This window comes from Barbus barbus (assembly GCF_936440315.1).
Source record: "Barbus barbus genome assembly, chromosome: 34".
Lineage (NCBI taxonomy): Eukaryota > Metazoa > Chordata > Actinopteri > Cypriniformes > Cyprinidae > Barbus > Barbus barbus.
This window is the reverse complement of record NC_136762.1, coordinates 14662166-14950523: the sequence shown is the minus strand read 5'-3', so window position 1 is coordinate 14950523 and position 288358 is coordinate 14662166. Positions and strand designations below refer to the sequence as shown.

At 37.4% G+C, this 288358-nt stretch overlaps 12 protein-coding genes and 2 pseudogenes across 25 annotated transcripts in view; 7 read left to right on the top strand and 7 right to left on the bottom strand.

Moving 5' to 3' along the window:
* Nucleotides 1-62618, bottom strand: part of LOC306853988 (sortilin-related receptor-like) — a 78461-nt gene extending 15843 nt beyond the window's left edge. The window contains exons 1-38 of the mRNA XM_079391747.1: nucleotides 62342-62618; nucleotides 56462-56578; nucleotides 50523-50651; nucleotides 48201-48362; nucleotides 47852-47919; nucleotides 39624-39804; nucleotides 28207-28308; nucleotides 27926-28095; nucleotides 25760-25952; nucleotides 24720-24837; nucleotides 23550-23623; nucleotides 21960-22048; nucleotides 21669-21847; nucleotides 21374-21560; nucleotides 21137-21265; nucleotides 18681-18766; nucleotides 16456-16628; nucleotides 14359-14490; nucleotides 14184-14275; nucleotides 13852-14098; nucleotides 13615-13753; nucleotides 12632-12805; nucleotides 12416-12529; nucleotides 12208-12330; nucleotides 11024-11143; nucleotides 10785-10910; nucleotides 10527-10637; nucleotides 10305-10436; nucleotides 7031-7162; nucleotides 6743-6877; nucleotides 6467-6619; nucleotides 3157-3312; nucleotides 2857-2985; nucleotides 2605-2731; nucleotides 1434-1603; nucleotides 1227-1339; nucleotides 1045-1149; nucleotides 886-952 (exon numbers count right to left, since the gene is read on the bottom strand). Of these exons, the coding sequence (XP_079247873.1) occupies nucleotides 886-952; nucleotides 1045-1149; nucleotides 1227-1339; nucleotides 1434-1603; nucleotides 2605-2731; nucleotides 2857-2985; nucleotides 3157-3312; nucleotides 6467-6619; nucleotides 6743-6877; nucleotides 7031-7162; nucleotides 10305-10436; nucleotides 10527-10637; nucleotides 10785-10910; nucleotides 11024-11143; nucleotides 12208-12330; nucleotides 12416-12529; nucleotides 12632-12805; nucleotides 13615-13753; nucleotides 13852-14098; nucleotides 14184-14275; nucleotides 14359-14490; nucleotides 16456-16628; nucleotides 18681-18766; nucleotides 21137-21265; nucleotides 21374-21560; nucleotides 21669-21847; nucleotides 21960-22048; nucleotides 23550-23623; nucleotides 24720-24837; nucleotides 25760-25952; nucleotides 27926-28095; nucleotides 28207-28308; nucleotides 39624-39804; nucleotides 47852-47919; nucleotides 48201-48362; nucleotides 50523-50651; nucleotides 56462-56578; nucleotides 62342-62614 (5227 nt within the window). The 5' untranslated portion in view covers nucleotides 62615-62618. The remainder of the gene's footprint in view (nucleotides 1-885; nucleotides 953-1044; nucleotides 1150-1226; nucleotides 1340-1433; nucleotides 1604-2604; nucleotides 2732-2856; nucleotides 2986-3156; nucleotides 3313-6466; nucleotides 6620-6742; nucleotides 6878-7030; nucleotides 7163-10304; nucleotides 10437-10526; nucleotides 10638-10784; nucleotides 10911-11023; nucleotides 11144-12207; nucleotides 12331-12415; nucleotides 12530-12631; nucleotides 12806-13614; nucleotides 13754-13851; nucleotides 14099-14183; nucleotides 14276-14358; nucleotides 14491-16455; nucleotides 16629-18680; nucleotides 18767-21136; nucleotides 21266-21373; nucleotides 21561-21668; nucleotides 21848-21959; nucleotides 22049-23549; nucleotides 23624-24719; nucleotides 24838-25759; nucleotides 25953-27925; nucleotides 28096-28206; nucleotides 28309-39623; nucleotides 39805-47851; nucleotides 47920-48200; nucleotides 48363-50522; nucleotides 50652-56461; nucleotides 56579-62341) is intronic.
* Nucleotides 62619-63313: 695 nt separating this feature from the next.
* LOC306854227 (testis-expressed protein 12-like) lies at nucleotides 63314-66202 on the top strand. The gene is made up of 5 exons (XM_079392064.1): nucleotides 63314-63344; nucleotides 63674-63763; nucleotides 63919-64024; nucleotides 64210-64261; nucleotides 64358-66202. The coding sequence occupies exons 2-5, from the start codon at nucleotides 63683-63685 to the stop codon at nucleotides 64500-64502; spliced, it is 384 nt and encodes a 127-aa protein (XP_079248190.1). The 5' UTR covers nucleotides 63314-63344; nucleotides 63674-63682; the 3' UTR covers nucleotides 64503-66202.
* LOC306853821 (carotenoid-cleaving dioxygenase, mitochondrial-like) lies at nucleotides 64925-68319 on the bottom strand (annotated as a pseudogene). The gene is made up of 8 exons: nucleotides 68254-68319; nucleotides 67999-68116; nucleotides 66244-66404; nucleotides 65978-66136; nucleotides 65601-65732; nucleotides 65336-65501; nucleotides 65134-65244; nucleotides 64925-65041 (listed from the first exon to the last, which is right to left on the bottom strand). The product of its transcript is annotated as a carotenoid-cleaving dioxygenase, mitochondrial-like (transcript).
* Nucleotides 68320-74692: 6373 nt separating this feature from the next.
* Nucleotides 74693-79417, bottom strand: LOC306854067 (succinate dehydrogenase [ubiquinone] cytochrome b small subunit B, mitochondrial). The gene is made up of 4 exons (XM_079391867.1): nucleotides 79329-79417; nucleotides 78667-78777; nucleotides 78048-78198; nucleotides 74693-75758 (listed from the first exon to the last, which is right to left on the bottom strand). The coding sequence occupies exons 1-4, from the start codon at nucleotides 79375-79377 to the stop codon at nucleotides 75593-75595; spliced, it is 477 nt and encodes a 158-aa protein (XP_079247993.1). The 5' UTR covers nucleotides 79378-79417; the 3' UTR covers nucleotides 74693-75592.
* Nucleotides 79418-79975: 558 nt separating this feature from the next.
* LOC306853820 (L-amino-acid oxidase-like) lies at nucleotides 79976-84585 on the bottom strand (the record flags this gene model as incomplete). Its single annotated transcript, XM_079391468.1, has 7 exons — nucleotides 79976-80595; nucleotides 80684-81453; nucleotides 81839-81975; nucleotides 82079-82147; nucleotides 82375-82576; nucleotides 82850-82962; nucleotides 84349-84585. The coding sequence occupies 6 exons, from the start codon at nucleotides 84583-84585 to the stop codon at nucleotides 80700-80702; spliced, it is 1512 nt and encodes a 503-aa protein (XP_079247594.1). The 3' UTR covers nucleotides 79976-80595; nucleotides 80684-80699.
* A 7871-nt stretch (nucleotides 84586-92456) lies between these two features.
* Nucleotides 92457-95051, top strand: LOC306854186 (uncharacterized protein). 2 transcript variants are annotated; one of them, XM_079392008.1, is made up of 6 exons: nucleotides 92457-92552; nucleotides 92922-93000; nucleotides 93091-93167; nucleotides 93243-93398; nucleotides 93513-93566; nucleotides 94339-95051. In XM_079392008.1, the coding sequence occupies exons 2-6, from the start codon at nucleotides 92932-92934 to the stop codon at nucleotides 94748-94750; spliced, it is 768 nt and encodes a 255-aa protein (XP_079248134.1). In that variant the 5' UTR covers nucleotides 92457-92552; nucleotides 92922-92931; the 3' UTR covers nucleotides 94751-95051. The 2 variants fall into 2 exon arrangements, with proteins under 2 accessions (XP_079248134.1, XP_079248135.1); XM_079392009.1 differs by having other exon boundaries at nucleotides 92463-92738; nucleotides 94339-95044.
* Nucleotides 95052-110337: 15286 nt separating this feature from the next.
* On the top strand, nucleotides 110338-125986 carry LOC306854552 (serine/threonine-protein phosphatase 2A 65 kDa regulatory subunit A beta isoform-like). Of its 2 annotated transcripts, XM_079392678.1 has the most exons (15): nucleotides 110338-110482; nucleotides 111623-111713; nucleotides 112616-112716; nucleotides 112830-113062; nucleotides 113163-113310; nucleotides 114306-114461; nucleotides 114552-114666; nucleotides 114763-114833; nucleotides 118469-118603; nucleotides 120113-120286; nucleotides 121957-122017; nucleotides 124320-124474; nucleotides 124581-124723; nucleotides 124810-124901; nucleotides 124988-125986. In XM_079392678.1, exons 1-15 carry the CDS (start codon nucleotides 110405-110407, stop codon nucleotides 125002-125004), a joined length of 1770 nt encoding a protein of 589 aa, XP_079248804.1. In that variant the 5' UTR covers nucleotides 110338-110404; the 3' UTR covers nucleotides 125005-125986. The 2 variants fall into 2 exon arrangements, with proteins under 2 accessions (XP_079248804.1, XP_079248803.1); XM_079392677.1 differs by lacking the exon at nucleotides 124988-125986 and having other exon boundaries at nucleotides 110347-110482; nucleotides 124810-124975.
* A 3885-nt stretch (nucleotides 125987-129871) lies between these two features.
* LOC306854551 (serine/threonine-protein kinase SIK2-like) lies at nucleotides 129872-174246 on the bottom strand. The gene is made up of 15 exons (XM_079392676.1): nucleotides 173816-174246; nucleotides 170881-170997; nucleotides 165659-165722; nucleotides 159781-159942; nucleotides 149888-150012; nucleotides 149233-149356; nucleotides 144386-144606; nucleotides 144129-144281; nucleotides 143861-144019; nucleotides 138028-138259; nucleotides 136648-136932; nucleotides 135743-135903; nucleotides 134237-134347; nucleotides 133618-133709; nucleotides 129872-132960 (listed from the first exon to the last, which is right to left on the bottom strand). Exons 1-15 carry the CDS (start codon nucleotides 173951-173953, stop codon nucleotides 132408-132410), a joined length of 2697 nt encoding a protein of 898 aa, XP_079248802.1. The 5' UTR covers nucleotides 173954-174246; the 3' UTR covers nucleotides 129872-132407.
* Nucleotides 174247-175981: 1735 nt separating this feature from the next.
* LOC306853944 (layilin-like) lies at nucleotides 175982-181328 on the bottom strand. Of its 2 annotated transcripts, none has more exons than XM_079391665.1 (7): nucleotides 181057-181328; nucleotides 180290-180578; nucleotides 179270-179427; nucleotides 179081-179128; nucleotides 177474-177560; nucleotides 177235-177337; nucleotides 175982-177123 (listed from the first exon to the last, which is right to left on the bottom strand). In XM_079391665.1, the coding sequence occupies exons 1-7, from the start codon at nucleotides 181130-181132 to the stop codon at nucleotides 176820-176822; spliced, it is 1065 nt and encodes a 354-aa protein (XP_079247791.1). In that variant the 5' UTR covers nucleotides 181133-181328; the 3' UTR covers nucleotides 175982-176819. The 2 variants fall into 2 exon arrangements, with proteins under 2 accessions (XP_079247791.1, XP_079247792.1); XM_079391666.1 differs by having other exon boundaries at nucleotides 179270-179367; nucleotides 181057-181326.
* A 6088-nt stretch (nucleotides 181329-187416) lies between these two features.
* Nucleotides 187417-191413, top strand: LOC306853943 (zona pellucida-like domain-containing protein 1; the record flags this gene model as incomplete). Its single annotated transcript, XM_079391664.1, has 10 exons — nucleotides 187417-187510; nucleotides 187593-187819; nucleotides 188562-188752; nucleotides 188834-188906; nucleotides 188992-189089; nucleotides 189183-189266; nucleotides 189372-189543; nucleotides 189639-189747; nucleotides 189879-189908; nucleotides 190672-191413. The coding sequence occupies 10 exons, from the start codon at nucleotides 187417-187419 to the stop codon at nucleotides 190827-190829; spliced, it is 1236 nt and encodes a 411-aa protein (XP_079247790.1). The 3' UTR covers nucleotides 190830-191413.
* A 186-nt stretch (nucleotides 191414-191599) lies between these two features.
* Nucleotides 191600-193842, bottom strand: LOC306853986 (uncharacterized protein). 2 transcript variants are annotated; one of them, XM_079391741.1, is made up of 4 exons: nucleotides 193771-193842; nucleotides 193567-193636; nucleotides 193390-193483; nucleotides 191600-192665 (listed from the first exon to the last, which is right to left on the bottom strand). In XM_079391741.1, the coding sequence occupies exons 2-4, from the start codon at nucleotides 193613-193615 to the stop codon at nucleotides 191873-191875; spliced, it is 936 nt and encodes a 311-aa protein (XP_079247867.1). In that variant the 5' UTR covers nucleotides 193616-193636; nucleotides 193771-193842; the 3' UTR covers nucleotides 191600-191872. The 2 variants fall into 2 exon arrangements, with proteins under 2 accessions (XP_079247867.1, XP_079247866.1); XM_079391740.1 differs by lacking the exon at nucleotides 193771-193842 and having other exon boundaries at nucleotides 193567-193764.
* A 1715-nt stretch (nucleotides 193843-195557) lies between these two features.
* Nucleotides 195558-224197, top strand: LOC306853985 (uncharacterized protein). Of its 8 annotated transcripts, none has more exons than XM_079391734.1 (32): nucleotides 195558-195685; nucleotides 195979-196193; nucleotides 197464-197687; nucleotides 197918-198073; nucleotides 198500-198688; nucleotides 200035-200152; nucleotides 200241-200351; nucleotides 200430-200601; nucleotides 200692-200854; nucleotides 205553-205741; nucleotides 205827-206001; nucleotides 207909-208048; nucleotides 208325-208626; nucleotides 211128-211285; nucleotides 212521-212748; nucleotides 213780-214115; nucleotides 214187-214561; nucleotides 215960-216130; nucleotides 216211-216368; nucleotides 216461-216598; nucleotides 216767-216917; nucleotides 218651-218784; nucleotides 219029-219154; nucleotides 219317-219506; nucleotides 219589-219654; nucleotides 219746-219886; nucleotides 219965-220024; nucleotides 221075-221191; nucleotides 221477-221628; nucleotides 222108-222194; nucleotides 222463-222864; nucleotides 223024-224197. In XM_079391734.1, the coding sequence occupies exons 2-32, from the start codon at nucleotides 195986-195988 to the stop codon at nucleotides 223180-223182; spliced, it is 5496 nt and encodes a 1831-aa protein (XP_079247860.1). In that variant the 5' UTR covers nucleotides 195558-195685; nucleotides 195979-195985; the 3' UTR covers nucleotides 223183-224197. The 8 variants fall into 8 exon arrangements, 7 of the variants coding, with proteins under 7 accessions (XP_079247860.1, XP_079247861.1, XP_079247862.1 ...); XM_079391738.1 differs by lacking the exon at nucleotides 195558-195685 and having other exon boundaries at nucleotides 195858-196193; nucleotides 222463-222609; nucleotides 222724-222864; XM_079391737.1 differs by lacking the exon at nucleotides 195558-195685 and having other exon boundaries at nucleotides 195859-196193; nucleotides 222463-222609; nucleotides 222715-222864.
* Nucleotides 224198-228450: 4253 nt separating this feature from the next.
* LOC306854003 (tetratricopeptide repeat protein 12-like) lies at nucleotides 228451-242517 on the top strand (annotated as a pseudogene). The gene is made up of 18 exons: nucleotides 228451-228562; nucleotides 228649-228770; nucleotides 228897-228956; nucleotides 231894-231965; nucleotides 232085-232145; nucleotides 232544-232731; nucleotides 234724-234793; nucleotides 235820-235890; nucleotides 236292-236426; nucleotides 236873-236962; nucleotides 237663-237726; nucleotides 238244-238378; nucleotides 238619-238711; nucleotides 238905-238973; nucleotides 239628-239744; nucleotides 240927-241026; nucleotides 241137-241362; nucleotides 242183-242517. The product of its transcript is annotated as a tetratricopeptide repeat protein 12-like (transcript).
* Nucleotides 242518-263050: 20533 nt separating this feature from the next.
* Nucleotides 263051-269125, top strand: ankk1 (ankyrin repeat and kinase domain containing 1). Its single transcript, XM_079392672.1, has 7 exons — nucleotides 263051-263315; nucleotides 263629-263908; nucleotides 264137-264288; nucleotides 264397-264446; nucleotides 264921-265076; nucleotides 265691-265807; nucleotides 267174-269125. The coding sequence occupies exons 1-7, from the start codon at nucleotides 263122-263124 to the stop codon at nucleotides 268427-268429; spliced, it is 2205 nt and encodes a 734-aa protein (XP_079248798.1). The 5' UTR covers nucleotides 263051-263121; the 3' UTR covers nucleotides 268430-269125.
* The last annotated feature ends 19233 nt before the right edge of the window (nucleotides 269126-288358 follow it).

The window sequence follows — 288358 nt, the reverse complement described above, 5'->3', positions numbered from 1 at the left end:
GTTCATTTACAAAAATCGATAACTCCATTTTTATTTTTTTCAGAAATCAAGTTTTTTATTGCACATTCCAGGTAATATCAAATCAAACTGCAGTTGGGTTGTTTTGATTAAGTAATAATAACTTAAACAAATACAGGTAATAAAAAGTTAAAGTTCACTGAAAGTATGTTTTTGTTTTTACATATTAAAAGTTTGTTTTATAGCAAAAGCAGATAACTCCAACAGTCTTTTTCAGTCATGTTTTATAGTTAAAAAAAACACTTGTTTAATCTTTGTAATCTCCTCAGATGACAATGTAGATGCCTGACAAACTTTTCTGTGCTCAGCCGCTGCCATTATGGCGTTGTTGTTGTTGTGATCATAGATTATGGATGTGATTACACACAATACACAGAGATTTTCCCTCACCATTGTAACGCGCTGCTTTCGCAAGGATCCATGAAAATGTTTCAGCTTTTATTTTTATTTTTCGTGGACAATACAATACCGGCTTTTTTGACAAAACATGTTTAGATTAGGTTCAGATCGCACTATACGTGGAGAAGAATGTACAGCACTCAGCTCTTTTTTTTTTTAAAGTGGCGTTTATCGTTTTTTGCAAATGAACTCTTCACATGTTTCATTTGATAAAAGAATGTTAAAATCCTTTATTTTCTCATAGTATAAGACTGCATGGCCTTATACTATGAGAAGGCCCTGTCTCATAATTATTCATTATACCACCATAATATACTTTTCCAGTGATATTAAATTACAGATACAGATAAATGACTCTGGATCAGTTTCAACTATCCTTGAAGATAAAACACTTGAGCATAAATGTCCAGCAGGGGGAGTCAGCGCTCCTCTGAGAACATGTCAGTTTCTTTTATCCAGTTTTGTTACCTTTTTGAGGAATAATGGATTTAATTTCGGTCCAGTTTCCCATGCCTCTGCTTGTGACAGCAGCCACCTGACAAATAACAGATGAATAAAGGTTATGTGAAGCTATGATCACCAGAAGTGTACATGAAACAACTTCATGCAGGTTTTAGAGTGTCTCACCCTGAATCTGTAGAGCGAGCTGGGCTGCAGGTTCTTCACTTCTGCATTCGTGATGGTGCTACGCTGGGAATACCACTCTGCACTGTCCTTTTCACTGTACTCCACCTGCAAACACACATGAGCTAGTTAGATATAAGCATGTGTTGATAAATGCTATAATGTACTGAAGGCTTCTCACTCACAATATACTCCCTAATGAGTCCATGTGCTTTATCAGGAGGGTTCCATGAACACAGTACCGTCCCGTCCTCAGCGTTGTCAGAGCTTAGCTGCAGATTCTGTGGAGGGTCTGGCACTGCCACACAAACAGTCGTCAGCATATCTCTTCCATGTAAATCTGAGCTGTTCCATAAATAATTTTTGTGACTGTGCTGTTAAGGCAGACTTACCTCCTTCTGGTGTGCGTAGTGTGAGAACTTCATTGGTCCTGTGCTGTTTGCTGAGACACTGAGTCTGAACCTTCACCTGGTAGGTTGTGTCCGGCATCAACACGGTCAGAACGGCACTGCCCTTATTGCTATTTGTGTCCATGGACGTCCACTGCTGGACACCCACCGGCCTGGGAAATAAATACAGCTTTATAACTGACTTGAAGACATTTACCCTCGTGTGAAGATCATGGGTTCCCTATATACAGTATTTAGTATTGCGGAATAATTATAAAACAAATTAAATGTCTACTGCCAGTTGCCTCATTATGTCCTAATTATTTTTAATATATATATATATATATATATATATATATATATATATATATATACACTTTTACATTTTAGTTTCTATTATATTTTTCTTTTATTAAATACAATTAAAAAAATACAAAAATGAATCATGGTTTAGTGGTCTGTGATTCTTTGATTCAACATTAACATGTTCCACCACTTGAAAAGCTTAAAATAAACAAACAATAATAATAATAATAATAACAATAACATAACAAAACACAACAAAAAACTAAAAATAATAGTGTTTTTTGGCACAAAGTTGTGGTGGTCCACCTGAGAAAGCTTAAAACAAACAAACAAACAAATAAATAAAAAAAAAAAAATCAAAACACAAAACGTAAACCAAAACCAATCATGAAACAAAAAAATAAATCAAGCAAACAAAGCAAAGCAAAAAAATGAAAAGAATTTCAAACGTTAAGTGGTATGTGATTTTTTTAACCTTAAAAGGCTTAAGGCCCATTCACATCAAGGACGATAACTATAAAGATAACAATAAAGATATAGTTTTAAAAATCGTTCTCAATATTAAAGAAAAGCAGAGTCCACACCACAGCTATAACGATAAAAGCACAGAGAATCGATATCGTTGGAATCGCTTTCAGAACTATTTTTTCCAGCTGATGAACGATACAAACTTTGGCACTCAATCAGAATCCATCCTGCTATAACTACCTTGAGAATTTAAAGCTGCAGACAAGCCGTGCGCTTAGAATAAACAGATATTGTTTGCTGGTGTTGACACTGATGTCGTTGTCTTTATAGTTATCGTTCTTGGTGTGAACGGGGCATTAGAAAACACAGGTGTAGATGAACACAAAGCCTGAATGAATACCTGTAGTAGATGACAAAAGAGCAGCTGGATGCAGGCATATTTTTGGGCCTTGACCAGGTAAGCATCACAGCTCCAGAAAAGTTGGCACTCCACTGAAGATTTTGAATTTTGTAGACCAGCAAATCCACTGAGAAAGGGAAAAATAGGGTGAATCAGCATGAACAGTCAGTCGGCTAACTGTGGTATAATCCTGTTCTTGCGGCAGTCAGATTTCAATGGCAAATACACCACAAATGTCTCTCAGTGTCTCACTAGTGCAGTTGTCCTCGTCACTCCGGTCAGAACAGTCTATGAAGCCATCACACCTCTCGCTGTTCAGCACGCAGGCCTCGCCGTCGGCACAGAGAGTACCATTCACACAGAGCAGCGGACCATGAGTGGCTGAAATAAAATGGGGAGCTTGTTAACATTTACAGGTATGTGAAGACATTAGCAACACCACCCCATTCCCAATTTATCCAAGTATATAGAGCACAATGTTTTTATTTGACAGTTTTGATGAGTTTTGTGGGTAACTTTTGTACTATGTATGAATCTCTTATAGGCACTTACGACAGTTGTCCTCATCAGACCCATCCACGCAGTGAGGATGTCCATCACAGCGCTGCCAATCAGCGATACAGACTGGAGGCTTCAGGCACAGGAACTGTTCTTTAGTACAGCGGCCCGAAGGAGGAAGAGTTGCCAATGGAGTCACTGAGCCTTTGACTAAGAGAAACAGAAACAGCATAAAACAAAAGGATAAATACATATGAAGACTCAAAGGTTAAACTTATTTGAAGTTTTTTTGTTCCATATAAAAGAAAGATCAAGGTACACACATCCAAAAATGTCTTGGGCAGGTGCAAGATCAAAGAGTTTAAAAAAATGATCTGCACACTGTTAATATCCCTTTATTAAAAAAAAATCAAAAGTAGCAATGTTTCGGTCAAAGACCTTCGTCAGGCAAACACACGAAGGTCTTTGACCGAAAGTTTTTGTTCCCCCAATGATTAAATCTTAAAAACTTTTCAGTCTGAATAAATATTAATATAATAGTTTTTCTAACAATTATTGAGTTGATGTCTGAAAACAATTAAGAAATTCACTTAATTACACAACATATTTTTAAATATTTAAAATAAAATGTGTGTGGAAACAATTTATAAATTCACTTAATCTTTTTTTATATATATAAAATAAAAAAAGTGAATATTGAAAAAGGAGTATGGAAACAACTGAGAAATTCACTTATTTATTAACATTTTTGTTCTATTGTTTATTATTAAGTGACAACACTCAGTAGTATCACGTGAACTGCATAATTTGTGTGAAAATTAACTGGGGCACTCTGGGAATGTTGTGCCACCCACGTTTGAGCGGAAAAGCATAAATTTGCATGTATGAACATTAATGTCGAATGTCACACAATTTAAAAAAGCATTTAATTTGATTATGCTTAATTTATTGATGCAAGCTAAAGCATGCAAACAAAAATATTGTTTATAGCTAAAAAAAAAATATTTTATGAATGTAAAACCTATACACAATAAATGGATGTATATATATTTGAAATGTATTTTTTTTTATATATATATATATATATATATATATATATATATATATATATATATATATATATATATATATATATATATATATATATATATATATATATATGATATTTTAATATACAAATTTTATAAACTGCTGTTGTATATTTTTTTCCAGGATTCTTTGATGACTAAAAAGTTAAAAAGAAAATACACATATATATATATATATATATATATATATATATATATATATATATATATATATATATATATATATATATATATATATATATATATATATATATATATATATACACACACACACACGGTCAGAATTACTGGCACCCTTGGTAAATATGATCAAAGATGGCTCTGAAAATAAACCTGCATTATTAATCCTTTTGATCTTTTATTTAAAAAATGTATTAATTAATTAAAAAAAAAAAAAAAAATCTAACATTTCATTGAACTTAATTGAAAATGGGAGAAAATCTCTTAAATAAATATTTTTCTCAAATACACGTTGGACAATTATTGGTACCCCTAGAAAATCTTATGAGTAAAATATCTCTGAAGTATATTCTCATTCATATTCACAATTTTGAGCACTCCAGGGTGATTATGAACATGAAATTATCCAGCCATGGTTTCCTATTTCACAGAAATATAAATAGGAGGGAAAACAAATCCCAAATTCCCTTAATCATCCATCACAATGAAAAAAAAAACAAAGAATATATTTCTGATGTGCAGCAAAAGATAATTGAGCTTCACAAATTAGTTAAGTGGCTTTAAGAAAAGAGCTAGAGCAGTAAAAAATCCCATTTCCACCATCAGGGCAATAATTAAGAATTTCCAATCAACAGAAAACATTATTGGCTGGAATCTGCCTGGAAGAGGACATGCATCTATGGCCACGTACACACTACAAGTTTCAGGAGTGACAACCGCATTTAATAGCAGGAGCGAGTTCCGTACATTAACGTTCCATGTGTGTACGGAACAGCACTCAAAAGTTTAGCCGTTTGTTATGTGCCATTTTTTGACTAAAGACTCTTTTTGTCCGTCGATTTTAACTAAACTACCGCTGATAGACGTGCAGCGTTGTGTTTATGCTCGGGGGGCTGCTTTAGAGAGCACTGTCTTGCAGTGTTGCCATGTCCTCGTATTTACAAGTGCTTTTAGGCATGTTGTTTGGTCTCATCTCATAAAGATAGGCACTTTATGAAATTAATAAAATGATCTGTTGTGGATATGAGATTTGTTTTGGTGTTATAAAACAAAGCATTTGGTTGTTTTAGTGTTTTTTTTGTGCTTGCCCTTGTTTGTTGTTTTTTTTCTATGAAGATCTGGCAACACTGACACTTTCAAGTTTCAATTTATTTATATAGCACATATAAAACAGCCACACGGCTGACCAAAGCGCTACACAGAGATTACCGCAGGGCTCATGAGCGCAGCTAGCCCCGTGCTAAGTTAGGACTTCTTTCACTGTTATTTTCTTGCATCTCACATACAGATGAAGACACCGATGCACGTTCAAATAAGTCATTAACAACTAGTTGTCCAGTTCCGTACACACTGCGTAGAATTTCTGTAAATGCGGTTGTCACTCCCTTATTTTAGTGAATTATGTGTGTACAGAACGCGATTAAGGAGTAAAAGTTGAACTGACAACCGAATTTAGCTGCAGTGTGTGTGTGGCCTATATCGTCCTAATGCACGGTGAGAAGGAGAGTTCGGGTGGCCAAAGACTCTTCAAGGACCACAGCTGGAGAATAGTAGAGAAAGGTTGAGTTTTGGGGTCAGATAACCTTAAAAAAAATATATTGTCGAACAGCCCCTACATCACCACATGTTGTTCGGGAGGGTTTCAAGAAAACTTCTCCTCACTCATCCAAAAACAATCTCCAGCATATTAAGTTGTCAGACACGACTGGAACTTCAAATGGGACTGACTTTTATGGTCAGATGAAACAAAAGAATTAGCTTTTTAACAGCAAACACTCAAGATGGGTTTGGTGCACACAGGGATAAAAAAAGTACCCCATGTGTACAATGAAATATACTGCTGTATTTTTAATGTTGTGGGCCTATATTTCTGCTGGAGGTCCTGGACATCTTGTTTAGACACAGGGCATCATGGATTATATCAAATACCAACAGATAAAAAAAAATCAACAAGTGACTGACTCACTTGTTAGAAATCTTATAATGGGCCATGTTTGGATCTTCCAACCGGACAAAAATCCAAACACAAACCAACAAAACAACAAAACAGGGTTAGGAAAATTATTGGCTAGGAAAAGAGAAGAGCTGTGGGGCACCTGTTGGACAGCCCACTTCATCACTGCCATCAGGACAATCAGCATAGCCATCGCACACCCAGGTGTTCACAATACACGCGCCAGAACCACAGCGGAAACGATTAGGAGCACAGGTAGCTGGACCCGGCGCAGGTGTGTGAGGAGCTCCACCATCTGAACACAGACACAACATAATTAACTATAATTAATCCACCGAGTATTCTCTTTTGTCAGCACTCTACAAACAAGGTTAACATTCGCTGACTGGGACACAGAGTACTGGACTGATTTGTGTACCTGAGCATTGAGATTCATCAGACCAGTCACCGCAGTCATTTTCCCCATCACACTTCCACCAGGCAGGCACACAGCGGCCGTTCTTACACTCGTACTGAAAGTAACGCGAGCAGCCCGGCTCATCGGTCGGGGACGCTGAAACAGAAAGCACAAAACTCGTTAACAAACAAGCACAGAAACAAGATAAAGAGCACGTTCTCAAAGCTGTTCCAAGTATGACTGGAGCTTATGTATTGAATGCTCAGACTGGAAGTCTGTAGTTTTGCATAGCCACAAGTTCCTGCTCACCACAGTTGGCCTCGTCTGAGTAGTCGCCACAGTCGTCCATGCCGTCACACTTCCACTCCAGGGTCACACACATTCCATTGGAACACTGAAAGCTGTAGCCGTCACATGTTTTCTCAAACTCAGGGTTAGTTGCTGTGGAAGAGCAGGAGAACTAATCAATTCATTACATAACACTCCATTTGTGCTCTACCCAAGGTCCACATTTAGGACTGTCAATTAAGACTTATTACAAACCTAATTACATGATATGCCGATTAATTAAATCAAATTATCAATTTTTGCAGAGAAGCTATTATGAATAAATTATGACACTATGAATTAAAGACAATACATTAATGTAGCAGACAAGTATGAGAAAACAAAAAAGCAACAGACTGCAAAAAGTGGTGAATACACCGATTTCTTTATTTTTAAACACTACAAAAGAAATCTAATAATACATAAAATATATTCCTTTATTCTTAATTTATATAATACACATTACAAATACAAAAGTATGGGGTCAGTAAGATTTTTTAAAGAAATTAATACTAAATAAGAGAAACTAAATACTAAATAATAAATTAAGAAATAATAATAAATATTAAATTGATAAAACATGCCAGCTAAAAATGTTACAAAAGATTTCTATTTCTAATAAAACCTGTTCTTTTGAACTTTCTTGTCATTAAAGAATCTCGAAAAAAATGTATTATAGTTTTCACAAAAATATTAAAAATATTACAACATTGATTATAATAAGAAATGTTTTTGAGTGCCAAATAAGCATATTAGAATGATTTCTAAAGGATCATGTGGCACTGAAGACTGAAGTAAGGGCTGCTGAAAATTCGGTTTTGCCAAATAAATTACATTTTACAATACATTAAAACAGAAAACAATTATTATAATTTGTGATATTATTTCACAATATTACTGTATTTTTGATTAAATAAATACAGCACTGGAGAGAATAAGAGACTTCTTTCTAAAATTATTACATAACCAAACTTCTGAATAGTATATTTATTAGGGCTGTGTATTGGCAAGAATCTGGCGATACGATACGTATCACGATACAGGGGTTGCGATACGATATATTGCGATACTGTAAGCAAGGCGATATATTGGGATATTTCTTATTTTAGGAATAGGATATATATTTTTTAGGAAAGCTGTCATTAAGAACACACCACCATCAAGTTCAAGTTGAGCTTTATTGTCATTCTGCTACATGTGTGGACATATAGTGGAACGAAATGTCATGTCTCGCAGGACCACGGTGCTACATACTAGTTCAACATAAGATAAACATACAACAATTCAAGTATAAGAGAAAAAAAATAAAAAGTCTGACTATATATATATATATATATATATATATATATATATATATATATATATATATATATATATATATACTATAAATACTATAACTAGTATACCTAGTTGCCTAGACATACACAAACTGAGACTGTACAAGAACTTTACATATATACTGTACATATATGTACATATATGGACTCTACCCGCCCGCCGCGCCGAATGCAAAGACTCTTCAACACGGGACGGGGCAAGCGGCAGAACCAATGTTGCGCTCGCACCGCGGTCCCGGGGCGGACATTACCACAAAAGCCCAAATGGTGCCACACTTCAGCTTTGTACATCGAAACGAGACCTGGAACAATTCTCTCATCCTCCATTACTGGCAGCAAACTATATTAATGCTAACATTAGTGGAGTGCCCTGATGCTAGTATTTCCTGTGACTGTTTAAGTTCAGAGATGAAGACTAGCGGTCGGGATATGAACTCAAAACGAAACAACTGCCATGAATCTTCTATCTTTTTTTTTTTTTTTTTTTTTAAATATAGATATTCCGTTTTGGAGAATCGATACAGTTTCACCAAACAAAATATCGCGATACTCACGTGTATCGATATTTTCTTACACCCCTAATATTTATGTTAGATTTAATAATTTCTCAAGGAATATATTAAGGAATTAACATTCAGGTCAGGGGGCGTAACTAAATGTGTACATTATGACATTTTTATTTATTAATGTAATTAATTGCACTGCATTTACATGGACAGTCCTAGTCAGAAGCACATAATGGACCTAGGGCTGTGCAATTAATCGAAATTCAGTTTCGATTTCGGCCTCCAACGATTATGAAATTACAGTAATCGATACGAAACGATTATTGCGCCCCATTCCGCCCCCTTTCCAGCGGCGCGCTTTCACTCCTCCATAAAAGCCCAATTTTAATTGCAAATCAGTAAAATCATGTAACGAGACACTAGCAAAATCAGACGTGCTTGATTTAAGTTGATTAGATTTATTTATGTATTTAAAAACGTGAAAGAGAACTTGTACTTCCTCAGGAAGATTACTGAAGATTAATGTGATACAGAGACGGAACAGAACATGAACATGCAAAAAGTCATCTATTATCGCCTAAATGGTCAAATACACGCAAAAAACATGTCAAAATGCGGCGCTTAGTGATTATTCACATAAACCCTCGTCGGTTATGTAATAAATGAACATAAACAGTTGAGAATGAAAATACATGTGTAACAGTAAATGGGATCCGTGCGGCTCTTAAAGTGACAGCGGGCTTATATTCCTGCAGCCGACTTTGTGCTTTATATTAATCAAACAACAAAAGACCAATTCAAAATCACACACTGCTTTTGACTGAAAGACTTTTGTAGCTTTAATGAGAAACAAATGAAGTTGAATTCTTACTAGAAGACTATGCTGCTTTATTTTACATTAGGTTATTTAATTTATCTATTAGGCTGTTAACTGAATACTTTAGACTTGCATAAAAAAAAAAAACAAAGCACAGTTTGTTTCATTTGTATTTTTTTTATTATATTGTATTCCTTTGCTTTTTTGATTACTGGCAGTTTAATAATTTTCAATAATTTTGAGGACCTTTTTGCTTCTTTTAATTTTTAACTAATATTAGTCACTCTGGTATTCTGCTGTGGTATTGAGAATTGTGACATTTCGCTGGTCTCTAAAATGTAGATGTCATAGCAACCTTATTTACAGAAAATATATATGATATATATCACTATCTATAAATAAATCTTTCATATAAAGTTTTGGTCATAAGGCCCACTAATAATCGTTTTAAATAATCATGATTACAATAATGCCCAAAATAACCGTGATTATGATTTTTGTCATAATCGAGCAGCCCTAAATGGACCTTTTGGCTAGTTCCTCTAGTGAACATTAACTAATGGTCACATTTCAGTTAGCAAATGTGTTGGACTCACAGCAGCCTGCATACGTCGGGTCCTCATCAGATCCATCGGAGCAGTGCCGGGTACCATCACACACCAGAGACTGGAACAGACACTGTGCTCGGTTTCTGCACACAAACTCCATATAGTGTGCACAGAGGGGACCTGCAAGAACAGACTCTTATTATTTCTCTAGGTACATTTACAACACAAAACAACAATTCCACTTATATATACTTATATAAAAAGCAATACCGCAGTTTTGCTCATCAGCGCCTCCCGGACAGTCCTCCACACCATTGCAGTGAGCACTAGCAGGCAGACAGGTGCCATTAGAGCACAAGAAGCCATTACACTTTTCTTTACCTGAAGGACAAAACCAAAAGATGCCAAATTGCACAGAATTATATATGAGTGAGCAACATTATTAGAGAAACTGATGCTGATGCATTCGGTTTTCCAAAGAAAAAGTCAAATGCAATGAGTGTGAGTAACGCAGTGTTTGAGACTGACCACACTGGGTTGGGTCCTCATCCGAGCCATCCTGGCAGTCGTCATCTCCGTCACACACCCAGCGCTGAGGAATGCAGTGACCCGTGTGACACTGGAAACTACTGCTCTCACACGTGTGGTGACCCACTTTATATGATAGAATGAGGAAGAAAGAGACATTGAAGATGTAGATGTGATGTATTTCACTGCATATTTCTTGCACCGGTGTGTAAATGACACCGGAGTGTCTTTTCTCTCACCAGTACAGTTAGCCTCATCTGACCAGTCCCTGCAGTCGTTGTCTCCATCACAGCGCCACGCGTCCCGAATACACACACCTCTTGCACAGGTGAACTCCCCCGGTCCACACTTGTGAGACTCTAAAAGAAAGCAGATGCAATATTATTGTTACAATTATTTTAACTGAACAACTAAAAACACATAGCAATTACAGCAGAAAAAAAAATAAAAAGGTCCAAGGAAGTTAGGTCCAAAGAATCCAAGCAAGCCAAACAGATTCAAAAAATGTAATGCACAAAGTAAATCTTGTTAAAATTAAAGAATGCTTTTGAAACTGTTTTTAATTAATGAACAGAAGAATTTTAAAAATTTTTGTTTATATACAGCAATATTACAATTTACAGTCATAAAAAGTAGTATTATTATTTTTTTTAATTTACTATCTTCTCATTTCTTCCATGAACATATCTCTGTAGCTCTCGCGGTGCTTTGTCATACAATGATCGTTCTGCGTGGTGCTGCTTCAAGTCGAACTCACCAAAAAGTGACCAGTTTGCAGTATGTAAGTGTTCACAGATTAATAATTTAATCATCTTTAAATTGTTTAACTTTAAAATTTTAACTGATTGATCCAAATGAAATTCATTCAATCAAATTCACACTAATACAATTTTTCCTTAAGTTTAATTCAGAGCAGTCTTATTTTAGAATTATTTATATACTACTATTGTATTTATTAATATTTTATAGTTTCATTTAAATTAAAAAATTAAAATTGTCACATGCTTTTGTCATTTTATTTTTTTAATATCTATTTCTATTCAGCTTAGATTTATTTTTTATCTCACTTTTAGTAAATTTTGTTAGTTTCCAAGGACAAAAATGAATTAAATTAATATTTTAAAATATTTGTTTTGGTTTTAGTTAAAAATACCAATCCAGAGAAAAAAATATTTAAAAAAGAAAAAAAGAAAATGCAAAAAAACAACAGTAGCCAATAAAAAAAACAACAGTAGCCAACAAAATTATTTGCAAGTTGTGATACAAAGCATGATCTTTAAACTGGTTTGTAATGTGTTCTTTAGGAAATTTAAAGGTTAATTAAACAGTGCATTAAAATATTGTTAAACTTCTTAAATTTTATATCACCCCTAAAATCATCTCAGATATATATGGAATATTTGCCCTAAACACAAACACATACCACAATGCTCCTCGTCACTGTTATCTCCACAGTCATCCTCATGGTCACACTTGAAGGCCAGTGGAATGCAGGATCCTGAGGCCACACAGCGGAACTGGACCGCAGGGTCACAGAAAGTGGTGGCTGCAGAGAGAGAAAAATATATGAAACATAGATCATACACATTTCTGGCGTTTCATGAGACAGGGCTGATGATGATGTCACTCACGGCACTCCTGTTCATCACTCATGTCACCGCAGTCGTTGTCACTGTCACACTTCCAGATGCTAATGATGCATTTCCCATTAGCGCAGCGGTGCTGGTTTGGCAGGCAGGTGTGTTCTGAAAGAGTCAATAAAAGACAAGAAATGCATTTAAATTTCATTAAAATGTTTATTTAGCATTTAGAGCATTCGATATCTGACACTTCTGAGTCTGTCAGACCTGTCTTAATGCATGTATTATTGTGGAGCTGGTATCCACTGGGACACTGGCACTGATGCTCTCCTGAGGGTAGGATGGTGGTGGAAACTCCATCGGGGCAAACACAGTGATGCTTGTTTCCAGGCTGGGGAAGACACAGAAGGCTGCATGGCTGATCCACACAAGCATTCTGACCTAAGGGAGAGAAAACAAATCTTTCAAATCTAGTTCTGTATCCAAGTAAACCAGTAAACTGAGCCCATGAAATCAATATTGTGCTTTTGTGCTTTTATTCCTTGTTTGTTAGCTTTTTTACTACTAAAAATAAAGTTGCAAAAATAAAATAAAGTGTGTAAAAATACACACATAAAAAATGTATTTCTCTATTCCTGTGTAAACAGACCAAAAATATTGAGGACTCATCTTGCACCAATATTATTTTAGTACCACGGATATACTATTATATTTTTTGTTAGTACTTTGAATTTAATTTTTATATTTTGTGTTTCATTTAGTTTAGTGATATTTTAGTGCTTTTGTAATGTTTTTTTTTTTTTAAGATATAGTTTTCATTTCAGTTTAGTTTTAATTATCTTACTACTTCAACTTAAACTAAAAAACAAAATTGCTGCCTTGGCAGTTAGCTACAATTAAAAAAACATTAAGTTTAAGTATTTTATTTTATTTCTAGTAATGAAAATGTTTTTGTATGGTTTAGTTTTAGTTAACGATAATAATAACCTTATTGCAAATTCTTCGCATGCACATTATTGTTCAATAAATTGCAAGAACTACAATGATAATGTAAATTTATATATTTAGAAATGACTAATAACAAAAAATATAAAATGAGTTTATTTAAATAATTACTTATTTTTTTAAGTTCAATTTATACATTACAAGCTGACAAGTGGAAGAAAGAAAAGCCCTGCAAGCCCCATCATGGTCTTTAAAGGTGTATTTCCCATGTGTTTTAGAAGGACAGTCTTCCCTTAAGAACTGACCTCTGTTTTTTCCCTTGTAGAAGATCTTGAGATCCATCACTCCTGTCAGTCTGCTCACTAGCATCTCACTGTCAGGTGAGCCTGATTTAGGTGCTTTGAAGATTCCCATTCTAGACCAGTCATCCCAGTACAGGTCATTCTACACCGACAAAAACCAGTTCAACAAAGTGTTTATGATCATTAAAGACAGTTTAATATCAGTTACAACATTCCCAGAAGTGATAACATTGGGCCTACCTTAAAAACAGCAATAGCATAAGGATGTGGCAGACCCTCCATTATCACAGTACGGCGGCCTCCATTAAAGTCTGCTCTTTCAATGCGGTCTCCATATGCCTCGGTCCAGTACAGCCACGATTCATCGGCCGTTATGCCGTTGGGCCAGCGAACTGCCTCAGACACAATGCAGGCGATGTTGGAACCATCCATCCAGCTGCGGTAGATGCCGGCTGCGCGATCGCCCCAGTCTGTCCAAAACATCAAGCTAAAAGAAACCGCAACTTAGTGGTCAGGGTGAAGGGAGCATGCGGATTGTCAAGGAAATCAAGTGATTTGTGGGAACACCATACCTCTCTCCTGGCATGAGCGTCAGGGCTCGAGGCTGCTCCACCACTGAAGAATTGACCAGAGTGCGTCTCAGGTCTCCATCAGAGTTGGACACCTGGAAGAGAGACAGTGTGAGGACGACTACAGGAACGAACACCTGCAGCTGATGTTGCTGTAGTTGTTTTAACCTGCGGTTACCTCGATTTTGTGAGCACCAGCATCCACCCAATACAGCAACCGGCTGATGGGGTCAAAGGACAGTGCTTCCACGTTTTGTAAGTCCTTTCTGACAATCACTTCCTGTCCAGAGCTTCCATTCAAACACAGTCTCTACAACACAAAACCAAAGAAAATAATTAATTAAAAGATTAATTAATGCCTAATAAATTGTAATAAAAATAATAATTATTATTATTATTATTGTTGTAATTATTATTATTTTTTATGATCTAATCTAATAAAAGTTGCTTTTTTTCATTTCTGATTTTTTATATAATTATTGTAATTTTTTAAAATATTTCTAATAAAAATAAATAAAAGGAAAAGAAAAGAACATTAACGTTTTTCGAATTATTTAACTGGTGATAGTTCTGGTATCACAACATTATAATGAAAGTGAACAAACAAACGGCAGTTAAATATCCAAAATTAGCCAATACAATAAAAAACTAAATGGGTTCAAATATGCAGAATATTCTAGAAAAAAAAAAGTATGTAAAGAATGTATAAGACCAGGATGCTTTTTCTGGGAAGTTTAACTGCTCAGGACAAACAAAGGACCCATGAACAACTCATGACCACAAAGTGAATAATCCAGGTATTGACAACCAGATCACTTAAAAGTTCACTTAATTTTCCACAGCACTGTGAATTTTTAATGGGATGTGTTCAATAAAGACATGAAATATTATAATTGTTTATACATTGTTAGCTTAAGCACATTGTGTTTGTCCATACTTGTGACTTCGATGAAGATCAGATGACATTTTATAAACAACTAAAGCAGAAATCCGTGATTGGAGTTGTTTTTGTTGTGTCTTAGGTTTCATTATAACAGATGGAATGTAAACGCACAATTTACAGGATTGAAGAAGCATGAAAATCTGACTAAATCTCATATGACCACTTGCAGTGTTACATATCATTGAGGCTGAGAAAAGAACAACGCTGCAAACAACAGGTAAATGCCGTTATCACTGTTTTCCATGTTCGTCGAGTAAATATTTTTACACAGATTTTAAAAAATGCTTGGTAGCCGGTGTTTCATATGTGCTTGGCCAAGCAGCGTACTAGAACTAGACACGTTCCTAGTTCCTGCAGTGCGAACAAGCCAAAAAGCGTAACTATGAAAAGGTTCGGTAACACTTATTCACTTATTCACTATTAACTACTATTTTTCCCTTAATAAATTCCTAATTTGCTGCTTATTAATAGTTAGTAAGGTAGCTGTTAAGTTTAGGTATTGGGTAGGATTAGGGATGTAGAATAAGGCATTAATATGTGCTTAATTACTACTAATAAATGGCAAATATTCTAGTAATATGCATGCTTATAAGCAACTAGTTAAGAGACCCTAAAATAAAGTGTTATCAAAGGTTCCTCTGTTGCGAAAGCCCCTATATATCTGGTACAGCTGCACGATTCTGGATAAATTAAGAATCACGATTTATTTGTCTCAAATAGAGACCGCGATTCTGAACTAAACAAAATAATGTGACAGAAAATGATTGTTGAAGTCTATTTAAAAGTGTTTAATTAATTTGAATGAATTATTAAAATTTCAATAAATATATGTATTTAAAATATATATTTAATACACCAATTTTTATTATTAAAATTATGAAAAAGTGGTTTGAATGAATGATTCAATGACTCACTCATAAATACTTCACTTGTTTCATTACTGGATGAATCAGCGTTTTTGAACAAATCTCTTGAATGAATGATTCAATGACAAATACATTTTTAAGGTCACTTGTCGCCAGCTAGTGGCGAAACAATGCCATCGGCACAAACATTATTTGAAGCGGCAGTTAGTTTCGAAAGGGGATTTGCTCTATTTTGATCACTACCATAGACATCAATGTTTTTATCTGAATTATAAACTTTTATCCCAGTATTTCTGTGATAATATAATGACTGCGAGACCGAAATAATACCGTGTAGTTAAATAGACTGTTTGTGAAGCTGTTTCTTACCCTAACATGGTAAATGCCTGCTCTCTGTGTCAGCGGCAGATTTGAATGTTCCAGTATGACAGTTTCAAAGGTTTAACAGACACGGACGTTTATTCACCTGTATGGTGTCCAGTGAAATATCAGCCCAGTATAGGCAGTTCTTCTCATAATCAAAATCGAGAGCCACGGCCTCATGGAGACCCGAGAGTGGAAGCGCCTGGTCTGTACCTGTGGCCAGGTCATAGCGGTGAATGGAGCTCCTCACCGCATACAGGATAAACTCATTACTCTCTACAAAGGAAAAGAAGGTAAGAGGTCTTAGTTAAGAGGTGAAATAAAAACTCATTCCAGAGAAATACACTACATATTTCACCCGAACACTCCCATGTGAGCATTTAATTTCAAAACCATTGGCACTAAAAGCCAGTTGTTTCTTGCTAACAGCTTGCACCCTTCTGGGATGGCTTTCCATTTTCTGTTTCACTGCAAATCGTAAAAAGAAAACTGATGGCACTGCTGAGAGTCACATCACTTCCTTCTCCCGCTGGATCAGATCTCAGCTTCTGAAAGGGCTGCTTATTTACTCCCAAGCCAATCAACGTGGCCACTGAAGCGCGGTCAGGTTGCTGAGAGCCAGAATGCTGGAGAGTAGAGGCAGTCTAGACAGCGACGGCTCTTAAGAACAGCTCGGTGGGGAGATGGGCTTTGATCACACACCAACAATCCTCATTTGACTTTCAAATCCCATCTTAAGGACTGACTGTCCACTACTTTATTCAGCTTTCATTGTAGAAATCAGCCCATCATGTCATCTCAGCATGGTCATGTTGAGGCATTACGGTTTTTTACACATTCATGCTTATACTACAGACACGCATTCAGACACAATTGTAGACATTGCTGGGATTTTTATGTCACGCTGTCCTAAAATACATTTCCAAATATCCTTTTTTAAATAACCATCAAATGTGTCTTTGATTGGGTTAAAAACAGGACTGATTGTGTTTTTGCTACCAAACAACTAAACAGAATTCTGAAATTATAAGTAAAACCGAGATCCCATAAGTCAAAGAGTCAAGAAGGGAAGTGAAAAGGTCTAATCTAAACTATATTTTGCATCTGCATACAGTATGTCTTCAGTAATTAACATTTAAATTCCACCTATATAAAAAACAAGTGTTTTAACTTCAAGACGGAAAAATCAAGTAGATTTAAAGACATTTCTATAAAGGTTAAAAGATCCTTCACACAAAACGAGGCAATGATCAGTGAGCAAACAAAAATTCCAAGAATGACAAAAATAGATATTAAATGTACACTACTGTTCAAAAGTTTGGCAGTAATATTGTTAAATTTATAATTACAACTTAAAATAGCTGTTTTCTATTTAAATTTATTTTAAAATGCATTTTACTCCTATGATGGCAAAGCTGAATTTTAAGCAGCCATCAGTCTAGTCCTCAGTATCACATGATCCTTCAGAAATCATTCTTATATGAACAGTTGTGCAGCTTGATATCTTTGTGAAAATGGTGATACATTTTTCAGGAGTCCTTGATGAATATAACGTTCAAAAGAACAACATTTATTTGAAATAGAAATCTTCTGTAACATTATAAATGTCTTCAGTGTCACTTTCCATCAATTTAATATTTCCCTGCTTAATAAAAGTATACATTTCTTTTAAAAGTATACAAATTGCATTTGTTATTTAATTCATTTACATTTTTATTTTGCAGAATTATAATCATTTTCGTCAACTTGCTTTAAAATGCGCAATTTGCTCCATATTCTTGTATCTTTTCCTGTGAAATAAAATGTCAAAACTGCACTTTATCATACAACAATGCATTATAATAAGTTCTGTTGCAATTTGCTTGGTTTATTTTTCGTTTCGAGTCAGGATTTGAACCCGTTTAACATTTCACACTAAACAAGGACTGTAGCACTAAACTATCCCATCTAATATAAAGGACTTTTTTTGGTCATGTATCGTCTTTTGGTCATATAATTGTCTTTACTGTCACTTTTGATTCATTTTCTAACTGACGCTTTTGAACAATAGTGCATTTAAAAAAAGAGAAACTTGCATGTAAATGTAAAAGAAAATAAATTATTTCTTTTTTTTTAATCACTATCATTATAAAATTAAAATTGATATCTCAAAAAAATGTCATACCTCAAAGCTTTATCTTGTGAAGTCTTTTTTTTTATTAGTTTGAGGCCGTGTTATGAACTTTGATTCCACAACTTCATGTTGCATCCCATAGGATTGTGTGGTGTTACATAAAAAGAGTTTAGAGAATATGATTGTATAATCTGAAGAGGAGGATCTTAGCGTACCTCCCACAGGACAGGGCAGCATTTCTCCATCCAGCCGAGCTTCAACATCTCCCCCACTGCAGCTGTCTGCAGAAACCTTCCTGTACCTAAAGCGTCAGATGACACACCTTAACATCAGTGGAAATCATTTATTAAAATTCACAGCAAATTTCTCTTCTTGAAGAACTTTGTTCTAAAAGTTGGCACTAGGTGATGCTGTAATTACACGTCTATGAATTTCCACCCTCATATAAATTCTCCTTTTGCTGTCCTTAGGCTTGTGTAATATATTGAGAAGTACCAAAGTTGTCACAAGTTTATCTGAAACTGCTGATTCCATTCATCATTTATTGACATTAGAGGTGCTCAGATCTGCTGGTCAATATAAGTATGATAGTTATTCTAAAAATAATGGCCAGTTACCAATACATAGCTAATATTATGCTTAATCTAATATTTTTAGACTATATATACAGGTACTAAAAACCAATAGTTTTGTTATTTCTGTGATATGTTTCTTCTGAATGTTGGTTTTACATGCTTTTTCATTAAATTAACTGAATGAATGACCACATAAATAAAACATATTGATAGCTGCCGTATTGATGCATTATTGTGAGCAAAATAATCATGATATATCTATATATCTATATTCAGGGAAGTCGTTGCCTAATGGTTAAAGAGTCGGACTCGTAATCCAAAGCCGGCAGGGATTGTAGGTGGGGGGAGTGAATGTCCAGCGCTCTCTCCACCCTCAATACCACGACTGAGGTGCCCTTGAGCAAGGCACCGAACCCCCAACTGCTCCCCGGGCGCCGCAGCATAAATGGCTGCCCACTGCTCCGGGTGTGTGTTCACGGTGTGTGTGTGTTCACTGCTGTGTGTGTGCACGTTGGATGGGTTAAATGCAGAGTACGAATTCCGAGTATGGGTCACCATACTTGCCAGTATGTCACTTCACTTCACTATATTATTTTTCTGAAACATGCCCTTAAAGGGAAAGAACATTTCTAGCGTTGTATTAAATGGGTTAATCTTTGCTGTAATTTATCGCTATCCCTTCAAGTAAAATCCAGATTAAGTTCCACTGTAAAATATAAAAGTCCCCACCCAGTCAAATAACCAACAATAGCTGATAAAAAACAACAACACTGACCTAAATGTTAAAAAAAAAAAAAAAAAAAAAAACGTTTGGTTCATAATAGATATGATCATAATATATTAAGCATCCCTAAATAATAGTAATTAACTTTGCTTCCCCATTTTCCCAGAAATCATTACTATAATTGTGATTAACCTAATTTCCTCACATCTCAACTGACTGAGCAAGAGATCTAAACTCATCCAGCTAAATTCGGTTCAAGTCCGTGTTCTAAATAAATCCTCTCCTCTCGACTGCAGATAATGAGAGGAGAGATGCATGGTGACACAGCAGTGGCAGATCTAATAATGCTCCTGGGCTGCAGCTGATGGTGGCGGCTAACAATCTGTATCCAGGAGAACACAGAGACTTTAATAAGTATTCACCCCCTTAAGACCTTCTCATGCTTTGCTGATTTACAGCACTGAATCACAACAGATATGAGTGCTTTATAAATGCGGTTTAGTCCAAAAATGCGGTTGGATCGCGTTCTCACCACAAACAAACCGCTCCAGGGTTCGTTTGAAAGCGTGCCGAGTGCACCTCTTCAAGGAGGTCTCGGTACGCTTGTTTGGTCTGCTTTTGGTGCGCATTCGAGTGCGATTGCTGCATTCTCACCTGCCCAAACGAACCACACCAAGAGGGAAAACGAACTCTAGTGCGATTCAACCAAACTAAACGAGGCAGGTGTGAAAGCACCCTCAGACTGGTTTCTTGAACATGACAATGAGTTCACTTTACTCAAGTGGCCTCCACAGTCACCAGATCTCAATCCAATAGAGCACCTTTGGGATGTGGTGGAACGGGATATTCGCATCATGGATGTGCAGCCAACAAATCTGCAGCAACTGCGTAATGCTATCATGTCAATATGGACCAAAATCTCTGAGGAATGTTTCCAACACCTTGTTGAATCAATGCCACGAATAATTAAGTTACTAGCAAGGTGTACCTAATAAAGTGGCCAGTGAGTGTATATATTACATAGAAAAAACTTATTTTAAATTGTAATAATATTTCATGTTTTATTGTATTTTAAAATGCAATTCATTCGCGTAATTCATGATGGAAAAGGTGAATTTTCAGTATTATTACTCCAGTCTTCAGTTTCACATGATCCTTCAGAAATTATTCTAATATGCTGATTTGCTGCTCACAAAAGATTTATTATTATTATTATCAATGTTGAAAAACAATATTTATATAAAATAATAATAATATAATAATTACTGTCACTTTTGAATTGAATGCATCCTTGCTTAATAAAAGTATTAAAATTGACACTAAACTTTTGAATCATAGTGTGTATAATCAGTAAAGGTAACATTGTTCTCACCCTTTGCTGCGGCGGTAAGTGGTGCCCACCGGACAGGGTACTGGTGGGGCATAAAGGTTTCCAGAAAACTCAGGATCAGGCACGCACACCTCGAGAGACAGATCCTCACTCAGCTTAAACCCGTAGTCACTGCAAACAGATAAAGTTGACAATAAAAGTAGTGGAAAATGATTGGCATTCAGGTGAAAAAAATGGCAAAATGAGAATAACAAAGGAAAATGGGGTTTCAGCTCATACCACTCATAGTCCTGTCGAGTGCAGGAGCAGTTGGACAGAGTGACGGGTCTGTCGAAGTCCTCGCCGTTGAAGCAGGTGGCGTGAGGCGATCGCCGCTTGTACACCATCTCTCTGCCGAGCAGACAGCCGTTTCCCCTCTCGTCAGAAGGAGACCAGCGTTTATAGTCGCCCTCTGAGCACGACACACCTAAATCATAACATCAGATGTAGAACTGGCTGCTAGGGAATTTACTGGGCAGTTGCTGAGGTGTGGTGGTTACAAGGTGCACCAATAATAAGTGCACTGTTCTCTTACCAAGAACATCACTAGCGTTGACCTGCACAATGAGCCAGCTGTGTTTCTGGTCCGCATATGAGCCGAAAATAGTGAAGATGGTGCTCTTTTCACCCGGTTCAGTCAGCAGCTGATACACATATACCTCCTCTTCTGAGAACTGGAAGTCCTTCCAGGTTTCCCCCTCGTTGGTACTGAATCTAAGCCAGCAAAAGACAAGACCCAGCTATCAGTAATGTCCTAAAGCCAGATAATATTCAAAGAGCTTCTACTAAAAGCAGAGTGACATTAGATCCTTGAGCGGTTACTGACTTGAGTGTTCTGGTGGAGCCACCCTGTGCGATAGCCATCAGGATCCCTCCATGATCTCCCCAGGTGTAGAAATGAGGACCAGCCAGTGCCTAAAGAACATACATATCCATTACATCGTACACCAGTTTTTTTTTTTTTTCGAGGGGTAACTAATGGCACGTTGGCTCAACTGGTGCCTTAAGTAAGATAATAATACATGACAAAAAAATCCTTTATCTAAGACAGGATAGTCTAGTGTTAATTCTTTAGTATGTAAAGGAAAACAGGTTAAATTCCTGATTTAATACACAGTTTCTCAAAAAAAAAATCATAAATGAATAAAAAAAAAATGAGGGATGCTCATTTTGGTTCATTTTTCCAATGATACTGATAATGTTAACTGATAAGGCTTGAATATTAAATTAGTATTAAATAAATAATAGAATGGACGAGTGTCTGTGACTCATTAAAAATACACATACAGCGCTTCTGAGAACAAACAAAAACTGAATGAAATATAAAAGGAATAAAATAAATAGGCCTACACAAAATATTTTTCACTTAAATAATTAAATTAAGATGACAAAATTAAAATGCACTGAATCCTATGCACTTTGAAGAACTGCATGTTTTTTCATCAGACATAAATCCTCTCATTAGAAGAAACAAAACGAGCACACGATGTAAATAAATTGTGCAGTAGTGTAGAGCTTCATTGAATATAATAAAACTTTGTGAGATTGTGAAGAACTGAAAATGAGTGAGCTTTTTATTGATTCCCAAACCCATTCAGAATTTGAATACATTCACTCACGGATTCACTCTCTGATAACCATTTATCAAATAATGCCTTTTGCCATTGTGTTGCCTTTATTACTTCAGTTAAGTGAAAGTGGAGCAGGTGCATGCGGAGTGAAATATGTCTGTAGGCACGTGCGGTTGCACGTATCGACACGTCCCCGTTAGTAAAAAATATGCATAGAATATTTGTCTTTAACAATGCAGCAAACTTTAAAAAATACTTGAAAAAAAAACAACAACTTTTAAAACCTTTTAAATTATTTAACTGAGTATTAATCGGTTCTAATCGGTTTCTATTAATTCTTTCGGTTAACGGTAAAACCGTTAAAATATGAGAATCCCTAAAACAAACCAAACAAATTGCGAAAGAACTGATGATCATGCATTATGATCTACAAAAAAAGAGCAGATTTGATCTTTTGCTTCATGTGAAAAAAGATATGGGTGTTCAGAGCAACAAAAGGGTGAATAAATATCAAGTCAAGTCAAATTTTATTTATACAGCACTTTTAAAGCAAATAAGTGCTGTAAATTAAAAAACAAAAGTAAAAATAACTGAAAAAAATAAAAAATAAATCAAAAGAAAAAAGTAAATAAAATACTGAGCCAAAAAATAAATACAACTGACAAAACCCTGAAAATAAATAAAATATTAACTTAAATCATCATCATCAGAAAAAAAAAAAATGCCAAAAGTGCAATAAAATTGGATTGAGCAAATTTGGACACATGAATCGTTGTGTTCTATGCAAACCCAATTTTTACCAAAATAACCGTTTTTTAAAATTGCACAGAGATGCAGGTTCTCACCTCTCTCCATCTGACCCCTGCGCTACTCGATACATAAACATTGGGCTTATTGGCCAGATTCTTTCCAACAGATCCTGCGCAGAAGATAGTAGAGAGAGAGAGAAAAGGAGACAGAGAGAGAGAGAGAGAGAGAGTTGACAGTCAATATTTACACAGTATCTGGTGTCATATAACACAGGCCTCAATTAGAACTGATATCAGGTGACCAGCTGACAAAACGACAGCGTTTAAAACAAGTTTAATAGGGGTATTTATGTTTCATGATGTAAACCACATGAGAGATGGTCACAAGTGCATCTGAACACATCATATTTGTAGTGTAGATGCTAATGTGTCAGCCTACTTAAAATTCAGACCACAATAGAGACAAAACAGAAGGAAATTAGCACAAAGAAGAACAAACCCAGCAAAGGGCAAGAAAGGCACTGTGTTCCTGTCAGATGCTTCAGACTTGCCACTGACACAAGAATCCCAGACAAAGGATACGGTCTGTCACCTTCTCCTTCCACACCCCTTCTACATCAGAATCATCGTTTTCCTTTTTTCAATGCCATGCGTTGATCTGCTGCGTCACTGCAGGTGGTTTTGTCATTAATTAATTTGAGTAGTAATACACTTCATCTACATTCATCTCCTTAAGAGAGATATGCAGCACTTAACACGTTTTTTTGCAATAAGAACAATGCTGAGGTGGCATGGCCGCTCTCATGTGGCTAAGTCGATGAGTGCGAGGGTGTGTTTGTATGTGATAATTAGCCAGTGGGTGAAGTACAAATAATTAGCACATCTGCGCCGGAGCGATAGCAGCCGAAGCAGAAAGACATTTTCACAAGCCTCATGCGCCTCTCGTCTTCATGCATGCACATTATCTAATAATCACGGCTGGCAGGGAGAGAGAGAGGGATATGAGAGGGAGGAAGTGCCTTCCAAGCCGTGCAAAGGGAGCAAAATCAATGTTTTCCGCCAGGCTTGAACTCAAGAAGTCAGGCTCATGCACTTGCTCCCTATCATTACAGTGTGTACTGTGTTCTCTGAAGGGACCTACACACACTTGGTTAACAGGAGCAAAGCAACATAAACAGGAAGAAACCGAACAAGCTGCTAAAGTGTTTGCATTTCCTCTCTCTCACGCACATATGAGACGAGCGGAGAGCAGGTTATGTGGCCCACCTGTTGCCATGATGAGGCCAGGTGCAGATTCTTTAGACAGAATAGGGATCCTGCGCAGCTGAATATTCAACAGCTGACTCCATCTCTGGGCCAAGTGCAGGGAACAGCCATTGTCCAGCTGAGAGACCAAGAGAGAGAGATAGTAACTATGTAATAGTAAAGAAAAACAGAGCACAAACAGTTCACTGGAAGCATGAAAAAAACTCAACTTCCTCCTACAATCGTCAAACTTAGCAGTCTTAACTCCTTTTTTTCGCAAACACAAACCCACAGCTTCATGAACACATGCTTGGCACCACAACTACACAAAATAGAGCAAAAAGTGGAGATTCTACACTCAGGGTAGGGATGAGCACAATATACTGGCATCATACCAGTTACCTACTGATATTAAAGTTGTTGGGGGTTTTTTGTATTTTATTTTTATTGATTTAAAGCTATTTTTTGTTTCCATTTTGAATTAAATTGTTTTTAATTAGGCAAAATAAAAATAAAAACTATATAATTATATTTTTTAGACAAAATAATATAATTTATAGACAAAATATAACATTTTATCTAACATGTATTGGTTACTGGCCATAAATTTTAAATGGCTACTGGCTACATCGACTAAATATATTAAGAGTACTGAGCACTCAGAAAATCCAGCAATGATCAACCATGAATATTATATTTCATTACAGTGGCATTATGGGTAGTAGCATGTGTTCTGAATGGTTAGAGGGGGATAGAAATGTATGCCAAAAAGCAAAAAGTGAGTTTCAGGGTAAAAAATAAAAAATAATTCACTCAACTCTGCATAGAAAGTGTCCACATCGGATGTGTTTGTGTGCTAAAACAGACTGCTAAATGGGAATTAAACTAAATGGTTCGAAACGGGTCACAAGGATCATGCTTTTATATGTTGGATTATTATTAATTGACAGGACATCTAAAAAAAATAAGGGACAGATACCAAAAAAAAAATCCTTGACCCCAGAGTATTTGGCTGATTAATCTAGTACTCGAGTATCAAAAATGAACAACATCCCTAATACCTGGCAGTCTATGGTTCCTCCTAGGCTGTCGGCCGCAGGTGGCTGCAGAAGCTCCCAGGTTCCTCCTTTATCAAACGTGATAACTGATCGCATGTTGTCTTCAGTTACCGATCCATTGATCAGAGTGGCTACAAACACACCCCTCAGCCCCTCAACCCGGTGGAGATCTGCAAACGGCTCATTGGCGAAGTACCTTTCAAACACACAAACACACAAATCTGTTTCCATGCGTCATTCATATCTGCCAAGAGAGGGGCTCTATGAAAATGCCAATGGCACGCGAGCCAAGCGCATCTCATCTGCATTCCGCACTGCAGTAATTGCATCGCTTCTCTCAGGCGGCCGTGCTGAGCACAGTGGTTTGGCGGTGGGTGAGATCCCGCTCTGCCGCAGAGTAAAACAATAGCATGTCCTTGGGAAGCTGTGTACGAATGATAGATTGCTTTTCTACTGACAGTGTGAGCGGAGGGACCGGTGGGGAAAAACATAGTTCTTGCATTATAGAGACGAGACCTCACTAACCTGCTTATGGGGTTGAGGCGTGCAGAGCTAAAACGGATTTACAGCACTGATGAGGGACCGTCACTATACCAAGAGGAGTTCAAGTAAAGGTGACGAGACCAAAAGCTGTGTAAGACCGAGCTTAACGTGAATTATTGAAGTGGGATTTGTTCCTGGCTCAACGTGGTTGTTGGCGCTCAGACAACCAAAATTTATATCAACCTATGATTTCCTTCGGATTTTAGGAATCATGGTTAGTGTGAAGTTAAGAAAAAGGCGTTATGTTTAGTGTAGGTCAGTGGTTCTTGTTTTTTAGGGTGAAAAGTAGAATGTATTTTGAAAGTTTCTATTGAAAAATGCTAAGAAATGCATTCATTAATTAATTTATTTAACTATTTATTTATGCATTTTCAGATTTACACAAATGTTTAGGGCCAGCAAGACTTTTTTTCCAAGGAATTAATCTTTGTCATCAGAAAGAATGTATTAAATTGATTAAAAGTGAAAGTAAAAAACACATTTGTTACAGAAATTCAGGATTCAAATAAATCCTGTTCTTTTGAATTTACTATTCATTAAAGAATCCTAAAAATTGTATTACGGTTTCCACCAAAATATTATGCTGCACAACTGTTCGACATTGATAATAAAATGAAATGTTCATGAACAACAAATCATCATATTAAAATGATTTCTGAAGGATCATGTGACACTGAAGACTGGAGTAATGATGATGAAAATTCAGCTTTGCCATCGCTCAAATAAATTGCATTTTAAAATATATTAAAATAGAAAACAGTTAATTTGTTAAATTTGTAATAATATAATTTCACAGTATTACTATTTTTACTGTATTTTTGATCAAATAGCCTTGGTGAGTAGAAGAAACTTCTTCCAAAAAAAAAAAAAAAAAAAAAATTACCAACCCCAAACTTTTAAACGATTCTGTATAGTTTTATAATAAATAACAAAAATACAACTCTTTATTTTTTTTAAGCTTAAGGTAGTCTTTCAAAAATATGTTGCATGTAAATAGTATTTTTGAATTGCTTATATTAATCTATATATCATTTGTAAAGACAGAAAACTACCAATAAAAAGACAAAAGAACTGCAATGCAAAGTCTTTAACATTAATGAATGGGGTTAGGGACACGATTATTTAAAGGGATAGTTCACACAAAAATGAAAATTCTGTCATTAATTACTCACCCTCATGTCGTTCCAAACCCGTAAGAACTTCGTTCATCGTCGGAACACAAATTAAGATATTTTTGATGAAATCTGAGATCTTTCTGCCCCTCCATAGACAGCAAGGCAATCGAGACGTTCAAGGCCCAGAAAGGTAGTAAGGACATTGTTAAAATAGTCTGTGTGACATCAGTGGTTCAACCGTAATGTTATGAAACTACAAGAATATTTTTTGTGCGTAAAGAAAACAAAAATAACGACTTTATTCAACAAAGTTCTCTTTCGTGTCAGTCTACGCACTCTATTTTCATTTTTGGGTGAACTATCCCTTTAATAGGAATGTTGTTCCAGGACCAACAAACATCTGTCCTATTTTGGTAAATCACTTCTATGGTCACACCATCTGTGTTTATGTACTGTTCTGCAGCAGGAAGGCGTCTCTCTCTCTCACACACACTGTGATGTTCAACTGTACCTGATAAGCGTGTTGCTCCCAGAGCCATCAGGGCTGTAGAACAGCACGTTCTCTAACGACAGAGAGAAGGCTAGGCCCTGTGTGTCCGAGATGTACAGGTGTGTAACGTTATTATTGTGATTCACGCATACGAACACCTGTTCCTCCGAAGCATCTGCTATGTAGTACTCCTGCAGAGAGAGGAGAGCAGGGAATCGCATGAGACAGGTAAACAACATGAAGCTTTAAAAGTCATGACCATAAATATATTCCTGAGACTAAACGAAGCTGACGGCACTCACCGTGATGGGGTGGCGGGTGTTAAACTGAGCTGCTCTCATTGGCTGCCGGTTGTAGGAAACCCACAGCTGGACAGACTGAGACTCGTGGCTCCCAAATAATGTCTGTAGAAACACACTCTTTAATGAGCTCAAAATCAAACTGGATATCACATATTACAATTTGTTAAAATTAGAGACAGGGTTATTATAGGTAACTAAAAAAAACACATTTTCATTCTATTTTTATTTAGTTTACATTGATGTACTAAAGTAAAACTAAAACTTAAATAAATGCTATATATATATATATATATATATATATATATATATAAAATAAAACTAAAAACTACTAAAAATGACAAAAAAACTAAATGTTACTAAAACTTTAATAAATTAAAATGAGAACAAAAAACCTAAAATTTATTTACAAATCTGCAAATTTCTTCAGCTTTGACACAGTAATAACTATATGATCAATAGACTACAACAAAACCAATGATTGATTATTTTATTAATAATAAAATTCTTAAAATAATATTAATCATTTATAATAATTTGTCTAATAATAACAATAATGTATTATTATTATTATAAATAAAAGTAATTTACACAATTAATAAAAATAAGATTTTTTGAAAATTATTTATAATTGTAGTTGTTGTTATTATATTTATACAAAGATGATTTGGAATCTGAGTGTTCAGTTTCATTTTCTAAACATATTTGGTTTGTTTTACTACTTTCCACTGCTACTCAAAACTGGAACATGGTGCAGCAAAATAATTAAAATTAAACATCACAGAGTCTTTTATAAGGTAATCTGATACATTCAGTTACCATAAACCGTGGCATAATACCAATATAAATAGGGTCTGAATGGCAGACAACATCAGCGTGGGGAGATAAGCCCAGCCAGCACTGTTTTCACTGGAGTCCTGTACCTGATACCGCTTAATAAGGACTACTGGGGATTTGGAAGAGGAAAAAACAATGTCTCATTTGTACTTCTAAAACTGCTGTTTTTTTAAAGATAAAAGAGAAGGAAAGCTGGTGCAAGCGGTACTAATCTAGTCAGTGTCCCAGCAACCTAGATGTGCCTCTGTCTAGCACTGTCTGAAATGAGCAATGCGTCATGAAGGGATGAGTCTTTTCACTCCTTCTTCCCAAGTCTCTCTTTCACTTTCTCCCCTCTGGAAATCAAAGCTTCAATCAATTCTGAAGTTCAAGCGGTTCAATCAGTCTCTCCTTTGTACGACAAGCTGTCACTGTAATCAAGCTGTGCGTGAGTAAGAGTTACTTACATCAGGTTCACAAAGCCTCACAAAGTCTCACTATAATAAACAGATTACATACAACCAAACTATAGATATGTGTCTGAAATCACTCACTCAGTATTCACCACATAAATACCTTATGTGAAATGACAAAAAACTACTACCATTCAGACAGATTTTTCAAAACTGTCTTCTTGCTGTGTAAACAAGTAAACATATTTGCCTAAAAAAATTAGATTTTTCCTGCCTGCCTAAAAGCCAAAGATGCCGTTAGAGGTGAAAAATGCAGTACTCGAAAAAAGCAAAGTAACAGATTCTCTACATTAATCAAGTTTACTGCTATTTCCTAGATCATACTGCAAAGTCAAAAAGGCTTGCAAGATGGGAGTGGTAACAGGCAAAAATACTAATAAACACAGCCAGCGAAAGGGATTTATTGGGTCAGTGTAAGAACAACAGGAAGACAGCCTGTCAGATTAAAGTGTATTTATAAGCATAATCATCCTGAAAAACAAGTTTAACCACTTCCTTGTACAAAGGCACAAAGGCTCAGTGTTTTCTTTCTCAGCTCTCCGCACTGCCTCATTTTTAGTCACACCATTCATGCTATTGATTTATCTCACTGTTAACGGCTGTCTCCAGGAACAGACTGCAGTGTTGCGGAAGCAGCCAAAACACAATCTGGCTTTAGAGAGCAAAGACAAGGGAGATCTCTCGAAACAGACACTGTTGCCGAGAGATCTTAAGAGAGCAAAGTGTGCGATAACAACAATCAAATCACAAAGCTGCAACAACCAGATCCAGATGCCAATGTTTAGATATGGTACCATAAAATCAGAATAATATGTTCGTGTGTAAACAATACATCATTGCATGAAATTACCGGACAAGGTTATATTAAAAATGATGGAAAACATTATAAAGTATTCAGTATTTTATATTATACTCAAATATTAAATAATAAAAGTTATATGTAGTATACTGTACTTGCATATGAAAATACACTACAGAGTTTACTATATAATTTAATATATAAAACATATCATTTGTTAAAATGTGGGTTTTTTTTGTTGTTTTTTTAGAGCCGAGTAAAATTAAACTAAATTATATTTCTTTTCCATTTGCCTTTAAAATTATAATTACATTTTTAGGTCTGGAAATCAAACGTTTAAAACGTGGTATTTTTAATATATATAATAAAGCAATTTTTTAACTGACACATGGTACTGTCACAGAAAAATTTAATGGGGCTGTTTTTTGAATAAGCAAATAAATATGTCAAGTTGGAAATCTCAAAGTCTGAAAGGTGCTATTGTAATTCAATAGCATCATAACTGGCACCTTTCAGAAAGGTGCAGAGCTGCTACAGAGATGGATGCACAACGTATTTGTGATTGAGCCATTAACGAATCCTGTCAGGTGGTCAGGGGTCAGACATTTTCTCCCAAGGTTCCATTTGCACCTGACACAAAGATCCAACCTCCAATTTTAGCCGTCACAGTATCATTAAGCATTTATAGGCAGTTAGCCACAAACAGCCCCTCTGAGCAAACCGTCATCTCTCATCTGCTGCCATAGTATCCGAATGTCCCTGACTACAAACCTCACATATAAGAAGCCGTCTATTCTTACATGCCAACATGAATGGAATCGTTTCTGGCACAGGCGGCCTAATGAATATCTGGCTTCGGAGTCACTTTGCCGTCTTTGTGGAGGAGGCATTTATCTCTGGAACAACAGCCGTACTGTGCTGGCAGTCTTTCCCATCGCTTAGTCTGGAAGACAGATCAGACTTTCAAGCATGAGTGAGAATGTGTAGATGCAGCATGTTGAAGAACACAGTGTGAAAAGTTCTGCATTGCCGAGATGGTCGGTTCAAACTGAGGACCCTTTCCTAACAGTAGGGCTGGACAATAATTCAATATCAATATGTATCGCGATATAATTTTTTTCAATAACGGTGATATGATTTTTGAACATTTCCCATATTTTGATATACAATGTTTCCCATACAATTATTTATTTGTGGTGTTTGACTTGGTTGAATAAACATGATCACTGCACGTTTCAAAATCAAAACGCGGCGCGATTTATATGAATGTATCTCTGAAGAGAACCGACTGTCTTCAGAATAGTTTTGATGGCATTTTCATTTGATCTGATAAAGTAGCGTTCATGAGCGGAGCTGCTTAGATTACAGCCAATCTCAAATCGCCTCCTACTGGCAGACAATCAGATTGCATTTTCAATAATAAGCCAGTCTCCAGCAACATGTTTTCATTGTTACTCAATAATTTTTTTTTTTTTTTGCAGCAACTCCCTTGGAGTCAGTATAATTTCAACATAATAATAAATGTTTTTTGAGCAGCAAATCAGAATATTAGAATGATCTCTGAAAGATCACGTGACTGGAGAATGATGCTAAAAATTCAGCTTTGAAATCACTGGAATAACTTGCATTTTAAAATATTTTCAAATAGAAAACAGTCATTTTAAATGGTAAGAATATTTCAAAATGTTACAGTTTTTGCTGTATTTTCAATCAAATAAATGCAGGCTTTTATTAATTAAGAGAATTAAAAAAATATATCTTACTGTTCAAAAACTTTTGACTGCATGGTAGTGTATGTTAGCCTACAGTTTGAAGTTAAAGATATTAATATTAATAAGGTGGGTCTGAGATGTTTATTTGACAGTGATTTCACATTTCTTGTTTGTATGAAGGCTAAATACAAATAAAAGATGAACAATTTATTTGTGCTGTTTTTTCCCCCCTAAAATATTATAAAGTTTTATAGAAGGAGTGCATAGACTTGGCAAATTCAAGTTTGTAGGTACAGACATCTGTTGTGGGCATTCTTGGTAGTTTTTATGAGGCTTTTTTTAATAGTGTTCATATCGATATCGGAATTATATCGTATCGACCTAACAGTAAAGACTCTACTGAAGTCTATAGAGTCACAGGAAAAAGAAAATTATATTTATCTTTAATATAAAGCGTTATAAAGGTTCTTTAATCAGTATGTGAACAGACTCACAAACTTTGGGTTTTGATGGTTAGCATAGCTCAGTTAACCCTTGTTAAATTTGAAGGAATAGTTCAGCCAAAAATGTAAAAATTAGCTAAAAATGTACTCATCCTTCAGACCATCCAAGACGTGGGGCCCTATATTAACGATCTAAGCGCATGGTCTGAAGCGCACGCGCAGGTGCCTGGCACCACATTGCATGGGTGTTTGATAGGGCCTGTAGAGTCTCTTCGTCAAAACAGAAATTTAGCATTACATCACCTGCTCAAGAATGGATCTTCTGCAGTAATAATGATGTAATAATAATAATAGTTTGCTTAATAGTTTCTGCTTCACAAGATGTTAACTAATGGACTGGAGTTGTGGGGATTAATTGTTGATTATTGTGATGTTTTTATCAGCTGTTTGATCTCTCATTCTGACGGCACCCATTTAAAATCTGTTCCATTGAAGAAACAAACTCACATCTTGAATTGCATGACAGTGAATTTACAGCAAATTTTATTTTTTGGCTATTCCTTTAATCCATCCTGTATTGCAGTATTATATAGACCTCATTTGAAGCAGTCAAACAACTAACTCATTGAACCCATTGAAACAATAATCAAATTAACATCTGATTTATCATTTTATTGAAACCTGTAGTTAAAGATCTACATTTACAAGAGTTTTCTTGTAATGAAAGGTATTTTACTAAACTGTATTAATTTGAGACCACTTTAGTGCCTTCTGACATGCCGTAATCATGCTTAAAATCTCTCTCCCTCCTTCTTCCGTAAATATCTTCCTTCAAAATTCAGATTACACCCTGAAACCAGGTTATCACTAAAGCAGCTTGCAGGGCTACAGAGAGGTGAGGACATGAGAAGAGAAAAGGCTTAATTATTACTAAGAATCTTTATGACATTATGGATAAATCCCTGAGATGAGAGGACCTTGGTTTCCACAGCTTTAATTAGTCTTAGAAGCTTCTCACTGCCAAAGGCTCTTGTGATATTCATTATGGTAATCCTATTAGCTGGGCTGCAGATAGAGGGACTCGACACAATGAGACAAAAGAGTGAGTCAGAGAGAGACACAGTGACTGAAAGAAAAAAGGGTGACTTGACTGAAAAAAAGGGAGAAAAAGACTGGCATCAATGTCGTTCCACTGGCAAGAGACTTTGGATATGTTCCAAAATCTAGTGAACGCCCTTGCTGCCTACTATCTACATAGGCAGAATCCCAACTAAACTGAATCTCACAAATGAGTAAATTTTGAATGCTACACAAGCAGCAAATCACAAAGTTTCCAATAGTTTTGTGTTAGCATGTTGCTAAGCTAACACAATATAATAAGAACAAATATATATACAAACATTAGGTAAAATAGTAATTTTAACTATATTAATCTTTATCAACAACACAAATCAGTATCTAATGATTAATTACCAGACAACATCTTTCGCTTCGTAAACCATCTTGGATTTTAATTTTTTTTGGTTTGTTTTACTATGCTTGTTGAAAAACATTCTAGTCTTCTCTATAAAGAAATTTGTCTTGTAATTTGGCAAAAGTTATTTTAGCATTTTTTTATATATTATAATATAGTATTTATTAATATATTTAATCAGATTTTAGTTTTTATGTTTAGTTTAGGGGTGAATGATATGACCAAAATCTTATATCACGATATGAGCGATTTTATTTCACGGCAACGATTAGGGATGCATCGATCCAATACTCAGGATCGGTATCAGCACCGATTCTGGTATTTTCTGCCAGATCAGGTATCGGTCAGATGAGACCGATTAAAATCCAATATTCTGCGTATACTATTGTGTTATTGTTAAAGGTCCCCTGAAATGCTTAGAAACAAGCAGCGTTATTCTATGCGTTGACGTCATTTTAAGTGAAACAGGAAGACCTTTTTATAATAGCCAATAGCGTTTGTTTATATCACAGCTTGGGCTAAAGCCGTTCAGAGCCGTTGAGCTCCGTAAAGCCGCATTTGAAAGGGTATGACAGCCACAATCTCATCCATATTGCTATAAAATATAGCATTCTGTGTAAAATTCAAATAGGTCCGATGCGTTTTGTGATCTGCGCCGACTCGCGCATGTGATCCACTCTGTGCCATCGTGTCTCTGGACCGGAGCAGACCGTTTGTGTGCGGTACAGTGGTTAGAGTGACAAAGCGAAACCAAACTTTTTATTTTTTCTCAATGGAAAGCATATTTACACTGTCTGAATCGTTCCCTGTCCCCTAAAGTGCACTATGTGCCATTCACCGTACAGAAAATACTAATTCTGTGAACAAGTGACCCATTTCAGCTGTGGCTTCAGCGTCTATTTATAGTGTAGGGGGCGGGCGCTTCGAATTCTAGAGAGCATTTGATTGGACAAAGTTTGAAACTTTCAAGTTTAGTAAACAATAACCACACTGGGCTAAACATGTTTAACTTACGAGTATGCATATATAGCATAATTAAGATAAGCCCCTGGCCCAATGTTAAAAAATAGGTTTAACTAGCCTAAGCTGGTTTGCTTGTTTTGGCTTGATGTCTTGATTTTTTAGCAGGTGAGGTTGGAAGACCATTTTAAACCAGTTACGACTGGCTTAGGACAGTTTAAGTTGATTTTTTTCAGCAGGGGCATCTTATGTCTCCTTCAAATGCTGCCTCTGTAGATGGCTCACTCAATGTTAGTCTGTAAGTGAGTGAGCAAGAGACTGAAAAAAACGAGAGAGGGGGTTGCTCCAAGGGTACATCTGGCCAGCAGGGTCAGGGCCAGGCCACACACAGTCATCAACAAGCCAAGGCTCTCAACAAGCCTGTCACTTTCACTCTCCTCAAGAGTAGAGATATTTACAACCATCCCAGCCAGACAAATTACACAGAGCTGTTTGCTCTGGCCTGTTTACTATTTGTCTGTCTTGTTATAGACCTCCTTAGGATAATTTTGTTTAATGTGCTATGTAGACAACCAACTTGCACTGCAAAGAGCTGAATGGTCTAACCATAACAACCACTAATTATCTTGATGTAAATCCATCCACTCAGTAAGCGAAGTATCCAAATCCGTTACAAAAAATTCACTGGAACTGTGGCTCACCAGAACATAGAGAGCAAATTTCCCATAGCCGCTCGTGGAAAATTCAGAAAAATCATTCAAAGCGAGTGTGTATTGCTCCTTTTGGTCTATGCCTCACCAAAGTGATTCTCTATGAAATGAGATTTAGATTACTTTCAGGATCCTTGAAGGGATAATTCAGCCAAAAATGAAATTTCTGTCATCATTTACTCCCCATTATGTCATTCCAAACCAAACTCTTTTTCTTCTGTGGAACACAAAAGAAGATATTTCAGACAAAAACAGTTGAAACATTTTTCAAAATATCTTCTTTTGTGATTCCATAGAAGAATGAAAGTTATACAGGGTTGGAACAACATGAGGGTGAATAAATGATGAAACATTTTTCATTTATGTATTTCCTACATCTTTAATGCACAGTCCTTCACAAACAAGAACAACAGGAGCAGTTATAAAACTGTTTCTTTGTATTACAGCAGCGCTCTGAGCCGTTAGCACAACGTAGTGTGGAAGACAGGACCATATGGCAGCACTGGGCAGCAGAACGCATATAAGTGGTGCATGATTGGTTAGAAGCACCCCAGGGAAACCAAGCCACAACTTCATTAACGGAACATAGATCAGAGCTGTCAAGCAGGCAGCTCCTCCAGCACGGTGTCCAGGGCCGTGGTGGTGCCATCCGTGCAGCACCGCTCAAAAACAGCCCTCAAAACTCCCACAGACTCTCTGGCTTTCTGAAGCCGCAGATAAATTGCACATTTCTTCCCACTTTAATGAGAGACTTGGGTCGGCTTCTGCTTTACGCAAACCTGGCAGTGCCATGTGTGACCTGACAGATGCTTCATCCACTTCTGGGCAGTCAAACGTTTGCTGTGGGATGAGGTTAGTGAGATGCCAGCCGATGTGAGGTGGAAATGATTAACCACTGAATAAGCTCAAGGGTGAGAGATACACTGAAATATTAACACTAGCTGTGGCCAGCATAGACATGTAGTCTAGACGGTCATTGTTTCAGCAACCAAAACTATGCAAAACTTTATGGAGGCATATTAAATGAAAACAAATATTCAGGCTATATTACGTTCCCATCTCGGATACGAGGCAAATAAGACATTTTGACAGATACAACTTTTTATTTTCTATGACTGATGACCTGTGGTGCAGGGCTGAGTAATGCTAACTACGCCACAATACAAAACACATTGCAACACGTCAAAATTATGTGGGGGAGTAATTGTTTCTGCTCAAAATTGTGAAATAATATTAGTGTCTAACTTCAATAAAAAGTGCAAAAATAGTTAAATGCTCCAGAGAGTGTAAATATGCGTGATCACCTTCAATCTCTTAAGCAGTTAGCATTTACAGAGTTTCCATTTATTTCAATTAAACTCTTCATTAATAGATCTACATGGTATTAGGTAAATGCACAAATAAAAAACATACATTGTTTTAAAGCAGTGGTTCTCAACCTCAAACTGACTTAAACTTACAGAAATTAATAAATTATCCAAGCTAAATTTAAATGCTAAAAAACGTATAAAACCAATTGTTATATAACTACCAAAGGTGCTGTATTAGGGTGGCCATATGTGCCATTTATACGGGACACGTCCTGGCCAAGATTTTTATATTGCCTAAAACATCCAAAGTAGTTTGACCAATAACATGCAGGCATTGTACATAATCGACCAATTGTGATGCGTGAGAAGGTGGGGTCTACAGAGAATGATCCAAGCGATGCAAATATGCGCATTTGTTTGTTTGTTCGTTCGACTTGAAGCAGCACTGCGCAGACCAATCATTGTATGACACCAAAGTACCGCGAGAGTGATTCAAAAGCATAATGAGCCATCTCCTCTGCTCTCTATAGCTCTCGCGAACATACAATGATCGATCTGAACAGTGCAAACAGCCACAGCCTAGATATTTTAGGCAATATAGAAATCCTGGCAAGGACATGTCCTGTAATAATGGCCCATATGGTCCCCTATGCTGTATATAATTGTTTGACTGCACTAAAGCATAAAAATACAGACCAGAATATGTTTACATATATTTAGGAAACACGCTAATTTCACAATGCTACGGCCAGTTATTCAACTTTGAAATGTGTTTTTCATGTCTTAATTTCAGTTTTTGTTTTGGTCTGTAAGATTCCACCCTCTGCCAATTTACCCAATAGGATTTCAACACCCCGCACTGTAAAAAAAAAAAAAAAAAAGTTGAGCCAACTTGAAATTTTAAGGCAACCAGCTTCAGCAGATTTTTGAGTTTTCTCAACTTCTTGTTTTAAATTTATACAACAAAAAGTTGAGAAATTTCCCAAAAATTAGTTGAGAAAACAAAAAAATCTGCTGAAGCTGGTTGCCTTAAAATTTCAAGTTGGCTCAACTTTTTTTTTTTTTAGAGTGTGCAGGTTACCAGTTGGAAAACACAGCGTATGCAACCATGAAAGCCAGCAAACTAACAGGGACAGATATCGCAGATTCTACCTGACCTACAAAGCATCGACATCCATCTAAAAAGCCATCCATCAATGGTCGCCTTCTATTGTCAGTGCGCTCGTTCCTGTTGTGTGTCCTTGATCTGGGAATCCATTTGAGCGTTGAGTCTGAGGAGGAGGGGCAGGAGAAACAACGCTCTCCAATACTTTGAATTTGGACCGCAGCACCCAATTCAACCTCTAGTTGCCAATATGACATAAGACATAGCGTAAGCTCCGGTGAGTGAAAAACACAAAAGGGCAGCGGAGAGGGCAAAACAAAACACTGGCCATGAATTAGAAGTACAAAACGAGGATTTGTAAAGAAAAATGTCAGAGGATTTCAAAATAAGCCGAGAGGAGACTCGTTTACCTTTTCTGTAAAGCAAACTTGGTTCTCGCAATCCTAGCATATTCTCACTGGAGCTTATGCTACTCCTACATTCCATGCCATTCTCTCGTAAACGTGCGTATGACAGTTAGCAGAAGCTAGAGATTACGGTTTATAAAGTTTTAAATATGGATATATTTGTCACAAAAATGCTTTGAGCCATGTGGAGTACTTTTTGTAATGGATTTATGCTCTTTTATTGGACTTCAAAATCTTAAACCCCATTCACTGCTATTATAAAGCATGGAAGAGCCAAGACATGTTTTAATATAACTCTGCATATACACCTAGGTTGGCTTGAGGGTGAGTAAATCATGGGGTAATTTGCATTTTTGGGTGAACTATCTCTTTAAATCTTTATAACTATTCTACATAAGAAATAAAAATTTCTCTTGTTCGCCATCTTGTATTTCTTCTTTCATCAAGCCTCGTGGCAGTGCATTCCAGGTTTGTGTAGGATACACACGATGCTGCCTTAGAATCCGGCCAAAATTTGGCCTCTTAGGAGGCAACATAACTAAACCGCCTACCTTCTGGAACAGTCTTCATCCCGGAAGCCTTAAATATTGCCTTCCAGGCAGCTCACTAGGTTTTGGAACAGAGCAAGAGTGTAACAGCAACACGTTGTGTAACTTTGAACATTGCTTGCATATTTTCTGCCTCTGCTCTGTTCACAGTCTGATATTTAGCAGATGCTTTTAATTCAAAGTACTATTATTACAGGCTGTCCCTCATGGGACAATTGTGATGTTTCAAGGCACGATGGTTTTGCGGGATTCAATCCTGCAACCTTTCGGTTACCAGCCCAGATGATTAAGTACTACACCTTATAGAGGGTCACTTGTCTAAATTACCTTCCTGCCACAAAGTTCAGAAGTTCACTGTTGGCTAAACACACCAGCAATCCTTCACACTCGACTTCAAGGCTTTAAATAAGCCTGTTATCACTGCCTGTTCATCTTGAGCAGGATCGTTCCTGCAGCTCTTCAGATGAGTGTTTACTCACACTCACAGGAGAGGCATTCAGGGAGTTTGGCACAGATCTAACTCTCGGCACTCTGCACATTTTCCATTTTTTAACTCTAGCTCAGCACTGCATATTCTTCCCATCTTTCGCTATATAAAAGCCTGAAGCTACAAATTATCCTTCAAAGGTTTGCGGCTTCGGGCTGGTCGCAGTGCACCCTTACCCTAGTGGTTGTGGCAAACATGTACTTGTCCCGTAGCTGGAAGCTGTCCACCTTCTCCAGGATAACACGACGGTTTTGCTCGTCTTGGAAGAAGTCTGTGCTGCTGAGGATGCTGGAGTCTCCCTGGGGCTCGTGGCGCTGGACTAACACTGTGGTGGGGTTGTCGTACGGTTCTACACCCCTATGGGAATAGAAAGACACACATACTTGGACATATTTGTTTGGACATACTTGGAAACAAGTAGCATGAGGTGGAATTTTGAAAGCCCCTCTCCACATTTGTTTTTTTTTTAGGTTTAACATAAATTTGTGCTCTATTTTATGTTTATATGGCTAACATAAAAGCAGCCAAAAACATTTTTGTTTCATATTTATTCAGAAATCAACCAATAAGATTTGTGTGTGTTAATATTAAACACTACACTGCTGTTTAAATGGCTGGAGTGAGTAACATTTCTGTTTTGTAAGAAATTAATACATTTATTCAGCAAGGATGCATTAAATGGTTAGTTCACCCAAAAATGAAAATTCAGTCATTAATTACTCACTCTCATGTTGTTCCAAATGCGTAAGACCTTTGTTCATCTTCGGAACACAAATTACAATTTTTTTGATGAAATCTGAGAGCTCTCTGGCCCTGCACAGACAGCAATGCAACTGAAATGTTCCCATGACTGAATTTTTTATTTTTGGGTGAACTAACCTTTTAAATTTAAATAAACCTTTTAAATATATCTATTAGGGGTGTAACGGTTCACGAAATTCACGGTTCGGTTCGATACGACACAGTGGTGTCACGGTTCGGTACGTTTTCGATACGGGGGGCAGGTAATGCATGTATTAGTTGAATAAAAGCATGTAGTTTATGCATTTTCAAGCACATTGCTTAAAAAATACATTAATAAAGTAACTAATTTGTTTTGTATTGTATTTCCTAATGATATACAATGTGCTACACTGCAAAAACGGCACAGTGCATCTGCAGTGGCATTTATCAAATGTGATCAATAGCTGCTTCCACTTACCAAGCAAATCCAGGCTCTTTACATATCACAACTTACATTCAGCTGAAGAGGCAACCAAATTTCCTCATCTGTCTCCTGCATGATGTTACTAATAAATTATTCAGGTTGAGTGTGGGAGATCAAGACTACAGACGGGGAGGAACGGGCAGCGGTTTCAGATAAACGTACAGGAGAGTCTCTCTACTCTGGACAAACGGCCTGACTTTGTTGAGACGGGCTCTTAAATCACCAAGCTAGAGGATAAAGGGATTTTCTCACAGGATAACAAACACACAAACCTCGCCGTTTGCTTTCTATTTCACAACTGGGGGTTTAACACGTCCAGCAGTAGGGTGAGAGACGGATAAAAGCAGGGGCTTACAGCTCTTTTAACCACCCCTGCAGCTCCGCCTTTAGTTTGTCTAGATTAAAACTGAAAACCAATTGAGGGCTTAGAGGACACAGTCAGCAAACTCACACCCAGAAAAACACACACACAATCACATACACACACATACACTGCACGCGCACACACACACACACACCGCACGCGCACACAGAAAGTGTTTGTTGACCTTTAAAACACAAGTTAAGCTGCTTGACAGAACTTCTTCATTCCATCTGATTGCTACTATAAAGTAATAAAATACACTAAAATACTGAAAATCTGGTCAATACCGATAAGCCAACAATTATTTTGATGTTATGCAGGGTTCCCACTCTTTCATGAACACCAGATTCAAGGACTTTAAGCACCGAAAAAAAAATTCACTGACGACAACGAGACGATAATGAACGAAAATTCTTTTTAAATGACAAAAATTATGACATAAATCTATTGACATTTTCATCAACGAATAAAAATGAGACGAAAATGTTAGGGAGGGACGATTTGGGAAGAGATTCATTCAGAACGAATCTGCTGTATCTGAAGGTTAGATGCTAACATATGAACCGGCGGGACATAAGCTAAAATACACTTGCTGCACGGCGCATAAAACGTTAACAAATGTCGATATGTGGGAGTAAGAGGAGAGCAGACATATGCATAAATCTGACGACGCAAGAGAGAACTCAATTCGGTCCGGTTTTTTGAGCGCAGACACTGAAGCATACGCACAGGTCGCATGAACAGAGAAATACACACAAAATGATGTCGAAATGTCCGTTTTGACGAGTATACACAAACACAGCTGTGAACGTAAACAGTAGGGAGAACGTGTATCAGTAGGCCTACATTGCATCCGTCACCGTGCATTTGGTTTTAAAGGGATAGCAGCCTAATTTAGTTGCTATTGTCCGAGTCATTGATGTTAATCAAGCAACAAAAGAAAGACATACAATCACTCACTGCTCTTCACTGAAAAACTTTAGTAGCCCTAAAGATTAATCTAAATTTATTTATAGAAACAAATATATATCATCTTATAGCCCGTTAGCATCGGCAGTGTGGCTGCCACTAATCTCGCTTAGATTGCTAATACTATTCACACACATTACCATTGTTTCACTGTTACTTGCTTAAATGGCGGATTTGTGTCTACCTTTGAGTGCAGGTGAGGACACATTCGAGCTGCATTCGGTGCAGCTGGAGCTGGAGGCCCTGGAGAAGCAGGCCCAGCTGAAAGAGCGGAGAGCCGCGCTGGAAACATCACGGGCTGACGCTCACAAGTCCGGGTTAAGTATACAGCACGCTGCTAACACTCTCACCACCTCTACTCCGTGTGTTTCTCTGCACAGGCCATGTGCACACAGGACGCGATCTTCCCAGATGTCCTTCACTCCGGCGCCGGGACGCCACGGACCCTAGGTGCACCAGCAGCAGAAGATGGGAGCCAGGCCCCCGGGCGACGACCTCTCCCCCTCCGCGAGACGGAACGCGACGCTGTGATCATCGGAGACTCCCGTGCACACTCACTGTTTCCCCGGTGCTCGTGTTCTCAATGTTTCTGCGCAGATACCCGCGATCCTGAAGGGCGACGAGAGCATCGGTGCTGTCGTGCTGCACGCGGGGGTTAACGACACCAAGCTGCGGCAGACAGAGACACTGAAGAGGGACTTCAGGAGCCTGATCGAGATCGATCATCGTGTCAGGACCGCTTCCCACGTATCGACGAGGACACGAAAGGTTCAGTAGACTGTTTGCTTTAAACAAATGGTTATTGTCATGGTGTAAAGAACAGAAACTGCTCTTTGTTAATAATTGGAATCTTTTCTGGGAGCGTCCTAGGCTTTTCCGTGCTGATGGCCTGCACCCCAGCAGAGCCGGAGCGGAACTCCTGTCGGACAACATCTCAAGGACGCTACGCTCCATCTGACTAGTAAGCCAATTCTCAAATAACTACTATGATGACTTTTGTTCTACCCACTTAAATGATAGAAGTACTTGCGTTGTCCAATCTATACAGACTGTGTCTGTTCCCCGAATAGCGAGGTCAAAATATTAATTTAATGCAGGATCTAGAAAAAATCTGATCGTGATTAAACCAGAAAAATGCAAAATAAATGAATAAAAATTTTTTTTTAAGCTTGGGCTCCTAAATATTAGATCACTCGCACCCAAAGCAGTTATTGTAAATGAAATGATCACAGATAATAATTTTGATGTACTCTGCCTGACTGAAACCTGGCTTAAACCAAATGAATATTTTGGTCTAAATGAGTCTACTCCACCAAGCTACTGTTATAAACATGAGCCCCGTCAGACTGGTCGTGGCGGCGGTGTTGCAACAATATATAGTGATATTCTCAATGTTACTCAGAAAACAGGATACAGGAGGTTTAACGCATTCGAAATACTTCTGCTTAATGTTACACTGTTAGATATGCAAAATAAATCTCTCCTGTCTCTTGCTCTGGCTACTGTGTATAGACCGCCAGGGCCATATACAGATTTCCTAAAAGAATTTGCAGATTTCCTCTCAGATCTATTGGTCAATGTTGATAAAGTGCTAATTGTTGGAGATTTTAACATTCACGTTGATAATACAAACGATGCGTTAGGACTTGTGTTTACTGACCTAATAAACTCTTTTGGAGTCAAGCAAAACGTCACCGGGCCCACTCATCGTTTTAATCATAGGCTAGATTTAATTATATCACATGGAATTGATCTTACCGATATAGATATCGTACCTCAAAGCGATGATGTTACTGATCATTTCCTTGTATCGTGCATGCTGCCTATTACTGATATTAGTTATATGGCTCCGCGTTATCGTCCGGGCAGAACTATTGTTCCAGCCACCAAAGACAGATTCACAAATAACCTGCCTGATTTATCTCAACTGCTCTGTGTACCCATAAATACACTTGAACTAGACGAAATGACTAGCAACATGGGCACTATCTTCTCTAATACATTAGAAGCTGTTGCCCCCCTCAAATTGAAAAAGGTTAGATAAAAACGTACTGCGCCATGGTACAACAGTTATACCCATTCTCTCAAGAAAGAAACTCGTAATCTTGAGCGCAAATGGAGAAAAACTAACTTAGAAGTTTTTAGAATTGCGTGGAAAAACAGTATGTCCAGCTATAGACAGGCTCTGAAAGCTGCCAGGGCAGAGCATATCCGCAAACTCATAGATAATAACCAAAACAATCCAAGGTTCTTATTTAGCACAGTGGCTAGATTAACAAATAAACTCAGTGCTGAGACAACATACAGAATTACCAAAGTTAAATATATTAAGGTTCTGCAATATATAAATATATTGCGGAAACTTAATTTCCTGTAGAGCTGCTTTGCAACGATTTGTATCGTAAAAAGCGCTATAGAAAAAAAATGAACTTGAACTTGATCTTTATGAGAAGTGGTTTCATTTAATTTTAACAAAGGCATGTTGTGTGTCACCGCAGTTAAATTGCAGTCTATCATGATAAAAAAAACAATATCAAACCTATATAATGAGTTTTTAGTCGACAAACTAGACTAAAACTAAAAACAATTCAGATGACTAAAATATGACAAACTATATGGCATTTTAGTCAAAAGACTATGACTAAAACTAAATAAAAATTTGGTGTCAAAATTAACACAGCTCTCAACTTATCCGTCTATAAAGCCTATAAAAATTTGTCTTCATGTATTTCACAACACTTCAGCATGTTATTCTTATTAAGGGAGGGTAATTTTTTAGGATTTTTTACGCAAGCACCTGACACCTTGTACTTCTGGAGACTCCAGGAAGGTTGCAGTTCTGGAAAATGGTGGCGCTGGAGACTAAATGTTTGATGGTTTACACCTAATTCTTCACATTAATTCTTAATTATTTTGCAGTTACCGTGTGTCTTATCTTCTCCACCTATTTTTGTCTAACCCCGCTGACCCAATGAGCATTTCGCTGACCAATGGTCATGTCTTAACTTTACAATTTCTGTATTGCATTAGTTTTGAATATTTCTCATTGAGGATTTAATCATTTTTGACTTTTCAGTTAAATCTCTTTTTTGGCTCATTTTATCTGTAAAAGAAAACGTGCTTAATAATTCTACACACATGAATATAAGGAGTTTTTCACTTCCAGCCTTCATGGACAATAATATATCACTTATAAATGATTAATTGCAAAATTAATAGCAGTTATTAAGATTGATGTGGTTTGGAATTGGTCAAATGTGCATGGAAATAAGTATGATTAGAATATCGCTAAAGAAATCCGACTTTTCCAGAACCCCTTCGCTGCCGACATTGACGAAGCGTTGCCTTCTTATCAGTTTGAGTTGGCTGAGTTACAGAACTGTGATGTTCTGAAAGACGCATTTAAGCCCAGCATTTAAGCCCAATTCTATGCTGCCCTCCCTAACGAGACATACCCAAACATCAAAAGGCATGCAATGAAGATGTCCACACTTTTTGGCAGCACGTATATCTGTGAGCAAACCTTTTCATGCATGAAACTGATGAAAACTCTGATAAGATCAAGACTCACTGATGAACATTTGCATCAGTCTTTGAGAATGGCTGTGACAGGAATGGAGCCTGACATTGGACATCTCACCACCCAGAAGCAAGCCCACAGTTCACACTAATTAATATGCATAAGTAAATGTTTTGATTTTGAATAGCACTGAAAAGTAATCATTTGTCTGTACGGTCCATAATCTCCACAATAATACTAGTAGTCACTCTGGCCCGTGTAATTTTCTGCTATAAACCAACCCGGCCCCCCATTAAAGCAAGGAAAAATTATGTGGCCCTCGCAGAAAAACGTTTGGGGACCCCTGTCTTAATGCAATGAACAGAAGGGTTATCGCTGCAGTAATGGTGTAGTCAGTCTCCAAGCTCTCGAGTCATTTGTGTTGGGCCAACGCAGTGGGTCGCTGATGTTATCTCCACAGGCACTGACTGCCACTCCAGCCGATGAAATGGGCTATGGCTAGCAGACATAATTATTAATATGGCCGCAGTCTGAGCCTCATCAGAGAAACATCCACAACTGACTGTTTCACAGTCAAGCAGCCTGTCTGGGCGGCAGCCCACACGCTTGAGAAGACCGACCACTTCCTTATATATCTGACTGTTGCAAAAATGTGCAAAACAAATCTGTTCTGGCATCAAGACATTGTAGACATTTGAGCTAAAGTTAAAAAAACGGTAATCACGTCTGTGATGAATTACAGTCATAACATTTAAATTAGCTCCGGTCTTCCAGTCGGATCGTATCCTGGAGTATAATGTTTACGAAATGGGAGAGCAATAAGCGCCACTCTGTTATTTCTAGTTGCTTCTTGCGTTCGATGCCAGTCCCTGATTGTGCAAACACTAAGTGCTGGCTGCAACCCAAAGCAAGAGTTTCACATTCCTACATAAACTTGTGAACTGAGAGAGGCAGCACAGAGAGCCCTCAACCCTCTTCAAATTACAAACACTGATACAAAATTCCTGTAGAGCGTGGAGCAAGCACTTGATTTGCCAGTGATCTTCCTGAGCTCTGATCATTTTGTTAGTTTAGCGTAACAAGTGGCAAACTCACAACCCTGATCTTTTAGATAGCAATCGAAACCACAGAGCTGAGCCATATATGATCTTTAGCATATGATCAAATATACAGTAATTCTGAAATATTGCTACAATTGAAAATAACAGTTGAATGGATTTTAAAATGACATTTATTCCTGTGATGGCAAAGCTGTATTTTTAGTAGCTATTACCCTAGTCTTCACTGTCACAGAAATCTGTTATCGTCAATGTTGAAAACAAATATGGAGCTTAATGTTTTGTGGATATTTTTTCAGGATTATTAGATTAAAGTTCTGCATTTACAACGATAATGATAACCGATAATGATACCGATAACCGATAATGATAACCAATAATTTGAAATTGATATTAGAGATTAGCCATGTCCCAAACACTTCAACATAAACCAAACATATACATTACAGCAACTTTCTTTATCAAAAAAGGCCTCACAAATAAATAAAACAATGCTTAATGCAAGTCATTGGACAACATTGCTTACGTTTAAAGGATCAAAGTGGAATAGCCTCCACACGGACAATAATGAAGGAAATAATGCATTATTTATTGCCTTTAATATATCAGCCAAATTTTCTTATCGGGTCGATAACGATAACAGTAAAAATTTGCATTTATCGGCCAATACGATATATTGGCCGATATATTGTGCATTCCTAAACCTTGGTGAATAAAAGTACTAATTTCTTTAAAAATGTTAATGACCCCAAACGTTTGAACTGTAATGTATACTAAAAGGCAACTGCTGAAGCTATTTGAATTTTAAATTACTGTGATATATTATCGTATATTTTTCTATGTCACTATAATCATGGTGACATAAAAGGTAGTAAATTGTTTTTTTAAACTGGTTCATTTAAAATGAATGAACTGTAAAAACAACCATTTTATTAAAATGAATTGAAATTGTTTATGCTTCACAAGACAAAAGGACAGTAGACATTTAAGGAAGTATGTTTAATTGTTTACTCTGTTTGTTTGGCTGCAAAGCTGCATGATAAAATATGATGTGACAAAAAATAGCAATGTAGCATTTTGTTACTGTTACTTACTGGAAAATGTAGCTTGTTTCTAGAAAAGCTACTATGTTTATAGCACTGAAAAATCTAGTTAAATTAAAAGCATGACTACTTTTGGCAAACTTAATCATACCCATAAACACACAGACAACATTCCAAAACAGATTTCACACTGGACACATTCACAGTGATTTGCGTCAACACTCTCAAAGAGCTTGATCTTACCAGAAGTAGGACTTCACATGCTCCTGAATTAACACCCACGTCTCACCAAAGTCGTCTGATTTCCACAGCTGCCAAAAGAAAATTTAAAACAGAAAGAAGAAGTCCTTAAGAGTCAGCAGTTTCCAATATAGCATTTAATATGATTCAACATTTATCATAAACCAGCTTCTCATATGAAAATTACAGCTGATTAGCTCAAATCAAAACATGCTGCTTAGAGCAAAATTCAAAAGGGCATATCTCTACAAACAACTAAAGGCCTAAAATGACAGTCCCATTCATCTTACTAAAAACTTGACACACGATATACAAAAAGCCCAGTACTGATGGAAGGCATTAGTGTTCATACCTGTTTATTGGGGTGAGAACTGTCATAACCAAGGACCAGGTTAGGCCTCTTACTGTGCAGCAGTAAGTCTGTGGGCTTGAATGGGATGGAGAAACCCTGAACAGTTTGGCAGAAGTCAAAGGTGTTCCACAGGTAACTGTTCGTGGTGTCAGTAAATAGATACTGCAAATGAAAAATTCAGAAAAGACGACATTTAAAAAAAAAAAAAGGGTAAACAAAAAACAACAACAGCAACAAAAAAAAAAAATGTAATAGTTCAGCCATAAATAAAATGTCATCATTTACTAATCTAAAATTACAAATACTATATTATAAAAACATAAAAAGACATGCAAAGTGGTGCTAAGTATCTATTTTCCATACAGTGAAACTGGGTTTACAATCCCCAACTCCAAAAAGCACCATAAAAGTAGTCCATATGATTTATCATGTAAAATGACCTGATTATGGGTCTGTTTGTCTTGAAGACTTGGAGCTTTTTATGATTTTAATTGCCATTATAAATAACCATCCACTTTGTTCGAAAAAGAGCATCATCAACATTCTGTAAAATATCTTCTTTTGTTTTCTACAGGTTTGAGGGTAAATATATATATGATGACAGAATGCCATTTTGGGGTAAACTATCCATTAAACTTCTGTAGTGGTTGACGACACAACAGAAGATCTCAAAGTTACTACATTAGAGGTGTTTATTTCAAGTGGTTGGCTCCATGAAAGCATTAAAGCGTTTAAGTATAGTAAAATACTTATTTTTAACATTATTAATTATTCAGATTATGCATTTCTGCCGTTCTAATTTGCCCCCCTTCTCTTTGATCTTTCGTTTAAGAGCTTTTGCTATAAACTTTGTCCTCTCCATGGCCTGGTTATGGAAGCAGGGCACTTCCCTTTCCAGATTCTGAGGCAATGAGGACTGGGACTGAAACAGAAACGCTTGACTTAAAAAGAAACCTATTGCTGTATGGAAAAATGAAAGAAAAAGAACAAAAAGAGGAAGTGGAGCATATGCATTTGCCACATAACCTATGATCACCATCAGACTATCATTGACTCATAGAACTATATTTTTTATCGTCACAATGTTGTTCAGTGTTCTCAATGAATGCCAGGGTGTTGTTATGTGGTTGCTAAGGTGTTCTGAGTGGCCAAGTCAAAAGAGTTTAGAGAAGACTCTTCACAACAAGCCACATGATTTCATCACTTCATTCACTTCATAGTGAAGAACAATAAGAGATCATCATTAAAATATATAATTAATTCTAAATAAGTTCAATATAAATATTAAATAAAAATATAAATTAAATATAAAATATTAATATTAATTATTATTGCTCTTAGGTATAATTATTATTATTAACTAAAATATTAATCATATAAATAAAGTATCAATAAAGAGTAATATTGTTGATTTACTGATGTTAATTAACTTTAATATATCATATTCTAAATACATACTATAATATCTGAGGTCTATATAATAATTTTATGAATAATAATAGCCAATAGTAACTCCTTACGAAATCCATTCACACTTGCAAGTCAAAGCCACTATAAAGAGATCAATCAAACAAACAGGCCCAGTATGACTCGGAATCAATTATGAGTGCATATCAGCTCATTATTCACCCAGTTATTCATATGAGATTTTATGTCAGGATTATTAATTTATCACAAATGCATAAAAATATTCCACAACAAATCACAAAAGCACCCGGCCAATATCTCTGTTAATTATCCCATCTGTAACAATCAAGATTTAGAGTTCTTCTCTCTATGCGGATCAGCGGCGCAAGTTACTCCGATCAGGCAAAATGTAATTAAAGAGCCCTGTGCTCCTACCAAGAGGTTGTATGCTTTACAAATTACACTCGTAATGCTTTAGCGTCAGTCCTTCAGCAGCAGCAGGTGGCAGCTGCAGTGCCAGCCACATCATTGACTCCAGATGAATGGTCACCGTCTGCTGCCGTCAGCCCCTGCAATAACGCAATGCAGAGTCCCACAGCGGTTCTGCCACATCTGCAGCTCCCCACTCCAACTCCCATGAGCCTCTGCACCTCACAGAGACTCACTAGAGCAGCCCGTTATGGTGGGTGCCAAGGGCAGAGACTAAGCATGTAGCTTGTGTTTTCGCCCAGCCCTTGGAGCTGCTCTCTTGGAAAACACCAACTGTGAGTTTATAAGCGATTGGAGTGGTAGAAGGTCACAGCTGCAGATGGCCGGGAAGCGGCCGGTGTCACCGTGGTCTTGTTTGACCTCGGCTTAAGCTCACAAAGACAAGACAACTCAAGGATGTCACTCTAATGTCTCCCACACACTTACTCGTTTGTTATCAGCAGGGCTGTGGTAAAACTGTGAGATGACTTGTTTCTTGCCTTCCTGGTCCCCAGACAGCTGAAATTTCTCTGATACGTGAGTGAAGGTGGTTCCATAGTCATAAGACACGTACACCTGTTAAATAAACAAAACCATGTCAAATTTCAACCTGATACACTGCTGAAATTGAGGCTCTGTTCCAAAACCTAGTAAGATGACTAGTTGTTTTCTGTCTACACAAGAAGGTGCCTTCTAAGTCAACATCTTAACTGAAATTAAACCTTTTAATATCGTAAGACTTTGCTCACAATTGATTCCAGCTTGATGTTAGCATGTTGCTAAGTTAAAAGCATAATAATCCAATAAACAATGCAAAAAAAAAACACGAGACTCTTCTTATAATTATATCCAACAAATTTTGAAGTTAGCAAATTGCTAAGCTAACAGCTTGATAATCGAATACGCAACTGTCTCAAAAATAACACTTATGTAAAGCTCACTGAGACTCTGCTTACAATGGATTTCAAGAGTTTGACGTTAGCATGTTGCTAAACTAATACCATAATAAACTACTAAGCAACTATTTATTTAACTATATAATTGCTTACAATAGATTTTATTGTGATTAGCATATTGCAAGTTAACAATAAAATAAACAGGGTAGTCCATTTTGGATTTAACTGTTTATCAATACTTTTCAGTATTGGTTAAAACATTTTTCTTAACATTTCTTTTGTCACTTTTTTGCATGTTAGTCACATTTTTTTGGTTTTATTTATTTTATTTATTGTTTTATGATGGTTTAGGTGGTATTATTGTTATTTAACTTGTTTACTTATAATTGGCAGGGGAACGTTTTATGCACCACGAGTCAAAAGCTACATCCCAATTCCCATGCTATCCTTCCCAAAATAGTATTTGAAATTAGAATTAGTGTGTCCCAAATCGTTGTATGCCGAAACAAGTATTCCAAAGGCACCTGGATAGTTTACTATTCGTTAGAATTCGAAGTGCAGATCGATGCACACTCTGGCTAACACTGCCCACAACCCATTGCGCGCTGGACGAGGATTTAATTAGAACTACAAACACACATAAAAAACTGGTATATATAAAAAAAAAAACTACAAACATGGCATGCAAGACCGAAGGACAGATAGAGAAAGAGGTTTGAATGATAAATAATCATTATCTAACCTGTTAAAAAACTAAATTATTTAATGTTATCCGTGTTATATTTCATCTGTAACAACGCTGAACTTTTATCATCATTATGCTAACACATGAGGAGAGTTCTCTGCATAAACCCGCACCTGACAGACCAACGTGTCTCTTAATTTATCTTCAATACGGGAGGAAATTAAACAAAATGTGAATGGGGTTAACTGTGACAAGATGATTGACAGGGCAGTTTAAACAGTGACAGAATGCATGTAACTAAGCAACAGAACGGTCCCTTAAAGACACATGCTGCGTCCCAATTCGCCTACTTGTACTATGCCATAAAAGTATGTACTCTTTTTGTAAAGAAAAAGTACATACTTTTGAGTATGTAGCAGGATAGTAGGCAAGTTTTGGGACATACTACTTCGTCATAGCTGCGTCTTTAACGGACGCTCTGTTGCTTAGTTACGTGCATCCTGTAACTGTTTAAAATGCCCTGTCAATCATCTTGTCACAGTTAACACCATCCACATTTAGTTTAATTTGATTTCCTACTGTATTGTAGAGAAATAAAGAAGCATCGTGGGTCTTTCATGCCGAGAACTCTGCTCATGTGTTTGCATAATGATACATTTCAAAGTTAATGACCAAACGTATCATTATGAAAGTTCACAGTGTTGCTGCAGATGGAATATAACGTGGATAACATTACATAAATAATATTTTTCATCAGGTTAGATATTGATTATTTATCACTCAAATCCCTTTCTCTACCCGTCTGTCGGTCGTGCATATCCGCCATGTTTGTAGTTTTTTAACACTTTTTATGCGTGTTTGTAGTTCTAATCGAATTCACGTCCACCATGCAATGTGTTGTGGGCAATATTAGCTGTTATAGTGTGCATCGATCTGCATTTCGAATTTTAGGCGGAAGTAGTAGACCATCCGGGAATCTTTGGCATACTTTTTTTAAACATACTATGCTTTGGGACATAATAATTCTATTTTTCGAATACTATTTAGGACGGACAGTAGTGATCGACCGATATTGATTTTTTATAACCGATACCGATACCAATTATTTGCATGTCTATGTGCCCGATAACCGATATGCAGAACCGATATTTATTTACTGTTATTAAGTAAATAAATGACTGCGTGAAGTAAGTCCATACTTCACTTTGGTTTTTCCTCCTTTCAGTCATCTTAACAAAAACATGTTTTGAGAATTAGCAGTCTTTCATGCAGGGCTCTAGACTCATTCTTCCCACTGATCTCACTTTTGCGACTAACTTTCTCAGTTGGTCTCAGGAGCACATCATTTGTTTGCAATTTGTTTTTTGTTTTTGCACATTTGATTAATCAATGTATGCTGATGAACTTTTATCATAGTTTATAGTTGGTATGTAGTATGGTAACGAAAGTGTTCAACATTCAACTCGTTCTTATTCATCTGTATTATTTGTGATTTAAATTTTGTGAACAGGAATTCCTTTTTTCGTGCGCTTTTTACTTTCAAATTTGCGATCTTGGTGTCACATTTTACAAGAAAAGATCATTGTCTGTTTTGTTTATATCTATACACCTTTCACTTTTTAAGACTAAAACAAAAGATGGATTCATTGTTATTCTTAATTAAAAAGCACAACAACAATAAAACAGTACGTTGACAATGACAAACTAGCTTACATAACATTTATCAACAAAAACGAATAAGACGAGGCATGGCATAGGACACATCACATGCTGTACTATATACCGAGTATATTACAGAATGTTTAGCAAACTCTGAGGAAGCAAATAAATATTAATATTTTTTTTTAATTAAGGAAAGCCTCCATAGCGTAACGTGAGGTAAACAGCAAAGATAACAAGCTTCTCAAAACGAAAACAAAAAGAAAAGTAAAACTAAACTGGCTGTGGCTGACAGGACTTGCATGTTTTTTTCTACAAGAATACCAGCATGTTCACCTTCTCTGGTTTAAGCAGCGGTCCTTTACTTTAGTTTGAAAATAAAATCCTCCGTTGCGCTCCGTCCGCGACGCGCACCTTCGCGCTTGTGTTGACGCGGCGAGTATAAACCAGGCTCTACCCACTAGGCGCTCGTGCTGAAAACACCTCTCTTCATGTGATCAGTGAAATCTGACTCCTGCTATAATGTGCTGCGGCTGGCAGCGCGCGCTGTATGAAGAGCAGCGCAGATCAGGCACTCGAACAAATGCGACCACGTCAAATTTTAACTCGCAAAAAATTACCATTTTGGTCGCAGTCTAGAGCCCTGTCATGTTAAATTTAATCTTCGTATTACAACAATAAAAAGCTTTAGCAGCAACACTAATATTAGCAGTAAGCAAAATAAACGTAAAGTAAAGTCGTGACGTATTGTCAAGTACATTCACTCCCCCCACCTACAATTCCTGCCGGCCGGGGACTCGAACCCGCAACCTTTCGATTACGAGTCCGACTCTCTAACCATTAGGCCACGACTTCCCCAGTAGTATGGCTAATGTTTTCAAATGGAGAAAATAAATAAAGAACAGGAGTTATATCAACTTCATTTTTAACTACAGTTTTAGTAGGTTTATAAGCTGTTTAATAGGCTAAAGAGTGAAGAATAATTCACTGGATAATGTTAATTCACGGAATAATATTCTCTGGAATATTGGAATATAACAAGCATTGTATTTTATTGCATTTCTCAACTGGCATGCTCTAAATTATGCTGCTTGAGCATCAACCCGCTGAGTGAACTGCAATATGAAAGCGGCTTCACGAGACTAATGATGAGCATATAGACAACAGAGAGAGAATTAAATTCAGCGCTTTTATTTCCAACATGCGCTAATTCATGGCTGTGTTATTTCAGGCAAAGTTATATCTTTATAGGGACAGGGCTTGACAGAGTATCTTATTTATCATATTTCTTAGAGCCAAGTTGCATAAACTATATATCAGGCATTTATGTAATACATCTAATTTGTGCATTAATGACTGTAATATTAAATAGTTTACTAACTACAGCAAATCAAGTACCTGCACGCCGTTGTTGTCTCGTCTCACATCAGACGCGCTGCAATTGCGATCCTGCGCGCAATTCTCAAAACGTCCACAAGATGGCGGTGTTTATCGGGGAATCCGATATTACAAAACCGATATACGATTATGGAAAAATGCTTAAATATCGGGAAAAATATCGGCAAATCGATATATCGGTCGATCTCTAACGGATAGCATGCGAATTGGGACGCAGCAACAGTTATGATAAAGTAGAATGTCTCAAAGTTTGCATACTATTCTGCTACACACTCAAATGAATGCACTTCTTCACAAAAGAGTAAAAAAAGTAAGCAAATTGGGACACACCAAAAGACAAATTTCCCTTCATGGACAATTAAGTGCATTTCATTTCATTTATGTGTCCAACATCTGGGATGCTAAATTTTACAGACTGCATTCTGGGATTGTCTTCTCCAAAGAGGATACATACAATTTGAGAGTTTGGCTCAAAGAATGTAAGTGATCATGATTAGGCAGTTAATCTTTTGAAAAGGCACTGGTTTTGGAACAGATCATTTCTGTAATACACTCATCTGTATTCACTTGCAATTTCCTATGAGAAACAGGTGAGCTTTTACTTTGATTTGCTTTGTCTTGCATTTCACAAAGAACACCTGTAACGCACTACACAGGTGAGCAGATAACAGCTCCAGCAACCCATAAAGTTCAACCGCACCACTTTTGTTCTCGCATTTGCATTAGAGAATGCTCTGCAATTATAGAAACTTAGCAATTATTGCCACGCAGATGAAAAAGTAACATTCAAGGGCACTATTACCCCCTTTCCACCAGCTGGGACCAGGTGCTAGTTCAGAGCCAGTGCTATAGCCGGCTCTTAGTTGGTTCGACTGGCGATCCCTTTAAGAACCGGTTGCTTTTCCAAAGGCTAGAGAGCCAATACAGAGCCAGGTCTTACGTCACTGAATATGTTTCATGTTTTGATTCACTAGCGCGGCACAACAGGCTTGTTCGAGGTGCATCAGCGCCACGCAGACAGATCGTTCGATCGGCACACAACACACTAAAGCACTGCGAGAGCGATCCAAAAGCATAAAGAGCCGTCTGCTTTCCAGTCGCTCCCGCAGCACCGCGCAGCGCCGATCCATCCCGAACAAGCCTAAACAAACTATCAACAATGGCGGACGTTGCGTTGCTATTGATGTTCATGGCTTTGCAAACCTACATCGGCATCCAAACACGGCAACTCAAACGTGTTCGCGTTTAGCTGCTATTTCAAATATGGCAGTCCAAAGTTTCTGTTCGTCTTGTTGGTCACGGTAACCCCGCCCCCAGCCCTTGACGCAAGCGGTTCTTCCTTCTAGCCCAGCAATGTTTTGGTGCTACTTACGAACTGCTTTTCCTGGTTCGGAGCTGGTGCGTTGGGTGTCGAAAAACAAAGAACCGGTTTGAAACTAGGCTCTGGCTCCGAACCAGCACTGGAACTGCCTTGGTGGAAAAGGGGTATATGGAGTCTTTGCAGGTAGTGCAGATAGTTGGATCCGGCAGCATTTAAGATGATATAATAAAAGTGCAGGGAACTGAAGAACAGAAGGGGGCCTTTCATCTGTATGACTCAGAAAGCATTAAAAAGCAAAGCTAGCCGGTCAAGATATTCTCTGTCTTACAGTGAATAGTCTGATATATATAGACTCGTATACAATGTTGAAAGTCAAAGTTATGAAATGGTCTAGAGAAGAAAAAAAAAAATATATATATATACTCACCGAGCTGCTCTTGGGATCTGTGGCACCGACGCTGTCTCTCGCGAGCGCTACTATGACATTGCTCTTCTCTCCAGCCCAGTGGACAACCATTTGATTATGAGAGTCATTCAGGTTGGCCTGTGAATACAAAATATGATGAACAGCCCATCTAAATGTAGCTGACTAGCTACATTGTAGCTGAAATTTATTTTGCTGTGGTCAGAGAAGTATCTAGGTTTCCACAGCACAAATCAAGCTGTCATGGCATAACACTGTTTAACAACTGGCTGATTTTCAAAGACATTTCTCTGTTTCTGCTTCACTCACTGGGTCCTTTTCCATTTCAGTCGTACTGCATTTGTAATATCATCTAAAATTAATCTGTATTTGACAGCCTCTAGTTTGTGGTATAGACTGCAGGTGTGTCACTTGCACAGAAGGCCAACAGCCTTTGAGAAAACAAACACAACCGCAAGAAGAGAGAGCAGAAGCGAGCAGAGCTACACCACAGCTGCAGGAAAACTGAAACTACAAGCTGCGGCGTCCCAATCTGATCTGCTGAACAAAGAAATGTGTGTCATCTTTTCATGTCCATCCCTCTCCTCTTTCCACTAGGAACAGCTTGTCTCATCTTTAATTCAAACTTCTGCATGAGGACCATGATATCCTCAAATGGGTTCTCCTTCAATATCTTCTGTCAGACATTAAAGAGAACTTGCAAAAGGTTGTTTTAGTAAAGAAACAAACACCACTTCTACTCCTGCTTGAGGAACACTGTCGTGGTTCACTGGCAAACAACAGATTTACTTTAACCTACAAGTATGTTAAACCACTTTTTGTTTGAAAGGCCACCTTTCAGACTTTCAACAAAAGCAGCAAACATTCTACAAAAGAAAACAATTTGTTATAGCATTTAAAACAATATACATTATAGGATTAGTGAAAAACGCATACTGATGTTCATTTCAGAATGTTGTTTTTTTTGTAATGTATAAACCGTGACTCTGCCTCAAACTACCTCACCTTGAATGCACAGTCATATTTTTATTCGCCATGACACGGTAGTAAATCTCCCTGTATTGTAGGCCTGCTTGCAAGCAGCGTGTTAGTACAACATAGAGACATTAGAAGACTGACAGAGCTGTTAAGAAAACTTTTTTCAAGCATGTGCTAATGTTTCAGTGACCTGTCTAACTTGTTTGTTATTAACTATTCAAAGTAGAAGTAAATTTAATCACAATCATCCGCCAGTTAGTCCTGCCCCAAACTAGCACCATTACTGTAATGTTGCTGTTTCTGTCTGCGTGGGAGTTTATAGAGGACTAGTTTTAACCAACGCATGTTATAGACTTTTCATGAAGACCCTAAAGGATCATATCAACTTGTGGAATATGGCCATCTGAGAAACAAAAATTTGGACACCCTTGCCTTAACCCTACCACATACCTAAACTTAACAACTAACTTACTAACAATAAGCAGCTAATTAGGAGTTTGAGGGAAAACTCTTAATTTATTAGTGAATGTGTTCCCTAATCTAAAGTGTTACCTTAACTGGCTTTTATTAATCCATTTGCTAAAGTCATTTTCTTTCACTGAATGTTTTTATATGTCAATCGAGTTAAAAATGCCACTGGACAGAAGTCATTTGAACAAACCAATGAATTTTCAACTGAATTAGCATGGAGAAAAATGTCAATTTCTACTTCAGATGGCACATTAACTGATTGACTGTATGTTTTTAACAGCTGATTAATCTCTAAAAACAGTTCCCCACCATCTCATCAGGATGTGTCGAAGAGCTTTTCCCACCACCTTGCCAACAAACACTTTGAAAGAGCAAATGGTTGCAACCCGATCCATGTCAGTCCGGCAAACTCTTGGGTCTGCTTATTCAAAGACAGTTAAAGGCCTGTCTGCAATTTCTGGTTATCCTGGAATTTGACTTTCTGCTAATCTAACAGGGCACTCATTTATACTGACACCGTAATATCCTGAAAGCATCGACGGTAAGACAAGTGCAAATAACTTCAAGTTCATTATCGCGTCTTGTTGAAAAAGCAATAAGAATGAGAGACTGAAAATACATTTTTTTTTTTCTGTTTCTTATGCATTATTCAGCAGGGAAACAGAAGGATGCATCGCTGCAAGCAACGCACGGCTTGAAACCATGACATCATCTCTGCAGCACTAACATTTGGGCCAACAGTTCAACAATTTGCCTACCCGTTCCCTTCTGGCAACCAACCATACGAGAAAAAATATGGGTGAACCACACACTTAATATCACTGTGGTCGTAACCAAAGGGAAACCGAGGAGTGATTATCCTGTTAAAGGCTTAAAGTACAGTTAAAAGCCTGTTTTATAATTGCAGTATGGATAATTACTATATATGGGATCATTACAGGGATGTGTTATGCTACCATGTAATGAACATACTTGAAATATCCATTCGCACATAATACGAAAAACGGAGATGTTCATACTCTTTTGATATTCACATGAAGCAGTAATAAATCATCTTAAACCATAAACTGCTGACAAGATTAATACTGGGTTCATCTATACATTTCTTGTTGATGTTTAAAATTGTGTCTTAAGGGAACAATAAAGATTATATGACTCATCATCTGTGTTGATTTGGTTTCACCTTGAGCTTAATGCAAGAGGAGGACTTCAGAAAAGCCGAAACTAAACCGCAAGGCTGTTCAGACAAGTTCCAGTAATACTCCATGGAATCATTATAAACATCTACACCGCCCTCCATTTTCCTTCCCCGGGGTTTCAAAATTTCTTATCACAGAAAACGAAACTAAAATACTCTGCAAGCAAGGCTGCTTAAATATCATGTTTGAACAGGAATACTAATGTGATCCAAGTGGCACTAGGGTAATTTTCTGAAAAACTAAAAGGGACAAAAATAACTTATTACTTACTACATCTGTCCAAGATTATAATTCGGTTTTAAAGGGTTAGCTTACCCCAAAATGAAAATTATGTCATTAATTACTCACCCTCATGTCGTTCCAAACCCATAAGACCTTTGTTCATCTTCGAAACACAAATTAAGATATTTTTGATGAAATCGGAGAGCTATCTGAACCTCCAAAGACAGCAACGCAACTGAAATGTTCCCAGGTCCAGAAACGTAGTAAATACATCGGTGAAACAGTCCATGTGACATCAGTGGCTCACCTTCAGTTTTGCGACGCTACGAGAATACACTTTTTAGCACAAAGAAAACAAAAATAATTTATTCAACCATTCTTCTCCCCCGAATGAAAACTGAAGTTGAGCCACTGATGTCACATGGACTGTTTTACCGATGTATTTACTACTTTCTGGACCAGGGAACATTTCATTTGTTCAATTTCATCAAATCTTACGGGTTTGGAACGACATGAGGGTGAGTAATTAATTACATAATTTTCATTTTGGGGTGAATTAACCTTTTAACTAAAAAGAAACATTTTAAAGTACTACACGGACAAAGAGAAAATCCAAAGATCCAAAGTCTATGAAATGAATTCAATTTAATAGAAAACTTGTTTTGAATGTAAAACATTCTTCTAAGAAGTAATTATTGCTTCATCAGGGCTGCCGGGTCAAATTGTGAAATACTTCCCATTAAACTATGCCTCCAGAAGGAATACATGTAAACAAATGCGTAAAATTCTATATATAAAAATAAAAATAAATAGGACTTTTTGGTTAAAAAAAGAAATCTCAGTAAAGCACTCGTTGCCAAGTCTGCTTTGGGGTCTGACGCTGAACTGAATATTTATGATAATGACTCTGTCACAATTCTTCAAACTTCATGAATAATTGTGTGTCACAGCAAGTCTGCAAAGACAACAACAAAAAGACCCTTTAAAACAGTGTAGATCCTAGTCCTGGCAGAACAGAGGACTTTTCTAGGTTACTTGATCACAATAGACAAAAAGAGTGGATTGATGTCTGTTACATTTTACCTAACACTGCTTCCTTGTATGTGCCAAAAAAAAAACACATAAACCAAAAGGTCTGAAAGAGGGAAGGAAGGAAGAGGGGGGGCCAGATGGGAGATCTTAATTGGATCATCTGAGGGGGTAATTCACCTCATAGCAACTGCAATGGACTCCATCCAGGATACTAATAACACTTGAGGATTTCCTGTACACTCAACAGGGTGAAAAGGGGAGAAGTCTAATCTTAGTGGCCGCCCACAGCTCAAACTGCATATGCATTACAGAAGAATTATATGATGCTATAATACCTTCCTATATACAGTATATATTTTGAATTGACATATCACTAGAAAATAAAATTGATTAATATTTTAAAAAATACTGCAAATCACCACTACGACAAGTCAACCACTACTACATTTTTCAAATGTTTTAGTTTCACAATGATAGTATTCAACAAATCAAGTGAGTCACAACGAATCATACATTGAATCATAAAATCACCTGCTGCAGTAGATGAGTGCATTTGAGCCCATGTGAAGTCAGCCAGCTCTTTCAAAAACCACAATACCTGTATTTACTCTGCCAACCACAATCTTGTGTCTGTGGACATGGTACAATGACTGTTTTTCAGACAAAATTATGTGGTTTGACCCATTCAAGAATTTAAAGACAATGGATCTGTGGTAAAAGCAAAACTAGGAACTGCTGCATGCCTGACTTAACAAACAACTCGAAGCAAAACACTTGAGGGGGTAATAGGTTTAGCTGGGAAATTTCCCAGCAAGACTGTGCAACCAGTTACGCCCCTCTGGTTTGTTAATGCTTGCGTAACAAAGCTGCTTCCTGACGGTAAACAAACAACAAAACATTGTGTCATACATTTAATAGGAACAAAGATGAGCCGAGTCGGTTTCTAATTCCCAAGAGACTGACATTAAGCATGCACTTTAGTGTAAAAATAAACAACAACAACATTATTTACCTACATTTCACTGCTGGTTATATGGTATAATTGTGTATGTGACAAATAAATAAAAAAATCTTATTTATATATAGGGATATTGGGGTTAGTTTTCACAAGGGTTTTATCTCAGCAACTTTTTACTGATTTGTCTGGTGTTTCAAAATTGTTTGGCCGTCTAAATGTCGCCGAAAAACCTACAATAAGTTGTTTGGTGACAGATTGCATTGTGACAACGTACCCTAAATGGCATGACAATATGTGTTAAATGAGAAGTGATTATTTATTCATTTATTTTACTGAAGCAAAAAGCAAGACAACTAGCCTCACTCTCCCCAAATAACTATATTTAATTGTATAAAACAGCTTTCAATAATTATTAGTCGCCCACTGAATGAATGCTTTTTCTTATTCTAGAAGGATCATCTAGTATTAGCATCACTACAGAGTCAGAAATAATAGAAAAAATGGTAATGTATGCTTAACAAATAAAACAAAATCAATGATATCTGATCGAAATATCTTAATACGTAATGTCTCGTTGTTCAATATAACAGAGAATGAAAAATTACTAGCAAGAAAGTTTTTTTCTACATCCTAAGAAAAAACTGATTTGTTTTGGTATCAAATATTTTGATTGATATAGCAGGTATGAGAGAAATGTGAGACTGTTTATTCGGTGGGTAACGTTTCTGATGAAACCTTGGCTTACCATCCCACATTCACTGGAGTCAGTGCTATAAAAATGTATATATATGTACTATCTATAATTATTTACCCTCACCAGAGACGCAATGTTTTGCTGAAAGGAAGAGCGAGGACCTTTCATCTGACAAACAGGTCAATTAGACTTCTATGTGACTGCGTGCAAACCAAAGGTGAATGATACACAACTATTGGGAATACTGAATGTAATATTTATGAGGTTATGAGAATGTGTTTGTCTTATTATCAATGCAATCACACCTAATGAATGTAAACTTCGCTTACCCTTCCATAAACCTTTGGCACGGGTGATCCAGCAGCATTCCGCCGAACGCGATGCTCGTGCGCGGATGAAGCCTCCCTGACTTCTCTCTCCAGACGCACTGCATGCTCCAGGTGTGCACGCACTAGGGTGAAACCCCTATCCTGTGGTAGCATGAATCTCCGGTCATGGTGAAGTCGAAGCGTGGAGGAGATCGCGCCAGGAACGAGTAATAATAACAGATATATGGCACAGCGACTGAGCGCCAGCATCATGCGTGTCTGCCCTGACGCCATGTTTGTGTATGTTGAATGCGGTGCATGACAGGGCGCCTCTAGCGGTCAACCGCGTTCACGCTCATTACCATGGATACAGATGGCACATGATGTTTTGTTTTGTTTTACATAAACTGTAGATTGGCAAAACCAAAATAAAGGATTGTTTCAGGGAAGATTTCGCAGAAAGAACATATTGCATCAATAGCATCCCATTAAATGTAGCCTATGAATTAAGAAGAAGAAGAATGATAATAATAGTAGTAATAATAATAATTCTTAATTGCTTTTTTAAGGGAAAATACATTGCAAACTTGATTCCAATTTAATAAAAAACACAAGTGTAAAAAGTATACATGTAGCTATAAATAGCACAGGAGGTTTTTGTTGTTTGGATCAGAATAGAAAATGGATTTAAAAAATACCTGAAGACATAAGGATTCAGAGAAAAATTCAGCCAAAATCAAAGATACGACCACAATATCCTTATAATTGCATATTTTGCGGGATCTTTTCATCACCTCGTGAGCTCATCGCCTGATTTTTAAATTCATAGTTGTCCAAAACCCCCATCTGCTGGTCAGAATATGTACATGCATTATATATTTTTTTAAAATAAGCCTAATTTTTCCACTAATAATTCCTGTGGAATAATCAATAGTAAGTGGTGCCCATTTAAAATGAGTTGTGGCTACAGTTGCGCGCGTTTTCTGTGAGCGCGCGATTATTGACATTTGAAAAGCGGCGGTTGGTAAGTGAGGTGAACTGAACAACAGCGGTGACCGAGCGATCAAGTTTATCGAAGGTTACTAATTTTCTGGTTTTTACTTTAGTTAATCAAACAACTGGTAGGCAACTTGTTAGAGATACAGATTTTGTGTAAGTAAGTTTTACCACTTGATTTAATTGAACACATTAGCTCTCAACTTGTGAGATCCCTGGACAAAAGATTCAGTCACTGGAATAAGTTCAAAATGCCCTGATGTTTGTAACATGAATTATGTTTAATAAGGCTTTGTTGATTTTAAAGTGGGAATATTTTGACAAAAAAAATAAAATGCCACTTTTCTTCGGTCACAGGCAAGTATAATGACACAACGCAGTCTGGAGAGCACTAAAGAGGCGGTCAGAGCAACAGAAATGAAGAGGTCTCAAGCGAAAATACGTGAGGTGAGGATTTCAAGGGCATCATGAATTGAATTAAAATATCACAGAAATCTACAGTCACAAAATATCAGCCAGTTGTTAACTTCTGTGTTGTCTTGCTAGTTATTTGTCTGATTTCTAACTGATTTGTTTACTAATGCTCAAACATACACGTGTAGGTTGAAAATGCACCATTTTCTGAGACATCTCCAGCAAAAAAGAAGGCACAGCATTTCAGATCAGCAGCTGGAGACATGCCTTATGGGTTTGAAGTAGCATTAGCAGGCAAGTCTTGGTTTTTCTAATATAATAACTCTTTTTATCAATTATTTTACATATGCGAGGTTGTGTATGATGGCTATTTAAGTTAACTTATGTTTTAAACACAGCAATTATTTTTCATGACCATTCCTGTGGACTTCAACTTGTGAGGCACGTTACTCAGTTTTCTGTATGTTTTTTCATTTTAGAGGCTAACCGAGAGGTCAGTGTCCTCTTTTCCAAGTACTCAGAAGTCTTGAGGTAACTGGATGGATTTGTATGCCACCCCTGTGTCTCATCAGTAATAGATCTATAAGGTTTACACTCAAACATTAATTTCACATGTTTTCTTCTAAGGGAAAGAGCTGCTGTGGACGCTTCACAGCTTGGAGAACTGGAGGATATACTTTCTGAAGCCAGGAGCTTGGAATCTCATCTTAAAGAGAAGAAGGAACACCTGAGACTATCTTTGGCTTTGATCTCTGACAAACTACAAGGATAGGTTCAGTTCTTTTCAGTGGTGTTATTTGAATCACATAATGCATCTCATTTGCTATGCAAGCATCAATTAAGACATTGTTAAAATATTGATTATACATGTTCGTATTATACTTTAGAAGTTATATACTATATAACAATAATAGAAAAAAGGTGTTATGCTGAAATAAAGCTGATATGTGGTGACAGTCTGTAGTGATGTATCAAAAACAATTGCATATATATATATATATACACACAAGCGTTTGTTATTTTAATAAATTCTTATGCTTCTGGCAGACATTATTTAAATTTAAAGTTACTGAGATTATATAATACAAGTTATTAATTCAAGAGCGAAAACAACACAAGTAGAAAAGGAAAAGTAGGTTATTCAGAGACAGCTTGATTGTCTTGCTAAACATTTGGGCTTTTTAAAAGAGTCTTTCACTGTCTATTTTGGAAAGTCCCATGGAATCCATACGGAATGTTGATAGGTACCTCAGCCCGGCCCAGTTCTTCAAATGTTTTTGCATCCAGCACCAGAAGGAAGGTGCTGTTGTCCTAGAGGGACAATTTCTTATTAGCCTAGCCATATATTGTACCTAATTTTTGAAAAGCTAAAAAGCAATATTTGAAAACATGTAGTTTTATACCTGATTTGGGGTGATCACCACAGACAGAATGACTCCATCATCCTCTTCTACAGCACCAGGTGATAAGACAAAGATCGGTTCTGAGGGATACATGCCTGCATGTTTCCACACCTGTCATAAGTTTAAATATTAGTTCAATTGACTAAACATTAAATTCACTAGCACAATTTCAACATGCATTAACTTAATACTCCTAACTAACCTTTATATGTTTGCCTTGAAGGTCCATTTTAATGAGGGACTCTCCAACCAGGTGTCTGAAGCCACATGCGTAGAAGTAACGGTAGGGACAGGAATTGCACATTGAATAGTTTGTGTGGGAATTCCAGACCTCCATATTCATGGAGATCTTCATGTGTGCAAAACACCTGTATAAATACACAATTTACAATATGTTATTATAGTAAAAACATTTTTTGGAATTGTAGATGTTCACATGTAGATAAACTTTATCCACACAAACCAACCTTATTCTTGTCCGTCTTGATGGCAGTGCTGTTCAAGCGCGTGTTGAGATTTTGCCCACAGGGTGTATGACTGTACACATTCAGTGGCAGGACAAAGCGGCGAGGGAACACTCTGCACATTGTGTTATATACCTAGCAAAAAAAACAAAAACGCATTAAACACTGAAAAAATGCTAATGTAACAAAATTTTACATAGAATAGGCAAGTATCACATTAAATTAGATGTGACATTTATAAATAGAAAGACTGGAAACGTACTTCAATAACTGCTGCATTTACAACTTCGAAAAATAGTTTTTTTACAGTCTAGTTATGAGGAAAAACTTGTGAAAAACAAGGGTGCTTTTATAGATATAGAATAAAAGTAAGGTTTTACCTCATTTCCAGATTTTTTTAGATTCTGAATCAGGTAGTTGTTTATTGCTTGACCATCATCAGAACAGCACATGTCCATGATCAGGAAACGGTTTTATTCATAACAGTTTATCAGATGAAAGGTTGACAGTGGCTTTGCATAATGTTTGATGAGGCTCAACTGTGACCAAAGCAGAATAATTTCAAAATGAGTTATACTAAATAAAATAACATTAAAACATCATTTAAAAAAAGTGGATGCAGTGTGGAGTTATTAGCAGTAGTCACCTTTCCTGTGTGTTTATTGATTACATGGAAAACTGTGTTTCGTTTGGGGTCCCAGTATACACCCTCATTAATTCCCTTTCCACGGAGTTTGCTTGTCACAATCTTCAAGAGATCCATTTTGATTGGCTGCTCGATGAATACCACATAGTTCTCTGACATGGCTGCAATAATAATGTCAAATTTTATATAAATAAAAAAAGATTTATATTTCAAATAAATGCTGCTCTTTTGAACTTTCTAGTAATCAAAGAATCACCATTTCCACAAAATATTTACCAGCACAGCGGTTTTCAACATTGATAATAAAAAGAAATGTTTCTAGAGTACCAAATCAGCATATTAGAATGATAGATCTTGTGACACTGAAGACTGCAACGGCTGCTGAAAGTTCCTTAATTACATTTTAAAATATATTCAAAAGAAACCTTGTTTTAAATCCTAAAAATATTTCACAATATTATTTTTTTTTTTTAATCAATATAGCCTTGGTGAGCATAATAGACCAAAATTAGGGGTGTAACGGTACACAAACATGACGTTCGGTACATACCTCGGTTTTGATGTCACGGTTTGGTATGGTTTCGGTATAGCAGGAGGAAATAATACTATATATTTGTTTTTTTATTAAACAATGTTTTACTGAACAAATTGCTCTTTTTTTTAAATAAATTTGAATTATAATTAATGCTGTCAAACGATTAATCACATAAAATTAATTTACATAAAATTTGTGTGTACACTGTATATTTATTATATAAAGACACACAGCATATATTTTGAAAATATTTACGTGTATATATTTATATGCATATTATATCATATATAAAGATATTTAATATATAAACAACATTTGTTCTTAAATATATACATGCATGTATTTATATATACATAATAAACATACACAGTACACACATTTTATGTAAACAATTTTTATTTTAAAAATAAAATAAAAAATCTGTTGGCCCTACCTAGGCCCTAATCTACCTCAGCTTCTGCTCTAAACTATAGGGAGCCCTTTTACATTACAATAAGGTTACGATTAACAACAGAGCCCAAACTTAAAATTACTGTTTATTTTTAACTTTAATAATCAACATTCAAATAAAAAAAATTGTATGCAAACATGTAAATTGCACTCAATGTAGTTTTTAAATTAACTTCTAAATTATAGGCTACAATTTCTATTTGTTGTTGAAATATAGGCTAATCATTTACACGGTGGCTGTCATAATTTGTTTCATAAAATATTTATTTAAATATACATTAAAAGATTAAGATATCACTAACAGGGAAAGTAAAATATACGAGTACATAGCCTAGTCTAATACAGTATTTTGCCAAATGCTCTTTAGACTTCTCTAGACTAGAATTTTTCTGGTGAACTGACGAGCTGTGGACACTGATTACTTGCCTATAGGCTAAATGAAATGCTACGTGACATTTTGTTTACAAGCCATTTTAATCACATCTTTGCGCGAGTGAAACACTGATTGTGTGATAACATGAAACATGAGATGTTAATTCATGTTTACTTCGCGTTAAATCTACAAATAAAGAGGAAGGGTTACACCCCTAAGGGTTACCGTTACACCCCTATGTAAAATATTAAACTAAATAACCCCTAACCAAAATATTAAAAAAAAAATCTTACAAACACTAAACATTTCTATATTTAAAATATAAATATATACAGTAACTTTATATTTACTTATTTATTTGCTAATTTGCAAACGTTTGTAGGTATTGCTCACTTACCAAAGCTGTGATAGTAGGATGGTTTGGACTTGTCCTCTGAGGGGATTGAACACACAACTGAGGCTCCTTCCAAGGTATCATATGGATTCAACTTATTTGACGGCACCATTATTATATTTTAGAAAGCACCTTAAGAATAAAATGAAAGAAGAATAACAATTTTTAATAATTATTTTCTTTGTGTTGACAACTCAAACACTTTTAGACATTTCTTAAATTCAGTCAGTGTGATTTTTTTTTTTTTTTTTTTTTTACTGCTGACAAACCTTTTTGAGTGTAAGAGTTGCCCATGTTGTATGTGGTTCCATCATGATCCACATGGGGATGAAAATAGAATTAGTATGTCCCAAATCATAGTATTGTCACGGAATGACCCTCGGACAAAGGAATAAAGGTAAAACAGGTGAGTTTATTGTCAGCAACAGGTGCGGGTGCAGATGAATGGTGAGTGTCCTGAGTGATGTAAGGTTTCTTGACTTGAATGAGCTTGTAACTGTGGTTCTTGGTTCGCAGGAGATCGTGGGACGGAGATGGAAGTAAGCACACACCTCGGATGATGAGTATGGAGATGATCCACAATGCGATGGAGACTGGAGAGGATGTTGGAGCTAGGAGCAGAAGGTAACTCTGGAGAAGACACAACAGGTAAGTAAACAAGGTCGGTATCTCAATGTATGGTTACACGTATGTAACCCAGGCAACGATTAGTTCTGTGAAACACAGCAAAACCAATGTTACACCGTGTCTACACTGGACACGAGCAGTGTGACAAAATACTATAGAAGTCATTATAATCAGCGATGCTGTCTACACTGGATGCTGCGCGGCGCGACAAATCTCCTACAGAAAACTTCTGCCATGTTCTGTTTATGACATGCTGACACACATTTCAAATGATTTTCAACGGTCGCTTTATCGCGCCCAGTGTAGGCAGACTTTAGCTGTTGCGGCGCAGCGCGTCCAGTGTAGACACAGTGTTGCACCAATTGAGAAGAAACAAAGCAACCTCGGCGTCCGATCGCAGGCCTTTCGCTCTTTGAGTTCTCTCCAGCGCTGGAAAGCTGATCCGATATTTACACGGGTCCTACTTCTTGCCTTATCGTTCCGCAGACGTTTTCCTCTTTTGTTTTTTTATCCGCCATCTCTATATTTCTGTCGGCGCAGCTAAGGGGGAAGTCGTGGCCTAATGGTTAGAGAGTCGGACTAGTAATCGAAAGGTTGCGAGTTCGAGCCCCCGGCCGGCAGGAATTGTAGGTGGGGGGAGGGAATGTCCAGCGCTCTCTCCACCCTCAATACCACGACTGAGGTGCCCTTGAGCAAGGCACCGAACCCCCAATTGCTCCCGGGCGCTGCAGCATGGCTGCCCACTGCTCCGGGTGTGTGTTCACGGTGTGTGTGTGTGTGTGTGTGGATTTGTTCACTACTCACTGCTGTGTGTGTGCACTTGGATGGGTTAAACGCAGAGCACCAATTTCGAGTATGGGTCACCATACTTGACAATACGTCACGACTTTTTTACTAATGTCCGTCCTGTGCACTGAACGCTGTCTCCTCTGCGTCATGAGTAGACACGCCCCTTACTGCTGATTGGCTACAAGTTTGTTTTGGTACTCGACCCTGACTCAGTTTTCTAAAGCGTTTTTGAAAAATTACATACCCCACCTTTAAGTCATTGTGGATTTGAAAATGCATTCGGAGCCGAGCACGCCCCCTACCTGTCAATCATTACATCAAGGTGGGGCTCGGCAACAGGACGCACGATAGGTCAATATTCACCATTAACCAAACGCTTTTCACCTGCCTGAACGTCTCTCACCGTTTACACTCGGATTGATGCACATAAGCCAGGGGTGTCAAACTCAGTTCCTGCAGGGCCGCAGCCCTGGAGAGTTTAGTTCCAACTCTGCTCCAACACACAAACCATGTAATTTTCAATTGAGCCTGAAGAACTTGATTAGCTGGATCAGGTGTGTTTCATTAGGGTTACAGGGCTGTGGCCCTACAGGAATTGAGTTTGACACCCCTGACATAAGCAAACGGACAGTGCTATTCTACACTTCTTTACTACCTTACCTTATATTTTATTACTCTTTTTATTTTTAATCCGTAAAATAGCGCGTGTTCCGTGGCACGTGAATAGGGATGTGCAGAGAGTTCCTCAGGGACAGTGACTCAAATGTAAAAAAAAAAAGAAAGAAAAAAAGGGGCAAAGTGTGGGTGGGGGTGGGGGGGGGGGGGGGTGTAGGTCAAATGTTTGGATACATTAATATTTTTGCAATAAGTCACTTATGGTCATCAAGCCTGCATTTATTTGATCAAAATTTTAATATACTTTAAAATGCATTTTATGCAATGCTGATTTATTAGCAATGTTGGAAACCTGTCATACTTTTTTCAGGATTATTTGATGAATAAAAAGTTAAATAACAGCATTTATTTAAAATATAACTTTTGTAACAATATACACTACCGTTCAAAAGCTTGCGGTCAGTATATTTATTTATTTTTAAAGAAATTAGATTTTATTCAGCAAGGATTAGTTAAATTGATAGAAACAGTGATAGCTAAGATCGATATTGTTAGAAAACATCTCTATTTTTAATAAATGCTGTTCTTTTTAACTTTTTATTCATCAACGAACCCCCAAAAATATCACAGGTTCCAAAATTAAAATAAAAAGCAAAACATTAAGCAGCACAACTGTTTCCAACATTGATAATATATAAGCATATTAGAATGATTTTTGAATATTTTGCATGCCATCTTGCATATTACATTGCAAATTGAATTTTGCTACACATATGCTTCCATAGAAGACTGAAGTAATGATGCTGAAAATTCAGCTTTGAATCACAAAGTAAATGATATTTCAAAGTATATTAAAATAGAAAAACTGTCACACTCTGCCCGGGAGCACGGAAACACGGAGACCAGGAGACGAGGAATTCACAAACACGAGAATCTTTAATCCAACTAGGAGCATGGGAGGCACAGGAAACACATCACGGACAGGGAAGACAATTCAACGACCGACAAAACTAACACCGTAGAAACATCCAAAGGGGAGGGGCGGGTGGGAACTAGGGAGGCGGTTCAGGAGGAGGACGGATACCCGGGAGGGGGCCGGCAGACAGAGACCAAGGCGGTGACGAAGGAGGGAGGAGCCAGGGAAGAGACAGGAGGGATCCGGAGCAGGAGGCGCTCAGCTGGACCCAGGCCACAGCCGTGAAAATGGCCCAAGGTGGAGCCGACGGAGGGAGGAGCCATGGAGGAGGGATGGCCGCCGACTCCAGGGGGCCGACCAACGGCGGCGGAGCAGGTGGTGGAGGAGCCCGAGGCGGAGACGGAGAGCCAACGAGCCAGGGGGATGCCGAGGATCCGGGGGGACAGGGTGGAGCCGAGGGCTCTGGTGACCGAGGTGGAGGCGGAGACCCGGAGATCCGCGGCGGAGCCGGAGCGACTGAGGACCAAGGTGGAGCTGGAGGGAGGAAGGAGCCCAACGGAGCCGGTGGGACGGAGCGATGAGGCGCAGCCAGAGGAGAGGAGTCCAGAGGCGATGGCGGGTCGACGCCCGACCAAGGCGGAGCCGGAGGGACGAGGGAGCCCGGTGGAGCTGGTGGATCGAGGGGTGACGGTGGAGGCGAGGGAGCTAGGAGCCGAGGTGGAGCCACTGGGTCTACGGGCCGAGGCGGAGTCCGGGCCTCGGAGGCTGGAGGCGGAGGTAAGGGATACTCCAGCCCCGGCGACGCTGGAGGATGGCAGACCCATGGGGCTCGCACCGTACAGATAGAGGGCTGAGGGCGAGCGGGGGGGCTGCCAGACGACAGCGGTGGAGGAGGCAGGAGCGGGTGAGAGGGTGGGGATCTTCGAGGAGCAGGCACTGGAGGGCATTTGCGAGGAGCCGGCACTGGAAAGTCGGACGCCCCCTCTCTGTCCAGCAGTCCCAGATTTGTCCTCAGCCGCGGTGCAGGGGGCGGAGCTCCACTCCGCGCTCACACCGTCCACGGCTTGCTCCCTCGTGATGGGCACTGACGCCGGCTCTCGCACCTGGTCTGACGGGTTGGGCTCTACTTCCGGGGCGATCATCCGCTCAGTCGCTCGGCTTCGCGCTGGCTCGCAGATCGCGGCGGGAAATGGCTCTCCGTCATCGGTGGGCTCGGGCTGGTGCTCCGCACCGTGGGGAGATGGTGGGCTGGGCTCTGGGTCTGGAGTGGTTCTGGCGAGATCATCCTCTGAGGAGACTGTGAGAGGCGATCCGTTTCTCACCAGAATCCACTCCACAAAAGCGGCGAAATCCTCTCGAGGACCATCTTCGGACGACAGCGCTCTGCACGCGGTGTTCAGGCTTCCATGATAGAAAGAGCAGAGCACGTCGTCCGGGTAGCTGGTGGCGTTAGCTAACATCAGGAACAGTCTTGTATGGTCCTCGAGAGATCGGTCCCCCTGCTCCAGCAGGAGGAGGAGGAATTCGGGCCAGACATAGGGATCCATGGGTCACAACGGAAAGAAAAACACTGGGTAAAACGGAAAACAAAACGGAAGGTAAACGTAGAGGTATCTGTTTTTGGTCGGTCGTTCTGTCACACTCTGCCCGGGAGCACGGAGACCAGGAGACGAGGAATTCACAAACACGAGAATCTTTAATCCAACTAGGAGCATGGGAGGCACAGGAAACACATCACGGACAGGGAAGACAATTCAACGACCGACAAAACTAACTGAAAGGACTGGGGCTTATAAAACACAGGATAACGAGGGAACTAAGGAGACACACCTGGGATCAAATTAACAATTAACATGAGGGAGAAACTGGGTCACAGAACACATGGGGAGCAAAAACACCACAAAAACAGGTCCAAGATCCTGACAAAAACATTCTTTTAAATTGTAATATTTCACAATATTAGTTTTTCTGTAATTTTTATCAAATAAATGCAGGCTTGATGAACATAAGACATTTTTATAATGCTGCATAATTATTAAAAATGGTAACATAATAAAGTTCTTTCACGTCACCATTGCGCCAGCCTACACTTCACATAATAGGCCTGTAGGTGGCACTTGGGCTTCATTATTAAAAAGGGACGTGACGTGGCCAAGTATGGTAACCCATACTCGGAATTTGTGTTCTGCATTTAACCCATCTAAGTGCACACACAGTAGTGAACACACACCCGGAGCAGTGGGCAGCCATATTGCGGTGGCACCCGGGGAACAGTTGGGGGTTTGGTGACTTGCTCAAGGGTCTCACCTCAGTCGGGGTATTGAAGGTGGAAGAAAGCACTGGTTATTCACTCCAAAATCAAAATGGCTTGAAAATTGAGACTGTTTAGGTTTTTGGGGGATTAAAAAAGGAGTGAATTTCTATCATTGTACGGTGGTTGTGTCCACAAACTGCAAACTGCTCATTTATATGCAAATGGAGGTATTCCTTATCCAATGTCTCCTTTAAAATTAAAATATTATAATCTTAACTCAAGTGATGAAAGATTTCAAACGTCTGACACTAATCAGTGTTGAGTACTACTGTAAGGTTAACCCTGCCTGGTTTACATGTTTGAAAATTAACAGTTGAAAACATTCAAAATTTAGAAAAGTAATCAAATGTAATCAGTTACATTACTTTAATAAAGTAATTGAAAAGTTACACTACTTATTACATTTACTCATTAGATTATTAGATTATTAACCTATTACATTTCCAAAGTAACCTTCCCAACACTGTCCTTCAGAAATCATTCTAATACTGATTTATTATCAATATTGGAAACAGTTGTGCTGCTTATTATTATCATTATTTATTTTGGTGGGGTTCATTGATAAATAAAAAAAAGAACAGCATTTATTCAAATTAAAGATGTTTTCTAACAATATCAATCTTTACCACCACTGTTTCTATCAATTTAGCAAATCTTTGCTGAACAAAAACTAATTTCTTTTAAAAGAAAAAAAAAAATACTGACCTCAAGCTTTTCAATAAATATTGTTACAAGAGTTATATTTTAAATAAGTGCTATGCTTTTTCTTTTACATTTTATTAATCAAAGTATCCTGAAAAAAAGTATCACAGGTTTCCAACATTGATAATAAATCAGAATTGCATAAAATGTATTTTTAAAGTATATTAAAATTGAGGAAATATGCAGGCTTGATGACCATAAGTGACCTCTTACAAAAAAAATCTTAAATAGTAATGTGTCCAAACCTATTTTGACCTATTTTTTTTTTACATTTGAGCCCCTGCCCCTGAAGAACTCTCTACATGTCCCTGCATGGTTGTATGGTTGTAACATTACGTGCTTCACCTGCAAACCACATTAGATTTTCTTACATAATACTATTTAAGCAGTCTTGGACTCCCTTCTAGTGTTAATAAAAAGCATATATATAAAAAAAAAAAAAAAAACTTGTTTCATCCGATGATCCTAACTCAAGCTTTAACCTTAGCTATAGGCCTTATCAGCTAGTTTTAGAGAACATGTTTTTAGTTTATAGAACAATTTAGTTTTTCCTTAGAATAGCAATGACTGGGAACACTGAAATGACTGAATTACTGAGACCCTTGAAATGATATTGAAACTCAATACTTGGTAAAATTGGAGAATTTTAAGATGCCAGGTATTTAATCTTTCAACTTTGCCTGTTGTAACATAGAACAGTGGAAAATCCTGTTGGCTCCAATGAAACCACATAATCCAAAAAAACGCCTTTATTCTTAAATGCTCAATTGTACCCAAAGCTTCAATCTGCACAGAAATCTAGATTTATTACAAAAATCTCCATAGCACTTTAAACAGAAAAAGTGCAACCAGACTCAGTCATGTCATTTTCAGACATGTATAAGATCGTGATAACAGGACTTGCAAAATCCCCATCTAAAATATATTCCTGTCAGGAAAAAAAAAAGTATCTCTAGAAACTCCCATTTTGTAGATTCAATTTACATCATTTCCCACACAAGCTTGGATAAATCATTTTAAATACATAAGCAATTTACAATTAAAGACATAAATTGCTTTTAATGCAAAGCAGTTACAAATTGCCTTTCATAAACGATTACTTGAGCAGAAATACAGCCATGCAAAGTGTGAAGCCGAAATACTGTCAATGTGACAATTCTCCAGATGTTGTGGTCATTACTGGAGGACTATGAAGAAACATGCTCAAATACCTGTGTATAGTTAATTCTGCATGTGACAACCAACTTAAGTCAAGATATTTTGTTTTAATAGATACTGGCTGACAAAAAGACATGCGATAAATATGGCCAAAACATCACCTGATCATTTTCCTGTTACAAGGTTTTATTATTAGCGTAGTGATTTTTCAAGTCCAAATACAGTGACTAGCATCTTGTAGCCACAATAGTTTGTTCATTTTGCTGCTTCAGAAACACTGATTTGCCAGACAAGAGTGGATGACATGCAGAGATTTCCATCTTAAGCAAAAGCTGAGCATCTGAACAAACTGACAACAATTAAAAACACCTGCAAATCAACACAATGTTGTCAAATTATTTATAGAATTTACAAATGTATACAATAAACTGGAACTCCGATGCCAAAAGAGGATCCCATCTGCCATCTCAGTCCAGTCATTTACTCCACAAGAGGGCCACAGCTTTACAAATCCCCACGTCATGGTAGTTGAAGTAGCACAGGCCGGCGAAGGTGACGGTCGACAGAAGGAAGAGGCCAGCATTTGCCATCTTGATTTTAAAGTCTCCGTGAACGTAATCTGTCAAAACCTGGCCAAGACCCCTGGAAAACACAAAGTAAAATGCAATGCTGTCCTTTTCCAACAATGATATTGATGTTAAATGAACAGTTCACCCAAAAATGAAGTGCAAAACAGTTCTAAACTTTTTCATTGGAGGAAGCGTTATTAAGGACTATGGACTCGTGTTATGGCCAGAAGTGACAGTTTCAAGTTAAAATGTCTCAATGACAGATTTGTTTAATACAAACAAGCAGCATTTTCACTTCACAAGATGTTAATTGATTTGCTGGAGTCTTGTGGACTCATTTACGGCACCCATTCACTGCAGAGGATCCATTGGTGAGCAAGTGATGCGATGCTAAATTTCTCCAAATCTGTTCCGATGAAGAAACAAAATCATCTACATCTGATGGCCTGAGGGTGAATACATTTTTGGGTGAATTATTCCTTTGTCTCCCTTAGAATATAAATATTTGAGCTGTTGGATATTCATACATTTAAATAAGCTTTCAGTAAACATACGAGGCATGTACCATTGGCTTTTAAGAAGCCAAACATGTAAGAAGGTGTAAAAGTATAACAGGACAAGAAGCACTAAAATAATCCATTGAATTCAGTCAAAAGTAATGTCCAAGAAATTGTACAGTCCATAACATCATATTGCAGCAATCTATACTTTTATCTATACTACATATACCATTATTATTATCATTATTATACCATATATATTAACATTAAATAAAAAAGGAAAAGCTCAAATGCAGTAAAATACTAAATGGTTTTTAAAACTATTTGTTTAAATGTAGTCAAGCATATGGTATTTAGTAAAACTTTCTAGATCCAGGCTCAAACATGTTTAAAAGCCAGACTGTTACCACATTTACATCCAACTGAAATAATTAAAAAAAGCTAACTATATGTACCTATGTGACCCTAACTGCTTTGCTAAAATTAGAAGTGTGGCCTTGAGTGCCAATGTCCACAGGGAGGTTAAATCCTTGCACGAAGGGTGTAAACAGCCACTCATGACTTAGCTTTGCAGACACCTTCATTTCATGTCAGAAACTATTTTTAAGTGGTAGAATGCAACGTCAGTCACTAAACTGCAGAGTTGAAACTTCATACGGAATTACAAGTCACATAATAAATATTAAAAATGGAGTCATATGATGCGATTAAGTTTTCCTTTCTCTTTGGAGTGTTACAAGCTGATTGTGCATAGATAAGATCCCTAAAGTTGCAAAGACTAAAGTCTCAAAACCAAAGAGATATTATTTATCAAATTTAAGACTCTGCCACGCCCCCCTAAAACGGCTCATTCAGACATGCCCCAACATGTCTACGTCACGATGTGGAAATATTTGCATAATGCCGCCCAAATGTTCACGCAAAGAAAGGCGGCGTGGTTTCAGTAACCACAGTAGTGTTGATGCAGCCATGTCAGGGAGACGCTGTGTGTTTCTATGTGAAAGTAAAAGCACTTTATTTGGCCTTCTGAAAGTAGATGCATTTAGGAATCATTAAGATTACTTGCAACAGAACAGCAACATTTTATGGACGACCGTTTCGTGAACCTAGGAGAGGAGGTATTTCTGACTTCACTATGACAATCTGGCACTTCTGAATCACTGACTGCATGTTTTGTTATTAGTTTAAGTATTTGCTATTGACTGTTCAAATGTGGAGTTGCGCGCTGTGTGTGTGTGTGTGTGCGCAGAGGGAGAGAGAAAGGGTCACATCTCAGTGGAGTCAGCTGTCTTAACCGTGGCTTGTGTGCAAACACATAAGAGCTTCACCACTGTGTCTGTCACGCAACTCTGTTCCCATCTCGGGCTTGAACTGATGGTAAAACTAAAGGACATTATTAACAGTCTTCACTTTTATTTTGAAAGCTTTAGCAGGCGATTATGGTAAGGGGCGTTACATTTCCGACAAGTGCTTGTGGTGTTTGGCCAATCACAATGCACTGTGCCAGCTGGCCAATCAGCACAGACTGCGATTGACGGAAGGAGGGATTTGTAGAAGAACCGTTTGAGAGAGGCGGGGCATAGAGGATCTACAATAATGTACAGTATTTGAAAAATAATGTGTTTTTTGAACATTAAATCATGTCAACATATTCTGTTACACCAAATAATGATCTTTAAAAAAAAGCAGCATATGACCCCTTTAACAACTGACTGTGGCAATATTTACTGATAATTCATCTGAATTGTTCTCAACAGCTTTCAATATTTAAGAAAAAAGCAAAACAAAATTAACAGCAAAGGACCATTTCATTTTGAATATGTCAAGCATTAATTATAAAACACATAGGCCTATTCTCTTACCAGTGACCATGTAGAGTAAGTGAAGCTGCTAAAGTGTAGTCAACAGCAGGGCCGGGGTAATAGTATGCAACGGGTGCCAAACCTAGAAGAGCTATACTCAGGATCCTCTCACCTGTCCAGTGCAGAGAAGCGGCTTTGGACCCAGAGCCCGCTATTAAATAAAACAGTAACACATCAACAACTGTTCTTCATAACAGAGCATCTCCATCAACTCACATTCAGTCTTTCAGCAGCATGTGTCTCCATCCTGTACCCCAACAGAGGGAAATAAAAAGCTGAAGATGACAGTGTTTGAGCTATACTATGTTTAGTCTGTAGCTCTATCGGTCTTTCCCAGCGATCATCTTATTTAAAATTTGCTCTGAGAACCTGACAGATGGTTGGCATAGCAATATCCACATTTGGCACTTATCTTCTGTTGCCTATTACACTGTAGTCACCTGTTAATAATCATTTACTTGACTAATGAAACAATCATGATTAGATTTGGACTTCTGCATGTTACAACACTTAAATTCAGATCCAACGAAAAGGCTCTTGTCCAGTCTGACAGTACGGTTAACTATATTTTAGGACTAGACAAAAAGCTTGGTCTTGATTTACAGTCTAAATCACTAACCATAGTTGGATGGAGTTGCATGGATCTTTGCTGCTATCAAGTATGGACAATCACGATCCTTCTTCTGTACGGCCAAAGGTCTGATGAGGGAGGAAGAGCGAAATAACAGAGCTGTGGAAAGTGACAGGAATAAACAATACAAGGAAACATACGTAATTAAAAGGAAAAAGGTAACTTACTCAGAATTCAAATTTCACATAAATTGATGTTCATCTGTGACGAAGGAGGTCACTGATGCATGTTCATACAATGTTTATATAAATAAAGTAATTTAAAAACAAACACCCATATAAATTGATAAATTACGAGAATATAACTTCTATTTTGAGCCTTTACAAACACTCTCTATAAACACAGACATTATTATACGCTAATAAAATCCGTGGCATTTAGTCTCAGTCTCACAGTGTACATTACCAACAATTTTACATAAATATGACGTTAACAGGTTGATTTAGAGAAAGAGAAGAGAGACAGAGCTGATAAATATATTAAATGACAGGGTTAAGTTAGCATGCTAGCTATTCAATCCTAGTACGCGTGCTGCGATTAACATGAAACGTCATTGGAGAATGATTTATTTTACATACGACCTTGAAGCTAAACAACTGAGACACAGGATGAGATGCGAGAAGAGAAGCATGAAAAACACTCAAACTTACGGCTGACACCTCTGTGGCAAACAGAACTTATCCTGACAAGAGCCGCCATGATTCTCACAACCAACCCAAGGTCACTGGAATCACCCGGATGTACTAATGCTGGCAGTGACCGGTGTGATAAAGTTACCTTTATATGCAAAATATGGTAATACAAATCGATTAAAATATGTACATATACTAGAATACTTGATTTTAATACCTCATCGAGTTTTAAGCATCTTAACATTTATTCCAAAACAATAACTCAAAGCAGTACCAATTTAAACAATGTTTCATTTATGAACTGATGTGTGGATGTTTTTTCAGTTTACTCAACATATTTTCGGATCAGTCATTAAAGCTAATTACACAGGTCACAGACACGGAGATATCCCTTTGATTTCACCAAATTTATGGTGAATTTTAAGAAAAAAACACTGAAAGTTTTAATTGGACGTGACAAAGTGGTGATATCAAAGTGGGTGAGTTGTTTAGACTTGCATTAGTTCCCATTAACGCCATCTTTTTGTTTTTTCAGACTGAATATATACAGTATAAACAGAGGCTGTATTGTATTAGATGTGTTATTGTTATTCATTACTTAAAAAAAAAAAAATTGGTGTTTTACAAATTGTATCACATATAATAAAAAGACAAAATACTTTTGAACAAATACACAATTTTATTAATATATGTAACATTTTAACATTTCACTTAACTTGTAAATATATAACAAAAGGTATATAAATACAATTTCATTTCAGTTGAAGAAAATATATTATTAATGATGTTAATAATACAATAGTCTGTATAAATACAGTACCAGAATATTCAGTAAGGTAATACCATGTCAGTCATTTTTAAATAAAATAAAAATACACTGAATAAATGTCAAGTTTGTTTGTTTTTTTGTTGGTAGTCTAGTTGCATTGTTACATGATATGTTTACAGTTAGCAACATAATTCAGGATAATGAATAAAGATACATTGTACTGGGTGTCATGGTTCTTGCATAACTGCTTAGAAGATCACAAATTTACATACAATTTAATAAAATATTAAACAACTCCCAAATGCCAACCACAACCCTCAACTTAATCTACTCATTTATTCCACAAAAATCTAAGATTTTTTATTTCTATTATTTTTTTTTTACAATTGGAACTTGACAAATAGTATCATGGCTGTGGAAGTAACAAAGTCTGGCAAAGGTGATGGTTGACAGAGTGCTGTGATATCCATTGTTTCAAGTCATTTTGACGTCTCTGAGAACGTAGTCAGTCAAAACCTGGTAAAGAAAGCGCACAAGAGGGTTCAATTTCAAATTAGGCAACTATGTGGTTTTCAAAATGGCTTTAGTGTATTATTAAACACACCGTCATGCTTTGTTTCCTACTTTGCATTATTTATTTTATCTGCAGCTCTCAGAGCAGATTTCATGGCGGTCTCAATCCAGGCATGAGGTCTGGCCGTGTGCTCTCCTGCAAAGTAAATCCTCCCCTCATTCTGGACTATGGACTTACTATAGTCTCTCATTTGGAATGGAGTGAAGATGGCAAAGGCACCATGGCTGTAAGGATCCAGTCCCCACTTTTTCACAACACCCCCGGTGTAGAGCTGGCGGATGTGTTCTCCATGGATCTTCACCAGGTCATTCAATACCAGATGCTTCAACTCCTCTTTATGTATAGTCTGTAGGAATGTAGCTTCATCAGAGGAGGTGTAAGAAGCCAATACAGCGCCGCCTATCCCGGAGAAATTATGACTAGGGTAGTGAATGAAGCGTGATGGCAGATCTGTGATGCTTTTCCCACCCCGGATCCCATCATTCTCCCAGAACTTTTTGCTGAACCTCAGCACTACTTTTGTGGAGCAGGAATAGTGCAGCGACCTCAGTGCTTCCATCTTTTCGGCCGACAGAGGAGGCTTAAAATCAACGAGGAGTGTTGCTTTGGCTGTGGCCGTCACCAGCACATAATCGGCAGTAATGCTGGTCAGGGTGCCATCGTAATGTTCATATGAAACTGTTACATTGTCCTGTGTTTGAGTGATAGCCTGGACTTTTGATTGCATAAAAATTGTGGCATTTAGCACAGTATAAAATGCATTGGAGAATGATTCAAAGCCACCTTCAAATTCAGAATACCTGAAAAAAAGAGCACTGAATGATGTAGATTATTTTAATATGTTTGACATCATTTGATATTTTAGCTGATATATACTACCATACAAAAGTCTGGAGTAAGTTAGTTTTTAAAAAAAGAAGAAATTAATACTTAATAACTTAATAAGGATGCATTAAATTGATTAAAAACAGTAAAAACATGCTGAAAAAATGTATTACCACAAAAAAATATTATCAGCACAACTGTCTTCAACATTGAATGCATTCTTCATAATCATATTAGAATGATTTCTGAAGGATCATGTGACACTTGATGAAATATAGGAGACTTTCTTGAAAACATAAAAAAAAAAACTTTCAAATGGTAGTGTAGAGACAATAGTTTGCGTTAACTGTAATATCTTACGTGTCATTGTCGTTTATATCACACTGGATGTAGAGCATCTCAGTGAGGGCCGTGTAGAAGAAGCTGTTCTCATTCAGGATATCACCAATCATTCGCAAAGCTCCTCTGCTTAAATTTCCCACATTCACTAAATACTCCTGTTACAGATTGGATTTAGAGACATCCTTCCATTAGTACATCTATTAAATACATGTTAAAACTAATTGTAAGTGCTAAATCTGATGACATTTTACATTGTACCTTGACTGAGTATGAATCATATTTGTTCAACATTTTCTCACAGCCCATTTTCCGCAGATCATCTTTTAACTAATAAAGTTCAGAGAAAGAAAGGACAATGTATTAGCAAATAAATAATAAAAGCAAGATAAGGGAAAAAGTATCTACGGTTTTAAAAAATATTTCATTATTCTGACTTCATGTAATTGATTTTATCAGAAACCTTATTAATTAACCTCATTCATTCTCCCTTTCATAAACATTTGTCTGGCCAGATACATGTGTTTTTTGAATAAACAGAATGTCTTTTCACTCACCTCACCCAAAGCCATGTCAAACAGTTCTCTGGCACTTTTCCCTTTCTCCCAGTCATTCACAGGGTAGTTCAGAACGTCTGGGTTCTGCTTTACGGTGTAGGTTTTATAACGAAATCCGTTTATAAAATAGTAAGTGTTTTCGTCGTCCTGTACAAACGGTCTAAACTTCAGGCCCAGCTTGTTTGCAAAATGCCTGAGAATCCTTGAAAGTGATATCATTGAAAACAAGTTAAATTGTGGCCTGCAGCTCCACCTTCACTTGAAAAGCAGTCTTTGATTAAATGTCAGTGTCACATGTTGGATTTCCTGTTGTCTGCCTCATGTTATTCATTATTACACTATCAAATAAATCTCTGCACTGCTGACAGTGATACTGTTTCACATGAATTATTGTACTGTCTATCCTCAGAAAGTTACACGTAGTGAATATGAAATAGAATTTGGCTCTCATGGACAGAGATTAAAAAGAACTTACTGGTGGGAATGTGGGATCCTCATGGCACCAAGTTCTGCATACCAACCCTCACTTTTATTCCTATATGTTAGAATTCTTCCACCTATACGCTCACTTGCCTCAATAATCGTCACCTATAAGAGCAGAGAAAAGAAAACAGAATTAAAGACTATAGAATATTAAATAGAAAGTAGATTCTACTTCTACTTAAATAAACTTTAATCATGCAGTGCTTCAGGGAAACATCTTCTCTAGGGATTTTCCCTGCTTCACCTATTGTATATAATGTCATTTTCTTTTCCTACACTCAAAAAAATTATTCATTCTATGAAATCAATTTAATTGAGGGCAGGATTTCCATCCAATAAATATGTGTAGCCCCAACTCATAAAAAACTAATTAATGCGATGAAATGTAATTGAGTTGGGCCAACTCAATTTTATCAAATATAGTTTAAATGAAATTGATACATTGAAGTGATTTTTTTTATTTTATTTTTTTTATTCTTGTTGAACTAAAACGTTTAACTGGAAAATAAATTATCAGGCAGACATCCTTCTACACTCAAAAAAAAAAAAAAAAGATTTGTTGGATTTACTTAACTTTAGGCATTAGCATAAGCTGGTATTGTTTCATCCATGGCATGCCCATAGTTGTTTTTTTTATTATTAAAACAACTTTGCTTCATGTTAGGAGGTCCTCCACTCAAGCACATGCTCTACACTTTACTACAATGGTAACCCCTCAAAACAATAACATACCAGAAACTCTTTTAAATACAAACATAAAAGAGCATTAAACATTAACTAGTCTCCCAATTTTATCATCTGAATAAAAAAATGCCTAAAATAACATTTTATTTCAAGATTTACTCTGCTTATCCAGCCCTGTGCAAAGCATGATGGGGAGGGGAAATCCACTTCCTAGTTACACAAGTAAAATCATTTGTTATTTCAAAATGAAAATATTGAGTTGAGCCAAAACGTAACTGTTTCAAGTCAGTTTAACACAATGCAATTGTATAAATGGGAAACTTAACATATTGGTGTTAAATGAAAATTATTTTTTAAAATAAACTGAACAGTGTTGGATAATCATTTTTTTGAGTGTAGTCATAATAAAAAATGTATTTCCTCATGTGCTGTGTAAGCTGGGAAAAGCCAGGTCATGAGATTGAAGACATCATTTTGGATCTAGCAGAAAGTTACTATATTAAGCCACATCATGAATCTCACGTGGTTAGTGGTCTGGTGTCTGAAAGGGTTAAACCCAGCAATCTAGATAACTGAACTAATAGATACCTGGAACTATAGGCCTATGTGAAGAATGGAGAAATCATATCGCTCTGCTTTTACCAATTGTTTCTAATAATCTCTTGTAACTAATAGAGACATGATTTGGACCAGTCTTCTTTCAGTTTAGATGTGTTTAGAGAGCTCTTCCTATTTGCATATCCTGTTTTCATGGGTCTGATATGGTGTTTGTGTTAAATGTTGGTTTGTGCTATAGTGTTATGAGACCTTATGTCCTGCATCCTCCAGGAACTTGGCAGCAGTGAGTCCAGCAGCACCTGCTCCAACGATTACCACATGCTTAGGGTTCTTCGTTGGAGGGAGTCCTTGATCTGTTAGCTTCAGAAGGTAATCATAATCAGAGTCTTGTAAGCATTTGAAAAGAGGGTCTTCGTCCGTAGTTCCACCAGCATGGTAGGTGAAAACCAAGATCAGTGCCAGCACTGCAGGTACTGTTGGAAGCATTGCAGTGTAAAATAATAAAAGAATCAGTTATTGGCAGTTAGACTATGTTTGAAATTTATTTTCATTTATAGGCCTACACACACTGCAAACCCTTATGATATTAAAATAATTAAGCTTTCATAATTAAACAGCATTTGAAATGTGAATTTTTGTAATCAAACTCCTATGTTCACTCGATTATCACTACATGCACTTTAATACGCATTGGATTGTGTTGTGATTTTCTAAGAATTGAGAGAGGTGTAGTTTTGACACTTAATATGAGGGAAGTTTCTCAAAAGTTTTTCGCAAATTCCACTTATTCTTCATCATTTGCTGCTACCTTTTTATAAGGTGTCTATGGAAAATACTTTATAGGCTAGCAGAATGCTTCAAAAGAGCTGCCTAAGCTAATTGAAGCGTTAAAAATATTCAGTATAGCCTACTAGTTCCGTTTTCAAACAAAACGATCCTGTTTTCCCATTTACTCAATACAGGAAGATTTCTCCACAAATGAAAGTGGTTTCGGTTTACTTTCTTTTTATGAATGAAAAAGATGGCACTTCACCACTATTGGAGTCCCTATCATTTAAACTTAGCATAGCCTGTCTCTGCAACTGATTCAGACAAGCATGTTGACAAATCAAAAGCACATGTCCTTCTAATACTCACAGTATTTACACGGGCTAAAGTTTTTAAACATTTTGAACTGTGCGAGGCACCTTCTCTTGCTTAAAGTGGAAAGCGAAACCTATGGAGGACAGAAACAATTTGCAAAATTACGGAGAAATGTGGGCAGCATAATTACCGTTATATCACAATAACAGTATAAATCACAGACAAATTCAATCTATAAAAATTCAAAATGATACTCACAGTTCACTGGAATAATTGACTAGCCTAATATTCACCTTCATAATGAAAACTGGTTAAAAGTGGTCCAGAGCTTTACTTAACCGCTATAGATTACATCAAAGAGTGTAATTGCTCAAATTTAATTGACTGAAGAGACGGAGAAGACGGATGAAGTATCTGGATAGGGTATTCCAGCTATAAATACGTCTAATGTCCCTTTCAGGGTTATGAATCATGTGTGGGCTCCCCTATTCTGCAAGAAATATTTTCCCACACAGACTCAAGATTCAACCACACTGAACAAATTAGATTAGTGAGCTTTAGTATTCATTAACATACCTAATTTCCGCCAGAATCAATCATTTCTAATCACTCATTTATAAGTTTATTCTTGACTATCAGGCAAGCAAATTTAGGATAGGTAAATTTCTATCAAATTTACTTGTTTCCACTTTAAGAAATTTTAAAATCTTAGGCAAATAAATCATTGATCACTTACCAGAGATACTGTTACTGACTCTGACCGGTCTGTCCTGATCTGTTTTATAGACTACACCATGCAGAAACTGAAAGGATGGCTATGATGGTGATGATGTGTTTAGCCACAAAGTTTCCGAGGCTGTCATGTTGCAGGTTAAGAAAAAACAGACATCTTTATCTTCATAGACCTATTTAATGGGAAGACAAGAAGATATGGAATTTTTTACTCCTGACTACAGCACATTTATTCCTTTTAACCTCAAAGTTCTGTTTCTTGAGTAAGATCAAAAGGCTGGTCACAATTCTCCTCTTCCCTCTTTTCACAGGACTTTAGCAGCAAAGCTGGAGCCTGTGTGAACATGTCAAGTCACGTCTGCATTATGAGTGAGAGGCATGCATGTCACATATACAGTCATACACATTTAAAAGTTTGGGGTCAGTAGGGTTTTATATTTATTTTTATTATTATGAAATACCTACATTCAGCAAGGACATGTTAAATTCATAAAACGTGATATTAAAGACTTGATAAAATATAAATATAGCATTTTTGTTTTTAAATAAATGCTGTTCCCATCACAGGTTCCAAAACAATATTAAGTAGCACAACTGTTTCCAACATTGAGAACAGGCTAAATCAGCAGATTAGATTGATTCCTGAGAGATCATGTGACAGAGAAGAAAGGAGTAATGGCTGATGCAGAAGTGTAGAATACGCTTTTAATGACACTTAAAATCATCCCTCACACTTTTTTTCCGGGCAAGTGTAACGGTAACGTGCACCAGGGAACACAGGATCCAGAAATATGATGAAACAGAACTTTAATGAGGAAGAGCAAAGGTTAATTTAAGACTGGACAATGAAACTCAAGAAACTAAAGGCTTATAAAGACAGAGACTAATGAGCAAACAAGATGAACACAGGTGAGAATACTTAATGATGATAGACTAATGAACTAATTACAGGAAACAAGAACAGGAAACACCAAATATGGTCAAAACAGAACTGAAAGGAAACCGACACGTGATAGCAAGTGTGTTCACAGAGGTTTTAAAAGGCCGGTGTGAATATAGATTTAACTTAAAAGAGACAAGGATGGTCTGTGCATGACCTAATGCTTTATTTTTATCCAGAATGAGGCGATGTGAACATCACAGAGTGCTCAACATTCTCATGCAGTGTTTCATTCATACTCGATGCCAGAGAGCGCTCTTGAGCAGAACATCCAAGACAACTCGAAGTAATAACTTATGCTATGAAATCCCTAATATGGACAAAAGCATCCAGCTATCCTGTTTAGGCTGAATAAAAAAGCAGAAAGGTTTGGACTGATGAAGACATTAAACAATATTATTGTGAGTCCAGGTTATCTCCATGTAATTAATATCATACATAAATAATGCATTGCTAATTGACATTGCATTTATTACAGTATAGAAAGTTTTCAGAATTTTTCAAAAAAACTAATATAAGAAAAACATTATAAAATACATTTTTTTTTCCAGCAGTGTATTTGATTTCTTAGCCAATTAAAAGTAAGAAATAAGAGAAAAATAAAATTTGTCAATTAAAAAATTAATTATTACATTTGACATCCGAGAGGAATGCATTGTGGAAGGGTACACAGGCAAAACAGAGGAAGAGGCCAAGGACAGAGGTGCATATCAGATGAAATAATGTTGTCAATCATGGCCTTACAATAGCTGAAGTGTGCAGCTAAATATTGGGAGATCAACCATATCCTCAATAATTCAAACATTTCGAAACAGTCTCTTTCAATCAATATCCCACATACAGTAATGTGTAAATTTGTACTTTTGAAATGGATATATGTGCAGCCTTCTGCGTTTCAGTAGGCCTACAGTAACTGTCATCTAAACTATTGCCATAGTTTGCCTCAGGTAATACTACACACAGTTTTCTACAGTCATGGTGAAATAACAACTAAACATTTTGACCAGTGTGGCTCACACGATGACAAAAATACTTTATATTTTGGTGGCCTTGGACAAATTACCGACACGATAACTTTTGAAGCATGAATGAAATGTTTTGGGTGAGTAAATTTTGCAGACATGCAATAAAGTTCTGAAATTTCAGCAAACAGTTGTGACATTTGCACTCACAGTTTAGAGAATGTTAAGACTGTTTCGGAAAATGTGCCAAAGCAATTGAGAAAAACTGTAAATTGAGAAATAAAACATTTGGGAAGTACCACACTTATAACCGGTTTTTGTGGTATTGTTTTGAATTGACCTCATCAGTGTGCAAAACTGTTCTGTAGTGTGTGTGTGTTTGACAGTTTGTGTGTCATATCTGAGAGCAAAGTTTGGTTTTTCAGCAAGATTGTTGTTTTGAGTGGAGAGCTTCATTTTGTCCTGAATATAGGAAGTTTGGGGAATTGAGTTAGAAGTTATGGATTCATGTTTGCTGTTTTGAGAATACGAGGCATAGTTTCAAGAAATGTGTTTAAGCAATCGAGAAAGACTGTAAACTGAGCACTGTTCTTCTGAAAAATGTCACGGTTCATAGAATCACTGTCTCATCCTCGCTTGTCTGTTGTGATGTGTGGCGTGAGTGGGTGTGTCCAAGCTCGTGATCACGGGCTGATCTGTCCCAGCTGTGGCTCATTACTGGGTCTATTTAAGATCAACTCACGCTCCTCTCATTGTCAGATCCTCAGGTATTCTCTGTGTTCCTGTTTCTGCCACTCGATCTGCCTTCTTGTCTCTGCTCTGTCTTCGGAGGATTCTCTGCTGGTCTGGACTGCACATTGCGTCCCTGTGTCCAGTTCCATCCACGCTGTGCACGAGCTCCACCTTACTAGTGACTTTGTTTGTTCTCTCAATAACTGTTGTTTATCCGCAATTGAATCCTTCTCTTGATTATCATAACAAAAAATCCTCCATGTTCTGCAGATTATTCAGTTTTCCAGCATCTTTTGCATATTGGAACCCTTTCCAACAGTAACTGTATGATTTTGAGATCCATCTTTTCACATTGAGGACAATTGAGGGACTCAATCACAACTACTATTAAAAAAGGTTCAAACATTCACTGATGCTCCAGAATGAAATACGATGCATTAAGAGGGGTGAAAAAGGTAAATTGTACTTGATTTGTCTTCCGGGAAACATGCAAGTATCTTCTATTGCTTCTGAAGGGCAGTACTGCCAATGCATTGATGAAATTAACAGTTGGATGTGCCAGAACTTTCTTCAGTTAAACAAGGAGAAAACTGAAATCATTGCATTTGGAAACAAAGATGAAGTTCTCAAGGTGAATGCATATCTTGACTCTAGGGGTCAAACAACGAAAAATCAAGTCAGAAATCTTGGGGTGATTCTGGAGACAGACCTTAGTTTCAGTAGTCATGTCAAAGCAATAACTAAATCAGCATACTATCATCTCAAAAATATTGCAAGAATTAGATGTTTTGTCTCCAATCAAGACTTGGAGAAACTTGTTCATGCCTTTATCACCAGCAGGGTGGATTACTGTAATGGTCTCCTCACCGGCCTTCCCAAGAAGACCATTAGACAACTGCAGCTCATCCAGAACGCTGCTGCCAGAATTCTGACTAGAACCAGAAAATCTGAGCATATCACACCAGTCCTCAGGTCCTTACACTGGCTTCCAGTTACATTTAGGATTGATTTTAAAGTACTTTTACTCGTTTATAAGTCACTCAATGGCCTAGGACCTAAATATATTGCTGATATGCTCACTGAATATAAACCAAACAGACCACTCAGATCATTAGGATCGAGTCAGTTAGAAATACCAAGAGTTCAAACAAAACAAGGGGAGTCTGCGTTTAGCTATTATGCGGCCCGCAGCTGGAACCAGCTTCCAGAAGAGATCAGATGTGCTAAAACATTAGCCACATTTAAATCAAGACTCAAAACTCATCTGTTTAACTGTGCATTTGAATGAGCACTGTGCTATATGTCCGAACTGACTGCAATGAATTTTATGTATAATCATTTTCTTTAAATTTATTTTAAATCATTTTCTATATCATTTTAAAATTCCTTGTTTTTATTATTCTTATTTCCATGTTTTTATTGATTTTAATGTCTATTTCACTTTCTTTTATGTAAAGCACTTTGAATTACCACTGTGTATGAAATGTGCTATATAAATAAACTTGCCTTGCCTTGCCTTGCCTAAATGAAAAAAAATAAATTTTTCTACAAAATAAGACAAATTTGGACATCTTCATCCTGTTCAAAAGTTTTTTTTGAACCTAGTTGTGTTTGAGTCCCTCAATTGTCCTCGGTGTGAAAAGATGGATCTCAAAATCATACAGTTACCGCTGGAAATGGTTTAAATATGCAAAAGATGCTGGAAAACTGAAGATATATATTGCTACTATATATCTGAAAACTTTAGTGTTAAATATAATTTGATATTTGGATAAAGTGTGGTTGGAGGTGTTTGAGACACATCTCAACCACTGATCTAGCCTATATAAATGTATAGATCAGTGATCTCAACATATTTCAGATAACTTGAGCTAGTGCAAAAAACGTAAGTTCAAAGACAATATTGTAAAGATGGCTGCACGCATTTGTTGGCCCCATACGTCTTTGAAGATGACTCATTTCAGAAAAACAACCGTTATAAAACTATTATGAAATCCCAGTAATTTCTTTCTTACTTTGAAATGTAATGTATACTTCACATGTGTATGTGTAACGACAGTTACAAGTTACAACTGGTGTCATCAGCAAGACTGAGATTTGTTATGTCTCCGTATGCTTTTAACTGATACAATCGCCTCACATCAAATTTTTTTGTTGGTTGAGCTGATGCAATCAGACACCACCTGTATAGCTGGCCAATGCCAATAAACGACCTTGGTTGTGTCAGGTGCTCTGCTGGCTGTCGGTTATCATATAGGCCTATTATTTCATTGAGCACTCAATAAACCCTGGCACTGAATGTGCTTTTGTAGTCATATAACGTTTTCTCATGAAAGGTCTATCGTCTAGCTGGCAGACACTTCCCCAGGCTAAAAGCTCAACTGTGTCAACCACATATCCTGTAGCAGACATAACCACATGCCCCATACTTGCACATAAACATGCTGTTTATGTCTGCCTTTATCATGAACAAATACTAAGTGTTATATAAGCTCCTGATGTCATATGCTGATAATGCAAATATTTATTGGTTGTCCATAAATATATTTTTATTGGATTATATATAGTTCTCCTTGGCTGTAGAAATGTTTACAGATGACAGCTGACCTTTTTGATTTTTTGTAAGTACTTCAAATACTTGAAAAGTTAATGCAGCGTATTTTTATTAACAAATAGAAAAGAATGAGACAAAAGGGAAAGCTCTCAGCCACTTGCATGGCAAGGCGAGGATGAGCAGGACAAGGTAAGATGGGAAAAGGCAAGGCAGGGTGAGGCAGCCACACAAGAAACGGTCTGAGAAGCACTCAAAGCTGCACACTCACACAAAGACAAAACAATGCACATGAGCATCATCAGGATCCTGTCACCAGACCAAGAACTAGACCAACCAAAGTCACTCAGAACTGGGACTTTTCTTCTTCATTATAGGCATTTTAATGTGTTGCCATTACCAAACTACTAAAAAAAAAACTGTAAACGTTTTTCTCCTAGTTTATGACTTGTTTGTATGTCTTGTCAAGATTTTTCCTTCCTTGTATAGACTGAATACACCTGCAGTCTCATCATTATGTTTGTGTTTCAAACTGTTGGGTTGTTTTGATTAAATAATAATATCTAAAAAAAAACATACAGCTGAATAACACAACAAAACACAATGAAAACATGATTTATGAAAATTAATAAAAAGAGTTATCTGTTTTTGCAAATAAACTCTTCAAATAGTACATTAGGCTATTAATTAATCTGTTTAGTAAGATTCCTTTTTATTAAATAATGTATTTAAATTAGTGCAAAGTATGAGCATAATATTCTGTGTATAATATGAGTTAATATATGTGTATAATATAGCTGTGAATATAATATTATGAGCTATAATATTCTGTCTCTCTTCATTCAGAAGGAAGTAGCGTGTTAAAATTAAAATTCTAAAATCCCTTTCAATTTCATTTTTTTATCTCTCTCTCTCTCTCTCTCTCTCTCTCTATCTCTCTCTCTTTATCTCTCTCTCTGTCTTTCATTGCCTTCCTAGCGGAATGTCTAACAAATGAGGATCTGGAGTGATATTTTGCAACATTGTGTTGATGCCATTGTGACACAACAGACCGCATGATATGTAACTACAACCTACAAATCAGATTAAACAGAGAATTTCCATAATGTTCTACTTATGTTTGTCATAGTTTAACATAGATGAACAAAAATGAATATTCAAAACGTTTCAAAAAAAGGTTTGTGGAAAAACATGCATATTATACTTAAACAAACAAAAAATAATAATTATTTTCTGGTGTCTTCTAGATGATTTTCAAAGAGCACTTCAAATATTTAGAAGGACGTGATTAAGTTTGACTTTTATTATGAAATGAGTGTTTTCGCTTATTCGGTACTTTTATTTTGAAATATCTCCTGTGCGTAGGTTGCGCAGGAAGTTAAAGCAAGCTACCTGTTTTTGATGCCACGTTCACGTTGCTCATTACATTTCAAATTTATTGAATAACAGAAAGGTCAGTCCTTTACTGCTTTAAAACACTATGTTACTGCTTAATGACTGTAACTTACTAAATACACCTTTAATTTAACTGAACGCTAGTAGGAAACGTCAGAGGAAAGCAATTAGTAAACTATCAACAGAGATGTTGCCACACTCATGTTTACATGACAAAAACATGCCAAGTCTAATGTTTATTTTGGTATGTAATCGATTATTTTTGCATATCCAGCTCATTTGCTTAACATAAAAGCGACTCTGTCCAAAATAGATAATAACGTTAAATCCTTGGTTTCTCAGACAACAGCCTTGTGTAGATTATATACAAAGCTTTTGAAACATTAAACTGTTTTAATGTCTCAAAACTGTGGTATGTTGTTTGAAGGTTTGATATCATGTCGAAGGTGTCTATGGGTAAAGTACTGCTCCGAAATGTCATCAGACACACAGACGCCCATAACAAGGTATTTTAACTCCTAAATTTGCATTATTTCAGCATTTTTATATCAGCTGAATCAAATCAGTTTTTGTTATGATTAAACTTCTAACTTCAGATACAAGAGGAGTCTGAGATGTGGAAACTGAGGGATCTTGAGCGACAAACCAAGTCTGCTCATGTCCCAAAGCAGAGGTACAGACGGCACAGCTTTTGTTTAGTGCTCATGATATCTTTTCTCTTTAGTGACCGTGTGTGATTCTCATCTAGGGGCCGCATGCACTGTGACCGCTTCTTGGATGACTCGGAGGGGTCCATGAGAGAGCGGCTTGGAGACAGGAGAGAAGAGATGTCTGAGAGAGATGAGAGGGAAGCTCGATACTGGACACGAAAACTGTATGAGTTTGAAGCCAATGATCCTGACAGGTATGCCTGGTTGCTTTTGTTCTCATGGTGTATTCATTATTTTGTATGGTTGAAACACGCAATTATTTTTGTATGCTTGTGGCATTTCCTGTGATCACTGTTCTGTTTCCTCAGGTGGGGCCACAGTGGCTTTAAGGAGCTTTATCCAGAGGAATTTTACTCTGATGGGTAAAAAGAAGCAGTCCTGCCACCGTCTAATGAATATTCAGCATTTTTTTTTGCAGGATCTTTAAAGAGCAGTGGTATTTAACACGGCCTGTTGTGGTAATGAAGGGGTCTATTATTCTTTGATGATTACATTGACATTATTGTTAATCTTGACAGAAATTTTGTGAAATCATTTACAAAAATAAATAATAATGAATAAAAAAAGAAAAAAAAGAATACATTCTAAAAAAAAAAAAGAAAAAAAATACATCACATTTAATTCAAAGTAAAATTATAATATTGTATACTGTGTATAAATCCAAAATATTCCTGTTATAGAGTCTATATATCAATTTAATCTTAAAATAAATAATTTTATAGAGTAGGGGTCACCAATTATGGTTTAATCTTGGACTAAACTTTGTGGAAAACCTTCTTTTTTTTTCAAACAAAAAAGATGTGTTATGTAAAATTAAAATGTAATTTACAAACATGTATATTTATAATGATTATTTTTATGGCTTTGCAATGTAACCATCAGAAAAAAACATGTAAATACAAAGGGTAATGAACGTTTTTTTTTTTCTTAATTTAATTCTGTTTTCTAAATATTTAAATAATCCTAAATCATGTAATATATTTTAATTGTGAATTTATTTAATAATAAAGTAAGTAATATAGAACTTCAATTTAATTCTAGAATAATTTAATTCATAATCTCAGTATATAAAATTATTTAAAATATTCCTGCAGCATATTTTGCTTTAGTGCTATATTTATTCTTTCATTTCAGGGAAAAAGACTGCAGTAATAGTAAACACAAAAGGAAAAAACACAAGAACAAACTAGACGCTGACATAGAGAAATCTTCCAAGAAGTTGTCTAAGAAGAAGAAAAAGAAAAAGGAGAAGAAGAGAAGGAAGACTGCCGCCTCAGGCTCTGAGACCTGCAGCGATGCAGAGGACACCGTCAAGAGGAAACAGAGGAGGAAGGGAGGCAAGAGCAAGCGGAGGAAAAAGGAGCACAAAAACAAAGACAGAACTGAGGACAGCGACACAGAGGACAGCCATTCAGACACAAGGACGAGAACGCACAGGAAGAGAGACTGTCCTGAAACGGACACGCTGACCGAACCTCAAAGGAAAAAGCGGAAAAACTGGAAAGTGGCAAATGAGGAGAGATCAGAGGAGAGCTCTGATGCTTGACTTTTCAATATTACCTGTCTGCTTGACTATGCTAACTCTAGACACATTTTTTAAACTGTGCATATTGTTCATATTTTGGAGACTCTGATCATGGGTCTGGAGTCATTGACTTGATCTTTATACCTCATCAAACAGACACTTGATGGCTTTTTTCACCATGCTTGCATCCAGGACAATTTGTCTAATTTTTATGAGGTTGTATGTTTTTTGTAAACTTTTTATATATCTTTTTATTACTCGTCAGACTGAACAATTTTTATTGTCATAAAAACTCAGGTATTCTTCTAAAGTGTGAGAAACTGAATTGGATTGATTTTTTTTTTCTTTTGAAATACTTGTATACTTGGGGGGGGGGGGGGGGGGGGGGGTAACAATGGTAATTTTAGATTACCTTTCAGATGCATTTCATCATAAAACCATTTATAATCTATGAAAACATTTATTAACAATTTATGTCATACAGTGGTGTGAAAAAGTGTTGGCCCCCTTCCTGATTTTTTTTTTTTTTGCATGTTTGTCATACTTTAATGTTTCAGATCATCAAACAAATTTAAATATTAATCAAAGATAACACAAGTAAACGCAACATGCAGTTTTTGAATTAAGCTTTTTATTATGAAGGGAAAACAAAATCCAAACCCACATGGCCCTGTGTGAAAAAGTGCTTGCCCCTAAACCTAATAACTGGTTGGGCCACCCTTAGCAGCAACAACTGCAATCAAGCGTTTATGATAACTTGCTATGAGTCTGTTACAGCGCTCTGGAGGAATTTTGGCCCACTCATCTTGGCAGAATTGTAGTAATTCAGCCACATTGGAGGGTTTTCGAGCATGAACCGCCTTTTTAATGTCATGCCACAGCATCTCAATAGGATTCAGGTTAGGACTTTGACTAGGCCACTCCAAAGTCTTCATTTTGTTTTTCTTCAGCCATTCAGAGGTGGATTTGCTGGTGTGTTTTGGATCACTGTCCTGCTGCAGAACCCAAGTTCGCTTCAGCTTGAGGTCACGAACAGATGGCTGGACATTGTCCTTCAGGATTTTTTGGTAGACAGCTGAATTCATGGTTCCATTTATCACAGCAAGTCTTCCAGGTCCTGAAGCAGCAAAACAGCCCCAGACCATCACACTACCACCACCATATTTTACTGCTGGTATGATGTTCTTTTTCTGAAATGCTGTGTTACTTTTACGCCAGATGTAATGGGACACACACCTTCCAAAAAGTTCCAACTTTTGTCTCGTCAGTCCACAGAGTATTTTCCCAAAAGTCTTGGGATCATCAAGATGTTTTCTGGCAAAACTGAGACAAGCCTTTATGTTCTTTTTGCTCAGCAGCGGTTTTCGTCTTGGAACTCTGCCATGCAGGCCATTTTTGCCCAGTCTCTTTCTTATGGTGGAGTCATGACCACTTACCTTAACTGAGGCAAGTGAGGCCTGCAGTTCTATAGATGTTGTTGTGGGGTCTTTTGTGACCTCTTGGATGAGTCGTCGCTGCGCACTTGGGGTAATTTTGGTCGGCCGCCACTCCTGGGTTCACCACTGTTCCATGTTTTCGCCATTTGTGGGATGCAAACACTTTTTCACACAGGGCCATGTGGGTTTGGATTTTGTTTTCCCTTCACAAAAAACCTTCACTTAAAAACTGCATGTTGTGTTTACTTGTTATCTTTGATTAATATTTAAATTTATTTGATGATCTGAAACATTAAAGTGTGACAAACATGCAAAAAAATCAGGAAGGGGGCCAACACTTTTTCACACCACTGTATTTTCTCTAAACTTTCTTGTACATTAAGACAGGCATCTGCAATTCTGCCCAAATTAAAGATGCGTTGTGTTTGAATTTGTACAAATTATAATATAATTATTATTAATGACCTCTTGTGTTTAATAAAAAAAAAAAAACATTGATTAGTGAAATGAACGAATGATTTCATAAAATATTAGAATGATTGTCTCTCGTTGGCCTGATTAGCTAAGCCCTCAAAACACGTCTTATTTAGCAGTACAGTATTGCATGATTTGTAGATTATATTTAATAGTTTACACTTTGCAAAAACTTTTCAATTAGTTTTAAAAGGTAACATTACATTCTTAAGGACTCTACACTTACGTTTCTTTTCAGGAGCACTAGTGCTTCTACTTAAAAATAAATAAATTAGGAACACCTGATCAATGACAGAAATGAGCCTTACTATTATAAGGTGATGCAATGCCATTTTTAACTTTATTAAATGTATGTCACATGTTGTGCCAAAAATAGATTTAACTTTTTGTAAAAAATAAATAATTAAACATATAAATTCATTTAAAATAAGATACAATCAGGAAGACGTGAAATCAGCATCAACAATTAATCTTTGCACGGAACAGAAGAGCACAAATGTAGAATATTTACAGACATTTAACAAGACTCAGAGGTGGCATTAAAATAATAAAAACAATGTTATGAGATTGAATACAGAAACAAACAATTAAAATTTATACTTTAATAATGAAACTCCCAGCAAGTCACTGTCTGCCACTGAATTATTCATCTAATCGATTCGTTCAAACGGCTGATTCATTAAGGAATGAAGCAAGCGACTCTCTTTATGAATGGTTCATTGAATCATTGACTCACTAGATTTGTTCAAAAACAAAGATTCATTCATAATCGAAACAGCTGTGTTTGCTTGCTCTGCTGTGATTTTATTTCATCAACAAAATAGTTCTGAACAGATCAGACAAGTGGTCCTAGAATGTAAGTCGCTTTATATTAACTTTTGAATAAAATCAATAATGTGTAAATCTTTTGTATAAATTCAATTTCACATTTGTAAACTCTTATAATCATGTTCATTGCGATCTCACAAACTTCTATTTTAGTGAATGAAGCTACACTGCACACTGAATCTATTAAGCCTACATTTATTAGCCCTGTATATATATATATAAATTGATTGTATTTTGTTTGTTTGTTTGTTTTTTTGCCAAACAATATTTGAGTGTTCGGTTTGAGTAACTGAACGTGTCATATAGCAGTTGTCCGGATGGTGGCACTGTTGCACATCAGACGACAATCTCGAATCGAGGCTGCCTGATTGTCTTTTAATGACTTGTTTTGAACGTTTGCTTGTAAACACCTACAGTAAATGGTATTTCGCTACTGTTTACTTCCGACATTTACGGATAATGGCTACTTCCCCTTGTTAATGTGTCCGCTTTCACTTATTCATTTGCACTAAACTGCCAAAGGTCAAACATTCATGTCATATAAATGTAATTATATTATTAAAGCTGACTTTGGGACTACAGGTATTTATTAGTAGCTGAAGTCCCCTCGGAGGAGTTGACTGGTAATGAACACTGCCCTTTTCTAACAGCCTGGCACCACGACTCAAAACAACTCTGAAAATTATCAAACACTTTCAAGCTGCCAAGCTTCATAATGAAATCAAATGAAATGTGGCCAGCTTTCATCAGCTGAGATTGCGCTGTTTATTTTGCTGAAGGGAATTTCAGGCTGATCCGTTAAGGTTGTGCCCTTTTGGTCTGTTTGTGACTTGCAATACTTTGATGTTTTTGTCCAGTTGGGTGCCCCTTCATTGACACCAAGCCAGTGTGTTCAACTTTCCTTCTGCATTATATCAGTAATCTCAGAATGATCATCATATTTTAAAACAGTTAATACTGTGGGTGAGAAGCGGATTCAAATTGAAGTAGTTTGAGAAATATATTGTTTTTCGTTTAGTTTCATGTTAGCTTGCTTGCTTGAGATATTTGATGAAGTGCCTAATGTTCTGGAAAATATGAGTGAAGCTGCTGAAAAAAGTGTCCTCTATACAAAGTAATAATATGTTTTATTTATATGCCACCTTTCTATAGCCAAAGGTTGCTTTTACACATCAGAGAAACCATTTATAACAAAACATTTTCTAAAAATGCTGTTCAAAAGATTGGGGTCAGTAAAAAATATTACTTTTATTCAGCAAGGATGCATTAAATTCATCAAATGTGACAGTAAAGACATTTATAATGTAAAAACATAATAGTAATTTAAAATAAAAACCATTCTTTTAAACTTTCTACATTAAACAATCCTGGCAGTTTCCATTAAAATATTGAATATTAAAGAAAATGTTTCTATATGCGCAAATTTCTGAAGGATCATGTGACACTGAGGACTGGAGTATCAAATAAATAAAATACATTTCAAAATGTATTCTAATAGAAAACAGTTATTTTAAATTGTAATAATATTTCGAAATATTACTTTTTTATTGTAATTTTGATCAAATAAATGCAGCCTTACATGGTAGTGTAACTGAACATGTTAAGCCACTATAATACATCTTTTGTCAGGCCTATAATTGTTTGATATTAAAGTCATCATTTATGCTTTCTAAGTTTAACAAAGCAAAATCTTCCCCTGAGGAATCAGCTGCATAATTTATCTACTTGCTGTTTGTTCAGTAGAAGTCTGGACACAGTTGATGAAGAACCTCAGATTTTGCCTAGAAGGAAGAACACTGATCTCATGTTTTTTATTCATTTTATTTGACTCTACAATTACACAATTGTGTGGGGTATGTGCCTTTTTCAAGTTAACCATGTCAGAACTACCTTAGCCATGCAGGTCAATCCAATAATCCTTCTTTATTGAGTTCTGCCTGCAGAGCACTGCATATTTACGTCATATTGTGACGGTGTAGAGATGCTTGTCGCTATCATAAGATAAGAGTGCATTACCAGAAATTGGGTTGAATTATTTCAGGATATGCCTCACAATAATAAAACACATTATTCAGGAATGAGCTACAGTTTTGAGTTAAATGTAATCTGCATGATCTGTTGGTCTGGACTATATATGACGTATATGGTTTATAGAGGATCAGATGTGCATGCGCATCACTGTGTATATTGCATATAGGTAGAGATTACACTGAAGTGTGTGCTTTTAGCTCTTTATTGACATCATATCTGTTAGTCACCAGTCACGTGTTTGATAAAATCCCATTCAGGTTGGTTCTTGGAGGCGGATGATAAGTATCAGTTATCGAAGCTAGAAAAAGATCATATCCTGAAGAGGATTACAAATGGGCCAACCAGAGGAAGTATGACACATCCTCAAAGTTGGTACTGAGTTGTGTTGTTTCCCTCCAGTAAGTTTCATTATGAATCACCTTCGTCTATGTGGTCATTCATTCATCCTGCTTTAACAATAGCTTCTCACGCCAACATTAAATGATGGCTGGCATTTATTATATTTTGATTTATCCATTCTTCTATATTCAAAGTAACTTATAATAGAAGAAAAACACTATTAAATACACTATTACACTATTGTCAAAATGTAGAAGGAAAATGGTCCATTGTCAATAGTGTGGCAATGTATGAAGCCACAGAAGTCACTTTCAAACCAAGCAGCTTTCTGTTGTTCATCACAAATTCACATGATCAATGTGAAACCGTTGTGAAAGCTGGGTAAATCCTTCGCCTTCATGTAAAATTGCTGATTGCGTGAATTCCTGTTTTGGTACCATAACCATTGATCAGCAAAATTTCATGGGCAAAATCAAGTAATTTCAATAGGAATCCGTGCGATTTGTGCGAGGGCAAAAATAATTCCAACACAAATTTTGCAACAGGTACAGTTGCTTGGTTTGAAAGTAACTTCTGTGTGAGCTGTGCTTTATGTGTCGCTACATGATTGACAAAAGACAATGAACCTTTTTTTGCCCATGAAATTTCGCTACTGTGAGCGCAACTTGAATGAATGGATTTCACCAACAAATATTCGCCAAACAACAATAATTGTGCTCCTCTGTAGTAAAGGCCCCATATACTTAAAGCAAAATCAAAGAGCTAGTGTGATGTCATTTCGAACAAAATCAGACCAAAATGGGAATTCGGAAAAGTGTTTTCCAGTTGGTAAACGCCTTTGAATTACCTTTGGTCCATTGCAACAAAGATAACAAAATCTCTGCAGGGTCGGACATCTCTTGGATTTCATCAAAAATATCTTAATTTCTGTTCTGAAGATGAACGAAGGTCTTGCAGGTTTGGAATGACATGAGGGTGAATAACTCATTACAGAATTACATTTTTTGGTGATCTATTCCTTTAAATTGAAATTCTAATTGAAAGTGACACTGAGATGTTTTTTTTTATGTTTAATACTGTAAAGCTGCTTGCTTTAAAGCAGTCTATTGTATAACGTGCTAAAACATAAACATGACTTGACTGGATTGCTGAATTTCAAACATGTCCACATCACTATGATTGAATGCTTTCTTAACTGCTGTTTCCACACTGCCGTCATTATTTTTAGAAGTTTATTTTTCTGGTATTGGGATATTTGCTAACAGTAGACCATTGCAAAGATATTTCCAACTTCTTTTACCCCTAAAAGAAGAATGAAAAAAAGAACTTTGCCTTGAGTATCAGGGCATTAAATGTGACCACAGCTTAATACTGATTAATACTATTAATGTCAAGATTTTTGACCTTCTTTATGACATTCTTGCAGCTACAGTTTAGCACAGAAAACTTGATCAGATTATTTTTATACTGTTTTAAAAAATCACAGTTATAGTAAATATTTCTCAAGTTGAAGTCAAATGACGTGGTTTAAGCATGGTGGACCCCATGGTGCTCATTAACATGCCCTCTGCTGAGAATCTTTCAAGGTTAATGGACAGCTCCTGCAGCCCGTGCGCTGAGCATGCGCTGTTTCCCGGATTGCTCTCCAAATCAGTTGTGCATCCAGGCTGACCGTCTCACACACTTTGCTTCAATTAGCCACCAAGTGAATCATGGGTCAATCTGCTGCCGTTGCCATGACAACCTGACATAAAGGATTTGGATTCTGTCGACACTACTGGAGGCTTCATCACTGCTGAGAATTTGTTATCACGTAGGGATGCATTCAAAAGAAGGATTCTCAAAAAGCAGGGCATTTATCTACAACCCGATTTACGGAAATGTTGGGACATTTTTTTAAATTAGAATAAAATGAAAACTAAACGAATTTCAAATTCCATGAGCCAATATTTTCTTCACAATAGAACATAGATAACATAACAAATGTTAAAACTGAGAAATTTTACAATTTTATGCATAAAATTAGCTCATTTCAAATATGATGCCTGCTACATTTCTCAAAATAGTTGGGACGAGGGCATGTTTACCATGGTGTTGCATCTCCTCTTCTTTTCAAAATAGTTTGAAGACGTCTGGGCATCGAGGTTATGAATTTTGGTGTTGGAATTTGGTCCCATTCTTGCTTGATATAGATTTCCAGCTGCTGAAGAGTTTGTGGTCATCTTTGACGTATTTTTCATTTAATGATGCGCCAAATGTTCTTTTATAGGTGAAAGATCTGGACTGCAGACAGGCCAATTCAGCACCTGGACTTTTCTACTAAGATGCTGTTTTCTTCTACATGCTGTTGTAATAGCTGCAGTATGTGGTTTTGCTTTGTCCTGCTGAAATACACAAGGCCTTCCCTGAAATAGACGACGATGGGATGGGAGCATATGTTGCTCTAAAAGCTTTATATACCTTTCAGCATTCATAGTGCCTTCAAAAACATGCAGAGATGCTGGTTTTTTAACTGAACGCTGATAACACGCTGGAAGGTCTCCCTCCTCTTTAGCCCGGAGCCTCTTTAGTTAGCCTCTTTACTTGGAAATCAAGGCGTCCGTGATTTCAAACAAGAATGTCAAATTTCAAATGTCAAACACTTTTCCACTTTGAAACAGTCAATTTTAAATGAGCTTTGGCCCACAGGACATGATGGCGCTTCTGGACCATGTTCACATATGGCTTCCTTTTTGTATGATAGAGCTTTAGTTGGCATCTGCAGATGGCATGGCGGATTGTCTTAACCGACAGTGGTTTCTGGAAGTATTCCTGGGCCCATTTAGTAATGTCAATGACAGACTCGTGCCGATGAGTGATGCAGTGTCGTCTGAGGGCCCAAAGACCACAGGCATCCAACAAAGGTCTTCGGCCTTGTCCCTTACGCACAGAGATTTCTCCAGTTTCTCTGAATCTTTTGATGATATTATGCACTGTAGATGATGAGATTTGTAAAGCCCTTGCAATTCGACGTTGAGGAACGTTGTTTTTCACAGATTGCACTGTAAAAAGTGATAAGTTGACTTAACTTAAAGAACTTGAGGAAACCCGTTGCCTTAAAATGATCAAGTAAATGATAATTAAAAAAAGTAAGTTAAGTGAATTGTCAGGTTTACTTAACTTATTTTTTTTATTATTATTTACTTGATAATTTTAAGGCAACGGGTTTCCTCAATTTTTTTTAAGTTAAGTCAACTTATCACTTTTTACAGTGCATGGCGAGCCTCTGCCCAGCTTTACTTCTGAGAGACTCTGCCTCTCTAAGACATCCCTTTTATAGCTAATCATGCTACAGACCTGATGTCAATTAACTTAATTAGTTGCTAGATGTTCTCCCAGCTGAATCTTTTCAAAATTTCTTGCTGTTTCAGCCCTTTGTTGCCCATGCGCCAACTTTTTTGAAACCTGTAGCAGGCATCAAATTTGAAATGAGCTCATTTAGTGGATAGAAATGAAAAATTTCTCAGTTTAAACATTTGTTATGTTATCTATGTTCTATTGTGAATAAAATATTGGCTCATGTGATTTGAAAGTCTTTTAGTTTTCATTTTATTCAAATGTAAAAAACGTCCCAACTTTTCCGGAATTCAAGTTGTAGCAAAACTAGAAAAAGAAAACTTACTCAAGTGTCCTTATGAATTCATCTTCATTAGATGTGGATAATTACATGCTGAATGGCAAACACACGATAACTTGACCATGATATCATCATATTTATCAGCTGCTTATCAGATACAATTTCTCTAAATTTAATTGTAGTTAAATAACCTGATTATGAAGAAAGGTAAAAACTCATTGCCACAATGGTAGAATGTTGTAGGTTGTTGCCAGGGTTTTGCTATGTGGTTGCTAAGGTGTTTAAAGTGATTTTAAAGGGGTCATCGGATGCAAAATTCACTTTACAAGTTGTTTGAACATACTGTAAATGTTTGTTGGAAGTGTCTGTACACATCCATCCTATAATGATAAAAATCCACTCAGTGTTTTTTTTTTTAAATCCCTTTTTTAAAATCACCTTTCTCAAATCAGGCTGTTCTGAGATTCCTGTCAGAATGACATAGTTCTGCACAGGCCGCTCCCATGATAGTTGATTGACAAGGCCATCTAAACTTAGACCCGCCCTAAGTGAGCTGTCATCAGCCCGCCATTGTGTCGACTCCGGTGCAGGGGAAGACAAGAAAGGCTCCGATTAAGCGATTGAGGTGTTTTGTTGTTGAATGTAATAATGAACATAGCAGTTGTCATTTACTCCTGACATCTGAGCCCCTGAAGACACAGAGGATTAATGTTACTTTCGCTTTCAAGTGAATGCGCTGGTCCCCGATCTGCCTAAATGCGTCTAAGTTCACGCAAATCACTCCTGATCGAGTCTCACCTACAGAAGAAGTGAGTATAAGGGGTTTTATAAATCTTTGCAAATCGCCTTTCCTAATAACGTACCAGTTAGCCAGTTTCGCAGCTAAAGTAAACAGTATTGCTTGTCACCCCAAGGAAGAGAGAGGCGGGGTCAGCAGAGCTTATTAGCATTTAAAGCAACATGGACTAAAATTGCTTTCTAAAAACAGAGCTGATTTTGACATGGTAAAAAAGGTTTTTTACACTACCATTGAGAAATTTTAACCAAAGTTTGTTATAGACTTTTCATTAAGACTCTAAAGAATCATATCAACTTATATCAAATGGGCATCCGATGACCCCTTTAAGACATTGCTAAATGCTAAGGAGTTCAGACTTTTTTTTTTGGCTTGTTGATGCATGGTAGGTAGCGTGTAGTAGCTCAGGTATTTTAGACGGTTACTACTAGTGGTGCATTTGAAATCATGTGCTGTCTGTAGGAACTATATTTGAATTTGAACTTACTTCATGATTGTTAAAAACGTACTACATCGGTCATATTGTCATTGGATGTGACCTACCAGCATCAGTTTTGTCACTTTACTATCATAAATCCTAAATGCCATAAAACTTCCATTCCTTCAGAATCCCGACAGAAGTAGAAGGTCATCCAGGTCATTTTTGCCTACTGTTTTTCCAATACTAAAAATTTGGACATTCTACTCTTTTGGTACCCAACTTTTACTTAAACACGGAAGTAAGCCTATGGGCAAGACTTCCGGTTCATTAGCCGCTATAGGGAAATAACGAGAAGAATAACAATACGCAGTAAACGGTAAAACTGTTTGCACTACAAACCAGTGTGTTCGTAATTAAGATGCATTAAAATAATATGTAAGACACACCAATTTTCAATATCAAGCAGCAAAATTATGTGTTTTGTACAGCTAAAAATAGCTGGACACAGATGAGACCGGAAGCTAGACCCATAGAATTTACAAATTGCCACGCCCATTTTTACGGGAAGAAATACTGTTCAGATACGGTTTTTCGCATACTATATACTATGGAAGTATTCGATTTCGGACACAGCATATGTGTTCTGAGCAGTTTTTAGCATAATGCTATGCAGTTGTTAGTGTGTTCTGGGTGCTCACAGCATTTCAGTTTTGTGGAATTTAGCATGTTGTTGGGCAATTTCTAGAGTGTTCTGGTTGCTTAAGGCTATGACTAATATAAACATTTTCAATTATGTAATGAAAGTCTACTGTAAAAATTGGACCAGACAGATAACCTTATTACAGCCTGGGTTTCATAACAGCACTTGCCTGACCTTTGCCTCAAACATCACACTCTGCTGTGTTGTTTCATAATATAAAAGGTGTTTGAGCAACCATTCTGGCCCAAAAAAAACCCACCAATCAGCAGCATGAAGCTTCTTCATCACCTCTGTTAATAGGCCTTATGGCTTGACGTCAATGAATGTCTTTGCCATACTCAGAAAAAAGAGGAGGAAATGGATGTATGATCCATTGGGGAAAACAGCTTTCAAGAAGCTTTGATTTGAGCAGTCAATCCCCTGCCCTCCCTCACTTTCACATCCCTGCTATCACACCTCCGCCTGCAGAGCCTTATGGGACGCAGGTTTGACGTCAGTGAGTGTCAGCTCAGCCCATAGTCTGCCTCTGCTGCTAAATGGCTGCAGTAATTGATTCGGAAGAGCAGAGCGAGCCTCCAGCTAATTGGTCTGTGGCAGCAGCTGCTCTGTTTCAGGTCTCTCCTCACATCTTCCCCCAGTTCACGTCAAACAAACAGAGCAACGCACTTTTATAAGCTGTGCAAATATGAGGGGGAGGTTGGCCTGCATCATCTGACGGATGCTTGAAAAGTACTAAAGTGCTCTGCTCTACAATGTGTTATCAGCATTTCACTTTGGAGAAGTGCATGAATATAAAAAGTGATAAGTTGAACTTATCAACAGGTTCCCTCAATTCTTTTTAAGTTAAGTCAACTTATCACTTTTTACAGTGTGGTGTTTTTGTTGATCTTAAATTCAGATCAAAAAGCAACTAGTTGTTGCCTACTTGAACATGTTTTTTTTTGTGTGAAAGCAATGAACAATTTTGGGTCTGAGTCTGATGCTCATCCTTTTTGATTCGTAAAAGAAAAATTATTTGTGATGTTAAAGGGATAGTTCACCCAAAAATGAAAATTCTGTCATTAATTACTCACCCTTTGTTCATCTTTGGAACACAAATATAGATATTTTTGATGAAATAAGAGAGCTGTCTGACCCTGCACAGCAACACAACTGACAAGTTTAAGGCTCAGGTAGTAAAGACATTGTTAAAATAGTCCATGTGACATCAGTGGTTCAACCTTAATTTTATGAAGCTACGCAAAGAAAACAAAAATAGCAACTTTATTCAACAATTTCTTCTCTTCCGTGACAGTCTTCGATGCATGTTCATGTGAGTACCACAACGCATTTATGGAATGACCTTCCTAGCTAATCAAAAAATAAGCTCAAAACATTCTGAGAACCAAAACGAGAGAACAGTCTCAGAACATTCTTGTAAACTGTAAACTGGGCTAGATTTACTGTAAAACTGTGTGTCATTTATAAATAACAGTCCATTTCATGTGCAGCTAAATGTTCAGGATGTGGTCTACAACAAGGAAGTGTTAACAGCAAAAGTTATTCAGAATAAGGACAGTACAGAAATAGCCCCCTCACACACACACACACAATTATAACTCCAAAGGACACTGTACCAATAAAAGTTACATTGTTCAAAAACTGGCCATATTATGACAAGACAAGCAAACCTAAATCTGTCCTCCTTTTCCTGTGACCCTGAGCTACCATTCTTCCTTTGCTTTGTTGTCCCTCACCGTGCCTTCTTGCTTATTAGTGTGCTAGCTATTTTTGAAAAATGACTCACCAACATCATGCTCATTGTGCAGAGACAATGTCCAATACTCATCTGTAACACTGAACCTGACAGCCATGTGCTGTTTGAATGTTATCACCAGCACCGTTCAGTCTAAATTGTAACCTGTCACCAGCCCACATCTTCAGGCATGAGTCATTCACTCTAAGTTGGTGGTCTATGGTCTAGAAGTCGAGCGAACAGTGATGTCTGTGGTTGAGGTGTGAAGCTAAATGTATTTACACTGGATGAACATTCATCCAATTAACTGTTGACATCATATCCACCAGGATAGGTTAATCTGCTTGCAGTTAACATGTTTATGTCAGTTTGGCAAATGTACTGTGATTTTAACAATCGTATGTCTTTTGAATTTCCAGGGTCATCAGTTTATATGTGGTAAGTGTACATACACTAAATGAAATCTTAGCTGTGAAAATTGAACCGTAAAATTGCAGAAAATTGCATGTCAGGATTCTCCCGTGTATTTTTCTAGCAATACATCAGGAAACAAGAAAGTACAAGGGGATTAATTCAAAGAACAAATGTTCTTTTCCAGGTAATGACTATACTTTTAAAGCAACAGTTCAAGTACAACATCTAATCAGACATGATGAAGTACTTTATGCAAATGGTTTATTCAAGACACTGGTGTGTCCTCATATACACAGAGTGAAGTACAAATAGAAATATGATAACATATTGTCATGTAGGTGTAAATGTAACATTGATAATAATTTAATGCATAGTACAGCGCCTTTGCTCAAATTTACACAGCCCAGGACATTTTTTTTGCTCTCTTAAAAGAATAGTTCACCCAAAAATGAAAAATTTGCTTAAAATTTACTCACCCTCATCCAAGATATAGATGGATTTGTTTCTTCATCAGAACAGATTTTGAGAAATTTAGTATTAAATCACTTGCTTCTTTATAGTGAATGGGTGCCATTAGAATGAGAGTCCAAACAGCTGATATAAAAACATCACATTACGATGTTTAACAGTATGACCGTTCTCTCTGGCTACAATGTGAGTCCAAAATTGCTTTCTCTAGTGAAAAAATCATCACATCTGAATCAGGAGAGATATATACACAGATCTGCCACAGTTTACAAGCCAAAACATTTCTAAACAAATATATCAGAGGATTTTGATTAGAGAGGACAACAGGGGATGGATTTTTTCACTGGAGGAAGCTTAATTATGGACATCTTAACGATGGACTTATCACAAATACTTGTGAAATTATTGTGTTTCTATCAGTGTTTTTTTAACTCTCTCATTCTGACGGCACCCATTCACTGCAGAGGATCAATTGGTGAGTAAGTAATGTAATGCTATACATTTCTCCAAATATGTTCCGATAAAGAAATTTTAATTTGTGTGTGAACTACGTATTCCTGTAACTGACACATCCAAGATGTTTGATGCAAAACGTGACATTTTTAGGCTAAATATGTTCTGAACAGATTTGCGAAAACCAAAAGTGTTACAACTATCCCTGCACTCCTGAAGCATAAAGTATTATGGTTTTCCCATATGTGAAACAAACACCGACACTATGCACACAGGCTTATAGGGGGCTGAATCTTTTCCTTCCCAGTGGTTCCTAAAAGTGTGGTGCACATGAAAGAGCTTAGCTTGATGTTATATAAACAACAAGGGCTAAGGGTGGTCTGCGCACACCTGGAGGGGCCTGGACCTTTGAGGAGAGAGTACAGGAATCATGTTCTAACATTAATAAGCTCAGAGTGGAAAATATGAAGGAGGCATCTGAGGAGAGAGTATACAGGGCTGGATCAGAGAGAGCCTGATGTGAGGGAGGAATGCTTGACGTCATTCGGAGTGGCCTCCAGCTACTTGATTATTAACAGCTGACAGCCACCCTCTGCATGCTCTTTAGTGTCATATACTGAACTAAACCGAATGCAGAGTGCCCGGAATGTGAATATTTAATATTTATTTTCTATTATTTCTGTTTTAATATCATGGGAATGGACAGAAATAATAAAGCTTTGTCAAAATAAAGAACTCCAGATTTTATATTTATATTTAAATAACTCTTAATATGTTTGTGTTTTCAAAATTTATAAAACCGCAATACTGATTTCCTGTTATAGCCTAAATAAAACTAGAACTTTTATTCAGTAGCTTAAGAACTTTTAAAGGATGGTTCATGAAAAAAAAAAAGAAAAGAAAATTCTGTCCTCATTCACTCACCCTCATTTCATTCCAAACTTTCCTCTGTTCAGCACCAAAATGTTTTAGTGGTTGCTTGAATGAATGAGAACTGGAATGGCGTGCTCAAACCTCAGAAGTGTGCAAAAGCACAATAAAAATTATTCTAAAAATACTACAATAGTACATATGACTCATGCGCTACATTCCAAGTGTTTTGAATCTTTCCTGCCAGTGAGCTGTTAATTTTCATTGACCAGAAGTGAATCTTTGCCTCAAATGTGAATTTCAAAGCTGCTGAGTATTGGTTAACCGGTTTCTTCATGACTACATCTACCACATGAATTTGAGTTTATGTGCTTAAGACGGACCCCTGGTGAAAACAACAACAACAGTAGAAACCATTGCAGATTTTGTAATGGTTTTACTGGTTAGGATGAGAATTGTACTGGTTTTAATGGAAATGGGCTGGTAGGCCTAATTGGCCGTCTTCTATAAAACCACTAAATCCCAATGGAATATGTCTCAAAACACACTACAGAAAAGCATTTTAATGGTTAAAAGTTTGTAATGCTAATGGTTTGTAATGTTTGTAATGGTATTTATAATGGAAATGGAAAATTGTTTTTTTTTTTTTTTTCTGTGATGGTTTCTGTTGTTTTTTTTTTTTTTTTTTTTTTTTCCCAGCAGGAACGTTGTAGTCCATAACATCTTGTTAGCAACTCACGTTTTTAAAGTACACACGGATTTCAAAATGTAGGTATGCGGTATGAAATACATGTTGTAAACGAGTTTGAACGTTTATTTTACCCATAAATCTAAAACCTCTTTGTTAAAAAAAAAATATATAATTATAATCAAAAAATAATATTTTAACTGATCAGCTTTATATGCTTTATTTTTTTAAACCATTTTATCTTTGTGCTATGTTATTTTTATTTTTTTGCTATTCAATATTCATTTAATACATGATTTGTAACTGGACTTTAAATGTGTTGAGTGTTTTCCCGTCAGCCCGCGCGGCGAGCGGAAGTCAAGCAGCACAACGCCTCTGCAGTCTGCAGTGAACATCCAAGTCTAAAATGGCAGGAGCAGAGGGAGACGATTCGCTTTATCCCATCGCGGTTTTAATCGATGAATTGAGAAATGAAGACGTTCAGGTAGACATCAGTCTAAGAGAATCCGAGTTTGAGTCATATGTATAAAACAAATTCGTGTTTTATTAGCATCCTCCAGCACTGCCCGCTAACTGTTCAAGCGATTCATTTACAAAATAAACATCATTTTCTTCTCATTACTTTTTCCTCAATATTCTCTCATGTAGCTGTTTCCAGAAAATAATCAATTTGTATTATGGTTTTCTAGATGTCTATTTGATCCATAACATAAAGATAGAAGTTAGATCCGGGCATTATACGCTTGAAATTGACCGGTTTATTCTCAACATTTGTCTTTGTGGCATTTTTGGGCTGTTAAAATGTGTACGTTAGGATGCTAGTCATTTTGTCATTACCCAGGTCAGTGTTTCTTGATCCTGGCTCTGCAGTTTGATGTGAATGAATATATAGCGCTTTATTGTGTATTGTACACCCAAATCGCTTTACAATCATGTGGGGTGGGGGGGTCTCTCTCCTCAACCTCTACCAGTGTGCAGCATCCACTTGGATGATGTAACAACAGCGCCAGTGCGCTCACCAGATACAGGTGGAGAGGAGAGAGTGATGGAGCCAATCCAGTGGATGGGGATTATTGAGAGGCCATGATTGACAAGGGCCAGTGGAGGGAATTTGGCCAGGACAGGTTACACCCCTACTCCATGGGATTTTTAGTGACCACAGAGAGTCAGGACCTCAGTTTAACGTCTCATCCGAAAGACGGTGCTCTTTTGACAATATAGTGTCCCCGTCACTATACATTAGGACCCACACAGACCACAGGGTGAGCACCCCCTGTTGGCCTCACTAACACCTCTACCAACAGCAACCTAGTTTTCCCAGGAGGTCTCCCATCCAGGTACTGACCAGGCTCAACCCTGCTTAGCTTCAGTGGGCAACCGGTCTTTGGCTGCAGAGTGATATGGCTGTGGCTATTATGTCTTTACCTGACACACCCAGGTCAAGTCTTGAAGCCTTTACTAATGATGTGTGTTAAATTAATGAGAGGTACTAAACTGTCCGCCAGTAACATGGATGAGAGCCACTGACCTGGATTTTTATGCATGATGTGATGAAACATAGCAGTAAGTGTTAAGACAGGGGGGTTACATAATTTGTGACTTGATGTTCTGTGCACATCCTCAGTTGCGGTTGAACAGTATTAAGAAGTTGTCCACTATTGCTCTGGCACTGGGTGTGGAAAGAACACGGACTGAACTACTGCCATTCCTTACTGGTAAGAAATCCCAGTATCTGTATTTCGGAAACAAATGAACTGTTAGATGGATCTTCACTTTTGTTTGTTATTCATGGCTCATCAGTGCTATTTTTTATTTTTTTTGTACTAGTAGGGCTAGTAGTTCAGATATTTACTTGGCCTGTCAATTAATTTTCATTGTAATATATTAAAACATTTATGTAGTGCCTTTTTTGTTGTATAGAAATATGCTTATATGTTTTATTAAATTATTTTATATGTATTTTAGCAAATTTATTGGGTTTTAATTAAAGTTGCGATATAATGAAATTAGCAACAGATGCTTTCTTCTGTAATGAGATGTACTTCTGAATGAAACTGATTATTGAAAAAGAAAAAAATGTAGGGCAGGTCTTTATTCAATCCACTGATTGATGATTGTTGATTGTATTGTATGTGAATGCAAGTTTGCAATTGATTGTAAGACCTAGTCAGGGTTTAAATGATCCCTCATATGTCACCAGAGTCTGTCATTTCATCAGAAGATCAAGACATTTTGATTAATTTACAAGGCCAGAAATATTATGCATAAATCTTTCACTATAAGATCAATAACATGCATTTGGAAAATAGTGTGAATGAATTATGCAGCTGCAATGCGTAAACGCATTGAGCCCTATGAATCATAACGAGTTCTCTCTTGGTTCACATGCAATCCTTTGGTATGTTAATTAGGCTTTATGTATAAAACTATCTTCATGTCCAAAAATTATTCGAACAACTATGAAATATGTGGGAAGAGAAAATAGATTTTTTTGAATTGTCATGTTGTTTATTGCCCTTTTGTTGTTCTTTCAAAGATCTTGGTCTGTTACACTTGCTTTTGGTTTGTATTACTTACCTAAATATCAATTGGCTAACTGACATCCCTTCATCTGCAGATACCATATATGATGAGGATGAAGTTCTCCTTGCCTTGGCTGAGCAGCTTGGGAGCTTCACTGTACTGGTTGGAGGCCCAGAGTTTGTGCACTGTCTCTTGGTAAGTCACTGAAGGCGAGGTATTTGGTTACTTAATTAAAAATGACCAGATCAGGTATTAGCCATAAGTTTAGACAACTCTACATGTTTTCATCTTGCACTTCTTCTCCTCAGCCTCCCCTGGAGAGTTTGGCCACAGTGGAGGAAACTGTTGTGCGGGACAAGGCTGTGGACTCTCTGCGAAAAATCTCTCAGGAACATTCCCCCGTCGACCTAGAGGTGCATTTTGTACCACTTGTGAAGCGTTTAGCCAGCGGGGACTGGTTCACCTCCCGAACGTCTGCATGCGGACTGTTCAGCGTCTGCTACCCACGTGTGTCCAGTACGGTTAAAGCGGAAATCCGTCAGTAAGTTCAAATGATGCCTTGATTTTATGACGTGCATTTTTGAAATCACCTTGATCACAGCGTTCATGTTCAGTATGTAATGTTATGGTTGTCTTCACAGGCACTTCCGTACACTTTGCTCAGACGACACTCCCATGGTGCGTCGAGCTGCCGCCTCTAAGCTGGGCGAGTTTGCGAAGGTTCTGGAGCTGGACTATGTTAAGAGTGACATCATTCCTCTCTTTACAGCACTAGCATCTGATGAGCAGGTACACTGGTACACATTCGCATATAGAAATACTGTTTATTTGGGCTATTAGTTGGTCAGTGACATGCAGCTTGGTTTGTTTTGCTTGTGTGTTGTGTTTTTTTATCTGGGGTTTCAAAAGAGAAGTTTCCCTGCGGTTTTACCAACAAAATAAAAGCTCTGTGGTTTAACCTTTGAGAGCAAAAAAAACAACAACCATAAATATCAGTATTGTAGTTATTCTGTTATAGTATATCATATTAATCTTTATAATAATAATTATATATGATTTATTATTATTAATGTATACATTAATATAATTTAAGTATAGTAGTATTGTATTGATATTTCTTTGATTCAGTTTTTTACTTTATTAAAAATAGCTGGTGAAGCTGATGTGCTAATCTTTTTAAGTACAACAACAAAAAATACCTTTTATATTTAGTAATAATCAATATTAATAATAGTAATTACTATTAGATGTTATCTTATTTTTTTTTTTTTATTTGCACATCCAGTTTTATGGCTGGCAAAAAATTGTGGCTGGTGAATTTTCTTAAGTGACCAGCCATTGGCAGGTCTGACAAAAAATGTTTTTTTTTTAAAGAATTGATATTTCATGATCTTTGTACTTAAATTTAAAATGATGATAATAAATGTCATTAAACATGATGCAAATATACAAAAAAGATGCTGGAATATATATATATATATATATATATATATATATATATTAATATATATATATATATATATATATATATATATATATATATATATATTTTTTTTTTTTTTTATTATATTTTTTTTCCTTTGATGGTTACACTACATATCATTTTTAGAGTCATTCTATTTGAGCATTTCTTAAAGTATAGAAATGGTTTTTTGAAACCAACATGAATATAAAAATTACATTTCTAAGAACTTGGAACATATATTTAGAACTTTATATTAAGGTTTTTATTTTCGTGGGTGCTCTTATTTGTCATATATCCAGGCATTTTCTTTTCTCTGCAGGACTCTGTGCGTCTCTTGGCGGTAGAAGCTGGCGTCAGCATTGCTACTCTGCTGCCACAGGAAGACTTGGAGGCTCTGGTCATGCCCACTTTACGTCAGGCCGCCGAGGACAAGTCCTGGAGGGTGCGCTACATGGTGGCAGACAAGTTCTCTGAAGTGGGTACTTATGAAACGCATATTTGGCCGTTATCCACGTCGCTTCAGAGACTCTGAAACAACTCTGGTTGTTTTTCTGTTTCTGTAAAGTTGCAAAAAGCAGTTGGCCCAGAGATCACCAAGACCGATCTGGTCCCGGCGTTCCAGAACTTGTTGAAAGACTGCGAGGCAGAGGTCCGGGCTGCTGCTGCCAACAAAGTGAAAGGTGAGGTGTCCCACTGCCAGCTTCCTAAAATCTGATGTCTCTATGAAAAGAGCCACACAACAGCACCCTTATCCCATGGCCTGTTTATCTCTGCAGTTTTCTGTGAAAATTTGCCTGAAGACAGCAGGGAGACCATCATCATGACTCATATTCTGCCATGCGTCAAGGTACACATTTTAATCTCGCCCACTTGTTTATGAAATTGCTTGTGGCTGAACAGTTATGCTGCACGGTGCCAGCCAAGTTCTCAGGAGGGGGTACTTAGAAAACTCAAGCTTGTTTTTTGATAATGTGATATCATATCTGGGAAGGTATCCAGGTTGTCTCCGCAAGAGATCTTGCTGTAGGTCTGGTTGTTTTTGTTATTTTGGGGGTGTTTACATTTTCAACATAAACAAGTGGTAGCTTTATGACAAATAATTGTTTCATACACATGCAATAATTTAGCTCATACATCAAACATGCATAAATATATGCAGACTGCGGTTTACGCCTCGTCTGTACAGATTATCAGAGTTTACTCATCTTTAGGACATTATCAGCAGGTAAGTTCATTCGGCTTGTTGTTGAACTGTCTGTCCTTTCTGAGGTGATGGGCAGCAGGGGTCACTGTTGTTATCTGTTACGCCCATAAGTGATCCTGTGTCAGCTGTCTGTTTCTAGGATTAGACTTCTATTATTTTTATTTCCTGGTGTATGCCTGTGACTGACTGAATCATAATGCTAGAGGAAGTGAAATGGCATTTGGAAATGGCATTGATTATCAAATCGAATCTAAGAAATTTGCTGTTTTTTTTTCTTTTTTTTTTTTCTTAACAAATTCAGCTTTATAGATTTATTTTAACTCATGATTCATTTTTAACCTTTTGAAATTGTTAAAAAATATTCATATGATTTAAAATGATATCATCTCATATAATCATGCCAAAATACTGTCAAACTCTGGTGCTTTGATATTAGGCACAAAAATAAATAAATAAAAAGACCAACGAACAAAATTTTTGCACCGTTTAAAGAAGATTCCATGTTAATTTATTAAGATTTCCCTGTATTAACTGGTGATTTAGCTGATTGCTGTGGTATGTTTTATAGGGGTGGGAATCTTCAGGCACTTCACGATCCGATTCCAAAACGATTCTTGATCTACATTTTTTCCCCCAATTAATTCTTCTGCTGTGCAAATACATCTTTATAACTTTACATTTTAACCAAAATTGCAGTTTCTATGCTTTTTGTTTATAGTTGGAATCTCTGTGTGTCAGTACTGCCATCTTAAAAGTAGGGGTGTGAATCTTGGTTTCACAATACGATTACGATTATCATTATCAACTCAATATCACTATGCGTCACATTCTCAGTTTTCAATATTACTGCACATGGCTACATTTTCATATAAATTTTCAATCAAATTTATTTTGTGCAAAATTTACTTTATTTTTTATTATATAAGCAGGCTACTTTTTAAAACAATTACTTATTTAAAATAAGTGTTCCTTAAGTATCCGAACGTTTACAGACAATAGTTATGGGTTTTTCTTTTTTTCCTCAGCATTATTGCCGTTTGACAGCGGCAGCTTTAACAGGCTGCATTCAGACTAATGCACAGATCTATTTCGATATATCAGATGTTTTGTCCTGCTTTGAAAACATAACTGACTGTGTGTTCATCAATTTCGTACAAAAGTATTCGAAAATGCAAGCGCATTTAACCGCAGCCACAATCGAGCTTCAACAAACAAACACAAAGCGCACGAGAAAGTCTGTCAGTGCGCGAGTTTCGTGCATCTAATATTACTGCATTCCAAATGGTATAAATGAAAGCATATCTAAAGTAAAACACGGCAGGTGGAAGCACACACTGTCAAGCAATTTGCACGTGTCTCACAGCGCAAATTCTGGGCAATGAAGCCCACCGCATCTCTAGCGCGCACGTGGCATATGCGAAAAAAAGAGCTCAGAATCGTTGAAGAGAGAATCGCGATGCATCGGAGAATCGTTTTTTTCCGATGTTTTATAAGGCTGTAGTTCAGTTGATTTGTGAATTGAATCAGTCGGTTCTTCAAAAGAATAATTCACCTGCGATACCTGCTTAACACATGGTGTAATATAATGTTTGGTCTTTAACTTTCTATTTATAGTCATTATTTTATGGAAGTGGGATTTTAGAGTAGAGGACTGTTCAGGACAAGCCTCTCTTTTACTAATCTAGACAAAGAACAGTGGAGCCTTTCGGCTTGAGCTTCACAAGGCATTTTTTGTTCATGAGTGGCCTGAGAGTCTCATGACCTGATGTTTGATATCTGTTAAGAAGCTTATGTAAGCGGATCATTCCTCACAGATACAAACAGCTTTCTGCTTACTTTGTCAGCAGATGTGATCGGCAATTAGCCTATACATACAAGCTGTTCGCCGAAACATCAGATCAAAGATAACGCAGGATTTCAGACCTTCTGCAGCATTTTACAATCAAATAAATGTCCAGGTTTTCAGGCTCAAATGGATCTCGCCTCCTCCCTCGCTGTGATGCTGTCTTTCTTCAGAGACCCCAGTAATGGGGATGAGATGTTTAGACACCTAATGAATCAGTTTAGGGAGTCAAAACATTTCCAGATACAGTTCAGTTTTTTCAGAAATGGCGTAGGTGAGCAGTTTAGGTGGCTTGTTGCTTCATAGTTTTTAAAGTAGACAGAATTACTTATTAAATATACCATACCATATTAAAGGGATAGTTCACCCAAAAATTTAAATTGTCATCACCCTCATGTCGTTCCAAACCCGCAAGACCTTCGTTCATCTTCAGAACAGAAATTAAGATATTTTTTATGAAATCTGAGAAAAGAATTGTTGGATAAAGTGCGTATTTTTGTTTTCTTTGCACACAAAAAAGATTCTTGAAGCTTCGTAAAATTACGATTGAACCACTAATGTCACATGGACTATGTTATCGATGTCCTTACTGCTTTCTGACCCTCCATAGAAAGCAATGCAACTGAAATGTTCCCGGGCCCAGAAACGCAGTAAGGACATCGATAACATAGTCCATGTGACATTAGTGGTTCAATCGTAATTTTACGAAGCTGCAAGAATCTTTTTGTGCGCAAAGAAAACAAAAATACGGACTTTATCCAACAATTATTTTCCTCCAAATCACGTCTTATTAATTGATTATTATTACCATTGTTGCTATTAAAAATACTTTATAATGAGATAAAATAAATATCTTGTTATTGTTAGGAATAATAACTTTATTATTATTGTCTAATAATTATTATTTGGCCGCTAATAGTAGTAATAATAATACAAATTTTTTATGGATGTTGTTAATAATAATAATAAACAAATTGTTAATAATGTTAATACTGACAGTAAATATTGTCCTGTTACTGTTGTTGTTTTAGTTGCTGCTAAAAATAACAATTGTGAATAATAATGATAATACTAACTATAAATATTATCTTATCATTTTTTGCTATTAATAGTATAATGTTCAACAATAAAAGAAATATCTCTGTTAGGAATCATAATAATTTTATTATCTTGTTGATGATAATATTATTGTTATCTGGTTGTTAATGATGATAAAATCAAATTGTTATTGATAAAACTGACAATAAATATCATCTTGTTATTGTTGCTGCTAAAAATAACAATGAATAAAATATTTATTTAAACATTTGTTGTTTTAGTATATTTGATTTATTTTCCTTCCCTATCCTGCAATCACTTTGTCTCTGATTACAGCTACTTGTAGAAAAATAGCTTGATTTCAAAGCTCTCAAGCCTCCTTCTCTTCCTTTAACAGGAGCTGGTGTCTGACACAAACCAGCATGTGAAGTCTGCCTTGGCTTCTGTCATCATGGGTCTCTCTACCATCTTGGGCAAGGACAACACCGTAGAACATCTGTTGCCGCTTTTCCTGGCCCAACTGAAGGACGAGGTAACCCACCTGGACCTCGGCCCAGTCTCTCATCTGTCTTGTCTCTATTTCTCGTGTGCTCAAAGATCCTTCTGATTGTACTAGAGCAGAGACACCGCTGTTCATTTTCCAGGTCTGATAGGTCACCTTGTGTTGAGCTTAAGGGCTCTTTGCTAAATTGTCCTCTCTAAAGTCCTTGATTGATGTTCCTTTGATTGGGCTCTTGTCCATGACCACTCTCTGAGTTGTATTAGCTTTTCGATTGTAGTAATAAACTCCTGTCTGTTTTTAAATGAAGTTGAACTTTGGCCTCAGCTTTCAGCAAGACCATACCAAACCGAAACCCATCCAAACTCTTTCCTCCAGTGTTTGTGTTCCCTTCTGTTTTATTGGACTCCTCTCAATTGTCAAACACACCATCTGAAAATGTTAAGAGCTGGATTCTGTGAATTCTGTCCTGAAGTGTATTTCCATTGGCTGCTTATCCGTCCGGCTCTGTTTGACTAACAAACTTTGTTGTTTGGACTTTAGTCAGTCATCGCCAAAGTGCACTTGCTCAAGCAAGTCATCAAATATTTGGAAGCATGTATGCGTGCGCTGTGACAATATCACATGAGTGTGGCATCCTCCTGGAGCCATTTAAGGGAAATATAAAAGACCTTTTGTCTTCAGTAAAATTCATACTTAGGAGAAATTATAGGGACTTTAAAGCCATAAAATCATTGATCATATTTACTTTATTTAATACACATTTAATATGCTGTTCGTTTTCTGCAAGTTTCATTGGTGTTGAAACTTGTTATTGTTATTCCTTATGTTAAAGGGTTAGTTCACCCAAAAATTCAGGAAAAAAAATTCTGTCAATAATTACTCACCTTCATGTCGTTTCAAACCCGTAAGACCTTTAGTCATCTTCGGAACACAAATTAAGATATTTTTGATGAAATCCGAGAGATTTCTGATCCTCCATAGACAGCAAAGCAACTGAAATTTTCAAGGCCCAGAAAGATAGTAAAGACAGCAGTAGTTCAACTGTAATTTTATGAAGCTACGAAAATAGACTGACACGGAAGAGAAGAAATTGTTGAATGAAGTTATTATTTTTGTTTTCTTTGCACGCAAAAAATATTCTCGTTGCTTCATAAAATTAAGATTGAACCACTGATGTCACATAGAGTATTTTAACGATGTCCTAACTACCTTTCTGGACCTTGAACATGTCAGTTGCGTTGCTGTCTATGGAGGGTCAGAACGCTTTCGGATGTCATCAAAAATATCTTAATTTGTGTTCTGAAGATGAACAAAGGTCTTACGGGTTTGGAACGACATGAGGGTGAGTAATTAATTACAGAATTTTCATTTTTGGGTGAACTAACCCTTTAAAACACAATATATAATATAGTTTATATATTACTTTATATCAAAATATTTTATTTTCCTTTAGTGTCCTGGTGTCCATCTGATTAAAAAAAAAAGTATTTAAGAATATAAAAGCTTTTTTAATATAATTTTTTTCATATTTTCCTGTAGTGTCCTGAGGTGCGTCTGAACATCATCTCTAATCTGGACTGTGTGAATGAGGTGATCGGGATTCGGCAGCTCTCTCAGTCTTTGCTGCCAGCTATTGTAGAGCTGGCTGAAGATGCCAAGTGGAGGGTTCGACTGGCCATCATTGAGTACATGCCTTTGCTGGCTGGCCAACTGGTGAGTCTACGCCCCACTCGAGATCGATTAGTTGTATCTGGGCAGAAAAGGATACTCACCCTCATGTTGTTCCAAACAGTTTCCTTCTTCTGTTGAACACAAAAGATATTTTGAAGAATGTCAGTAACCAAGCAGTTGATGATAGCCATTGACTTCTGTAGGGCTGCAACAACTAATCGATAAAATCATCGACAACTATTCTCATTATCGATTAATCGGGTCTGCCCACAGTGCACGTCCAACTTCAGCTGGTTGCTCAAATTACAGCACTCAATAATGCATTTCTATGGACAAAATGCATCTAAAAATAGTGGAGGAATCAGAATGAGATTCTGCCGATGTAGTATGTGATCCAAGCTGCCCAAAACATGAGAATTCTTTATTTTAAGCTTTAAGTTAATGCATTAGCGTAATGGCTTGCCCTGCAGGCGCTTTGAGAGATGCGCATGCATCCTCACAGCAAAAAAACTTTGTTTACGGTCATATCCTTATCTAAAAATGTCACAACTTCACATGAGCATTTCCATTTTTGCATAAAGGTCCGTCCTATAAGTCTGTGTTAAGTTTAAAATACAAAATGAGCGCTGGCGCGTGTACGCACAGACGGAACGGAGTAGAGAGGGAGACATCCATTGTGCTGAAATATGTTGTTGAAAGTTAATTTAAGGTTTAAAAGTCAACATGCAGTGCAAATATTTTATGAGAGTAGGAACTTTAAAAGGATAACAGCAGGTAATTGTCTGAATATAAATATGAGACTCCATAACCGCCTTTTACAGGATAAAGAAATGACAGTAAGACGTGACTGTGATCAAAGTGAACGTGTTCCTGCAGAGTTTGTTTTTGTTCATCTTTATTATTTTAATTTTTAATAGAGATTTAAACTATATTCACTATTTACAATGCTTAACACATTTATGTAAGGTTTTTAACAAATTATGTAAGGTTTGTGCCACTGCTGCTCTAAACTAACAGTATTGGTGATTACCAAAATCATGTTTTTGCTTTCTGTATTGGTTAGTCCTCTAATATGCGTAAGCTCTTTAATAACAGTAGTAGGCTATTTTTAATGCTATAATAGAATTTTTACTGTTATCTATTAAGGAAAACCAGAGCACTTTATAGTGTTTTTTTCTTCAGATACCTAATTACAGTCAAAAAGTACATAAACAATGCAAGCTGTTATGAGGCCATTTTTGTTATGTGAATAAATACTAATTAGTTGTTTCTGTTTGTAATTTGCCCAATAAATGACAATAGCACTTTTAGATTTCATTTTTTTTTTTGACAGATTACTAAAATGTGTTTTCTCTTCATGACAGGTGGTCTAATAAATTAAGCACTGTATGTTTTCATAGCATTCAGTTGGCGCGTTTGTTTGAAGGACATTGGGCAGAATGTGGAATAGTGGGTTTTTTGTCAATAATATATATATATATCAAAATAATCATTAGTTGCAGCCCTAGACTTCTGTAGTATTTTTTTTTTTCATACTATGGAAGTCCGCGGCTACCGTCAGCTGTTTGATTACCAACGTTCTTTAAAATATCTTCTTTAGTGTTTAATAGAAGAAAGAAACTCATACAGGTTACGAACAACTTGAGGTTGAGTAAATGACAGAATTTTCATTTTTGAGTGAACTACTAACTGTATTCTGACTTTATTTCTAGGGAGTGGAGTTCTTCGATGAGAAGTTGAATTCCCTGTGCATGGCATGGCTCATTGATCACGGTAGGTTTTCTGAGTCTGACGATTCTCCTGAGTGCCATAAGAAAAAAAAGATGTATTGAGTTACTGGCAACAATGAACATTTGAAGATAGCACAGCGAAGACATGCAGCAGTTGCCTCAGCCTCTCTCCTGTCCTACTCCTTCCCCTAAAGGAGAAAGAGAGACATGCATTCATCTCTAGAAGTTTCTGTTATCAGCCAATGATACGATTCTAGCACTCTCTCCTTCTCTACGTCTCTCTTGCTTTCTTCGCCCTTCTCTCAATTTGACCTCCGTGTCATTCTCTCTTTGTTATTTAGAAGTAGAAAAGTGAACGGAGAACATTTAACAAGGTAAATATTAGTGCTGTCAACCAATTAATCGGATACAAAATAAAAGTTTTTGTTTGCATAATGTGTTCTGTGTATATTTATGTCTATATAAATACACGCACGCACACCATATGCATTTTGGAATGTCTGTTTATATTAATATAATTTATATTATAAATATATTTAATATATAAACAAAATATTTTTCTGAAATATACATGCATGTGTGTGTATTTATATATACATAATAAATATACACAGCACACATACATATATTATGTAAACAAAAACTTTTATTTTGGATGCGATTAATCACGATTAATCGCTTGACAGCACTAGAAATATCTAAATTCACATCCAAATCCAAGTACAGTCTCCAAATACTCTAGTCGTAGACTGCATATTATCAAGAGTACTTTTTTATATGATAATTAAAATTAGATTACATGTACACTACTCTTCTACGGTTTGGTGACAGTAAGATTAAAAAATACTCCTTTAATTCTCCTTTTATACAGCAAGGGTGCATCAAAAAAAGGAACAGGACATTAATAATCTAATCTCAATTTTTTTTTTTTGTGTACTTTCTATTCATCAAAGAATTCTGCAAAATAGCACTAAATCCATATATTTGAATGATTTCTTTAAGATCACTAAAGACTGGAGTAATAGCTGCTGATAATTCAAAATTTTCCATCATAATATCTAATATCCAGCTTCGGACAGGCGCCACTTTTTCAGAACAGATAAGACTGTTAAATTGGCTGCTGATCTTGTTTTGATTGGCGTGTCAGTGGTAATGAATGTTTCAGATTGATGAGCCTCTTAGTAATTCATAAATTTAATGGTTGTCAGAATGGTTATGATCTCACTTTGAACCATGCGCTGAGTGGATCCAGCTGTTGAGGTGGTTTGCACGGTGTTTTTCAGCGAGGACCTCGACCGTGTGCACACACATACACGCACAATTTCACTCTGACACAGTTATAGACAAAGGGCCAGATGGGTTACATCACTGGAATGTTCTTGTATATCCTGTGCTGCTGGGCCAGTGCTGTCCTCTTACATAAGAGCTCAGAGCTGGAGTTCACATTTACATTCTGTGTAAATGTGAACTCTTCTTTCTGACAAATACACACCGGTACAACTGCAAGAGTTACACAGTGGCAAATGGATTCTCATTTTAAGTGTGTTTTATAATCTCCATTTAAAGCTTGACCTACTTCATGAAACTGCTCATCACATTTTGGCTGATGTGCAGCATTTAATGTTTTTCATAAGCTCTGTAAGGACTATGGATACGGTTTTGTCTTGAATTTTAAACTATAAATAGGATTGTCTCAGGCAAATTCCTCGTCTTTTGATAAAGGGGGTTATGTCATCGTTAGACGGATTTCAAAAGAGCCACCCATCTGATGTTTAGCAGATTTGTGATGCACAATTTCACAGGATGTTTGTAGATATTTACTCTCTCCAGAATGAAGGTTAAAATGGCTTGATTGTGATCTCTATTTGAGTTATTGTGAAGTCAGGTGGAATGTAATCTGTGGAAGTAATGCTGAGCACCAAAACAATGTTGATTAACCCTGCTTGGGTCCAACTGTCGTGCCAGATAATCTGATCAAACAAACCGAAAGCTGAAACTAGCAAGGTAAATATTACAAAAACAAGTGCATTATTCACATTAATTATCTTTTTAGGAGAATCATCATCTTGAAAAAGATCATCTTTTTCCATCTAGGGACCATATAATTGAATCAGTTGTGCTGTAACATGGGATTCACGGATGATACAACATCAATTCACACAGTTTTTGTGTCCTTAAATAGACACAATATTTTCTTTATTTTATGTACTGGTGTATCTTGGTGTATGTCCAGTTTTCACAATTCTGTTAATCTACAGTAGATGAAGTCCCATCCTGTGTATGTTTAGAATGCATCTTCATGTTAGAATGTGAGTTAACATTAGTATATTTGCCTTGTTCTGCAGTGTTTGCTATCCGAGAGGCTGCCACCTGCAACCTCATGAAGCTGGTGGAGAAGTTTGGAGCAGAATGGGCCCAGAACACCATTGTGCCCAAAGTCCTTGGCATGGCCAATGATTCCAACTACCTGCACAGGATGACCACTCTCTTCTGCATCAATGTAAGTCTGGATGCCCTGGCTGGTGCCTGTTTCTTAAACCTAAATGTTGTCTCTTTAATATCTGGTGTTGCAAAATGAGAATAACTTTTTTTGGGGTGGGGATCAGGCTCTGTCTGAAGTGTGTGGCCAGGAAATCACCACCAAGCACATGTTGCCTGTAGTCCTCAAGATGTCCACTGATCAGGTGGCCAATGTGCGCTTCAATGTGGCCAGGTGCTTACAGAAGATCGGACCAGTTTTGGACAGCAGGTATCTTTAAATAATAGCTGACTGTACCCTTTTGTATCTTGAGCAAGCAAACAAACCAGCAATACTAACAATGATGTTTTCAATAGTGCTTTGCAGGCTGAGGTTAAACCAATCCTGGAGAAACTAGCTACAGACCAAGATATGGATGTGAAGTACTTTGCTCTAGAGGCTATAAGTGGTACATTTCCTTTTATCTCTTTAACCTTTGAAACATGAATCCTCTCAGAAACATTGTGATGAACTGATTTTTCACTCTCTCCATAGTTCTTGCCTTGGCTTGACTGACTTCCTCACCACATCCAGTGAAAAACTGACAACACAAGACCTGTTGCATTATATTTATTGTTCATGAATGATTAAATGTTGTGATCGTTGTGTTCTTGTTTACTCTCAAAGATATTGAATGATCAAAGGATGGACTTTCTATCAAGTTTTACCTCAAACATTGTTAGTGCAGCTAAGCTCTGCATGCAATTTACGCATAGTTCTTCGCAAACATCACCCCACGAGCCATTCCAGTGCGATCGTATCGGAATCGGTACATGCCTGCTTCAGCATGCCATTTGCTTTTCTTAGACCGGAGCTCATCCTGCCAGTAGCAGATGGTGCAAAATGCCTGTTTATTTGCTTTAGTAGATTTGCTAGCGCACAGCACATTGTTTACATGTGTTCCCTCTCTAGAGAGGGAAAAAAATCTTGTGCTCACACGGTTTAACCGCAGAGTCCTCCGTGTGCACAGGGCAGATTGTGTTCTAAGCACATGGTTAGATTTCTTTAGAAATTTGCTTTACGCAATGAAGTCACACCTTTATCATGAGCTTTTTTCCATCTAGGGACCATATAATTGAATCAGTTGTGCTGTAACACGGGATGCACATATGAAACATAAATTTACGCAGTTTTGCCTGCATTGGCTCGTTGGTCATGAATAGCCCCCTTCATATTTTCTCAAACTTGTGCCAGTGAAATATCTAGTTATAATACAATTTATCATTTTGTAAGTTTTTCAATATACATTTTTCTCTTTAAGTGGAAGGCATGTTAAAAATGTGGTCATGTCATTAAATCTTTCGGCTGGTATGGAGGAATATTGTCTTTTGTGGGACGTAATTCAGCACGTATTCATTGTTACAAACAACTTGCACCTACTGAATTCTGAGGAAACCCTTTGTTCATGCTCAATATCATGAGAACTTGTTTTGTTTTTTAACTCATTTGGGAACTTGGTGTACTTTTGGGACTTAATAAAGTCATTTGAACTACATATCCTGCAGTTGTCCTCCTTTGACGTACTCTCACAGACTAATTGTTGCATAATTCTAATTGGAACAGAGTGTGCGTCACCTGTTAGTATCGTCTCTTAAGAGTTTGTCATCCTATATGAATTTTAAAGATTAATGTGGAATCAGGTTTTTGGCCTCCTGATGAACCGTTTTCTACAGTTACCTGGCTAGTGATCTTATCGACAGCGTTGGATTGCGTGTTTTCGTCACTGAATGTGGCAGGAGCTGGTGGCGCTGCACTCTGGCACTTCTCCTGTGTATTAGATGTCTTAAGTAAAATTATTTGAAAGGCTGTTAAAAACTCTTAGGCTGGATTTGTGACCTGGGCCCGTATCCCTAAAGAATTTTTGTGCAAAAAGTGGCTCCTAGCGGCCAAATTCTAAGAAAATTCTCAGAGTCATGACGTTTTCTTAGAATTTCCCCTAAAAGTGACACGAAAATCCCAGTTAATATAAAAGCTATTCCTCAAGATTCCTAGCGCTTAAAAGGGCTCCTAAGGCGAGATCTGCTAAGAGCAGGGAAGAGGACTTTTAGTGGCTTAGGAGTAAGCAGCTGCACAAAATGGCCAACAGAGGAGGCAGGAGAGATGTCCTGCAAACACTGGATGACAGGGAATTATTGAGACGCTACAAATTGGATCGTGCAGGAATCATGTTTGTGGTGGATCTCCTTAGAGATGCAATTACTACTTCATTAAGGACAGCCCCTTGAGATAGGCCATCTTGTTTTCAATGGGGTCCATATGGGAGTGAAAGTACAAAATATGCCAGCTAGGATATTAATATGAGCAAATAAGACACAAATCATTATTTGAACAGGGTGTAATGAGCTTAAGTTTTCACATATTTTAGATTCTAATGTTAGGCTATAACCCCTACAGCTTACTATTCATTTTCCAGATATTTTCTTGAATGTGAAATATTATTTACAATTACAGTCTGCATAAGATTAGAGTGTATAATTATGTTTATTGATTTGAGGGTACATCCTTTGCTCATTATCACCAAAAGTTCATTTTCATCAAACTTGTAGGATCAACCAATCACGGCTTTTGAAATGATGACTCATACCTAGCAACGGGGTCAACCACACCTCCTCACTAAGATAGGATTTTCCATCCATTCCTTGCTCAGAGTTCACTGAAAATGTTCTGGAATCGCTTCTAAGCTAAAACTCCTGGCAAGGAATTTTTAGGTTAAGTTAGGAGCTCTCTGAGAGGATTCTCAGAATCTTTAGGGATACGGGCCCAGATCTATTTGGAACAAATTTGAACAGCTTGCATAGTATAAGTTATTACTGAGGGTAGCAAACTCCTGTATCATTTGAATTTGGACCCTTACAATTCTTGAGGCATGTTGTCATAGATCAGGCTGACTTTAGCACAATGGTTTGCATGGGTATTTAATACCGTCTCATTACCTGAATCTAAATGTGGAGACAATGGACCATTAGTGAGCTGTCTAAACCTCAAATTAATGTCATTAGCAATTACTCTTATAAATGGCCACATAGTATATTATAGCATGTAGAGTAGAACTAAAAGTGATGTGGACCTCTGTCTTGAAGAAAGTGGATGTTAAAGTCACAACTTTTCAAGCTGCGCTCTCATCAGTGTTAAGTCTGTGTACTTCCTGTGTAGCTGAGATGGGTCATTCTTGCCAATTGTTTTCAGATGTTCCTGCTGGTTTAAGCAGGATTATGCAATGGCAGCTGTGCTGAAGATGGCTAATAATCACTTTGTTTAAACATCATCTGAAATTCAAAGACTGATGGTTACTCCCAAAATTCTGTGTTTAGTTTCCAGTGTTGTTATATAATTCAAATGGTTATTTAATGGAAGCCCAAATCTACCATTTCTCCACTCTTTCTCCACTGTTCCCCGAGGTTCAGTACCTGGCACATTTTTCTCTGAGCTGACGTCATCTAAAAACATGGTCTCAACTTTCAGTACTACGCTGATGAAATTCAGATTTCAGCACCAACTGAAACATCACTTCTATCAGCTTCCTTGCTGCATCTATCTGTGGCATCAAGTACTGGTTGAGCTCTAACTTTCTGAAATTTGGCTATCGTGTGTTGATTGGTCAAAGACAAAGCCAGATTCATGAGTCAACATTCAAGTTTAAGTTCTCTTAAAAACTATATCTAGGTGTAATAGTTGACTCATCCCTCTTTTTTATATGGCACTTGTTTTTAAGATATTATTTTAATCTACATACCATTGTCTGAAACTCACCCTGACAGGCCTGATTGAACATACATGAACAAGCAAATCATGGCCTTCAAGATCACTTAAGAGTTACAAGGCATCCTGCATCAATAATGCATTAGCCTTTTAACACATTGCTTGTTTAAAGAAATGTTAAATGTATCTCTGCTTGCAGTTTTGACCATGGGTTCAAATTAACATTAAATTTGATTTCAATCAGAAGACAACAAACGATGCATCCAACCAACTCACAAAGACCAACATTCATTGACATGAGGACAACTAACCTCAGTTGCCTTGGATTGAGATTGAAATCTACAGCAATTTTAAGCTTTTACAAGAACAACTTTCTCTCTGGGAGACCTTCAGTCTTTTGTTCCTCTGGCTCTGAACATACAAATTATTCATCACTATAGCAGTTCTCATTTCATTATATTGTAACATACATTGTGTCAACATTTTAGTTAGTGCTAAACAATTAATTGAGAGATATTAGTTATTACAAAATGATCTATCATATGTCTAAACATGAAAAAACTGCTGCAGGCTTATGCAATTAAAAATGAAAAAGACACTGTGTGCCTGAGGCGTATTTACAGGTCAGCCATAACTGACCTCATTGGATCAGTTGTTTCTGTCCAGTTTAGTAGACCATTTGAATCTATGCCAATCATAATACTCCCCTGAGGATAAGATGTCTGATAACCACCTAATTATGCTGTAATAATAGGATTCTACAGCAATGGGACTATTATTGCATTAACCACATTTGTCTCAGTCATAGCTCCTCATGATTATCAAGAGTAACACAATTCCACTGCCAACCTGGCTGCCATTGTAAGACATAAGTAACAATGTGACTTGTGTTTATGCTTTATGCAAGTAGAGCAGTAACCAAAAATAGATTTTGTACCGTAATTTTACACTTCCTCATTGTTCCTGGTAATATTGAAATGGGTTGAATTCAACAGAACTGCAATGAGCAGGCAGCATGTGTGAAATGGACATTTTTCAAACTGCTGGAAAAGCCTTTTGCCCACAAAACGATCTGATTTGAGTTGGGTAAGAGAAATATTTAGTGGTTGTTGATTTCGAGAACAGTGGAAAAAAAACAACAGTTTCTCCGCTTGTGTAATTTGTGAGCATTCTTGTGTGGTGAGCTGTCTGGAAATAGGGCTCTTGCCTCATATGTGATCAGAATGAGTGAATGAGAGTGAGAAAGAAAGGTCAAGAACGTACATGGAAGTGTGAATGAGGACAAGTGAGCTCGACAGGGTCATGTGAAAATCACAGCAGAGAAGAGGAAGCTCCCTTGGAGAGTGAACTCTAAACGCTCAACTGAACAAATTAATTGAAACGGTCTAATAGTGAAACGAAAGTTTCGTAAGCAGAAATGCACATAATTAAACCCACAACCCCCTTACACACCAAAACAGCATTCATTTGTTTAATTGACTGATGTAACCTCAAATACTTTATAACTTCTATGATTTTTTGGAGTGTTTGAAAGAGGCTTTTTTTTCCCCATTACACTGCTTTTCAATCTATCTGTCTTTATATATATTTTTTTAACCATATTTAATTTTTGACAGGAATGAAACCAAGCCTAGAAGTGTTGATTCCTGTCAAAAATGTAGGGATAGAAGTAGGCTAAAATGTGTTCAATGGATTGTATTTTTGTACCGATTGTTGAAATAGGAACCCTTTAACATTTCAGGGTTTCTCAGAAGCAGAAGTCATCATCGAACTGGAGACGCCACCAAATTGATTTTTTGTGTTCCTAAAACTTCCTCTGCTAAAAAAAAAGGCCTAAATAAAACAAATCTCCATGATAGTAATTTCACGACTTTCAGAAAGAGGAAAAATAGAGAGAGATTGATAATGGTAGACAGAAGAGAGAATGATCAAATCCATCCCTCACAGCCTCATTTCCATCAACTTTTAATTTTTAAGTGAATAAACACCCAAAGTCAAGCAAAATTGACGGGAGCAGCTCCGGTGGAAGACAGTGACTGGATCCAAAACATTCAGATGATGACACACAGCTCTGCGGCTCTCTAAGTTACCGTATACACATAAAAACCATAAAAAGTAGACGCCTATGTAGGCTATAGTTAAATTCCCACCAGATAAAATAAACAGACACAAAACGCTTTGTTCAATAAATCTTTTTTAAATCTAAACAGCACATTAGCTTATGTGTGGTCAACAACCATGAAGGTAAATGCAGAATTGTAGGATGTCTAAGGAACGGTGTTCGCCAGCAGGAGGTGTGATTATGATGTATGGCAACACATTCACTAATCTGTTCTTTCTGAACTATTCATAAGAAATATTGCTATTAATACTTTTAAACGGCATATACTGATTGACCAAAAAACAAAAAAACAGCACTGTTACGAAGCTGACCAACAAGCTCCAAACTCCACACGGTGGGGTTATACAGGAACACTTCTGAGGGGACTTTGGTTTTGTACCTTTGTAAAACCTGGGTCTACATCTGTCCTGAACAATACCAGCAGAATCAAACCGAAAAACAAAATGATCTAAGACCAATTCACCTGAAAATTAAATTCTGATTTGGTCACCCTCATGTCACGCCAAACCTGCATGGGCCATTTTCACAACACTTTCATCATTCTTTTGCATTCATTTTGGTGCAGATGAAAGTCATCCATACAAGTTTGGATCGACATGAGGGAGAGTAAATCAAGACAGAATGTAAATTTCTTGATGAACTATCTTTTTAGGATCTTAACTTAAAAGAAAAAAGAAAAAGGCACACGGAACACTATCACATTAAATACAAAATTTGTTGCATTTTGAAAGCACTTTCAAAGTTTCTAATCTCTACTTTACACAAAACAATCGCCAAGTCGCGCTCTCTGCATCCTCCTTTGAGAGAGCGCTAGAGCACGTTATTGGAAAGAGATGAATTTTGTGTCTCTTATTTGAAGAAACAAGCAGAGCAGGTTCACCTCACCCATCTGCCGTCTCCTCAGCTACATTTCCTTTAGCTTGCTAGACAAAGTGCTCCAGTATATTCTCTGCCTTAAATCATGTTCTGTTACAAAGCCCCAAACCTTGTGATCAGTTTTGCGTGATGATCATTTTCTGTAGAGTATCTGATATCAGAGTTTAGTCACAGACTCGTCATTTCAAGTAGAAGAGATTTACTAAGCGCTGCTAACAAAAACAATCTCTGTTTTGTGTCGTAAATGCAATGAATTGGCCAAACTATCCAGTGTCTTGTGACTAAACATGAATGCTGATGTATTCTTTAGTGTAAAGGGGTAAATACCACCAAAATAATAATAATTGAGTTCTCTAAATCATTTAAACGCATACCAACATCGCCCATGGAGGTGATGTCACCTGACATATAAACCACTCCTTATTAATCATCACCATGTAAAGAGAGTCATGACTCATCTTTCACAGTACGCCAATTCTGAGGAACTGCGATATTAGCAAACAAAATAACACTGTTGCGGTTTAAGGAGAGTAGATTGTTATTTTTAGGGCCTTTAAGATGAGCGTGAGGAGGGAATCCAGTGAAAAAAAGATCAAATTCACAGCTTCGTCCACAAATATATGTGGTTTTGGCCGTTTAAAAGTTGAGAAACATCTGGTGATAGCAGTTTTGGGTGGTGCAGTTCCAACTTATGGCTTCATTTTTTCAGTTCCAGATGAATCAGTATATTGCTTCAATATTGCCATGTGTTTTTAACTAACATTGCACTTTTTGAGTGTGCATGACTAGTCTTTCATAATCAAAGTCAGGTGCTTTGAGTGATTTTGTTCAGTACAAAACGTGTCAATATTTAATTGTGCTGTCGAGCAGGCTCCGTATTGCAGATCTAGGCTGTCTTTGTGCTACATACGGCGCGTAGCGAGCAGCTCCTATCCTGCAGTCGTTTCGGAGGCGAGAGGAGGTGACCCCCCCGATGCAGCTGGCCCGAACGCCACGTCATCCGGCACTCTATTGTGAGAGAGCAGCAGGTGGGACCACTGGAGAACGAGGAGGGAGGTAGGGAGGAGTTTCGTGAAGTATAAAGATTACAGCTTACGTTCACCACAACCTAAACATTGAACGTACAAAACTCGACCCGTCCCTTTGACATCATCTCATCCGTCAATTCATCCATAGTGAGTCAGAAATCAAGGTAATACTGGTTATTCGAGTCTCGGCTTAATTCACCAGCACAAAACCATGCTGGGAGTCCACCGTCTCCATTTCGCTGTCCAGAAATGGGTCAGCCAACGCCAGCCCTTCGTACCCAGCCGCGCCGCCCTGTGTGGGTGAAGGCGGCTGCCCGGGATCAAGCGGATACTCGTATTGCTCCGGATATAGTGCTTCTCCTGGGGCAGAGTGGCTTAAATCACAGGCCGGGTAGGTGTAGTTCAGGGGCTCTGGCTGTTGGGGCTGCAGCTGAGCAGAGAAGCTTTGTGGCAGAGCCTGCATTTGAGCATAATGGCCCAGGTAGGGTTCATAGGTCAGGGATTCTGGGTTGGGCTCCATTAGGGGGCCAAGAGGCTGCGTGTGTGCAAACTGAGGTAAGGCCTGGGGGCTCTGCGGCTGCTGATGTGCTGGTGCTATCGAACCCTGCGGCTGAGGTGGGGCTCCGGAGTCCTGGTGGCCCATGTTTGCACAGGGAGCGTAAGGGTCCTCCACAATGTGCATCTGGTTGAAGTAGGCCTGCATTTGGGATTGTTTCTGAAGATACAGACGTTTCTGTTGCAGCCTGCAGATCAAACACAAGGGGTTTAATAGACAGATCACCGGTTTGACATCAAGGGAAAGTTTGTTTGTTTGTGTTGAAAGCCATGCCAGCTTCTGTGGCTATTTTCATGGCGAGAACAATTTATAACAAATTATATAAGGATTTTAAAATTTACTTTCGCTTAAAAACTCTAAAACTGTATTCTCTTCAAAAGAGTTAACTGAATAAAAAAAGTTCTCATAGGGTTAAAAGGTTAGTTCACCCAAAAATGAAAATTAGCGGAAGTGAGAGAAAAGTGTTATAATATTTTAAATATGGATATTCTTCTTACAAAAACACATCGATTCACTACAGGAGGCTTTTACTCACCCCCCAGAGCCGTGAGAGGCACATTTTATTATGGATGAATGTGCTTTGTTTGACTTCTTTTGGACTGTTGAAAAAACCCACCGCCATTATAAAGCTTGGAAGAACAAGGACTTTTTTTATATATAACTCCGATTGGATTCGTCTGAAAGAAGAAAGTCATACACACCTAGGATGCGTTGAGGGTGAGTAAATCATGGGCTAATTTTAATTTTTGGGTGAACTAACCCTTTAAAACCAGCACAATCTAATAAAGCATGCTTCAGAGAAAAAGGGTTTGATGTCAAGGGAAAGCAGAGTAAACCGTAGTACCTGTGTTCCTGCAGCTGCTGCTCCAGACTGCGAGGAGTTTCTTTGCAGAACATCTGGCAGCTGCTGGGGCTGTTGGCCATCAGTGTGGCTTTCTGTAGAGATACACAATGTCAAGGATTTTGAAATACACAGCTGTAGAAATCGTTCTGCACTGCAATGAACATCTTCAGAAATACTGCAACTTGTGTCCTTTTATCACTTTTATTGATAGCGATAGCAGAAAGAGGACAGAAAATGGAGAGGGATGTATAACACAAACAGACAATGTAGCGAGTCAGATTTGATCCCATTCACTAACTGCTAGAGTATTAAATATTAAATTACATTATCTGCAAATGTCAAGAAACTACTACAAAACTCACTGACAAAAAGGTATTGTGTGCGGCTGCTAGCATGGTACTATGTGGTTTCTAGGGTATTCTTAGTGGTTGGGAGGATCTTGCTATGTGGTTCTTCCACCAGGTGAGATAAAGCAGTAATAATAGTTATGTCTGTCATAAAGTATTATTACTAACCAACTCTTATAGACCATGAGGCTTTGGAAATGTGCTTTATTAGTGTACACACATCTCAGATGAGTGTTATTTAGATGATATTGATAGAAATAAAGGTGTGTCACCTGTATTCTGTGAGAGAGGTACTGCGGCTCCAGACTCTGTCTCCTTGACAACAGTGCGGGGTGTGTTCCACCTGAGAACAGAGCCATGTCGTGCTGGTGACCTCTTTCCTCCTGCACAAATCATACATGCACACAGAAAACATGTCAGCGCCTCGCTAGGCAGCCACATTGATGGCTGTGCACTCAAATGCATGAATTCATTACTCAGTTATGAAAAGGCTGAATAGCTGTCCACTGACCCAGAGGGATTCTGGGAAAAACATGACAGTCTGCTCCAGTAGCTAATCCTTACAATGCCACATGCCTCTAATGGAAGATCATTTTCACTGCTCTTTTTCTGCTATATTAGCCTAGTAAAATGAACTCGATTTAGAGCAGATTTTTTTCCTCGGACTTCATCTAGACATTGGCGCCTGTTATTGGCTACATGTTATTCCCATAAGTATTTATTCATTGATTCATACTAAATCTCTGTCTTTGGTAAATCTGCATTGGAGCATTGGACACCAGTCACCAGACTGTTACTCAACAGTGGCCACATTCAGGGGGCTTACCGGATGGACAGTAAACAACTGACAATTGGCTGCTTCTTCTCCCGTAATTACATAAGCGGGGTTTGTCTGTGTCAGTAGGGAGGTTAGAAGGGTAGAAGAGTTCAAGTGAGGGCATTCTGATACTCCCCAACCAAAAGTAACACACAGTGTTTCTTGGAGTTATGCATTTCCCAAAAATGGAGATTGAGAAGGTTTTGGTACCCAGGACATCCCAGCATGACTCCAATGAATCAAATTTTATGCATTATATAAATACATTTTACTTAACAGAAATTATATTATCAGTATAACAAGCTGAGTGTCACATGATCCTTTAGAAATCATTCTAATATGCAGATTTGTTGCTCAATAAAACAGCTGTGCTGTTTAATGTTTTGATCTTATATAAAGGGAGAGAGATAAACAGATACACACACACACACACACACACATATATAGAATCGCCTTTAAAGTTGTCCAAATTAAGTTCTTAGCAATGCATATTACAAATCAAAAAATAAGTTTTAATATATTTGATGTAGGAAATTTACTAAATATCTTCATGGAACATGATCTTTATTTAATATACTAATGATTTTTAGCATAAAAGAAAAATCGATAATCATTATTCTTTACATATCTTTATATGTATAAATCTTTAAAATAAATACAGACCTGTTTATTATTTCTCATGCTTTAAAACTGGGATGTAATAATTTTGTCAGAATTTTTGATCAGTTTTGAAAGCAGAATGGAATCGTTATATCGTCAAATTTGGTAACTGTGTAAAAAACAGCAAGTAACATATGTAGTTACTATTTTAACTTGTTCTTAGCCTTTTTTTCTGCAGACATCTGGAGGCTCTAAGTTTAAAACCTCTGCATTAGTCATTCCTGATTGTAAGGGATGCTACAAAACCGATCTTAGGTTAGCTTAAATCCGTGATTTCTAGTAGCTTCCCTGGTGGACTGACCTGTAGTGCAGGATCCAATAAGTCATGTGGATGGGCCTGAGGGCTCAGCAGCCCCAGGGAAAGGGTTTCTCCAGAGCCCATCTGCTCATACACCTTATTTAGCTCCAGGATACCTTTGGTCCGTGCCAGATTCTGTAGATGCTGTCTAAAGGCCACCAAGCCTACATGAAGAGAGGAATAAGATAATGAATATTAGCGCGGTTATTTCCGAAGGACTTACAGATCATCAGATGATGTTCCACCCCCAGTGTCCACATCCATGTGCGGTCATGAATTTTCACATGGGAGTGTCAGAAAACAGGAAGTGACTCTCATTCCCTCAGGCCCACGCCACCTCTGACTGCTCCGGTGTGGTTCTACCATGTGACCTCACTTAACGTAGCTAATCAGTCTATTTCAGGAGAAGATGTGTTCAGGCAGGCTGCAAATGCTTTATTCATCTTTAAAGTGCTCTCTGATTCACTCAATGAATCATCTGACAGGGGGTGGTGCATTTAGAGGAAAACAAGAGAGAAAGTGTGAGAAAATAACAGTAAGTGTGAGAGAAAGAGAAGGAAGAGATATTGAATCCATTACATGAACCACAGTGAGACCGTTAGTAAATGTGCAAACTTGTGCACTTCTTAAAAAAAAATATATATATATTATTTGATTTAATTTCATTATATTTTTATTTAAATTATTTTATTTATTAGAATTCATCAGTGTAACAAACTAAGTGTCATATGATCCTTCAGAAATCATTCTAATATGCTGATTTGTACTGCTTAACTTTTTTGTGGAAACAGTGTTACTGTACATTTTAATGCATCCTTGCAAATTAGAAGTATTAATTATTTATCAGGAAGTCTTGTTGACCTCAAACTTTTGAATGATAGTGTATAAAGTCTCAGGATGCTGCTCACCTTGTGTGAGTGAGGTGTCTGATGCTCTGCGGCCCTCGCGGAAGCTGATGGGAGAGCGGTTGTGTGTCTCTCTCCTTTGGGCGCTCAGCACCTGCATGGCGGGGTTAGCGGGCCGAGCGCTCATGAAGGGCAGAGTCATGTGGGTGACGGGTGTGTTGGCCAGGACCACCTCGTTAAGAGAGGGTGCGTCCTCCAGCAGACTGAGGTCACTGTGCATGGAGCCCATGTCGTACTCTGAGTCCATGCTACCCAGAGAGGGGTTATGACCCACGCTGAACAGTTTACCTGGGTAAAGAAAAAGAGGTGACAAAGATTTAGTCTTAACACTTCTGAAATAGATTGTTGTGATTTCTTTGCCATTTTTATCCAAACTGATACTATTAATACAGGGATTCTGAAGTGGAGTTTGAATCTATAAGATTTTGGTTACCCTTAAGGGCTTTTCACACTGAACGCGAAAATTCGGCACGATGATGCTTTTAAATCGAAACAATAGATCCCTATGGAGCCATTCACACCAGACGCGATTATTCGCAGCGTGAAAAAGCAAGGATTTTTTTCCGTCCTGTGTGTGATCTACACATGAAATATGAAAGCAAATAGACATGATTATGATGCTATATTTTCTGTATGTGTTTTGTATGCATCTAATGGTACTTTTTTTTAACAATAAAAAATGTTTATGACTATAAGCTCAGCTGTGTGGCGTTATTAAACATACAAAGACTGCATGTCTGCCTATTATAGAATCAAAATCAACTATAGATCACAATCAGAAGTTATTACAAGCAATCGATGATGGTTTAAGGTGGGTTTTAAGCAAAAACATTAATAATAACACATTTTCAAATGTGGCTCGATGCTAATTGTACTTCTATTTATATTTCAAGATGTTTTCTTGTAAAGCATTATAGATAGTTTGTGTTTCTGGCGTAGAATCAAACTTTATTTAGCTATATTAATTTAATGCTATATATTGAGCAGCAGATGATGTTAAATCCATATATGAGATACATATCTGAGGAAAAATGCATTGTTGGTTGTGCCACCTAGCATGCAGGTGTGAATTAGCAGAAGGCGAACATTTGTTTCACGCTCGGTGTGAAAGCACCGTTCATCGGCGATTCGTCTAGCTTTTTCGCATCGCGTCCAGCGTGAAACGGCCTTTAGGTTGATGATACACGGGCAACTTTTTTTGAGCAATGTTGCTTGGGCACTATTCCATTGAAAATGGGTAACTCATTTCTATCTGGATATTTTAGATCGGTCACGGGCCCTGTGTCTCACCTGGTTGCCCTTGACAGCAACATTTCACAAAGTTGCCTGGCAACATTGCTCAAAAAGTTGCCCAGTGTATCATCAGCCTTAATCGACACCCACCTCCACTGGTAATGATTCCTGGCTGGTTGGTGACCTCAGACAGTGTGTGTCTGCGCTGACCAAAGCGGGCCGTCTGATAGGCATTGAAAACATGAGTATGATCATCCTCAGTGTCCAGCTCCTCCGTCTCGATGCCCTCGTCTATAGATGTCTCCATCATGTTGCTGGGGGACGAAGCGCTGGATTTGCGAACAGCCACAGGGGGCAGGGGGTCCAGCATGCAGCCGTTGACCTGCAAAACAATGTAAAGATCTCTAAATATAATGTTTTTTTGTAGCAAAAAGTATTTGGAAAGCTTTTCTAGAGGACCTGAAATCGCAAATGGGAGATATAAATTCAAAGTTGCAAACCTGAGACTGTCACAACACAAGATATTAAATCATATTTTAAATTCCATCGTAACAATGACTACGTTTACATGTGCATGAATAATGCGATTATTTCCAATAATCAGAGTAAGGACTTAATCGCGTTATGATGTTTACATGTCATGAGCAAAGCTCTTACTCCCGTTTACATGCAATTTCCATATTCTTATTATTCGCTAAGAATTGTGGTTAATTTTTACTGCCATTATTCACATACCCCACTGCACAGTACAAATGATGGACTCTGAAAGAACAGGTGAAAAAGGTTACTGGCTGCTATTTTAATTTATTTACGTCTAATGCATAATGATTTTGTATGGCTGTATTCTATGCTTTTTCGGCACCATAGAAATGTGATGGAATTTGTTTGCCTATACACTGCCGTCGCGTTCTATTCGCCGTTTCTGGATGAGGGTAAGGAACAGAGACTGGTGACAGCTAGTTGTGCTTTCCCCAGAAATGCGATGCTTTCTTCTCCACCATCGTTTCTAATCTCCGTATTATTACAGGTGAGCGTCATGAGCGCATGCGCACTTTGGTCAGAGCGGCAATACTGCAATTAAGGTGTTTACATGCCTGTATATTTCAATTAAAATCGGCGTACGATTGTTATGTTAATACGATTATGCTTGCTGCGATTATGATCTTAATCGCATCATTTAGACCGAAGTATTGCGTTTACATGAGGTAAAGTTTAATCGCAATAGTCAAAATCTCATTATAATCGCATTAAGAGGGTCCATGTAAATGCACTCAATTATGCAAAATGGTTGCATACTAGAATAAGTTGCAACTGTGAAATAGAGGGTGCAATTATGATTAAATTATAATCTCAAAATATAATGTAACTTTCTTAGATAAAGTCTATAAAAGGTGTAATTTAGAGATATAAGGTTGCATTTACGAGAAATATATTTGCAATTTCCAGAAACAAAGTCACAATCACAAATGTAAGATATTAACACTGCAAGATACAGCACTAAGTCATTTTGTAAGTTATACAGTCACAATTATGAGTAATAGTCATTTTGAGAACTGAAGTTGCAATGGCAATTACGATAAAGCCATCATTTTATAATATATAGTCACATTGTGAGATAAAAGCACAGTTGACAGGCTGAACTTCATGAACATTCCCTAATGATTTGGGGACGAAGTGAGAGTAAACAAAAGCACTGTAGTCTCTCCCTTTTTGGCTCTTTTTTATTGCTCCCTCTCTTTCACTATTGCTTTTCGCTCAAACGAATGAGTGAGCTGGAGAGGAGGGGGTGGAAGTCTGGAATGCAGGGACAGGAAGTGTGTTTTGGCTGAGAGGGCCTTCAGAGCCTCATGCAGACGGAGTACACTGAGACATGCCATCAAACACACACTCAACTGACATGGATCATCTGGATGAGTTGAGTTTCCTGCAGCATGCTGGGCCAGGAATGCTGTTATCCCAACACACAGTTAAAAGAACAGCTCCAGATCCTCTCTTTTTCATCTTTCCTTCTATCTCTCTCTCTCTTTTTTTACATTATAGCCCATCATTTTGCCCTGCCCCTTTGTTATTCACAAACAAACAGTGTGATTATACAGACTCTGAACAAATTATGCAATCGCAGCTGCCCCCCTCCCTACCAGGGGTTGTGCCGTACTCTGAGAACAAGCTTCATATTTTAATTATCTCATATTGGAGAGTGTCACAATTCCTCCTCTGATCTTAAAAGGGAAAGGGTGTCATTTTTCAGTGCTAAAATGTCTCATCTTAATATGTAGCGACAACTATAAATAAGCCATTTATTTCCCCTAAAAGTGTAAACACCATCTCTATGTCACCATCTCAAATAGCCTGACAACAGCAACACTGCCTCAACCAATGGTGTGAGTTTGGGGCAGAGCTATCTGTTTGTACAGCCAATAGCACATGGGGGCGTGTTTGGGGAAACCTGTGTGAAAACAGCCACTATTTGTGCAATTTTTTTCATCTTTTTGTAAAGTTTTTTTTTTTTTGCTAATGTCAACAAGATCTCCTGTCCACACTCCAATCATAAATAGCTCTTTTTTGACCTAATCAATTTGTGATGAAAAAAACTGAAGAATAAAACCTGGTATATTAATGTTAAAGCTGCAGTCCGTAACTGGTTAAAAATTATCCAAAATCAATATTTGAGCAAGTACATAACTAGCCAGTGTTCAAAACTATCGCCTTACTTTAGCCCCATTCACAGCGGTTAGCTTATAATAATGTTTTCTAATGTTTTCTTTTCGTGAGAAATTCAAGCACCCTGCCACGTCATTATGTCAATTCTGTAAACAAAGTTGTCCCAGCTACTAGTCTAGATCGCATGTGAGGGTCCTGCAGGTGGCGGATTATGGAGTGAAAACAGTATCATATCCTCAATATCAAAAACCCACAAATGCATGCGAGAGATCCACAGTCGTGCACACAATCCAAAAATGCATGCAAGAGATCCATACTCGCGCACACAAACCACAAATGCACGCAAGAGATCCACACTCGCGCACACAATCCAAAAATGCACGTGAAGGATCCACAGGGCGATCCACAAATGCATGCAAGAGATCCACACTCACGGACACAATCCACAAATGCATGTGATACCCCTTTTCCACCAAGGCAGTTCCAGTGCTGGTTCGAAGCCAGAGCCTAGTTTCAAACCGGTTCTTTGTCTTTCGACACCCAAAGCACCAGCTCCGAACCAGTAAAAGCGGTTCGTAAGTAGCACTAAAACATTGCTGGGCTAGAAGGAAACGTGAAACGTATTCAGTGACGTAAGACCTGGCTCTGTATTGGCTCTCTAGCCTGTGGAAAAGCAACCGGTTCTTAAAGGGATCGCCAGTTGAACCAACTAAGAACTGGCAATAGCACTGGCTCTGAACTAGCACCTGGTTCCTGCTGGTGGAAAGGGGGTATGAGAGATCCACACGCGCACACAATTCAAAAATGCATGCGAGAGATCCACACACAGAGCAATCCACAAATGCACGCGAGAGATCCACACACGGCAATCCAGGCCAAGGCACAGTGTGTGTATATATATATATATATATATATATATATATATATGTATATATGTATATGTATATATACATATACAATGCATTTAGGGGTGTGGTCCTGGTCAAGACAATCTCCTGAACTCCAAACTGAATGTCAGAATGGGAAAGAATGGTGATTTAAGCAATTTTGAGCGTGGCATGGTTGTTGGTGCCAGACGGGCCGGTCTGAGTATTTCACAATCTGCTCAGTTACTGGGATTTTCACGCACAACCATTTCTAGGGTTTACAAAGAACCGGAGCCGTGCCAAAGGACATACTGTATATAGGGAAGATATTTCCGCAAAAAGCTGCAATTCCAGGTTTTCAAACAGAGATGGCGACAAAGAGGCAAAAGTTACAGACTGCAGCTTTAACTAAAACTAAATCCATTAAAAATGTTATTTGAAACAAAATAAATGTAAACTGAAATAAAATGTAAGAAAACAAACTTGCCAAAGCAACATTTTTCAGTTTCAATTAAACTTGATGTACTAAAATAACTAAAACTAAATAAACAAACGGATGAATACAAATTAATTGAAACTATATACACAAGAAAAAACTAAAAATGTAATAAATGACAAAAATACAAAACTATAATAAAACAATGAGAACATTGGAAATGACTTGATTTTTTTGCATTAAATATCCTATTTAAATATCATTCATATAAATACCAACCAAATGACTTCCTAGTACTGAGTTTTGCATCAATTATTTCCTCTGCAAAACCAAACCCAAACATGTATACAGGTGACATTTACTGATCCAAGTTTTACAATAAGAGAAATTTTGTGAGGAATTGTTTATTGAACATATTGTTCAAGAGAGGAACTGGCTGATGCAATGTTCAGTATGAAAGCCATGAATGCGCAATAACTCCACATTTCCGAAGATGGTAAAATACCGGCGCACACAAACCCAGACAATTTGTGATGTGCTTGAATGTGAGAGTGAAAGAGAGAGAGAAGAAAGAGTGGAACGACTAAGCCGAGGCGAATGGACAGCTGTCACGTCCAATGTGTGTCACTGCCAGAGACGACTGCAGTCTGACCCGCTTATGTAAGCCAAGCAGCTGTGGACGGCCTCAAGGGGGAAAACACTCACAGTGTATGTCTCACCTCACCATCAGAGACACACAGAGACAAAAATGACTAAGGCTGCTAAAAACCATCAACGTAAACAGCTTCTCCCTCATCGACGCAAAAGGCATTAAAACAAAGTATGTGTGTGAAAGAAGAGTCTTGGAGAGAGTAGATTACTGTCTCAGACTGACAGCAGAGAGAGACAGATAAAAATGAAGACAGCGTAACTAGGACTCTAGTGAGATAGAGTGGCAGAGCTGGCCGGCTCCTGTGCTGTTATTCCTGTTCTGTATGCCAAGCTGGCAGCCGATCTGGCTGGCTGTCTGTCAGGACGGTTCTGAACAAAAGGCTCCTCAGGGAGCGGGCGTGATGAGGAGGCCTGAGCAAACAGCCAGGCCCACTGCCTGACCTTGGAAGGATTGAAGTTGCTTAACAGCAATGTAGGGAAGGAGTGCAAGAGCACTCAGCGGGCAGCAGTCAGATTCAACTCTGTCACAACAGATGTTAGTTGACAGATTTATTTATATATATATATATATATATATATATATATATATATATATATATATATATATATATATATATATATATATATATATATATATACACACACACACACACACACACACACATATACATATATACATATATACACATACATACACACACACATAAAAAATATTTAAAACAATTTGTTTAAAACAATATCTATCTATCCATCCATCCATCCATCCATCCGTCTTTGACCCATCCATCCGTCTTTGACCAATCCATCCATCTACCCATCCATCCGTCTTTGACCCATCTATCCATCTACCCATCCATCCGTCTTTGACCCATCCATCCATCCATCTATCCATCCATCCGTCTTTGACCCATCTATCCATCTACCCATCCATCCGTCTTTGACCCATCCATCCATCTACCCATCCATCCGTCTTTGACCAATCCATCCATCTACCCATCCATCCGCCTTTGACCAATCCATCCATCTACCCATCCATCCGTCTACCCATCCATCCGTCTACCCATCCATCCGTCTTTGACTCATCCATCCATCCATTCATCCATCCATCCGTCTTTGACCCATTCATCCGTCTTTGACCCATTCATCCATCTATCTATCTATCTATCTATCTATCTATCTATCTATCTATCTATCTTTAACAAAAAATTATTTTTGACATTGGTTCTTGGTCTCCATTTCATCTAACGACGGTATTGGCACTCAAACTTTAGGAGATCTTAAACATTTTCTATGCTAGTCTAAACAGGCTACAGAGAGTAAAAAAAATTAATTCCCTCATAATTCAACCTCTAATCCATTTCTCACTTACTTTGGGAGTCCCAACCTCCTCTTCCATGAGGATGTGTTCGGTAGCACAGGAGGACTGTGGGAACGTGAAGGAGTCTGCAGAAGCTTGAGGCACAGCTGGGGATCGCAGGAGACATACGTTCTGAGGCAGGAGGCTCACCTGAGGAGCAGCGCTGCTCGCCTACAGTGCAGAAAAAGAGATACACCAACAAAAAGAGTCAACTGCTTGGCCAACGCCATGTTTACATTGCTGTTCATTTCATTTTCAAAGGCAATTTGAAGAGTAAAACCTTGACGACAGTCTGCTCTGCAATCGTACTGGGACGTCTCTGGCGGGCATCGAGTCGAGGCTCCACTGGGAAACTGCAGCGGTGGGCCTTTAGCCTCTCAACCAGCAAGTAGTAGATAGCAGCAAAATGATTGTAACTCTTATTCTGAAGAGACTTCAGAACAGATGGAGAAATTATCAAAAAAGAGCCACATTAGTCAAGCCTGTGTGAACATTAAGAGTGCAGTTTAATTTCTTAAGATTTGTGTAATTTCTCACCTCTACGGTTTTGTGCTGGTCGATGCCCAGGCTGTGCATCAACCGGAGCACCTGTTCACTGTATTCTCCCACACCAGCCTCCCTCTCTGCAGTCTGCTGATATAACATTGGGCGCTGCACAGGCACCTCCATCACCATCCACTTGTGTTCCTTTATTTGTCCTATAGACAGACGCTTGGAGGGGTCTAACACCAACATCCGCCTGATCAGATGCTCACAGTCTGCACAGAAAAGAGAAAAAGAAAAAAGATAAACATGACACTTGCCAAAAATAACATTCGCCAGTATAACCTTTCCAGTTCTATTCAACTCGCTCCAAGTGGGATTCAAACCAGCGCTTCCAGCATGGGATGAAGGTGTGCTAACAAGTACATTAAAGAAGGCAGGCAAGTGAGGCTTACCTGCACAGCTCTTACTAGCTGGCCTCCCTTACACCAAAAAGTAAATGGGTAATGTTTTTAAATCATACTCACTAGCTTGGGGTCATTACAATTTATTTAATTAATACTTTAAGCAAGAACACATTTGCTTGACAGTAAAGACATAATGTTACAAAAGATTTCCATTTAAAAGTTTTTGAACTTTCTATTCATCAAAGAATCCTGAAAAAAAAATGTATCATGGTTTCCACAAATATGTTTTTAACATTGATAATAATACACCAAATCAGCATATCAGAATGATTTCTGAAGTATCATTAGACATTGAAGGCATTGAAGTAAAGGCTGAAATCTGCTTTGAAAAATGACAAAGGAAAATGACAGGAATACACAAAATTACAAGACAATTTGCTAGGTGTTTTGGTTCACATGTCTAAGAACACCCATTTTAATACACACTTAATACAAAATACAGCTTTGCGGCAGAAACATTTATGGCCATTAATTGTACTAAAATGATACAAACCTCATTGTAAAATATTGCTAAATACACGTGACACCATATGCACCAAACAGAAAACCCTTTCCCTTTGCAAAACCCAAACAGCCTACAGTTTACTTGGCCGAGGAACTGTTTCTTCTGATAACACTTACCAGTAAACGATTACTATTATTATTATTATTAGTCAAGTATTATCATAATTGTGGGAGCAGAAAGAAAGTTCTGTGCTTGTCTTAGCAGTGAGAACTGAGCGGCTCTGTACAATCTCAACCTGAAAGGGTCACAGTGTGTTTGCTTCACAGTAAACACTGCTGCATCTGAGACACACAGTACACTCAGAAGTGGCGACAGCCTGTACCGTCTAATGCTTGGGACCAGATTTGTGGAACAGTCTGTCTACAGCTAAAAAAAAAAAAAACACCCAACAAATACTGCACTGTCGGACTAACACAAACCCAAATCACATTATCTCATCCAAGAATGCACAAGGCCTTTTGTCTGTCTGTCCCTGTGCCCTTGACTGTTGACCATGTCTGACTCAGCTAGGCTGAATGAAACTGACGTCATGGGGCTGGTGGTGATGCGAGCGTTCTCAATGCTCCTTTGCATCTCGCTGCTGACCATTTTATTCAAAACTTGCTCATCCTGTTAATCTGCTGCAAGTATGGTTGCTGGAGAGCCTGCGAGACACTAGAGCAAACAGAGGGAGTCGCACAGCTACAGTAATACTCCTTGTGCTGGAACACAGTGGGATGTCTTGCTGGAAACATCCTCCTCCCGATGGCTCCCTCACTTCAGCAGCGGGAATCAGAGAATCTTATTACCATAATCATGTAGAAATCATATGCATAAATACAGCCGCGAGGAACAGCGTGTGAACCTTCATTTTAGGATGAATGGTTCTTCAGATGCAAACTGATATGTTATACTGATATTTCTAGCTTTTTAAATCACCAAGTGCTTTAAAGACGAAATTGAGAACGGTATTTATGAATTAAAAATTTAAATTCGGTTATCATTTATTCCGCATGTCAGTAACAACCTGTATGACTTTCTTTCTTATTAGATGGAACATGAACTATTTTGAAGAATGTTGGTGACAAGTTTCGGTTCCTTTGACTTCCATTATATCAACAAACAATACAATGGCAGTCAATGGGAACAAAAGCTATTTGGTTGCCAACATTCTTAAATATCTTCTAATTTGCTTTACAGAAAAAAAGAGAAATGAATAAAAGGTTTGGAACAACATGAGGGTGAGGAAATTATTAAATTTTTATTTTTGAGTAAACTATCCCTTCAAGCCCAGGACTAGAATTTTAAAATCCTAAAACACAGAGTGTCTGAGCCATTTTGTAACTGACTTGTGTTTTAAATCATGGAACATGGCCCAGCGTCTTTGAGCTTTAGATCTTACACAGCTGCTGTAGAGTCTTGTTTCCTCTTGGAGTTCACTGATCTTGGCTGTTCAAATCAGATCAACACCATTTCACCTCTTCAATCATGGTAAGGATGACGTTCTGGTGTTGGTATGCAGTGCTTTGTTTTCCCTGAACATAAATATTTATATTTACCTTAAAAAGTTCAAGTTCCGCCCACAGAACCTTGTTTCAGAAGTATTGTCGACTTTAACATCTGCTTAAAGACCCCAGTATAAGAGGATCAGATGCTGCTTTGGTTCCGTGCAAATGATGCAACATCAGTGAAGCCTTAAATGTTACTGTTGTATATTTCAACAAAAATCTCCAGCTGTAAACGTTCTGTGTAAATGTACAGTCCCTATGCAGCACGCAACAGCAAATGCTTTTGTGGTATATATGCAGATGGTGTCACATGGACTGTTTTACAGATGTCCCTTGCTATGTTTCTGTGCCTTGATCTTGTAAGGACACCTGCTGTCTATGGAGGGTCAGAGAGCTCTCAGATTTCATCAAAAATATCTTAATTTGTGTTCCGAAGATGAACGAAGGTCTTACGGGTTTGAAACAACATGAAGGTGAGGGTGAGTAATTAGTTAGAGAATTTTCATTTTTGGGTGAACTAACCCTTTAACAGTTTATTTTACAGTGTGCTAAACACATTCTCCTAATCTGCAGCGAAACCCACATTTCTAAGTAAAAGTATCTTCCTTATCCATCATTTTATTTTACCCCTGATTATTAGACAAATGTAGGAAAGTTGAGCTTTTCTGATATTTGTCCTACAGTACATGTCATAGAAGATAATGCTATTCCTGTGCAAGTTCCTGAATGTTCCATCGGCTCAAGTCCTCATTAAACCTACCAGGATAATTCTGGATAAGTACTTCTCCTTCACAGAGAAGTAAGCCAAAACTCCCTGTATAACACACCAGGCACTCATAATCTTTCCCAATGGTGTGTGTGCTGTATTCACCGCGTAGCGTGTAACATGTAGTGTGTGGTGTGTACTAGCGCTCTTGGCTAAGTGCACGCTGAGGAGGGGTCAATACTCTGTAGGGGTGAAATCCTGTGTGATGAGAGCATTTGAAAAGGAAATGTAAAGGAAAAGTGCACGCTGTTCTTCTCATTTGGGGAGTAATGCTCAGCTTCACTCTGAGACCCGAAAGGGCTTAAATTATCCGGTAAAAGTCTCAACGTGGCTAAATTATTTAAATGTCTTGAACAAAGTCAACTGACCCCTACAAATTAGGGGCCATCCTGCCAGGACCAGTAGGTTAGTGTATGTCCGCTCTTCCTTGGGTTACTTGATCCGTGCTTAATCACAGCGAGCAAAGCTTGTGTAGAACGAACGAATGTGACATTCTGACTCTTACATCAAGAGCGGCCCACCACCCTCCCTCTCTCAGAGTCTGCCGTGAACTGGCTTGCAGCCAGTGAGGATAGTCTGAAACTGTCTTGCTCTCACCCATTACCCTCTCACTTTATCTCTCTTGCTCTCCTTTCTATCTCGATCACAATCTTGGCCTTCGTGGCTTGTGCTTTTCTGCCTGTAAAATGAGTAGAGTAAATGTTGACTGCTGTGATTTTATTTAGCATGGGTCACTCACATTAAAGTGGGTGGGTTAACAACTAGTGGATTAATCAGTTTTAAGGAAGCCCTATGTAATTAGATTGGCTTTCTGGTTCACCTGACCCTAATTGGATGCGTTTTGTTTAGTGGGTTAATTCAGCTAGCATGATCTTGAGACATGCTTTCAAAATACTATCTATGACTTGACACACTATAAAATAGGCAACAGTGGAATCCATGCTAAAATATATACTTTACGGGGAAAAAAATAGATACATTAGTCTACTGCTTTTTATTTTTAAAGTACAGTTCAAAAGTTTGGTGTCAGTAAGATTATGTTTTTTGTAAAGAAAGTAATACTTTTATTCAGCAAGGATGTATTTAATTGATCATAATTAACAGTAAAAACTTTATAATGTTACAAAAAAAAAAAAATTCAAATAAATACTGCTGTTTTGAGAGTCATGAAAAAACGGTTTTGTTAGAAATCTTTGAAAACGCTAATAATTTAATAACACAAATGCAATTTAACAAAATTCAAAAAGAAAATAATTTTTCCTATTTACATATAATGCTGTGATGCTTAAATTCACTTGTAGCATTTAAAATTAATTGTATATAAATGACACATAATTGGCTTATTATCAACAGAATAAAAATAAATAATCAGTTTACTGGTATCGACCAGAATTGTAATATCACTGCATCCCTACCAGTCGACTTCATTAATAGACTAAACGGTTACAGGACGACTAGTTTACTAGAGGATCATCATGACTCATTTTATGTTCCACTGCTAAACGTCTCCGAGCAGTTAGAGCCCTTCCTCTTTATACAGTCCAGACACACACAAACTGTAGCCAAGCACTTATGGAATGTTTTAATTGACCAGGCTTGAATTTCATGAAAAAACAGCAACTGCTGCCAGAAAACCTCTCTTAGTGGCAGCTTCGTGTGCTACGAGAGCATCTCACCTTCTGTCATGAAGTAAGGGATACGGAAACGGCCCTCCAGAACACGCTGCCGCAAGATGGGGAGAGAGGGGCCATCGAAGGGCAGGGCGCCACACACCAGCACGTACAGAACCACCCCCATACTCTGCAGGAACACACACACAGCGTCAACTCAGTGGTGAATAACATGATTACAATGTGCAAATGTGCAGGTGCACACACTTAAAGGGATAGATCACCCTAAAAAATAAATATTTATAAACCCTCATGTCAGTTCTAACTTTGTATGAGTTTCTTTTTTGTGGAACACAAAAGATGACGTTTAGCAGAATGTTAATGCTGCTCTTTTCTCATTGTATAAGAGAATCTTGCCTAATAAAAAAGTCATGGGTTTGGAAGCGACTTAAGGGTAAGTAAATGATTTTCTAACAAACTCTTCCTTTAATGGCAGTAAAAAGAGAGCAAGAGAGCTTTCACATGATCTGATCTCTATCTCTCTCACACGGACCACAGGGTGTTTGGTTTACGCTTTGGCGTCAGCAGAGTTCTCAAAGGTTGAATAGGTGGTAACACAAACAACAGTCAGCTGACTCACTAATCATTTACTATCAAACACACTGTGGTGTGAACCTGCATGGATACGCCGGCTAGTCAGATCAGTGCAGAGCGGCATTACCCAGATGTCCAGCTGGGGTCCCTCATACTGCTGTCCCTCAAACACCTCCGGGGCTGCATATGGAGGACTCCCACACCATGTGGCCAGGGGCTTTCCTGACTGGAAGAAATTTCCAAAGCCAAAATCTGCAAGGATGGAAAAAAAAAAAAAAAAAAAAAAAAAAAGAGAAAGGTGATATTAGAATGAAACTGACAGGGTTCACTATGTCTGTGTTCAGGGACATCAGGGAGATCAAATTTCAGCTTTAGGGGGACAGCAAATGAGGTTTCATTTCAATATTGATTTTAATCCCAGGTTCCCATACCTAGTGACTGGTGAAGTTTTTCAGTCATTTGTGACTGCTGTGTTTAAGTTGATTAAATACTACTAACAAAAAACCCTACACATTCTTATAAACTGATTTAATAAATTACACTGTTGTTCAAAAGTTTAGGGTTGGAATGATTTTTTAATGATTTTGAAGTCTCTTATGCTCACAAATACAATAATAACAGTAATATTCTGAAATATGATTACAATTTAGAATAACAGATTTCTACTTTAAAGGGGTGGTTGACTGTTTTTTTTTCTAGGCTTGATTGTGTTTATGGGGTGCAGTCAAACATGTGCTCATGCTTAGTTAAAAAAAACATTATTTTTCACATAATTTACCTTTATTCCACACCTCTCTGTCCCTTCTCTGATAAACACCCCGATTATTTCCTGGTTTTATGAAGCCCCTCTCTCAGAAATACATCATGGGCTCTGATTGGTTAGCTGGTCCAGTGTGTTGTGATTGGCTAAACCGCTTCTACTGCACATCTGAACGTCCTGCCCCTCAGCTCAGCGGCATGTGCTCCGATTGTATTGTAAACAATGGCGTCGTCTATATTGCTTATCAATTTGAGCCCGATTGAGACAGAGGATATTAGTAAAGAGGATCATGCAGTATCTGTGCAAGCACGGCTCTTAATGGTTCATACTTTTAGATACGCTGTTATTTGTAAGTGCTACTGCTTCTGTTAGCTTTTAATATACGGTTTTATCCTAATTAGAGCCTTAATACAGCATGGCAACCGCACGCGCGTCCATGTATAATGCTTCTCATTGCTATGTGAAAATAAGTGTATAATTGGAACAGTTTGTTGGAGCTGATCTGACGAGAGAGAGAGAGAGAGAGAGATGCAGAGCAGGGCGACGCGAGTAACAGTATTAAGAACTGCTGTTTTAAACATGATTTTGAAACTTGTGAATCCATTAGAATCGTTAGAAGACAGAATCGCGATTCATATATGAATAGATTTTTTACGTGCAGCCCTACAGGTACATCTCAAAAAATTAGAATATCATGAAAAAGGTCAATATTTTTTGTCACTCATTTCAGAAAGTGAAACCCATATATTATATCGATTCATTACACAGAGTGAAATATTTCAAGCCTTTATTTCTTGAAATTTTCATGATTATGGTTTAAAAGGATATTTTAAACAGAAATGTCAGGCTTCTGAAAAGCAGTGTTGGGGGTAACGCATTACAAGTAACGCGAGTTACGTAATATTACTTTTTTCAAGTAACTAGTTAAGTAATGCATTACTTTTTACTTTACAAGAAAATATCGAGTTATTTTTTCAAAAAAGTAACGGCAGTTAGTTTTTTCCCATTTATTGACTGACAGTGCGCTGTGTGAACATGCTGTTACTGTAGTTCTAGACTCAACGTGAATGTGTATTAATTCATCCCACTCACAAAAAACTGATTTATTATTCATCAAAATGAATTAAAACACTCAAATGCTAACTCAGAATATGACGCAAACCTGCAATAATTGAATATGTTAAACAACACAAATGTATCTAATCTCATTATTAACCAATGTCTTTGCTGCTGACCTTTGATGATCCAGTTCAACCATACTAATAAGCAAAAATGACTTTAGATAAACTAACAATTGTACTTCATTGGTTTTTTTTTATTGCTGAAGAGTTTTGAACCTTCTTCTCCTGTGTTCTACTGTACAGACGTGAATTTACTTTTCCTTCAGCCTGAGGTTTATTCATTACACTTTTTGGTGTGAAAGGGCTTTTACATTTGCTATAATTAGAACTTATTGTATTAAAAACAATCAAGCCTTGCTCATATTTCAAAAGTAACGCAAAAGTAACGTAACATTACTTTCCATAAAAAGTAGCTAAGTAACGTAATTAGTTACTTTTTTAGGGAGTAACGTAATATTGTAATGCATTACTTTTAGAAGTAACTTTCCCCAACACGGCTGAAAAGCATGTTCATTTCTATGCACTCAATACTTGGTTGGGGCTCCTTTTGCATGAAGTACTGCATCAATGCGGCGTGGCATGGAGGTAATCAGCCTGTGGCAGTGCTCAGGTGTAATAGAAGCCCAGGTTGCTTTGATAGCGGCCTTCAGATCATCTGCATTGTTGGGTCTGGTGTCTCTCATCTTCCTCTTGACAATACCCCATAGATTCTCTATGGGGTTCAGGTCAGGTGAGTTTGCTGGCCAATCAAGCACAGTAACACCATGGTCATTGAACCAGCTTTTGGTACCTTTGGCAGTGTGGGCAGGTGCCAAGTCCTGCTGGAAAATGAAATCAACATCTCCATAAAGCTTGTCAGCAGAAGGAAGCCTGAAGTGCTCTAATATTTCCTGGTAGATGGCTGCGTTGATTGTGGACTTCAGAAAACACAGTGGACCAACACCAGCAGATGACATGGCAGCCCAAATTATCACTGACTGTGGAAACTTCACACTGGACTTTAAGCAACATGGATTCTGTGCCTCTCCACTCTTCCTCCAGACTCTGGGACCTTGATTTCCAAATGAAATGCAAAATTTGCTTTTATCTGAAAAGAGGACTTTGGACCACTGAGCAACTGTCCAGTTCTTTTTCTCTTTAGCCCAGGTAAGACGCTTCTGACGTTGTCTCTGGTTCAGAAGTGGCTTGGTAGCCCTTTTCCTGAAGACGTCTGAGCGTGGTGACTTCAGTTCACTCCTAGTGAAGCTCTCACAAGTGTTTGAATCAGCTTTGCTTGACAGTATTCTCAAGCTTGCAGTCATCCCTGTTGCTTGTGCACCTTTTCCTACCCAAATTTTTCCTTCCAGTCAACTTTGCATTTAATATGCTTTGATACAGCACTCTGTAAACAGCCACACCTTTCAGTAATGACCCTCTGTGACTTACCCTCTTTGTGGAGGGAGTCAATGTTTATCTTCTGTATCATTGCCAAGTCAGCAGTCTTCTCCATTATTGTGGTTTCAAAGAACAAGAGATACCTGGAATTTATACTGTAGGGATGGTCATTAATTGAAACTCAAATGTAAATATTCTAATATTTTGAGACACTGATTTTTGACTTTCATGAGCTGTAAGCGCTAATCATTAAAATTAAAACAAAAAACTTTTGAAATGTTTTACTTTACATGTAATGAATCTAAAATATATGAAAGTTTCACTTTTTGAAATAAGTTAGAAGAAAAAGTTAACTTTCACGATATTCAAATTTTTTGAGATGTACCTGTAGTTTTCTCTTCCTCTTCTCTAAAGCAGCATAGCATGGCCTCGCCCCCGTTACTGCTTGTTCCCGGGGGCGGGGTTTATCTGGGTTCATGACGAATCGGACCTGGGAAGTAACTCGTTGTAGTCCCTTACCAGTCGTTTTTGTAGGCATTAATCTGCCAGAATTTTAAAAGATCTCCGTTTGCATTGACCTTTCAGCGTCGTAACTTTGCAGATATTGTTTATGCTCAAACAGCAACATTACACACTAACTAACGTTAAAAAAGTTAAATCGCAATCAACCACCCCTTTAATATATTTTAAAATGTAAATTTATTCCTGTTATGGCAAAGCTGAATTTCAACAGCCATTACTCAAGTCTTCAATGTCTCATGAACAAAGTGGAAGAGACTAGCATTTATTTCTTGTGACATTATAAATGGGTTTTATGTCAGTACTGATCAGTTTAATGAATATATGCTGGATATATGCATTAATTTCTTTTTACAAAAAAAATAAAATAATAAATCATACTGACCAACTTTTGAAAGTTGACTTTCAAAATGACTTTTCCAGGGCTAGAAGTAGGGGTGGGCGATATGGGAAAAATATCATATCACGATTTTTTATAGAAATATCACGATTCACGATTTTTATCACGATTCTTTGTTAGTTTTACTATTTTGGTTTTACAAGTTGTCTGAGCATTACAGCCAAACTAGAAAGACAAAGATGCATGGCAGATATTTAGGCCAAAGTGGGCGAAGATAAAAATCTTTGTCATTATTTAAGATACACATTACAAATACACATAATATACAAATAAAACAAACAGTGCTTTATTTCCAGGTACAATAGGTGTATTTAGCAGAGTATTCAATGAAATTGAATGAACAAATATCAAAATAAAACACTAGATAGACTGATTCCTAAAGCAACTGTATTAAAGTTTTTCAGGTCAAGAATAGTGAGTGATTTTTCTCTTTGTGTTTTGTTGTTTTGTTAACGTTAAATGAATAGTTCCCCCACAAATTAATATTCTGTCATCTGTCTGTCAATTCTGTCATAATGTTGTATTTTTATATCATCATTTACTCAAAAGTTGTTTTAAACCGGAATGAGTTTCTTTCTTGTGCTGAACATAAATGCTATTTTGAAGAAGGTGGAAAACCAAACAGTTGCTGGTCCTCGGTGACTTCCATAGGATTGTTCTTTCCTACTATCAAAGTCAATGTGGACCAGCAACTGTTTGGTTTTCCACTGAGTAAATAATGACAGAAATTAAATTTTAGGGTGAACTATCCCTTTAATGACAGTCGACAGCACGTTTAGTGTCCTGTCCCTTTAAGAGCTGCACGCATCTAATAAACAGGCACGCATCCGTTTCTCTCTTAACTATTTACTTTCATTTTAGAGATAACCAACTCAGTCTGTATATAAACCTTGTGCGTTTTGACAGTTTTAGCGCAAAATATAACTTAGTTGAGTAATCAGGCGCTGTTAGACAGGCGTTTTAGTGCGCGTGCTTCAGGTGTATGCGCTCAGAACAAGTGCACGTCAGACCAGCGCGCGAATTAAACATTTAACCAGCAAGGCTTGTACGCAAATAATGTACTTTTGCGATCGCGAATAAGTGCAGTGTCCTGTCTGAGTAACTCTACTGCTGTATGTCGTGTTGTACAGTATATAGAGACGGAGGCGCCAGAACTGTATTTGACAATGTGCAACATTTTTATCGTCCACGATCAAAAATCGTCATATCGCACACCCCTAGCTAGAAGTCTCAACTTTAAAATTCTACATGCTTATATGAATAAAATATTCATAAACAATTATGAATATGTGTTGGGAGTAACGTGTTACAAAAGTAATATTACAGTAACGGATTACTTTTTGCTGTAACGCAGTAGTGTAAGGCATTACTAATCAATTTTCAGTAATATTTTATTTGGTACATGTTCAGTAACACTTGCTTTACAACACACTTTTAGTCCAAAATTTAATTGTTCAAAGAAAAAAAAGAAAAGAAAAACAGCAAGACCGTGAGAAATTAATGAATAAAAAAATGCCGCAAGTAAGTTCTATTTCCTGTTCGTGGTCAGTCAACAGCTGTGTGTGGTGTCCAAGTTTGTAAATAAAGACTAAACAACGACAGCTTCTGATATATTTGTTTAGCGATTTATTTCATTCATCTCCCTCTCGCTGATGGAACTTTGTATCGTGTGACGTAGTCCAGTGAGGGTGTGTTTAGGGCAGGTTTTACAAGAGTGCCGTGGGGCTACTGACCCGACCGTGGAAACGCGGCATGATTTCTGCCTCCGTGCTTGAGGTCCGAGGCTATTAGCCCCGCCCGGCTCGCTGTAAGCCCCGGCTCGCACTGGCAAGTGGAAAAGCAGCTAATGGGTGAAGATGGCAGAAGACTGTACATTCGCGAGATGCCTGGATAGCCCACAGTCATTAGCTACACCATATCGCCCACTACTGAATGTAAAATGCTCTGCAGTACATTTTGACATTTTAGAATGTTAACATCTACTTCTGTAATTATTTTGGTATAAGTAACTCGAAAGAAATACAGGAGTCATGTAACGCATTACAATACTGAGACAGTAATATTGTAAGGTAAGGAATTACTTTTAAATAACAGTAATAAGTAATCTATAATGCATTACAGTATGGAAGTAACTTGCACAACACTGTTTATGCACCAGTCATAAACAGTGTTGTGCAAGTTACTTCCATATTTACTAGACATATTTATGGCTGTTAAATTTTCTCAATTTACCCACTTTTGGCAAGTGTGGCAAAAAATGAAAAATGGATCCTATAAGCGTGTGAATCCTTTGTCGTCAAATGTCAAGAGTTGGGAAATATAATATTCTTCCACTTGCATACCATAATTCCTGTGCAAAATCAGTTTACTGATGAACCAGAGGTGTAAAGTTGACCTTAAATGACTCTAAAAGTAGACATTGCAAAAACATCCTTCTCTAATAACCTAAGCCAAAAACACATTTCCTCCACACATCCTCAAAGCTCACAGAAATATGCTTTTGCAGCCCACTTCTTTCTACTTTGATGACTAATATTAGTGCTGTACTCATTGAAAGGCCATTATCAAAAACAAATATATTTCCACACAAACTTTGCCATTAGTGTGTAATTTTGCCTGCAGTACAGTCAGACAGCAATTTTTTAAATCTTTCAGATCCCATGAAAACAAAATGAGTCTGAGACAGCGTCACTGAGATCATCTATAGTGTTCTCCTCCAAATTAATTTGAGATATAATCATTTAAAATTTAGTCTTTAGACTTTATACATTTATTGAAAACAGAGTAGAAATATTGATCCTGCACAACAGATCTCTCCCCAATCAAATGCTTTCTGGAATGAGAATATCCCTCCATGTAATACTGCCTTGACTAGAAAATAGTGGATAATGTTCATGGCTGTGATGTAACTAAAGCCCATTGGCTATTTTATAAAAGACACAAGCCCTTCGAAATGTCTCATCTTAAATTTCTGTTTCAATAGGAAATACACCAAAACTACATCATTGGACATTTATGAAAGAAATAAACAGGGACGTGATTTATACTTTGACTAACAAGCTGTAACATTGTGTAAATTATGATAAAAGATCAGAGTAAAGTACATAAGGTCAATTAAAAGTCCTATGCGACTAAATTAGCATTATACAGTACCACTGTACATCTACTGGCAAATGTTTTAATCACACGGTATGCTGACAACAGCCAATGAAGAAACAGAGGGTCGCTAAGCCAGCACATAGGCTGAATAGCATCTGTAATAGGGCTTAGTGGATCATGCCGTGCAAACCCTGAAGATGGAAACCGTCATCACCAACTCACTCTGACTTCAATGGGTTGGATGAGCTTTACAAAGTGCTCAGAGATTAGATACAAAGGCCACCACTGCCAGAAGTCAAAGACAGTGGTGCTAGATGGCCAAATATGCTCTTGGAAAAATACAAAAGTCCTTGTGTATAACGGTCGACCTTCCTTAAAAGCATAGGCTACAAGCCTGTATTTGTTCATAACTGTGTGAAAAAATCTAAAAAATAAATAACAATAATCTTTTCCAGAAGAAAAAAACCTCTCAATTTACTTGATATTAGGATCTGCTTCCAAACAATACATCTTTGAATTAGGTTTATTTTTTCATGGCATTATTTTCCTGTCTTAAGCATAAACCTCAAAAATGTTGTTAGATTTATGCTTAAAACAGGAAAAAATGTCAATGGGGTAAAAAAAATAGACAACCCTAATTATTGAACTTATTGCAATTCTACTGTTTTAAGGTTATAAAATAAGTTAGATGATTATATATTCCAGTGACTTCACCATCCCATACTGCAAAATTTATATATGTATTTATCATATATATTTCTCTTTTTTTTTTTACAGTAAAATTTATATAAATGTGTATATGTATTATATTTTGTATTTATTATATACACATACATACAGATTTTTTTCCCAGTGAGTTCTGTTTGGGATTTAGTATTTGAATTTAGTAATTGAGATTACCACTGGAATGTAAAATCTTTTGATTTTATTTCAATTCCAGTGAGTATTACAAGTTAGTTTAGAATCTGAGCTTCAAGAGCCTCATAAAATGAAAATGTGAACCTTAAGGGAGAGATAAAAAGCAGGTATGTTCATTTTACATTGTGACTTTGATGTAAGAAGCCAGTATGATGAGTCCATATCAGTTGCGCTGACCCACTTCATGAGTTGAATGCTGAGCAGGAGGAATTGACGTCAATGCTCTATCAGTCCAGCAGCAGACATTGCAGGAGTGAGCCTCAACATTCAATACAGGAATCACTCAATCTCATCCGGCCCCAGAGCTTAACTCCTGCAGCTTGGAAAACAGTGGCTAGTGCCATATTTACAGGCAGAGCTGATCTTTTTGTTACTTTAAATAAAAGCTTTTATTGAGGTCAATAGCTCTGGCTCTCATAATTTTGTTATGCAGTGGACATACGTAACCACGGTGTGCATTGGATTGGTGCTGGAGGTTGATTGTGTAAAGATCTCTGGGGATCCAATCCTAACAATTTTCATACGGTTTCCCAATCACTGCCCACCCCCAGGAAGTCTCTCACTCCCACAGGTTTGCTCATTCAACAAGATTTATGGGAAAACAGTGGTATTGGACACTCCTCTCTTGCTTCATGCTTTAAAATATTTATATGTCATGTAATCACAATACAAAACCACTGTAAAATGAAAACTATTTCATATATTATACTATATATCTGTATAGTAGCCTATGGAAATATGTGTTCATGGCTTATAGATTAGAGTTTCACTGTCTTCTTTTAGTCATGATATAATCACATAAATGTTTGAAGTGGAACATAAAAGGCTGATGACCTTTCTTTGAGTGACCCAGCTTCAGCCATCTTCTGAGAGGCTGACTGTGAATCAAAAAATACCTTTAACAAAGCCTTGTGGGACACTCCTCTGTGACTGGCCACTGCACTACTTGATGTGCCAAACATCATAATCTACCAACATGATAGTGGAGTTTTGGGCAGAGAGCAGGTTGACGTGTCAGGGAAACTGACAATGTTTGGTCTACGTGTGAATATGTGCACACGTGTGTGGGAAGCTCTCCTATCGCTGAGAGCATTGCATGGATGCTCAAAGCCTGGCTCACTTAATAGTCAGTAACCTCTTGATTGCTCAAATTCAAATGAAACTGCAAATGAACCTTAGTCTGTATATATAGTTCAGCACAGAAATCACCTGTGTGCTCTTGACGCAAGTCATGGCTCCACCAACTGAGTCATCATCCTGAGCGGTACAGCTTTGATTAATAAATTGCCCAGCACACCCTTTAATTAACTATGGCGAAATCGCAAAAATGAAGGTGAAAATCTTCTAAGGCAAGGGAAATTCCAAACCATTCTGACTCCAACTATCAGCTCAGTTTTGTGTATATAGGTGCTACAAACTTGAATGATATTTTACATTACAATCCAGAGTCTTCACTTCAGTGTTGATAAAAGCAAACACACAAACAAGTTGTTTTTATTTATGCTTTTTATTTGTGCATTTACCCAACTGCATAAATAAAAAGCATAAGTAAAATAAACATATAAACCTATTTAATTGTGTATTTATTGTATTATATATAATAAAAAACGTATTGTTATACCTATGAATTATATATTATATAATATCAAACTGGATAAATGTGTATATGTTAAAAGTAATATAGTATAAATAATAAAATTTTATGTAACATATGAAATAATATAAAAGAGCTGTTTTATATTTTACAACAATTCAATATCAATACCAATGTACCAAAGACTAGCAATGTATCAAAATTTTAGATAAATGTAACCGTGACAGCCTTTTACCAGCAATCTTGATGTACATGTGTCCATCTAGCAGCAGATTCTCCGCCTTCAAGTCCCGGTGAACGATGTTTCGATTGTGGCAGTACTCAACAGCAGACAGAATTTGCCAGAACTTGCGTCGTGCCTCTGGTTCGCTCAACCGTCCATGCTTGGCCAGGTAGTCTAAATAAAGATGAAATGAGGTTAATTAAACATCACAAATACATAAAGCACAGACATGAATCAATGAAACATTTTGCATGGGTAATATTGTGTAAAATGGGTCATAATAAAATGGTACTGGACAAAAAAAAAAAAAAAAAAAAAAAGTTGAAAACCATAACCACACGTTGTACCGGGAAAGGCTCTGGCGGTGTGGTGTGGCTAGTGGCAGAGTTTGATGAGCCACAATAAGGAGGCTCTGTGGTGTGTGAGTGGGGTAAACATCCCCCAGATGGTGTAATCATGTGGTCACCACACCCTAGAGTACTGGGTCAGTCCCTGGCCCTCGGCCTGTAGCCAAACCTACAGTCCTCACACATTCCATTCCATACTCGCCTTGGGACTACATTGAGGTGGGTTGGCAGAGCAACTGTGGGTACATGGCAGTGTGTTTAAGGCGCCATTCTCTACATAAGCTGTTTTTCAAACATCAAAAACAATTTTCAAAAACAGACAGCAATTTGTGATAGCAGAATTACTATGGATAACCTAGACTTAAGGTGCAGTCACATTAGTGTAGCTTCAGAGAAATTTCACAGACAATAAAGGCATTATTGCTTGTCAATAGTTTAGAAATGTATGAAGCACAGCTCAGAAGTCACTTTCAAACAAAAAAAATTTCGTTGGCAAATTCACGTTATTTGTAAATGTGCAAAATCTACAGGGGAACTTTTCATCATACATTTAATTTTTTAAATAATATTGTAGTAATTACAGAAATTATTGATTTTGGCAACAAAATTTTGCAGAGAGACTGCACTGTACTATAGAAAATATATAAAAAATAAATAAATTATTTTATATTATATTCAGTATATATATACAGACACATATTAATATTGTAGTATTATTAAAATCGGTCGATGCTACAGAGCTCTGAGCACCAGAACGACCAGACACAGAAACAGTTTCTTCCCTCAGGCAATCCATCTCATGAACATTTAACTCTTAACAATAAACATGAAACACACAACACTATCACACTTTTTATTTAACACACATACTTATTGTTACATTGCAAATTTGCACCTAACATACCTGTACATACTGAATTGTCTATTTTGTATATTGTGTTTGTGCTATTTTGCATAGTGTCCATTTTGTATATTTGTACATTATTATTTTTATTTAATTTTTTTAATTATTATTATTATTATTATTATCTGTGTCCTGTCCTGTCATTCTGTCGCACTGTGGAGCTACTGTCACTAAAACAAATTCCTTGTATGTGCAAACATACCTGGCAATAAAGATATTCTGAGATATCTATCTATCTATCTATCTATCTATCTATCTATCTATATATTTTTTTTAAATAATACTACAATAATAACAATTTTACAATAATGCCAAATGTAGAATTCATTGAGCTCACCAATTAGATACCAGATGCAACAGATGCAAAAATTTAAGACTACGCTGCTAATCAAAAAACACACCTGACATAGGAATGTCTCGTATTTGTGTCAAATGGCCAGCAGGAACCTACTTTGAGATAAGATGTTCATACACTCTGCTTTATACCACTCAACCGGCTGTAATCACCCTCACTAAATCACAGACTGTGGACTTTGGCCAACAGAACAACATATCATTCTGGTGTCAGCATACCAGGTCCATCAGACCTCTAAAATGCACTTGTTATGCATGATTTCAGTTGCTTCTACTTTATAAGTAGTACAACCGAGTTGCTCTCAAGTTGAGTCTCAACTGACCCTTACAAACCAGAGCGGCAGTCACACTATAGTCGCATGGACTGACTAACTGCCTTAAACAGGCATGCGAGAGGAGAAAAAGCATTTCCTCTTCTCAGCAAGGTGCATTTTACTGCAGGGCTTGGGTTTTAAAGCATGAACTAGCTGAACCTTGTAGCAGTATTGCCATTTACAAAAAACTGGTAAAAAAAAAAAAAAAAAAAAAAAAATTGTATTTTAAGTGCTCCACCAACATTAAAGGGGTCATATGATGAGATTTCAAGTTCTCCTTGGAGTGTTACAAGCTGATTGTGCATGGATAATATCCCTAAAGTTGCAAAGACTAAAGTCTCAAACCAAAGAGATATTCTTTATAAAAGTTAAGACTCGTCCACGCCCCCCTAAAACGGCTCATTCAAACACACCCCAACATGTCTACGTCACGATGTGGAAATATTTGCATAATGCCAGCCAAATGTTCACGATAAGATAAATTTGCACTTTAAAAAATACTGGGTTAAATATGGACAAACCCAGCGGTTGGGTTACTGCACAGAAGGTTGGGTTAAACATTTAACCCAACTGTTGGTTGAAAAAAAATAAAATCAATCGCTGGGTTTGTTCATATTTAACCAAGCATTTTTTAGAGAGTGGTAATTTTCTGCTAGTGGATTCTTGCACACATAAACAAATAAACAAAACTATTTCCAACATACAGAATACATTTCATCTGGTCTTCAAACACATGCATGCTCTTTCCAGTGAATCATAAATGATCTAGACAGGAATGATGAGTTTTCCTATACTACCATTACTAATGCTCAGACCTAAAATTGACAGACTAATAGAGCCTGAGGGTAAAAGGCAGGGATCAAGAGGCTGAGGGCAGACACGGGTGTCAAGACTGATTAGCTGACATGTTCAAAAAGAACCTTTTCTCCAGCTCTGAATTTTTCTAAAATATGCATGGCCTACATTTCTCCCCTCCACTTACAAAATTCAAATCAATGTCCCTTAGCTTTCCCTCTCTCTCCTGCTTTGCCTGTGCGTTCTGCAGCTCCTACTTATTCGAAGTTGACCCAGTTTCCAGGTCCCTCTAATGCTTCGGCTCTACTCTGCGGTGCTGGTGGAGCAGACAGGCTCTCATGGTGGGCTTCTGGGCTGCTAAGCTCCACCACGGGGGACGGAACCCAGCACTTCACAGCCCCAAAAGCTGCTCTAGCTCTCTCTTCTCTCTCTTTTATCCCTGTGAAGATTATCTGATGGAAGTGAGTGCCTGTGTTACGTTAGGATAGCTTAGATTCAGTGTAATGCAAGCAGCTTACACCACTTGCTCTTAATGGTTCCAAAAAGTATCTTTCTTAATTTTTGATTATCTGGAGACTTTTAGTCTTGATAGCGATGGCACATGCTGTAAATAAGTTGCATAATCATATTGTGCAACAGAGAATCTCAATAGCTGGACAGCATGCCCTCTCTGTACTACAAGAAAGTAATTATGTGGTAATCTCAACAAAAACTGTCATGTATGTTTTAATTATGCTATGTCGACAGATCATTTTATTCGTTTTTTTTTTTTGACCTCGGCAACCTCATTTCAAGTCTCTATGGGACCTTTGGCTGTTATCTTACCCCATAGTACACTTGGGTGGGAACAAGTAATTTGGTTTGCCCCAGCCACGACATCCCTCTTTATATCTCTTTTAAAACAGAGAGGCTGTTGTCACATCCAACACCAGGGTCATGGTGTCCGCACAAAGTACACCGCAACCACGAGATTGTAAAAGAATCACGCTAATTGTCTGTTTTATTGTTTAGCAATAAAACACTTTACCAGTATGAGCGTGCTGATAGGTGGCTGGCCAAACAGAATACGCGTGACAAATACGTTTACCAAAAATTCAACAAATACATCCGAAACAAAACAGTGTTAAGTAATTTGTCTGTCTGCAATGTTACAAGCCAAAATGTTACACAATGCAGAACAAGAGCCAATTAAAGCCAATACAGTTTTGGACCAATAGTATTTCACTGTGGGCAGGGCTACTCTATCTATAGGCTTTATACAGAATTTCCCTTCAAACACATTAAAATTCTTTAAAAAAAATAATAAATTGACTCCCCAGGGTAGGAACAATTTCTTGGTAGCATATCACATTGCCGTGTACTGTGAAACAGACACACTGTTATGTAATAATAATGTGTGATGATTATGTGAGTTTTCACAGGTGGTGCACAGCAGCTGCTGCTACAAAGTCAAAGAGATCAGTTACTGGAAGTGATGTAGTCTACGTTTACACCACTTTCACCTTCAAAAAGTGATTTTTAAAGGGATAGTTCACCTAAACATGAAAATTCTGATTCTTAACGTCCATGTTGTTGCAAACCTGTCTGACTCTTCTCTGTGTGAATATACCACCAGAATATATTTTTTCCATATACTGTAATACAAGTGAATGGCTACAGTGAAAAAAATCCATTATACAATTTCATTAAAACAATCCATAGGAATTGTTCCCCAATATTCCATACAAGTCATACAATAGTTTTGTGGGAAAAACTAAATGGAAGAGTGAATAAGGACCTACATTTTTGAGCAAATGTTTTCAAATGAACTGTTATTGTGGGGCTTTTTGATGCATAAAAGGGATAGTTCTCCCAAAAATGAAAATTCTGAAAATTAATAACCCACCCTCATGTCATTCCAAACCCATAAGGTCTTCATTAATCTTTGGAACACAAATTAAGATATTTTAGATGAAATCCAAGAGCTTTCTGACCCTGTATAGACAACAACGAAACTGAAACACTTATGACCCAGAAAGGTAGTAAAGACATTGTTAAAACAGTCCATGTGTCGTGGTACTCTTGTGAATGGTGTCGGAGACTGACCCAGAAGAGAAGAAGCCTTTGAATAAAGTCATTACTTTTGTTTTCTTTGCACACAAAAAGTATTCGTGTAGCTTCATAACATTATGGTTGAACCACTGATGCCACATGGACCAGTTTAACTATATCCTTACTACCTTTCTTGGCCTTATCTTTTCAGTTGTGTTGCTGTCTAAACAGGATCAGAACGCTCTCGGATTTCATCAAAAATATCTTAATTTGTGTTCCGAAGATGAACAAAGTTCTTACGGGTTTGGAACAACATGAGGGTGAGTAATTAATGAACTATCCCTTTAAAACTTCCGTCCCCATTCACTCTAACTGAAACAGGTGACCAGTACTGGTACTATAATATTTTTTTCCCCTTTGTATTCAATGGAAGAAAGTAAGTCACTCAGGCTTTGAATAACAAGAGTAGGAGTAAATGATGACAGAATAAATTTTTTTGCATGAACTATTCCTTTAATTTTCTTTGACCTTCAATTTTGCTCTTAGGTTCGAGCTTGTGTGTCAGACAGAACAGAACTCCAAAGCAACGGAAAGACAGACAGCTGAGCCGTCAGAATATGATCATCATCGCTGACACATTTGTTGCTTGTGACTATGATGTTTATTCACACAGATTGTGTTTGTCTCGCCTGAGCTAATTTCAGCCTGACCTTTGTCACTATCATCTGAAACCAAGATGTTAGTCTGAATACACACTTTCTCCGTGTGAGTGATATGGAATCAGGATAAATGTATAGTGAAATTGATAAAAGAGGTAGATATGGCTGCCAGACAGCATAAGCAAGGCATCATATCATTGTGAATCAACAACAAGAGCAAGAACAATAACATCCAAATATATAGTCAGCTTTTATGAAAAAAAAAAGACACCCAAATTGTACATCCTGTGAATTCTGTAAATCATCTCATGTAAGACTTTGCTAACCTGAATACAACGCTCATCAATTATGTATAGATGTATAGATATTTAGGCTCTGTGAGTATTATGGGTTGCAAGCTTTTATAATAAAAATTATTCATCATGCAATACATTTCATATCAGGTACCAAAATTTGCATCGCATCATTGTAAATGGTACCACTTACCAAAGATTTCCCCATTCTTGGCGTATTCTGTCACAAGGTACAGCATATTCTTGGTCTCCATGACCTGAGTGAGGATGAAAAAATAATGCGTTATGGGTAATATCCTCTGTCTTTGATAGCATGCATAGATCCAAAATGCACATGAACCTCAAAGCGAGAACAAAAAGTGGATTGAGTGATAAAATGACTGCTACATTCAGCTGAAATCTGAAGTATCCCATTGAGTTCACAGTATTATAATGAAACACACATGAATCAGAGTGGGATGCTGGTTTACTCGTAGACTCGATTCACAGTGCAGTGTCAGAGCCAGCAATGTGTGGGAGGACTCCAGAATTAGCCAAAGAAAACAAAAAGATGAATAGACCTAAATGTAGTGAAGAGAAGCGGCATTTTAGAATTCAGAAACATTCACAGAGTCCCACATAAACACTACTGTCGGCCATTTATAGAGTCAGTTTGTTTTACTGATACATCGGCCTAGAGAGGCTTTTGTGGAAATCAGCCTTATCTGGGCTCAACTTGTAGGGGTTTTTCTGCTCTTGCCATTTAAAGGCATTACAGAGTGGACTAATAAAATCAGCAGCTAGGCCAGAATATGAATCCTCTTTTAAACTCCTAAACTAATTCTCCTTTCCAGAAACATGTTTTGATGGAAGATGTGATCTCAGAGCTGTTCAGAACACAATGATCACAAAGCACTTCTTATCCCATTCAGCTGCCAAATAAGCAAATAACTGGAAATAACTCAAATTATCTCATGTGAATAGTTGATACTAAACTAGGCTGTCTGTTATGTGACACACCAGCAGTGGTTAGTCACATTACACCAAGGGATGGGTCATGCTGTTGCCAAAGATAACTATCAACAAAATAGGACTATTAATCAATTTGAAATTACGTAATATGCCTATTCTAATATACTGCAAATAATTTAGTGTAGAAACAACTGCTAGTAATTCTCAAACACTAACAAAAACTTAACACTTTGTACACAAGAACTTAATTAAACATAATATTTTCTTGTAAAACATACTCCAATAAAATGTGTTTTATTTACAACCTAGAAAAATAAAATATTCAAGTTTGTGTGAGTGTATGCAGTATTAATTTTAAAAGTAATGCATTACAATATTGTGTTACTCAATAAAAGATAACTAATTGTTTACTTGGTTACTTTTTATGGAAAGCAATGAGAGTTCTTACCTGGGATAGGCTAGCTTATTTGTTTTTGATAACAAAAAACCCAACATTTTTGGCCCTTTCAAACCAAAAGTGAAATTAATAAGCCACAGGCTAAAGGAAGTGCCTCTGCACCTCACTCCCATTTACTTTTAATATGGGACAGGAGAGTTGTCATTTCCATAAACTGGAAAACAAAGTAACTTTCGTTATTTATTTAAAAAATGTATTAATTTAAAAAACTTAAGATATTTTGTTTTTAATTTAAAAGCAATGCATTGCTTTACTAGTTACTTGAAAAAAAGTAATCTGATTATATAACTTGCGTTACTTGTAAAAAAAAAAAAAAAAAAAAAAAAAAAAAAAAAAAAAAAAAACTTGCGCGACTTGTAAATTATGCATTACGACAACACTGGGTGTATGTGTATGATTTTATATACAGTGGTTACATTGATTACGTTCTGGGGCAAGAATTGTTGAATAAATTATGTTATTATTGTTTTCTTTGCATTCTCGCTCCTTTGTAAATTTACGGTTGAACCACTGATGTCACATTTACTATTTTATCGATGTCCTTGCTAAGTTTCTGTGCCTTGATCGTGGTAGTATCCTTGCTGTCTATGGAGGGTCTGAGAGCTCTCAGATTTCATCAAAAATATCTTAATTTGTGTTCCGAAGATGAACGAAGGTCTTACAGGCTTGGAACAACATGAGGGTGAGTAATTAATGACAGAATTTTCATTTTTGGGTGAACAAACTCTTTAATATATTCATGCTTCATAAAGAATGATTATAATGTGCTTGAAACATGTGACCAAAGAAAAAGCTGACATGTAATGCTGGTGATGATGTTTGAATACAGGTGCATCTAAAAAAAATTGGAATATCGTGAAAAAGTTTTTTCTAGATTCATTACATGTAAAGTAAAACATTTCAAAAGTTTTTTGGTTTTAATTTTGATGATTAGACCTTACAGCTCATGAAAGTCAAAAATAGAATATTTACAGTTGAGTTTCAATAATATTAATGACCATCCATACAGTATAAATTCCAGGTATCTCTTGTTCTTTGAAACCACAATAATGGGGAAGACTGCTGACTTGGCAATGGTCCAGAAGACAATCATTGACTCCCTCCACAAAGAGAGTATAGTAACAGAGGGTCATTACTGAAAGGTGTGGCTGTTCACAGAGTGCTGTATCAAAGCATATTAAATGCAAAGTTGACTGAAAGGAAGAATTTGGGTAGGAAAAGGTGCACAAGCATCAGGGATGACCGCAAGCTTGAGAATACTGTCAAGCAAAGCTGATTCAAACACTTGGGAGAGCTTCACAAGGAGTGGACTGAAGCTGGAGTCACTGCATCAAGAGTCACCACGCTCAGACGTCTTCAGGAAAAAGGCTACCAAGCCACTTCTGAACCAGAGACAACGTCAGAAGCGTCTTACCTGGGCTAAAGAGAAAAAGATCTGGACTTTTGCTCAGTGGTCCAAAGTCCTCTTTTCAGATAAAAGTAAATTTTGCATTTCATTTGGAAATCAAGGTCTGGAGTCTGGAGGAAGAGTGGAGAGGCACAGAACCCAAGCTGCTTGAAGTCCAGTGTGAAGTTTAGAAAGTCAGAGATGATTTGGGGTGCCGTGACATCTGCTGGTGTTGGTCCACTGTGTTTTATCAAGTCCAGAGTCAATGCAGCCGTCTACCAGGAGATTTTGCAGCACTTAATGCCTCCTTCGGCTGACAAGCTTTATGGAGATGCTGATTTCCTTTTCCAGCAGGTCTTTAGCACCTGCCCACAGTGCCAAAACCACTTCCAAGTGGTTTGCTGACCATGATATTACAGTGCTTGATTGGCCAGCCAACATGCCTGACCTGAACCCTATATGGAATCTATGGGATATTTTCAAGAGAAAAATGAGAAACAGTCGATCCAACAATACAGACGAGCTGAAGGCTCAATAGTGCCTCAGCAGTGCCACAGGCTGATTGCTTCCATGACACACCTTACTGATGCTGGATTTTGTGCTAAAGGAGCCCCGACCAAGTATTGAGTGCAGAAATGAACATACTTTAAAGAACTTGAACTCTTCTGTTTTGCAAATCCTTTTTTTGATTGATGTAGGAAATATTCTAATATTTTGAGATACTGGAGTTTTGACTTTCATGAGCTGTAAGGTCTAATCATCAAAATTAAAACAAAGAAACGTTTGAAATGTTTTACTTTACATGCAATGAATCTAGAAAATTTTAAAGTTTCACTTTTTGAAATGTTAACAAAAAAAATGAACCTTTTCACGATATTTTAATTTTTTTAGATGCACCTGTAGAGGCAGATCACCACAGTAATTATGGACTGTTGGACTGCTGCATTACATGTACACGAGAGTGCGTGTGCGGAGCAGCTGCTTGGTGTTAGGACCCTGAGCCGTGGCAGATGGGGCAGAGGAAAACCGGGGGTTAGAGATGAGATGGCAGGGCCTGCAGAGCTGCCCTCTGTTTATGAGGCCTGAAAGGAAATGACTAATTGACCCATGCCGTTTGAATGGAGTAACCGTTGGAAATAATGATACACTATGATTACACGGCAAGGGCTTGGACTGGTGCCGCTAAGTTGTATAATAAGGAAGCGCTATTCCCATTCCCAAAAACCAAAGTGACCTAAAGTCTTACATAATGCTGCAGTGAAGTCACACTGGGGGAGAAGTTATCTCATCTTCTAAGTGTTTTTGTGACTTTGACTACAAAGTGTGAATGATCTCTACTTTAAAAAAAGGCTTTTTTCCTAGCTGGACAACTTTAATGTGTTCATTTGAAAGTTTACTGTGAAAAGCTTGATGCCTGGTAAAATGGTCTGCATGGTGTATCATATCATATTTACTGGGAATATTAACTTATCGATACAGACATTGGAACTACAGCTAATAAATTGTTACACTGCATTTGCTTGTACTATTGTTCTTTTAAAAGACCCAACCTTACAATCTTATGTCTCATTGTCAATTTATGTGTGATCCTGAAAGACTTTTTAAAAGTTATCATTGAGTGAAAACGCTATAAAAAAAGCCACATTTGTATATGACATGTTCTGCCACTGCTATTATTTAATAATCGAGCTGTGTTTACACATTTCAGATGGACTTTCTTTGTTTGTCGTGCCTCTTGCTGTTTTTTTTCCAGCATCCTACACTATGAGTGTCTGTTTCATTCCATTTTGTTTGGTGTGTATTAATGCAAGAACAAGTCCTGGGTCAACGCTACCACACACAGATGTCTAAACCCATTTTCCACTGTTGCCTTGTCCAAATACCCACACTTGCGGTCTTTGCCACTTGAAAGCGCGTGCGCACGACAGGAAGTAAGCACGCAAGACTGTCCCAGATCTTAAAAACACCAAAGCGCAGTGCTCTTAACACACACTAAATCCACACTATCTTGAATACTGCTCCGGAGCACTATTCGAGGCTTAGTGTATACCATCATGCATCATGTTTTGGAATAAATCGTGAGATTTTTGCCGAGATCTCACGAAAACCTTTCCAATGCAAGTTAAATATTAATATAATAATTAGATATCACATATAATTTGGTAGAAAAACAAAGTTGTGCATGTTTTATTGGTGCAAAGATGAGTAGTGGTGATATTTATTTTGTACAACATTTGCAACTGCTTTTTATGACTTAATTAGAAGCACCACAAATCGTGTCATGTTATAGGCTAGGATACTGAACAGACCTTTAGAAGTTGATTTTAAAATGCAGAGTATTGAAAATAAAAACAAAGCTAGCAAACACTTGCAACTCTAAATCAGTCATTGTACCAGCCACAACAAGCTGTAGATTCTCAGTTATCGGTCCAGAAATTCCACACTTGTACATCCCTCTTAAAACCTCACTATGTTTTTTAAATAGGGTTGTTGTTTGTTTTACATTTAGTCATTTAGCATATGCTTTAATCCAAATCAACTTAAAAACGAGAAGCACCACAAGCAATTTATCATATAAGAGCCAACAATACTGGTAGGAAATGGCCTGGGCAGGCATTACCTGGTACAGTTTAATGATGTGCGGATGGTCCAGCATTTTCATGATCTGTACTTCACGATAGATCTTCTCCAGGTTCACAGCATCCAGCTGAGTCTTGTCGATGATCTTAATAGCCACCTGTTGAACGAAGGGCACAGAGACACACTTTCATTGGCACGGAGCCTAATGACTCGAGCTACTCAGTGAAATCCATTAGTCTTATTGCTGTCTGCAGTGAAAGTCGATCCAGTCTTTACAAGCCCCAGCACCAATCAAAGGCAAAATACACGTGAGCAAAGCTAATACGCACCTGAGTGTCTGGTTAACAGCTTAACTACTGAAGTAGGCTAATGATCCAAATTATCTTATCATTTTCCCACAGGCTTTTCATCATTTGCCAGACAAATGGAGAAGAACAGGAGTAATTTACCATTTCATAACCACTCATACCTTAATCCCCCTTTTAACTGTATAATAATAATCTTCAGGGAAGTACACAGAAGCGGAAAAAACAGAACAGATTCCACAGTTAAGACTTTGACCTTTGTTCTATATCGTTACAGTTATACAAAACATTTATGTTATGAAGATTCACAACACTTTGGTGCTTCAGCTTACTTCCTATACTGTTAGTATGAGGAACCGTCATAGTATAATAGAATAAAAAATATTTTTAAAGACATCTTGAAAAAAATATCAGTCAATCTTGATCAACAATAATGATTTTTTTTTTTCTGCTGGTCAAGTCAGTTACCCTGTCTGCCAACATTTTCACTACCACAATTTATATATTTTTCCAACACGTTTTTAAAAAACGTTAATAATAATGTGGGCCCAGTGAAACTATTGGTAAGAATTGCAAAAATCCAGGCTAGCAGAAAAATAACATAATATAATGAAAAAAAGAAAAAAAAAAAGAAATAATTCTCTCTTCTAGAAAAAGTTTCAAAACATAATATATTAAAAATCTAAAAATAAATAATAAATTCAAATGTATGCAAAATGACTCAAAGGCATATACATATATACACACACACATTCTGAGTGGTTTATATTAATTGTAACTGACTCTTTAAAGATTTGTTCTCACGCAATTTTAACAAAACATCATTTATTTTTGCCAAGGCAGCATCTAGGTGACATCAAAATCAACAGATTTTGCAACAACAATCTTTTTTTTTTTTCACATCCAGATGTTTATATTTGAAAGGCATAAAAACATTTGCATGATCAACGCATGAAAGACAATGTACTTGACAAGTGACAGTTCTGTCTATTGGCCTGAAACTGTCTCACACTGACCCCAGGCCAGCCTTGTTGTCGACCCCTGGAAAGCATAACGGTAACTGACTGAAAACATTAGAGCACATCACTATGAATCAGCTGTCATATGCGAATGTGATTAGTCATTCTCATTGGCAGTAACAGTGCTCCAACTGTCCGTTGAAATCATGAACAATGCAGGCGATACACAAAGCAGAACCCATGCTACAAGAGCTTGTGTATTCTGAAGACAGTTCAGAGGAAGAACAGAGAAATCACAAACACAGGAGACTGATGGGAAGCTGAGACAGTGTCGTCCACACAGAAATGAAGCCGCGAGGCAGCCACTGCAGAGATGCATCAACAGTGTACAACATAACCCTGTTAAATATCATAATTCCACACAGTGCTCCAATGCTAAACTCTACATCTGCAGACAGTCTGAAAAAAAAAAAAAAAACACAGAAGCACTCTGACCAAGCGTAAATTACAGCTCGCACCTACTGTTTTAACACCCCAAACCAAAATTTTACTGCAAAGCAAAACAATGTCACCAAGGTCAATAACTTGGATTTGTAGAAATCATTTAATGTGGATCGCATTCACAAAGCCCAAACATTTTAGAGCTGAGTGTAACTATATTTTTAAATAGTTTATGACATTTTTAGTGACCGCGGTAACCTTGTGTCATGCAATCAGTGCTCAGCAGGGTTTCTTTGCAAGGAATGCGAGACTATCATCTGCTCATGTTTTGTGATGAGACGACATCCATTATCACAAAATCACCCTATGCTTATGCAACCACTGCACAACAGCATGGCACACATTTAAAGGGCACTAAACCAGATTCATTTCTTGCCACTGTACACAGCCTTTGTCTTTCTTTGACAACTAGTTTTGGACACCCTGCACTTTTGGAATACTCTGCATATTTCCATTGAGGCGTTAGTCTGCTGGACGTGCGTTTATCAGTGCATGCAAAGCTGCACAAGGGCTTCAGCTAATTGTAGTCAACATACTCCGGGACCAGAGTCTGAACTGAACTAAAATGCAACTGAAAGTGACAAAAATGCCTCAGGTATTAAAAATGATTTTTATTTTTTACAGATTATACAGGTCTGATAATGATGCTATTTTATAATAAGAACACGGATTTTAATTTAAATGTTTTACATAAATTTTGAAAACAAATGTTTATAAACATAAAAACCATTTAAAAAGTCAACATACTTCAGACCATGAACAAAAAATACAACTCAAGCAACAAAAATGCCTCTGATATTACAAACTAATTCTTGATTTTTTTTATTTTTTATTAACATTTCATATATCTAGATATTGGCTTGATGATTTTATTTTCCAATAATATAAAAAAACAGATTTCAATTAAACATTTAAGTATTGTGCATTTTGACAACATAAAAATATTCAAAACACAAAAATTCCGCCATGATTTGAAGTTATAAAACGTTCCTAAAAATCTAATCCAGGTGGCTCCTTAAAAAAAACGTGACACCCCTTCAGACAAACAGGTTGTTTGTTACCCAAAGATACTAAGTTGTCACATAACTAGTAGCCGATCAACAACAGTAAGATACAATCAAGCCAGTGTGAGTAAAACTATCTCGTAGTTTTCTGTGCAGTGCACAAGGGTTAGTTAGAGGGCTGAGCAGCTGATATATTCTCAACTCACCTCTGTCTTGGTTATACGATGTCTTGCCAGTTTTACAACAGCGAAATTCCCCTTTCCAAGAGTCCGCTCGATGTCGTAGAAGCCCACTCGGACGGGACCCCTGAGCACTGGCTTTTGGTGACAGTCAGCCATGACCATGCTGTTAGTGAAGCACTAGGGTTTGGGGCGAGAAGATAGAGACCTGCCACTTGAGCCTCAAGATAACGAGGTCGGCAGAGGCTAAAACGTGTAGAAAATGCCAGCGTGCCGGCTAGGGTGCTCGCTGACGGTCCGCTCCAGTCTCAGCAGAAGAAGCAGGGGAGCGTTTAGGAGCGCGGCGATGTGTCACGCCACCTCCTTTAATACAATAGAGCTCTAATATTTCAGCTGTGTTTGCGAGAGTACACGAGTTGATTTGCAGGAGGCATCATGTTCTCTGGTTGACGTGCATTGACGTCAGAGCCTATGGGGGTACTTGTACAAGGGGCGGGGCTTCGAAGCGCTTCCACACTACAGTGCCAGCCCGTTTCCAAGACGACCAGACCCACCTCTTACGTCAACGGCCAGAGAGTCGCTGTGTTTGCTCGAGCGCTGGTTGTGTGTGTGTGTGTGTGTGTGTGTGTGTGTGTGTGTGTGTGTGTGTGTGTGTGTGTGTGTGTGTAAACTTTGATAAAGTCTCTCGCGTACTTCAGTCGAGGAATGAGAGCTCGCTGTTTGAAGGCGGTACGCTGTGTTTTCCGGCTTTATAGTCTCTTAAAAGCAAGTAGAAGTGTTGGGGGTTTCAATCTTTTATATGACAATACTCGTACGAGGAAACATCATCGCACATGTTTAGTTTTTCTGCGTAAAGACCCCATTAATTTATACTATGACAAATATTTATTTTCCGATAAGTTACATTATTACAGTAGGCTACTGTACTGTTAGATGCATTCATATACAGTCAAACCCAAAATTATTCAGACACCAGATATCATTTTTGATATGTTTTTAGTAGTGGGTGCAGGACACTATAGTTCATTTACGTAAGTGAGGATAGCAAAATAAAGTAAACTGTGACACATTATATCCAAAAAATCTTCATACAGTGGACTACCAGTGAAATTAATAAGACACTTTGACCGAACATGTTTTGCTTAAGTGTTATTTTTCTTCTTTAATTGCTAATGCTAACTTTTTACACCGCAGACTGAACAAAATTACTAAGCATTGCTTGGTAATTAGTTGACCTAAATTGGTATTATCTAATTGTGTACTTAAATTTAGTAGCTGACAGCCATTTGTGAGACAGAAGGGTGGCATTATCAATGAATTTGTTCTGACACATATTATATATATATATAGCGAATAAACTCTAATAATGTGAGAAAAGTTGAAGATAAATTTTGGTTTGACTGTATTTGTCTTTATTTAAATAATTTACTTATTTAAATTTAATGTATCTTTTTTCTCTCTCTCTCTCTAAACACTTCCAGGAACCCCTTGCTGCCTCCTGAAGGTCTCTGGACACCAGTATGAAAACCCCAGCTTTAAATAATCACATTTTGACATCTAAATCAAGAGTTTGCAACCCAACCCTGTAGACATCAAAGCAGGTGTGGCACATATTTGCTCAATTACATAATCATAATCATATAAAGCAGATTTTGGTACAAACATTAAATGTGTAGGCCTATGTGTCTTTGAAGAATCAACAGAGGAGTATTGTGCAGCACTCAAGTCATTCATATCAAGAGTATGTAAGCGTAGAAACGCATTACAGACGGTGGATGATTTGTATTGGAAAATGTCATTTAAACACCTCCATGACATAAGTGCAACAAATATGTCCTCAAAGCTGCACGCAATTCAGTTATAGGTTGTATAGGTTGCCTATCATATGGCGACCTCTGACGGTCACATGCTGCACTGCAGTCACTCAGGACTAAAAAAAAACACCTATCAGCTCTGATGACGTCAGGGAACTCAGATCAATAATAATGCATTTCCAAAGAATCGTGTTTAGCTCGAAATATTTGCAATAAATTGACAGTGACGCAGTCACTAAAAGGGTACAAAATATGAAATAACAATGTATTGGAAAATGAGTCATCTGAACCCGATGTGAAGCTACAAGCATGCAGCAGTGACATTTGACTATAAGGGAAAGGTAGAGATCTATTCTCAGCATGACAAAGGCCACTGAATGAGACTTCAAAAACGTTTATTCCTTATCCAATACAATTAAATAAAATAATTTGTTAAGAGTTACATTGCGTCAAGGTCAGGCCATTTCCTAGACTTTTGCAGTCCCGTTCTTACAATTAGTTAAGCATAACTAACCAGAAAAAAACACATATTCTCCCTTTCCAGGCCTGATTTTTAAAATTCCCAGACATTTCCAGGTTCTCCAGGAGTGTAGGAACAATGTTGATTAAACACAAACGCATCCATTAAAAGCTATTCTGTGTTCAAGAATAAGTCCAAATAACTTGACAAGGATTATTATTATTATAAGAAAAGACAACATATAATTTACAATCCAAATACAGCAAAACTCATTATTTATCTTTCTGCTCATAATTTGATACCCAAAAGCAAAATACATTCAATATGTTACAATAATGTTTTATACGTACAAATCCTTTAATTCTGTTTTTACACAAAAGAGCTTACAAAGCAACTACCCAGTCTTTAAAAACCAGTAGGTATCCTTTAGAGAGGCCATTCTCAGAGACACAGAAGGATGTTGTTGAGATGGGCTGGAGAGGTCAGCGCACTGTTTTATGAATTTTCAAATGGAAGGTCCCGTACCAGGATGCCAGCTTCCACAGAGGAAGCTCTCACAAGCCGATGACACCTTTATGCTTCTTTGTACAGTCAGTTATGGGAATCTGTACACTCCTGCATTAGACCCCCACTGGCTTCCCCACCGGGTCACATAGTGCACATCAAAGAGCAGACAGGAGATCAAACATGGTGGGAGCACCAGCCACACTAATGGTAGAGACTTTACCAGTCAGTATACACACTTTATAGTGTTTTATTATCCATAGATGTCATTGTCCACCCATCCAGCCTCTATTGCCGAGGAGCTCCGGCAGGTCTCGTAGATGTCATTAGTGACAAAACCGCACTGCGTGGGGCGGCTTGGGACATTCTCGTACTCCTCAAACTGACTGATTGTGGACGTCACACTAAATGTTCTGTTAATTTCAGAGCTCATGTACTCCAGATGAGCTCCAAACTGGTTGAATTTGTCGGTGCGTTTAAAATCATTCTGACTTTTTGGAGCTACTGGATGCACCCACTGTCCTGGCACGGCATAGATTTCATTCTGTTCTTTTCTCCTGCAGACACAGTCAGAGAATATCTTATATGGTAGGCTGACAGACAAAATAGTTCATAGAGAATAACAAGAAATTATATATAAAAAAAAAAGTTTGCAGTGCGTTACACACCTCTTCGACAAGACTTTGAAACAGAAAACCCCCGACACCACCAATATCAACAGCAGCATTACAGGCAGAGTAGCGAGGAGGATGTAGTAAATATTAGTGTCATCTGAAATAGAAATTAAGACAAAGTCTTAGTTAAAAAAAATTGATATCCAGAAGATAATCACGCATTTACAGATAGATAGATAGATATTGGTTATTCAACCATTGGTTATTCAATTGACCATTCTTTTCTAAGATACCTGACGACTCAGAGAGTTCAGTTTCTCTCCTGTCATTGTCCACTGTAATGGGCGGCTGCTTTGGCACCAGAGTCAAGTCATCAGTACCTAAAAACAAGAATTACTGTGAATGATGAATATGCATTTATGGTGTTTGGCCTTGATGATTGACCTATTATGGATTTTGAACTTGACTACTGTGAGCAAAAGTATAATTCCACTTCCACCACTAGAGGTCATCATAAGCATTATTATTAGTCTTTTTAAACTAATAAATCAACCCAAAATTATAAGGCAGCGGCTATTTGCACTGTGTAAATAGCAATTAGATGCTATTTACACTAAGTGCAAATAGCATATTTTCTTAGCTATACATACTATTTACCCTAAGTGCAAATAGTGATGGATTCTATTTACACTAAGTGAAAAGAGCAGGATTTTTTTAACGATATGCTATTTACACTAAGTGCAAATAGCTATAGATTCTATTTACACTGTTAAAATAGCAAGATTTTCTGTTATTTATACTACTTATTGCAAATAGTGGCAATTACCTTCACCTCAGTATTGTAGTACATTATAAAACAGTACGCAATAATAATGTATTGAGTGTAAATGATAGTTTTAATTCAAATTATTAAATGGATGCCACCTTATTGGGAGAATAAAGCCCTCCCTACACCTACCCTAACCCTACCCCATACTTTTATTTTCAACTTTTTGATTATTTCCTGCATTTTTATTGAAAATAAATGCCTGTCCGATGCGATATGAGATTTGAAATGGGAGAAAAAAAAGTTCGGCAAAAGGCGGGTTCGAACCCGGGTCGATAGCTCCAAAAAGCATTGCCATCTACGCCACTGAAACTGATGTAACCCCATTGTGTAAAACTAGTCTTTTTTCTGTGTTGACTATCCCAATCACACGTTGGTGGGCAGAGTTAGTGTAAATAGCCTTTGCCAACAAGGGGGGCTATTTGCACTTAGTGTAAATAGACACTCCGAAATTAAAATTCTGTCCTTATTTACACATCCTCTTGTCCCTTTAAACCTATATCATTTTCTATATATAATTCTGTATATAATTTAGCTAATTTTAGCTGAATGTTATTGTTTTTCCATGTAATTAAATTGAATGGGAGACTTACCATTATTATTTTAGTATTTGTATTATCTTAGTATTATTTATATACTATTATAATATGAATCAATATTTTGAATGACCTTTTATTTTAAAGCTTTTGTCTTTTTAATTTTATGCTTTTGTCTACTGATTTTTATTTTAACATTTCTGTTTAGCTTTATTTTTTCATCTTAGCTTTATTTTTTCATCTTTTTCATCTTAGTTTTAGTTAATGATAATAACACTGGTAAATAATAAGACGATTTACACTTTATGGGGAACTATCCTTTTAATCATCAAGTTATGTGGGCTATAATTTAGTTTAATCTGTAATTAAAGTACTATAAAAAATTATAGGTACTATAAAAATACTAATGTCCCACAATAATTTAGACACTTTCATAATAATATATTATATATTAAGTAAAACAGAAGATTATTAGAACCATTATTGTGTCAGAAAAAAAGTAGCAAATGCACCAGATAAAGCTTAAGGATTTGATTACCTGTGAGTGTGGTGAGATTTCCTGCTGGAGTGGGGACAGGATGCTTCTCTAAACACATACAGGAGGCGGCACAGTTTACATTTGAAGTTCTCTTACATAATATGTTTACACTAAAGATGCTTGTCTCAGATCTGTTGCCTATTAAATATCTAAATGTGACAGCTAAGATTAACATAAGCAAAAGCCTACCGTCTGAGTACTTGCAGATGAAATTATTCTTGGAATTGCAGTTGTAGTCAGTCCACTTGAACAGGTTGTGTTCTTTCTGGCCAGCAGAAGATGAGGGCCTGTAGAATAATGCCACACACTGATCAAGGCCACACGAGGGCTCTGTCACCAGCCAGTTCCTGGAAACACAACTGACTCACTGAAAATTCTGTATCACATTTACTATTTTGCTTTCACTTAAAAGTGATAGTTCACCAAAAAAGAAAATTCTGTCATCATTTACTTACCTTCATAAATCAGAAGACTTAGAATATAGAATACATTAATTGAAAAAATAATATTATTTATATACTATTATTTAGTTTTAATTTTTATTTTCAATTAGCTTTTATTTTTACACTGTCAGCTTTCATTTTCATTTTAGTTGAAGTTTTAGTAATTATGTTTTGCTATTGTATTTAAACAAAAAAAATCTATTCTATACACATTCACATTTTAGTATTTCGCTTTCACTGAATGAACAGATCACCAAAAATGTTTAATTCTGTCATCATTTACTTACCATCATGATTCAGAAGACTTAAAATACAGAATACATTAATAGAATATAGAATTATATTTATATACTGTTTTTTTTTTTTTACATTTTTTTATATTTACACTTTTCATTTTAATTTTATATGCTTTTTGTCATTTTTAAAATATTTTATAGTTTAAATTGTTTTATTTCCATTTTATTCATTTTAATACTATAACTTAGTTATTTAAGATACTTTCCAAGGTGACATTTCTAATTTATGTATATTATATGTGTGTATTTAATTTTATTCAAGCTTTATTACCAAAAACTATTTTGTTTTAATAATTAACAACAGCAAAAAACACTGGTATGTAGACCACTTTTATGAAGTTTTGTGGCCTTTTTGTGAAGAAAAGTCATCACAGGAATGACATGAGGGTGAGGAAATGATGAAATAATTTGAATTTGAATTAAATCAGTTGTCAGAATATTTCAGGATGTTATTACTGCAAATATCCTACCTGAATGTGGCCTGACTGTAATCCAGCCAGTAATACTGTGATGAACAATCAGCATTATATTGTGGGCTTCTTCGTAGCCCAATCCAGAAGTCTCCATCAGAGGCCCTGAACTCCTGAACAAATCTCTCCACCAGACGCTGCTCATTCTCAGTCTCAATGCTGAGCAGCTCTCCATCATCCTCCCTGCATTTCTGTCTGGCTGCCTCAAAGCTCGCTCTGAGCCTGCTGTCCTGGAAGCTTGTGATCTTATAGCAGGGCTTCTCTGTCCCTCTCCGGCATATCCTGTGATCTGCAAACCACATCACCAAAAAGCACTGATGTTAGTGTTGAACCTAAAGTACTATTATGGAAATATTGTAGGACCCGTTACAGGAAAGTTGGCACAGGGACATGTACGAGGCGAGCAAACAGAGGAAGAAACCAGGAGAACTTCCACAAACTGTCAGGCGGAAAATCCTCTCAAGCAAAGTCATGTGTGCGACAGCCATTCAGCCATATCCTCCCTGACTAAAAAACAGCTGTGACCTAAATATAAAACTCGAAATCTGTACATAAACACACCACTGCACACAAAGAGACCGCTGTGGTTAAGCATTTGTTGCATCACCAGACGCGTAGGCTATGCACTCTTACACGAAACAATCGTATTATTAGACTATATTGTTAAATATTGTGCATTAAAGATGCATAAAAAATCTAACGGAGTAAGATCATTTGAATATCACCTTGTGTGAACCGACATTTCACATAAATAAGCACAAACTCACCACCGACCGCGCTCGATGCGCAGCAGGGATGGAAACATACGGCCAAAACAGTTCCGATCAGTTTCATGAACTCCATCTCTACATAGTTTCAATGGGTGTGCGATTGCCACGACACGACTCTTTCTAGATTCTAGCAAAACGTCCCGCTGTCAGACGACACAATCGCAGGCAAGTTTTCGCTGTGACTCAAGAAAGGCTGCTCGAGTCTCCGAATGAAAGCGCCTGCTGCTGCCACGAACTGCTGGAGCTGTTTTTGCTCTCCCACTCATTACGTGTGAATTTTAAAAGTGTTCCGAAGTAGGCTACTTTTTCTACAATGCATTTTTTGTGCTTGTTCACTATGTTAAATAAACATAAATTAGTTAAATAAGTAAATTAGTTAAATGTATAAAAGTAAATTAAGTTAATAAATTAGTTAACAAATGGATAAAAGATTAGGATAGAAAGGCATTTATGTGGGTTTACTTATTTTTTACATATAACTTTGTAAGCCAGTGTGTGATTTTCATTTAAAGGAATAGTTAACCCAGAATTAGGAATCTGCTGACAGTTTACTCACCCTCAGGCCATCCGAAATTAGTTGGTTTGTATTTAAAAAAAAAAAAAAAAAAAAATATATATATATATATATATATATACATATATAATCAATTTGACCAACTTTAAACTGGTCAAAATACCATAAAAGAGTCCATAATCCATAGTAACACTTCCTCCAGTGGGAAAAGTCCATCCCCTGTTGTCCTCTCACCTCACCTCCCACCTTGGACTGCTTGATCTGTGCATATTTCTCACCTGATTCAGGCAATATGACTCTCTCACTGGAGAAAGCAATATTATGGATAGAGGACTTGTCTTTTTTTTAGAAAATATTTACATTAAAAAAGGCTTAATGATAGAAGTTTATTACAAACAAGCAGCTTTTAACTTCATAAGATATTAATGGACTTTAGTTGTGTGATTTATTTGTGAATTGAAATGTTTTTGTTCTCTCATTCTGATGGCACCCATTCACTGGAGAGGTAATGTGTTGCTAAATTTCTCCAATCTGTTCAGATGAAGAAACAATCTCATCTTGGACAACCTTAGAGTGAGAGTTTATTTTTGGGTGAACTACTCTTATACTGTTACACAATCTTTAAATTGTGAAATTGTTGTTTTGTTTTTATTTTGTAGAGCTTTGACTTTTGTATGTTAAATATGTTGCCGGATATAAGTGAAAAGTAATCATGTGCATCATCTTTTAGCAATGTTTTGTGCTTTTCATGTAACGCTAACACATTACTGTAAGCATCAATCACTGTGTAATCACTGTGGTTTACAGTTCATATAAAATCTGTTCAGAGACATGTAGTGCAGAGGGACCGATTTTGTTTGGCTCACTAGCAAACTGGCAAAGGAAATAAGATTACTTTTTATGAGGTTGACTGGTCTGTGCAAGTCAAAGGAGTTCAGTCACTGCTGTTGACCCTGCCAGCTCACAGTCAGACGCACACTATCCTCAGGAATAGGAAGCCAGTCAGGAAAGGAAGCACACAGTTTTTCAACAGCCTGCTTCCTCTTCATCTTTGTGGTTTGTTTTTTTTGTCCTTTTTTATTTCTAGACATTTTCCCCTTGACCCGAAAAAATAACTTAATTAATTAAACAGCTTAAGCTGGGAAATATAAACTGTAAAAAACTATTCTGGTGTTCATGACAGTAACAAGAAGCCCAATTACAACATCCTACTGTGTAATCATATATGCAGTGAAATCTTTGTAGGGTATTATGAACAGATCCTGCAGATGTCATGAGGTTTTGGAGAAATAAGGGTGAGGCCATCAGGCCAGTGGCATTGCATGTGTAGTTTGTTTGTGCTGATCTCTGGCAGGCTGCCCAGACTCATTGCCCCTCCTCACTGAATGTAGTTTGTCATGTCCCTTTGATTAGGCACAAGTCACTTCTTTTAAGAACCACTTCTGAACGTATGCTTGACGTTTGAAACCTTTTGAAAAACAGCACAATTGTGAGGATTTTTTCATTGTTCTATTTACATCATTGCATACGTATTTACATTTACATTGTTCTATTAACAGCTTTTATATTAATATTGAGTAACTTATATTTTCGACTTCCATTTAATGCCAGTTAAAGGGACAGTTCACCCAAAAATGCAAATTCTGTCATTAAATATAAAAAATTAAAAGTAAGACCTTTGTTCATCTTCGGAACACAAATTAAGATATTTTTTTGATGAAATCTGAGAGCTTTCTGACCCTGCATAGACAGGAAAACAACTACGCCCCCAGACGACATTGTATCACTCATCGGCATGATTCTGTCATTGACATTACTAAATGGGCCCAGGAATGCTTCCAGAAACCACTGTCGGTAAACACAATCCGCCGTGCCATCTGCAGATGCCAACTAAAGCTCTATCATGCAAAAAGGAAGCCATATGTGAACATGGTCCAGAAGCGCCGTCGTGTCCTGTGGGCCAAGGCTCATTTAAAATGAAAATGTGTTCTATGGTCAGACGAGTCCAAATTTGACATTCTTGTTGGAAATCACTGACGCCGTGTACTCTAGGCTAAAGAGGAGGGAGACCTTCCAGCGTGTTATCAGTGTTCAGTTCAAAAGCCAGCGTCTCTGATGGTATGGGGGGTGCATAAGTGCATATGGTATGGGCAGCTTACATGTTCTGGAATGCACTATGAATGCTGAAAGGTATATAAAGGTTTTAGAGCAAAATATGCTTCCCTCCAGACGACGTCTATTTTCAACTCCAGAAACTCATAACCTCGATGCCCAGGCGTCTTCAAACTATTTTGAAAAGAAGAGGAGATGCTACACCATGGTAAACATGCCCCCGTTCCAAATATTTTGAGACCTGTTGCAGGCATCAAATTTGAAATGAGCTCATTTTGTGCATACAATTGAAAAATTTCTCAGTTTAAACATTTGTTTTGTTATCTATGTTCTATTGTGAATAAAATATTGGCTCATGTGATTTGAAAGTATTTTAGTTTTCATTTTATTCAAATTTTAAAAACGTCCCAACATTTCCGGAATTCGGGTTGTACTTAATAAAATAAATTTGAAGTATACTACTTTTTGGTAAGGGACAGCAGAATTGTAGCGTGCCTCCCAAGCAACATACTTGTTGTTTTTTACCTAAATTATTATTATTTTTTTAATTAATTGTTTTAGTGGATGATTCAATGAGTCACTCATTACTAGACGATAATACTACTCTCACTATTTCTGTCATAGAAAGATATTAGAGAAATAGGAAGTATACTAGAATGCTTTTACAGAATCAGTGTTTTTTAATGGACCGACTGAATGAATGATTCAGTGACTTATTTATAAAGTCTTGCCGTAACAGTGTAAAATGTATGTAAGCACACATGAAATGCTGTTTGACCATTCAAATTCGGGGACTGGAACTAGTTGTTGTGTATACCTGAATATAAAAATGACAATTTTGAGAGAATGCCTTTTCGAGGCATTTTCGAAGTTATTCTTATTTTACATAATCTACAGTAACATGCAACTTGTACAATTTGTTTAGGTATGTTCAGCTTGTGTCACCTTGTGTTGTTGCTGGAGCATGCATATTTATTGCACATGCATATAGAATGGACATTAAAGTTTATCTTACCAAATGCAATGAATTTTCTATAACCTGGATGCAGGAAAGTAGTTATTGCAGCAGCCAGATATGAGTACTTAACAGGCCTACAGACTGCATCTTGTTATTACTAAGAGAGGAGTTTGAGAAGAAACCATGCCGTTGGACAATGGATTGAACAACAACATCTGTTAAAAAATGTGAAAGCGATTTTGGAGACTCACCAGTTGGGTTATATTGTTATGTTTAAGTTCAATATTCTGTCTCCTTATTTTGTGCTCGAACCATAGGCAAGATAATAGGCAGTCAGGGAAGCGTCATATTTAATTTAGAAAGAAATGAAAACGAGGCTGAGGGATACAGTGCGTTCAGTGCATTGATTTGTTCAGCTGGCAAAACGTCTTTGCTGCCTAACCTGAATAATGTCTATAGGCCGAATGTATGTGGCATTAATGCAGGACGGACATAACAGAAATGTGTTATTATTATTTTATTGTTATTATTAATATGTGGTATTAAGATGGCTGATGATGTCATTGCTAATTTACTGGCAATAATATTGGTGTTGCTTTTTTTTTTTTTTTTTGAACCAGCAGGTGCTAGTATTGTACTAGGCCTACCATTGTATTACTTTTTGTTCTGAAGATGCTCAACCGTTCCTGTCCTTTATTCATACTCTAATGCTGTAACAGTTGTCATCCTTTCAAATGCTTTCCTTGATTTTTTTTCCAGTAGTAAAATTTGCAAGCATTGTATTGTATAGATTTCTTACATAGCATTAGGCCATCAATCATAAAGGAGTCATGAATCATGATTTGACAACAGAGTTCTATTCTTTGCAATGGTGTTCCCGCACTGTGTGTGAATTCCCAGTATATCTTTTTACAGAAATTAGGAGGAATCTTAAATTATTTTTTTATTTTAATTTAATTAATTTAAATCTTTTCATCCACAAAATATGATTAAATTACAATGTAATTCTATTTTGCCGGAACATGAGATACAGGACGCAATGGCAAAATTGTCTGCTTCGTTCTCTTTATGTTTTTCTTTCTGTTCTCTTGTTATTGTGTTTTTGGTCTGGCTAAAATATTTATCCTGCAGTTAAAGAATGAAATCAGAATGTGAAGTTGATGTAAATTCTTATTCATAGGGATGTTGCCCTATAAATTCATGAATTATGGCTTATAAATTACAAAATGTACCCAGTAAGGATTCTGTCGATCCTGTCCTTATCTGGCTGTGCAGGTTGTTTGAATTCTTGAACAAGTAGGATTCTCATACGTCACGCTATGCATTTTACAACCTCTCCAAATCTGATTTAGTGATCTCTGCAGTCACATGAATTCATCTAAACTGAGAATAAGATTGAACAACACAGGGATCTAGATTGCTTTCACTGCTTTCCAGAGGACAAGAACAGAAAATCATCAAGGTGTGACGCATCCAAGCATAATATGTGAAATATGTTCTCACACCAAGGGGCTTTTTTTTTTTTTTTTTTACTTCATTCAAAGTTCTTTGTCAGATATCACCATCACTCAGCCAAAACTGACCCTTTAGCCTTTAGCAGGGGTGTCTTGTGTCTTGATCTAGCAGCTCTCAGAACACAATAGATGATGCTTACATGCGAGCAAGACGAACAAAGGCTATTTTTGGTGCTCTGTGTTTCATACCTTGTGGCAAATGATCGCATTTCTCATATTGATAATGTTATATTCCCAGGAGATGATGCAACATTTTATGTTTCAAATGATTTATACATAATAGACTCTTAATTTACGTTCTAAGGCTTTGACATTTAATACTGTTACAGAAAAAAATACATTCTCAATTGGACAAAAATAGACAAATCAAAGTTCTGGACAGTTTTTACTGTTGGTTAACAGACAACAAAGTTGAAAGATATGTTTTTTTCATGTAATTTACAGTAATATAACAAAAACATCAGTCTTACAACAAACCTGCATTCATTTGTGTAAATGTTGCTCAGAAACTTTTACTCCCTTTTAAAACAACCAATCAATAAACAAAATTTGAAATGACTGTAATAGCCAACAGGATAGTTTATTTCAATAAGCAGATTTAATTAATGCATTTATAGATGTCAATAGTTTCCAGCTTATACATAATGAATCCTAAAACTGATTCTAATAGTACTTTACATGTAAAAAATATAAAAAGCAATGGTAAAAAAATGCTTTTGATTGCAGAATAATGCTAACATAAACCTATTAACATATATATTTTATATGTTTGTGGTCATAATCACAACTTTATCAGTCTTCATTTATTTGGCTTATCTAAAAATCAGAACTGGTGTCTCTTGGATATGCAGCAAATCTCATTGGCACTGTGTTCAAGGACTTTTATTGTTAACCAAAAGCAGAGGATTAATTTTATAATGTAGGAAGGAGCTGTACGGTAATTTAGGAGGAGGGATGAGACACTCCCTGCACCTGAATTACGCCTGTGGCCTAACGCTATATAAGAAACATCTCATCACCTTTTTCAAATAGTGTCCGTTCCCTTGCCTGAGAGCTAAACAGGTATGGCATACTGTTTCTTTACTCTGATCTCTACTGCTTTTTTCACTTAAATGTAAAAAACAAATAACACAATACATTCAAAGTAATTACTTTCATCATGATTATAACTGTAACAGAAGTTAAGGTTGTAATATTGGATGATTTGACTTTTCAATAGGTGATTTTTAGTCATGTTCTGCGGTTGCTCTGTAGCAGGAATGATGCTGTGGCTCTGCTTCTGTGCACTGGCTCTCGTCCTGCAGCCGGTTCACTCGGCCTATAACTGCTCCGCAGCGTTTAACAGGGTTCCAGGTGAGTCTCTGACCTTCCAAATGTGAGACAATCCTCCATTATCTGCAAGTTCCTCAACACTAACTCCTTTCTTTTTGGTTAGACAACAATGATCTGGTTGTAGACTGTGGCACCAACATGATCACTCTGGAGGTAAACCTGTGCACCGCTGAGTGGGCAGGCTTTGACGCCAACGGCCTGGCCCTGAACGGGGAGCGCAATAATGCCCAGTGCAGGGGCACCATTGATACCACTATCAACCCACCTGTTATCCGCTACCTTATGCCAGTCAACCACAGCCAGGAGAACCCATGTAGACAGTCTTTGCAGGTGGGAAGAAAAGAGATGTTTATGTCTCATCAATCTTCAAGAGCTGGAAAGCTTCTTTTTTTTTGTTAAAAAATTATTAACATTTTTGTCCTTTTGCCTAGCTCATTTGGTGTAAAAAATAAGGCCATAAAAGTTGCATGCATATAATTATAAAAAACTGAAAAATGTGAAAAAAATTCTGAAAATTTTTAAATACAGTAAAAATACAGTATACTAATATAAAAGTAATTATACAAAGTATATAAAGTATAAAAACATCTTTTTTAAATAATATATTTTTTTAATGTCTTAAAAAGTATATACATATTTTTTAAAAAACAGTAAAATGTAGAAAATATTCAAAGAAAAATGTATTTTAAAAATATAAAAATAGTAAAATAGATTTAAATGTATTGCATTCTTGTATAGCACTTTATTGAATTTCAATTTGGACATTTTTAGATTGTGGATGAGGTGCCCAGCTCCTCTGGTCCATTCAGCATAATCTTAACATTTTTAAATACAGTAAAAATACAGTATACAAATATAATAATAATTATATAAAGTATAAAAACGTTTTTTTGATTAATACAAAAATATTTTAAAATGTCTTAAAAAGTATATACATATATTTTTTAAACAGTAAAATGTAGAAAATAATCAAAGAAAAATGTATTTAAAAAATATAAAAATAGTAAAATAGATTTAAATGTATTGCATTCTTGTATAGCACTTTATTGAATTTCAATTTGGACATTTTTAGATTGTGGATGAGGTGCCCAGCTCCTCTGGTCCATTCAGCATGTTCTCCAGCATTCAGTCCGTCATTATCACAGGTTACATTGATACGCCCAGCTCCTCAGAGGGCGTCATCAGTTACTCCACAGACCTGTACTACCACTTCTCTTGCCGTTACCCGCTGGAATATCTCATCAACAACACTCAGATTGTAGCGTGAGTATTCAGACATTCACTTCATACTGCAATGGTCGTATGGCAGCAAAAGGCCTTACTTGGTTAATATTCTTTATGCAGGTCATCAGTGTCAGTGGCCACTAGAGACAACAATGGTACTTTCATTGACACTCTCAGCATGGGAGTCTTCAATGTAAGTGGGGATTTGTCTTAAATTCTTCACTCTGAATTGAAAATATGTACCATTTTAAAGATATTTTTGATAATTTCTGTTTTAGAACACATATTTTAATAGCCCATTGGTGGTTCCGCCTACTGGATTAGAGCTGCGCAGTAAAATCTATGTTGAAGTAAAAGCTGCCAATCTCACTGGAAAGTAAGAACACTGCAGTTTTCTCTTTGACAGTGAATGGCATGTTTCTTAAGAGTTTTATTGTGAAATGATATACAACTTTTCTGCCTTTTTCAGTTTTCATCTTTTGCTGGACCACTGTTTTGCAACCCCATCACCTTATAATCACACCAACAAGAAACAGCACAGCTTTTTCACAGGGTGAGTTACTTCTTATTAAGAATTTATTGCTCATATCGCTAAATTTTACACTTTGTTTTGATGTGTGTGCTGGTACATCAATGTTTCTCTATTGTTTCATCACAGATGCGTGGTAGAGAACCGGACAACAGTGCTTTATAATGGCCGCTCCAAGTTTTCCAGATTTTCCTTTGAAGCCTTCCGCTTTGTGGAGCACCGTAATCAAGAAATGTCTATTATATACCTGCACTGCATACTGCGACTCTGTGAACCGAACAAGTGCCAAGAACTTCTTGATGTAGGAGTCTTTTACTGTTTCAATAGAACGGATTGATTGGAATACTATACTGAAAATATCATCCAATTATCATTTTACTTATTTTACTTGTGCAGTCTTGCAACTCTAGCAGAACACGAAGGCGAAGGGCCCTAGAACCTTACGGATCGCCTGCTAAAGATTCTGCCACAGTGTCTGTGGGTCCTCTGTACACTGCAGCCCTGAGTAAGTCAGTCACATACACGCATGAATCCAGAAAGAGACCAGTCTGAGACCCAGCTTATTGTCAAACATACTGAATTCCAAATGAGAGCGATTTTGAGATGCCTTACTTCTCTCTCTTTTTGATCCTGTAGAGACTGATGTTCCCTCTGCATTGGCCTCTGGTATGAGATTCTTTTTGAAACTTTACTTCAATCAAAATATTGCCTGGTTCATTTTAAATGGTGTTAGAATACCAAAATTAAAAAATAATAATAAGGTCTTTAAAGCTGCATACATACTATTTATAAAAATACAACATGTAAAAAAAATGGTAGAAAATGTATGTAATATTTTAAACTATCTGTATACCATTTTAATCATCATTTTGCATATAGGTAATTTTAAATTCTGTAAGAAAATACAAAATCAAAAATTAATAAGGTTATAAAAGTTGCATCCATACTAATTGTTAATATAGTCAAATGTAAAATGAAATAGTAGAAAATGTATAAAAATATATTTAAAACCATTGGCATACCATTTTAATCACCTTTTGCATAATTAAATGAATAAGGTCATAAACCTGCGGACATAATAATCACAAAAATAGTATAAAATGTAAAATAAAATCTATTTATAATATATAAAATATATTATAATTATAAAATATATATAAAGTATTTTAATAAAAGAAAAATAATATGATACAAAATAATAATATGAATAATAGGTCATAAAAGCTGCATACATACTAAATAGTAGAATGAAAAACAAAATAGTGAAATGAGAAAATGTAATAGAAAAGTATTCAAAATAATTCAATATTGCACAAAATATTGCACTTTGATGTAACTTAAATTCAGATGAAAATACTTAAAGATAAATAGACACTAAAAGCACAGTGCCATATGTTGACAGCAACTGTTTGTTTGTCTTGTGAATCAGGAGGCAGCGAGCTGTTAAACAGGGACAATATAAACGTGGTCGGAGTGGTGGTGGGGGCCATTTTTGCCACCGGCGGTGCTGTGTTGCTGGTTATGACTGGATGGTTTGTCCTGAAGAGGTTTTGCTGGGCCGGTGCTCTGCCTCGGGCTTTCCACTAAGAGATCCATCAACTCACCATCTGTTTTGCGTTGAATGAAGCTTAATTTGATATGCCGATAAGACGTCAGATCACATCACAGCATCTGCACAAACCAGCAAAGAACCACTTTGCATAATGTCTATTTAGCATATTTTAATCTATTTAGACAGCACTGTGTAGTCTAGTCTAGTTATCATGCGCTTGGAAGAAAACTCAAATGCGTAATTCTCTCATGTAAATGCAAATACTGCTATTAACATTGCTTGATATGCTTTAGATGTATGTTAGCTGAATTTTACTAAGAGGTATGAATTATTGAGAGGAACAAACTGTGGATGAAATCCTTTTGTAATATTTTGATTACACATTGCTTCTTCTACACCTCTATTAGCTCAGGGGTTTTCAAACTTTTTGATGCCAGGACCTTGATCGAGGGACCCTCTTCTTAAAATATAAAGGCAGCTATATTTTATCATGTATAAATAACCATTTATATTGTGTGAGAAATATTTAATTTGATATTATAAAGACGATGTTGTTTTCTAAATGAAATAATTGGCTTTTGACTGTATCGTAAGAAAAATAAATAATCAAATAATATCTAGAAAGTTTTCTTTGTGTATAATTGTTCACATTTTCTATGAATCCCAGTTTGAAAACCCCTGTATTAGCCAATGACTTGCTGCTTCCTGTAATCTAATATATCACAATTTTTTTAGATGGGATTTATTTAGAAAGAACTTTTATTCATATACTGTAGTTGAGGCAATAATCAATGGACAACATAAATTAATTTCAAATATGTACAAACTGAACTTTTTTATTTACATGTTTATGAAACATATTACACAAAATATCTTCAGTAAAAGGAAGAAAGCTTTTCTGTTCTGTCTTTCACTTCAATGGATTTCGCTGTACTTTACATAAGGTTCTTTCTGAAAACTGTACAAACAACAATATTGTTCTACAAAAGTTACAGGTCACAATGTACAATCCGAACATAAAAGCTATTATTTACAATACATTACATTTGCATTTCTGATTGGAATGTTGGTGTGCTGTTTAATTTAGAGTGTGTACGATGTCTTGTAATAGGGCTGTGAGTCTGGTTGAGAAATCCTCCTGTATGGACTCTATGTTTGTCTGATGGAAACCAGCTGACTCACCGTGGCTCTGGTTTTCTTGTAGAGCGATCATCTGTTGGTCTAAGTTAGAAATAAACTGTTGATTCCGAGCTGAGGAATTCTGGCAGAACTGATCCACTTTTGAAGTCATCACATCCCTTGGAGGCTGTGCCGAGGCAAGATGGCCTGCCAAAGCTATCTTGAGTGCCGCCACCTTCCCTTGTACCTCTAAACTGAAGGTACACACTTCCTGTCCCAGCCTGGCAGTGACTTCCTCCCAAAGCTCCTTTCCACTGCTGTCTCGTTCCTCCTCTACAGCCTCAAATGCTTTTGTTTTAAAGTTCTCAAAGGCTGCTGTCCTTTTCTGGTGGCTTTCATCCAGAACTAGCGTGATCCTCTGCACTGCCTCCTGGTAGAGTGTGGCTTCCTCTGGGTTCAGGTCCTGGAGGTTCAGATTGAGTTTCTCACAGAGTTCCTGAGTGTTGGACTGGAGAGCCGCCTGGAGCTGCTTAGTGAAGGGGGTGAGGAACTCCTTGATATTGGTCATGGCGTGTTCTGGGTGGCTGGGGTAAGGAGATAGTCTCTCCCTCAGCTCAGCAAGCTCCTGCTTTAGACGAGTCCTGAGGCGCTCAGACTCCATACTCAGCTTTCGTCTCAATTCAGCCGCCATGGGGTTGTGAGAGTCTTGGGAGTAAAGGTCACTGCTCACCACATGGTTCTTCCACACACCACTGCAAAACAGGATCAGGGGTCAATGATTTGGACAAAGAGTAGAACGTGGACTAGAATGCCCATGTTAAAGAAAAGAAAAAGCTAGTTTGTGCCAAATTATTCAAAATGTACTTTTTGTTTTCTTGTGAGTTCATATGGTTTAAGAAACTTTTATAAAATTTTAAATTTAAATGTCAAGTGGTATGACCATCAAGTAAAAAAGAAATAACATTTTCCATACACCCTGAACACATTTGAGTGCACACCTATTTTCATTATTTTCAAAAATATTTTAAATGTATTTTTCAAGTTGAAAAGTATTTTTTTTAAATAACTATTAATTATTAATTCATAAATACCTTAAATTTTTTGTGGGTTGCACTACATGACGTGACAAAAGTTTTTTTAAATATATTAATAACTAGTTTTGTAAAAAAAAAAAAAAAAAGATTCACCCTAAGAAATAATAATACAATATTATGCCAAACTACACAATAAGGTTTTAAATTCAAGAATTGTATTATTTTTAATGAGGCATTTTTCTTCATTAAATCACAACAGCTGTATCACCTTGACATTTTGACTTCATGTCCCCCAAAAAATGTCAAATTAAAAACATGCTCATCACAAAAGGGATGTATTCAAGACATGGCATGTATGAATTTAATTTTTAATAAACAAATTAAATGAGCATCAAGTTAATCCTGTGCCTGTTCATCAACACTACTATGAGAGTGAACTTACTTTGAATCTTTGGCTAAATTTTTTTTGTCAATAGCCTGATTGTCTCTCTGCAAACTCCATGCTTCTCGACTGATTTCATCATTGAGTGGAAATGCTGAAAGGGAGGATGGTTGCATTAGATAAAATAATGATAATAATCCCCAGTTTAGAGGAAATGAACTTGAAGAGGCAACAAACCTGTTGTGGTAGCAAAGACCAAAGCCAGTGTAACAAACTGCAGATTCATATTTATTTACTGAAGGTTATTCTAGAAAAAACAGAAAGAAGATTTGAGAATTCAGATCCATTCATTGAAATGTTATTGACTGACAATATTTTTAAAGAGGACAATTTACACCTCATCAATTAATTATTCTATTTAAGTGGACATTTGGCTCTTACCTGTTGATGAGAAAATGAGAATTTCTTCTCAGGGTCCACATTTAAAGCAGTCCCTTATCAGCGGTTGTCCTGCTCTTCATCTGTGTCAACACGTACCGGGTGGAGGGTCAGTTTGATAACGATAGGCCCTCGGAACCTAAAGGTATTTCGCAGATTGGCCTCTTCAAATCTGCTCTCTTCCAACAACACAAATTCAGAGTATTCAGTGATGTCACATCAAGGACAATATTGACGCAATTCCAAGTCAGGCAAGGTCAATGCTATTGGAATATGTTTACTACTAACCGGAGGTGTTTGGTCAACTCTTACATACTTTTCATTTCAAATGTGGATGCTCTGTCCCAGAACTTATGTTGGCTGTGAACTTAACTGCATGAAATTTGGCTTAGTTTTATCAGTCATAAGAGACCTACTTGGCTTTCCCACAGCAATGACACAGAAATAAGTCACAGAGAATGAACCCTCCAGGCCTGTGCTTGCTGCATTATCTCTGGCTCCACAAACAAAGGTGCTGTTTGTTTGTACTTTACTGAATGAGTCCTTTTAGGTTTGCTTTGAGTCTACAGGGTCGTAGTGATATACAAAGCAGCTTACTTTGAACATTTGATTATTCCAGTTTAGACCCACTTTCTGGCAGCTGTGTAAGTGAGTATTAGGCAAGAACAAACAGTGCACAGGGAATTTTGCCATAGAAATGCCATAGTTTTAGTTACCAAACATTCTGTTTTGTGTATTGGGTTATGTGTTGTGCAAATCTAAAGCACTACGTCATTGTAATTTGCTCCATTAATTTTTTTACCATGGCTGTCTGGGCAATAACATGATTTAGCTAGAGATAGTGTAATTATGGTGCACTTTTACATTTTCCTTATATTTCCAAATATTATTAGTGTATCACTAGTTATATTCCTTATCTGAAAAAAAAGAAAAAAAAATGTTGGTTGTGAAGTTATATCTTATCACTAACCCCAAAACTAAACAAACTTTATACAGACTTTATACACAGCGATGCTTGCGTCACTGGTGAGTTAGATCTTTAAATAACGACACAGTTAAAGAGTTCAGATGCAAAAGCCTGTAAGTTCCATTTTAAATTTTCTTCTAAAATGACCATTTCCATCAGGCTCCTATGTGGCAATGAATAGATTCTTTTCATTGCCATTAAAATGAAATAACTGAACATGAACATAGAAGCCTGAGAAAAATGCTTTTGCATCTGAACTCTTCAGTTGTTCTCCAGGAAGGGATTGCAGGATACCTCTCCATGTTTGGAAACATGATATTGAGTTAAATTTACGATAACAAATTGTGCAACAGGTTGTTTTGTGGGAATGGGTATCAGTTAATAAGTAGGCTAACTATATAATCATGTGGTTTTATTCTTTTTATTTTAACATTATGTTTTTATCATATTACCATTTTACTACCGCAACACTAAAGCTACTTAGTCATTGAGTTCATTCTTACGTAGGGTTAAAAGTGTGTGAAATGTGAAAAGATATATTACATATTTGAAGTCACCATTAGGTCATAGTCCACACACACTCAGCTATGTAAGTAAGTAAGTCAGGGTCCAAGTTCACTGATTTTGAAGCACGTTACAAAAGAATTGTCATCATATGCGTGGTAAGCACAGTGTTTAATTGAATAGATTCATATTGTTTTCCCCTTCAAATTATGACCAGTTTACATTGTCAATGTGATTTCCTTGCACAGTTCAAAGATCGTAACAAGTTTTGTTTATTTAAACATTTTGTGTTAATTTGAGCTTGTTTATGCTAATATAGGGCTCTGGATCCTGCAGAATCAACTTTAACCCAGATATCGCAATCGGTTTACTAGGCTGACCATGGCCTTCTCACCCACTGGGTGCGCATCAAACAAATGAAGCCATGCAGGGGATGTGAAAAACAAGGTTTGTTGTTTCAGCGTCCCATTGCTTGTTTGAATACAGAGTGCCTGGAATGTTCTCTTCTCCTGCCAATGCATTTGAGAAAGTGCACACTAGTAGAACATTTCTGATAGGACTTTTTTTCATAAGACTGCAACTTGTGACTGATTTAATGTTTTTCAGATGTGCTGAAAGACATTTAAAGCACAGCCAAAATCATTAATCAGTTTCATGGTTTCACTGTGGCCTGTAATCTGAACTGGCAGCATCAGATTGCATCTTTCTACCTATTGGCATGTGTGATACTTTATCTCTAGACTGTTCATGAATCATTCAGCATGGCAGGGAGAGAGCTTCCTGTATGCCTTTGAGCTGTCTCTGAGCCCTGGACAGCAAACTGACATGATGTGCTCGTTCAGGGTTTGCCTCTGCTGGCCTACCCTACTTTACTGGTTCTTTGCCCCAAGACTGAGCACTGCTGTTGGATCAAACGTAACTCTAAGACTTTCTGAAAGATCTTCTTGCAAACCAGGTAACTTGAATTTTTCTGGGACACGAGGATGTGAAATTGCATTAAGTGGGTGTTTATTAGAGTCCTAGAAGTTCATTTTTATTGCAGTGTGAACAAGACAACTGACTTCAGCTCTTTACATTGCCTTAATCATGTATGTTGGCCACTTTTATGTGTGTTTTAATAATAAAAAAAAAATATATATATATTTTACCCTTGTTTTGTTAAACTCTGAAAATGCATTATAAAAATTTTAAAATACAATTTTCTAGAACGTGATATAATCATTTTCATATTTATTGTGTTAAAATTATTATCACTTGTGATTAATTAAATTGTAAGCCATGATATCATTTTGTGAAAATATTCAAAAAGAGTACAAATGCAATTTAGATTTGTACTAATAATTACAGAAATTAGCCTTATCAGAATTCAGTCCTTATAAAGAATTCAGTAATTTTTTGATTAAATTTCAATCACAGTGGAAAATGTTGTTAGAAGACCAAGCAAATTAGTTTAATAAAAAGTGTGTTTTGAGAGCTTATTTTCTAAAATTTCACATTGCCAAAAATTCTGTATTTCAAGAAATACTTAAAGAATAGGTTCACCCAAAATGATCATTTTCTTCAAATTTACTCACCTTCAGGACATCCAAGATGTAGATGAGTTTGTTTCTTCATTGGAACAGACTTGGAGAAATTTTGCATTACATCACTTGTTCACCAATGAATCCTCTGCAGAGAATGGGTGCCGTCAGAATGAGAGTCCAAACAGCTGATAAAAACATCACAGTAATCCATATGACTCCAGTCCATCAATTAACTTCTTGTGAAGTGAAAAGCTGTGCGTTTTTATTTATCATTAATAAAGTCATAATGAAGATCGATGCTTCTGATGATTTAAAGTTAAAACGCTTTATTAAAATTGTTTGATTTGTTTGATGGATGATTTTGATTTGTATGATGGAGTTGATGATGGACAAGCACAGCTTTTTAATTCATAAGACATTAATTGATGAACTGGAGTTGTGTGGATTACTTTTGGATTATTGTTATGTTTTTATCAGCTGTTTGATCTCTCATTCTGACGGCTCCATTGGGATCCATTGGTGAACAAATGATGTAATGCTAAATTTCTCCAAAACTGATGAAGAATCAAACTCATCTACATTTTGGATGGCCTGAGGGTGAGTACATTTTCAGCACATATACATTTTTGTGTAAACTGTAAGAATTCAAGTGAGTTTGATGATTGGAGAAAGATTATCCTTCTAATTTTGTACACTCTGAAGGTTTTTACTGTCCAGAGGGAGGTGAGGGTCCAATTCCATGTCCCAGAGGAACATTTGGACCAAGTTTTTGGGCCACGTCCATAGACGACTGTATCAGCTGCCCACCACATCACTATGGACCTAGAGAAAGCTTCAGCAATTGCCTGCCTTGTGGACCCTGGTCACAGCAGCCTCTGCCTGGACAGGACAGCTGTACATGTTTGCAAGAGGGTCAAGTCTTTCAGGTAACAGACTATTACATTGTTTGCATAGGTTCCCATGCATTTGTAGCTAATTGTGGAGAAGCAATCTGCAGACCTCTTCTCAGACAGACACTCATGTTTCAGCCTAGTGGGAGTCTGGTTACCACTCTCACTGACTGCTGATCGCTCTTTTCATCAGTTACTAGTCACTAGGGAAATCAGTCAAGATTTGTTGTCTCTAACGGATGCCGTCTTCCCAATCCTGAATGTAGGCCAGTGACGGGCAGTGTCCATGTACTTTGGGATACACACAGAAAGGAGAAGACTGTGTACTGAAGGTCTATGAGATCTGCAAGAATGGAAGAGCACGTAACCAGCATGGAGAATGTCTGGACCACAAGCAGTGGAAACAGTATTGCTCTCAGCAGGTGAGCATTCACTAAGACAGAGGAAACCAAGGTAATATAGAGGAAACTGAGGTAATATTGAGAAACCTGTATTACAGTCATGCTGTTTACACAGTGATTATGACATACTCGCCATTCAGCCATTGCCATTCAAAATATTATGAATGGTGCATGACAACTTGGTTATTTTGCTCATGAAGGACAAACCAGTCTTCTTAGTGTTGAATGGTTGACTAGTGTTTTCTCAGTGTTGAATGGTTGACTAGTGTTTTCTCAGTGTTGAATGGTTGACCAGCAAGTCAGTGACCTCTAAAGCAAAATACTGTCCTCCATGAACTTTTATCACATGCATAGGGGCCACTTGTGTACCACTGAACAAGATATGTGACTCAGGACCCAGTGACGCAGTTTTCTCGTTTGGCATTTTGTCAATTGTTGTACCCCCAGGTGTGTCTATCTCCTGAGCTGTATGAAGGCTATGATGGTTCCCTGGGACTGTGTGCTTGCAGAGGGCTGTCCAGGCCTGAGCCAGACAGGGTTGAGTGTGTGGGTTGGTGCCGGAGCATCCTGAGTCCAGTTCTGCAGCTGGTTTGCACTGGAAGCCTTTACCTGCTCTACACTGAGTCTAATCAACAGGTCAGGCCTATAGTCCATCCACATCATGATTTAGTGTTAGTAAGGAGGCCCAAAACATGGTGACCACCTCATACTGTAGTAGTGTCTAGTCTTGGGGTAACACATTACAAGCCACGTGCCAAATGGCTGTTTTCCCGCAGATTGTATAGTTACATGTAATTTGTTTCATAACATCTTGATAAATAAAATACATGTCTAACTTTTCCATTTATTAAATTTAAATAAATAAATAAATAATATGTACATATACATACTTACATATATTTATGTAAAAAGCACCAGTGGCTTAGCAAGTCAGGCCCGTGCCCATATGCAAAAAATTTGTACGGGCCCCCCAAATCATATGGGCTCCAACTCGGTTAACTTGTTGATTTTTCTGAAGTAAATAATATTATGTGACTATTCACAAGTTGTTTTAATTATGGTATAAATGCTTGGAAATAATATTTAATGTTTTCAAGTCCATTCACTGCGCACAAGCCACCTAATAATCCCAATAAGCTTTGTGCTTTTTTATTATAACACAACGTCTCATCCTTCTGTAAATTTTAAGATCAGATACAAACAATAAATGTGTTTTGCGGTCTTTTATTTGAAGTGAGGTAACTACATTCACCTCATTTCAAGCGGCATGTGAATCAATTATATTTTCCTCTTTAATATTTGCTGCTCGAAATAAACATTAATAAATATTTGAATGCATATTGAAAAAACAAAATCAGAACAATTTAATACAAACGAAAGTCTTGTTGTTTTTCGTGTTAAGAATGACAGTTTGGATGTCACAGACTTTTTTTTGTGTAATTTTCACATTAACTTCACACAATATAACATGTTTTATTATCGTAATTTTGACTTTATTTTTTAAAAAAGTATGACATTAATCTTATTTAATTAGTTATTTTTCAGCATGACACTAAAATGCTGCTGTATGGTATTTGTACTGCATGCAAACACAACCTTGGCACAGCGGCCTAAAAAACAAAACAAAACAAACAAAAAATAAATAAAAATAAAATAGTATGAAGTTGATGATCCTGACTCCCCAAAGGACGCGCCTTTAGAGAGAAATGCATCTTTAAGGATTACATAGGCTAATGAAAGAGTTTTTAATTTTTGATTTGAATTATTTCCATTGGACGATTAACTGCAAAAAAGAAAGAAAGAAAGGAAACACAGTATGACTGGATAACTTTACATCAAAGTACACAATGTGAGGGACTTGCATGGGACAATGAGAGTGTAATACAGCCCTGTTTACACACAAGTGAGAGCTTAGCACAAACAGCGGTAGGATAACACTCTGACCTATTTGCCATTAAACTACCCTTGTGTTTTCTTAAAAGGTGAGCATGTATGGAAGCATGCTGGAGACCGTCCTCAAACACTGGGACTCCCGTGGGAGCTTGGAATGCAATGTTCATCTCAACTTCTCCAGGCCTGTGTACACAGTGCAAACAGGGGGTGAGTGGCCAGAGACAAGGGCAGGAATTACAGAGGGTTTTGTGACCACGGTTTATCAGCAGCCTGCTCTCTGTTTGCTGTTGTGCAGAGGCGGGCTTCTTTGGTCTGCTTAATGCTGTCCCTGTGGAGGTCAGGAGGTTGATTCTGGCCCACAGCCAGCAAACCAACAGCCATTTTGGGCCTCTAGATACAGACAGAGGTATCTAACACATCAATATGTCTTATATATACACACAACCAGTGTATTAGATATGTTTAGTGAGATACGTTTTATTAGGAAACATCAAAAACAAAGAGGAAGATTGGGACTCTCATTGGTCCAGTAAATCATCAGCGTTTGGTACATCCGATATGGGGCCTGAAGGAGTCTTGAACCCAACAGCATGTCTACATCCAGGAGACATTCTTCTTTTTACCGTGACCCAACAGCACTATCCTCAGTATGATGTGTAAGTACATGCTGACATATGATTCATCTGCTGCCCATCCATTTTCACTGTCCCAGATTGTCACAGAGGAAATGCTACTTTTTTCCACAGAGACAGCTTGTACAACACTAATGCTGCGTTTGACTGGGGTCCCTTCAGATTACTGGCACAGGACCAAGAACTGGCACGATCTGCCCACTCCCTTTTTTCCATAAGTCTCCATGAGCCTGGGGTGTACGCCTTCAAACTCAGCAGCCACCAGCATAGGCACATGGTATTATGATCCATTTTCACATTACGGCAGATAACCATTATAAATGTTTTTAAAATTCTCTACTATTTAGTCTAAATAAATTAAAATTAAATTAAATACTTAAAACTAAATTCAATTATTTTAAATGTAAAAGTAAATTCGAGTTTTTTTCAGTTGTTTACACTCGTACTTTGGCAAAATAACAGCTTTAGAATCAGAATCAGAATGAGCTTTATTGGCCAGGTATGTTTACACATACAAGAAATTTGTTATAGTGATATACAAATAGGCAATGTACAAAATAGCAAAAACACAATATATAATTTAGACAATTATGTGTGTACAGGTCTGATATATGCAAATTTGAAATAAAAAAAATAAGTATGTGTGGTGAATAAATAATGTATAATAGTGATGTGTGTTCCACGTTTAGTGTCAAGTGTTCATGAGATGGATTGCCTGAGGGAAGAAACTGTTTCTGTGTCTGGTCGTTCTGGTTCTCAGAGCTCTGTAGCGTCGACCAGACGGTAACAGTTCAAAGAGGGAGTGTGCTGGATGTGAGGGGTCTAAAGTGATTTTGCCAGCCCTTTTGCTCACTCTGGATAAGTACAGTTCTTGGAGAGTGGGGAAGGGTTGTACCAATGATTCGCTCAGCAGTCCGGACTACCCTCCGTAGTCTTCTGAGGTCAGATTTGGTAGCTGAGCTGAACCAGACAGTTATTGAAGTGCAGAGGATGGATTCAATGATGGCGGAGTAGAGCTGTTTCAGCAGCTCCTGTGGCAGGTTGAACTTCCTCAGCTGGCGAAGCAGAGCCGGCGCCAGGTCACCTCCATCGGGGGGGCATTTAAATTTCTAGGGGGGGCACAAATCACGCTGTTGCAATGTCTCTCCCGGGGGGGGGGGGGGGGCGTGGTTGTGGAAGGGAGGATGGCACGGTCTGTGTCTCAATGTCTCATCGGGGGGGGTCGATTGCACGGAGCGTTGCAATCGCTTTCTTATGTGTGCTGTTTTATCGGTACTTTCGCTTTCAAAATCGATCACGTTCAGCAAGGAGGGGGGAGGATGGAAAGGGGGGGGGGGGCACGGCGCGCAAGTGCCCCCCCTTGGCGCCGGCCCTGTGGCGAAGGAAGTACAACCTCTGCTGGGCCTTTTTCACAATGGACTCAATGTGATTGTCCCACTTCAGGTCCTTAGAAATTGTGGCGCCCAGGAATCTGAATGACTCCACTGCAGTCACAGTGCTGTTCATGAGGGTGAGTGGGGGGAGAGCAGAGGTGTTCCTCCTGAAGTCCCTGATCATCTCCACAGTTTTGAGCGTGTTAAGCTCCAAGCTGTTAAGACTGCACCAGACAGCCAGCTCCTTAACCTCCTGAAGTGAAGTGACATACTGCCAAGTATGGTGACCCATATTCGGAATTCGTGCTCTGCATTTAACCCATCCAACGTGCACACACACTCCTGTCTGTAAGCAGACTCGTCACCATCCTGGATGAGGCCGATCAGTGTGGTGTCGTCTGCAAACTTCAGGAGCTTGGCAGAGGGGTCTTTAGATGTGCAGTCGTTGGTGTAGAGGGAGAAGAGCTGTGGGGAGAGAATGCAGCCCTGAGGAGCTCCAGTGCTGATGGTGCGGGTGCTGGATATGTATTTTACCAGCCTCACTAGCTGCTGCCTGTTTGTCAGAAAGCTGGTGATCCACTGACAGACGGAGGTAGGGACGGAGAGCTGAGTTAGTTTATTCTGAAGGGTGTCCGGGACGATGGTGTTAAAAGCGGAGCTGAAGTCTACAAACAGGATGCTCACATAAGTCCCTGGTCTGTCCAGATGCTGCAGGATGTAGTGCAGTCCCATGTTGACTGCATCATCCACAGACCTGTTTGCTCTTTAGGCAAACTGCAGGGGGTCCAGTAAGGGTCCAGTGGAGGCCTTCAGATAAGCCAAAACCAGTCTTTCAAATGATTTCATGGCCATAGACGTTAGAGCCACAGGTCTGTAGTCATTAAGTCCAATAATTTTGGGTTTCTTTGGGACGGGATGATGGTGGAGCGTTTGAAGCATGAGGGGACTTCACACAGCTCCAGTGATCTGTTGAAGATCTGTGTGAAGATGGGGGCCAGCTGGTCAGCACAGGTTTTTAGGCAGGCTGGTGACACACCGTCTGGGCCTGGTGCTTTACTTCTTTTGTTCTTTCTGAAGACCTGGCTCACGTCATCTTCACGTCATCTTCACGATGGGATGGTGTCTTGTAACTGGTGATATCTTTCATACCTTTCCACACTGAAGCAGAATCACTGGAAGAGAATTTGTTCCTTACTTTTTCAGAATAATTCCTCTTTGCCACTCTGATCCCCTTTTCCAGTGTGTATTTGGCCTGTTTATACAAAACTTTATCCCCCTTTCTGTAAGCATCTTCTTTGGCCTGACGGAGCTGTCTGAGTTTTGCAGTGAACCATGGTTTGTCATTGTTGTAAGTTAGACGAGTCTTGGAAGGAATGCACATATCCTCACAGAAACTGATATATGATGTTACAGTCTCTGTGAGCTCGTCCAGATCGTTTGCAGCAGCTTCGAAAACAGTCCAATCAGTGAGAGAGAAACAGGCTTGTAAAACCCGCTCTGTTTCATTAGTCCATCTTTTAACAGTTCTTAATACAGGTTTAACAGATTTAAGTTTCTGCCTGTAGGTTGGAATAAGATGAACCAAACAGTGATCAGAGAGTCCTAAAGCTGCTCGTGGGACAGAGTGATATGCGTCCTTTATCACTGTGTAACAGTGATCCAATATATATTACTGTCTCTGGTGGGACATGTAATGTGCTGTCTGTATTTTGGCAGTTCGCGGGAGAGATTATCTTTATTAAAATCCCCGAGAATGATTAAAACAGAGTCCGGGGTGTTTTTGTTCTGTGTCAGGGTTCGTACAGAAATGGCAAAATGAAATTCCAGGACTTCCAAGGACTTTTCGAGCACAATTTTTTTTTGTTTTCAAGGACTAAAATCAGAGATCTCACTTATCAAACAAAACTGTTATTATATTTCAAATTATAATACATAAACTAATAAAACAATGGTACAAATTAAGTGCAGCTCAAGCAAAGCATGCAGTGACTATGGCCACTTTAACATTTAAAACTATACTATGGCAAAGTACATTTTCCTATTATTTTATGAATACATGACTGACCTAAAGAATAAAAGCTATATCATACACTTGGAAAAATATGAGCTATATCATGCTTGTAGACGCTAGGGGTGTGACAATAAACGTAGCTCATAAAATAAGACAAAATACAGAGACTTGGTTCACTAGAATGAGATAATATTTTAATACTATTTTTAAGAAATTTTCAATTGCAAAACATTTGTCTTTTAATCACAAAACAATGCAGTTGTATTTTGAAATGCTTTAACTGATCTAGGGCCATAACTAACAATTATTTTGGTAATCAAGAAATCTACTGATTATTTTGACAATTGAGTAATCTGATCATTTTTAGTAATAAAAATAAACCTAAGTGAAAAAGAGGCTTTAATATGACTGTATGTATATATAAACTAACGATGAGGGAATCATAATTGGTTCAAATAAAGTATCAAATTCAAGTAATTACATGGTTTTATTGAACAAAACTGTTAAAATGCATAATGTAATATGCCTAATTTCCTATATATATAATATAATGCAAGCTGAAATATTGCGAGATCTCGTGCGCTCCCAAAAGCCGGGAGAAATGGTAATAATTAACACACGCAGCATTGTTAATTTTGCATGAAAATATTGTTTTTATCGAAAACTAATACGAACACTAATTTCATGTATACCGCCTTTTAAAATTTCAAGTACTTTTCAAGTACCTTTTGGCTGTTTTCAAGGGTTTTTCAGGACTTAAATTTCAAAAAGTCAAAATCAAATACTTCAAGCACTTTAAGCACCTTGTACGAGCCCAGTCTTCAGTGTCACATGATCCTTCAGAAATCAATCTAATTAATTGATTTGGTTGTCAAGAAACATTTCTTGAGATGATCAATGTTAAAAACAGTTGTGCTATTTAATGGTTATGTGTAAACTGTGATATTCAATGAATAGAAAGGTCAAAAGAACAACATTTATTTTAAATAGAAGTCTTTTGTAACATTATAAATATCTTTACTGTCACTTTTCATCAATTAATGCATCCTTGCATAATAAAAGTAATACTTTTTTTCTTTTAAAAACATTGTATTTTCTTAATATATTATATTCTAAATGATAAAACCCTTTATTTCTTAGTTTTTCTCACATATCACATCTTATATTTTCATCTCTTAACTTTAAGGGCAAATATGTTTGTTATTGTGAAAATTACATGTTTGTATTTTATTCTAATTAAAAAAATCTATCTATTCGTATTATCTAAAATATCTGTTAATAAATAATTTTCACACTATAAATATTGAAATTGTTTGTTGTTTTTATTTCACCTTGTTTAGTTTATCATAATTTTCAATATTTATAACAATTATTCCTGTTTGAAGATCAAAAGTCTTGATCTGACAAAGGAAAAACAAACAAACAATGGAAATCATAAAAAGCAACTGAAATGTAGCAAAAGTAAAAAAATCAAGGCATAATAAATAGTTTCCAAGACTTTCACATATAAAAAAGATAGGATCTGTGAGTTGTAATAAAAATCAATCACTATGTCTGTTTATTCACTGATGTTCTTGTTTGGTTTCTTCAGTATGTGAGGGTAGTGCCTGCAGGTGGAGAGTGCTATGACACTGGACCCTTCTTCCCTTCTGACCCACAACATTTGACTCGCATGGGCATCGCGCAGAGGCGCCAACTGCTGCTCAGCCCAGATTGGCTGGTGATCGGTGGGCTTTTATTAGGAGCTGTGGTAATCCTGTGCCTGTGCGTCACAATATTGGTAAATGATAAGGGAGGCTTTAACAAAAACCTCAGTGTTAACAAAACTTGGCTTATTGAAGTGACTGAACACTGCGTCCTCATAGATCCTGTTCAGGGAGTACGGATGGCCTGAGAAACTGGCAGCTCAGGCCAGGTACCGTGATCTGCAGCTCAGGTACAACATGGACGACTATTCATCAAAGGGCTCCAGGGTGGTGGCTGTGAAAAAAACACATCGAAACCTGCAGGTGGGGTTGACTGAGGATTCGGTGCAGAGAGGTATCCACTGACGTCACACACCACAGACACATGCGCAAACCTTTCTTTTGTACTTGCAAGGGCTACATATGCTGCTACAGTACCTTACACAATTAGACCCACCTTACAAGATCACCTCTGACCCTGTGCATCCCAGGTTCTTCCGCTATATATATATATCTATATATATATATATATATATATATATGTATATGTGTATGTATGTGTGGTTTCCTAAACATGCTACTGATTGCATTTATTTAATCAAAACTATAATAAAAACTGTAATATATGAAATATTATAAAAATTTCAGCAGCCATTAATCCAGTCACATGATCCTTCAGAAATCATTCTAATATGCTGATTTGCTGCTGAATAAATATTATTATTATTATTATTATTATTATTATTATCAATATTACAAACAGATAACTGTTATAGTTCAAAAGGACAACATTTATTTTAAATAGATTTTTGTAACAATATAAACATTTTGTAACCTTATATTAACAATGTAATGTTTAATGCTTTTTTGAACAGTAGTGTAGAACCTTATTGTAAAATGTTGTCTAAACATTAGGAGATTTGGAATTATTTATAAAAAAAAATAAACAAATTACAAAAAAATTATTTCATTATTATTATTTTGATACATATTTTCCATTTTCCACCAAGTACAAACATACTATTGTGAGTGAATGTGAAAAAAGTGGTGACGTGTGGCCAAGTATGGTGACCCATAATTGGAATTTGTGCTCTGCATTTAACCCATCCAAGTGCGCACACACACACACACCGTAGTGAACACACACCCGGAGCAGTGGGTAGCCGATGCTGCGGTGCCCGAGGTGCAGTTGGGGGTTCGGTGCCTCGCCCAAGGGCTTCACCTCAGTCGTGGTATTGAGGGTGGAAGAGTGCGTTGGTCAATCACTCCCCCACCTACAATCCCTGCCGGTAACGAGATTTGAACCCGTAACCTTCAGGTTACAAGTCTGACTCTATAACCATTAGGCCATGGTGTTGTGGGTTTGGGTACTCAAACCCACAACATGACAGGCTACAGCAGGCATCCTCAAATCTGGCCCACTCCTACAGAGTTTAGCTCTAACCCTAATCAAACACACCTGAGCATGCTAATCAGAGTCTTCAAGATCATTAGAAAATCACAGGTAGGTGAGTTTGATCAGGGTTGGAGCTAAACTCGCGGCAGATTGGCCCTCCAGGGAAAGATTTGAGGAACCCTGGGCTACAGGCTTCGGAGCCAGTGGCTTAGCAGAGTGCACCACTCAGTTGATGCAGGAAGTAACACCTTTCATATATTATAAAAAAATAACATTATTATTATTTTATATAATAATAATAATAATATATATATATATATATAAGGAATGCATCTAATATCCAACAGTCAGGAAAATAGAAAATATTTTATCAGTTAAAGGTACTTTTTTCTATAGATAGAAAAATGTAGATGCTTAAAAATGAACACACATGATTTCAGGCATCACATCCATTTTTTAACAGTATGAAATTACAAGGATTCCCCCTGTACTTCATAATCAAGATCTCAAAAACTATTTTCTTTTTTTGCTCCAAGTAGCATCCATTGCTAAGATTCCTTGTCTTCTTAAGATAAACATGATATCAGGCTACATTCATGATGGCTGTAGAAAAACTGACCTATTTTACCCTCATGTGGTTCAAGTTTTTAGGATATCCCTTATGTTTTTGCAGAACCACATCTCTGTTTGACAAACACTTATAGTCCTAGACAGCATCATACACAGTTACCAAAGATTACTCTTTGCTTTCAGTGCAGTGATTGTCAGGAGATGTATTGGGTGTGACACATTTGGCTGTGCTATGGTATTGTGTTGGGTCTGTCCAGAGCTAGAATTCCCACAGATTGTGCTCACATTGCCCGCAGCGGTGGCTCTGGTGTCAAATGAATTCTGGGACTACGAAGAGCAAGTGGATCTCGAAGCCTTCAGTTCCAGCACCTTCTACGACATCCTACTCAAGCACAGCGTGTCTGTCACAATACGTCTTGGGCACCTCAGAGGAGAGGTGAGACTCAGAGACTGTGAACAACAGTCTATTTCCCACCCCTCTGTGCTTCAAATATCACCCTCGTAAACTTCAAACATATTTACCCATATTAAATAGCATCACAGAGATGCTCGGTTGTAACAGTCTCTCTTGTTTCACTGTTGACTATGATACTGTGTGGGATACAACAGTGAATTGTTACTTCCCTGGGGCAAAGTGTGTGGATTAACTTGTAAAATGAGTTGTAAGTATAGTGTTCCTTTGTTAACTTGTTTCATTGATGGAAATGTGCAGGTGAAGCAGCTCTATCAGGGGGTGCTGGGGAAGCTGAGAGAGCTTCACCCTGGCCGGAGGATATTTGGAGGGAAAACCGACGGTCTGGAGAGGCAGGTGGAGCAGGAGATGGTGCGACGGAGAGCATTGGGCAATCAGCTGACACAGCTACTGGACAGCCAGCTGCAGATCCTGCGGGTGGAGATGAGAGCACAGCAGGCCATGCAGAAGACCTTCAGAGCACGACTGAGAGAGAGCGTGAGGCTTCTGAGACTGCTGGCTGAGGGTCAGACCTCGCTCTGGAATAAACACATCAAGCACCAGTATGGAGAGGCAGATATGTATCTGTTTTATCTCTGCTTGCTTATTCATGTGTATGTGTGCATTCGAAACTTGGTGACACACTTAAAGAAAAATGCTCAACCACAAAAAAGTGGTTCATAACTACACGAATGCTGTCAATATTATCAAATTAATCATATTATATCTTGAATAATTAATAAAATGCTTAATTAGTCATACTTAATGACATATATGTATATCATAAATAATGCCCAAAGACATGGCATTATTGTGCCAGAAAAAAAGGCATTGAATGGATATAACAAAAGTGACTTTAGAAGTCAATATACAATACATTTTTTTTAATTGATCAAAAGAGACAGTAAATATATTCATAATGTTATTTATAAGGTTCATATGTCAAATAAATGCTGTTCTTTTGAACTCTATTCATCTAAGAATCATGAAAAAATTATCATAGTTTCACACAAATGTGTCCCTGCCTCTGAAAACCCAGCTAAAGTCAGTTTTTTATGATTTACTGTTTTCTACATAAAATCATTCCTCATAAGGTAAAGAACATTCTGTGCAAATGTAACCTTGATATCTTTAATATTGACTGAGTCAGGCCATGTCAAAGATTGTAATCATAGTGAAAATAATGTTTGAAATCAAACTTTGATGCTTGTTATCTAATGAGCTTTTGAGACTTTAGCCTGTATTTCACAAACAGGGTCACAAATATTAAGCAGCAAAAACTTTGTTTTCAACATTGATAATAAGACGCCATGTTTATTGAGCATCAAATCAGCATATTAGAATGATTTCTGAAGGACCATGTGACAATGAAGACTGGAGTAATGATGCTGAAAATTCAGCTTTGCCATCACTGAAAAAGTTACATTTTAAAATAAATAAATTCAAATAGAAAGCGGGTATTTTACATTGCAAAAATACTTCACAGTATTAAAAAAAAAGTAAAGTAAAGTCGTGACGTATTGTCAAGTATGGTGACCCATACTCGAAATTGGTGCTCTGCGTTTAACCCATCCAAGTGCACACACACAGCAGTGAGTAGTGAACAAATGCACACACACACACCGTGAACACACACCCGGAGCAGTGGGCAGCCATGCTGCGGCGCCCGGGGAGCAATTGGGGGTTCGGTGCCTTGCTCAAGGGCACCTCAGTCGTGGTATTGAGGGTGGAGAGAGCGCTGGACATTCACTCCCCCCACCTACAATCCCTGCCGGCCGGGGGCTCGAACTCGCAACCTTTCGATTACGAGTCCGACTCTCTAACCATTAGGCCACGACTTCCCCTATTACTATAGTTACTATAGTTTTAAATATATGTTTACTATACTTTTTAATTAAATAAATACACGTTGAGAGATTTCAAAGAGACTTAATTCAAAAACATTTAAAAATCTTACCAACCCCAAGCATTTGAATGGTAGGGCTATTTTTTTGTTTGTTTGTTTTAATTTCTTATCATTGAAGTCTATCACTGGCCTGCAGATCACTGTGATTTTTGCAATTTACAGTTTTACTATTAAGTTGTCGATCTGTCCGAGGTAGGCTATTCACATAGGATGGATTCTTTTATTTATTATTATTGTCATATTTTTTTACACATCCAGGCAGGACCCCTCAAAGGGGTAAAATTAACCTGTTGTAATTTATGTTAGTGTTAGCTAAAAGCAGTAGTATGTTATTGTGTGTCTTCATTTAGATAGCGAAGTGTGTGAATGTAACTTTGTTCTGAAAATGGTTTCTGAATGTCAAAATTTTCAAGGTTCTCAGTGACTGTATTGTAATTATTGGTAGAAAAACCAAGAATCTCTTAGTATCATCTTCATCCCAGCCCTCTTATCGCATTTCCAGATCCATAATCACAAAGGAAGTGAGTAGCTTAAAGCTTTGTTCAGAGTGCACACAATTGTGATTTATTTTCACATCCGCTCTTTAGGATTGACTGTCTAGTGGCTGCTGTGATGAAACTGGATCTGTTTGTATAGAATGTGCTGTTTATATCCAATAACTCTGCACAGCTGCAGTAAGATTTATGCATTAGCATAATATGAAGAGAGTTAAAAGAAAGTAGGTTTCATTGTGGAAAAAGAAGAGGGTAAAACTAGGCTAGACATGACTATTTATGATATTGGTGCTGAACTCATGAGGCACATCAGATAACATAAACATCAGAGATATCAGCACGGTGTCCTTGACACCCAGGAAGGGCACGACACAGCCACAGTGTCTGCCTGACTTCATGCCTCTGGATCTACCCAGCCTATGCCCTTCACCTCCCTCAGTACCTCCCTCTGATTGCACAAATCACATGCACAAAGCCCAAATCCTTTTACTCATGTATTGACATTCCCTAACCTTAGTTTTTGTCAAAATACCATAGTAAACCCATCATCAATTATTTTCCCTTAAAAAAACTTTAAAGTGTATAAATAGTTTCATTATCATTGTTATTTAAATGTTATGTTAATCTATGATTCATAAGATACTGTATATGTTGTGCATTGCAGTGTTCTGGAGCGAGTAGCTGTGCTGTCTGATGAGATGACTGAGATGGTATCAGTGGAGAGCCAGAGGTTGGGGGCCTGGGTTGTGCTCAAAGAGGGCACTGGAGCACAGCTATTATGCCCTGCTACTGGATTAGTCCTCAGTAGAGAAGATGTCATCGGTGAGACCTTTTAAATAATATGTCATTTACAGATATTAACCATGGAATTTAGACCTAATGCTGTTCTAATCAAGTCCCCTAGTGGAATATACAGGTACATCTAAAAAAAATTGAATATCGTGAAAAAGTAAATTTTTTCTTGTAACTTATTTCAAAAAGTGAAACTGTTTACAGAGTGCTGGAAAAGGGTAGGAAAAGGTGCACAAGCAACAGGGATGACCTGCAAGCTTGAGAATACTGTCAAGCAAAGCTGATTCAAACACTTGTGAGAGCTTCACAAGGAGTGGACTTAAGCTGGAGTGCATCAAGAGTCACCAGCTCAGACGTCTTCAGGAAAAGGGCTACCAAGCCACTTCTGAAACAGAGACAACGTCTGAAGCGTCTTACCTGGGATGTGGAGAAAAAAATAACTGGACTGCCCAGTGGTCCAAAGTCCTCTTTTCAGATGAAAGTAAATTTTGCATTTCATTTGGAAATCAAGGTCCCAGAGTCTGGCGGAAGAGTGGAGAGGCACAGAGTCCATGTTGGTTGAAGTCCAGTGAGAAGTTTCCACAGTTCCTGACCTGAACCCCATAGAGAATCTATGGGGTATTGTCAAGAGGAAGATGAGAGACACCAGACCCAACAATGCAGATGATCTGAAGGCCGCTATCAAAGCAACCTGGGCTTCTATTACACCTGAGCAGTGCCACAGGCTGATTGCCTCCATGCCACACCGCATTGATGCAGTAATTCATGCAAAAGGAGGCCCAACCAAGTATTGAGTGCATAGAAATTAACTGAATACTTTTCAGAAGCCTGACATTTCTGTTTAAAATATCCCTTTTTATTGATCTTATGTAATATTCTAATTTTCTGAGACACTGAATGTTGTGTTTTCATTATCTGTAAGCCATAATCATCAACATTTCAAGAAATAAAGGCTTGAAATGTTTCACTCTGTGTAATGAATCTATATAATATATGGGTTTCACTTTCTGAAATGAGTGACAAAAAATATTGACCTTTTTCAAGATATTCTATTTTTTTGAGATGTACCTGTAATAGAAAATAGCCATAAGACTTGAAAAGTCATGCTGCACCACTAGGTGGAGGTATTTTACAACTTTGCCCAAGTTTTGCTGGTCAAATCCTGACAAATAGTCTCTGAAGCTCAACTTGGCATGTCTGTGGCATTACTGATTGATTAAAGTCTGCGGAAACACAGAAAGATTTCACTCTTTTTCCCTCCTCAGCTCCTGATGGAGCTGTTAGAGCTTGTGATGCCGTTCATGTAGACCCCCTCACAGGCCTAATTCAACCCAACTCTACTGCCCATATGTCACTGGCCAGTGGACACAGCATGCCAGTGCCCCCAGACTTCTTCCTGCACCCCCAGACTGGCAAACTACTGCCTGTGGCTGGAAACGTGGGCTTTGATCCTGCTTCCTCCACCCTTGTCCTCACAGGCGATGCTTGTATGGGTGAGTCACTCAGCATGCTAGTTAGTACATCTAAATGAATATTCTAGGTTCAGTGCAAGGTAAACTCAGTTGACAGCACATGTGGCTTAATGTTGATTATAGCAAAAAAATCATTCTGATTCCAAAAAACAAACAAGAGTGGATGTTACGGTGAGGTGCGTAGAATGTAAGCACAAGGGGCCAAAACTGTTCTCCTATGTGATGTTCTATTAGGCTTATCTGAATGAGTTGGCAACAGTAACCAATGGGGTGGGGCTAAGCAAAGGGCCATTTAATATAGGATCTCATTGAAACTTCAGAATGTTTATTTCGATGTAAACATATATCTTTAGTTTATTATCACAGTGGTGATAAATACCAAATTTCAGTTTTATTGTATTAATAACAGTAGGTTAAGTAAGGAAGTGATCTGAATATTGATATAGATTTAAAATATTTGATTAATTTTGTAGTTTTATTATTTTCACACATTTTATTTGTATTTATAAAACATTATTTATTTGTATAAATATTTTTTTATTTGAAGGTTTAATGTTTACAGTAGGATTATTAAAAAAAATATATTGCATTTTGATCAATCAGGTTTATAGTGCAGCACTTCCAGTGGAAGTAACTGGGGCCATTTTGGAGGGATTTAAAAGCAAAAATATCAGATTTTAAATTTGATAAAAGTACTTATATTTAAGCACTGTAAAGCTCTCGCTGTAATGGTAAAATGTTATTTTGGCATGCATCTGAGGCAAGAACCTCAGACTTTAAACTTAAGAATCAAACAGGTTAGTTTAGTGTAAGGCTAGTTTTTTAAAACTTCAGTCATGTTAACACACCTGCTGTTCACATCTTGTGGCTATACTATTAAAAAAAGTGAGTATTTTACTGTTTACAGACTGGCCCCATCCACTTCTATTGTAAATGCCTCACTGTAACCCAAATAATTGCTTTTTCAAAGAGAAGCAGGGTAGAGATAACCTTCATTGTGCCACAAGTACTGTAGTTTGAAACTTTATTAAACCCAATATTTCTCTTCTTAGGTGAGGTGGGAAAATGGGAATCACCTCTGCTGCCTTTCATTCCGTACCCTCTGTCCCGCCATGCTGAAATCCATGCTGCTTCCAAACTACGGGGGCTTCGTTCAGGTCAAAGGCTGGTGTTTGGAGGACCCATGTGTGACTGTGACACTGGTGTTTTGGTGCCTATTCTGGCAGTCACCATCCATCCACAAACAGGATTGGTTTATCCTTTGGGAGGCGTGCACACATGTCCCATCTCACGCCTGAGGCAGCCTATTCAGATTGGTTCTCCCATGCTAGACCCTCGTACCGGCGACCTAGTGCTCATCAACGGCGTCAGTCTTGATCCCCATACAGGTCTGTTTCTGATTGTTGAAAAAGTGTCTCAGCATTTTCAAACAGCCTGATTGATGAGTGTCTCTGTTCAGGGGCTGTACTTCCAGTTGGGGGGCTCCTCCTGGGCGAGTCCTTCATCGAGCCCTTGAGCGGCCGGATGGCACGGGTTGGTGGAGGCAGTGTGCGAGGAGGAAAGGTGGTGCCTCATGCTGGGGGTTTCCAGGCTCTGCTGGACTGCCAGGCCCTGGGCGCTTGCATGCGGGTGGCAGAGCTCCTGCAAGGATTCAGTGAGGAGTGGAGCTCAGCAACTGCAGATCCACAAGGTGATCTGGACAGAGTCTCTGCAGCAATGTTGGCGCTGGAGCAGGCGTGGAAAAGCAGCCAACTCTGTATGTTGCAGATGCTGAGTCGCCTGGAAGCCGTACAGGAACAGGCCAGGGGTGTGGTGGAGAATGGCAGTAGTGTGGGTGGGTTAGAGCTCTTTATTACAAAACATATGTACATCTCAAGATCTGCACATTAATATAAGCTAGGTTAATGCAAAAGATTTACCATTCTAACAAAGTTAGGCTGATAGGTAAAATTGTGATGAATGGCCCCCCCTGCCTTAAAAGCTATGAAAGCCGCCTAAAAACAGATCAGATGTAGATTGCCAACTGTTGTCTACCATTTTTCAGACTAGCTTTTGCTCTTTTCTAATGTTTATTGAGAATCTATGTATTTGGATAGTGTTAAAGAAAATTTTATGGAAATTATCCAAAAATGTGATGTCAAGTTCACTTGATTCACTTGGTAATCACTTTCAAATGAGGCTTTTTATTTTCTGTTGACTGTGAGTGTGTTGAAATATTGTCCTCCATTCTGATTTGCAGTCTCTGCAGTTTTAAATCAAGCTACTGCATAATTTAACAATTTCTTATAAGAAAAATGGCTAACAAAAATACTTTGCAGTGTCACAATTCATTTCCATCCATGTAATATTAATATCAAATCGCTTTTTACCATTTTATGAGCAGATTTTACTGAAAGCCATGCTGTTCATTTACATCTCCAGTTCATTCTTATGTTCAGTAAGGCTTGTTTGAGTGTGTTAGCAACAGTAGCCAATAGGGAGCGGAGATAAGTTAAGGGTCATTTAATGTTTGATTCAAACAGTGTAAGAGCTTTCAGAATGTGTGTTAGTTTGATGAATTTATCTTTTATTATAACAGTCGTTATGTAGGTAAGTAATATTAAAATAAGAATATGCTATACGGTACAATTCAAAAGTCTCTGATGCTCACTATCTGCATTTGCTGCATTTATTTAATCAAAAATACAGTAAAAACAGCACTATTGTGAAGGTACTAAGGTAGAGCTGAATTTTCAGCAGTCCATGCTCCAGTCTTCAGTGTCACATGATCTTTCATGACCATTCTAATATGGTGATTTGACATTTGTTATTATTATTAATATCAATGTTGAAAAATTATGCTGCTTAATATTTTTGTGGAAACCATGATACCGTGTTTTATATTTTTCTTTGATGAATCATTGATGGGGGGAAAAAAACAGTTCAAAAGAGCAGGATTTATTTTAAATAGAAATATTTTGTGTGGACTGTCACTTTTGATCATTTTAATGCATCCTTCTAAACACACACACACACATATATATATATATATATATATATATATATATATACATTTTTTTTAAAATATGCTGAACTGTACTGATCTGAACATACTAATTCCACTGATTTTTTTAATTTTTATTTATATTTATAAAATATTTGTAATAGTTTTTATTTTTAATTTTAACATTTACAGTCATCTGAATTTCTGCTTAAGCTAATTTTGCCTTCTTGCTTTCTTCTCTTTCATTAGGGGAAATCAAGCTTCCTGGCATTGAGCTCTCCTTGCCAGCTCTCCCCGGGTTGGAGTATCCTGACCCTGGAGGCTCGGGTTTGCATGTCCCAGTTCTGGGATCTCAGTTGGACTGGGTGTCAGGATGCATGGTGCCTCTGGCAGGAACCATGGAGGATGCAGACGGTAAAGGTAATGGAGGTTACTAGCTATGTCCAAATCCTGTTACATTAATCTCTAGGTATTAACCTAGAGTATATTATGACTCTCAGGGCTAGTTCCCATACGTTTTGGAGCGCAGACGGTGGACCCAGTAACAGGGGTGCTGGCTCCGGTTGTGGGGGCCAGTCTGGATGTTTGTAAGCGGACTGTGGTTCCTGTAACTGTGTCCCAGATTCTGACGTTAGGAGAGAACCCAGACAGTGTCACGGTGAGTGAAGTTGAACTAAATCACAGCTGCATAAAAGCTCATTTGGCTTCGGGGTGTTTATATGTGTGCAAATGTGTGTTTGTTCGCCTCAGGTGGAAGCCTTCCAGAAGGAGAGCAATGTACGGGGCAATTACTGGTGTGAGCAGACACTGAAGGAAGAGGAGATGGTGGGAGATTTTGACAGAGCCGTTAAACACCATCTCTCCACATCCGTACACGAGTCTGACTGTGTGAGTTGACTCCACAGAGATGACACATGCTCTGTGGCCTATTTAAAATGCAAGTCTATTGACCAAGTGCTTATTTTTATTTCTATGAGTGTCAGTGTGATGGGAAGCGTTTCCACCATCCTTGCATTCTGAATGAGATTCTGTGCATGTTCGTGTGTGTGCGTGAAGCAGATAGACTGGATGGACACAGACAGGCAGCTCAGGGAGACCGCCGCTGAGATTCAGGAAAGCGCTCAGTGTGAGGCCCAGAGAAAAGCTCTCCAGAACTCAGAGTTATCGCTGCTCCTACCAGCCCATGTGTTACACGCTCTCACAGGAGGTCAGTCCTCGCGCTCATACTCCCACTGAGAGCACAAACGGTTATGCTTTAAAGATTCAAAACACAGAACTCATGATCCTCATGTACACAACTATTCAAGGTCGGTAAGATTTTTTAATGTTTTAGAAAGAATGAAGTCTCTTATGCTCACCAAGACTGCATTTATTTGATTAAAAAAATAGTAAAATCAGTAATATTGTGATTATTTTTGCAATTAAAAAGTTTCTGTTTTAACATATTTTAAAATGCAGTTTATTCCTGTGATGGCAAAGCTGAATTTTCAGCATTGTTACTCCAGTCTTTAGTGTCTGCCACATGAAATCATTCTAATATGCTGATTTGGGGCTTAAGAAACATTTCTTATTATTATCAATGTTGTGCAACAGTTGAAAAGGTGGAAATCATGTTACATTTGTTTTCAGGATTCTTTTAAAGCTTTGAAATAGAAAGTTGAAAAGAACTATTTATTTTAAGGTCTTACTGTTAACTAATTATAAACTATGACTTCTGCCTAAATTAACTTTTAAGTAATTTGCTGGTTAATAATAGTTATTAAGGTAGTTGTTAAGTTTATGTATAGGGTAGGATTATGGGATCTAATAGTAATACTGTATATAGTCATGCATGCAGAATAAGTGTTACCAAATTTATTTGAAATAGACTTTTGTAACATTATGAATCACTTTACTGTCACTTTTGATCAATTTAGTGCATCCTTTCTGAATGAATACATTTCTTTCAAAAAATAAATCTTACTGCCCCCAAAATTTTTAACAGTAGTGTTTAATATATAGACAAGTAACAGACTGCTTTTGGCAACTTATCTGTTTATGTTAAAGAGACAGTTCACTCAGCAGTGACGGTTCTGTTTTTATTTGCTCACTACTTGCATGGAACAAAAATTGTAATCATTTGAAGAGTCAGGTATTTTCTATACAACAAAGTAGTTCATTGTGACCATGGCTGCTCAAATTCAAATTTTAAGACAATAAAAAACAGCAACATATAGGTCATTATTCACTGATAATCTTCCCCTCCAGTAAACTGTTAACTCAAGAATCAAAGCTCTGAACCATTGAGTCATAATCTGATTTGTGAACAAATCAATCAGATTTTTTTATCAGTTGTGATCAAATTGTTCAGTCTGATTTGTGATCAAGATCAGGATCACAAATCGGTTCACAATGATGATTCCTTCACTGATCCAGTTCTTGAGTTCAAGATTCAATGATCCATTCACAGTAGTTCTCGAGTGAACAGCTCACTGGAAGAGAAGATTACCAGTGATTAACTTAATGTTAGTGTTGTTCACATAAAGCTATCATGAACCACTTTCATAGTGCTTTTTAGTGCCACTTTTGGAGCTTAACCAACCCAATCTCATGAGAAAACGTAACCATTTTACAATGTAATTTGTATGTACAATTTTTACAAAGGAACCCACGAAGGTCAAACCTTACCCCACCTGTAAAGCTAACCATCACTAGTGCGTAATTAGATCATAAGAAAATGTACAGGTGAGATCATACAAATTCATATGAATTAGCCACCAGTTTTCCAAAATGCAACATACTGTAGTTACAAATTGCATTGAGAGTTTGTTGGCTTAATGGATGTGACTATTAACTGTCATTGCTTGGAAAAATGTTCTGTCCTCAATCTTGTTTCACAACACCTTTAGGGTTTGGAATGACAAGATAGTGAATAAATAATGATAAAGTTTTCATCTTTAGGAGACGAGGAAGAGTGGGAGCAGCAGTGTTACTGGCACACCGAGCTTAAGGCCATGCTAAACCGAATGAGTGTGTCCATGGAGAGACTGCGGAGGGACCGGGATCAGCTGTCGGCAAAGGAAACACAGCATCTGGTCAGCTTGTTTTCACATTGTAACATAAAAACACACTCTCACCCTCAGACAGAAAGATCCAATGCTGACAACAGTCTGTTGAGCTCGTTAAACAGCTGAATGAGCAGATCAATACATTGGAAGCTTGATATCCTTCACGTGGCTATTTGTGCAGTCTCCAATATTCTGCTTTTGCACTGTCCATTTTTTAGTTTGATGGAGTATGGTCTGGGATGAATAACACAGTGTCTTGTGATTATCATAGGATGGGGAACTGAGAGAGCAGGAACTGTGGGAGCAATTAATGCAGAGACAAGCAGAGCTGGATGCTGTGGTTTCGTCTCTCCTCTGTGCTCGTCAGGTTTGCCAGCTGCGTGCTGACACCGCACAGGTAACACATGCCGGAGGCCAGACGTGCAATATATGCTCATGACAACTGACTGATAATTGTGTAGTAATGTCCTTGGTTTACCTTAGAGCTGTTTGGTACAATTAGGAACTCTTTAGCAAACTTTATTTCACCTTTTCCACTGAATTGATTCGTTTCCTCTAGTCTTTGGTTTCTGGCACATTCTGGTATAAGGATTTTGGCGTGCTGCAGCCCAAGGGTGTCAGAAACCCTCTGAAAGTAATAGCCATGACTCAGCAGAAAATCCTTCCTCGGCTTGAACAGCTTATTCAGCTGTTGGAGGAAACCAAAGCACTTGGCCAGTCGACCGGCATGCAGCGGCAGCAGAGCTCTGGTACAATATCTTAATTTATGTCTTATTAGAGAAACTTTAATCATGCTTTGGTTGAAATGTTTGCGAAAATGTTTCTCAAAAGGGAAGCAGGCGTTTGGCCAAGACAGCGCATCCAGAGCGTGGACCGAATCTGTGTCTGTTGTAAAAGGTATTTTTTAATGCAAGGAGAATAAATTGTGAGATTCTGGTTGTCAGCCTGTAGAATTTCACCGCTGTGTTTGTCTCTCCTGCTGTGCCAGGTGTCTCAACTCAGTCCTTGAAAGATCAAATGAAGGCTCCGTCTGCGAGTGAACAGAATGCCACGGTGCCCTCTCTTCCTCTGTCAAACCCATCTTACACTCAGAAAAGCCAGGAAAAAATGCAGCTGAACCACAGCCAGGGTGAGGCTGTCTTAAGTCAGATGTTACCAGCATCCTCATTTCAGATCACGACATGATGTTCTCTCTTGTTCCATTCAGATGTCCAATCTCTCCAGGAACCCGGTCTGTCCACACATATCAGTATCCCACAGCTAGCAGGTCAGAGTGTTTTACTTGAGAGCTTTAAGCTGAACAGTGTGTTTAGGACTCAGGTTCTTTTAACCTTGAAGGTCACATCTGAACATTGATGCAAAAACGTGATTTGTTACATTAACACGACTCAAGTTGTTTTTCGGGCTATAAGAATGTTTGCTAAGCCAGACATCACAATTTCTATACTTAGGGTATACATACTATTCTTAGGTACTGTACTCAAGTCCATCTCAAGTCCAATTCCAAGATCATATTTTTTATGACTAGTCGAGAAAAGCTCATTCGTGTCCAAGTCGAGTACAAATGTGGTCACATTTACTTTTGTTCGGTTTTGCCTGTCTTTATCATCATAAACAGTAATTTATGTCTTAAGTGAAAGCAAACAGCTGAGAAAGAAAACACACGTGTTACAGTATAGTGGATCCGGGCAGCTCTTAAAGTGACAGCAGTCTAAAATCCTGCTGTCTGTGATTCAAGTTAATCAAACAACAAAAGAGAAAAAATCTCTCGCTGCTCTTGACTAAATCACTTTTGTAACTTTAACAAGAAGAAATAATATTTAATTTAACCAGTGAGGAATATGCAGTTTTTTATACATTTAATTACTTTATACAATGTATGTATTGTTTCTTATTTATTTCATGGTTGATTGTTTACTTGTCTTCAGTGAGTTTTTTTATTTAGACTGGTTTTAGTTTTTTGTGATATTGACATTGGTGACAAGAATTATAAAACTATGGTATCAAAAATGTTGATATCATAAAGACCTTATTTAAAACAAAAATAACTGTATTGTGAGATTACTCATGTTGTGATGTAATATTTTGGTCATATTGCCCACCCCTACTATTGATGCCACCTTTACAATTTTTTGAGTGCTAAAAACCAAAAACACTAAAAACCACTCAAACCATAGTTTAGTAACTCGTGGTGGCAAATTTTGAGTTGGAAAGAATCACTCACATTTTCTAAATGCTAAGAAACCTGATGGCAAAAAACTACTTTTATGTGATTTTCCTGTATTGATGTTCTGTATTTTTTTTTATGGTGTTGCAGAGGAGGACTGGTCCAGACTAGTAGCGCTATCTCCTCTCTTCCAGCTGATAAAGGAAGTGGAGCAGCAGCTCAGGGATAGTGCCAGAGATAGAGGCCTTCTCAAGATCCAGCCCTCGGGTCAGGCTCTAATTATCACCACTGAAACATGCAATCTGGACTCGTCAGATCTGCAAAGTCATTAGTGTAACAACAGATAACTTAAAACCATGAGAGACATCACGTACATGTCAGTGTGGGAATATAACTTTAAACTTTATTTTTAGCAGCTTCTTAAGGTTAATGGGCTGTGTTATATCTTAATACTCATGTGACAATGTTATTGCTTTATTTTTTATTAAAGTTTACAAAGACGCAGAGTGATCAGTCTGACACATTAAATGGTGTGTTGGTACATGCATTCAGGTGCAGGCCGGTCATTCGTGGATTTCATGGATGCCCAGTGGGAGTGTGAGGGAGAGCTGATTCAAGTGAGCTCTGAAACACTCAACCCACGACAGCTTCTGCTCTACCAGCATGGACAGTTTCTCCTCCAGCATCTTCATTTACATAAAATGGTCGGAATCTGTCTGTCTTTTTCTCAGTTGTTTTTATGTTTGTTTCTCATAGAAAAGTAGATCTTTCAAAAGTTTTATTATTAGATTAATTGTTGTTTAATATAAATGAATCAGTTCTTATGCTGTCACTTTTCTTGAAACCCATAAGTGTTTTTGTGGCAGAGAAATACTGTTGCTGATTTCTTATTATCAATGTTGAAAACAGGTGTGTTGCCTAATATGTTGTGGAAACTGTGATATATATTTTTCCTTATATTCAGGGTTCTTTGATGAATAGAAAGTTGAAATGAACAGCATTTTTTTTTATCTCTTGTAACATTATATCTATCTTTACTTTCACTTTTGATCAATTTTTTGTGCCCTTGCTAAACAAAAGTATTAATTTCTTTCATTTTTTTTCTTTAATTTCTTTAATCTCACTGACCTCAAATTTGGAAATAGCCTGAAGTTTGTTCACAGCTTTTATTTCTTCATCCTAGATACCAGCAGTAACCCTTCAACTGGCTTCTACTCTTCCTTTCAACGACTACCATAACAATGCTTTCCGCAACTCTTTCTATTATCAGGTATTTCTACACTTAGGCATGCATGTACTGAACCAGCTATATAAAGAACAAATGAAAAAAAAAAGTTATTAATAATTTACCAAACTTTGAGAAGTGATAATTAGCCTCACTTTCTCTGTGATATAATTGGTCTCGGCTAGTTTAGTTGCACTAAGGTTAAATGCCCTCATTTGTCAGTCACCGGGTGAGCGATAATTAATTCATGTTAAGGACACTTAGCGCTTTGTCATACAAACCCCTGTGCACTTAGCACTTCCTATGTCTTCAGGAGGGACAGAAGACTCTGTTTGTTCGCTGTCAGAGGTTGCAGTCAGTGGGTGGCCTCTCTCTGCTGCTAATGCACTGTGCTGCACACATTTCCACCGGTCAGATGAAAACCGACTCCACTCCCGCCTTCCAAAGGGCCTTTTTCAAGGTGCTATTAGCAACTGCCCCACACCAGCACAGCCTGAACAAGCCAAGAAAGGAATGTGCTAATACAGTCTTTCTTATAGACATCAAACCCTGTCCCATTTTGCAGGTTTTACAGGTGGGCCTAAGTGAGCTGTTCCATGCCAGACTGGGACAAACTGACTACGAGAGGACAAAAGATTTGGCATCTGACGCAGCTCTCGATAGTCTTCTGCTGGAAAGAGTGCAGAAGCCAAGTCCTGGGGTTTTCTCAGAGGATGTAAGTTTGATTTATTTCGCCATATTCGCCCCTTGCGATTTCAGTAGTGTTACTAAGTAATTCACAGGGATGTAACAGATGCTGTAGGATCAGACTGATGTGGCAGAAGTAATACTCGTTGGAGTGTGAGATTTCGAATGTGTGCTGTTCTCTGGGCAGGAGGTTTTGGGACGTCTGTGCAAATACAGAGAGGCTTCAGTGTTCCGCCAGGTCGAGAGTCTCCTGAAAGAGTCTCCTAAGAGCCTGGAGATCAAGCACCTCAACACTGACCCGTCACTCAGCGACGGCCCAGACAGCCAAGACGCCGCTCCTCCATGAACTGACAATTTAACTTTGAACAGTGCTGCCTTTCTGACAGTGATAAATCCAGCTTTCAAAGGCATGTTATATGCTGCGATGCAGTGGATGGCCTTATCGTCTTGGATGGTTAGATGGTTAGAGCTTCTAGTTTTGCTTCCGGTGATGACCCAGCACAGTTAGATATCTACTTTATTGTACAAAAGTAAAAAAATAGCACTAAGATAAAACAATAAAATGGGCATAAAACTGCAAAAAGCAGGCCTCTATTTTAATGTAGGTTTTGAGAATTTGACCATGTTGGTACCTAATCTTCCACTAAATGACACAAATTTGCACCAGAATACCATACAGTTTGATTGGACGCACAACCTCAGGGTAGAATTTCTTAAAACAGGGGGGAGTTAAAATATAATGAATGAAATGAATAAAATTGAATGAAAATGTATTCTTGAAATTTTAATAAATAAATTAAACAATGTACAAATACAGTGTAATTCATATAAAAGTAACAGCAGAAATACAGAAAAAACCCCCCAACAGAATTAGCTAAATGAAGGGGATATTTCACCCCATGATTTACTCACCCTCAAGCCATCCTAGGTGTATATGAATTCAGTCAAACTTATATAAAAAAATGTGCTGGATCTTCCAAGCTTTATAATGGCAGTGAATGGGTGTGGATATTTCGAAGTCCAATAAAGTGCATCCATCATAAAATGTGCTCCACACAGCTCCAGGGGACAAACTTTGTAAACCGTCATTTTTAGCTTCCGCTAACTGTTGTATGTGCTTTCACAAGAGAGTGGCGTTCCAGCGGATAAGCGTAAGCTCCGGTCGCGAGAACCAAGTTTTGTTTACAGCAAAGGAAAACCAGTCTCCTCTTGGCTTATATTGAAATCCACTGACATTTTTCTTTACAAACTTTGCTTTGTACTTCTAATTCGTGACCGGTGTTTTGTTTTGCTCTATCCTCTGCACTCACGTGTTCGTTACTTCTCACCGGAGCTTATGCTACACCTACATCCTACATCATCCGTACCATACCATACCATACATCACACTCTGTCATGAATGTGCATACAAAAGTTAGCGGAAGCTGGAGATTACGGTTTATACAGCTTTAAATATAGATATTTTTCTTACACAAATGCATCGATTCGCTTCAGAAGGCCTTTATTAAAGCCCCCGGAGCCATGTGGAGTACTTTTTTATGATGGATGGATGCTCTTTATTTTGCTTCAAGACCACCATTCATTGCCATTATAAAGCTTGGAAGAGCCAGGATATTTTTATAATGTAACTCTGATTGTATTTGTCTGAAAGAAAAAAGTCACATACACCTAGAATGGCTTTAAGGTGAGTAAATCATGGGGTAATTTTTATTTTTGGGTGAACTATCCCTTGAAATTTATTAATTAACTTATTTACTATAAATTTATGATTATACTGTAAATTTGTACGAATAGCAAAATAAAAAATACAAGATAGCATTTCCACGCCTTTCCCAAAGAGAGAAAAATGTCAAATTTACAGTTACTTTCTCAGCCATTAGAAACAGCAGCAGTGTTAACTAGTTTTGTTGTAATTTAATGCCAGAGTAAGAGTGTTATAAATGTTTTTTTTTTTTTTTACATTTTTGAAATGTGACCATTTATACAATAAAACCTTGCTAGATTTACGAAGTTAATAACTGTGGAAATTCTGTGAAATGGGACCATGTAATCACACGATTTATTGCATTTAATTATTTGTGTTTAGAACCATAATTTCCTGCTGTCCATGACCTTCTCAACACAGACCTCTTGACCAATTTTAGGGTCATGACCCAGTTGTTAAGACTTATGGTATTAGATTATGACTAAAATAAAAAGACAGACAAGCATTTACAGAATATATAGTGAAATAATGGCCTGAGCTTTGAGTTGAAAATAGATTTAATAGTGCAAAATGCTCAAGGCAGAATTGTAATGATTACATTTTAATGTAGCAGCACAAACCATCTCTGCCTTTTTTTGTTTACTATAAAGCAGTACAAGACAGGCCATCTACACTTTTTGGGTGTCTGAGTGCGACTTTAACAATCTTGTTTACCAAATACTTATAGCATATATGCCATTGCACTCATTGTATTGTCTTGTTTGATTGCATTTTATGTATTTATAGTGGCGTTTTTCTGCTATTCACATTTGATGCAGCTGATGTTTCATGCCTGAATGTCCCTCTAGGAATCAATAAAGTATGTTTATCTGGAGTAACAACAAGCGAAGGAAAGGAACAATAAAACATTTTTATTTGTTTAAGTATGCCTGCTTTTGGATGACATCTCATACGATGTTGATATTCATGAATAAACTGAAGCACCTTCATCTTCCCATAAACCCTCAAACATAAACTAGAACTCGGGCTTTTTACATTTCACCAGTAATTCAAAGTTATGTTTTCTGAAAGAATGAGAGGGGTCCTGTCCTTGTACAAGGGCATGGTGATGATTTTCAGAGAGTGCTTACTGTTGATAAAACATCAAATAAGTTTAAAATGAAAAAGATTTTTGAATGGTCATCAAAGAAGAAATCTGACCGTGTAGTCATGTAGTTACAAGCATGTATATGTATAGTCATGTAGTTACAAGCATGTATATGTATAGTCATGTAGTTACAAGCATGTATATGTATAGTCATGTAGTTACAAGCATGTATATGTATAGACATGTAGTTCAGTCATTCTTGAAACATGGGACAAAACATGTCCAGCAATTGTAACTGCTATCAGGTTTAAAAATTTAAAATATTTTCAATTGTAAATGTTATGGGGATTGATCATATAATCTATTTAACACAATTACCCCCTTCAATTTAATTTGATCATTATTATGTGAAATCTATGACACTTATTGTCTTCTCACTACATCTAAAACAGTGTGTCCACAGAGAAGGGTTCAATCATTCATATGCTATAAAATGCATAAAAAATGTTTTTAACGATAAAAAAAGAGCTTGTTTTATCAAAACCAACACTTAATAATATCTCATATCAACGCAAGGTTGTTTTTCAGTGACACATGCATGTTTCATAAGGTTTTAAAGTTTTGTCCGCACTTTTTGTCAACACCGTCAGACATTCATTCAAATGTAATAAAATCAATGAATATCAGGGGCAGCTGTCACTATAAAGGACCCCTTGCCACAGTCCTCCTCTGCAGACTACATCACTGTCAGACTCTGGTCAGTTTTATAGTTTTAGAATATTTTAAATCCTAATGTTAATATTTCATGAGTCACAACCATGATACGTCAACACCATCTTCCAATTTCTGAGGAAATTATTTGAAATATTTAGATCATTTTATTCTCCTGAAGCAGGTTCCATTAGCATCTAGTATCAACAGAAAAAATAAAATGGCTACTACATGAACTCCATTTGTTTTGTGAAAGAAATGCCAAATGTGTCAACACCGTCAGATGTCACCACATCAAGATGTTGTGTTCCAATAATATATCAAAATACTTAAATGTGACTCTTGAATAAAAGCTTTATAAACAATAACATACTCGCTGCCTGTTGTGGTTGTTTTAACACAGTAATTGTTTGATTCAATGTATTTGATAGTTAAAAATACTACAAATTCAGGTTTTCGTCACCACCGTCAGATGCGTCAACTCCGTCAGTTCTGTCACCTCCGTCAGATGACTATTTTGATAATATTTCATTATGATATTTTATATTTGTTGTGGAATTGTTGCTAACATGAGAAAGTGTTTTGAAATGTTAAAAACATCTTGAATGCTGTTAAAGATAAAGTTGAAATTATATTACACAGTCCAAGGTAAAAAAAGCACATTTTGTTTAAAAAAGAGAAAAGTTGGGAGGTTGCATCAAAGCATAGCTCAGTAGCTTAGTACATATAAGATACATAAATGTAGTTTCATTTGTCTGAGTACAAAGTTTTATATTTTTCAATTTTGCACCCTGTTTTGTCCCACTTCTCAAGAATGACTGAGTTACAAGCATGTATATGTATAGACATGTAGTTACAAGTATCTACCAGCAGGTCACAGTGCTATGGTCACAGTGAGTGAGTGAGTGAGTGAAGTGACATACGGCCAAGTATGGTGACCCATACTTGGAATTTGTGCTCTGCATTTAACCCATCCAACGTGCACACACACAGCAGTGAACACACACACACACAGCAGTGAACACACACACACCGTGAACACACACCCGGAGCAGTGGGCAGCCATTTATGCTGCGGCGCCCGGGGAGCAGTTGGGGGTTCGGTGCCTTGCTCAAGGGCACCTCAGTCGTGGTATTGAGGGTGGAGAGAGCGCTGGACATTCACTCCCCCCACCTACAATCCCTGCCGGCCCGAGACTCGAACCCGCAACCTTTGGATTACGAGTCCGACTCTCTAACCATTAGGCCACGACTTCCCCTACGGAAGTGTCACAGAGCTACACTTCCGTAAACAAAACTGCCTCACTTTTCTTAGGTAAAACTTCTCAGTTGCTGTGCTTTGTAAAGTAATTTTTAAGCATGAATTTGCCAGATAACGACGACCTCGAAAGGTTTTTGAGGGATGTTGACCAGATGAGTAAGTGATGTTTGTTTAAAAACCATATTCCCGCTGCAGCGCTGCCGTTATAAGGAAACGTTGCGCTTTCGTTTCTTTTTTTGACTGAACGTGACGTACATATTTATTCAGTCATGAGATAAATGTAAATTGAGTTCGAAAAATGTGAATTTGTTGCTTTCTATTTGCAGATGAGTTGGTAAAACAGTTCAATTCCAGAGACTTGTCGTGCCAAGAGAAAGCAATTGCTATGGCAGATCAATTCATCTCATCCCTGGAGCAGACGGAACCATGTAAAACCAAAATCAATAAGATTGTTATAAACAAAAATCATTCATCTGAAAATAGGCCAACGGTACAGTATTTACAGTCTGTAATATGAATGAATAAAACACACTTTCATATTTACTTTTTTACACACTTTTATATTTAGTTAAATGTTAGAGTGTATGATTATCATTAATAAATGAAGCGACTGTTACATGCTTTATATTAATGCCTAATCTTTCAAAAAGTGAGAAACAATCCAGGTAGGTTTATTGGAGTCTCTTATCTGTTCTTGGTTCGGCAGTTAACAAGACTTCTCTGTCTCTGTTGAATAATTTGGTTTCAAGTATAAAACTTGAATGCCTTCCCTTGAAGTCTTGTAAATGATTCATAAGTCAATACAAACTAGCTCACCTTCATCTTCACTTCTTGTCTTTTTATTATAAATCTTGCAACGGTTTGTTGTACTCTTCAATTCGTCAGAGAATTTCTTGAGGATATTAGAAAAAGATGCAGAGGAGAGAAGACAGAGAAGAAAGATGAAGGAAGAAAACGCCAATGGTGGGTACTGTGAAGCCTGAGAGCAAAATGGGCAGTTTTGTCAGTTTGCAACGTCTAGATTTGCTTTGTCCTCGTTTGACCCGCAGCGTTAAGGCAGCAGGGGAATGAGGCTTTCACTCAAGGTGACTACGAAACGGCTGTCAGGTTTCATACTGAAGGCTTGGACCAGCTGCGTGACATGCAGGCTCTCTACACAAACAGAGCACAGGTACTGCAACGTTTTACTTCAACGAGTTCTTGTATAATAATCTGAAAAGTCAGTATCATAACTGCTATTCCTGTGAGACTGTTCCTCTTGTGATTTTATTGTCTCTTACATTCATGTATTATGTAGGCCTTTATCAAGTTGGGGAGATATAAGGAGGCCATAAGTGACTGTGAGTGGGCTCTGAGGGTGAGTAAAACACTGGGAAAGAGGTCAGAGAAGTGCCCTCTCATTTTTCAGTGTCAGCCGAAGCAGAGAGTTTCTCATCCTACCTTGTCTGGTGAGAACAGCAGGCTTACATAGTGCTGTATCTATTGAACTGGATAGTTGTGCAGCTTTAGAAAATTGGGTTGAAGTTCCTTCCGAGCTGTGCCAAATAGTTTTTGCTTTTGGAAAACTTTTAGAACTTATTTAACTCTTAGTTAAATAAGAGTTATATATATATATATATATATATATATATATATATAAGATAAAAAAAAGGAAAAATCTTTTAAAAATCCAGTTTAAACTGCCAGTGTAGTGCTGTGTTCTTAATGTAATCTTTGTATTCATGTTTCATATGCTTTAAAAAAAAACTTTTACATTTGAAGACTCATGAGTGGATGCATCTTGATCATTATTTAGAATTTTTTCTTTTAAATATAATTAAAAAAGTTAATAAATAAAAACAGGAATTTTTTTTTTTTTGGATGATTGCACACATGACAAACAGAATCTACTTTACAATATTGACCTTGACAGTCATGATAGTCTGCAGGGGTTCTTTCTATGGTATAATTTCCTGTTTTATATTTTTCAGTTTCTTCCTGTTTCTGCATGTTGGTCACAATTTATGTCTGTGATTTGGCAGACCAAAGTTATTCAAATTTAATATATTTACTGGTTAATATTTTTTCTATTATATAATAACGAAATTAGTTTTCCAAGCTAACCTAATAGGTTTTCTTTTCACGTATTTCATCCTTTAATATACAGGATGATGAATTTTTATGCCCCCTAAAAGATATGAGCTATTTTACATATAGTCATGGCCAAAAATATCAGCACCCTTGGTAAATATGATCAAAGAAGGCTGTGAAAATTAATCTGCATTGTTAATCCTTTTGATCTTTTATTTAAAAAAAATCACAAAAATCTAACCTTTCATTGGATAATAAGAATTTAAAATGGGGGGAAATATCATTATGAAATAAATATTTTTTCTCAAATACACATTGGACACAATTATTGGCACCCCTAGTAATTCTTATGAGTAAAATATCTCTGAAGTATATTCTCATTCATATTCACAATTTTGAGCACTCCAGGGTGATTATGAACATGAAATTATCCAGCCATGGTTTCCTATTTCACAGAAATATAAATATGGGGGGGGAAACAAAACCCAAATTCCCTTAATCATCCATCACAATGAGAATAACCAAATAATTGTTTTCTTATGTACAGCAAAAGATAGAGCTTCCCAAATTAGTTAAGTGGCTTTAAGACAAGAGCTACAGCAGTGAAAATTCCCATTTCCACCATCAGGGCAATAATTAAGAATTTACAATCAACAGAAAATGTTACGAAACTGCCTGGAAGAGGACGTGTCTATATCCTCCTAATGCACGGGGAGTAGGAGAGTTGAGTGGCTAAAGACTCTCCAAGGACCATAGCTGGAGAACTGCAGAAAATTGTTGAGTCTCAGGGTCAGAAAACCTTTTAAAAAAAATTATAATAAAAAAAAAAAAAAAAATTAAGTCAAACAGCACCTACATCACTGTCACACTTCGTAGGAGCCAGGGAATGAGGAGGCGAGGAACTCTTCCAATAACATATTTTATTAATCAAAACATAGGGAATGCTGGAAGCACAGAATGACAATTAAGACCAGACCCCAGAGGCAGGAAACACAGGGCTTAAGTACTAGAACTAAACGAGGGGTAAACTAGATAATTAAAGACACACGGCTGGGGACTAATAAACTGATAACCTAAACGAGGATAGGAACAAACCAAATATGGGCACGGGAGGAGGGGAAACACAAGACACATGAAGACAGGACTGACAACCACGTGTTGTTCGGGAAGGTTTCAAGAAAAATTCTCCTCACTTATCCAAAAACAAACTCCAGCATATTCAGTTGTCAGACACGACTGAAACTTCAAATGGGACTGGCTTCTATCGTCAGATGAAACTAAAAAAATTAGCTTTTTAGCAGCAAACACTCAAGATGGGTTTGGTGAATACAGGGATAAAAAGTACCCCATGTGTACAATGAAATATACTGCTGTATTTTTGATGTTGTGGGCCTAAATTTCTGCTGGAGGTCCTGACACCTTGGTTAGATACATGGCATCATGGACTCTATAAAATGCCAATAGATAAAAAATCAATAAGTGACTGACTCTGTTAGAAATCTTATAATGGGCTTTGTTTGTATCTTCCAACTGGACAATAATCCAAACACAAACCTAAAAAACAACACAAAAATGGGTCACTGAGCACAAAACCAAGCTTCTGCTGGCCATTCCAGTCCTCTGACCTGAACCCTGTAGAAAATGAGTGAGGTAAACTGAAGAGAAGAAGCACCAACATGGAGCTGTGAAACTGAAGGATCTGGAGTGATTCTGGATGAAGGAATGGTCTCTGATCTCTTGTCAGGTGTTCTCTGACCTCATCAGGCATTATAGGAGAAAACTTAGAGCTATTAAACTGGCAAATGGAGGTTTCAAAAAGTATTGAATAAAAGGGTGCCATTAATTGTAGCCAATGTGTATTAGAGAAAAACATTTATTTCATAATGATATTTCCCCCCATTTTAAATTCTTATCCTATGAAAGGTTAGATTTTTTTTGTGAATTTCTTTTATATTATAATTAATAATATATTTTAATTAATAATGCAGATTAATTTTCACAGCCTTCTTTGATCATATTTACCAAGGGTGCCGATATTTTTGGCCATGACTGTAAGAATGTTTTATTATGTAAAAGATGTAATAAATTGGGTAAAGTAATAATTTGCCCAATAAAGTAATTGATTGGGACAAAATAAATCACTTTATTTTCACTGATTCTAGTTTATTATGTTTATTGTACCATTTTCAAGTGACTAATGTATATATGAAACTTTCATTCACAGTGCAATGATAAATGTATTAAAGCGTATGTACACATGGGAAAATCTCACTTAGCACTCAAGGATTTCGAACAGGTAAGTATCGTTCAATAGAAGTCCTTCTGTCCTTTCAAGTCTAAATCTGGATTACACTTACATTTCTCAATTTATCTTACCTCTCTCCTTTCATCCTGCTGCCTTTGCTTCACTTTAAGTCCAGGATTTGCTATAGAAAATTTTTGGAGATGGAGCCACAGCGTGAGACCATGGTCAAAGGTATGATCCAAAAATGCTGTGAGGATCTGACGCAAGGGAAGGCAAGGTCAATATACTTTAGATCCATGCTATAGCACCAGAGTAGGATTGGCATAGCTATTATTTTAACATCCACTCTGTCTGGATATGTACCTTTTAGTCAAGCATCTCTCAGAATAAACTGAATTCACTTGTAGTTTTTACATTAGTCTCTCTCACACGTTCCCTCTTTCTCATCACATGCTGACACCAGCAGTTTTTAGAACATTAGTTGCCCATTTAAATTGATTTTGAACTTTTCAAGAGGAATAATGGCATTATGGATTCCCATTCTATGCATTTTAATAGAAGATTTCCACATGAATTTGCAAAAAAGAAATATGGTGGTGAAGCAGTCACATTACTTTGCATTACAATAGCTTATCTGAGACAAGTTGATTTGGAAGAGAAGGCATCTCTGCAGGAAAAGACAGCTGGGAAGAGCTACAGGAGGGAACGGAGCAGGCCATGGCAGTACCAGAGCTGCTGAAGAAGCTCGACAGACCCAATGAGATCAATCTTTACTACTGTGGTGGATTGGAGCTGCTCTCACAGGCTATTAAAGACTGTAAGTTCACATGATTAATCCAGAGTCCTTTGTTTTTTAATCAGATGTTGTTTTTTTCTTATTTATTTCTTTAATTGTCACTGAACTCCAGCGGTTTTTGTAGGATGAACAAATGTTTACGCCAGTGTTGAACCTCAGATTTGTGTGAAATATGCCTTCGGTTTACCCAGTGTTGTTCCAGCAACCAGGGCGATATTTCTTGCACTCAGGATCGATTCGGAGAGGAGAGGAGTGAGGAATTTTGTGCAGAGGGCTCATTGATTCTGCTCTGCGGTTCATTTGCAGTTCATGATGAGGAAACTAATCCTCATGATCAGCCAAAGAGGACAGACACAGTCCTATCACAAGCACAAGCTCAAAGCTTTTAGACCTTGTTAGTGACCGCGTGCATTACCTTTCAGTTTGTGTTTGCTCAATTCTGATCCTGTGTCAGATCAGCGCAGATTGTGATAAAATATACTATATATAAGGGAGAACCAGGGCTTGTTACCACACTTCACAACAGAATTTTAAAAATTCACTATACCCTAGTGAATGTCTCTCAGGGTGAGTTTATGTTTGAAACTCAATTTCTGTATAAACACAAACCTTAAAGTTCTGCCTACAGCGAAATTGTATATTTATTATGAAATCAAATGTAAAAGGTCGCACAAAATATCAAACCATTGTTTAGAAATAAATTGTATGCATTTATACAATGAAATTAAATTAAATTTCAATTAAATTTGATTTCAATTAAATTTCAACTTAAATCTATCTTTATCGTGTAATTTGCTCTTGTTTTGTACGCTAGTGTTCAAAAATTTGGGTTTGTAAGATTTTTATGTTTATGAAAGAAGCATCTTCTGCTCACTAATAGGCTGCATTTATTTGATCAAAAAATAGTAAAAACTGTATTATTTTGAAATGTTATTAGAAATTAAAATTCTGTTTTCTAATTTGAATATATTTTAAAATGTAATTTATTCCTGTGATGGCAAAGCTGAATTTTCAGAAGGCTTTACTCCATTCTTCAGTGTCACATGATGCTTCAGAATTCATTCTAATATGCTCATTTGGCGCAAGAAACATTTCTATTTGTTATAAATGTTGAAAACAGTTGTACTGCTTTATATTTTTGTGGAAACCTTGATACATATTTTTCAGGATTCTTTGATAAATAGAAAGTTAAGAAGAACAGCATTTATTTGAAAAAGTTATCTATTGTAAGATTATAAAAATTAGCTGTCATTTTCGATCAATTTAATGCATACTTTTATTGGCTCAGAATTTTTGCCCAGTAATGTATACAGAAATGTGATGATATTGCGTTCACTTGTTTACACAAAAGATATTATTTAGATATTTTACTTTTACTTTTTTCTAACTAGAAACCAAAAAAACTATTTCTAGAGAAAGCACATTTATTTAATATGACTTTTGACTTAAAACCTTCCAGCTACTGAAATATTGTCCATGTGACAACTAGCCCCGGTCTCTCCTTTACAGGCACCATGTTTGTGTTTATACTGTACTTCAAATTGATATACAGGTTATAAAAACTACATGCTAAATCAAACTTTTAACTTTGAATTTTGACTTCCTACTTTATATACTGCAGTCTTTTCCGGCAGATATCCTCTTTTAAAAACTGTATAAAGTTTCAGAAGTATTCCATGAGGGTAAAATATGGGCCTGCACATTGTGCAGCATAAACTTTAAAGCACTCCCAAGACAGAAAGCTTTTTTTTTGCCAATATTTTGTGCAGGTAAGATATCTGAATAGCTCTTTGTAAACTAATTTCTAGTATTTCCACAGAATGAACACTGCCTTTGTGTAGATAAGGCAGCGCTCTCTTATTCTTGATGAGCTTTTGTTTATTCTCCTTGCACACTCTTTTGACCTTGACCGGAGCGTATTGTGTGTCTGAGTCTGGCTATTGTGATTTAGTGTTGATATATGGCTCTCACTACACACCTACCAACACTGACCTTATCTGGTGTCCCTCACAGGTACTGGGCAGACATTATTCAGATTAAACAATGGCTTCAGTATCATTAATGGCAATAACACTGTAAGAAGGTAAGGTTGCTAATGAAGTGAACCTGACAGTTTGTGGTCAGAATGTACTTTGCACATTTGAAAATGGCTGATGTGGAGTAAAGGTCTCTAGAAGTTGGGTTTAATTTGTATTGAATGAGAAGATCTTACTGTGGTATCATAAAGTGTGCATGCTTAATTCACATATGATTAATGGCATCTTCAGCTTTCTCTCCTCTTATTGGTTGTCTTGTTCCAACCAAGTATGCTATTCAAATTAATTGACTAATTTGAATGCATTTGACAGATGTGTAATTTGGCTCTGCTGTATGATCATGTCATATGTTGGAATTTACCTTTCCACCACCAGAATGAAATTGAAAGGGTTTATCTGTGTTTGACAATGATTGATTGGTTTGTTTGGGAGATTCGCTTTGTTTGTTTCATACAGTTTGCACACATGTGGTCTCTCATCTTTACAACATGTCTGTTTAAAGGGATAGTTCATTCTGTCATTTACTCCACTTCATGTCATTCCAAACCCGAATCAGTGTTTTTTAGTATTATGTTCTTTTATAATATGTATTAATTGTTTGAACTTTGTTTCAATTTTAAATTTAATTTTAGTTTTAGTAATTTTGTTATGTTTTTGTCTTTTTTACTAGTTCTTAATATTTTTATTTAACTGTAATTCATTTTAATTTATTTTTAGTTTTAGTAATTTTAATACATAAACATAATTTAGTGCAGGTATTTGCCAAAGCTTTTCTAATTTTCTTTAAAATCTGTAAAGTTAAAGTTTTTCATTTTATTTTAGCTTTATTTCAATTAAAAAAACATATTTTTAATAGTTTTAGTTAACAATTACAACACTGAACTGACTATTTCTCCCATGGAACATTTTTTGAAGAATGTGCCAATATACATTTACATTCATGAGAAAACGGAACGTTCAAGCTTTAAAAAGGATGCAAAAGCAGATTATTCTTTATACTTTAACGATAGAGCTACAGTGCAAGACTGAAATGTATTTCCTCTTCTTTATTTAGCTGTCTCTAAATAAGATAGTAAAGATCCATATGCGGTTGATCTATGTATGTCCGTCGTCAAATTATGGAGGACAGTTTGCAGTGGAAACGGTAAGATGAAATGCAGCACGTGAGCATATGAATCTTATTCAGAGGCCTTGAGACTTAAAGAAGCAATTGCTGAGGAAAAAATATCAGTCCCATTTGCACATTTCTTTTTTATACTTTCAAACTGTCTCTGTTTGGAAAACTTTAAATGTATTGACACCACTTAATCTGGTTCTGCTTTTCCCTGCTTCTTTTAGAGTAATGAGCATTCGTGAAATTGTCTAAATCCAAGTCGATATCAATTTATCCTGTTCTTGCCTGCTAGCAGTGAAATTGTCATTGCCTCCCACATTAAAAGTCTCTTTAGTAAGTAGTTTGTGCCCTTCAGTTATAATCTCATTAACTGGTCAACTAAATCTGAATTCGTCTTTATTAAACCTTCTCCATAATTATGTTCCTCCCAGAGCAAAACCAACAGCTGTTGATGGAGTGTCCCAGTACTAGACAACACATGGTACAGCTGTTGGGGTGAAATACAGAGAGAACTCACAAACTCAACACGGACGAGACATGCTCATGGACAATCTGAATTTAACCCAGTATGTATTTTTTGTGCCATATTGGATGTATTGCAGTGTAGTTTACAAATCTATGTGCAGTGAATTAATTATTTATTAGACATGACTAATTATGTGAAACGAAATAGATTAAATGAAATATAGATATACATAGACAAATTTTATATAGATAAATATAGATAGATTAACTATTTAAACAGCATGATTAATTTATTATATATGTTCAATAAATAATGATCTATATTGCTTTTATAATATTTACTAATATTTATTTGAATCCACTTTGATGTCAAATTCTTCTCAATTTCCTGTGCTGTTTATAAAGCAGAGTAGATTTAAGTGTGGTGTTCCTATGATATCTGCGATTCTTCTCATTAGCTAGCATGCAGACGACCTCCTACTGTTATAGCATGTTTTATTAAAGTCCTTTTAATGAGCCTATAATGAATGCGATCTGTCCCCTTTAGAATGGCAGAGAACCTAATAAGCTGTGTTTGCCGGGATACAAGCTCTGCATTGGCGCTTACAGTTCTGGAGAACTTGGCTGCAGAAAATAAGTATGCACAATCAATATATTTCTCTTACCATATACCATGTCCTGTTTTCATGTGAAGTTGATGAATGCCTGAAACAGAGACAGTGAAACTGCCCCTTTTTACGAAATCTTGGGCACGACCCACCCGAGAGTCCATTAGATTCCCATACATCATAGTCGCATGTATTAAATCGAGACACATTCAAATTCATTCACCTCAACAGCCCAGGTCCCTTGAGAACGCAAAGTGAACGCATTTAAGACAAAACAATCCATCAAATTCACAAATCCCTCCATTTATCTCTGTGAATGAGATCAGCCTCTCGCCGTTTCTAGTCATTCACCATCTTACAGATAGAATAAGGTGCTCCCGGTGAACAGGAGACGGAATTAAACAGCCACTTTATGCACAGAGGGAAATGAGAATGGCGTAACAGTTTGATAGATAGTCAATGAAAAGTGTTCAGTGAATTCAAGCCGCTCTCTTGTTTCTAGATAAGGATGGTTAGGCATATTGGTCTTGTCTTGTGTTTTACGCTGGGCGTCAGCAATGTGAGATTTGAAACCATCTTGGATCAGCGCCCACCACATTATGACGCCTTTTTATCTTTTGCTCCTCTGGCCCTTCGTGCATTACTGCGCGAAGGTTATCTGAAGATTTAAGTCTGTTGAGCTTTTTTCGTTTATTTATTTAATCATTTGTTGTTGTTTGTCTTTTTCAGATTTTAGATTCAGTCAAGGGAGAACTTCACAGCAGTGTTTGCCCTTCCTCTTGAACATCTGCTGGTGATATATTATGAAACATCATTCATAGTCATCCTCTTAATATTTATAATAATATAAATTATAATAGCGTATAATGTTCTCATCAATAATGCTTTGTTGTCTGAATTTGTTGACATTTTCGGATTGTAACCACCATTACCAATCACAACTAGAAGATACTGTATGACAATAAATAAAAATACTTGTACTTTACTTTGTTTATCTTTAGGACTAAGACCCCACATGCTAAGGAATCTATTCTATCTATATCTATATATCTATCTATATAAGGAATCCCCCCTTCTATGTAAAGCGCTTTGAGTACCCAGAAAAGCGCTATATAAATGTAACAAATTATTATTATTATTACTGCCACTTCTGATAAATTCAAAGCATTTTTTTATGAATAACATTATATTAATTTATTTCAAAAACAAACAAAAAGATCATATTGACCCAGACTTTTAATGGTAGTGTACTGCATATAATTGAAATCGTCCACTTTTCAGCTAATCCTGTTTTTCCTATGCGCTTGTAGTCAAATATCATGACAGCTGACCACAAGACACAGCCTTCTGTGATTTCTGTAATCGGGACCATGGCTTTAGATGATGTCATCAGTCAAAAGCTAGCGGGACGTAATGAATTTTGGAGATGCTCTCTTCAAGCAATGGTAAGCTTGGAGATGATAATGCTTTACATCACAACCGAGCTCCCAAATACTCTGTCCTTGAGCATTGCTGAATTATGTATGATGTCTTGCACTGTGAATTTTGATTCCGAGGGTTTGTTTCTAAGCTCTTTGTTCTATCTTGTTGCATGAGCTGTGAAATTTCCCACAGATGCTAAAACTGCAAAAGGACATGAATTTAATTTCTGGGACTGTCAAGATAAAGCTCTGTTTTGGTTGCAGGAACGGTGCGTCGGCTGCGAATGTAGAAGTATCCTCTATCCCCTCCTGGGTTTGATGATCAACTTAGCCTCAAATCCCTCTCAAGTTGTCCAGGTAAAGCAGGAAGTTTAATACGGCGGGCTCTGGGCCAGCCCTCATCGGAAAAATCAAGCACTTTTGTAGCCAAAGGGCCTTGGATAGGCTGAATGTTCAGTTAGCGCCTTTCCTCTCCATATGTTGCAATCATGTCTGAAACACCAAAGGAAAATGGGAGAGAATGTTTTTTTGGCTCTCTTTTAACATACAGGAGCACGCTGTTCTGGCCAGCAGCAAGTGCTTGGACCTGCTGAGCGATTCCTCTGGAGGCGTCATCACAGTGAGTTGAATTCGTTTTAGCAAGGCCAAGGCAAGCTGTAACCCAACCCCTGATGACTGGAGCCGTCAGAACATTTGAACTGTAGATTTCTGCACATTAATTATTGAAATGTTCGTCCTGCAGTATGTGGGTTGTTGTGGAGCCCGGCATATTAGCATCTCTAAAGCATCTCTACAAAACATCAACACATATGGCTTCTACGGGATCAAAAATGGAAGTTCAGAGTTTAACTATATGGATGTCTTTAGATGGCTAACATCCCCAAGAGAAGGATTTTGCATGCACACAAGTATTTACATAATGATTACCGTGGCAGCCGCAGGCCCTAGCCTTGGGACTATTTTCTCTGACTATGTAAATCAGGTTCCAGGTTGTTTGCTTGGGTTTTGCTGCCTTGGCGCTTCATGTCTTTCCAGTCAGGCTGTTTCTCAGAGTACAATTAAGGTGAAGGAACTTTGTCTTTGTCTCCCTTTATACATAATGGAACTGATTGTTTCAACCTCATGGTGAACTTTTAGTGTTGTGATACAGCTTGAACTGCAGTTTTGACAAGCCGCCACAAAATACTTTGGAGTTACAGCCTAATCCTTTTGAAATGTCCTATCCATCCTGTTGTGGTATCAAACATGTTATCTTGTTTTGTTTGGGCTTCAGAGAGCTGCAGGTTTGCTGAGCGTTCTGCTCCCAATGTCTTCTGATGAAGTTCTACTCCATTCTACTCAAGAAGTTGTGTGGAATGGAATAGTGAAGAAGTTGCTGAAGATTCTGAAGGTAGAGCTTATATCAGGTTTTAGAATTCAGTATAGTGTCTAAGAAAAGAAAGTCAAATCAAATTAGGTAAAATTTACTAAAGATTGTAGAGATTATGCCCTTTGCACTACAGAAAAGCACATCTTAGACCAGCATGGGACGTTTTTTTGTGTGAGAAAGTTCAACCTTGCTGACACATTACTCTTTTTTTTTCACAACCAGTATATTATAAGTTTTTACTGTCTTAAATCAGCAGAACCCACATTTCCACAGTTAACGTAATTACTTTTTAAGCCATCCTTTTAAGCCATATGTATCATTTTTCTAGCATTATTTATTCATTTATTTTTCTTGGAATTGAAAGCAATGTAAAACGACTTTATTTATTTCTTTGTTCATTCATTTGTATATTTACGTATGACCTGGTTTTATGCTTTGCTGAAATTTAAAGTCATGTAAAGCCATATGTATAATTTTTCTGCCTTTATTTAGTTAGTTAATTTCATTCTTTGTTGCCATTGAAAGCCATTTGTATATTTTGCTGCATTATTTGTTTTATTTAACATATTTGTTTATTTGTTTATTTTATGTTATTTTATCATAAATAATAATAATCAGCTCACCCTTTGTTGGTATTGTTTGACTACCATTATTTATTTACTGTATTAATTATTCTTAATTATCTATCTGCCTGTTTGTTTGTTCAGCAAAATACAACATATGTAATGGTTTAAATGCTTTAACCCTGTAAAGACTGGCATGTTAAATAATATTTAGAAAAAATCATGAATCTCTCTATCATTTGGTAACATTGAAACTGTTTTTAACAACCACAAATCAAAACAAAAAGGCTTTATGAAATTAGATCAATGGAATTAAAAAGTAGAATAAAAAAATAAAAAAAATTATGTGATCAATAAATAGCCCCATAATAGCCTGATCATACCAAACCAATCCTGTATCAAATATAATGTGTAAAACATAATTGTAATACATATTTTAATATTAATTAATTTATTTCTAAACATTGTTTAAAATTTCAAGCTTTACAGGGTAAAGAGTTTAACTTTGGGGGCCGCCACAATTGCACATTCTTATATTTTTTGGACCAGGTGTGTTGGTTTTTCTCAGCAGAGTATTGCGGTTGCAATCGTAGAGATTTAACTGAAATGTGCTTGTATGTCTGTCCTTCTGTCCTGTCAGGTAGGAGGAGAGATGAGCTCCAGATACTCCATTAAAGCCCTGACAGTCTGTACTGCCTCAATCCCACAGGCCTGTGAGGAGCTGGTTAAGCTTGACAAACGTGAGTTCTGCGGGTCAGGGAGGAAGAGGATTGGATTCAGTAACGTGTCTTAAGTTCTGTGGCTTTACTGTGACTATGTGTGTGTGCGCTACCAACATTTATTCATTCAGGGCTGCGCACTTTGAGAAAACTCCTGGGTGGTATTGATGACTTGGTGGTGGGGAACGCAGCTTTGTTTATGGGCCATTGCTTAGAAGTGGATGGAGCTGCTGGTGGCCTCCTAGGCACAGACTGTGTGCAGTTGCTGCTGCACCACGCTGCTGAAGACGCCAAAAGAACAGCCGTTCGACAGAATGCAGCCATTACTCTTGGGAAGCTGTGCAAAATAGAGCCCAGGTATAATTAAGTCTGACTTGCCTCTTGCAGTCACCTGCATTATATTGATTAACATTCATGCTGATGTACTTATACACAGCAATGATACTCTGGGAAACATGAAGGTGAAAAGTTAATGCCTCCTTATAATTAACCTTAACAAGAATGCATAATGAATTAAAACACCTCAGATCTCCCATTTTTGATTTGATTCAGATATTAGCGTGTTTGTTTGTTGCATTTGAAATTCGTTTATATTCTCGTCTCATTTTAGGGCTGTTAACGAGAACTTTTACAGATGTGAGAGTCTCTTTAAATATTTACCAATTGAGCCTTTATGCTTTCATTGACCTAGAGAACTACTGAGTTTTTTCCCTTCATCTTTAATTTATGAAGCGTGCACAAGCTCAGTAGCAGCTCTGTTAGTTTAGTGTTCTTGAGGTGTCTTATTTTCCCAGTCAGCATCAAACAAGGACAATCCAACAAAGAGGAGTCAAAATCTTACAGCATTCAACTTTGATGAGCTTTCAACTTTTTAGAGGTAACGCTGCTCAGAGTCTTTACAGTGAGATTTCAAACCTCTGAGATCAGAGTGCAGCCTAAAAAAAGACATTTTAGACAGAAAACAGCGGAAGGTACAGACACTGCAAAAAATATTACACATAACCGATGAACCTACTTTGTATGCAGAGCAAACTGGCTGACGTTTTCATGTCCTTGTTTGCATTTCATATTCTTAGCTCTGGTTTTATATTTGACTGTTTAGAGTTCATTGTGTGATCAAAATGAGAAAGAACCTAATTCTGTTGGTTTGATATATCTCTGTTTTGATTTTTTTCAGGCACATGGAGAAACTCAGGGAGCTCCATGGTTTAGAAATCCTTCAGTCCTGTGTGAGATTGATCACGTGAGCCAGTACCACTCATTCGGTTCCTCAATAAATGACCCCATAACTCAGGACACGCATGCAAACACACACACACACACACACACACATAGAGATGAATGCTGTCCTTTGCTTCACAGCTTAAGATGTTCATCTTAAGTGAGGCCACAAATTACTGTCATGCCTTAAGGCCTATCTTGATTATGCAGCTGTTTCCTGTGTTCGTTTTAATTAGAGAGAATTCACATTGACATGTGACTCTGTTATCTGCTGTTGTAGAGAACATGTTGCCCTGGGACGATATTCAAAACGTTTCAATTTCCTTTCATCCCAAATGACTCGCTTGGGGAGTGTCTTGCCTTGATTACATTTTGCTCTGTTTGTTGATAAATGGATTAATATTGGCTTTCATGTGTTTAATAAAAAAAGATTAATAAAACTGCATTTAAAGATAATTATGGTTAAAGCCTACTCATCTTTGCAGACTTGATAGCTTTAGAAAGCATTTGATGATGTAATAAGAAAAATAAATATTGTTGCAATTCAAAAGGGTTTAGCAGATATGAGTCTGACAGTGTAATCCAGGGTTTGGGACAGGATTTCATAAACAGACTGCAATATGGAACCTCAACACTTCAGCTTTGTCCCAGAACATATATAAAGGGATAGGATAAGGGTAGTTCACCTAAAATGAAAATTCTGTCATTGTTTACTCAACCTTATGTTGTTCCATATCTGTACGACTTTCTCTCATCTGTGGAATAGTTAGCCACATTCATCAAAATAGCTTTTTATGTGTTTCATAGAGTAGAACGTAAATTATACAGGTTTGGAATGACATGAGGGTGAGTAGAAAAAGTAATCTTTGGCTGAACTATTCCTTTAATTAAACCACCCAAGTTTTGGTTGATTAGCCAACATTGACGTTCATTCAAAATTTGCCATGTCTTCTGACAAAATACTTATATATATATATATATATAAAAAGTTATTTCTATCTTATTTATATAAAAGTATACTATCTTATATATATAAAAGTTATTTCTATCTTTTGCTGTGGTGTCAGTAGAAAATATCAATTTACATTTCCAAACATTAATTTTGCCATTAATTGTAATAATCCAGTGAGATTTTTGTTTGCACAAGGAGTCTGACAACAGCCAGTGCTCCACACAGTGATCTGATCTGATCATCATCCAGTCTGTCTGGAATGACATGAAGAAACAGAACAAACTGAAGCAGACTAAATCCAGAATTGTGGTAACTCCAAGATGCTTCAAAAGGATTTTATAGACGTTGCTACAGCTGCCACAGTAATGACACAAATTACAAATTAATACAACACTGTATTAGTAATAGTATTATTCCAATTCCCAGTTCCCTTCCAGGAACGTCGAGCTGCGTCAAAACGCATATGGGAACGCCATCAGCGTAACCGACGCTCTGAATATCGTCTACAACAAGTCCAATAGAAGGGCGAGGCGTCACGGGCGGGGTGACGTCACGGCCAGGAGGTATATAAGCACGTGAGGCGGAGCCCGCGTCAGCTTTTTGTCATTCAGCAAGCGCTCTGTGTGTTGTCAGTCCATATCTGTTTTGTGAGTCTTATTTAGTGTTGTATGTCCTGAAAAGAAATTAGACATCCCTAAAGCCAAGACCAAAACAGGGGGCGATCCTAGATCGCGTTTCAGATTGTGTGCTAGTCCACTGCCTGCGTTATGAAAAAAAAAAAGCATTATGAGCGGGGACACACATGATCTGTGCGTGGTCTACCTGAGTGCGGAGCGCGAGGCAGCGGCTCTCGAGGGAGCTGACTGCCCGCATTGTGAGCGGCTCTCGCTGCGCGCACTCCGCACTCGGAGGGCTCTCTTCGAGAAGAGAGTCTTTGTGAGCTCCCCGCGTGGTGCTGGCCCCGCTTTTGCCTAGGCAGAGCGGCGGCTGCGCTCGTGGGACTCACAGGCTGATTTGGCGAACGAGAGTGAGACGGGAATGTCCCTATCTCCTCCCGTATCCGTCAGATCTGGCGCCCCGTCTCGCGGTTCGGAAGCGGTCTCTTCCCCCCGAGACGAGGGCTCAACGCTTCGTCTGTCTTCCTCCGAGGAGGTTGACGTGACGAGCGTTGATGAGGTTTCGCCGCCTCTGTCGCCCCAATTTATATAGAAGGAAAGCGAGCTCTCCACGCGCTGTCGGCCCCGCTTTTGTGCAAAAGAAAGATAGAGCGGTGGCTGCGCTCGCGCGGCTCGCAAATGGATCAAAACAAATCCAGCGCCCGCTCTCTGTGCTCGGAAGCGGTTCTCTTCCCCAGAGAGAGGGCTCGACGCCCCGCTTGTCTTCCTACCGAGGAGGTGGATGAGAAAGACGGTGATGAGCGTTGTAAACTCTAGTGTTGCACAAGCACAAATAAAGCCAACCCCACTCTGCCGAGGCAGAGCGGAGGCTGCGCTCGTTGGGCTCGTAGAAAAAAAAAGGCTGATCTGGCTGGCGGGCATTTAGAAGAGAAGAGAAAAGAAACTATCTTCTCCCGTATCCACCAGATCTGGCGCCCCGTCTCGCGGTTCGGAAGCGGTACTCTTCCCCCCGAGACGAGGGCTTGACGCTGCGTCCTCCGAGGAAAAGGTGATGTGACGAGCGTTGACGAGGTTTCGCCGCCTCTCTCGCCCCAGTGTGAGGAGCCACAAGAGCCTTCAGTTTCCCCCGATCTCCACCGAGGTGTTGAGATCGCGGGTGGAATCTTTGAGGGCGGCTGCTGGGCGGGCGCAGCCTCCTCCGTATACCAGCTCCTCGCGCAGCAGGTCCTGACGGGCGAGCCCCAGGACCGCGGAGAGCGACCCCTACTGGGGTGGAGCGGCTTGCACCGCGGCACACGGTGACCGTCTCCCCTCGGTGCTCTCCGGGGATTTGTCTGTCAACCCTGCAGTTCCAGGGCACGGCAGGTCCCAGTGAGTGTTTTTCTCAGAATTCCCCGCCGGTAGTGACTGCGGGCCTGAGAAACTCGCCTCAGTTGCCAGAGACTGCGTCTCCCTCCGAAGCTCCGCAGCGAGACAGCGGTCTGGCCATTTCTCTGACACCAGAGGTCAGTTTCGAGAGCCTGATTCCCTTAGTAGACCATTGGGCAGTGAGCTGCCGAATGCGTCTCTTTGGGCCCTGCCTGGCAGGGTCTGGTTCGTTCAGAGGTCCTGACGGGCGAGCCCCAGGACTGCGGAGGACGACCCCTACTGGGGTGGAGCGGCTTACACCGCGGCACACGGTGACCGTCTCCCCTCGGTGTCCTCCGGGGATCTGTCTGTCAACCCTGCAGCTCCAGTGCACAGCAGGTCCCAGCGAGTGCTTTTCTCAGAATTCCCCGCCGGTAGTGACTGCGGGCCTGAGAACCTCGCCTCAAGCGCCAGAGACCGCGTCTTCCTCCGGACTTCCGCAGCAAGACAGTGGTCTGGCCATATCTCTAACACCAGAGGTCAGTCTCGAGAGACTGATTCCCTTAGTAGATCATCTAGCGGCCAGGCAGCGGCTACCAGATGTGTCTCTTTGGGTCCTGCGGACGGTAGAGCATGGTTATTCCATCCAGTTCGATGGGCCACCTCCGCCGTTCAACGGGGTTTGCGTGACTACAGTCCGCCCCGAGCAGGCTCTGGTTCTGGGACAAGAAGTCGAGAATTTAGTAAGGAAGGAAGCCATCGAGTGGTTCCTCCTCACGAAGTCCACGCCGGCGGCTCAGCCGGCACTTCATTGTTCCAGAGAAGGATGAGGGGCTGAGGCCCATACTGGATTTGGGGTTCTGAACCACTCAGCCAGAAAGCTGAAGTTCAAGATACTCCCTGGCAGGCAGATCGTGTCTCAAATCAGGTCCGAGGACTGATTTGTCACGACAGACCTCTCCAGGTACCCATCCTTCCCTTTCACAGGGAGTTCCTGAGGTTCGCTTTTGGGGGCAAAGCATATCAGTATCGGGTTCCTCCTCTCGGCCTTACACTCTCACCCCGCACTTTCACTAAGTGTGTGGATGCGGCACTGGTCCCGTTGCGACTGCAGAGCATCTGCATACTCAATTGCATCGACGATTGGTCGATCCTCGCTCTATCAGAGCGGGTGGCGATTCGGCATCGAGGTGTCGTTTTCGCCCACGTGAAAGATTTGGGGGTTAAGACTAAACGCCGAGGAAAGTGTGCTTTCTCCAGCTAGAGAACCACTTACCCAGGCGTAGTGAGGGATTTGACCACGATGCAGGCTCGTTTGACCCCTGCTCGGATCGAGTCGATCCTCACGGCAGTCAAGAGAGTGCGAGAAGGCCAGCCATTCACTGTCAAGCAGTTTCAGAGACTGCTTGGGCTCATGGCAGCTGCGTCCAGCGTGATTCCTTCTGGCCTGCTGTACATGACGCCCCTACAGTGGTGGCTCAAGACCAAGGGGTCTCCCTGAGGGGAGACTCGCTCCGCGCTGTCTAAGTGTCACGCCGCTGTCCGTGCCTTAGACATGTGGAGGAATCCTTGAGTCTTGTCTCAGGGCCCGGTGTTGGGAGCTCCTTGTTGCCGCGTTTCGCTAGCGACGGACGCTTCCCTCACCGGCTGGGGTGCGGTCATGAGTGGCCACCCTGCCCGCGGTCTGTGGAGTGGTCGCCACCTACGTGGCATATCAACCAGCTAGAGATCCTAGCCGTGTTCCGTGTGCTCAGGTACTTCCTCCCAGACCCAAGAGCACCATTGTGCACCCCCGCCTGGAGCTATGGAAGCTGTGGGTATGGCCTCTGAGGGGGCACAACTCATAGTTTCCGGTCTGTCAACCGAGGTTGTCGAGACCCTCCTCCAATCCAGAGCTCCCTCCACGAGGAAACTGTACGCCCGGAAGTGGAAGCTTTCACTTCTTGGTGCGGAGACCGCCAGCTCGACCCAGTCTACTGCCCGATTCGCGCAGTCCTGGAGTTCCTGCAGGCCGGCTTCTCCGCAGGGTTAACCCACTCCACTGTTAGGGTCTACGTGGCAGTTATCTCTTTGTACCACGCCCTTAGCGGTGGCCAGTCAGTGGGCAGACACCCCCTAGTTACACGTTTCCTCCGGTGCGCTGAGGCTGAGGCCTCCGGTACGATCATGCGTCCCGACTCGGGACCTGGCTGTGGTTCTGAGGTTCGGTGCGAGCACCTTGAGCCTATCGAGGAGATAACAGATGGACTCCTCACCATCAAGACCGTCTTCTTGTTGGCCATCACTTCTCTGAGGAGGGTGTGTGGCCTGCAGGCCCTGTCTGCGGCCCCTTCGATGGTGACTATGCGCCCGGTTCGGCTAAGTCTTTCTCTACCCCTGTGCGGGGTACGTACCGAAGGTTCCGGCGGTCATATCACAGCCAGTCGTACGCCAGGCCTCTGTCCTCCTCCCTTCGGGGAGCCTGGCCAGGAGAGGCACAACTGTATGTGTCCAGTGTGAGCACTGGGCACGTACATCCACAGAGCTGCCCTGTGGAGGAAGTCGGACCAACTGCTCGAGGGCCTTGGTCCGCCTAAGAGGGTAGGGCTTGGTAGCCCACTCTTAGTAAGTGATGTTGGATGCTGTCAATTTTGCTTACGAGGCCTCTGGGCTTGCCCATCCGTGGGAGTCAGAGTGCACTCAACCAGAGGTATGGCGGCCTTCAAGGCCTTTTTGGACAGATGTACCGATCAGGGCATCTACGACGCTGCTGGGTAGTCCTGACTTCGCCAGGTTACGACCTCGACATCCGAGCCACTACAGGCTCTTCTGTCCTCTTGGCCTGACATCAGGCAGGGACTTGTCAGTCTGGCGGCGTTGGTATAGCGTTCCCATATGCGTTTTGACGCAGCTTGACGTTCCTGGAAGGGAACGACCTAGGTTACGTATGTAACCCAGGTTCCCTGAAGGGAACGAGAGCTGCGTCTCGAAGCCATACTTCCGGCATCCCTGCCAGCGCTTGCTTCATGACATGAAGCTGACGCGGGCTCCGCCTCACGTGCTTATATACCTCCTGGCCGTGACGTCACCCCGCCCGTGACGCCTCGCCCTTCTATTGGACTTGTTGTAGACGATATTCAGAGCGTCGGTTACGCTGATGGCGTTCCCATATGCGTTTTGACGCAGCTCTCGTTCCCTTCAGGGAACCTGGGTTACATACGTAACCTAGGTCGTTTTATTTTAGAGAGTGTGTCTTTAGTGATTCCATATTGTTCCATTGATTACTCTGTGCAGTGACTATTGATTTAGAAATGCTTAGAGAATGTCAGTTATATCATATAACCCCAATTCCTGAAAAGCTGGGACATTTTGTGAAATGCCATAAAATCAAGAATATGTCATTTGCTCATTCTCTTTAATTTAATTGACTTATTACAAAGAAAAAATTCCATTGTTTTCACTGGCCAACTTAATTTTATTTTGTAAATATAAACAAATTTTGATTTTGATGGCTACAGCTCAATTAAAAAAAAGTTGGGATAGAAGCATGTTTACCACTATTTCCTTTTAATTACACATTTTAATCATCTGGGAATTAAGGATGATGATTTTCAAAGTTTTGCAAGTAACATTTTTGCCGAGTCTCTCTTGATACAAGACTTCAGCTGCTCAACAGTCCATTGCTGTTGTTGTTTGATTCTCCTTTTCATGATGGGCCATACATTTTCAATAGTAGACAGATGGCCAGTTAGTCACATCCACATGTGTCTACAAAACCACGCTGTCGTAGCACGTGCAGAATGAGACCTAGCGTTGTCTTGATCTAATACCCATGGATTCCCATGAAAGATGTCATCTTGATGACAGTATATATCTCTGTACAATACCAATATATGCCTCCATGTCAGTGGTACCTTTACACGTGCAAGTCACCCATGCCGATTGCACTTATGCACCCACAAACCATAACAGACGTTTGCTTTTGCACCTCTTACTGATTGAAGTCTGGATGGTCCATTTCAACTTTGGAACTGAAATGTCTGAAACATCTGAAATGTGGACTCAGCTCGAGCCCAGAGAACTCGCTGACGTCTCTGCCTAGCATTGATGGCAGATTTCTCCTTGAGTAACAGACATTCAAGTTGCATTTCTTGTTGCAGCTGCAGACTGTGTTAAGTGACAACAGTTTTCCGTAGTACTCCTGAGCCCATGTGGCTATATTTCACACAGCAGCATGGCGGTTTCTCATGCAATGCCATTTGAAGGCTCAGAGGTCACACACATTCAGTTCAGGTGTCCTGCCTTGCCCTACATTTACTGAGATTTCTCTGGATTCCCTCAATCTTCTGACAAAATTATGTATGTTAGTTGGTGAAAGGCCTAAATTCTTTTCAATTTTGCATTGAGAAATGTGATTTTTGATTTGTCTGACAATTGTCTCATGAGATTTGGCACAAAGTTATGAGCTATGATACATCTTTGCTGGCAAAGACTGAGATGCTCCATTTACTGTAAACCCAATCATGATACCCTGACCTATTACCAATTCACCTGCTTTTTGTGGACTGTTTCATAACAGTTTAAGTTTAACTTAATTCTATAAACTTTTCAGTTTTATTATGCCTCTGTCCCAACTTTTGTGGAGTGTGTTGCAACCATCAAAAATTACATTTACAAAATACATTTAGGTTGGTCAGTTTTTTCTGTTTACAGACCCAAGTGACAGGTGTGACTTCTCAAGACACCTATTTCACAATTTCAGTGATATCTGTCATGTAGTAGGGACAATGTAAAGAATCGCTTACAGTGCCTTATCCAAAGCAACTTATTGAGTAAGACAATAAGATGATTCATCATAAAGAGCATGAGAAGTTGTCTAGTGTAGTACTTTCTAGAACAGGATGTGTTTAACGAAATAGTGAAACCATATAAGACTTTTTTTAAGAGTCAGCAGGATACGGTCAAGTGCTCACTGAAGAGATGAGTTTTTAGCCATATAAACTACATTCATATATTCTTATATTAAAGATAGAACCAGGCCCCCAGAGACATTTGTCTTTTAACTTTCCAGCAAGTGAACAGTGATGCAGATAAATAAAATTTCACACATACGTTATTTAGCATGAGTGGATTAGACTAAGCTTCAATTTTTCTGGCGAAGGAAATGTGTAAACTCACCTGAAGATGAATTGACATGAAAACTACAAGCTCTCTACACTGTATTTAAGCCTTATCCGAATCTGTTTAATAATGGATGACTCGAATACTACCTTATCATAGCAGCTCACACAAGCCGAGACTCGCATGAAAAATGATACGCAGTCAAACGCGATGAGAGTGATGAAGGATTCTACTGACGCAGAAATCCGCTTTATTTTTCTCAGCTTGCTTTTGTTCACGTGTCAGTAATCTAATCTACTTATAAATGACTAGAGAGCAAGGTAAAGCTCACAGTAGGCTTCTGCAGAGAGTGTAGTGTGAGCTCTGTTGGATAGTATCCTGTGTAGTGCATCTCAACAGAACTTCATTATGGTGTTATGTATGTGTAGCTTAAAAGAAACCAAAAGAGAAGATTAAGTATGGGGATTGGTTTCATATTTTTCATTTTCGGACTCACAGGTATGTACACTAAGTTTTTCCTCAGTAACTACCGATAGCACAATTAAGTGATTTTATTGCCAGCAGCAAATATCATAAGACATGATTGATTAAAGATATTTAAGTTTATAAAATATAGTTGTAATATTAATGGTTGTAATTATTATGGTTATATGAATTTGTTTTAATAAAAAAATACAATAATGATATATAATAAGAATATTATTAATTGAATATTTAATGTGTTAATATGTATAATAGTGTTATTAAATTAACATATTAATTAAATATATATTATACTACAAATATATATTACAGAATTATAATTGTTGTTTATTTCAAAATGTATTTTATGAAGTAATTAAATTACAATTAAAATATAATATTTAAATTTTTAAGTAAAATAATTAAATTAGAACTTAAAATGATATAAAATCATAATTACTTCTGTATATAATTCTACATTATGTAATTTATATTTTATATAGAATTTTTGTTGATATTTTCACATAATTAAAAATATATTATTATTTAATTTTGAGACACATTACACCCACCAATGAGCTTTTAAACAATTTTTACATTTAATATATTATAATAATACATTACAAATTTTATTATAATATATTTAATTGTGATATAAGAGCACTATTGATTAGATGCAGGGTAAATGTTTTAAATCAATTTTTTTTACAGTGGGCCCATCTTTATGTGTGCGATTCTGTACTTTCTGTTGAGTGGTAGCAACTTATTCACCGATTTCTTAATTTCCCAAGTTCTCAAATATATATATATATATATATATATATATATATATATATATATATATATATATATATATATATATATATATATATATATATATATATACAGGAACATCTAAAAAAATTAGAATATCATGAAAAAGGTCAATATTTTTTGTCACTCATTTCAGAAAGTGAAACCCATATATTATATAGATTCATTACACATATAATTAAATATTTCAAGCCTTTATTTCTTGAAATTTTGATGATTATGGCTTACAGATGATGAAAACCCCAAATTCAGTGTCTCAGAATATTACATAAGATTAATGAAAAAGGATATTTTAAACAGAAATGTCAGGCTTCTGAAAAGTATTCAGTTCATTTCTACGCACTCAATACTTGGTTGGGCCTCCTTTTGCATGAATTACTGCATCAATGCGGCGTGGCATAGAGGTAATCAGCCTGTGGCACTGCTCAGGTGTAATAGAAGCCCAGGTTGCTTTGATAGCGGCCTTCAGGTCATCTGCATTGTTGGGTCTGGTGTCTCTCATCTTCCGAGAGATTCTCTATGGGGTTCAGGTCAGGTGAGTTTGCTTAAATCTGAAAATTAAATCTGCTTCTCCATAAAGCTTGTCAGCAGAAGGAAGCATGAAGTGCTCTAACATTTCCTGGTAGATGGCTGCGTTGACTGTGGACTTCAGAAAACACAGTGGACCAACACCAGCAGATGACATGGCAGCCCAAATCATTACTGACTGTAGAAACTTCACACTGGACTTCAAGCAACATGGATTCTGTTCCTCTCCACTCTTCCTCCAGACTCTGGGACCTTGATTTCCAAATGAAATGCAAAATTTACTTTCATCTGAAAAGAGGACTTTGAACCACTGAGCAACAGTCCAGTTCTTTTTCTCTTTAGCCCAGGTAAGACGCTTCCGACGTTGTCTCTGGTTCAGAAGTGGCTTGCTAGCCCTTTTCCTGAAGATGTCTGAGTGTGGTGACTTCAGTTCACTCCTAGTGAAGCTCTCACAAATGTTTGAATCAGCATTTGTTGTTGTCATTACATGTAAAGTTTTACTTTACATGTAATGAATCTAAAATATATGAAAGTTTCACTTTTTGAAATAAGTTACAAGAAAAATTTACTTTTTCATGATATTCTAATTTTTTGAGATGCACCTGCATATATATAAACACACAAAAGCTGTCACTAGGGCGATACACTTTCTTTTTTTCTTTTTTTTTTGCTTACCCCTAAATGCACATTAGTACTTTTTGAAAGGTTGCTTCCCAGTGACAGCACTGAGACACAGTACAAAAAGTACTGAATTATTAGTTAGGGCAAATTTGCAATTTGCTTATCTGTATTATGTTACGTAACAATCCTTATGCATGCAATCATTTTAACTGCAACCATCTATATTTTGTGTATTCAGTCGTAAAATTTAATGGCTCTCGAACTGTTTATACTATAAGTATTTATGTGTATTTTATGAGGCATCTCACAAGCAAAATTGCAACTCTGCTTTTTTCAGCGAGTGCTAAGGAGGAGGACCTTCAAGGCTTTCAGTCCATACAAACAGAGAGCGCAACCTTCATAACAACTATGCCATCAGAAGAGCAAAACAGCTCCAGTGACAACGGTGGAAAAGTTTCCACTGAAAGCCCTGCTCGCCTGACTATGGTTGTAATCGGTTCTCCAGGGACAGATTTGTTCCATACGCTACATGAGAGGCAGCACTCAAGTACAGTAAATTCAACCACAACCACTGATAAAGACGCAATTACCTCAAATGGGCCGAGCTTTGTCTTAGCTTATGGTACAGGTTCACATTCCACGGGTGAGGACGACATGGCAGCGAAGCCGTTTCAGTCTGACGGAGACCTCTCATTGATCTCCAGTGATGAGGAGGGGCTTCATCCCTCAGCTGAGGCTGAATTTAAGTCAATGATGAATGACACCATGATGCCTGCTGCTCATCTGTCCAGAGGCAGGGAAAAGATCTCTGCTTTTTTTCACGCTTCGCTGGAAAGCGAGAATCAAAGAGTCTTGGAGTCTATTACTCCTTCGCCCGCAAATGGCATTCCCATGGTATCGGCTACTGATCCAGCAGTAATTGATAACCTTGGGGAGTCAAACGAGAGCGTGGAAAGATGGGGCGAAAACAAGACTGAAAATTGGACCCCGGAGTCGTTTGAAGCTGATGACCCTCTGAATCGTACTGATGAGGTTTCTTTGAATAAGAACCATTCAACCATTATGCATTTTACAGTTTTGCAGGGTACAGGGCTTTTAACCACTGAGCTTGGTCAAAATCCAAGAAATGGATCTGAGCATGAGCCAAAAGAACAGAAGAATCTGCTTTCACCAAGTTCAATCATCCTTGATACTCCATTACAAGTGAAATCAACGAGCCAAGTAATAGTTAATAAAATGGCAGAAAGCAGCATAAATCCCAGCACCAATGGACCAAAACCCTTCGGGGTGTCACTAAAGCAACCAGACTCTATGTTTTTATTCTCCGCTTCAAAGCTGACCCTTGCAAAGAATCCAGACGCAACCACGCTGAATTATTTTTCAAACATGGTAACAGCTACTGGCAAAATGCACGTGAAAAAACAATTTGTGGCCTCGCGGTTGATATCTGACTCCGTGCATAGAATTGTCTCAGCGAGGGATGGACTAAAAAGCAAATCAATTTTTCACACCAAATCAAGCAAAGAGCGTCAAATTAAACCAACGCTCCAAACCTCACCAACAAGTTTCCTTCATTGTCTGAATAAAAGTGACCTTTCTTTGGCCGCTCAAAACTTTTCATCTTTACTCAAAACGTCCCATCTTTGTACCAAAGGAGCCAGAACATCTAATATCTCTGTGATGGAGAAACGTAACAGAATGGATCAATTTTCAGTTTGGCTGAGTGAATTGATGGCCTTTAGTACTGCCTCATTAACCAGCGCTGAGGAAGCAACTACAGCGAGTGATAAGCGAATGTTCATGAAACAGACTCAGAGTTCACTTGCTCCTCCCCGAACCCTTTCACCTCGAAAAGATGCTTCAATACAGCTCGATCAGTTTGACGAATTATCTACAGCGGAGCCTCTTCCACTTCTGACAAAGCTTAAGAATGTGTTTCATGTCTTCAAAGTGAACGATCATCAGCCTCGACCGCCTCTAAATCATTTTCCCTCAGAACGATTAAAGCCTTTTGTGTCGGTTCAAGCTCCTGAATCGATTCCACCTTCGTTTACATATGCGACTGTGAGGAGATTCACAAATATGGAAGACTTTACTAAACTTGACTCTACGAACCAAAACCAAAAAGCCCCATCTGACATATCCGAGAGGCCAAACATGATCTCAAACAGATTAGCAAGACACGAAATGGTAAACACACCCACAATCAACAAAAACATATCTCATTTTAGCGTTCCCCCAACACATCAGACTCCTAAAAGCTACATATCCACAGCAAAGTCCTTCATTACAACAACTATGTTTTTAAAGCCGCTGAAGTCTTTTGCCAACGTCTCCCTATTCTCTCATTCAGTTCCACAAAAGAAGTCTTTTCTGCTACCAACATCTTCGCAAAGTCACAAAATACAGTGACAACAGATGCCAGAGTTTTGTCCATCTCTAAGAAACGTAATAGTGAGTATGCCTTTTTAAATCACTCGATGACAACTGGAAACATTGGTTTGCCATTAGAAGACAAAGAACATCTTAAGAACCCAAGAGGGACTGTGACGCTTTTTTTGGGTAGCTATGCAGTTAGCAGTATCCCATCAGTCCAGAAGCTCGTTAAAGCTCACCCTGGAGAGAAATTCCTCACAGAAACACCGCAATCACAATCTGGACTTCAGATTGAGTCATACTTAAAGAAGAGAGATGGCATGGTTAAACAAACAACTCTGAAACACCATGATCAGAGCAGTCATTCCGTTGCTGGCATCAATCAAACCTCGTTCACGTCAATTTCGCACAGGATTGTTTCAAGTCCAATTCACACTACTGTTTCCCCTGTTGCTCTCTCAAATACAGAGTTTAAACAACATTTAACCTTCTCTGCTTTGCCGTCAGTATCTATTGAGCAGACAATGATGCAGATAAATGCACTTGACAACCACAAAGATTCACTTCATATGTTTGTCAATTTATCAGATGTTAAAGAGCATCCTCAGAACTTGACATCCAGTCCAATTTCTGGCTTCAGTAGGCACACAACAGCTGCAGCACAAACAGAAGGGGCCTTGAACACGTCACCCCTTGAATCATTCACTTGAACAACTTCACCAACTTTCCCTTTGGATCTTATTCATGCAGAATGTGTTGCATAAAGAGCATGTGACCTTAGCTGAAAACCAGACTGAATTTTTCTCAACAGTAAATGAGCATTCGCTAACAACGCAATCGAACTTTCCTTCTGATGAAATGTCCAGTTCAGACGCAACAGAAGATGTACAAAAACACCTTGGGCAGACTATGCTGTCTGCTGTTACTGGGGAAAAGTTTTCTCCTATTGTCCACACGGATTTAAGTTTCTCAAGTACAGAGACACAATCGCTCCCCAAAGGTTCATTACAGTCTAGGGAAGGGAGTGAAGATATTTCACATGGCACCACTCCATTTGCTGAAAGTGACTCAGGGGTATCTGCTGAGTTCATGTCAGACCTGCCAGTGATAAACAGGAAGAGGAGGATTATATCAACCGATTCCCTCAGTGGGTAATGACACACAACTCTTAAATCACTTTTAATGTGGAAAAAAAAATGTTTTATTGGCATTTTTTGTAGTGCTAGACCAATTAGCAGCATAGGATGGATAGATAGATAGATAGATAGATAGATAGATAGATAGATAGATAGATAGATAGATAGATAGATAGATAGATAGATAGATAGATAGATAGATAGATAGATAGATAGATAGATAGATTTTTTTTATATCAATGCCGAAATACATTATCAATAAAAGCTGCCTAAAATCAATAAAACCCATTTAAAACCATTAGGTTTGAGCAGATGTTTTTGTGGTGTTTATTTTAATCTCTTTATCTCCTTATCTAATATGCTGTATTATTTTTGTTCCATTACTGTAACTTTATTTGTGGTAAAAGTGCATATACACAATTTAAACTAAAACTGTCATTAAAAAAAATAAATAAATCTGAAACTGAAGTACTAATTGTAATTGAAAAACAAAACATTTTATATGTTTGTTTAGAAAATTGCACTAATTTTATTTCAGTTTAGTGATATCAATAAAGAAGTATGTCTGCTGTTGTTGTGGATAGAACGTTACTTTACTGAATAAACTTTAGCTCCACAAGTACAGATGCAATCTATAGAGATGCCAGCATGGTGATAAACTGTAGTCAACATGATTCATTTTCACCGCACTCAATTGGATTTTGACCGTCTGATTGTCTTCTTCCAGTCTGGCGCAAATCTCAGATGATATCTGCGGCACTGGCAACTACACAGCAGAGATGAGTCTGAACTTGGAGAGAGATATCATGCCCGGAGATCTCATCCCTGCCCTCGGAAACCTACGTGTCGTCATCAGCCTCAAAACAAATAACAGCCAGGTGAACCTAGAGATAAAATCCTGCTGCCTCTCGCCTTCCGTCAGACTTGATGAATTTAACACCACCTGCTGTGTTTTTTCCAGGTAATGTGCACCTCTCAGGTTATTTTAGATTAACTGAAATCACATGGTGCCCTTGAACCAGGCCACATTTCACATTATGGTACCAAATCAGCTACATGGTCAGAGCATGGCTGGATTATACGGATCCCATCTCCCATATTTTTATGTGGAAGTTTAATACATCAGCATTAGTTCCTGTTTGCTTGACTCAGCTACGTTTTAACTGGTCACCTTATCACAGCATTATAATGATTGGCTAAGAAACATTCCCTCAAACTGTTTAACTTGAGAAAGCTATACATATCCTGGGCAAAGCATGTCCCTATATCGAGCTGTTAGAGCAGTACAGTAAACTGCTGATGTCTGTGTCACTGCTAGTGTGTGAAGTATTCACTTTCTGTGAGTCTCTCAGCTCTGTTGCCAATAGCACATTACACATTGTGCTGTCTCTGGATATTTTGGCACTTTCAGTAAATATATGTATTAAACCTTTTATCAAAATAAACTTCTGTGAGGTACATTCTTTCAAAATTCAGTATTTTGGAAGTACAGCAATGAGCTCTTGTTTAACATTTTCAATCAGGAGAGACATGGGAGGTCTCGTTTCATCAAATAAAATTGATAAGGAAGTAATTTTTGCAAATTACACCGGAGAACGTCGAAAACAGCAGATAAACGTTCAGAGGAAGGCAGTCAGTACTTCCCCTTTTTGCATACTCCTGCACTATTCTTTGCCATTTAAAGTATAATACAAGTAGTATCTTTGAATTTTGATTAGATACTTATTTAATTTTATTTAACCTAGTGAAAAATAAATATACTACAATGGATTTGAAATACGTTTATTTTGTGCTAAGTATACAACAAATACATTTACATATTTATGTACTTAATAATACCCTGCAGTTGTACTTTTGGTATATTAAGCTGGTATACTTAAAAGTCCACTAAATTGGACTAATTAAACTAATTGTGTACTCAATGCACTTTAATTGTGCAGAAGTAGTGCTGAAGTCCAACTAAAGATATACTTAAATATATTTGATTGTGCTAAAGTGGAAGTATTGTGAGTATACTTCATGTACACTTTAAATGTATTTCATTTAAAGACCAATATTATTCAAAGATCATACAATCCTCATCAATAGTGACATTTTAGGCTATATTAAGATTTGTGCACAAGTAGTAGGCTATTGTGTGCCAAAATTTTTATATCAGTAAGTTTTGAGCGATATGTCAGTAAATATGTTAATAGATTTGAACTATACTTAGTATGAAATGATTATATTTTAAATATATTACTTTTTTACTAGGGTATCCTTATTATTCTTGAATTTTTTGACTCGATCACATCAAATGTGTTGCATTCTTATCGTACAGATGAAAAGTGACTCGAGGGGTGGCAGTGCCTAAACATCGTTATGATTGGCCGATTGACCGTAGTCTGCAGATCTGCATAAATGGGTCAGACCGATGGAAATGTAAAGACTTCACTAAATATGTTCCTTATTGTATTGTTGTAGTTACTTTGAAGCTGTGTAAAAATGTGTTTTTAAAAAATGATCTGTCGGCGCCGATAGCCTCTTGAGCAGCATGCCGACATGTTGCTGTTGCGCTTCGGGTGTCCTGAGTTCGAGTCCCAGCTTACGGACCTTTCTCGATCCCATCCCCCCCCCTCTCTCTCCCACTTCGTTTCCTGTCCACTGACTGTCCTAGCTAAATAAAGGCATAAAACGCCAAAAATAAATCATAAAAAATATCTAATTTTAGTAGAGTAATGACTGAAGTCCAGCAAATGTCACCACATTTGAAACGTGACATTTTGATTTTAAGCCCTTTTTATTTAATGAAACACATGCATGGCTGAATTGGTCACAAAAACATCAACAAGATGAATTTAGAAAACAGACAGAGTTATGCAGACATTAATAAATGGTAATGTACAAAAATATGCTATATGCTGTATGCCAATGATAGTATAAGATAAATGGTTAAAATAAGCCTTTTGTGCATTTCTCCTTTTTTATGTTAAATGATGTTCAAATAAACCAGAAACTGTATCCATCTCACGTTGGACTAAATCAAACCACTGCTCTAATTGTTATCATAATTTCAAAACCATCAGATATTTGCATATAGCTCTTCATCCACTGGATTTAATTGTCACGCTTTTTAGCGGCAGACGTTTCACCTCCTTTTGCATTACCCGGCAAGTTCATTATTTTAGTTGTGTTCGCACTATCAGAGCTAATGTGTCTCTTTGATGTGAACTCCCTCAGGCTACCTATAGACCCTCATGGCATTAGACTGCTTCCTAGCGTCCTGTCAAAGAGGGCCAGCTTCACCATCAGTCTCTTCCAGATGATCAATTACTCCACCGCTTACCTGCACTGTGACCTGAGCGTGTGTTTGAGGAACCATTCTGAGTGCGAGAGGGTGAGTCTGAAGCAGGCCTCACAGATGAAAACTTGGGGATCATTTATCACTGTTGAAGAGGTCTCAATATTTCTCCTGAAAGATTTTCTACTTTTCATTACTCTCCCTGTTTTGATGACAGCGTCTGCAGTTTCTTAATAAATGATCTTCCCCGGCTTGTTACTCTCTCACTGCAAGACATAAAGTGAAGTGGTCGGCAATTCGTAGGCTAACAGAATAACTTGTCGAGACTGTAAACAAGTTTAAAGTATGCAGAAATTCAGGGGATTTATTTTGGCCCCATATAATGGCTTGATTTCAGGATGATGATGATATTATTGATTATCCATTTCTCATCTCAGCAGTGCGTTCAGAGTCGAAATACGCATCTCGGAGAGGAAGCAGGGGCCATCTTCAGCAGCACGGGAAACCGCATTTCTTTCGGCCCTGTTTTGAAAGAAGCAGACAATTCATCAATCTCTGAAACAGCAGGTAACTTATTAACGAGTTGTTCTGGTGGGGTAATAAAACAAACTAATGGAAAAATATTTCAACCGAACTGTTGGTTTGATTTGGTTTGTTAATGCCGTACAGATTACACTGAAGCCGTGGTGGTGATTATCAGCTCAATGGTCGGCTGTTTGCTGGCGTGTTTGGCTCTCTTTCTTGTCTGGATGGCAAACAGACGTTGTCTGCAAAGGTTTGCTTACTGCTGGTCCAGGGCCCTTTGTGAATGCTAACAGAACAGAGCTCACTGCAAACCAGACTGAAATCTGCATTGAGCATTCAATCATTATCTGACAGTTTTTGAATTGCTTATCATTATGTTTAGTTAACTGCACTGGGAATCTGATGAAACTATTATCATTGTTAAAAGAGGCCCAAAGTGCTCTTGAATACGCGATTATTCTATCATAGTGCCATGCTTTAAATATTACAGTAGAGATGTAAAAAATGCAAGCCAGTCAGCCATTTCATTGTGAACACATATACATGCTAAGTAAATGTGTAAATAATGTAAACTGACAGCTGTTTAAAGGGATAATTCATACAACAGCTTGCCCTCATGTCGTTCTAAAACCTTTCTTTCCTCTGTGTAAAGGAGCAGTCAGATTTACCTTGGTTCCACAAATTTTCACCTGCAAAATGCTATCATTTCTGTGAATTTCATGTGAAGGCAAACATTTTCGCAGTGGGTTCAAGTTGGTCACACAGACTGTCCAATAGAAAATTGACACGCTAGTGATAATTTACTGTGACTGTAGACACTATACTTTTTTATGCACTTGTCAATTTTAATATTTTGGTATTTCTCAAAATATTTTTTCAGACTAGTGGAAGGAAAACATCCCAAATACATTTTAAGTGCTTCTTTTATAGCACTTTATCTGTTTGTGTTTGTAGATTTCAGTCACAATTAATTCTTCAAAGGCTATTTTCTCAAAATGTGATTTTTCTCCTGCTGCTGAGTAAAAAATCCCCACTTCAGTATCACTTACATACACCATATTTTACAGTTTTATTTCTATCTATATTCCATAGGTTTTTAAAGAGGTTTGTTCATGTATAATTTGCCTGATTTTATACAACATTTATACAACAAAACAAAAAAAAAACTTTTTATCTGGCTTTTGTCAGTATTTTTAAATGTATGTGATAAAAAGAGATATCCAAACAAAATAAAGCAAGTATTTTGAACCGGGCTTCATCCAATGTTAAGATTTTTGTTGTAAAATGTATGCAGTTAGCGCATATTTAATTAGATAACACCTCATTTGCATACTTAAACATGACATTTCAGAAAACATGTAATACAAAAAATGTTTGTAATTCCTAATGAAATCAATCAACTGGGTATATGGTAATATCTATTAGTTATTTGTTTTTACTCTATTCACCTGGGGTGAAAACTAAAGATATTTTGAAGAATAACTGTGAAAGTTAATGGAGTCTAAAACAAGATTCACTGTATGGATGAACAAGAACAATAAGACATTTCTTAAAATATCCTCCTTGGTGGTCCACAGAAGAACAAAAGTAAATCAGGTTTGGAGCAACATGAGGGTTAATAAACAATGACAGAATTGTCATCTTTAGGTTTTGGGTTGCTCATCCTAACATTCCCTATAGAGATTTACCATTCTTTAATGTAAGACGTACTGATGTCAAAGGCATACATGAATGCTTCCGTTTATGTGTCACTACCCCAGCGCTCTCGGAGATTAGACATGTTGTTCAGCTTCTTAGGTTTCACATTATGTGTTTCCCTTTCAAATAATTGCCGTTGGAGGAAAAAAGAAGCAATTAAGTAGTAACAAGCACACTGCCTTTGAGATGCATCTCTTTGTAAATCCCACCGCCAGGCTGGGACAACTTAGGGGCACAGCAGATTTACTGTCTTGAAGATCACTTAATAAAAAACATAATGGCTTCTTGTAATTGAAAGTACAATCAAAATGGGCCCAACGGGAAATGAAGCAAATATGTCACAGAACTGAAAAGAAATAAACTAAGATATTAAATCTTTGAAAGTAGAGAAACAGCCCATTAGAAACACTTGTGGTTGTTTGTTGCGTAATTACTCCTTCAGTAATTAAGGTAATTAGCTTATTGATTCCGTTATCTTACATGGTAAAAGGTCATTTACAGTCGTTTCAAATGCTTTGCACACTACACACTGAAAAGTACTGCCACCTTCACCACATCATTACAAAGCAGAACATTATGACACCTTTTGACTGTGAATCTGGTTCTTGCATCGATATATACCCTAGCAGAAAATCAACAGAGTCCGTATTCGTGTTGAAATGCAGTGGCTGGCTCTTTGTGCACTTCTTAAAGGATGAAGTGTCTCTTCGGGTGGCCGACAAAGACTGAATCGCCGCGGCTGAATGCCAAGTCTTTCCTTCAAAAGCGTTACAAGAGCGCTTAAGAGGCAAGGCATCGTCACCTAAAAGTGCTGTGCACTGCTTGATTGTTAATTAGTGTTATTAGTATTATTACTTTATTCTTTGAAAGCCTGTCATTGAAGATTACAGTAATTTGCATCACAGTTTGGCTTAGAATAACATTCACTCCACAGGATTTTGCTAATGTGCCAAGAAATTCAAGACGTTGCGCTGTGATTAATGAACAATGGGAAAACTTCCAGAGAACAACAGTAATTACAATGAAAATGTATCAAGCACTTTATGTATCTGTTGAACTGTAAGACAATTAACCTTCAATTAATTATTTAGCATCAAATATCTTTGGACATTCCGAAGTAAATGAAATAAAATGAAACTGCTTCCCTAGCAATAAACCACACATGCACACATGCCTTATGAGGCAATTCCCATTGTTATGTAAAAACATGAACCTGGTATATCTGGTTATCAGGTGTCCCGCACAAATCTCTCAGCCTCACCTGTGTACCTCATTCAAACTGGCTTTGTTACATTTCTATTCTAATAATCAGTGCTCTGACTCCTCCCACCAAAACCAGCAGAGCTTTTTGTTTAATATCTGTTTCCTTGACCTGGTTTCTGTGTACCATGAAGAGATGTCGAAGGGCAGCGTCTTCATTTCCTGAGACTGGAAAACAAAATGACAGCAGCTAATTCCAGTGTACAGGATTCTTTCAGAGATGGCAGCCTGGAGAGATTTACTCATTTTAATAAAGACGAGTTTGAAAGTGACTGGGAGAAACTGGCTGAGCGCAAGTTTGGTCGTGTCTATAAGGTGAAGGTTAAAGTCTGGCGGGAAACATGTGCCTTAAAGACAACGATCAACGATTACAGGTACAAGTACACATTAGATTTGAAGATTAAAACTATATTACTGTTAAAACTATGAGATTGTAAGTAGTTGGTAGTTTTTCATGTATTATATAAGATTGTTTTATTAAAATTTAACTATAGTAAATATGAAATATACTGTATATTATGTTTGTCTTTTTATTTTGTATTTTACTCTGTATATTGTGTGTGTGTGTGTGTGTGTGTGTGTGTGTGTGAGTGTATGTAGGCCTATATATAAATGTGTATATATATATATATATATATATATATATATATATATATATATACTATAATTTAATATTTTATGGCCCAGGAACATGGCACAGATGTCCAAAATTGGAAGACTGAAGTTCAATTATTTAATCTCCATTTATGGAATAAGCAAAGATCCACCTGGTTTAGTGATGGAATATATGAGAAAGGGATCCTTGGACAACCTCCTCAGCAGTCATTCCTTAATGTGGCCCAAGAAGTTCCAAATGATCCATGAGATGACAATGGGCATGAATTTTCTGCACAGCATGAAACCACCCATTCTTCATTTGAACTTGAAGCCAGCTAACATTCTTCTTGATGATCATCTGCACATAAAGGTGAGTCAGATACTACTGCTCTTAATGTCAAATGTTTCTGAATCTATTTCTGGTAAAAAGAGACTTTATAAAGACTTTATAAGAAAGAGTGGTTTTGGAAACCCTTATAATACGGTTTTATAGGTAGCGCTTTTATCAGTCTTTAATGCTACTTTCTACACATTATTTAGGTTGAAATATACAACCTTAGAGTTTTTCATGGTTTCAGACCTTTTTTTGTCTTTAAAGATTTCAGATTTTGGCCTCATTAAATGGGAGGAATTTTCTGGTAAGACAGAGTTTATTGAACACCTGACAGCTCGAGGGAACATAAACTATGTGCCTCCAGAGACTTTTACCCAGAATCCTGAACCACCTGGAACAAAGTATGATGTTTACAGGTGAGAGTTCATAATTTAAAGTACTTCACAGTATGTGCATAAATTTACATTTTGACAGTGATTTATGATATGCCATGAAGTAAACATCTAAACATTCTCACTTTGCAGCATTTCTATTATTATGTGGGAAATTCTAACTCAGCAGCGTGCATATCAAGGTATTTATTGTTCCTAATTTTGGCACTTTCCACAGATTTTTACACAAATTGTAGTTTTGCATTCGTCATTCAACCCAGGTTTTTTTCTAGAAAAAAAATCATTTATTTTTAATATATGAAACTTTTAAACAATCTTTTAAACTATATTTAAACATCCTGCATTTTGGTAATAATGTTGACTGCAAAAAAAAACAAAACAAAAAAAACATACATATACATATAAAAGAATACATAAAACAAACGTATAAAAGAATACAGAACAAAACAGCTTAACCACCTGAGGTTGCCAGCCACAATTTTTGAACCATCTTCCACTCACTGTTTATTGAAGAAAATGAGTTTGTAGCAAGTTCCTTTTCCTCTCTGTTTGTTCTGAGAGTGAAGCACAAGTGTTTGTTTACAAGTGCATTATTTGGAGTTTGTATAGTACAAAAATAACACTCCAAGCAATTTGTTCTATTCTCCTTGTCACAGGTCTGAATATGACAGAAATATTAATCAGAGTGTCATCTGGCAAAAGGCCTGGTGTAGAGAAGATCCCTGAAGACAAGCCCCCTGAGTGCGAGGACATGATTGGTGTCATGCAGCAATGTTGGCACCAAGACTGCAGCCGCAGACCGGCTTTCTCTGGTAACAAACCTCATTTTTGTTCTTGTTTCTGTTTAATGAAGACTATAATAGTGCTTGATTATATGCAGCTAAAATGCATTACAAAAATCCCAGTAGACGTTTACTCAGTTGTCTTACTATTCTGAAATAGCAATGAGCAAAGAACCAACATTGCTGCATCTTTTATCAGCCTCCCAGTTCCTCTGTGACTGTTTCTTCCTCAGGTCACCTTCAGTAAAAGTTCTAATTAAATTATTTGATTTAGTGACTGCGATAATGAATTGAACATTCACTGTTTGTGTTCGAGCATTAAAGTAGTTTTATTAGCTTCTGCTAATTCTATTGCAGTGTCGTGTTGTATAATGAGTCGAATACAATTAATATTGTACATCAGATTACTTAAAATGCTGTGTGATTAGCACAGTTATATCCCCTGCGCTATGATTTTATCTCATACACTGCCCAATTAAGTTACTCCTCTATGAAAGCGGCTAAAAGGCTGACAGTCATTGGCTGGCCGTTTGCACACATTTTTATCCAAATGATCACTCTTGTATAAGAAGGCCTGAAAAAGAGCTAGAGCAAAACTGCTCCCCAAAGTGACATTCAGCTGCATCATCTCCATTTCTCTGCAGAGACCGTTCGGTTGACTGAAGTCCTTAGCGAAGTCCTAAAAATCCCAGACACTAATGCAAGGAGTGAGATAAGAAAGCGTCTGCCTGAACATGTATGGAACGTAAGTGACTCTTCCAGTGCATGTTTAGACCACAGTACACTATCAGCAAAAAGGGAAGACTGTTTGAGTAATACTCAGGGACCTGTTAACACATTCCACTATTTTCTCAATGTTAAGGAATCATTTAATCATGGTAAAATATTCATTCACAAAATTATTTATACCAAACAGTTTTTTTTTTGGTTTGAAATTTTACCAGTCCAGTTCAGATTAATAGACTAATGTAAATAGATTGCAGCTCTGCTTGGTCCAGTATTTATGCACGTTAGTCGAACTACAATTGGCGGTAATGTTGAACACTTGCTTGATGATGCACAACATGTTTTTAAACATGAAGATTAGCTTGACTAGCAAGACTGCAGCTGGAGACCTGCTTGTTGTGATGCAATTGACCGTTCGCAAAGAGCTTGATTGACAGGCTATCTGACCAATTATAATGCCGAAACTGCCATCTTGCCCGACAAACAAATAAGACAGGAGAGTAATTAACTTCGGTGGACTTAAACTTGAAAAATGTTGTGTATTGAGGCTGACGTTGTGTATTGTGTCTTTCCGCAGTTGAAATAAAACACGTTCTGATGTTCATTCATGTTTATTTTGTGCTTAAGTAAATATGAAAAGACGATTGGTTGAACTAAGGCAATACAGTGATGTCACGACACATTAAAGAGCCACACAACTATATTTATTGATCAAATTGCCTTAAAAAAAACTAAATTTGAAAGCTGAGAGCTTGTTTCATACCAGAAGTAAGTGGCTGTGTCTAATCTGTCGGCTGGTTTGTCAGTTTCCTCTTTGCTCCATGATTTATTTTTACTGTGTGAGAACATGGTGTGTGGCGTGAGAGCGGCATGGCTTGTCGGACATAGCAACAGTAACTAATGAGGGCAGGTTTTTGCCAATGGTCAATTGCAGTTCAACTCTTCAGTTGGCTTTAGGGGGAAATTACACATCACTGTTTTCAACTAAAAATTGAAAACGTTTAATATATTTTGTCTTTTAATCTACAAAAAAACTGTATATTTTGGGGCCTAAAAATGCAAACTTTTGAAAACAGATTTCGAAGTGCAAGTTTTTGAAAACAATGCTCTTATTATCTCTGTGTAAATGAGGAAATACGCAAGTTTGTGAAAACCGTGACAGTGAACACCATTTTTTTTTTACCTCTTTCTAATGTCAGCAAATTGTGTTATTAGTCACAAAATATAAATAACATTCAATTTTGGTTTCCCTCCATTAGCCAAAGAAAACAGCTGACTCCTCAGGCAAGTATTTTGTCCAAGTCCTCGTATCCAATCTCTTTTTTTTTTTTTGTCTGTATAAACTCTCCACGCTCTTACTCTAAATAAAACTGTCCTCCATCCAATTTTTTTCCCTTACAGATGATTCTAGCATTCACTCTCTCCTTATAAAGAAAGACTTTGAGAGCTTTAAGAAAGTTCTGCGTAAAGAGCACGTGTCTATGGTCTTCCGAGACAACAACTCTCTCCTTCATCACGCCGTGGCAAGCGGGGACAGAGAAAGTATGCAGATGGTCCTGAATCTGGGAGCCTCGGTGAATTGCCAGAGTGTAAAAGGCTACACCCCGCTCATCGTTGCAGTTCTGCACAAATTTTACGAGATCTGCAGCTTGCTGACAGATTGTGGGGCTGACGTCAATCTCAGCGATGGCGACCAATGGACCGCGCTGCATTTTGCCGTACAGGCTGGCGACGACAGAGCCGTTCGACTTTTGTTAGACAATAAGGCGAGAGCTGATGCCAAGGAGAAGGACGGGTGGACGCCTTTGCATCTTGCTGCTCAGAACGGCTATGAGCACATCGTGAGAATCCTGCTCCGGCGTCAGGATGCCGTGGATGAGCAGGAGCGCCAGTCTGGCCGTACGCCGCTTCACGTGGCTTGCATTTACGGTCACGTGAACATCGTCAACCTCTTACTCAAAAACGGAGCTGACGTTAACAAACCGGATAATCTTCAATCCACTTCCCTACACTTGGCGGCAGACGAGGGGCACTTCAGGGTGGTCCGTTTGCTGGTTAATAATGGGGCTGATGTGAAAACAGTCGATGAGCAAAGCTACAGTCCCCTACATTTTGCTGCTCTAAAGGGTTACACAGGTATCTGCAGGCTCCTGTTGAGTAAAGGAGTCGACCCCGATATCAGAACCTATCAGAATTGGACAGCCATGCACCTGGCAGCCCTAAAAGGCCATCCGGAGACTGTCCTCATGTTGGAGGAGCACCATGGCTCAGTCAACGTCCAAGGGAAAGATGGTTGGACTCCTCTGCACCTTGCTTGCCATCATGGGCAGGAGGAGGTGGTGACTGTGCTGCTAACAGCAGGTGCCGACCCTAACCTGGCCGAGGATAATGGCTGGACAGCCCTACACTTAGCCTGTAACAGTAGCTGCTTCCCTAGCGTTTTGCAGTTGATATCTCACCAAGCCAATGTGAACGCCCAGAATAACAGCCAGTCGACGCCATTGCATTTAGCCATACAGCTCAGCAACATCCCAATCATCAAAGCCTTGCTGATGAATAATGCACAGCGCAATATGCAGGACTCGAAAGGATGTACCGCCTTAACCTTGGCTCGACGGTGCAACAATACAGAAGCCGTGGAGCTACTGAACAGTTAGCACACCGGAGAGCGAGCCGTGTTTGGTGACAGATAACTCCACCATTAGAGGGAGTGGAGCATTGATTTCTGCTATTGATTTCCTTCCTCCTGCAAAGCCTGTTCTTATAAACAGTCCTGCTGTTGTGATTTAGATTCCTAGAATTTAACGCCTTTGTTTGGGTTCGGTTAAGAGCTCAATAATGAAATGCCTTTAACTGAAAATCTTTTTTTTAATCTTTTAATTTTACATTATTGACACACTATTTTCCTTTTTTGATATTGTGCAGTTGCTTTGACACAACTTACATTGTTAAAAGCGCTATATAAATAAAGGTGTCTTGACTTGACTTGTTCTCAGAATGGAAATGTTATGAATGAAGGATTTTATTACTAGCAGTATGTAGTGGAAGTCAACAAAATCAAAATTGCATTAGTTTATTTATCTTGAATAATTCATCAGAGCATGTTATTCCTAAAACAATTGTTTGTTTTTGTAATATTTAATAAAAAAAATAATAACTTGCTCCATCACTGAAACAACTTTCTATATCTGTTTATTCACTTAGGTCACACTGGCTATTAAAAAATGTTAAATGGATAATTTACCCATAAAGTAAAATTCTGTCTTGATTACATAAAATCCTCATGTTGTTCCAAAATTGTATGGCTTTATTTTTTATCTGTGGAACATTAAAGACTATATTTGCTGGTAACCAAAATATTTTGGTGACAATTGGCTTTCATTGTATGGAGAAAAAAAACACTGAGATATTTCTTAAAATATATTATTTTATGTTCCACAAAAGAAAGAAAATCAATGTAATGACATTAGTGTAAATTATGACTTTTTTTTTTTTTTTGGGGGGGGGGGGGGGGGGGGGGGGGGGTTATTTCTCTTTTAATAATTACACAGATAATGATTATTTAGCACACTCACATTTGGTCTGGCTCCATTCTGGCGTACAACAATATAATCTATCCACACAAATTCTTTTCTTGCTGAATATCCAGTTTAATTTAAAAATCACATCATATTAGAGGAGTAAAATAACTTATTAATGGTAATTTATGTAGACAAAATTTCCTACCACAAAGTGTGGTATTTTGATACCTAATCATGTATTTAACATGGTTTAATACATTCATACCTGAATGAATTCCACTACTGTCAGACACGCACATGCCATGGTGAAAAAATCCTAACCATTCAAATGGCATGTTACTTTCACAAACAAAAGCCAAAAAACCTGTTTGACATCATGCTTATTGCTTCCCAGCAGGCTTCCGCTCACATTTGAAAGCTTTGACCTAAACACAAAGGGGGGGGGGGGGCTATATACAATGAATGTAACAACCTCCATTCTATGTCATTATACAGTTATATAATAACTGGCCTGGTAGTATGGTAGACATCATTACATTATTCATATTTAACAGGTGTAAACTTGAAATGCACCAGTTTTGTATATCACAAACTGCAAGGTACATGAAACATGACATCATAAGATAAAGCTTGAATTACAATGTTAATTTCAGTAATTTCACATACTCTCTTGGGTCACAGAGAAAGTTGTAATGAGGATTCTGAGCTCTTGAAACAAACATCAGAATATCAATCACTTTTTTTAGCAAGGTTCTGGTTTGCGTTTTTTCCTCAAGCGAATATGTTAATAAAACATCAATGCTTGTGAAAGAATCCGAACACGTGCAGCCCATTATCACAGACTGTGGTTTGCACTGTAATGTACATGACATCACACAGAATGTCTCATTAAAGTCTGCATAATAACAAAAGTGTCTACAGCACAAATTGATGCAATCTTCATTCAGATTGCAGTAATATGAAATTAAACAATCTTTTATGTAATAGCATGTTTCTCAAGTGTTTTTCTCACTCAGAAGAACCTTACATGAGATTAGAAAGTTCTGAAAATGTGTGAATAATATAATTTCCTGTCATGTGTCTAATTCCAAGTAAGGAAAAGAAGAACAATTCTGCTCAGTGTGTGCTTGTGTGTTCATGTTTACACAGTAAACCGAAAATCCTCAATTTAATGTAATTAAACAGTTGTTGGTGTTTGGATCCTGAGTGGAATTTGTGAGGGAATATTTTTCTTTAAAGCTTCAAAACATTAAATATAGCTGCGAGCAGCGATGACGGGCCCAAGCCGTCAGCATACGCCACCCCGGTGGCATCGATAAAACGGTGCCCAGCGAGCACAAGCATCACAGTAACCCTCTGGCAGTTTGGTTTTAAGGGATACGGCAATTAAAGGGTTAATCCAAACCATCAACTCTGTGAAACACACACACACAGAACATATAAAACTTTAAATTCTGTGAAAATATATTTTTCATTGGTAGTTGATGCTAGTTAATGCATTTACTAATGCTAACAAATGAGAAATTATTATAGTTACCAAAGCTTTTAATGATTTATAAGCATTTTTTAATGATTTATTTTTCCATTAACTAACATGAATAATTTTTTCTAACACAAATTAATAAAGTAAAAAATATATTGTTAATATTTAATGTTATTTGTGAATTAACCAATGTTAAAAAACAACATTATTTAACTGTTGTTAATTTACATCATTAATAAATATATACCATTTAATGTTGATCAAAATCAATTCCAAAATGTGTTAATATATTATTACATTTTAAAGTTTTATCTTTTGAACATGACTATTTTTCTAATATAAAAAATATTTTGTTCATTGTTAGTTCATTGTAAGTTCATACTATCAATGAAGAATTAACATGCTGTAAAAAATATATTTTTCATTGTTAGTTCATGTTAATTAATGCATTCACTACTGTTAACAAATGAGACTTAATTATAAAGTGTTATCAAAACCTTTAATGCTTTATAAGCATTTTTTAAGGATTTTATTGAGATGTTTAAACAGACCCTCTCTCTCTCTCCCTCTCTCTCTCCCCCTCCACACTCACTGAACTCACACAGTCAGTCACTCACCCAGTCACCTACCGCAAACATTAGAAGCACAGAGACAGGAGAACTCTGATAGTTTTTAAATTTTCTCCTCCGCATAGTGTATTGTAAATTCATGAAATTAATCACATATCCTCAGACTGTATTGTTCTGTGTATGTAATTTTTTATAAAGTGTTTGGAAGCTGCTCTTAAAAGAAAAAAAAAAAAGAAAAGTTTTCTCTTTTTTACTGTAATTTTAATAAATTGCCATTAAATCATCGTTCAAGATATCCTAAATCCGTCCGCAATTTAGCATCTTCAGTATTTTGGCATCATAAGAAAAAATGTTTGGTGTGATTTACGTGTTTCTGTTTGGAGGAGTATGAATTTGTTTACAGCCTGTTTAAAAACAAAACCCACATTAAAATAAATATAGCCGACTTCCTGTTGGTCGTAGCTAATGACTGTAAATTAGAAAGTTGTCCGGATTAATAAGAACAATTTATGTACCGAGTTTGGTGTCTGTAGCTATCATTATATATATATAAACATTAATAATTATATACCATTTAATGTTGATCAATATTAATTCCAAAATGTGTTAATATATTATTACATTTTAAAGTTTATCTTTTGAACATGACTATTTTTCTAACATTAAAAAGATTAATAAATGCTTTAAAAAAATTGTTCTTTGTTAGTTCATACTATCATGGAAGAATTAACATGCTGTAAAAATATATTTTTCATTGTTAGTTCACGTTAATTAATGCATTTCCTAATGTTAAGAATTGAGACCTTATTTAATGATTTATAAGCATTTTTTAAAGATTTTAAAAAACAGACCCTCTCTCTCTCTTTCTCTCTCTCACCCAGCTCCTCAATCCACACAGTCACTCACACAGTCACTCACACCCCACCCCACCCCCACCCCTCACTCAGCTGCAGTGACAGGGATCTCTCACTCAGCAGTCTAACAGCTTTCTGATAGTTTTTAAATTTTCTCCTAAGCATAGTGTATTGTAAATTCATGAAATTAATCACATATCCTCAGACTATATTGTTCTGTGTATGTAATTTTTTATGAAGTGTTTGGAAGCTTCTCTTAAAAGATAAAAAAAAAAAAAAATTATCTTTTTTACTGTAACTTTAATAAATTGCCATTAAATCATCGTTCAAGATATCCTAAATACGTCCGCAATTTAGCATCTTCAGTATTTTGGCATCATGATAAAAAATGTTTGGTGTGATTTCCGTGTTTCTGCTTGGAGGAGTATTAATTTGTTTACAGCCCGTTTTTAAAAAAAACCCACATTAAAATAAATATAGCCGACTTCCTGTTGGTCGTAGCTAATGACTGTAAATTAGAAAGTTGTCCGGATTAATTAGAACAATTTATGTACCGAGTTTGGGGTCTGTAGCTAAAACTAACCCCCTCATTTTTGACAAAAGGTGGCGCTATAGAGTGTCTCTTCCACGCCCGTTTATGAGCTTTTTCCAGTGTCTAACTATCATTAATACTCATATGTGTGTTGAGTTTCATGACATTCTAAACATGTTATCTGCCTCAAAATCACCAGAAACGAATTTTCAACTTTGACACGTTGCCATGGCAACATAATTTTAGATATCAATATTCCCTTCACAGTTTTACATCGGCCGTGTTTTGACATTATTCTGGTGAAGTTTGAAGCAAATCGAGTAAAAAGAAGATGCTGAATTCAAAGCATTTTGAAAACGACACACTTCCTGCAGCCAGTTGGTGGCGCTATAACTTTCAGTCATAATAGTCACATCTATCCGATCGGCATCATACAACGAACAAACCACTGGAGTTTGATCTACATCATACAATGTATGTGGACGTTATTAGGCATTTCCTGGGTCTCATTTTTCGCCATAACTTCATCGCCTCGCCACGGGCAAACCGTTCGACATATCAAAAATATCTTCGCAATTTAGCGTCCCCAATGTCTTGAGATCATGTTCACCGAGTTTGGTGGCAATCGTATGGAAATCCTCAGAGGAGTATATCAAATTCCAGAGCATGCGCTTTTTAAACAGCCCTGAATAGCCGACTTCCTGTTGGGCGGAGCCTAAGACATGCTGTGCGGAAGTTGTTCGGCTCAATGAGTTCTATATGTGTACCGAGTTTCATATGAATACGTGCAAGTATGTGTGAGCTATACATCGTGTTTTCTGACAATTTTCCAGGGGGCGCCGTAGAGCCCCTGTGCCACGCCCGGGTCCCAGCCTCAGCGGCGTCCTAATGGCCGCAGGTTCCAATGTGCGTGCCAATTTTCGAGAGTTTTCGGGCACGTTAAGGCCCCCAAAAGTGCCCGGATGATTGAAATAAAAAATAAAAAAAAAATAAAAAATAAATATAGCTGCGAGCAGCGATGACGGGCCCAAGCCGTCAGCATACGCCACCCCGGTGGCATCGATAAAACGGTGCCCAGCGAGCACAAGCATCACAGTAACCCTCTGGCAGTTTGGTTTTAAGGGATACGGCAATTAAAGGGTTATTCCAAACCATCAACTCTGTGAAACACACACACACAGAACAACATATAAAACTTTAAATTCTGTGAAAATATATTTTTCATTGGTAGTTGATGTTAGTTAATGCATTTACTAATGCTAACAAATGAGAAATTATTATAGTTACCAAAGGTTTTAATGATTTATAAGCATTTTTTAATGATTTATTTTTCCATTAACTAACATGAATAATTTATTCTAACACAAATGAATAAAGTAAAACATATATTGTTAATATTTAATGTTATTTGTGAATTAACCAATGTTAAAAACAACATTATTTAACTGTTGTTAATTTACATCATTAATAAATATATACCATTTAATGTTTATCAAAATCAATTCCAAAATGTGTTAATATATTATTACATTTTAAAGTTTTATCTTTTGAACATGACTATTTTTCTAATATTAAAAATATTTTGTTCATTGTTAGTTCGTTGTAAGTTCATACTATCAATGAAGAATTAACATGCTGTAAAAAATATATTTTTCATTGTTAGTTCATGTTAATTAATGCATTCCCTACTGTTAACAAAAGAGACTTAATTATAAAGTGTTATCAAAACCTTTAATGCTTTATAAGCATTTTTTAAGGATTTTATTGAGAAGTTTAAACAGACCCTCTCTCTCTCTCTCTCTCTCTCTCTCTCTCCCCCTCCACACTCACTGAACTCACACAGTCAGTCACCCACCCAGTCACCTACCGCACACATTAGGAGCACAGTGACAGGAGATCTCTGATAGTTTTAATTTTCTGCTCTCCATAGTGTATTGTAAATTCATGAAATTAATCACATATCTCAGACTGTATTGTTCTGTGTATGTAATTTTTTATGAAGTGTTTGGAAGCTGCTCTTTAAAGATAAAAAAAAAAGTGTTCTTTTTTACTGTAACTTTAATAAATTGCCATTAAATCACCGTTCAAGATATCCTAAATCAGTCCGCAATGTAGCATCTTCAGTATCTTGGAAGCATGTGAAAAAATGTTTGGTGTGAATTTTTGGTTTCTGCTTGAAGGAGTATGAATTTGTTTACAGCCCGTTTAAAAAAAAAAAAAACACATAAAAAAAAAAAATAGCCGATTTCCTGTTGGTCGTAGCTAATGACTGTAAATTAGAAAGTTGTCCGGATTAATAAGAACAATTTATGTACCGAGTTTGGTGTCTGTAGCTATCATTATATATATATATATATATATATAATCATTAATAATTATATACCATTTAATGTTGATCAATATTAATTCCAAAATGTGTTTATATATTATTACATTTTAAAGTTTATCTTTTGAACATGACTAATTTTCTAACATTAAAAAGATTAATAAATGCTTTAAAAAAATTGTTCTTTGTTAGTTCATACTATCATGGAAGAATTAACATGCTGTAAAAATATATTTTTCATTGTTAGTTCACGTTAATTAATGCATTTCCTAATGTTAAGAATTGAGACCTTATTATAAAGTGTTATCAAAATCTTTAATGATTTATAAGCATTTTTTTAAGATTTTAAAAAACAGACCCTCTCTCTCTCTTTCTCTCTCTCACCCACTGGCTCAATCCACACAGTCACTCACACAGTCACTCACACCCCACCCCCACCCCCACCCCTCACTCAGCTGCAGGCTGACAGGGATCTCTCACTCAGAAGCAGTCTAAGTCTAACTCTCTGATAGTTTTCAAATTTTCTCCTCTGCATAGTGTATTGTAAATTCATGAAATTAATCACATATCCTCAGACTGTATTGTTCTGTGTGTGTAATTTTTTATGAAGTGTTTGGAAGCTGCTCTTAAAAGATAAAAAAAAAAAAAAAATGATCTTTTTTACTGTAACTTTAATAAATTGCCATTAAATCATTGTTCAAGATATCCTAAATCCGTCCGCAATTTAGCATCTTCAGTATTTTGGCATCATGATAAAAAATGTTTGGTGTGATTTCCGTGTTTCTGCTTGGAGGAGTATTAATTTGTTTACAGCCCGTTTTTAAAAAAAACCCACATTAAAATAAATATAGCCGACTTCCTGTTGGTCGTAGCTAATGACTGTAAATTAGAAAGTTGTCCGGATTAATTAGAACAATTTATGTACCGAGTTTGGTGTCTGTAGCTAAAACTAACCCCCCCATTTTTGACAAAAGGTGGCGCTATAGAGTGCCTCTTCCACGCCCGTTTATGAGCTTTTTCCAGTGTCTAACTATCATTAATACTGATATGTGTGTTGAGTTTCATGACATTCTAAACATGTTATCTGCCTCAAAATCACCAGAAACGAATTTTCAACTTTGACACGTTGCCATGGCAACATAATTTTAGATATCAATATTCCCTTCACAGTTTTACATCGGCCATGTTTTGACATTATTCTGGTGAAGTTTGAAGCAAATAGAGTAAAAAGAAGATGCTGAATTCAAAGCATTTTGAAAACGACACACTTCCTGCAGCCAGTTGGTGGCGCTATAACTTTCAGTCATTATAGTCACATCTATCCGATCGGCATCATACAACGAACAAATCACTGAAGTTTGATCTACATCATACAATGTATGTGGACGTTATTAGGCATTTCCTGGGTCTCATTTTTCGCCATAACTTCATCGCCTCGCCAAGGGCAAACCGTTCGACATATCAAAAATATCTTCGCAATTTAGCGTCCCCAATGTCTTGAGATCATGTTCACCGAGTTTGGTGGCAATTGTATGGAAATCCTCAGAGGAGTATATCAAATTCCAGAGCATGCGCTTTTCAAACAGCCCTGAATAGCCGACTTCCTGTTGGGCGGAGCCTATGACATGCTGCGCGGAAGTTGTTCAGCTCAATGAGTTCTATATGTGTACCGAGTTTCATATGAATACGTGCAAGTATGTGTGAGCTATACATCAAGCTTTCTGACAATTTTCCAGGGGGCGCCGTAGAGCCCCTGTGCCACGCCCGGGTCCCAGCCTCAGCGGCGTCCTAATGGCCGCAGGTTCCAACGTGCGTGCCAATTTTCAAGAGTTTTCGGGCACGTTAAGGCCCCCAAAAGTGCCCGGATAGTCGAAATAAAAAATAAAAAAAATAAAAATAAATATAGCTGCGAGCAGCGATGACGGGCCCAAGCCGCCAATGCATACGCCACCCCGGTGGCATCGATAAAACGGTGCCCAGCGAGCACAAGCATCACAGTAACCCTCTGGCAGTTTGGTTTTAAGGGATACGGCAATTAAAGGGTTAATCCAAACCATCAACTCTGTGAAACACACACACAGAACAACATATAAAACTTTAAATTCTGTGAAAATATATTTTTCATTGGTAGTTGATGTTAGTTAATGCATTTACTAATGCTAACAAATGAGAAATTATTATAGTTACCAAAGGTTTTAATGATTTATAAGCATTTTTTAATGATTTATTTTTCCATTAACTAAAATGAATAATTTTTTCTAACACAAATGAATAAAGTAAAAAATATATTGTTAATATTTAATGTTATTTGTGAATTAACCAGTTAAAAACAACATTATTTAACTGTTGTTAATTTACATCATTAATAAATATATACCATTTAATGTTGAAATCAATGTTTTAATGTTTAAAATCAATTCCAAAATGTGTTAATATATAAAATTTTAAAGTTTTATCTTTTGAACATGACTATTTTTCTAATATTAAAAATATTTTGTTCATTGTTAGTTCATTGTAAGTTCATACTATCAATGAAGAATTAACATGCTTTAAAAAATATATTTTTCATTGTTAGTTCATGTTAATTAATGCATTCCCTACTGTTAACAAATGAGACTCAATTATAAAGTGTTATCAAAACCTTTAATGCTTTATAAGCATTTTTTAAGGATTTTATTGAGAAGTTTAAACAGACTCTCTCTCTCTCTCTCTCTCTCTCTCCACCCCCCTCCCCCCCTCCCCCTCCACACTCACTGAACTCACAGTCAGTCACCCACCCAGTCACCCACCGCACACATTAGAAGCACAGTGACAGGAGATCTCTGATAAGTTTTAAAATTTTCTTCTCGCCATAGTGTACTGTAAATTCATGGAATTAATCACATATCCTCAGACTGTCTTGTTCTGTGTTTGGTGTGAATTTGTGGTTTCTGCTTGGAGGTGTATGAATTTGTTTACAGCCCGTTTTGAAAAAAAAAACACATATAAAAAAAAAAGCCGACTTCCTGTTGGTCGTAGCTAATGTCTGTAAATTAGAAAGTTGTCCGGCTTAATGTGAACAATTTATGTACCAAGTTTGGTGTCTGTAGCTATCATTATATATATATAATCATTCATAATTATATTCCATTTAATGTTGATCAATATTAATTCCAAAATGTGTTAATATATTATTAAATTTTAAAGTTTCTCTTTTGAACATGACTATTTTTCTAACATTAAAAATATTTTGTTCATTGTTAGTTCATTGTAAGTTCATACTATCAATGAAGAATTAACATGCTGTAAAAAATTATATTTTTCATTGTTAGTTCATGTTAATTAATGCATTCCCTACTGTTAACAAATGAGACTTAATTATAAAGTGTTATGAAAACCTTTAATGCTTTATAAGCATTTTTTAAAGATTTAAAAAAAACAGACCCTCTCTCTCTTTCTCTCTCTCACCCAGCTCCTCAATCCACACAGTCACTCACACCCCACCCCACCCCCACCCCTCACTCAGCTGCAGGCTGACAGGGAACTCTCACTCATAGAAGCATTGTAACAACTGTCTGATAGTTTTTAAATTTTCTCCTCTGCATAGTGTATTGTAAATTCATGAAATTAATCACATATCCTCAGACTGTATTGTTCTGTGTATGTAATTTTTTATGAAGTGTTTGGAAGCTGCTCTTAAAAGAAAAAAAAAAAAAAAAAAATCTCTTTTTTACTGTAACTTTAATAAATTGCCATTAAATCATCGTTCAAGATATCCTAAATCCGTCCGCAATTTAGCATCTTCAGTATTTTGGCATCATGAGAAAAAATGTTTGGTGTGATTTCCTTGTTTCTGTTTGGAGGAGTATGAATTTGTTTACAGCCTGTTTAAAAAAAAAACCCACATTAAAATAAATATAGCCGACGTCCTGTTGGTCGTAGCTAATGACTGTAAATTAGAAAGTTGTCCGGCTTAATAAGAACAATTTATGTACCGAGTTTGGTGTCTGTAGCTAAAACTAACCCCCCCATTTTTGACAAAAGGTGGCGCTATAGAGTGTCTCTTCCACGCCCGTTTATGAGCTTTTTCCAGTGTCTAACTATCATTAATACTGATATGTGTGTTGAGTTTCATGACATTCTAAACATGTTATCTGCCTCAAAATCACCAGAAACGAATTTTCAACTTTGACACGTTGCCATGGTAACATAATTTTAGATATCAATATTCCCTTCACAGTTTTACATCGGCCGTGTTTTGACATTATTCTGGTGAAGTTTGAAGCAAATCGAGTAAAAATAAGATGCTGAATTCAAAGCATTTTGAAAACGACACACTTCCTGCAGCCAGTTGGTGGCGCTATAACTTTCAGTCATAATAGTCACATCTATCCGATCGGCATCACACAACGAACAAATCAATGAAGTTTGATCTACATCATACAATGTATGTGGACGTTATTAGGCATTTCCTGTGTCTCATTTTTCGCCATAACTTCATCGCCTCGCCACGGGCAAACCGTTCGACATATCAAAAATATCTTCGCAATTTAGCGTCCCCAATGTCTTGAGATCATGTTCACCGAGTTTGGTGGCAATCGTATGGAAATCCTCAGAGGAGTATATCAAATTCCAGAGCATGCGCTTTTTAAACAGCCCTGAATAGCCGACTTCCTGTTGGGCGGAGCCTAAAACATGCTGCGTGAAAGTTGTTCAGCTCAATGAGTTCTATATGTGTACCGAGTTTCATATGAATACGTGCAAGTATGTGTGAGCTATACATCAAGCTTTCTGACAATTTTGCAGGGGGCGCCGTAGAGCCCCTGTGCCACGCCCGGGTCCCAGCCTCAGCGGCGTCCTAATGGCCGCAGGTTCCAATGTGTGTGCCAATTTTCAAGAGTTTTCGGGCACGTTAAGGCCCCCAAAAGTACCCGGATAGTCGAAATAAAAAATAATAAAAAAAAAAATAAAAAAAAAAAATAAATAAATAAATATAGCTGCAAGCAGCGATGACGGGCCCAAGCCGTCAGCATACGCCACCCCGGTGGCATCGATAAAACGGTGCCCAGCGAGCACACGCATCACAGTAACCCTCTGGCAGTTTGGTTTTAAGGGATACGGCAATTAAAGGGTTAATCCAAACCATCAACTCTGTGAAACACACACACACACAGAACAACATATAAAACTTTAAATTCTGTGAAAATATATTTTTCATTGGTAGTTCATGTTAGTTAATGCATTTACAAATGCTAACAAATGAGAAATTATTATAGTTACCAAAGGTTTTAATGATTTATAAGCATTTTTTAATGATTTATTTTTCCATTAACTAACATTAATAATTTTTTCTAACACAAATGAATAAAGTAAAAAATATATTGTTAATATTTAATGTTATTTGTGAATTAACCAATGTTAAAAAACAACATTATTTAACTGTTGTTAATTTACATCATTAATAAATATATACCATTTAATGTTGATCAAAATCAATTCCAAAATGTGTTAATATATTATTACATTTTAATGTTTTATCTTTTGAACATGACTATTTTTCTAATATTACAAATATTTTGTTCATTGTTAGTTCATTGTAAGTTCATACTATCAATGAAGAATTAACATGCTGTAAAAAATATATTTTTCATTGTTAGTTCATGTTAATTAATGCCTTCCCTACTGTTAACAAATGAGACTTAATTATAAAGTGTTATCAAAACCTTTAATGCTTTATAAGCATTTTTTAAGGATTTTATTGAGATGTTTAAACAGACCCCCTCTCTCTCTCTCTCCCCCTCCACACTCACTGAACTCACCCACCCAGTCACCCACCGCAAACATTAGAAGCACAGAGACAGGAGATCTCTGATAGTTTTAAAATGTTCTCCTCCGCATAGTGTATTGTAAATTCATGAATTAATCACATATCCTCAGACTGTCTTGTTCTGTGTATGTAATTTTTTATGAAGTGTTTGGAAGCTGCTCTTAAAAGAAAAAAAAAAAAAAAGTTTTCTCTTTTTTACTGTAACTTTAATAAATTGCCATTAAAACGCAGTTCAAGATATCCTAAATCTGTCTGCAATTAGCATCTTCAGTATTTTGGCATCGTGAGAAAAAATATTTGGTGTGATTTCCGTGTTTCTGATTGGAGGAGTATGAATTTGTTTACAGCGCGTTTAAAAAAAAAAAAACCCACATTAAAATAAATATAGCCAACTTCCTGTTGGTCGTAGCTAATGACTGTAAATTAGAAAGTTGTCCGGATTAATAAGAAAAATGTATGTACCGAGTTTGGTGTCTGTAGCTATCATTATATATATATATATATATATATATATATAAAATCATTAATAATTATATACCATTTAATATTGATCAATATTAATTCCAAAATGTGTTAATATATTATTAAATTTTAAAGTTTATCTTTTGAACATGACTATTTTTCTAACATTAAAAAGATTAATAAATGCTTTAAAAAAAATTGTTCTTTGTTAGTTCATACTATCATGGAAGAATTAACATGCTGTAAAAATATATTTTTCATTGTTAGTTCAGTTAATTAATGCATTTCCTAATGTTAAGAAATGAGACCTTATTATAAAGTGTTATAAAAATCTTTAATGATTTATAAGCATTTTTTTAAGATTTTAAAAAACAGACCCTCTCTCTCTCTTTCTCTCTCTCACCCACTGCCTCAATCCACACAGTCACTGACAGCCCACCCCACCCCCACCCCTCAATCAGAGGCAGACTGGCAGGAGCTCTCACTCAGCAGTTTAATAACTCTCTGATAGTTTTTTAATTTTCTGCTCTCCATAGTGTATTGTAAATTCATGAAATTAATCACATATCCTCAGACTGTATTGTTATGTGCATGTAATTTTTTATGAAGTGTTTGGAAGCTGCTCTTAAAAGATAAAAAAAAAAAAAAAAAAAAATCTATTTTTTACAGTAACTTTAATAAATTGCCATTAAATCATCGTTCAAGATATCCTAAATCCGTCCGCAATTTAGCATCTTCAGTATTTTGGCATCATGAGAAAAAATGTTTGGTGTGATTTACGTGTTTCTGTTTGGAGGAGTATGAATTTGTTTACAGCCTGTTTTAAAAAAAAACCCACTTTAAAATAAATATAGCCGACTTCCTGTTGGTCGTAGCTAATGACTGTAAATTAGAAAGTTGTCCGGATTAATAAGAACAATTTATGTACCGAGTTTGGTGTCTGTAGCTAAAACTAACCCCCCCATTTTTGACAAAAGGTGGCGCTATAGAGTGCCTCTTCCACGCCCGTTTATGAGCTTTTTCCAGTGTCTAACTATCATTAATACTGATATGTGTGTTGAGTTTCATGACATTCTAAACATGTTATCTGCCTCAAAATCACCAGAAACGAATTTTCAACTTTGACACGTTGCCATGGCAACATAATTTTAGATATCAATATTCCCTTCACAGTTTTACATCGGCCGTGTTTTGACATTATTCTGGTGAAGTTTGAAGCAAATCGAGTAAAAATAAGATGCTGAATTCAAAGCATTTTGAAAATGACACACTTCCTGCAGCCAGTTGGTGGCGCTATAACTTTCAGTCATAATAGTCACATCTATCCGATCGGCATCATACAACGAACAAACCACTGAAGTTTGATCTACATCATACAATGTATGTGGACGTTATTAGGCATTTCCTGGGTCTCATTTTTCGCCATAACTTCATCGCCTCGCCACGGGCAAACCGTTCGACATATCAAAAATATCTTCGCAATTTAGCGTCCCCAATGTCTTGAGATCATGTTCACCGAGTTTGGTGGCAATCGTATGGAAATCCTCAGAGGAGTATATCAAATTCCAGAGCATGCGCTTTTTAAACAGCCCTGAATAGCCGACTTCCTGTTGGGCGGAGCCTAAGACATGCAGCGTGAAAGTTGTTCGGCTCAATGAGTTCTATATGTGTACCGAGTTTCATATGAATACGTGCAAGTATGTGTGAGCTATACATCAAGATTTCTGACAATCTTCCAGGGGGCGCCGTAGAGCCCCTGTGCCACGCCCGGGTCCCAGCGTCTGTGGCGTCCTAATGGCCGCAGGTTCCAATGTGCGTGCCAATTTTCAAGAGTTTTCGGGCACGTTAAGGCCCCCAAAAGTACCCGGATAGTCGAAATAAAAAATAATAAAAAAAATAATAATCCTTAGAAGAACAATAGGGCCCTGCGCCTTACTGGCTTGGGCCCTAATAATCCTTAGAAAAACAATAGGGCCCTGCGCCTTACTGGCTTGGGCCCTAATAATCCTTAGAAGAACAATAGGGCCCTGCGCCTTACTGGCTTGGGCCCTAATAATACCAAAAATGAAAATATTCCCTGTGGACTATTGTTAATGCACCAAAGAGCATCATATATGCGGATTATGTTTAAATCTCCACAGCAAATTTGATAAAAATGAATTCATACACAAGACTGCACATCCAAAGGAATGTGCTGAAAAATACAGTACCATCTCCGAGAGGAGATTGCTAGTGAAGTATGACCAATTATTGCTCTGTCAGACTTTCATTTCATTACTTTTGGGTCCTTTAGGCAAGCACACAGATAGCTCTACTAATGAGTGCTTGATTAAGTTTTACCCAGCATGCACTGAACCATCTTCCAGAGAATGACACCATAATTTCACTGTCAACACATTAGCTGTTATTATAACAGACCATTAAAATTATTTTGTTTACATAATTGCTAAAGTAAGAGGCCACCACTGTATTCACAAAGAATGCCATTTTTCCACCCCATAAATTATGTTAGCTTTGAGGTCATCTATACTACTACTAAAAGTTGACAAAACAGAATTTAGATATTATATTTCAAATACACAATTTTCTCTTCTTGGCAAACTGACCAAAAATACTGACGACTCATCCTGCACAACACAGATGTTTGTCCAATCAAATGCTTTCTAGAATTTGAAAAATACCTGAGGAAAAACTACAAATTATATTTAAAATGTACCACTTTCTTAAGAAATTAAAATAACGGCAAGTAAAAAGAGCTATTAGAAAAGAAAGAAAAAGTCTGCAGGAAAAGTATTCACTCTTCATTAAAGTTGTTTTCATATATATATATATATATATATATATATATATATATATATATATATATATATTATCCATTTAATATGCATGAACTAAATATGTCAGACTCATACAATAGTTAAAAATGATAAGCTTACTCCAGACTTGTTGAAAGGAATCATCTGACAGGGTAATACAGGCATGAAATTAGTACTGTATTTATTATTTTATGAACACATCGTTAAATTCAGTGGCAAAGGAAATATATATCTACTTGTTTCATATTTTATTAAAGACCCTTTTTGTTGCCAAGAATCTTTTAGACGCTGCTCAGAACATTTTAATAGAACCCATGAGTCCCAAAAGTAGTCTTTTGCTTCTACCTGAGAAGGAATATACGATAAAGGAAATAGTGCAAATAGTCAAATTTTATGCCAATGTTGTTCATTTAACATTGAAATATCACAAAATGAGGTTAATGTGATTTTTTTTTTGGACAAAACCATAATATGGGAGTTTCACGGGCTACTGTAATCTGGCCAAAGATATTCATCTTCATCAGGCTTCTTGATAACATTGTTCCTACCTCATCTGGCACTCGACGGCATGCTCTCGCTCTATTTTCACCTGAAATCAGGAAATGATCAGAGTGTTATTGTGACATGATGCCTCCTCAAACTGAACCTTGTCTGGACTACAGTACATCTTCATCGCTGAGTCTCTTTTCATCTTAGTTGAAGGTCACTTCCTGATGTATAAACCAGCAATTGGCCTTCACTGATCTGGGTCACATGCTGCACAAAATGGAAATGAGATTTTTCATTCACTCATTTTTTCCCTGTTTAATATCGATTCAGTAAATTGATGTAACTCACTCTGAACTGGTTTACTTACATCTGGGTGTATGAAAAAAATGACTTTCTTGATGGCTAAATTCCTCAAAATCTAGAAATTCTTCCATTCAGGTCTGTCCATGAGCTGACATTTTTTGCATGCAGAGGGTTGGCTTACTGTCAGAAGTGTCATGCCCATCCAAATGTACTTTGCTTGATGTGTATTTTGAATGCAACTTCTCAAAAATGTCAAAAAATAAATGTTTTTGTAAAACGATGTGTCATAAATCACCGGTTCACAATTCACATTTGCTTTAAACTGAACATTTTGTCCTTGGCCTATCCTCATTCTGCTTGAAACATATTATTCTTCTGTGGAAAACAATAAGGAGTTATTATTCTATTTTAGACACAATGGAAATGCTTTGATCACTGACTTTCAGGTGTAACTGCAGTGTAGGCAGAACTTTTTATCATAATTTAACATAATATTATTGTTTTACCCAGAACAGGTGGATGTTTTGATTTTGTTAGTTTTTTTTGTCAGAGGAGATTTGTTCAAACATGCAAACAAACTTTAACTAATTGACTAAATATTTATAATATTTAAAAATTAAATATAAACAAACATGCCGTGCATATAACAAGATTTTAATTTTGATTTTAGTGATATACTCTATTTCTTTTAGAAATCTATTTATTTTATACTTCTATTTATGCTGTAGTTCTTTTTTCTAGCAAACTACCTGGCGAATATTGAATGGCTTTCCTGAGATAAAGGTAATGTCACGTGATTGTTCACTGCTGCTTTATGGACATCTTTTCACAGTCAACTGGGCAATTACATGAGAGACAATACACTTCTCTAAGTTGTAGCCTACTATTTCTTTCAATATACTCTCAGATGTTCATTCATGTTTATTTCATGTTGTAAATAGTATTGAGACCTTAGACGGTTACAGCGATCTGTCATATCACATTAAAGAGCATAGAAAGCACATTTATTATTAATTTATTGTTTGAATTTGATTATGAAATTGCTTTTATTAAAAAAGAGCTTATGAATGCGTTTCTCTACATGACATGAGACACAAACAATTCTGTGCGCGTCAAAATTCTTTTGTTCACTATACGTCATTCTTATCTAGTTATTTTGTAATCAACTCTATTCTTATGATAGACCCTTCTTGGTATCAGCATTATAAAAAAAATCGTAACTGAGTAGGGTAAAATTGGGTTAGATGACACTGCATTATTTTTTCTCTTGTGCATCGATGGAAAAATAATTAATCTCAACACATTTAACAAATGGCTATGCTATTCTAAACTTTGTCAGTTTATCTGAATATTAACATTTGTGAGATTTACAACTAAGTGAACAAATGTTTCTGTTTATTTCCCTTAGTAACTCAATGGCTGATTGTAACCTACTTTCCTGCATTAGTGGAAGTGTCTGCTTAGAAAATAAATGTATATATGGCAGATCAAGTCGATCAAAATTCCCTTCAAATCAAAACACGGCTTTACTTTGATTCGAAGGGATAGGAGAGCCACAGTTCAATGCTATTTCCTCAAATAATTACATAATTGTGGGGACAAATGACTTCCATTTGCTATTCCTGACAGCATTGCCCTGTTAAATGAATCAGCGCTGCGTGGTTTGACTGGGTGGGGTGTGTGGAGGACGGTCCAGTGGGCAGCAGGAGCACTCTTATTAACACATCAGAAAAACAAACACAGCACCTGCCTGTGGCTCAGCTGGCCCAGCTTAATTCTCTTTAGTTGGGCTCATAGGAGGGGGGTAAACGTGCCAAGCAAGTGATTATAGCTTCAGCGCTGTGGGAGCCCTCGCACCCTCCCTCCGTTCCTTTCTCTCCCTCTCTCTCTCTCTCTCTCTCTCTCTCTTTCTAGCTACTTGCATGCACAACTCATTCTCAGCCCAACATCCCCAGCCCAGAGATTTAAGTTCCAAAGTCTTTGAAGTCCCAGAGATTTAAGGTGATAGGATAGGCCTACTGTGTTTTGAAGAAGTAAAGTGAATGAGTATATTTGAAATTTTAATTTGTTTTAAGCTCAAATAGCATCAAATGATTTGTAAATGTTACCCTTCCTCCCTTGTTACATTCTGTCACCTGTCACATCTCCAAATTGACTTAATAACCCACCCACGTGACCCCTTTCAGGTTCTGTTAAGTGCCGACAGCAATCAAGGGCTGTTGAACGCCGTGTCTAACGATGAAACCTGCCGTCGCATTTGTCCTTCCATCGAGAAAACCCTGATTGCTGGGTATCAAAGGAGCAATTTAGTTAATTAGCAACTGTCCTAATTCATGGCGTTTCTTACATGCAATGTCATACTTTGCATTCAGGAAATTTTAGTCCAAATACCAGGCTGCTCTCTGTTGTTAGAGCCCATGCTAACAAGTTATTTTTAACAGGTAATTTAGTCGGCTAATGAAGCTTGAAGAATTTTAGGTTCTTAATCTGTTTCTATTGAAAAATCAAGTGCAAAGTTTACGTTGCTCGAGTGTCTCTCATTATTCAGAGCAAAATCATTATTCACATGCAGCACTTTCACATCCACGCGCCTTTGTGATTGCAATGCAGACAAGTGCTGAAAAATGTTCTTGACAGATTTTATTTGCAAATGTGAAATAAATAACTAGTGCTCTACACATCCCTGGTGTTGAGGGTCGAGCACCACAGGTTTAATCTCATTTTAAGGTCGTCACTGCCTGGCCCTGAGAGTTTTGACAGTGATCTGTGCTTCACAATCAACACAGGCTGATGATTTATAATGTGTCACTTTACCTTACACACTGTAATTTCATTTGTGATGCATATACATATAGTGATGTCAAACGATTAATCCGAAAACAATTAATCGTATCCAAAATAAAAGTAAAATATAAAAAATAAGAAAAGTATAATAAAAACAATAAGTATAATAATAAGAAATGTATAAATAAAAAAATATGTTATATTTGTATATTAAATATGTATATATAATATAAATATATACATGCAAATATTTTCAAAATATATACTGTATGTGTGTGTATTTATATATACATAATAAATATACACAGTACACACATATATTACATTAAAAAAACCTTTTATTTCGGATGCGGTTAATTTTGATTAATCGTTTCAGAGCACTAATATATATATACATATATAAATATATGTATATATATATATATATTCCACCAATACCAAAATTTTAGGTAGTATTAGTAGGTATGTATTTTACCAAGTATGTAACTAAATAATATTCAAGACTTGATGTAAAATTGGAAAATGTAAGAAATAGAGAATCAGCAGTGCGCCCCTGCTGGCAGATAATGTAACTGCACCATGATATTTCTCCAATTAACAGCCAGTCAGGAGCTGTGTATTCTGATGAAAGAAAAAAATTT

What these genes read in the sequence shown, in the direction of transcription:
- LOC306854551 (XM_079392676.1), bottom strand. Translation starts at nt 173,953, where the DNA reads ATGGTCATGGCTGACTGTCACCAAAAGCCAGTGCTCAGGGGTCCCGTC. An exon ending in ACCTCTCTCACAGAATACAG is followed by an intron (nt 133,710 to 134,236) that starts GTGACACACCTT and finishes GTATCTCTACAG; the next exon opens with AAAGCCACACTGATGGCCAA. An exon ending in CAGCAGCTGCAGGAACACAG is followed by an intron (nt 132,961 to 133,617) that starts GTACTACGGTTT and finishes TTTGATCTGCAG; the next exon opens with GCTGCAACAGAAACGTCTGT.
- LOC306854067 (XM_079391867.1), bottom strand. Translation starts at nt 79,377, where the DNA reads ATGGCGGCTCTTGTCAGGATAAGTTCTGTTTGCCACAGAGGTGTCAGC. An exon ending in TTGCCACAGAGGTGTCAGCC is followed by an intron (nt 78,778 to 79,328) that starts GTAAGTTTGAGT and finishes CACTTTCCACAG; the next exon opens with CTCTGTTATTTCGCTCTTCC. An exon ending in CTTACTCTACATGGTCACTG is followed by an intron (nt 75,759 to 78,047) that starts GTAAGAGAATAG and finishes TGTGTTTTCCAG; the next exon opens with GGGTCTTGGCCAGGTTTTGA.
- LOC306854186 (XM_079392008.1), top strand. Translation starts at nt 92,932, where the DNA reads ATGTCGAAGGTGTCTATGGGTAAAGTACTGCTCCGAAATGTCATCAGA. An exon ending in GCTCATGTCCCAAAGCAGAG is followed by an intron (nt 93,168 to 93,242) that starts GTACAGACGGCA and finishes ATTCTCATCTAG; the next exon opens with GGGCCGCATGCACTGTGACC. An exon ending in GAGGAATTTTACTCTGATGG is followed by an intron (nt 93,567 to 94,338) that starts GTAAAAAGAAGC and finishes CTTTCATTTCAG; the next exon opens with GGAAAAAGACTGCAGTAATA.
- LOC306854552 (XM_079392677.1), top strand. Translation starts at nt 110,405, where the DNA reads ATGGCAGGAGCAGAGGGAGACGATTCGCTTTATCCCATCGCGGTTTTA. An exon ending in TGAGAAATGAAGACGTTCAG is followed by an intron (nt 110,483 to 111,622) that starts GTAGACATCAGT and finishes GCACATCCTCAG; the next exon opens with TTGCGGTTGAACAGTATTAA. An exon ending in GTTAAAGCGGAAATCCGTCA is followed by an intron (nt 113,063 to 113,162) that starts GTAAGTTCAAAT and finishes TTGTCTTCACAG; the next exon opens with GCACTTCCGTACACTTTGCT.
- LOC306853944 (XM_079391665.1), bottom strand. Translation starts at nt 181,132, where the DNA reads ATGGAGTTCATGAAACTGATCGGAACTGTTTTGGCCGTATGTTTCCAT. An exon ending in AAATCTCACCACACTCACAG is followed by an intron (nt 177,561 to 179,080) that starts GTAATCAAATCC and finishes TCTTGTTTTTAG; the next exon opens with GTACTGATGACTTGACTCTG. An exon ending in TGAACTCTCTGAGTCGTCAG is followed by an intron (nt 177,338 to 177,473) that starts GTATCTTAGAAA and finishes TTTCTATTTCAG; the next exon opens with ATGACACTAATATTTACTAC.
- LOC306853986 (XM_079391741.1), bottom strand. Translation starts at nt 193,615, where the DNA reads ATGAATCTGCAGTTTGTTACACTGGCTTTGGTCTTTGCTACCACAACA. An exon ending in GGTCTTTGCTACCACAACAG is followed by an intron (nt 193,484 to 193,566) that starts GTTTGTTGCCTC and finishes CCTCCCTTTCAG; the next exon opens with CATTTCCACTCAATGATGAA. An exon ending in AATTTAGCCAAAGATTCAAA is followed by an intron (nt 192,666 to 193,389) that starts GTAAGTTCACTC and finishes CCTGTTTTGCAG; the next exon opens with TGGTGTGTGGAAGAACCATG.
- LOC306853985 (XM_079391734.1), top strand. Translation starts at nt 195,986, where the DNA reads ATGAATCATTCAGCATGGCAGGGAGAGAGCTTCCTGTATGCCTTTGAG. An exon ending in TGAGGATTCGGTGCAGAGAG is followed by an intron (nt 206,002 to 207,908) that starts GTATCCACTGAC and finishes CATTGCCCGCAG; the next exon opens with CGGTGGCTCTGGTGTCAAAT. An exon ending in GCAACTCTTTCTATTATCAG is followed by an intron (nt 222,195 to 222,462) that starts GTATTTCTACAC and finishes CTATGTCTTCAG; the next exon opens with GAGGGACAGAAGACTCTGTT.
- ankk1 (XM_079392672.1), top strand. Translation starts at nt 263,122, where the DNA reads ATGACAGCAGCTAATTCCAGTGTACAGGATTCTTTCAGAGATGGCAGC. An exon ending in TCAGCAGCGTGCATATCAAG is followed by an intron (nt 264,447 to 264,920) that starts GTATTTATTGTT and finishes TCCTTGTCACAG; the next exon opens with GTCTGAATATGACAGAAATA. An exon ending in CCGCAGACCGGCTTTCTCTG is followed by an intron (nt 265,077 to 265,690) that starts GTAACAAACCTC and finishes ATTTCTCTGCAG; the next exon opens with AGACCGTTCGGTTGACTGAA.
- LOC306854227 (XM_079392064.1), top strand. Translation starts at nt 63,683, where the DNA reads ATGACACAACGCAGTCTGGAGAGCACTAAAGAGGCGGTCAGAGCAACA. An exon ending in CTCAAGCGAAAATACGTGAG is followed by an intron (nt 63,764 to 63,918) that starts GTGAGGATTTCA and finishes ATACACGTGTAG; the next exon opens with GTTGAAAATGCACCATTTTC. An exon ending in GTTTGAAGTAGCATTAGCAG is followed by an intron (nt 64,025 to 64,209) that starts GCAAGTCTTGGT and finishes TTTTCATTTTAG; the next exon opens with AGGCTAACCGAGAGGTCAGT.